We start from the raw sequence: 288,358 nt of genomic DNA, 5'->3' as shown, positions 1-288,358 counted from the left end.
AAGAAGTGGTGAGAGAGATGAGTCACATCTGACAATTATTTTCATTAAACAATATGAAAGGCACCCTATCCATCAACAGGTTGGCACACAATACTCACAGAGCAGAATTTGGAACTGTATATTGGGAGGCAGCAGTCGTCTTGGCTAACTTAGTTTTCTGACAGCCCTGAACTGGCAGCTACATCCTTTGAAAGCTGTACATGAATTGTCACAGAATAATCTTCCAAGCAGCCGAGCATATTGAACAAGCAGAGAGGCGATTGATATTTTCTGGTAAATCTGTCCAGGGCTCCTGCACGTCAATTACGTTGATTATTCTGCAGAGATACTATTCCCATTCATTGGCAGCATCCATGCATGCAAATAGGAGGCATGCCCAGTGTGTCACAGCTTTGAATAAACAAAAGAGGAGTTTCATCTGAAGACTCCCAGGCATTCTTAGGTGGATCATTTCTGGTTTTGTAACATTTTTGTCTTCCCTTTGTAGAGGAAAAAGATGGTAATCATGATGCTTATAAGAGCTGGGCTGAAATTCCACTAATGTATTCGCAGCCCAGCTTGGCTAACTAACCACTTTTTGGCCAAGATAAAAATTCAACAAATGAGTTTTGAAACAAATAGCATTTTTAATGCCTCTCAGTACTACAGTAACCACAAACCTAACTCCGAAATTTAAAAACAAAAAGGCTGAGGATTTCTGCATAAACGCCTCTACATGTTTCCCAAACATCCATCCATTTAGGCCACCAGGATTAAATGCAAATATACTGCAGGCTCAGGCTATCAGCAGAACCACTCCGGCCCTGAAGAGAGTTGTGTAATGCAGCAGCATGGAGCTCTAAGCTCAGACACTCTGGACTAACCAGGCCAAGGCCAGGGCCCAGATCCTCAGTGCTGTAGTAGCCTCGACTGCAGCACCCTTCACTCAAACATCTCAGCACAATTCCCGACCCTATCCATAGGTGCACGTGTAGGTTGCTGCATTGTTATCGTCGTTGTTCCACTGGACAGGAGCAGATAGGAGGCCGATTCTAACCGTGCTCACCAGAGCCGCTTCAACAGGAAACAGTGGGGGGGACTCATGCGGCACTAAACCCAGCCAGACTCCCCAGGTCACGTACTGTACAGACCGGCAGCGGTTCGGCGACAGAAGCACTCTGGCAATGCAATGCCAATGCGTAGACTCCAGGAGGTGTCACGATGTTCCGTGCGAGGGTGTCGCACCCGAAAGATAACGGTAACACAGTACTGCTGCGACGTGCGTGTGTTGTCTTGTGATTTTGTAACATCTTAGTGAGGTGATAATGTGCACAAACCCCCCCATTACCACCACCCTCACGTAACGTCTTCTAACGGCATGCTGTGGTGAAAGTAGATTTTTGGTGGGGTTTTTTTAGATGAATTAAGCCACCGAGGCCAAAACAAAATACTTTCCTTGGCTCCTGACACATTGTAAAACAGAAATAAACAGAGAGACTCAGGCAGCGAACAGAGAGATTACAGACAAGGGCGGGAAGGTACTGTTCTCGCTGGTACAGTAATAAACCTACAGGTACCTGTTGTGACGTTTGACTCCAAGTCAAATGTCATAAAGCAACACTGATGATCTGCCTAATTACCAGACCAGGCGTTGCAGATGAAGGTCAATTTTAAAACCGAAAAATGAAATGACAGGCTGCAACTCTTAATTCCTAGTTTTATAGCTTTGAACCAATTTTTAGTCTTAAGAAAAGGCGACAGTCCAAGATTTGGAACCGATTGTGGGTAAAATGTGCAACATTATAGCGCATTGAATTGCGTACTTGAGATAAATGTGGTCACAAAGCGTACAGTCCCACTAAAAGCATCAACATTATTTATAAAGAAAACAAATTCATATGTTGCATATCACATTTAATTTCGCAGTGTCAGACCACGTTCATTCGCGCAATTAAATCACCACGACTTGGGGGTCTAGATTGATTAGCCGAAACAATTCATTAAATTTAATTAAACGTATATATTCATTAATATTATTTCTAATTATTGTTTTTTTTAGATTCATTGGAAACACGTAATGATATAATTAATAAATATATTATATTGTATAGCGCACTTAACTGCTGACAGATATTTATAAACTGAATGTGCGTTAACGCCAGCGTTTCAAAATGTAGACAAAATGTTGTTCTTGTGTAATTACTGAGTGTAATTTACCAGACAAGAACCATCATTTTGAAAAGTTTTCCTTAATGAACGCTTTTCAGAATTGAATAGTTTAGGTAAGGCTTTTAAGAACAGATAATTACTGATTTTTTTTAAAGGGCAAATCAACTGCTTTTTTCTTCCTTTACAGTGTGAAATGAAAAGCTGAATGAATCCTCAAAGCTAATCCACTATGTGTGCTGACTACGCTGTTAATGTTACATAAACGTTTAGTCAGAAATAACAAACATTTCATACCATTTGTTTTAGTTTGTTAAAAGTATGTTTCATGCCATAAATTAGTCATTCCCCGTGTTTAGCAGGAGTTTGTACGAGAGCAAACAAGCAGCAAGTGGGAACACGAAAGAAATGTATAAAACTGTTAATCTCTGCTGGCCGGGAGCCAAAGAGCCATTAGTTGTCAAGTTGTTTGCTTAAAACCAAACCAGCAGTCTCTAGGGTTGAGTGAAACTGTTTTTGTTTTCAACACTTTATAACTTCATCCAAAGCTGCGACGTGCAGCTGAAGGCACTGAATCACAAAGCCGCTCTAATCCAAGTCGGTATCCTCCTTCTGGCAGACTCGAGATGCACTGAAGTACCGGGCCCTAGAATTGGTTAATGTGACACGGGTCGGGGGAGTTGAGCAGTGCTCTAGCGACAAACCCCAGCAGACGTGTTGACAGTGAGCAGCGACGACGCGAGATTGTGTCAACCAGAACAGAGATCTTTTGAAACGACCATCGTAATACCCTGCAGCTCTCAAGGACAACAACTGGCTCGGTCCTGGCTTCACAGAACCTCTGAAACCTCCTACGTGGATCACAACTTTATTACAGAGTTACAGTTTAGCCAGAGTCTAACCAGATAACAGCTCCAAGGCAAAGATATAGACTGGATGAGACACCATTCCATCACAAGGCAAATTTTAGAGATGTCAATCAACCAGCGGGGAAGATAACTCTCAGGACACGGGAATATGGAAAATCATCACTTTTGTTCTCTGCAGCGATGGTAGAGGCAGCACTTTAACTCTCTCTCACAACCCCAGGCTGTGAACCCGTGAACTGTCCCTTTCCAATCCAGAGTTTTCAACGACGAGGCTAAGGAAATCAAATTGGAAATACGAATGACAATATCTAGCTTAAAGAATAACATCCCAGTAACATCCCAGTTAAAATAGTGGCTACTGCAATGTATAGATTCTATAAAATATGTCAAATAAAGTTAACACGACACTAAAAACTATTTAAACAGCCGTCTTTAACAAGTCTTGACTGCAGCCGTCTCCCCCTTAAACCACTGCATCCAACAGTGCTTAAGGAGTGAGATTTACTTTTTTTTTTAATACGAGAATATGAAAATAAAGATGACGCTGTTTTTAAACGTCTTGATCTTTGCTTCGGAGTTACAATACTTGCTTGGGCTTTCGGCTGTGCTAAAAACAGTTCAGTTCTTAAGGAAATAAAGACTGGAAATGTTTCGGCTTGGGGAAAACTTAACCCCAAAATGCGAGTTTGTCTTCATGTCCCAGTTTAGTTCAAATAAGATAAAGAGAAGGCACGGCTATAGCGCAATGAGGAAAGCCAGTAGCCGGTAACCACTGGAAATTAGCGGAGTTCATACCCTACTAAATCACTTTAGCCTACAGCCCAGTCGCCGCCGGTTCGAACCCACCCAGGGCCGGCTAAGCTTTGCACCGAAAGGGGTTTTTCAGGTGCCCGTTTCCTAAAGGGTCGGCATTTTTTCCGGGGGGGTGGCCGTTCCTGGTCACTCCCCCTAAAAACGGGGGACATTTCGCGGGGGTTACGACACAAGCGGGTTCTAAATAAAAAATGAATGACTTCGACCCCCTGCGGAAAGGGAGGCGACCTTTGACGTCACTCTCGCCTTCGCCAGGTTTCCCTCTCGCGCGGGTCAGGTCCAAGATGGCGGCGTTTGCAGTTTGTGAGCTTTCCTGCTTACGCGTTTTAAATGCCTTTATTTTCTTTTATTCCCCCCCCCCCTACTGATAACAAATTCGAAGGCAGTACCTATTGATTTTGAAGTTTCGCCGGCCTAAGGGTATGAGAACTTTCTAAATGATTTCCTTTCATTTAATTAAAAATGTTTGAGGCCTGTAGTCGGTGACGGAAATTTCTGCAGGTGTGTGATTGAATTCCCGCCGTGTGTTTACCAACTTTACGTGTTAAACAATTTAATTAAAATATGCCTAGGTTGGGTTAACCAACGTTTGTAGAATAAAGAGCGCATATCTTAGGTTATATTACATGTTTAAAGTCTTAAGTTTGAATATTGTTCAGTTTTCCTTGGCGAGGAATGGAGATGTAACCTTCATTCTGTAGCTGTTGATAGTTGTTGAATACTAAGGTCTTTTACTGGCATCGTTTTGTAGGACTTTTGTGTCTCATACAGTTTCTAGAACCGTAGGTTATAGCTTTTGAAACCAATTTTTTTAATTTTCTGAACTCGTTCGACGTCGTGTTTATTAAAGTTCCCACTCACCACCGAAATAAAATACAGCAGTTTCACTTCCCAAGAAGACTTAGTGATTTGTATTTAGAGTCTGCGCTCGTTTTTAACCTGTTTAACTGTTGTTATTTTTTTCTGTTCTGTGTCAAAGATAGATCGAGGCGTAGTCTGTTTCGTTTGTTGTGTGGACGTGGTAATGTTTCATTTACACTCTGAACTCTGAATTCCAGCACCGCTTATGATGACATTTTCTAAAATTCTGTTGTATTAAACTAGATCATGCCCATTATATCGACAGCACTACAGATATACTGAGCATAAAAAGAAAAATCACATCATTTACTTTGCTGGAGTTACTTATCAGGAAAAATGACCATCTTTTGTAGCAGGTGCACTGACTTTTTATTGAACAGACCTGACATCGGTCAGTTCATTATGCTGATTAACATTCTCATCAACAGGGGGACTCCTGTGAAAGCTGTATGTAAATATTGTGTGTGACCACTGCAGGAAGCATTACAAGCTGCACATCTCCAATGCCAGCCGAGCACCAGGTTGCAGACGTTGTCTTGTGGGATCCGGCCGCCTTTCTCGCCCAGGGCCTGGACAAGCATGTGTCCGTTCGCTGGTCACTGAGCGCTACATGCCCTCATCCCTCCTGTGCTCGCTGGAGTTTAGGTCTGGTGAGTAGGGCCTTTGTGGCTTTGTGACTTTCACCATGCAAGACAGCTGGTTTCACAGGAGAGGCATGTGGACACAGAACGGCTCATTGTCCTGCTGGAATGTAGCGCCGTCAGGATGAGTCCGCAGAAAGGGCAGCGAGTGAGGAACCCAGGACAAGATCAGTGCAGTCAGGTGTCCATCAGACTCTGCAAGTGGATTTCAATTGCAGCTAGAACAGGGATTAGCAACCTGGTTTGTATCACATTCTACTTTTTCCGCTGTTTAATTTGTAAACATAACTCATGCCACCTACTATTACCTGGATTCAAGGGTTCATAATTTTGCAAAAATGTATTATAAAACCTTTAACAACCAGTTTTTAATCTTTTAGATGCCTATCTATAGTACATTACCCACAATGTCTCATATACGTCACTGAAGACTTCTAGCCGAGACATGTGTTTCTAATTTTAGCCAAAATATCACTTTTTGTTGGCCAAGCTTTCCAACATATCTTCAGCAGATTGTAAAAATCTTCAAAAGTTCTTCAAAAAATAGTCTACAAATGACTTTCCTTTGTGTGCAATACAGTATAATGGTGCTGTGGAACTTACCTCGGTGTAACTTTCATGTCTTTTTGTACACATCAATAGGCTGTCTTTTTGACTCAAAATATTTCTTTATATGTCTGGCTCTGCAATCCCGAGATATGATAATGGTGATTTGTGTTAAAATGTCTCAAAACAGTTGTCTCAAACTATAATGTGCTGCTCCTTGTGCACATAGCTTCTCTTTGTGACACAAAACCATATTTTCTTTCCATTTGTCAAGCTTTCTTTGGCTGTGACATATTTTGAAAGGATTAACTTGCAGCAACATCAGCCATTCAACGGGAAGTGTTTTAGCTGTACATGTCTTTCCAAAAAACTTAAAAATTCCAGTTCTTTCTCCAGGGGAGCTGTATAAATGGCTGACCCTGCATTCTGACCCCAAGCTTCTCTCCCTGTCTGTGTGTCTCATGGAGAGCAAGTTGGGGTATACAAAATGACAAATTCCTAATGCAAGAAATTGTATATGGCCAATAAAGTGATCTTATCTAAACATTGTAAACTTTATTCTCAAATGAGTAGAACTCTGATATATTAAGTTCAGTTGTAAAGGGGCCTAATGTCAGACGTACTAGTGCAAGGTTATAGATGTGTTAAAGACAGCTATGATTAAATCCTATATCTTGGACTTCATTGTAGCAAACTGAATTTGTATGGACTCATGTCCATGACTTGCCTGTGTCTCATTGTTTCTCTTCTCACCTGACAAATGTCACTTTGTGACACTGCTTCATAAACATGCATATGAAGTCACATTGATATTTTTATGAGTAGTTCTTTATTGAAACATTCTGTAGGGAGAACTGAAGAAAAAGTACAGTTCTTCAGTAATGCACAGCAATAGTGTGAACTGTGAATTTGAACTGTGGGGGGGGAAAATAGCTTTTGAAACATTTTTTCTAAGGCTTTCAAATTAAATGGCATTTAATTACATTTTTTGTCTTGTCCTTTAGACGAAGAGAGACAGTACTTGGTTATGTACACATGACGAGTGTAAGTCCGGTTCTGCCAAGTCCTGCCTGTTGTTGAAGCGTCTCTCCAGCGAGATTCACTCTGGTAAGTGTTGTCAGGGTGATTTGTTTGCTTTAAAATATATACAAGGTAGTGGACAAAAAACTGGAAACACCAATGTAAAGCCAGTAAAGAAGAGAGCTGGGGCAAAATGTGTGGTCTGTAAGGGCTGTATGTGATGTAGCATAGGATCTACCTATAGTTGTAAACCTGCCGGAGGTGTGTGGCACTGTTTTTCCACAAGCAAGTCAGATCAACTCACGCTTGGTTGAAGGAGGTAGAAAATGCTATCTTGGGTGTCCAGAGATATCCCTAATGATTGTGTTCAGATCTGGTGACTGAGAAGGCCATGACATAAAGATGACATTGTAGTGATGCTCATGAAACCATTGGGTGTCCGTGTCTAATCTGTGGATGGGGACATTGCCATCCTGTAAGGCATCCCTCCCAACAGGAAATGAATGCTGAAGCATGGAAAAGGTGATCACTTATGCTGTGATTAGCATTGACCTTGCCTTTGCCATTGAAAATGTGCCCCACTTCACAGAACCACCAGAAACCTTCACTGTTGGAACGGAGCACTCAGGCGTGTAGAAGAGTTCATTAGGCTGGAGCCATATGTGCACTCTTTTTGTCAAGAAAATGCTGAAGGATGGATTCATCTGACCTATCACATGTGTTCTGTTCTTTGCATCACTAGACTTGTAGACATCCATTGCCGGATGTGATGAAAAGTCTGTGCACTGGAACTTATGTTATACTGCTCTGTGGAGTTTTCAGTGGACCATTTTGGATGAAAGTGGCTGCCTGCACCCCCAGTTAAAAACGTGACATCAGCCTTTGATGTGCAATTGCTCGCGTGTTTTGCCGTGCAATTCAAATTAACACAGGGATTTTGGAGTATGAGCTTGTGCCCTTGGTTAAAGATGCCTTTCCCACAAGGCTTCATGCTGGCATCACCTTAAGGCATTGTTGCTTGTGAAACATCAGCAAGTAGATCTGTCACCCTGTTTTCACACTCATGGAGGTCACCTTTTGTAGCCATGCTAGCTGTAAATATAGACAACCAGGTATGTCTGGTGGTTTTATACATGATCCTTAAAGCATGCCGGGATGTCATTTGCTTAATGCACAAGCTGCACTTGTGTGGATGCCCTTGCTTACAATATTCTTGGTGTCCCTCAGGTGTTTCCATTGTTTTGTCAACTAGATCAATTTCTTGCTAAATTTTGAAATTTAGCGAATGCATGATTGTGTTTTATCACTAGCACATTCCTATTACATCATAACTACAGGATGTGAAGCAGGGTTTTGGTTTGCATGACTGAAATTTCAGATTGTTTGAGCTGGCAGATGTGCTCCTTTGAAGCAATTAATTGAACTAATCTCACTAATGGAAATTAAGTTTTTAAACCATGCTGGTCGAAACAGCACCAAAACTTGTATATCCCTTAATTTTCAGTGTCAGTGGTAGAGCTACAGGTGCACTCCTTTCATTTGTACACATTGTGCTTTATATAATAATGCAAGACTGATTTGTATTTTCAGGCTTTTCTCTTTTTTAAAATGGTTTCAGGTAAGACCTGTTCATTTTCAGTAATGTTGGTTTATTTCAGAGAACAATTCTATTTTAAACTTGTTTGAACTGTTAAATGCTTTATCATTAAGTGAAGGAGTGTTAATTTTCTTGTTGTATTGTCTAGGACACTGATCCCTGAAGGTAGCTGTCAAGTCTGGCTGCGCTGATGGGACCTGGATCCATACGTGTCCTGGGGAGTGTTCCGATCCTGTTGCTCTGCGTTCCTTTTGTTCTGTATTCAATAAACTGCCGTTTGCTCTAGATGTTGAGTGTTTGTTGTTTGCAGGTTGTGCTGCTCTTTGTGTACTGGAGGAGCCAGGGCTAGAAAAGTGTCAGGTGAGGAACTTGTCCCCCCAGCTTACTGCCATACTCTAGGCAGCCAGCAGGCTCTGTGATTAAGGGCTTTGTTGGGTGTGCTAGATATTGCTTAGCAGCACCTCTTACTTGACCCACATCACGAATGGAGATAGGGGAATTTTCTTTTCGTAGCAATGGGTGGAGGCCTCACGGTTGGGGGTGTGGCTATTGGCCACAAACTGGCCGCAATGCACCTCCCCCCAGGTGACCGGGCCCAAGAGAGTCCCTGGGGAATATCTCCCTTCGTTTTCATTAGCGTGCTTGGTTAATTAACTAAGACCGCTGACACTTAGCTGGGCTAACACTAGAGGTCAGTGGGTTCCAACACCAACCACAGAAAAAAAAACACATCCATAACACTTGAATGAGGGCAAAACATTTTAATAATAAGCTCCAAAGAGGGACTCTGGCATGTTCCTCCAGGTAACTGGGTCCTTGGTTCGTTGCCACCGTCTGAAATGACATGGGGGGGAGAAACCACAGGTTCATATTAGTGGACCAGTGTAGAAGTGAAGGACACCTTTTTTCCTTTTTCTCAGCATTGAAGTGTAAAATGTCTGTTTCCTGCTCATTTTACAAAGGAGGGGAGTGGACAAGGTTTAAACTTGCTACTCATATTATTTTGCTTACTTGTCATGGCAACAAATGACTTTTTCAGTAGCAGAAATGTCTATACCAGGCAACTCAAAATTTAAAACAGTCCTAGTCATTACTGGCATTTTCCACAATTAAAAACTTCAGCAAGTCAGAAGATTATAAAATGACTAATCTTGGATATACGTTTCAAAGTTAGACTACACAGTTAATATTAATTCTGACAGAATTAAATGAATTGTTCAACTCTGGGCAAGAATAAAATTAGTTTGTAGTCTTCATCTGCTAACACACATTTTTTTACAGAGAGCAATGACATTTTTACTACCTGTTAAAGCAAGTAACCTATTGCAGATTCTGAAAATTAGGCAAGAAATGTGCCATCACACCCATGAGACCTTCCCCGTGCAGGCTGGAAACCATCCAGTGAACCAATTCAGTAGCTCAAAGGTAGTTCTTTAAGATTTGTGTAGTCAAAACTACTTTAAATAGTCAGGTAATTCCCAGCCTTCACGAGCCTGTAACCTGTGTGTACACTCAATTTAATGATAACTTCAGAATTTCTGTGCAAAAAAAATCATCAGTGTTAAACATTTATATGGAGAGTCTACATTTTGTTTCTAGGCATTATATGACATAAGAAACAGCAGTACTGTGGGAGTTCGATGCATCTTAATTAACCAGATGTGGCTATGACCCCAATTTAAACCAAAATGCAACCTCACTTCAGATAAACATTCATCATTGCAGACTGTATAGTTCCCCCCTACCAAGTCCACAAAGCAAAATACCTTCAAGCCCATCTCATCCCCCCAACCAGTAGGAGGCTAGGGCCATCACTGCTGACAGCCACAGGTTTTGATTGAAACCTTCCTTGATCCATATATGCAAGATAATTTTGCATTTCTTACTTTCTTGTAGTCTTTTGACATTTGCTTAAGTCATATTTAGTATATGTGGAAGCAGCATGTTATTTTTGTGCCTACATTTTATGTGAAATGTATTCAAAGTGCTGGGCCTGTGCCTCAGATACTGTACATTAAAGTCACAATGTGGATAAAGTTGCTCAATAAATTACCTTTACCTGTATGCCTGTAAGCAAATCATGTGCATTGCACAACTAGTCTGAAGCAGATCTGTTTGAGACTTTGCTGCATAACCGTGTAAAAATTTTAACTACTTACGTACAGAGTATTTAAATACAAACTACAGTGCTGTCAGCACTACACAGCCTGCCTGCATTGTGTCCATGCTTCAAATGTGAACGCAGTAATTGAACATTTTTTTGTTAAAAAATCTCGGTACAAATCAGGATTACATTGACATATTGGGGCTGGGTAGTTACAGTGTAACCACCAACAACAAAAAAAAAACAATATTACACTAAAATATCCCTGGGAGCCAGATTCTCTTTTCCAATATCATTTGCACAGATGAGTTAAACTGATTTTATTTTGTCTCAGGTGGAGGGTGATGAGAGTGGAGATGGTCAACAGAGATATTTCAAGAAGTCTCTGCAGCAGACAGTATATGAGCAGAGAACAGATCGCAGAAAACAATAGGATATATGGCACTTTAAGGCATGGAAAATCTTGTATCAGCAGAAAGTTCCATTGATGTTAAACAAAGGGGACATCTGAATGACCTGAAGTATGAGGTGAATAAAGTATGCTTTTGTGCAGTGATCTTATTGACAACAAGAAAAATCTGAACCAGAAAGGTGAGACTACCTGAATAGCTATTGGAGGCACTGCATATGGATCAAGAAAGCATCTCCTAGATCTAGCAAATCTGAAGAGATCCAACAAGGAAATCCCACTTAACTGGTGCGAACTCTACAGCGGTCTGACAGCTGTCACACAGCCCCTCTCTCTTTTGTCACCAACCAGACTGAAGAATCAGTAAGGCAAGAGCTTTGAAATTATAAAAGCTTAGCAGTTTTGTTTTTCCACAAAACAAGATAACCTTCATGAATTTCCGGCCCCTCAAGGCCACATACATTATTCCACACTGTTATGGAATATTTCATGTCTCACCTGTTTGAGAAGGGCTTGGGGAAACACTTCTCTTCTCTTTGTGGTGAATCTGTCCGTGGTGGCAGACTGCAGGGATGGGCCACCCAACACTTCCTGCTCCCTGAGAGGCAAAAGTAAACAGGGGGGAAAATTAAGCCAACTGAATTAATGCTCAACTCATCATGCCCTCACCAGAGAAAAACTTGTTTCCTCTGAAAAATGAATAATATTACCACAAATGTAATACAGCCATGGTTGTAATACCACTTCACGTGTCTATTTCTTTTTGTTTCCAATAATTAGTGTGGTATACTTGGAAGGCATTATCGTCATGAAAATTAACGTTTAACCAACAATATTCCATTCCCACTGATCACTGATCAGATGGTGGTATAGCGCATTACACTGTGTCCTGTGTCTGGGCACAAACACATCTCAGTATAGGAACTTGAAAAAACTTCTAATCAATAACGGTAACGTTAATGTCAACTCTTCAATAATTTGTAACATGAATTTAAGCTAATAATAAAATACCTAAAACGTATACCTTGCAATGTTGTTGCTAACGTGTTGAAACAATAAGGATATACAACTTCCCTGAAAATAAAAACGTTCTAGTTTATCCAAGGCTTAGTTAGAATTTGATTTTAAAATAGTACAGCACGCCATCAATGTGTACTACATTACCACAGTCACAATGCTAATATTAAAAAAGCTGACAAAAGTAACAACTATACCCGTTTGATAACGAAACGACACAATACGAGCAACACATCTAGTTCAAAAAGAGCTTCACCAATTTTAATTAAATTAATGAGCATTAAAAGTGGAAACGCTGACTTACCTTGAAGACAAAAAAAAACGGTCTTCTCTCCATAAAAATCGTTCCTTAAAACGGCACCGAAAACAACGCTAGTTCGGATTTACATGGGGAAAAAAACGTACATGCAACGTACTCGACAGGAACATTTCTAAATGGCAACAATAAAAGAAAAAAACACATATGAAAAGTATGCGATTTACAGAAATGCAGGCCTACTCGATCCTCAGCGGTTTGGAAAACCCGCCATCTTGTGCCCAGGTGTTGCTGGTTTGGACGTCCTCTCACGCCGCCCCTCGTAACGGCGAGAACCGCAGTTAAATTTTACTTTGTTTCGCACTGGCACCCAATTGTGCTACACAGTTAACAGTTACGAAATACAATACTGTACAATTATTGTCAACGAAACGTCTCGGAAACGGCGCCATACCACTTCTATGCACATTTTAGACTTGCGCTCTCCTCCAAACGAGTTTCGAAACGCTTTGCGTTAGTGGGGGGTCTTCAAGAGGCCTTTTGGTTATAGAAAGTCCCAAACACCCACGGAAACCAGTTTACGAGAGCTGTACTACTTTGTGCAGTCATCACCTGTTACTATGATTTAAAGCCAGCATATACTGTACGCAAGCTTTATTTCTGATACGCTAACACTATGCCCTGTACGAAACAGTGTTATTGAAGGATTTACAAATATATTTTCTCTACCGCCTCACGCACGTAATGGGCATGTACGACCCGATCCTTAGTTGTATATACCGTATATATCAGCGAAAAATCATAAATGAACAGTTAACCCCTCTTCAACAGATAACATAGCCTACCGTTTTTTTTCCAGCGACAGGAAAGTTGCTGTTGCCTAGAATAATGTTTTGTCGTTTCCATACATATTATTCTTTTAAATAAAATGTTGGTTAAACTAACATCCTTTATGTATGGTAATAGATTCTTGAATCGTTTGTAGCCTTACATAATGTCCGTATTTCTGATCGTTTATGGGACCACATGCTGCAAAGCGCAATTCACACGCTTCTTTGTAGAGACTGAATAAAGCAGAACCCATTACGCACTTCTACAGTGCATAAACATTATAACTCATGTCAACGAATCTATGCCTTTACTACAGTAACCAAAGACAGAGATCAAACACCACTGAAAGCAGCACAGGTGATGGCTTAAAACACGCATTTAAACTTGAGCTTCACTAAAGCCTATAAACAAAACAACAACTAAATTCTCTATAACGTTAAAAAGTGATTTATTTTCATCTCTTCAACACAGAACACTGCCAGAGGAGACTGAGTGAAGTATTCAAAATCCTCTAGCACACTGACAAAGTGGACTGGACTGGACTAGACTCTTCAGAATCAACAGTGAAACATGACCTAGAGGACACAAGTGGAAATCGGGAGGAAGTGCACAGGAGGAGTACCTCTACACAAAGGATTGTGGGGGGCTGGAACAAGTCAACAAAGCTGATACACTGGCTTCTTTCAAGAAAGGGCTGGGTAGGATCCTTGGATCCATGAGGTACTAGTAACCAAGCGAGCTGGATGAGGCGAATGGCCTCCTTTCTTCTGTGATATCACACGACACAGGTGAGCCACGGACTGACAAGCAGGTCATTATCATACTCAGCAGCACCGGCAAGTTTTCTGTTGTGGTCGTGTCCACGATGTTACAGCATGAAAAATACAAGGAGAGGGATCAGTGCAGGGGTCAAGGACTGAACTCCTGCTCAAGAGAAACCTGAACGCAGGCAGTGGAGTTTATATTTCAGGACGTGTCTGCACCAGCGGGCCCAAGGCCTTGTGGAAGCCCGCTAAGCTCGTAAGCTTGTATCAGGAATGCCGCTGTGCTGTGCTGTGCTGTGCATCTTGTGAAACTTGTCAGCATCACGTTGAGCTCAGGAAAACGGCTGCCAGAAAATGTATGTTCGAATTTGTTAGTCAAACAAACGTAGTTGTAAATGAATTCAAATGTAAATCCAGAGCCGAGCAGGCAGATGAAATAGGTGTTAAAAACAAAACAAAACAGGAATTTTCCATAAAGGCGATATTCCAATGACACAACAGCTCCCTCCGACTTTATGTTTAGCGTCACCTTCATCGCCTTTGCATATCCTTTTACGCTCAGCTATTTACTCAGCAAACCAGGTTGTATTCAAAATTAGAACCATTCCTATTTTTCCCTTCCAATAAATTGATGATATGCGTGTTGTTCCAAAATATGGCTGATGTGTCCTATCCTAGTTTGGAGAAAAGCTCCCTGTTTGAAGGCAGCTGGGATCTGTAAACTATCAATGCACAAACTACAAATAGTTACTGAAATGGTAAAACTAATCTTATGGCTCAAAAACATTAAACAGATAAAAGGTATATTGTTCAATATGCTGTATAATTGTCTTAGTTTTCTATGTGCTGTAGGTCTGGAGATATCATTGCAAAAATTCCACATGCATAAAACTGATACATTGGCTCGCTTTCAAAACACATCCTGTAGCTGAATTTTATATGATACTTGTGTTTGCACATAGATGATACAGAAGGTGTATCTCAAACTACAGGAATGGAAAAAAACTAAAGAACAAAATCTTTGATAAGAATGTCAAGACCAATGCAGAAAGTCCTTGAAGAGAAGGAAAACTAAAACATTTTTAAAAGGGTGGTAATGCTAAACTGGTGTAAAGTTTCCAATGCAAAGTGTGTCCATTCTGGATGAGGACTACAGTGTGAGCTACAGTATAAGAAGCATTTGTCCGCAAGGTTAGGTGGTTACCTGCACATGTAATCAAACCCTAACTCAGCTTTTCTGTTTATGATTAGCTACACAGAAAATTATGTGTGTTTGTTTATTTTTTATATCAGCTTGTTCCATATAAGAACAAAAAGGACTTCATAAGCCCTGTTGTACTTTATATCAATGTCAATACATTAAACAAAATAAAGGCTATCCTGCATGGCATTATGGTCATAGTGTCTTGGCCTTACTTCCTAAACAGTCGTGTTTTTGTCATGTTTGCCACTTAACTGGAGCTCATTTTTTGTAGATGCAGTGGAAAATACTTTAAAACGAAACATCTTGGGTTGAAGATGGTTTAGGGTTGACCACATCTTTCGAGATTAAAGGCTTCTAATGGCCTTGGAGACTTCCTCCTATCTGCATGTTGCTGGAAACAAATACTCGATCATGTCAGACAAGCTCACCAAGATGACAGCGAGGCCTCAAAGCAAGATACACAATATGCCTTTTACTGTATGTGGGAAGCAAATCTGCCCACCTACCTGTTCCAGCCGGCTGAACCAGGTGTTTTGATGCGGCTTCTGGAGTGTGTCAAAAACAATACAGGAGCATTTTTTACCTTGCCAGCTCAGGTAGATGACGCCTTCCTGGTGGGAGGTCTTGCAGCCAGCAGAAGAAATGAAGGAAATCTTCCTCTGAACATAGAGTTGTACAGTGAGCAGTGAGTTGAACAGTCCTTATATGCTTATTATGGGTCATCTATTTGCATTTATAGTTGACACTGACAGTGAAGAATGATTTTGCACATCAAATCACAGATTGTCTGTCAGTGCAGCAAGCAAAATTGGGGCGATTCCTGTTTCTAGTAGCAGATGATCTACATCAAAAGCAGTCAAAAGAATCAACAGAACAACAGAATCCCGTGAAGAGCCCACATAATAACTACATAATAAAATGGCCTGTTCTGGTGTTGCAGCTGTGCCCTTTGTGAAAAGGAGAGTTAAAACAGGTGTGATGGGGTAGAATTCTAATCCTCCACATTATAGTTGTTGATCACACACAGTCACCCACACTTGAAAGTCTGTAATTTAATATGGAATACATCAGCAATGTGACATTTGCCGCATGGAAAAGGCAAAGCTTGGGAAGATTTTGACGATGCTATTAATAGAAAATGTGCATCATCAACTGGGGGTTTTCTGTTACAAAAGGAATTTTGACACAACTGCAGCTCCATCCAAAATGGGTGCTAAGGGCCCATCCAGCGATTCTGTGGGTGTTTTTAGGAATACAGGAATATATGGATTGTGTTTCTCCGGGGACGTGTTCGCAACAGGGTCATCCCTTGGAGGCTGGAGAGCCGTCGGGGAGCACAAAAACACACACGCCCCCAGCTTCGCGCTGAACACACACACAAGCCCCCAGCTTCGCACTGAACACACACACACGCCCCCAGCTTCGCGCTGAACACACACACAGGCCCCCAGCTTCGCACTGAACACACACACAGGCCCCCAGCTTCGCGCTGAACTGGAGCACCTCCCAAAACAACAACTTTACACGTGGCAACCCGACAGCGAGGGAGAGGGGGCGTCCTCATTCCTGACAGGGGACCCGCAGTGAAAACAAGCAGCACGGAAACAGGAGCTGCCCAGCCATGAGCTGGAACCGACACCCTGGCTTCTTCCGAGGAAGGCCATCAGGCCATCCGGAGGGCCCAAAGGCCCTTGAGTGCCCGCGACAGCACCAGGCGGCCTACGTTTTCAATGGGACTTGGCTAGACAGAAGTCGGAAGGCTGCTGCGGAGGCCCGTCTGTGACGGGGACGATATGTCAATCTCAGAACACAGAGCCGCGCGAAAGGCAAGGAAAACATTACCTGTCGCTGGAACCATAAGAATGACTGAAATGGGTCTGCTGACCTGTTCTTTCACTGACTCAACCTTCTCCCTCTCTCTCTCTGCAGCATGCTCCAGGAGCTATCCTGATGTCCTCTCTGATGGTTTGTCTAGCTCACGAACATGGGAAAGTGGCGCACCTGTTGCTCAGGCAGGGCCTCCACAGCTTCACGCTGGCCAGAAGTGTCGGCAGAGCCGAGCTCACCGATTCTGCTCCTTGCAGACAGGGCGTGGCTGTTATTATCGAGCCATTATGCTTTTTTTCTCTCTCTCTCTTGCCCCCGTTACCTTCACAAAGCCTCGACCGGATCCTCCTGCTCCACCGGCTCAAACAAGCCTGTGCCCCCCGACTGCGGCTCTGAGTCTCACGACAGTGACGACCACATATTTGTTGAATTCAAACTTGAATGTAGGCCAGGGGCAGCTTCAAGAGAGTGTTGGAGGAAACCTGATGCTGCCTGATTGTTGCGAGTTTATGCAACAAGTGATGACAAAGTAGTTAATGGCTTTCTGTGGTCATCCATGCCAGAAGCTGAAGCCATATACAGGCAGCTCAGCTCCTCATGTTCACAGTAAAGGATGTTACTGTGGCGTGTTGATCCCCGCTGAGCTACCTTTCACATTGGGGCCTGAGTCTCTGAAGCAACGGCCTTGTAAGGTGCAAAGACTGAACCAAACTTGCTGAAATTAGTAACAAGCCTTTTCTTCCCTCAGCATGAACAAAATAAATCCATCCATCCTTCCTCTAACCGCTTCATCTAATTCTGGGTCACAGGGAGCTGGAGCCTGTCTCCACAATCAACAGGCACAGGGCAGGATACAACCTGGACAGAATGCCAGTCCATCGCAGGGCACATAGAGTACAGACACCTTACACCAGACCAATTTTCCCAGAAGCTGATTTAACTACTAGCTTGTTTTCGGACTGTGGGAGGAAACTGGAGCCCCCAGGGGATACCCACATGAGGAGAACATATAAACTCCACGCAGACGGCACTTGAGGAATTGAACCCAGAGCCCCAGCACTGTGAGGCAGCAATGCTATCCACCGCGCCACCATGCCACCCATGAAGACAGCGAATTAGTTTCACTCCTGTAACTGTCTCAGCACTGTCACACTATTTTCACTTGACTGGTAAGAATTCTCAAATGATAATACTCATACTCACTCATGCTCGGTGCCCCTCTCCTGACTCACTGTTTTATCAAGGGGACTCCGGGAAAATGTCGTTTTTCCGTTCGGTGAAGGTGGGCTTTGCCACAGTGTACCAAACGTCAGCATGGCATCAGCTGGAATGACTAGCCGGCAGTAGTTCATGAGAAATAACGAGAGCCCCGAATTAGATGCGCTGAGGGTGTTGATCAAGTAATTTCAGTACGGTGACATTTGCTTTAAGCAGCCTGGTCCAGGGGCAGCCCCTGGGCCACAGGACGAGCAGGCTGGGAGCCCCCTGCAGGGTGAGGAGTTAACCAAGGGCAGCTCCACTGAACAACTTGGGGACGCGAAGATGGGGTGGAGGAGGATACTTCACTGTTTAAAAGAGGGGTTTGTTGATGGTAAATATTCCTAGCGAGTAATGACAAGCTGGGATAAATGAGGCTTGGTTATTGTCATCCCTCCTAAATGTAAGGACTTCATTTAACAGCAACATTGAACTACTTGGCACAAAATCGCCTTCACTTTATCTTGGTATTCTAGGAAATAAAAAAAAGGCTCACAGGTGTAGGGTGAATAATTCTGTGCCTCTTGTCTTTTGTAAAGTGAGGTAAAAAGGTTTTCACTTCTTTTTTTTATCACGGACTCAAAGATATGATTGTAAAATGTATACGTAAGATTACCCAAACTCGCAATCTTTCTCACAGCTGACTCCGTTCATTCACAACAAGCAATGGAAAGAAATGTTAGTGATTTCCTTTTTTTTTTACAAAACAAACTTAAAAGACCCCTTTAACATTTAAGGTTCTGCTTTTCTCCGTTTGTGGTTTTATTTCCTTTTGTTGTCAGCTACATGGGCTGCAGCAAAATAACCTGTGAAATGAGCGTAGGGGAAGATGCAGATATAAAAAACAAGATTTATTGCAGATAAAAATGACCTTGGTAACAGAAAAAAAAGTAGGCACTTTGCTCACTTTCGACGTCTTGAGGTTTGCTAGTGGGAAATGCCAAGAAAGTAATGGAAATTCAGGCTGTTTTTTTCTTCATTTAGTTTAAAAAAATGACAATTTTGTATTGGTATTTTCTCTGATTCATATTTCGCTAATAAAACTAACCACCACAAAAAGTTTAAAACAGTGTAACAACTTGAATTACTAATTGTTAATATATAGCTAACCCTGTAAAGAGCCAAAAACAAAAACAGAAACTGAGGTCATGCGCCACAAAGGATTTGATGTAATATTGCAATGTAATATTTGCTTGTCTATAACAAAGACTGAAGTACCTCAGAGTAGAGTCCATTTCTAGGTTGGAAAGAATGCATGGAGCTATGGAAATAACAGATGCTAAACTTTGCCTCCAGGGTTTCGTTATGGACAGCCACCATTAAAGAACAGTGCAGTTTTCATCCTGATCTTTAGCACTGCGCACTGCATAGGCTGCAAAAAAAAAAAGAAAATTTCCCACGTGCAAAGGGTGTTCCTTTTCTGAAAGGGGGAAACATACGTTTCATCTCTAAATCATTTTTTTTTTGTTTCATGCAATTTTTAACATGTCACAACACTGAAATGGAGTCAGTAAAATTTACCACTGCATGGCCAACACAAACTGAGAAATGTAGTGGTCTCCTGTCACATTAAATTGACTATGGACAGCCACACCTGGTGATCTAGCAGGGGACGGCTAAATACCCTATCATTGATCAGTGGAGACACTCAGCCTTCTAACCTGCTGAGTGCTCAGTTGAGGAGAACAATGCAGCTCAGGCCACATCAATACATTCTCCTATTGAGTGGTCTACGTTTAGCAGTCAGATTGATGAGCCTAAAGCTTTAAACTCCCTTGGTAACGCAAGAGACATGTGAAAAGCCAAACTATGCTTTTAGAACGTTTTGGTCCTTGAATAAGAACAGTTGCTGTTTTTAATAACTACAATAGTTCCCCCTTTTCAAACAAACGGTACATAGAGGATTGCCCATCCAATAATATATCAGGTCCCTCCAAGGCCCCCTTAAAAATGTACAAAGAAATTAGAAATTGCATCAGATGGGGGCTTTCTGAATGAGAATGCACGATATATCCCACAGGGCACTAAATGATGTACAAGTGCATTTATTACAGCAGCCCCAATAAATCTCAGGTAGGACTGAACTCATGGGAAAGGTTAATGGATTACAAAGGGATGTGGTATCGAACCATCCAGAAGTTTATACACCACATCAATACATCAAATGCTATTGATCATTTCGTCCCTGACAGATAAATTAAATTCATAAACTTGATAATGCACTGGAATATTCACTCGCCTTACTTCATTTTTTAAAGGGTGTCATTTTAGGCTTATTGAGTCAAATAGTTTTTTTTCCCCAAGAACCCACTGACAAATTCAGTAAGCACTAATTTCAAGGAAAATAAAACGCCAGCATACCCATCCTCTGTCGGAGAAAGAGGCTAGGAAATAAGTCTTCTAAATAAACCCTCAAACTTGAGATCACAAACATCACAAAAGTGTACTTTCTTCAAAATTCACAATGGCAGTGTGTTTAATTGGAGTAATACAACCAAGACTCTCTGCCTTGTAACTTCCCCTGCCAACGGAATGATGTTTTCTGCACAAGTATGACAAGATACTACGGTAAAGTGCAGTGAAATCAGCTTGCTGTCATAAGCTCTCAGCACCACGATTTCTTTTTCATTAATCTGTGTAACTCTACAAGATGATATCATGAGTTTACAAACCATGTATCATGATTTTCTATAAAACAGTTGATGAAAGTTGCAATTGCTATTGTTACTATTGTTTGCAACAGAAACAAAGTCTGTACTTCAAGCATGTGGTGTATTGTGTTAAACCAGATTTATTACAATTATATACATTTTCTTTTGATATCGGCAGTTATACATAGTCACAATTACCAGCTGACAGCTTTCAGTTAGAAATCATACTGCAAAGAGAAACGCAGAGTTGTAAAAAAAGAAAACCGTACATTTAAAATCTCCAGCAAGCATTGCATTTTAAGCTGGTAACAAATTTGTGCTAACGTTTGAATGTCAACAAACAGCTCCTCTGCAAGGTTTATTTTTCAAGAAGCCTGTGAACGCTATCCAGGCAGGTTCATATCAGTCACTATCTCACTGTTCTGCTTTACTGTGTGACAGGTGAACTCTGGCAACAGCTGGACACATATGTCAGCCACACACTCATAGACAGGGACCTGGCTTCTGGGATTGTACATCTTATTCTGCTCTTTTGTTTTTCCAGATTACTCATCACCCTTTACACAATTGTTAAAAAAAAAAGAAAGTGTCATGTCTCTAAATTACTCAGTGGGTTGACTGAGCAGAAAGGCAAGAAACAGTTTCCGGAACAAAATACAGGTGAGCACTTGTTTTAAAAAAGGAAACAACTGTTGTTTGACCAGTGCCTGAGCTGCAGCAGACTCTTCCCTCTTAATGCCTCAAAGTATTTTACCCAGCCTCCTCCAGCTTTTTCCATGAAAACGATTTGTTAATAGCGGAACAGATACTGTACTTCTCACTTGAAGGATCTTCTTGTCAGCTGGGTGAATGAGTAATTTCATTAGTGAAAAATTCATACATTACTCGGCACTCACACTGCAGACTGTCTTCATTCTCTTTTCTCCTGCCCCCACGATTTTCATAGGTAAGTCCCAGTTTAAGGCAGAAGCCCTAATTGCTGCTTGTGAATCCATTGTACTACAGTTTAACGACAAAAACGGTGGTGCATGCTAAGATCATTCACAGTAGGCGGGTGATATAATTTGGACTGGAGGGTCTGTCATGTAATATAACAGGCTTTCAGTATTAGATTTCAGATTTTTAGCCTCCCTGACATTTCGTGTTGCATGAACTAAAGCATTTGTTATTTGTTGATCATTAGATTATTAACAAACTTCATACACGAATCAGCAATGCCACCTGAAACTGAGCAAATGCACCAGCCTGAAACGTACCGATTTACTGTGCAGAGACAGAACAAAACAGAAGGCTAAGGAAAAAACTTCACCTTCCTCCAGGGTTTGTGGCTCTGTCCTTTGAAACCGTGTATTCCTTGACTGAAACCAAGTGATTATGAAACTAATCCAAGTTTCTATTTTAGTGAATGTTAGAAATAACCGTAACGTTCAGGAGTTTCCTAAGCGCCTGATGAAGCTAGCACAATACCACACTTTTCTTCCTGCTACGTCTGTGGGGTGCCAGGTGGTTTGTCCAGCAGGGACAGGCTATGAAATAAACTTAAATGAATAAATCTCACTTACTGAGATAGCTGACTTGGTTGCACAAAAAACAGCTTTTAAACAAGCACAGAAACATTGGTCACCTAGTTTGTGACCTGGTGCTAAAGTGCACTGGACAGGGTTGTCGATATTCTACCTCTTTGGTGTCCAAAATTACTCACTGTAGCCCCCTGTTTTGAAAGAAAACAAATAGTCAAACTACCAGATTACCCTAACAATTTGGTTATGCATTAATGTCTATAGTCACTATGTTCCGTGTAATGTAATTCACAACAGTTACTGGTTTTTCATGTCAGTCTGTTTTGCAGAACTCTGTGTCGAGTGTAAGCAGGGAAAAAATAAAAGGGCCAGACTCTGCGCTGCTTTCATGTAGTCATCCTGTGCTTTGAGAAGATCCACAAAGAAAAACCTACTGGCCCAGCCATGCAATAATGTTGGACCAATCTGCGTGACGAAAACTGAAAATCAAGCCACATATTGTACAGGACACTGCAGATCCCCGATCCAGGACCTGCAGTCACGCATGTTTCCAGCCTGCCAAGATGCATATTATATCATACAGAGAAATCATAGAATCAGAGGTGTCATAATGGCAGAGGACAAAAAGCGATTCGGGGAGGAGAAGCGCGGCACTCAGTCCACTTCGCTCTCGTTGCTGGCCCCCTCTGGGCGCCGCAGCTTGTCCACGTGCTCGTTGATCTGTCCATCCCCCCCTCGCCGGTCCTCCGTCTGCACGGGGAGGGGCTCCTCTTCGTCCACGTGGCTCACGTCGTCATCCTCGTCGTCCTCCTCCTCCTTCCTCTCCTCCTCCCCCTGCACCTCCATGCGCACCTGCCCCTTCACGTCCAGGGGCAGCTGGCCGGCCAGCGGCCCCTCGCCGGCCAGGGCCTGGCCCCCCACCGGGGCGCCCGCGGGGCTGTGGCCCTCCTTGACGGGCGAGGAGGAGGCCGACTCGTTGCTGACGGGGGAGATGTCGCTGCTGCTGTTGTTGTGGTTGACCGAGGGGGAGCTGCTCAGCGTGGCCGGCTTCAGCGGGATCTGCCAGGACGGGATTTTAGGAGCCGAGGGAGACGCGGGAAACTGCCTCCTGGGAGAGGGGGGGAGGAATCAAGACAGAAGGACACAAGTCGCTGAGCTTCGCAGGGAAAGCTTGGCACGTTTTCTGGAATCATTCTGGACGCTTTTTTTGTTTTTGCTCACACTTCCAGAACTAAATCCTCTGCTTATAATAGGAGTCACAGAGCATCAGCATGCAGTAGTGACTAAGGACCGAGGGATAAAGCTGTTGTTCCCCAAAGAGTCACCGACAAGATCTTCCTTTAATAAAATCCAGCGACTTGTGGATTACTGACAAATGCTGTGCTGTGTGAGCTTTGCTGCTCACGGAACTACTCAGGATACTCTCACTTCCAGGATTCTGGTGGAGACGGGAATTTTGGTCAAAGGGAGACAGTGTGCACACAGCTTTTTTAGGAAGACTCAGGTAGATCAGGCTGTCCACGCCTTTCATTGCCTATCCCTTATCCTGGCGCATGTACCAGTGTGGGAGTGCTGGTCCTAAACTCTCAAATCTTTTATTACAACGGAATCATTCAGTCCGTTCTTCTGTCTCCATCTGCTGTGGGACCCTACTGGTCAGCCACCCTGGCCCAAGCACCCGCACAGAGCAGAGGCTGCGCACTTCAGGCCTGCTTACAGCTCTACTGCAGGCTTTTCAGATGCAGGCAGTGTCTTGACTTCACCAGCAGAACAGGAAAGAAAAAAAAGGCAGCTGTGGGAGTTTCCATCACCTCAGCATCTCTTCACAATACAAACAAGATGATGCGCACATTATTCATTATCATCATAAATGCTATCAAGAAATTTAATTTGCCGATTTTGTTTGCTCCCACATTATAAAAAATGCATACTCTCAGTTTTTCAAAAAGCACTTAGCCACGCTGGAAAGGAACAGTAAATTCATTCTAATGACAGCACTATCCCCCCCCCGCCCCCCAGTCAGCTCCCCCACCCACACTCACACCCTGGGGACTATTGGGGGGGGGGGGCAGTTCTAAACAAATTTCGCCTACTTTTATCATCCTCGTGGCGGGCTGTTTGATCAGGGGCGAACCATGCTTCAAGCACACAGACTAACAAAACACATACAAAACCAGAACGCTATCTGTTCAGAGATGGCTCAGGGCCGGCCCCGCTCGTGGCGAATGCGCATTTGTATTGCAAAGAGGCTGCTGGCGAGGAAGCCTGGGCGCCACGCGTACAGCACGCCACCGGCTCAGGTGAAGCACTGTCACTCAGATCAAAGAGTGCCCCGCAGGGGCCGTGTGTCCTGCCCTCCAGTGCCCTGGAGGAGAGCCAGGCAGCAGGGAGGCCCCTCCCGGAGGTGCCCCCCCTCTCCCGCAGTGTGCCTCGCCACCCCAAAGACTGTCCCATGAAAAAGCGTCACAAGCTGGCCGGACCGGCAGCGGTTTAAACTACCAGGAAACGAAACGAAGGCTTTACAGTCACTTTCTCCGCTGCTGTTGCTGCTTCTGTCTGTGTGTCCCTGGAACTATTTTTTTTCTGACGACCCTTTAATGCTGGGTCCAAGTTTCAGCGCCTTGTCTTCCCCTTCCTCTCAGAGAACCAGCTCATTTTAAGAAATTCACAGACAGGTCGAGGTTAATTCTGCCTTGCACAGGAATTACAGGATTGAAACAGCTTAACCTAAGAAAACATGGAGATGTATTCCCAAGTTGTCTCCAGTGTGATGTTAACCCTTGATGACTGTGCTAGAGTTTCCGGCAGCTATAAAAGTGAGCAGCACAAAGGCTTATGATGTAGCAAGGGGAAAAAAAAAAAGTGGGCCGAGAAATTAATTTTAAATAAACATGTAAAACAACCAAAACTCCTGTACCCGAGAAGCGTTGCACAGAATGCTTTAATCTTCCATGATTTTTTAGTGTAAACGATTGCTTAAAAACTTCATTTGCATGACGAACATAGGATCAAATGAATATTTATGAACGTTTAAAACTGCATACATTTCAGGAGAGCGAGAGGCAATGATCTGTCGTGCGCAGGTTTCTTGCTGTCTGGATGAGAGGTGCAGAGGAGTGTTAGTTGACCTGAGCCTGGGTTTAGCTGCACAGGGAAATCAGGCTCTAGGTCTGACTAACAAGACCAATGGCAAGAGAATCTTGTGCAGAAGGAAGCTAACGAAAACCTGTTGTGCTAAACAGGTAGAACTTGCAGTTATCAAGATCGCTAGAAAAAGATTAGATCACTGCATGCTCGTTCTGAATTCTTCTTTCAATCCTATCAAGTTAATCAATGCTTGCTCTGTGTGTTTCTCACATACGCTCATATATCACTTGATATTTACTACATTTACTGTGATATGATTTCTGTGATTCCATGTGTTAGAGTTTCAACACCAACTTAAACCACAAAAACAAACACAAGAACGCAGCTGTCTGTCAGTACCTGCTTAGGAGAAGCCCTTTCAAGGACACAATCTCGGCTTTCAGCTCGTTTATGGACTGCGACTCAAGCATCCGGTTGGCTGCAGAAGATGCCTGCTGAGAGAAAAGAAAGAAAATGTGGGGGTTATGTAAAGTTCAGTAAATTGTGTTTAAATTGCGTAAGACGCATTTCCTTTTACACATGAAACACTGGAACATCAGAGCTAACTGCACCGACACCCAAAGTACCCCTCAAGAATGCACACATGCTCTGCTTTTCACCTGTTTGCATAAGTTAGTTACCCGTCAGTGCCTGCAGGTCTACTCAGCAAACAATCACCTCTCAGCTTCCCTGAAGGTCTATTTTTTTTAATTGGAATGGGAATTGCCAATTATTTTTTTATTACATGCCCACAAAATTGGGAATCGGCACATTTTCCAGTCTCTTCCTCCCTGGTCCAGTACTGGGAGAGAATGCACACAGTCTCCGCTGACACGCCCACCTGCAGAGCGGCTCAACACCTGACAGACTGCAAGCTCCACCGTGCCTGACGGGAGAGCCAGTGGTGCTAAAGACCTAAACCAGGGACTCCCAGCAGGTGTTCCAGAATCCAGTAGGTTTTCCTTTAGTTCTCTTTAAGTTTCATTTTACATGCTTTTGTTAGATTAAAACATTTCCATTTAATTTTGAGACCCCCTACCTGGAGTCCTGAAACCCTCTCCTTTAAGTGCCTTTTTTGAAAAAAAAATATCTCCATAGCGTCTTTGGTCCTGCTTAAATGATATATGGTGATATATGGCTATGGTGATATATATTTTATTTTTGTATATATTCATTACAGCTCAGTAAGTTTGAAACATTTGCATCACTTATTTAAACAGAAGAAATATTGCGCAGAGGGACACAATGTCTTATCAAGGTACTACTACTGCATTGCCCAGAGCCCATGACATGAGATTGGAAGTGAAAGAATCTTGCCTTTACCTACTTAAAAGTTCGCAAGGTTTGCAAAAGTCATAAGAGTGGGACATTCCTTTCAGGTGGAAACATGACGTCTCTTGTCCTTTCAAAGACAATCTTCTTTAATGCTCAAAATCTACTCATTTTATCAAGTTCTAAATATATATATATTCATATATGTATATAGCTATGACACAATATTACAGTTTCCTAGTACATGGAGTTCTGTAAAACAGAAAAAAACAAACACCCATTTGCCGTTCGCCTGATTGAAAGATCTTCCAAAATGGTAATGAGAATGAATCATGCAATTTTTACATAATTTTCCATATCCCCGACCGATGATTTGAAAAAAAGGTATTTGATAAGGTGCACAGTGGATAACAATGGCAGCATTCATCAGTAATCCACAAGTCACTGGATTTTATTAAAGGAGGGTGTTATCGTCGACTCTTTGGCATGAAATGAATTGCTGCAGGGAGTGTTAGCTAATTGAAGTAGCCTTAATGTATTTGAATAGCAAATGCCCCCAAAAAATATATCTTTGTGTGTTTGAAAGTGAAAAAAAAGCACAGTAAAACTGCAGAGCAAGAGATCTTTTCCAGCACTGCACAAGAAGCTGGCAGCCAGAATCAGACACACTGGCTGCCGAATGACCGATTCGAGAGGCTTTTCTAAGCCAGACTTAGTTTCATTGCAGGGACAGGGCTATTCAAACCTGGAGCACTTTTTGATAACACTGTAACTGCAGCTGGAGGACCAAGCAAAAGGGAAGAGAATGTGCACGAAACAGATATTGTTTCTAACAAGTCACTCCAGGAGAATGAGAATTTGTAGTTGATGAATTGCAAAAAAAATCAACTTTTTCTTTCTCCATTAGTTTTGTATGAGAAAGTCCTGGAGCTGATGGGGGTCTGACACTTAAAATCAAACACAATGCACATGTGTTTCTACAGTTCTATAGGCAGTGACAGCCTGGGGCTGCTGGTCACCACAGATGGAAATGAAAGATTTTCCACACAACGAAGGGATTTGATACTGAGGTCAAATTTGACCTTTATTCACAGCACAAAGCTCACATTAAAAAAGTGAACCCTTCCAGCAAAAAAAACAACCTAATACTGTCTCTTAATTCTTCATTAAACGTAAAACTGTAAATTTAAAGTCTCAAAAGGTCTGGACGCCAGTTTGTATTCCAAATCTTAAGAAAATGCCTACCGCTGACAATATATACTTTTTTTTTATCAGATGTTAGTTTTTTTTAAGTACCCCATGTTTTTGTGGAAAACAGAGGATCAACAGCATACAAACAAAAAATCCAGGGCCCTTTATATAGCTGTTGAATCGAGTACAGCTGTAACTAAGGCAGAGCAAACTGAGTGTTGGCCTTGGCAATTGAAGAGTCACATAGCTTTTTTTTTGGTGACTTGGTAAAGTAATAAAGAGTAACACACCCTGGGCCTATAACACAGCCCCTTCTATCACTTTTGTCCCCACACTCTTCACAGATCCACTGCAACATTGAAACAGGAATAAAAAACTTTTTTTATAAAAGAAAAAAATGTACAGATTGTAAAATGGGTGATAACAAGAAAAAAACATGACATTGTAGTCTTAATAGCACTACAAAGACAAATTCATATTATTCATAACTACTAAATCCAAAAAAAATAATGGATCATAATTTATTCACTCCCCTGTAGGTAGCATTTTGCAAATCCTCCTCTGGCATAGATTACAATTGACTACAATTAAAATGACTAATTTATATTCATCCAAAGCAACATACTGTACTTTGGCAACCACTTTTACAGCTGGTAATAATACGAGAGCATTTCAGACCAGTTACCCTTATCAGCAGTGTGTCCCCTAGGATCTGAACCTGCAACCTCCCAGCTACCAGCCCAGAACCCTGACCAGTGCCCCACCTGGCTGCCCATTTCTGCCCAGATTGCTCTGGTCCCTCCTTTCCCATCACACGTTCCCCTTGCACCGAGATCTGGAGGTGCAGCTGGACAGGGGAGGTACAGTAGCTGGTAGTTACAGTAGATTAGTTTATGTGCAATTAACTAATTCTTTGTCACTTTGGTCACTATGCTTCGGTCTCCGGTCATGCTGGATTATCTGTTTGAGCTTCTCGACAGAGGGAACCAAGGTGCCCTGGTACCTGCTGTAGCTCATGATTCGCCCGGTCTTGACAGGCGCTCCAGCACAAAACAAATACACATCAACCCCAAAGCCTTCTTCACATACAGTAAGCACCATTTTTAACCAAGCATGATACCTGTGAGTGTGTCCAAAAAAAAAAGTATTTCATTTGACCATAAGACACTCTGACAGTGATACACGCTACTACTGAATGCCTTCTGTATGTTACCTCCATTTATACCCCAGGGAAACCTTCGCAGGATTCTTTATAAAGTTTCTTTGCACTTCCATGGAGCAGAATGTTATAGATTTGTTTTCTGGGATTCAATTATTTCAGACAAATATGACTTTATTCTGTGCAATGCTCTTACATTTACAGTGTAACATTCTCAGAATTGTTTTAAAGCAAGACACATTATCTAATCCGTAACTCAATATGTTACGTGATGCCTTTTGTTCCTATTTCACTAAGGGTATGAAACTGCAGCCATTTCAACAGCCAGTGATTGCCTGGTTCAGATCAGAGGCCCCACAGAATTCAAAAAGCTTTAAATCTGTTAAAAAATACAATGTAGAGATGAAGGAGATTACTGTACATGCTGAAATCTACATAACTTTCCTGAGGCCAGTCTTACCAGGTGCTGCCTGAATCGCCTCTTAATGAACTGACCCTAATCTCTACGTATCTCTACTCTCCAAGGTCAAAAGGTGCTTTGTTTTCCTGCACATCTACCTACCCCTTGCTGAATCTACCGCACATGGAATGATCAAGGTAAATGTATAGAGAGAGGAACTGAAGATCAAAAGTTTGCATCCCATTCCCAGAGCTTGTAACCCTCAGCTGAGCCGATGGAAGTGCAGGGCTCTTTGAACTGTCGGTGGGCCAGTGCCCTTGCTTTACGATCCTTAATCCCCCAGCTTCCGCAACTCTGATGTGAATGAAAGGCACGCCAGGCGGAAAGTATGGATTAAGCTACATAAGAAACAGTTATTAAGGGTCCCTGATACACCAGCGGCAGCTGGTTTGAAAGTTGACACCCCTCACGGAGCGGCACGTGTGATAACTTGGGCTCCGGTCTTTTTTTTTTTTTTAAACCACTTTACACGTAATTAAATCTTAACAAAATTAATTGAAGCGGGTCTGAATGGGAGCAGGCTCAATTACAAACTTGGGGGTGCGCTGGGGGGTGGGGAGGGGGTCGTGGCTTAGCCACATCTACTTTATTAAAGCGCAGGGTTCTCCTGATACAGTTCTGTCTTGGACGGTGCATCTGATAAGAGGTGCCCTTAACTTGCTCTGATAAGAGCGACCCCACTACATTAAGCCCAAAACAACTGTGCTTATTAGAGCCTTCACCTCATTACTACCACCTTAATCCCCGGTTCCCGAAGGCACTATCATAATACAGCTAAAGTGTACCTCTCTCTAATTTTAACTTAAGAGCGGAGAAAATTAATTGCTTTGGAGGCTTAGTCTGGGTTCATACAAGAAAAAACACAGAGCAACTGACTGCTTTGAGCAGCACACCATGTTGTCAAACAGCATATTCATTTAAAAGCTTACTTTTAAGTACAAAATGAACCACAGAGTCATCGGCGGGAGCTATAAACCGCTAAAAAGGTCTGCATTATGAACTGTAAACCTGCTAACGGGGCTGTTAAAAACCACGAGGGAGGTTATAAACATTTTTTTAAAACTTTCGCTCGTTTAGCTAGTTCTGCGCAGTTTTAAGAGACTAATTAGACTGCGAAACAAGTGCACTGGGTAACAGCAAAACATCTGTTTGCCTCTGGCCTCCGGCTGCTCAGAGTTCAGTGGACAGGCTGTGTCAGCAGAACACAGGAGCCACACAGCCCCGGTGTCCCCTCTCCTCTCATGCTAGTGGAACATCAGATTAAACAGCTTGCTGTAAGAAGATTGCATATCTGCAGGCTTCTCAAAAGATGCACCGAACACAAAATAGATCTAGTTAAATCACTTGTAAAGTTCTCAGAATTAGCAGCCAGTGTTTTTTTTTAGTCAATGCATGAAATCTGTCAGCATACATTAAGATTCCATGTGATGTGGTGTCCGAGCTGAAAGGATAGCCTTTCTATAAAACTTGTAACTGGTCGGCAGGGTTAATGTGAATGAGAAGGAAGCACCTGGCTTTTGAACCATACACAAAGCAACTTGTTGTGTGCTCCCTAAACAAGACACTTTCAAAGTGGCTTAGAACTAACAGAATATTCCAGGAAGTTTCACTGTTGTTGCACACCTGGGCTCCTCCTTATCACAGTCACAGCAGGTGAGAAGGGATGTTAAAATGGAAATGTGCTCCTGAACCAGAAGCAGTGCAGAAGACGGTGACAGTGCTTCAGTGTGTGTGTAGGTCCTTGTGTGTAAGTCTGCCATCATTCTGGCATAGTGTGTTTTAGAATGGGTAGACTCCAAGAGCCAAACTGCTTGCAGTCTCTTAGATCTGTCCAAGGACAAGATTTAAAAACAACAGCTTGAGACTTAAATTCAAACTCATTGTTCTGAATGTAAGGCAGGACAGACAAGGTGAGTGTGTTTTGTGTATACCATCAATCAGAGAGCAGAGGAAAAGACTGAAAACTGAAGACGTGTATGCACTACAACTGGTCTCACAGTTCCTTGCTCGTTCTGAATGGCTGCATCTGTATATTAAAAATAAGATAGCAAAAACGAGAAAATCAAAATGTGCCTTACGGATTTAGGCAAGGAGCTAGCAACACATTTCTGCTGATCTACCTCTACATGAGTTTATCAGAGGCATAAGAGTGTTGCAGGTAAAGCAGGTCCCCGAGTGCCAGATGAAACGTGCACCACCCCAACTCCCTCCTCTCCAACAGGCACTTTTATTCCAACAGCGCACATGGGGAGCAAATGCATGAAAATTATTAAGGAAGAGAGGAAGCCCTAATCCCAGGTTTAAAAATAGCCCCTCCTGCAAGGGTGTAACGCAAACTCAGAACTGGCTTGGCTGCTATTTTATTGCAGACACGCTGCAGACAACAACATCCAGGAAAACAAATACAGCTGGAAAATCACAAGGTACCTGTGAACACCAAATTGAAAACAAATAACCGACAGTGCAGACTAAGTTTGGAAAAAATCCCCCAATCCTTCAAGCACTCTGTGATACTGCCAATAGGTGGATTCTTCAGATGCCTATTTGTTCCTGCTCTAGAGTTTTATATTAAAAGATAAGACTGCCTGTAAGATATTTAAATGTACTTTTTTGTCTATTGCACTTATCATTCACAGTTCTATAAGCAGGAGTGTTCTGTTACAAATTGAGATGTTCTGTGCTGTTTGTCTACTACAGCATATGTTGTCACAATGGTTAAATTGAAATACAATAGAACAATTTATCTGTTACTGATTTCAGTGCTATTTTCTCTTCTAAAAATAGCTCACTGGTTTAGAAAATGTATAGGCTTTGCTTATTTATAAAGAAGCAAACACCTTGCTAAACAGGATGTAGCTCGAAAGACACTTTATTCAGTCTAACCACCAACTATTTGGTAACTGAAAAATAACATGCATGCGGTCCTTGCTAAAAACAGAAGCCTTCCATATATACACAAATGTGTGTATGCATATGTGCATATATAAATACACAAATGTGTTAGTGCATGTATATATAGGATGGGTTCTGTACACTGTAATCTGTACAACCGCAGTTTCCCCGTCTGGAGAACGAGGATCCCAGAATGTCTTCAATATTGGAAAAGCACACATTACAATTTAGTGGTTGAGAAACTATAAGAAATGTTTACTTAGCAGCTGAAGAAACAGACGTTCCAATGTGTTTTGGGTTAAATGTGCATTTCCGTGTTAAGAGCTTTAATTGTCAAGACTGGTGCATTTCGTACTGCAAAGAAAAACCCTAAAGCCAGTTCAAAAACCGCTAACTGAAAATGATAAGTAGCTAAACAGCCGAACATGTGTTCTTAATCACACGCTCCGGACCTGAAAACAATTTCCCAATTTCCCTTATGGCTTGACACCACAGAGTTCCACGTCTCCAAAGAAAATTTAAGATCAACGCTACGGCTGTAAAAGTGGAGTTTATGATTTGTTTAATGGGTGTTTTGATATGAAATATACTTTTTATACACTGCAGCCTTTCCAGCAAGGCCTTCATTGCAAAGGCAGCAAAAAAAAAAACATTTAAATTTAAGATGGGGAAAATGCTTCTCCATCTCTCCAAGTCTGTTTTTTTCATTACCCATTCAGATTATTGCACGTTCAAAGACAGATGCAGAATGCCACAACTTGCAAGGCTTCACACAGAAGGGAATGATTCAAAGCAATGGTTTCGGGTCTGCAGAATACGAGACCTAGTAGAACTCTCCTTAATCAAGATCTGCTTCAAGCTCAGTCTCATTAAACAGTATCTCATCATGTCATTTTAAGAAGGGAGGCTTTCAAATGAGTCTGCAGTTTTTAAGCTAACACACGAAGTGGGTGCCCACTCCCTCCCCCAAAACCTGCCTCTCTCGAAACAGATGTGAATGCATATGTCTTTTTACATTATCCATATGGTACACTCAGACTTCCATTTGCTTAACAAGCTATGGACATAAACCACTGTCTGAATCTCTATTCAAATGTTGGTTTTTAGCTATTCAGTAAATGGCTTACAACATTATGAGGAAAGAGAGAGAATACAAAAGCACATTAAACCTTACAAAAACAAGCAGAACTTGTATGAGCGCAATTAAGAATGTGACAACAAGGTCTGCACATCAAACTTCTATTCACCGTGATGCAGATGATCAATTAAGGACAAAAAGGAACATGGAGAAAATTTCATCTTTGCAGGGAGACACAAACTCTTCATTTAGGCCACATGTCAATATTCAAATGACTAGAAAGCTGGTTTAGTGGTATTAACTAGTGGCAATATAGACCACAAACCCATTTGGGTGCCCACCTAATAAGGCTGAGCTATTTTTTAAAAAGAAACAAGTATATTGGGCCACAGAGAGAGAATGTAATTCAGAGACTAATCGATTAGTTCTTATTTGGCTGTGTACATACACAGCCACTAAAGGCGATGGGTATACAGCCATAGTAGAGAAGATGGGCACAGGATGTCACTGGGGCTTAATATGTTTTTATTATTTGCAGTATTATTAGGCGGAGCTATACTGAATATGAATCTGTTGACAACTGTGTTCAGGCTCCAAGCCACTGTACCTGCTCAAAGTGTCCAAGTGGCCAGCATAACTAATTAACTAATCCGTGATTTGAGCTTCTGGTGTATGTCTCAGATTATGGGACCACTTAACATCATTACATTCTTGGTCACCAAGGTCACAATTCTGTGGCTGGTGAACACTGACAGATTGACCGAGCCACAGGACACGTCCGTGTGTGGCAACAGGACAGTACTATTCCATGGGATTATTATGGGAACTTGGAGAGATTATGAATTTAAGATTTGGATTGATTTGGTACCCCAAGTGTGCACGTGTATGAAACTTAAAAATAAAAAAAAATGGTGAACAATTCAGTAAGATTTCATAGGAAAGAACAGAACGCATTTGTCATTGCAATTATTTAGCTCAAGCATGAATCATGTTTTCACCATTCAGTTAATATCATATACTCGTATTTTCAAATCTGGCTTCTTGCCTGCTAAAAGGTAATAATGTGGGACCAGGAGCAAACTAAGAGGACTGGAACCTCTTTGCAACCCATAACTCAAATGCAAAGTGTCGAGACAGTGTCCAGTTTAAAATGAAAACCCTGCAGCAGTGATCTTTCAGCACTTAGAGAGGAGCGTGGCTGGGGGATATCTGAAAATCACCACTTTGGTTTGTGTGCTTGAGACTGAAAGGAGACCTTCACGTTGGTCCTTTCCGTATCTGAACCACATGAGCTCGTCCGGATGGAGCTGATCCTGGCTTCCTAGGCATCAGGTGGATGAGAGAGCACATGGAGACTCCCCTGCTTGGGAGGGTGGATTGGAGCAACTGGGGTACAGTACCTCACTCAAGTACAACAACAGGGCCTGTAGTCGGGACTTGAACCCACAACCCACCAGTTATGAGTCCACTATGCCTGTTGTGCTCAAAAATACCCACTATGCTTCAATTTATCTGAAAAACCCAAGAACTTCTGATTCAGTGTTTAAAGCTGAAAATCTTGAGAGAATGAATAAAATCATACACATCAAGTCTTTTCCTTGAAGGAACTGGCTTCCTATATTACGCACACTAAATGAAAGAATATATGCAAAAACATAACTGCATATGTAATGTTTTAGTCAAATGCAGGAGGGCAAATATTGACCCATTTTGAAAGAAAGAAAATACTGCAGAAAAAATTTGCATAGTTCAAAAAGTAAGCAGAGAAACGCTGGAATTACACTCACAAATGTTATAAATTAACTTGTTTTTATCAGCTACATATATTTGTTGTTTCTTGATATAAAGTATATATTTGCGTTACACAGGAAAATACAACTACAGTACTTAGAAAAGTAGAATTTCATAACATAAAACATCTAACAGTGATTTAAAACTCCAGTCCTGGAGGGCTGTGGGTTTTCATCCTACCTCTGCGCTTAATGACCTGACTTAAGTGAAAGACTAATTAGCTTAATTGGACAAGTTTAACTTCTCAGTGCTTGATGATGTAAAGAGACCTCAAACGCCTGCTGGGCTGTGGACCTCAAGGGCTGGAGATGTGCACCTACGATCCAATGACAGCGAGCTGCTTGCCAGGCCTCTGTGGCAGCAGGTTAAGACGCTCAAACCGAAGGCACGCAACGACGGTGTTGTTACCTCTGAGGCAGCGAGCTCCTGCGACAGCTCTTGTATCTTCTGCTGCTGCTGCACCAGAAGCTCTTGCACTGAGGCCAGAGTGATCTGCAACTGCGTGACTGCATCAAAACAAACAGACAGTCATCACTAAACCACGGAGCACGCCTGTGTGAGCTGCCCTCCGCGCCCCACTCCACAGCAAAGGCAGGCACTCTTGACTCCTGCAATCCATGCCATTACAGGACTTCAGTCATTCCACTGCATGAACTCCTCACAGGATCCTTGATTGCTCAGCTGTCCAAGGGGCTGAGCATCAGTTTGATAATTAGGGAAAAACTCGAACAAAAAACTCACAGAGGAATAAAAGAGTCAAGGCAGGTTGCCTGCATGTGCTCTGTGGGGATATCCCTTAATGTGGTGTAATGTTTTTAAAATAAAAAAAACAATAAAAAAGCTAAAACAGGATTACTTTTCCCAAAACAGACCCTATACATTATGAGCCATAGTTCCTGGTGTGGACTGTGAAACCCTTAAATTGTATACCATAGTTTAGAAGGTTTCTGCTTGTAGGCCTAACCTGCCACAGTGCAATATGCTGTTCTATTGACCTTGATAATTCAAGAAGCTGGTTACACTAAAGTACTGTAATGATGTTGATTGGAAGGACCACAGATTTTTAGAGGACCTGCCACAGGTACAGAACCTTTCCACACACACAGTACAGGCCTTTAAGAGCTCAGGTGGAATGAAAAATATGCAGTGGCCTTTTAGGACTGCAGTTATGCACTACTGTCCTATGCTGAAGAAACTGGCTGGATAGATACTCCTGACTGTCATCCCTCTTCTTTCAAGAAAACAGCTGAACTGGACTGTAAGATAATATTTTCATCAAAGAGAAAACTGGAAGGTTGCCTGCAGCAAGGTTGATACAAGCTAAGCACAAAGAAACTTCGGATAGCAAGTAAAATCAACCAGGAAACGATGCAGAAAAGGCCATACAATTCTGCAACATTGCACTGACTGAGTGAGGAAGGGGGATTAAAAGAGGTAAAGGAAGCCAGTCAGACAAGCTTAATTGGATCAATGGCCTGGGATGTAAATGCAATCCAGTTGCAAGTTATTCTGAATGTCTCCAGTGGGAGAACGCAGTAAGCCATCACTTCACACTGCCTAGATAAGCAATCCTCAGGTAGTACTGCACAGCTCAGATCTTCCTGGCTCTAGTCAGATCTTTTACCAACACGTGTTCTTCAAAAGAGTTAAGCTGTTGTCCACTCTGTCATCTCATTCACCGAGCCGCAAGTGAAAAGAAAGCTCATTGGTTAAAGTATAACCCAATCCTACACTTTAAACAGACAATGCCAAATAGCACACAACAAAAACTCCTTACCTGACCTATTTAAAGCAGACAGGCCATGATCTCTCTTTTTGACCTCTTTTTACTTCATTTACAGTTGCTTAGTCTCAGTTTCCTATCTTTAATCGAGTCAGATCGTTGAAGGACAACAGAAAAGTGAATTTAACTTTGAATCAACACAAAATATATAAACATATACACATCATCCATGAGAATTTCTGTCTCTAATATTTAATGCCTTAGTACTAATTTGTGCACAAAGAGGATTTCTTATTTCTCCTTGACACGTAAAAAGACAACTCCAAGACTCATAAATGAGCACAGTAGTGTATTAGTGACTTCTAACGCATTTACCGACATAGCCCGTACTGTAAAGTACATTTTGAAGGAGCTCCCAGAAGGATCTGGTTAACTACACATATTGCCAACTTCTCAAATTAGGTACAGAAATTACATAGAAATGATCTGAGAACTGTTTGCAATTTAACCATAGCATTCACAAGTTGACAAATGGTCTTTTTCTTTTTAAATCTGAAACCTCCTCTAAAAGGAAACACATCATGTTAAACTGGCTTAAGTCCGAATTGACTGTAACAAAACCGAGAGCGTTTTTATTTTAAAAAAAAAGAATTTTCTAAAAATCTTTAAAATGCACCAGCAATGCAAAGTTTTCGAAGGCAACATATGGTGTAATTTTTATACACATTCAAAACGTCTGCTATTGTACCTGCAAACACCCCCTTAAAGAGAGACATAGATTTGTGAATCAGTGAAGACTGTGCTGAATTGAGAAGTTGGTTCTGGCACTTTCTTGAAGTCCAGGAACAAAATCATTTTCAAATAGTCTAATGGAATTTTCTTTTATGCTAGACAAACAGGTTCATGTCTAATCTTGTGTCTGCCTTTATATTAAATAACTGTCTACACACTTCCATTAGCTGACTAATCAGCAACCTTAATGCATCTGAGATCCTTCAAACAACTAATAAATAAAATCCTTTTATACACAGGGAGAAACAGACAAAATTCCCCTTCCTAATCCCAATAAATATTGTGCTCCTTTCCTTGACTTTGAAGATTAAATTATTTTAAAATCGCCGAAGGTACAGGAGATAAGGGACAAATAAAAGGTAATAAAAAAACAGCATTTGTGCAATAAAGTGGCATATCATTTCAAATAACATTGACTGTAGTTAGTTTCTCACCAGCTCTACTAATGCGCTTATTCCCAAACAATGCATTAAGTTTTCAAACTGATTATATTACAGAAAACCAATAAACATTTGTATAAATCATCCAAAGCAAAGTGTTAAATCAAGTCTAATTGGTTTAACATCGAGAGATACTGTACTGGTCTACTCTTCACATTTTCAAAAGCCTGTTAGTTTAAGGCTAAAAAAAGCAAAGAAAAAAAATGCAATTGCTTTTCAATAAAAAGGTCTTTTCACAGTAAAGCGTATTAAAGTCTTTTTATACACAGATGTCAGAGGATCATGTTTCTTAATGAGGATCGCATGCGGTATGTTTTTGATGCTGGCTTCTGAGCTTTAGCAACAGTTGGTGATGCAGCCTCATGATGTATGGAGGGTGTGTAAAGGGCGGCATCGGTGTCTTGCCTCAGAGGTTTCAAACTCTGAACTGACGACATGATGTTGGAAAGTGTGTAAGCTGCAGGGTAACTGAAACGGTTTCCACCTTTTTTTTTTTTTGGGCCCGTAAGAACCATCGTAAGCATTCATTGCAAATTCTTGACATGTACAAGAGTCAAGCCACACAGTAACCAGCACCCTTGAGAAGAGTGCAGCTCTGTTTCTCCCACAATTCTGCTGTGCCCATGGCAGAGGTATGTGAGAGCCTCCCACATAACTACCAGCATCAGGGCCCTGCATGAGTCACAAGGGCAATAATGCCAACTTCGGTTTGGGCATGGTGTTTCGTAGAGATCTGTTAAGTAAGGAAGTCACATTTGAGCATGGCACGGGCCCTTATGTATGTTACCGCTACTAATTACTGTTATTAAAATTACTTCAGGCTCTTTCGTCATCTGCACTGACAAAATAAATAAAAATTAGACAGCAGACTAAATAAAGGTTTTATTATACGCACGTATACAGTGCCCTCCACAAATACTGGGATACCAGGTTTAAACTGGGATTTTCACTATGAAATCAAGTGCACTAAAAGAGTTTATGTACAGTACTTGTACTTATGGTCATTTGAAATCACTGGGTTGAACATCATGTTTTTGTCCTAAATTATCAAATGTTTACCCCCAAAATAAAACATATATAATACTGTACTTGTATCATGGTGACAAATACAAATTACTCGACTGTAAAACAAAAATAAGTTTTGATTTTGCTGTACGAATACTTTTGGAGGGCACTGTTTATACTGTATCTTTATATCTAAATTAAAAACAGTTTATATAATTGCAGAACCTTACGAGTGGGCTCACTTACAGTGCTGGTATGAAAAGCACAAACAACAATTAGTAAATTATTTAGAGAATGTTTCAGTTTAATGTGCACTACATATGTCAGAGAGCCTTGTTCATTCTTGAAGAGCCAGCTGGTCACTCACAGCTGGGTGGACAGCCTTGTAGTAACAGTAAGTTATATTACGGCCTGTGTTTGCTGAAATGCTTACAGAACCCATTTGCTACATTTCCAAACAGCCATGTAGGTGGATACCTCCTCCAGGTTTAGGGATTGAACACAGCAGCCACCAAAACGGGGAAAATATTAGTTCTGAACATGTTACTCTGAAGCTGTATTACCTTTACAGGTAACAAATTATACTTTGTAGGATTGCAGTCATTAGCATTAGACAGACTGATAATTTAATAATTTCCATTAAATTAAATGCCCACAATATGGAGAGTAGCCAGTAGTTATGAATAAATGAAAAGATAAATAAACCTACAAATGCTTTAAGTGAGAAAAGGTACATTTTCCTACAGTGGGAACTGTGGTATGTTCATGCTACCAAGGTTTCAGTTTAAAAAAAGAAGCAAAACGAGAAACAGCAGAACTTATCTCAAAATCTTGACTATAATGATAAACAAAGCTGGAATTATTTATGCTTAAAAAAACAAAACAAGAAAAAAAAGGGTAACATTCACCGAGGAAATGTTTTTGCATAGCCAAGTCAAAATGACAATAAAAAGAACTAATTTGTTAACCAGATCGACAGGAGCGCACCAACTTTGCACGCAATATCTCACACAATCAAATAAAAAAAAATAAAACCAGTGCCAGGCTGATGTCACGTAGAGAATGAAAAACCTGTGTTTTTTATGGTATCCTTAGCACTGTCATTTTGTGCCAAGCTGTAGTTTTATCACACAGAAAGTGGTGAAATTCATCCTTTATAGAGTGAAGGTAGCTTCCTCTGCTAATGGGATTGTTGACTTTATGTCTGCTCTGTGCCCTGAGCAGCCCTGTCCTACAAAAATCTGCTATTCAGTATCAACTGATTAACCCTGAGAAACAAGGACTCTAAGCAGGAGAACGTCGGCTGAGAAATACATATCACATGGCTTGACTGCAGAAGTGTTTTCAAAAATTAATCAATACTGTCATATATTTTTTTGCAGTTAAACTAAATACATTAAAGAATACATTAAAGTCAATTTCATGCTTTAAGTACTTCCAGAAACCTCTCAATATACATTTGCACATAAGCACATACATATATATTACTTTAGGAACTGGTCACTGAATTATGAAGTCCAGGAAACTACAAATCAACGTTTCTTACAGGAAACATTCTGAAGTGCTACTTTGCAGCTCAAGAGCATAGAAGGTGAAAACTCCATAGAACACAAAGTGCACAGTAGGTGTTGAAAAATAAAAAGGTAAAATAAAAATTTCCATTCAGCAATTTTTGCTTTCTCAGATTTTAAAAAATGTTGTTCTACAAAGATTAAAACAAGCATGCCAACGCTGTAAATGAGATGCTAAGAAGAAGTTTAGCTTCCCAGATGTCCCCCAAAGATGTTTAATTGTGTCTATGAGAGAGGTACCATCTTTCTTTGACGGGCAGGTTTTAAATTTCTCACCTGTTCAAAGAAGTGACACACCTGTCACCACTGAGTTAATCATCAGCGAGCTCCGGAGCCCAGTGAGAGCAGCGCACTTCAGCGCAGAAATTAAAATGAACTTTCTCGCCCATAAAAAAGAAAAAAAAAACGTTGTCATTTCGCTCCCCTCATTAATATTCTGAGGTTAAGAGCTTTTCAGTGAAACGTAATTAATTGAGGCTGAGCCGACAGTAAACAAGCAATTTCAAATTAAGCCAAAATGACGGGAGCGTCATTTGTAAATGTGAGCAGATTTTCACGACAGATAAATGAAGGAAAATGTTAAGGAGGAAAACTGATGAAGATATTAATCTTCACCTGTCTGTGTCAAGGTGCCACTCATCTCCGAAATGCTGGTCTCGATTCTCTGCAGATGCTTCTTGTCCTCTTTGCTGCCCATAATGAGAGGAAGGATATATTTCTGCAATTAAAAAACACGACACACCATTAGAATCCTCCTAAAAAAGGGCACATTTAACATCTCTGCAGAGAGAACTAGAAACTGTTGGTGAAAACTCCTCAATGCAAAACCCTCCAATTCACTTCATTTCATGATTTGGGATTTTGCTACAACCAGATATTTAATTATTTAAGTGATCATTAGAAGGATCATTTAAAAGACCATTTAAGAAGCTGGCTGTATCATGGCTCTAAAAAGGAATGGACTGAAGGGTGTAAATTTGTCACAACTCGACTGCAGTCATGCAACAATCTTATTCCCAAAGCAGGCACCTTGTCATTCTACATGGAATCAGGCTACAGAAACTGATTAGTTTTCCCCACATATGGTGAATCAATTGTACATGACTATGTTGTCTGTTTAGAAACCTCTAGGAAGGCAGCATACATACAGAATGGGTATTTTATACAGTAAGATGGCCTATTCAATCAATTGATCATAAAAAATGTACGCTTGTCGCTGTGGTCCATGAGGATGTTTGCCCTGTGACAACACACAAGAACGACGCACTTGGCCATGTGTCCAGGTGTGTCCAGGTGTGTTTCCTTAAAGTATGAGCCCCTGTAGAGCTGGGGAGGACAGGCACCAGACTGCCATAACCCTGATCAGGAATAAGGAGTTGTCTGATAACGGATGAACCTTCATCTTCCCGAATCCTTCATGATCTTATGCTTCAATATGTGGAGGGTAAAACTGAAAGATCTGGGTATTCCAAATTGGGATGGTAATCAAAAAAAACAGCAGACAAACAGGTAAGGAATATTTTAAAGCCTACTTTTGTATATCTTAAGTTTAAACATTGCCCAAAGGGAAAAGAAAGAAACAGAAATATTCTAGATGAAGGCGTGTCCTGAGAATTGGTTTCAAAGCAGGATATTAAAGATTTCCCACCACCGTGGAAGACATATCCAAAGGAATGGCAGAATAAGAAGAACATGGAATCAAACACAAAAGGACAAGGACTAAGATGAGCGAGGAGGAGATGCTTATCTGCAAGCCGCGTTCTTCAATGTAGGCCATGAAGACGTTCGCACTGTGACACACACATGAACAACACATTTGGCCATAATCTACCCTGGAGGGATTGTGCTTTCAAACTGCATTTAAAAACAAGCTGCATTTAAAGTCACTGTCTTGTTTATGTTACGAGCAAAATGCTGAGCAAGAGGAGATGGCACAGACAGTGCTGCAAAAGACCGGGTGATGTAAGCAGTGCAAGTGGGACGACCTTCAGGCCTGGGTCAGACTGCGCTTCACTCATGCAGTCATGCAGCGCATTTTCCTTCATTTCTCAAAAGAAACGTCCAAATCCAAGGTTTTAACACCATTCCCAAGCAGTATTTAAAAAAAAAGGGTATTGCTCTCCTTCATTAAAGATGCCAGACAATGATAAGCTTACCTGTCAACTCCTGATTCTATACGAAGAATATAGACTTTGACTGAAAGGCAAGGAGATTACTGCAGACAGATTGTCATGCCAGAGGGCCTCCTCAATTTGGTCTTTTTTAGTGTCCTCTCATTTGCTGAGCAATAAATTTAGCGTTCCTCTTCATGAAGCAGGAACACACTTATCACAAGTAGAGCATATTAGTATTCTACTATGCATGACCTCTAGATGAAGTGACCAACAAACATTTCATCCTCTGAGGCAGAAGAAGGGCATTTAATCTAGCGCTGCAATAGACTCTCTTACTTAATTCAGCACAATTTGACTCAATCGTCTGTCTTTAGGCCAAGAACTGAACAACAAGGCTGACTTCAGGTCAGGACTAAGGTGAAATCATTAAGCGTTTTTGCACGCACTCTGTCTGCGCTGCTCTGCTATCACACGCGTCAACCTTGAAGATAACAGCGTGCCGGGGAAAGCCGTGTGGAAGGGAAGAGAGCAGGGAAAAGGAGCAAACAGAAAGCAGCCCTTTTCTCCGGGGGGACACAGCACTCGTTTTGCAGAAGTGCCGTCGCTCCTGAGATGTAACTCCTCTCAGAAAAGCAGCAGTTTTCCCTTCGCTTCCTTTCAGCCACCAGCGAGACGAAGTCCTGGCTGAGGCTCTCTTGCTGACAGAAGATGAAGGACTGCAAGCTTAACGGCCCGCTACAGCGCTGGCGTTCTGTTCTGCTCGGTATGGGGAACAGGCCCCACAGTCACAGGCTTCGGCTTCTCCTCCCATGCCTAGCTTGCTGTTGACAGGGGAGTGCACACCAAGGCAGGGTTTTCACTCGTTAATAAACACTCTGAAGTTGAAAAAGATTAAAAGAGTGCCAGCACAGTGTAATTAATATGCTCGCTGCTGTGAGCCGTGTTTACAAGCTGTTCCATAGCATTAATAAAGTGTGCACTGTCCAGCCACATGGCAGGACCTGCTCCTCAGTATGACAGTAGCAGAGCAACCCCTTGCAGGAGAGCCTGTTCCAGGGGCAATGACCTGCTATCCTTTACTGATGCAAAAGGAAAAGAAAGAAGCCTTACTGCACAGTGGCTTGTGAATATTTCTACAAAAGCATTTCATCTTTAAAACAGAATTTAAACTTTTTTTGTGAAAAAAATAGGGTTAGACATTCTTCTTTTTTTTATTTCTGGAGAGAATACAATTTTTTTTTCCAAAAGCAACACAAAACACACTTCTGTCTCCCTATGAATGACGGTGCTGCGCCCCATCATCTTTGAGACACATGTATGTTTTCAACTCACAGACCCACAAACCAAAAAAGCAGAAAGATTTCCCTGGTTCAAACAAAAACCAAATGACTCAGTTGATCTAATCTTTTTAATAAACAATATTTTTTTTCAAACGCAGTTATGACTCATTTTGTCATGAGTCTCCCGTTCAAAAAAAATCATCACAGACTCATCTTTGATGTTCTTAACAGTCATTTGTGAAACTGAGCTCTCTCTATACAGGACTGGTGTTAATTTAACCTCCAGACAGTTTTCACCCTCAATTTTGCTCTGATGAAAATCATCATTTTTTTGTCACATCCCCACCTCAGTCTAGAGCTCTAAGCCATTTAATAGGTTCTGGACGCTGACAAAAGCAGAATGGGTTTTAACAGAAGTGGGCTACTGGTACGCTACGCAAAGCACTCACACAGCTGACTGACGCCAGCCGCACACTCCTCTGACTGCCATGCGTCCACATGAAATGAAATGCTGAGCAAATTTGTAGCCTGAACCCCCAGTGAAAAGGCTAACATCCTGCCATGAGAACATATTAGTGCTGTAACCAGCAGTTACACGCTGCAGTCATCCCGGATAGCTGATGCAAACTTCTGCTCTACCTATAAAAACACAGTAATTGTCTCCACATGGCAACGACCAGCCCAGCAGCATCAAGGGATTAATACGCTGTAATTTAAAAATAAAAAAACAAGGTTTCTGCGAGAGCGTAGGACCAGAAGCGCTCTTTATTGACATCAGAATATGATAAAAACAGTTGTGCTGACTTGCAGGGAAGAGAACGAGAAACTGGAAAGGGTAAGTGTGAGCTGGGCTGGCAGATCGTTTCAGAAGCCAATGAAAAAAAGAGAAGAGAGAGAGAGAGAGAGAGAGATGAGCTCATGTTCTTGGGACAAATAAGGAGGCTGCCCACAGAGCCGATGAAGCGATCTATCGAATGTCTGGCCCTCTCGCCTTCTCATCAAAAAGGTTTAGAAGTCTATAATGTAACCACAGATTCGAAAAATATAAATCCACTATTAAAAAATAGTGCTGACAAGTACTATCGTATCTCCTAGGAAACTTTTAGAACTTCAGAAAAACAAACAGGGTCTTCCAGCCTGGTATAGCCCCCTCCTTGATAGTCTAATTGCCCTTCCTACACTACAGACAAATGGGGAGACATTTCCCCGTTCAGCGACACCAGGGTGCACGTTCGCCCATTACAGCTGGGGATTTCTCACACAACAAGCACACCCCACCCTTCTCGCAAAGCGCTGATTTCTTTGAAAAACGGAGAATGCGGAGCTACCACTCAATCGAGCTGAAGCTTTTTTTTTTACTTTGTGCCTTTTTTGATGACCAGACGATTTGTTTCAGAAACATTAAGATGCAAAGAAAAGGAGCCTGTGAGGTTGAGTATGAACATCCTCCTATTTGCATATCTTATGCAACACCAATGTGTTCAGAACTATCAGAGCAGAACTACACTAGATTACACTAGATCACTTTATTGGCCATATACAATTTCTTGTATTAGGAATTTGTGTTTTTGCATACCCCAACTTGCTCAGAGCGCAGGGTCAGCCATTTATACGGCTCCCCTGGAGCAGTTGGGGTTAAGGGCCTTGCTCAGGGGCCCAACGTAGTAGGATTCCTCTGCCGGCTGCAGGATACAAACGGGCAACCTTTCAGCCATAGGCGCAGATCCTTAAGCACAGAGCCACCGCACCGTCCCAAACTACTAAATCTGAAGAGGATTTCAAATCTACCCATGCAAATCTATCCCTTTATTTACCCCGGGCTGGAATGCTGCCCTTTCCCAGACATGTTACCAATGCAGTGTCCCAGGCACAACTCTGCCTTAGTGCGTTGCTGATGTGCACACCCCAGGCAAACACCAACCCAAGAGCCAGCCCTCCCGCTGCAAGGAGTGCCCAGATCCTGGACAGCCCTGGCAAGTGATGTCAGCCTGAGACGCGCATCCATCAGTGACAGGAAGCAATGTCCAGAGGGGCTTGAAACGCCATTCCTGAAACCAACTGGCGTCTCTCTGCTCTTGCAAGTTGACTGCGGCTGCCTGCGCTGCTTTGGAGCTTTGCCATGAAAGGTGAAACTACCTGGTAGAGCTGGTGGAAACCAAAGGCCATCCCCGCCATGATGATGGCCAAAGCGCCATAGTCCCGCCACCTGGAGCTCGCAGCATCTAGAGGAAAAACAAGAGCTCAGTCAGCGAGGGCAGTTTTAAACACAATGTGCCCCTTCAGCACTGGGCAGTCAGTGATCAATAACACAGGACAGTAATGATATACAGTGCAAAACCACCAGGGCTCAACAACTGATGAGCCATATTTTTTTCCCCAAAAAGTAAATAACAATGAAAATTAAATCACCAACAACCACAAGGTAATACTATATATAAATATATTATTCTAACTTGTACCTATGATGTATTACTAACACAGAGAGAAGAGACTGTTGCTTTATGTTTAAGTCCCAAACAAAAGTATTTGGGGAGTCCAAAAAATAATTAAAATCAATTGTTCTACTGAAAGATACACTGGAGGTTCAATTTTATAATAACACAGCAGATTAAATAACAAGATTTTGAGATCTAAGATATTGAGATCTATGAAATAAGCTTCAAATAAAAACCAGCATGTATGAAAAACTAATTTCATAATATGACGTTGATTGCAGATAACATGTATTTCATATGTAATCAATTTGTTGTTCATTACTAACAGATGTAATTGAAAACATCACATGAATAATACATAATTATCAAGTGATGCAAAACAAATGAGAATGATTTAAAAAGCAAAATGAAGAATGAAACTGTCACAAATAAATAGCACAGCAGAAGTGACAGAGGCAGAAATGGCAGAGATGTAACTAGATAAAAAAGGTGAAATTATCAGAAAATTCACAGAACGCCTCCTTTTACAGGAAAAACCCTGTGTGGGGGCTATTTTGGACAAAAGACAAGGGAACAGGAACTACTGCAGCTGCCCCCAGGCAAGAGGTTTTCAAAATGCAGAAGAACAATCATTTAAAGAGCTTGGCAAAATTCTTTAATTACTGCAAAATATCTGAATTGGGCCAAGAAATCCTTCAGCGAAAAAGTCAGTGATACCTTAACAAGACGATTGTCTCTGTAGCAAAAAGGAAGATAGAAACAAAAATAAGTAACTGGGGTTTTCCGCTGGTTTCTTGGAAGAAGCCTGATTGTTTGAAAAAAAAAAGTATATGGTCAGACAAATCTGAGAAAGTAGAAAAGAATTTAAAGCAATGTTCCTTTGGCCCCGTGTTGAACTGCAGTGTGGAGTAGTGGTTAGGGCATTGAATTCTAGTCCCAGGTGATACACTGTTACACTCGCAAGCAAAGCAACAGGATTGTTATAGCAAACCCAGCTGTACAAATATGTTACCCAAGACAAAGAGGCTATTTAACCCCTACAAAGCTCTTTTAAATAAAGATGCCAGCTACATAACTCAATAACCATGGTAAGAGTGGCATGAAGATATTTTTTTTCTTCTTCAGACCTAGGGTAACTTGGAAAATGGAGAAGAAGTCCTGCAAATTGAAAAGAAATCCTGCCATCGCATATGGCACCCGATGCCATCAGATCTCAGCAAGGCTGGGTCTGGCCATTAATGCAATGAGAGACTTTCAAGAACAAAAAAAGGGTAGTTGCTGTAAAGGGGGGGAAATAGTAGGTGACGCTCTTCCATTCTGGACCAGAATTTCCATTCCAAACTAATGCCACAGTACAGTGACCAGGCATACTACTCTGCCAGAGGTGCCATCCTTCTGAGGAGGTCTTAAACTCAGAACCTGACTACTTGGTCATTGAAGATCTCCTGGTTCTCGGTGTCAGAGCAGAGGTATTCACCCCAGTGTCATGGCTAAATTTCAATCCAGGCCTACACAGCCTGACCTACATCAAGTTTCCCCTTATAATGCAATTAGTGAAGCAGCTGCTCTGTGAACGACTAGCATTATTTTAAGGATGTGGCACAATTGGGCCACCTCTTCCTGTCATTTAAGAAGTTAAACTGTGGAGATGGTGGTCATTTCTGTTGCCTGCTAAAATCATGAAGCACTCTTACCTCAGAGCTGTACTAATGACAAGCACAAATTTTAAAATGAGCTCTACTCTGACCAATCGCGCCACATTCTGTTCGAACACATTCATCACCAAAATATGATTCAGCAAAGCTGGCCACGTCCCTTTGCTCGAAATTACCACCCGTTTACAGAAATTCCTGTTTTTACTTATCTCGACTTTCACTTTTTGTAAAAAAAAATAAATGAAAAAGGTCACCCAACTTAAAAGAAGAAATAAACAAGACAGAGACAAAAGCAGTGAAAATAGCTGCAAAAGTTGAATTTCCTGGCAGTAACAATACGCAAAGGAATTCAGTGTACGTGTATGTGTTTAAAAACTGATGAAAAAGAAAATACAAAGGTTTAAACAAATTTAATTTTCTCAGGTATGAAATGGAACAAGGAAAAACAAACAGGCAAGGATGACCGGTCTGTAAATGATGCGGAGATTATATTTTGTCACGTCTTATGAAAAAGAAACATGCCACATCAATAATTCCACTGCCAGCATCTTCTTCCTTCACTGAAATGACATAAACTAAACGCAGTATTAGGAGTGGAAATGAGCCCCACAGCCTCAGGGAGTAATGCGACCTTCACTGTGGTTGGAACCATAACAATACTAATAAAAAAGGAAGTGACTGCTTCCTGCATAGCAAGGAAAATCAGATAAACCCTGCTCGTATTTACTTACCTGGCAACATGAATTGCAGTGCAATTGTTTTGCATGCAGGTAAATGGTACAAGCTGAGCAATGTCCGGCAAGCTGCTAATTATAAACTCTGCTCTTGAAATGTACCATTAGTTACCAGATTTAGGGAAAACAAGAATGTTCAGCATGTTTTTGATCTATTAATTTGAGTCACCTGATGTTAGTGTATGACTTTACAGCTATTCTAAGGTGTTCGCCTTTAGCAGGAGGGAAACTTTGGTTTAGTTTGTAACTGTATCTGCATCGGAATTCTACACAATTGACTAAGTCCTAGACAGATGCTGCACTGATCATTTGGTCCAATAATACAATCAAATGCTAAATCAGTAAAATTAAGATAAATCAGAAGAGCTCTTGATCTTAACACCTTATGACCTGTCAGGACTTGAAAGTCCTTAAGTCCTGCCTGCAGAAAAACTAGGTCTACTGTGAATCTGGGCTTCTGGCTTGGCAGGACTGCAAAGTAATATTGTATACATGAGATTGCAGTATCGAGATGGACACTGGCCAGACCTCATCTCCCAAAGAGCCAGACTGGAACTGTGTGGACACTACATGAACTGAGTAGATCTTGGCCACACTCAAGGTGTGCACTCTGCAAAGTTTTCCTTTGTGTGACTGAAAAAAAAGGAGTTATGTTTTGAGTGTCACTATAAATACTGTAAATATAATGTCTTTTTAATTGAACTCTCGGATCACTGTCGCTGAATCGCAATTCACTCTCACTCATCATCCTTGAAAAATGTGTATAACTGATCAATTATGTATTCAATGAGACAATTAATGCACACCTTGTAGAAAAGTATTATTTGACAACCTAATGACATCAGAATACTAAACACAGGTGCAGACAGGCCTGTGATTTCTAATCTCCACTGTCTGTAAATATTTTTTTTCCCAAAGAAAGCACTCCAACAATATATTAATACTTCTTCATTTTTTAAAGCCAGACCAACAATTCTTTCCCTAAATATTTAATCCCACTTGAAAGACAAATTCTTATCCTTCACATCTTCATCATCTTCATTGCACAATGGAATGAGGTCCACCTATGAAGTCTTGTTTTCAGCTTCTTCACTTCCTCTTCCTGGCCTCCATACTGGTCTTCTCCTGCCTCTTGGAACTCAGTTCCCAGTTTGGAATTTCCCCATTCCCACACGGCCATCCCTTCTTCCTCCTGTGCCCCCCCAATCCCATCCCAAGATCTACATTTCCATCAGTTCTCCACCTATGCTTTTAGCTTCTGGATGAAAAATACACATGCCTTTGTTAATTTAACATCCCCATCCACAACTCCCAACCCAAAGTCATTTTGTCTTTTTTGTGTGTTTGTCATTTAGCCGGAGTAGCGGACTACACCTATAATCTTTGGAACTGCAAAAATGTTTCCAATTTTCCACTACTCTTCCAGTGGTAGAACGACAATGAATTCAGACCAGAAAAGAAATGACTTTTACTTTAATGGCACTTAGAAATCCACTCAATTCTCCACCTGCGGCACAAGCTCATTCATTGTCTTAGCTAGCTCTCGTGGGAAAAGCAAAAAAGTAGGTGTCTGTTCTTAAAAAGAATAAGAAAAATGAACATCGGTGTACTGTAGTTCCGGGTTCGATTTATAGGCTATGTCCAAGCAAATATTCTACTTCATAAACTTAATTTATGTCAGTGAAAGCTCTAAATGATAAGAGCCACTGTCCATCAGAGCTGTCCCTCTGAGTTAAAAGATATGTTAGTTTTCTTACCCCAGGGACTGTTCGAGTGTGGCCTCTGGGTACATCGCCAGTGAAGGATCAGCAGACTCAATCTGATGCCCCCACACTAACCCACGTGACGACTGCACTTTCTAAAATTATTTTTCCTTTTTTTTTCTAATTAAGATTTGTATCCCTTGTAATCCAACAATGTGGTTTCCAAGGATTTGGCTAATGGCTTGTTTGAACTAGTCAGGCTGACTGATGCTTCTAGCAAATAATCTCATGTCAAATAAATGATATTTTATGTAATAAATTACAGCTACAACTAATTCAAATATCATTTATCAGATTTATTGTCATTCATGGAAAGTCTTGTTTCTTCAGATTAATCAAAACCAAACATTCTTTAATTTTTTTCCCTTGGTAAAGGTTCATTGCCAGTGCTTGGCAAGGAAATGAAGAGGGGGAAAAAAACCACAAAGACAGCACATAAAAAAATCTCTACCCTCATGTGGACGAATGCTCACTTGTGGAAAAAAGGCAGAAATTGAACCTTTTTGCAACAGACACTGGAGATAAAGCATCCTGTGCATTACCAATAGTGAAAATTCCCCCCGATAAATTATCAGAACGCAAATCTGATTTCTGAACTTCACAGAAAGAAAAGCACATTCGATCCCTTGCACTTGCTTGCACACACTGGGCTTCTTCAGAAAACCCCAGGTGGGCCAGATATGACTTCTGCACCACTGTGCTAAACTGAGCTAAATAAGGATTTAAAGAAGAAGGAAAAGAACGGGCAACTAAAACAGCTGAAAATGGAACATTTTGTAATGGAAGCAGTTTTTTGTCACATTTAAGCCACCGTTTACCACTGACTCAGCACAGTACGCTGTATAAGAAGTGAAATTAACCAAAGGAAAAAATAAATAAAGCTATGCAAAGTCTGTTGAGAGAAAACCGAATGTTCCTTTTTGTAAATTATGTCCTTTTTAAAAACATTTTGGCAGGCTTTTGCTTTTGCACGGTTGCCATTCAACCGAACCCTAGGTGTCACTGTGCAGGCGAAGGGAAGCCTGACAGGGCCTTCTGCTCTCTTATCTCTTCTGAGTTCAGCCTCTGCAAGAGAGACAAAGCCTCAGCTCCTCCATCATGGAGGTCCAAAAAGGCTCCCATCTGTGGGCTCGTCACCTCCCACCCCCCCCGCCATCGCTTTTATTTGGTCACTTGAGCTGCGGAGCTCACATTTTCCAATCTTCTCTCAAATTTATTGGGTTCAAGAGAGGCCTAGCTGTCCTTCCACATGTTGAAAATAGAGATCAGAGTATCCATTACTCCGACAGAGATGAATGCAGTTCCCTACACGATACTCATGTAACAAGGACATCAAAATAGGTAGCCCTCTCTTTCTGAATGACCCATGTGTGAGAGATGCAACATTCTAACCTCATTATGCAGCTCGCTTATAGCCATTTTGATATAAAACCCACTATATCCAGGATGGAACCTAACTACATTGCATCCCATCAACACCACTTTCATTACAAAACATGAAATGCTTGGGAGTCAAGGACAGTGTTATAATAAATGAGGGTGGAATATATCTAAAAATCATTGTCATACAGGTTAGGCATTACACAGACTTCATTCTGCATTGGTAAATCAGCAGACAGCGCTCATAACCTCTGGGTAATAAAGATACAGGTTGGGAACCTGCTGGAGATCTTCATATGAGAGGTGGTGAGAGAGTGGGATGCTGTGCAGAGTAGGTGCAGTTGGATACATTTGTTAAATAATTACTGTTGTAACAACATCTGTGCCAACATCATGATGATTGGATTTTTTAATAGCTCATCAAAGATCTGATGCTAAAGGAAGGGTGTTCACAGAGTTATAGCATATATTTTGCATCAATGTATTATGAAACCTCTGTTACGTGATGCCTCAAGTGTACAACAAAAGATATCCATCAGCTTAGAGTAGGAAGTTGCAGTTCACTTTTTAAATCTCTGAATGATTAATTAAACTGATTCACTGTCAGTATCAGAGCTCCATCATTTGTCTTATATAAAAAGCATATCAGCCAGCTATTTTTCTCACTATACCTCAGTAAAAGTCAAAAGCAAGGATTTCTGCATTCAGTAAAAGCAATTTCTGCATTTAGGCTAACCATGCTTATTGATTTACAACAGGGGTATCCGATTCCGTTCCTGGAGGGCTGGTGTGTCTGCAGGTTTTCTAGGTCTCTTTAAAGCAGCACCAACTCAATTTGTTAAGCTGGTCCAATTAAGCCAATTAAGCCAGGTGTAATGAAAACCTGCCCTCCCAAGACCAGGACTGGATACCCAAGCTAGGACTGTAGAGTTGAAGCACACAGAAGAAAGTAATTTAGTGTACTGTGGAGTTAATCCAGATCAGCCTGCTGAGCCGCAAGCAGCAATGACAGCCGGGCTCTTGACTGTTGAAACCAGGATACCAATTGTGCAAGAGCCAGGCAGCTCTGGTACTCACTGTACTGCACAGGGGCCAGGTGAGGAGGATGCAGCAGGTGCTGGGGGCTGGCAGGGGCCACAGGGAGGGGCTCTTCAGTACTGCCTGAACGCTGGAGAGCCAGGTCCACTTCCTCATCTGTCAGACCTGGGTGAGAGGATACACCCGAGATTAATAGACCCACAATACAAGCCATTTTTATCAACCACTCTTACTGCCATATTCTAGATGCAATACAGAATTTCAGGTGAATTTTCAGGTGAACACAGGCCTCCACTGTGTCTTTTCACAAGCACTTGACCTTGAGATTGTTAAATACCAAAACCGGCCATCAAAACCAGACTGCTATGGAAATAGTGCATAACCATTTATGGAAAAAACATTTCCCAGAAAAATACCAAATAGAGAACAAGTCTAAAACCCAATGTGTTATCCCCATTTCCAATGTGTTACAGAATTTTTCAATGTCACAATAATTCAATCTTAAGAGTACTGAATAATTTTACTAACAATTAAATTAAAAAGAGCTCTTTTACAGTTTGTTTTTGCAAATTGCACACCATGTTCATTTGCACTAAAAGTAACCTTACTGTTGCAAAGGTAAGATTTTGTTGCTATTGTTTTGAAATAGCCTAAAACTTTTTATAGACAAGGGAAATTTGTGCATATCAAATAGTATATACTGCATATCAATCATACCAAGGAAATGATTAAATAAGGTATAATTGTTTCACATAACACCACAGGAAGATAAAGGAACAGGACCTTCTGAATTTCACAGCATTCAGTAATGCCAGTATCGCCTACAATACAATTCAGTTAAAAAGAAAGGAATGGTTCTTTGCAATATACTTTTTAATGATTTACTGCCATTAAAAGATTCAAGTTCAAGTGTCAGAAAATTGTGAAAGCACTGGAGGCAGTAAATGAACTTAAAGGAAAAGGTTTTTCAAAAAAGCAAAACATGGTCTACTGGAAAGACACATTTAGTTAGCCATCTTAGTGCTTTTTCAATCATCTATCACAGATGACTTTGTCTCCAGTGGGCTAAAAGCCAAAGGTATGTCAGTTGCATACCTGAATTTTGAGAAAATATATGTACGTTAAGTGACATGAAGTGCTGCACTCCTCAGCAAACAAACCGAATAAAACAGTGCCCTGATGTTTTCTGGCACGCTACAAGAGACTTACAAATGTGACAGACCTTAACAATACTTAACAAAACACTTTGACAATACTTAACAAAAGCACTTCCTACACTGTACTGCAAGAACTAGGTGACTGACAAGAAACAGCTGTGGTTTCATTTAAATACCACGAGTTCACTGAATTTACCGTTTACTGAATTAATTAATACCTAATACCGTACTCATGTGTACGTGTGGACTGAATATTTTAGCACTTTGGTATCGGCCCTGTGCTGTCCGATAGATATGAAAGCAGATTCACGTCTGGTTCTCGTAGCTCGTTTCTTGCTTTATTCTTCTCACCTCTTTGCCACATATTCAACCAGTATTTAAAATAAAAAACACAACCTGGGCGGGACTCCTGTCCCAGTTAGAGACTGTGCGCGTGGGAGGCAGCTGCTGAACGCTCGGAGTGCATGATTCACATTTACCCTCCAGTGCCACTGTGGCATTAATGGAATTTCAACCTTCTGCTGGCTTAATAAAATGATCATTCATCCAGCTCCGCGATCTTTTGGGCACGGGTCACAAAAATGTACGAGAAACACTCAGAGCGGGCTTGGCCCAGTGCAAACATGACGCAAGCTGGACACTTTCCAAGACGGAGGGAGAAACAAAAAATGCTGAATAATTTAAGACACGAATGGCTGTGTGGTCTGGATGCCAGTCAGCTGTGCCCAAGGCAGATGCCAGTAAACATCTAGCAAGGCACACTGTTGGGTGTACCAGTCAGAGTCCGGCATCCAGCAAGAAATAACTTCTACTAGAATTCTGATCTGCAGATTTAACCAACCTCACCAGACACAACGGTGACAGACTATTGAGTGTGGAGACAAGTATTTATTTTACTGTTAGAACCCTCAATAAAAATTTCCTTTAAACGATAAAATTTGCCTTGTTGAGGAATATATCGTTTTCCCTTGCAACGTCCGTATTATCTGTGTACTATTCTCAAGGGGAAACAAACCTCCAACTCTGTGATATTCCTGGCTCTGTAGTTTACCCAGCAAAAGCAGGCCTGTGATTTCTAAGGAGGAGGTGGCGGGTGGAAGGACAAGGAAAAAAAAAACAACAACTACAAGCAAGTCAAACTTAAATACGAAAAGGGGGAAAAAAAGGGAAATGCGAAATTTATTACTGTTTCCAAAACCTGTGGAATAACCTTTAAGACCCCTATTTCCCATCGACCTACTCCTAGATGAATTTTTTAAAAACATAAATTACATCTAATGACGACACCGTAAAAAAGAACAATAATGGAAAGCTATTCTGTATTTCATTATACTGTATTATTTCGTGCACCTGATACACACAGGCCCTGTTTATGAGTTAGTGCATTAGCAGATGCTGAACTGAAGCATTTGCTTTGACCTTGCTCTTCTCATTGGGGCATGAAATTACGGTGGTGGCACCTCAATATTACAGCTATAAATACTGTAAACTGCATATCTGGGCTACGTTTTCTATTGTCTTTCAACATAAACCTGATCGGTATTTATTTAAAGGAAAACCCATTGCCCGTCAAATAATTTATGGCTCTGTTTTTCCAGGCTTTCTATTCATAAGGCTTTTTTTTTTTAAAGGCACACAACCTCTGTGTGAAAATGGCATTTCTCCCAGTTTTGGCACTTCTGAGGTTTATGGGTTAAGAAAACAAAATTGAAAAAAAAACCCTGTACCAGACAGCCAATTATAAAATTGCTTACTAAAATATTTTTTGGTGCTAAAAGGTGAGTGTTGTTTTATCGTTCCACACAGCCTGAAATATTAAGTTGTCCTTGACTTAAGATTACTTACATTTTGAATCTGAAATAAAAAACAATGTCAAGGGTTGTAAATAGATGGAGGTCGATGGGTTACTGGAGGCTAGTATGCAACTTTAACCCCTTTCTTGCATGGCTTCGTGTAGCTACCCAGGCAGCCTGGTCTTCTGGAATTACAGTTTTGCTTGACACCTGCCTTCTTTAAATAACCGCTGCTTTCAAAGTTTATCCATTCATGTGTTAAAATAGGGCACTAGGAGAATGCGAGTCTGTATCCGAGTATTACTGCCGGGCTTTAACAACGAGATGGGGGACAGTAAGGGTATAAGTGACTTAGCCAGGCCAGGTATTACAACCACGCACTGTATGCGATGCGCTTCCTAAGGCCTAGTAGAGATCCACATTCTCCAAAAAGCAGCATTGGGCTTCTCCTTCCCATCATCTAACTACCGGCGCCGGCTTGATGCCAGGAGGGGGAACCAGCTTCTCAGCCCTTAAACAGTAAAGAAAAAAAGAGCACCCAGAGTCATTTCCATGCCTAACTGTTCTCTGGCCGCCAGGCCCGCAGGAACAACCGCAGGCAGCAATGGTAGATTTATTCCTACCTCTGGTGACATAGGAAGAAAAACGCCATAAAACATCTCAAAGGTCTTCTTCAGACCTTCCGTTCCAATTGAACATCTGTGATTCCAGTTTGAGATGGCAGTTCACTAACAGAAAACAAAGGGCAACGCTGCACGGAGGACTGTTGATAAATTCCCCCTCTGAAGTGCCACAGCACAGCTCATAGCGCACTACAGGAGGTGTCTAATCAGTGTAAGCCCTGCCAGAGGAGGATTTATAAAAGAACTAACTACAGGTATATGAAGGAACATGACCCTCAATAATTTATTCATGACAAATAGGACTAAGCTTTGCAAAGCAATGCTATTAAGATTACAGTATAAAAATCTTTACAATAGAGAAACAGTGTCCAATGTGTACATATTTCTGTTATATGTTTGTTGTTCTGATTTCATCAGGGGAATGAATACATTTACTGTAGGGAGCTCTGCATCTCATACTTCTCCCTTTACTGTTTTGGCAGATGAGGTCCTTGGCTTATGTTGAAGAAATCTCACCCTGGAGTTAAACTGCATGATTTCTAACTTTCTCCTGGAGCCCAGCTGCAGTGACTAACCTACTGAGGTCATGTCAACATCTGACACGGACTGTCTCAATTACATCAAGAACAGCCATTCAGTTTTATGGTGTATTGATCACGAAGAGTCTTACTGAGAAATTAATATACTGTACGTCCAACTAAGCAATGACATAAAGTCTTCAAATAGTCCAAAAAGTAATCTCCAAAACACTAAAAAAGTACTTTCTTGATGACCTTGTATGTGTCTGAAACTCTATTAATCTTTAATTGAGGCATCCTTCGGAAAAACAGACTTTATTAAGAACCATAAATTTTGAAAACATCAAGCAAGGGAATGAATACAGAGCAATTTGATGTTTCATTAAGAGGACCCTACAGGATACAGTTTGATCACCAAATGAAATCACCCTTCTTTGTAAAACGAATGGATGACAAGCTATATTCATAAAAGACAATTCTGTGACTTAGAAGGTTTTGGAAACTGTACATCTTAATTTTGCTGATCATTTTCATTTAAGATTTCAAATAAAGGAGATATGAATCTGAACGAGACGTTAAAAAATTGTACTTGTTTTCAATTTCAAGCCAAAAAGGCGTATTTTTATTTTATATGTATTTCGTATTGCAATTTACACATTTAAACTGCATAACACATCCCTTAGGAAAAAAAAATTAAAACGCCTCCCTCAGTACACATTAAACATAAAGGCTTGTATGTAAATAAAACTGAGAGGAGGACTTATTTTGTATAATATTTGCAACATGCAGTTAAAGTACTCCCAATTTTCCCCTTCATCTGCACATACAAATGCGTTGCTGCTTGAGGAATGCAATTTAAATTTCCTCCTGCAAGGAGATGGCATTGTTTCATTTTATGTGAGCTTTGACATTTCTGCCTGTTAATATAGAGAGAAATCATGAAATATTTACATAAATATTACATTAAACTGTATTAAGAATTAAGACATATATTTACGCTTGCGTCTGCTGATGGAACAGGGTTGACACTTGGAGGATTCGGCTGCTGGAATGATGATCGAGCTTGTTTGTCCTGGGAGAAGATGAGGGTGGGGGATGGGGCTTTTTTCGTCTGTCCTTATTTGCTTAAAAACGCGTGGGGCCTCGTGGGCCTGGAATATGCAGTGGGTAAATTCTTCGGCACTTCCTGCCCCAGGGAGCCTGGGTTCAAACCCATACGGCAGGGGTGCCCAGTCCTGACCCTAGAGGGCTGCTGTGTCTGCAGGTTGCCTGAGTCTGGGAGGTGCTGTTCAAATTGTCCAGTTAAACCAGTAACCAGCTCGTTAAAAGCAGAGCTGGAGTGGAAACCTGCGCGCGCGCACACACACGCACGCACACGAAAATCCTGAAAGCCTCACACAAAGTAAACCCAATGGGTCAACAGAGCACTGTGCTTCCAGTAGCAAAAACAAACATGGGGAAACAACTGGAAATCAGAAGGGTTTAGGGTGGCAAAAAACATGCACTGATTTGTGACAAGGGTGGCAGGTGTCTGTTTTGTTTTTAAGATGGGAGTTCCCAGGCAACATAACAACAGACTTTGAAGAGCAGGATCGCAGGCCTTCAGAGTAACAAAAAAGAGCACAATCGGTTTTGAAGTACTAGCTGGAAGGTCACCTCCATATCCAGTGCTGCTGTAGTGTCACTGTCGTTCTTTTGACTCCAGACCTTATGTGTGTTTCTGATTTCTTATGCGTGGCATAAGGATGTGGTAATCAGACCATTCTCTTTTGGTTGCTGTTCCACCCGGGCACTGTAAATAACTAAGGCTAATTCAATTACTTTTTGCAACCCATTGCAAAACTGACCTTGCATTAAAGGTCTTTTTTTAAGTTGAAGGAGCTGGTCACTCCTGTTTCAAAGAACACACAGAGCGGAAAAAGACACAAAAACAATGTAAAAGTCCCTCTATTAATCCTTTAACTCCTACATAACACAAAAAAATATCATGGGGTGGGGGGTGAGGTAGGTTTTTGAGCAAATAAAGACTGAACGTCACTGGGAAATAGCAGAGTCAGCTTTGCAGAAAATGTACGTATTTTTCTGAGAATCTTCTCCAGAACTGCCAAAAACACACCTGACTAATATGAAAACCAGTTCAGAGCATCTATTATCGTAACTGTAAATAAAAATGTTTACCCTTTTCACTTCCTGTACACAGAATGAACTGGCTATATCCCACACACAATAAACCAGTTTATTAAAATCACAGCTGAAACAAACTCCCTTCAATTTAATTAAAACATCTGTATTTAACAACAGAACTTGTCACTTTTATGACGAACTATGACTAGGCACTGGATATGAAAATTAAACATGAAAGAAAGTCAGATAACTAAAACTACCGTACAGATTCAAAAGGAGACAAAAGGAAAATTTAAAACCACTCTTACGAAATGTCAATACAAGAAAATACATAAAAATGGTATTAACATTTTTCTGGATGACTTTAATTAAACCATGAGTAATATCAACCATTAGCAACAAATGTTATGTTTAATTTTATTACCATAGCCTAGGCCTGTCCCTAACCCTAATTAATAGCTATAAGCAGTAAACAGAGAAAATTAAAGGTCATCACCATAATTATTGAGCTGTAACTCCTGGTACAGTATTTACTGCATAGTTTAATATGAAGCATGCCAATCAAAAAGAATTTAGAATTAATAACTCTGTAATGGATTAATAAAACTAACGAAGATGTGAACAACATATCAAACTGTGTGCTACAACACAGTACAAAGCCCAGAGGAAAGAAGAAAAGATTTTGCCAACTCAGCAGGATATAGAAAAAAAGGTACATTTTATGTTAAATTTAATAAACCAAAATTGCTTTGAGATTAGTCAGCAGTTTGCCTCTAAAATTACTTTTTTAAAATGCAAGAGTCACTTACAAAGTGATACAACTGCTCAGTGACATAATTGCATTGTTCAAGGTGAAATTCTATTGGAATGGTCTTTGCTGACAGGGTTTTTTTCTTAAACATGTAAATTTACAGACAGATCAACTGAACCAAATGTTACTTAAATCTTTAAGATTGTTAAAAGCAATCACGGGAAGTGTAATTCATAGCAAAACACATCTTGTCCAAAAAACATTGTGTATGGTACAGTGCTTAATTCTGTTCTTGAAGCAATAAACTCATATTTTCAAGTCTGATTTCACCCAAAATAGAAAGATCATTACATTCAAAATTAAACTCCACAGAAAAGAGGCCAATGTAAAAAAACTGTAGCCTTTCAGCTAGTCAGCAGAATGTTTGAAAACAGTTCTTGGTGTCTTCAGTTTTAGACAAGTTTTAGATAAAATTTATTTTTTTCTCCATTTGAACAATGTTCTCCTGTTCAATTTGGGTGTAACCAGCAAGGCAAAGGCAGGCTGTTAAAAAAAAAACAAACACTGCTCAGCTTTTGACAGCTTTTATTTTTTCGAAAAATAAAATTTAAGCAACTAAGTGCCTATTAAGTTACAGAGGCCCCCATAAAGTTTCACTTTCAGAGACTGGCATACATTAACATTGACCCACCGATTTTCACATGGTCTAATCTGGCACCAGGAAACTTACAGAGGTCTCTGTGTGCCCCTAATGTTCATTCCAAGTTGAGCAATGTCAAAGAATCAGTGGAGGCATTAATCTTCCACTTTATTTATAATTAGTAATAACTACATGCTCAAGATATTTTGGTTTTATGTAAAATGTGTGAAATGTAAAACTAGAAGTACTTTTACTGTAATTTAACTCACGTTTCACCACACCCTTGCCATACCGATCTGTATGAAACTTTTCAGTTCTTCATTAAAAAATTGCAAAGGCTCCCTCTTTCAACAAATACATATGGATATAATTATTACTATATTGTCCTGTTTAAGACACCATTACTTCAAGGGGCCTTACAAAGGTTGCAAAAGCAACATTTTAAATACAATTTAAAAAGCATAGGTTTAATGAGTTCAGAAATGCATGAAATTCCATGAATTTACTAACTCAGGTTTAAGCCAACAGCAAGGGAAACAATATACTACACAGGCTGTAACATTATTTGGAGGAGTCCTGTGTTGCTTCACTACTCAACCTTGTGTTGAGTTGTTCCTGATGCGCAGTGGAATTCAGAGTGAACACGAGGGGAAAATGCACGAGCTTTGATGTGCGCTCCCTTGTCACAGCTACAGGCAAAATACAGTGTCTGCTTTTATCAATAACCTCCTGGTTACAACAAGACTTCGTAATTAAAAGGTTGGTGACCCGGAAAGCATGCCCTGATTCCAAGAATCCCATTCGCGTGAAAAAAAAAACAACAACAACATTAAATTACAGAAGTAATATTACTTGTTCCAACCTCTGAACATATAGACTTACAGTACTGGTGATAACTGTACCCAGTGGCGAAAAGAGGTAAATCCAGGCCAGAGCTCCTCCTGGTTTCTACAGTGCACATGACTCCCCCTGGAGATAATGCCAGTCCAGTAGGAAGGCTATACTGTCATTTTTTGGGGACCCCAGGCTTGCTTGCCCTCTCCCATAAACTGCACCTGCGTGTTCTTTTCTTCTGACACCTCAAGGCATACATCAGACAAGCCTGATGAACAAAAACAAAATCTCGGCAACGGTACGACGCATATAAAGATGTTGCACTCTGGCTCCTGTGTCAATTCCAAAAGGCTCTGAGCCTCCTTACAGTTTATATAAGAATATAAGAAAGGCTGCAAACAAGAGGACATTCTTCCCATTTAGCTCATTTGGTTGTCACTAGTTAATTGATCCCAGGACCCCAGTGTCAATACAATACAATATAATACAACAACATAATAATAATACAATTGCTTACACTTATATAGCACTTTTGGGGACACTCCACTCAAAGCGCGTTAGAGGTAATGGGGATCCTCTCTACCACCACCTGCCACACCTGCATGATGTGAGAGCAGCCAGAGCACGCCAGTACTCTCTCCACACACCAGCTCTCAGTGGGGAGGAGAACAGAGTGATGAAGCCAGTTCATAGATGGGGATTATTAAGAGGCCATGATTGGTAAGGGCCAATGGGAAATTTGGCCAGGACGCCGGGGTTACACCCCTACTCTTTTTGAGAAACGCCCTGGGAATTTTAATGACCACAGAGAGTCAGGACCTCGGTTTTACGTCTCATCGGAAGGATGGCGCCTTTTTACAGTATAGTGTTCCTGTCACTATACTGGGGCATTAGGACCCACATGCTGGCCTCACTAACCCCTCTTCCAACAGCGGCATTAGTTTTTCCCAGGAGTCTCCCATCCAGGTACTGACCACACCTGCTGAGCTCCAGTGGGCTGCCAGTGGTGAGTTGCAGGGTGGCGGATGGCTGTATACTGTATGGCTGGGTAGCTTGTACTACACTCCCACAAGTGCCTGTGTATAAACATGCTTCCTGTTCACGGTTTTAAACATACTTCCCTGTTCTTTCCACTTTTTTGCAGTTAGTAGTTAAACACAATACCCTCTGGTTTGTGTCTCACTTCTAAATGCAAAAAAGGCCTCTGTCGGTGCCTTTGAGGATTCCATCTGTTTCCACATCACCAAAAACTAAGCTAACAGATGATAAATCAGAATACAGCATGCAGTTTGTTTTGGATAAGGTGTTACATAAACAGCAATATACAAAACTGTACTGGCTTTGGTAGTTACAGACCAGGTGGATTTATTTTTGGGTAAAACTGAGAGTCAATTCTGGTCCAATAGCATTGCTCAAATGCAATAAACACATAGAGTAGTACTTCTATACTAGGTGTTCAATGATGCATCTGTCATATTCTAAAAGAGACAACAAATAAATGATCATTTCTGGGAAAACAAACAAAACATCCCTGTGAAATGCAGAACTATATTATTAAACTTGTAACAACACATTCTTGTTCAATTTTTTTAAGAGGTGGTTTTCTCTTGAGGTACTACTGTGGTAGTAGACTCCTGTGTGAGTGAAAAAATAATACAATTGACATACTTTTTGTGCGTCATCTGATACATCCTGCAGGGGAGCATGTATATTAATTAAATAATGAAAACAACAGCTTACTTCAGTGCTGGGTAAAATGTACTAAAATAGCAACTAACAGCTGAAAATGAGAAAACACTTCATTTGCTTGGAAGTTTGAATACAGGGGGAGAAGAACCGACACTGTCTTGGAGCAGCGCCAGATCTGAGAGGGAAATAATGAACTGAAAAGCAGCTAATGTAATGCTTGAATCTTATAACTGTGACAATTCAGTAATCTCTGGTTTTACGTTTATGCCAGTACTCTAACAAAAGACTTAAACAAATACACTAAACACATAAAAGGAGACAAATGAAAATAGATCTGGGATTAGTCTTTGGATTTGCAAAAGTAGAGTTTTCTGCCTTTTTTTTTTTTAGGCTGGCTGACAGGGTACAGACACACGACTCTTGGCTTAAGATGCCTTTTCTACCATAAAATACAGGTATAGTCCTGGGACTTCCTGGGACTGCAGTGGGCAGGATTGGGATATTGTTGTACTTGGAAGGTGTTCCTCACAGCGCTCGAGTCCCAGGTTCGATTCCCACCTGAGAGCTGCATCATCACTCTGTATCTGCGGAGTTTTCCTCACACAGCCCATAGACTCGCAGTCCAGGTTACCTGGCCTCTCCCCCACGTAGATGTGTGTGCGCTCCCTGCAACCGGCCGGCCACCCTTTCAAAGTGCAGTTCTGAGAGGCGACAGATAGCCACCACACCCTCAAGGACAGAACCTTTACAGACACCGGCTGGACAGCAGATGCAGTAAGAGATGCTTTCGTCTTTCCAAGAGCATACCGTATTTCACCTGTCCAGGGGTGCTCCAAGTGCCGCTCTCTTTGTGTGGCCAAGATGAGGGACCCCAACTTCTGTACTTCTGTATACCTAAAGCTTGCACCAGGACAGGAGAGGATGCTAGCCAATTCCCTACATGCCATGACAAAACAAACACTACAGAAAGTGTTGTTTGAGGGGTTAACGTGCTAAGTTTAAGATACTTAATTTTTTAACACACTGCAAGCAATCTCACAGGTTCTGATGGCTGTGCTGTACGGGTGTTGTGAACAGGAACACAGCAAATTTCACAAAATGTTAACATCGAAAAAGCTAAATTCTGCTAAACTCTGTGTCCATTATATAATTAAATATATCTATATGAGGGAGAGGGGGTCAAATTGTTTGAGATTTAAGACAAAACACAAAAGAAGAAAATCAGCAACAATAAAAACGACTCTGATACTTCAGAGTCCAAAACTTCCGTTATAACTGGTCACCTCTATTGGCTTAAGCGAAAATAGACAGTACTGAATAATTTATCTGGAAATAATTAAGCAAATAGTTTAAAGGATGACTTACGCATTAAAAACTGCCTTTTGAAGTTAAAAGGTAAAGCTGTGTTTATATCAGTTTATTAGCGTGGAAAAAATGTCTTCAATTACCACAGCTGACTCAGACTTCACTGCAAAACATGTAATTTTGTCAAAGTGTCTCCTTTGCTGTTGAACTCATTTAACTGACTAGAAGATCACAATATGAAGGCACATAAATATTTTATGTACTTGTACAAGCATTGTTATTGACACACTGAAAAAGATCTTTCTCTTTCCGGGCTTTAATTTTATAAAAACTGCAACCTTAACAGCTAATTCTGTGACTAACTGGGTTTTGTTTGTGAAACGCTCGCTGGCAAAATTGTATGTTTGTCTTCAAACAGTTTTAGTGTTTGTTTGGTTGACGTGACTCTTGTAGAGCGAAGTCTTAAATTATGAATAAACCTAAATTGTGAATAATGAGAAACACTGATCTTGGAAAATTCAAAAGACATCAGAGTTATAATAGCCCAGTGATGCAAAGAATAGCAGCCGGCAACAATAGATTTTGTCTCAGGTTACCTCTGGTAATCATTCTGCTTTTAGGCTCACTTTTCACTGCCTCATTGCTTCAATGATAGAGCTGAAATCCCAAAGCTTTTATGATTAATTAGTCCCCATAGTCCACAACTCTTTCAGTAAAGAATTGAAAGAAAAATATTTCATATAACTGCTATACTGTGGCAGTACAGCCTGAGTTGAAAGTCTGAAACACAAAGCACAACATTTTTCAAAAAGCCCTACCTGTGTGGGTCTTAATGTAAGCTATACAGACACACAGCTGAAGTGTCTCTAAAGATAAGTTACATTCCTTTGTTTTAACGGAACTTAAAGAACAATATTAAAAATTCTACTTTTACCGGGACAGCAACTGTTAACTGAATAAAAGAAAAAGCTTAAAGAAGGACCTTGTTGTCATCAGGCTGTGATCTACGAGTATTTTAACCCCTCAGCACCATGATGCACACAGGTGCATCAAAGCAAGGTGCACAAAGAGCACCACTCATACTCATTTTCTTTTCAATTTGATAAGCAGTTTTCAAAATCTGGTGCCCAGAGAGGGGATTCATTATCATCCCAGAGTTTAATGAGTTGGGATAACATGAGTTTTCCAAACTTGAAAATCCAACGCGCCCTCTTTGAAACAGTTTAAAAAGGCACAAGTGAGGAGAACACGTGACTGGCAATGAAAAATGTTAGTGGAGCCCAGTTTTAAACTGTTTACTTGGCTACTGGCAGCAACCAGAAAACTAAGTTGCACTGACAGGCAGTGAATAAAAACAGGAACTCACTCAGAGGTTGACGATGTTAAAGGGAAGTGTGAATCCATATTGATATTAAAAATTAATTTCATTTGCAAACAAATCCAGAAGAGAGTGCAAACAAGACAAATTTATTTTTTTTGGTCAAAACACCGTGTATGTGTAGCAACAGCATTAAATATGCAGAAACAATTCAATCTGCACGCAAGCAGATTTTACGTGTTTTGTTTCTGAAATAAATGGGTGCCCTTTTTACACTGCTCAATGCTGCCTTCTGCTTTAACGCCACATGGTTATGACAGCAAGTTAAATAAATAAAAGCCTTTAAACGCTGGGAGCACACACAATTGACAATTCCATTGAAAGTGCAGGGGGATTTGTCGATATTAATTTTCTGCATCCCAATGAAGTGAACTAGCAGTTTGGTTATTCATCTGCCCCACTCAGTCCATGGGGCTCTCTTTTGAGCTTGACCTCCACCTGACCTTAGAGGCCAGAGAAGCTTTGCCTTGACCTTTGGCCTTAACAGCAGGTGACCGCTCAGGCGGCACGATGGACACCTAACGCCAATGTCAATCCCCACCCCTTCTGTTCAATTGGGAAGCCAATAACATTAACAGGAAGGTTTCCGAAAAAAACAATTAGAAGTCTGAAAAGATCTACCAAAATATCAATGGCAATTTTGCTATTCTGCATACATGAGGTATACTCAACATTTAAAAAACAACTTAGTTACATCCTATGGCTATAATACAACTTATTCCCCCAATGTATATATCCAAAGCTTTCTACCTACTGCAAGTCATCTGTTCTGTTCTAGTACTCACAACAAAGTGATACACTACCATGGAGTCTTGTCCTATCAATTATAAACAGCTTCTTCACTGTCAAGTTCTAGTGATGAATGTGAAGTGATATTAGGCAGCCCCCTAAGTTGCCACAGGCCATCTCATCTTGGCAAGTGCAAATATTGAAGTCGCCAAATGCAACAGAAGCCCACAGGTGATCTTTTTCTGTTTCCACAATAAAAAGGAAAAATCTGCAAAGACACGTCAGCCAGAGCCTGTGCAGTTGCAGTTGCCAGCACTTCATTTCAATTAGGCAAAATAACGGCGGTGTCAAAGCACACCGACAGCCGCTCGAGCCTCGGAGGCGAAAAACAAGATACCAGCGCTGCACGGAACGGATCAGCAGATCGTGCAAGCTAACAGAAACCATGCTGGTCGCTCCCACTTCCTGTGGGGGGCAAAAGGCAGGGCTGCTCTAATAAACAGCTGACATCGCAGTCCACTTCTGATTTCTGACTGAAAACGCTCTCTGTCAACTACTGCTCTGATTTTAATTTTAAAATACAACTAGCTGTCTTTTTCCTTCCAAATCCACGTGTTCTCACCTCTTAAATGCTATGTCTATGCTGGGCAGAGCTGTTAAAATTTCTCTTAAACTAAACTTAAGGTGGAATTTAAGAGTTACATTTGCCAAACATACAGTAACACTATTAATTAAACTGCACAATAATAATTACTAAATTTGTTTAGTAATAAAAATAGGCTCAGATCAATTCTGAGCCAATCATCTGTCACACACACTACTGCTTACTATTCAAGATATTACTTAAGATATTCAACAACTGTCCAAGCAGAAGATCTAGTCCTACATACAAAATATATGTTTCATCTCTCCTGGCCACAACATATTTTGTTGGTTACATTATTCTAAAGAACAAAGTGTTATGACTTGCTTTAATTGTTTTTAACCAAACCTGACACTTTTTTTTTTAATTTCTTCTTATACACTTGAAAGGAAAATCTCAAGATTTTGTGCGCAATAAAATGTTTCAAAACATAACCCCTGGTATAGCTATTATAAGCCAGCTACCACATTTACTTCTTATCTACCAAAGGCTCGAGGATTAAGTTAAACCTTAGATTCACCAACACTGAAGACAAAGACGTCTTTTGTTAAACGCACAGGAAAGGAAATAGGCAAAACAAATTTAAACAAGCGCCTTTGTGTCCTCTCTTGATAGAAACAGTCAATGGGCAATGGCGTTAAAGAGTTTCTGCAGGACCCTACCTTTTTTCTTCAGGAAGGCTCTCCTTGTGGCCACGGGGCTTTGACGTACTTTCTGGTTCTGTAAAAACTTAATGGCTGTAGCAATCTGCAAAAGAATAGAACAAAACGCACAAAAGGTAAATTGAAAGCCGTGTATAATTTCCTAACGCCAATCCAGAAGTACTCCAAAGCCTTAATAGTATTAAACTGGGGACAACAACTGTTGAAAAGAGTGAGACACATAACAGATGTGTACATGTAACTTTCTAACACGGGAAAGCCACACCACATTGTGAGTCAGTTAGCTTCCCTTTTAGTGTTCGGGCAATTTGTCCCACTTGATTCCAGCCTCGAGCAGATGTGCCCAGAGAGCAGACAGTGGCTCCAATTCGAAGCAGTTCCTTTTGGTGGACCTGCCACAACAACACAGGAAGCTGAAGAATCGACTACAAAAAAACAAGGCAGGATTCACCTGTAATTTCTGCTTTTCTCTTAAAAGTACCAAATGAACACAACAATTACAAAACGCCAATTTGGTTTTGGCATTCAAATTAACCTCGTTTTTCAAGGAGGAATGAAGCTGCCCGGTAGCAACCAGCTTTTCAATGCTTTGAAATAAAACACCAGCTCTCAAAGTTTTTTTTTTTTAATGTAATGTTCATTAAAACACTTTCAAGGAATAAATATCAGCTAAAACCTCAAGTAAAAAATATAAAACAATGGATTACATTTTACACCTTTGAAATGGGCATGTGCAATGGAAACACAGCACTTCTTTTTTTATTTCAGGAAGCTCTTATTTAGTAGATAATTTTTGTTGATGAAAGAAGAAAACAACTTTTATCAAATTCTCATCAGGAAGAACGAGACCCACTTTTCCCATTTCCCCACTAAAGGCCACAAACGAATAAACGAGCAGTTATAGAATTAGCACATCAGTCTGTACTTAACCAAAGAGAGTCTGCAGCTTAAGTCGCTATTACCATCTTTAAAATAAATTCTTGAGCCAAAGTGAATGGAGTGAAGATCTAAATTTAATGCTAAAGTGCTCATCTGTATCTAATATCTAAAGAATACTTTGCTAAAAACTTCAGTAATTCCTTGGGTTAAAGATGTGCTATGATCAAATCATAAAACAGAACATTGTAATGACTTTAAAAGTTAATGCACTAGAAAATTAAATAGCACTAGAATACCTGTGGTTGTAAGTGCTTGGAGATCATTGATTTTTTAAAGTTTTTCTACAAGACAAACCTTAATTTCCACTTTAATGTGCTTTTGGAAGAATTAAAAAATACATTCCTTTAATGTCATTGAAAACATTAATTTTAAGTGGAAAGCATGGATGAATGCTTTTAAAGGGGGCAATGAACATGAAATAATGCCTATTTGACATCAATAAAGAGGAAAAATAGACAGCGAAAGGCGGTGCTGAAATGATTAGTTATCACACCTGTGGTCCCTTTGATTCAATTGTAAAAGTCATCTCTCTAATAGGTTAAAAGGTTTTGATTACTGTTCTTTTCTTAAAGCAACTTAAGATAAAAAGAGATTGAGCACGCTGTCGGTGGTAATTCATTTTGGAAAATGCATTGCATATAATAAAGAATGGTTTAAATCCCCAAGAATTAAATTTTCAAAATCAGCTGAAGTGCAGAAATACAGGAAAGCAAATCTGGAGATACTAATTCTTCTCCTGTACAGGAGTAAGACAAAGGGGCAGGTGAAGGGGCATGCTGGGATTTTGCGCCGCACCGACTTAGAGAAACGAGGCCACACAGAACAGAAAAAAAAAAGAAAAGAAACCAGAAAAGCGAGAAAAAGAGCAGGACTGAACGGGATCACCTGTCTGCGTCTGACAAACACTTTCAACGAACACCCCAGAACACGTCTATTTCTGTTAAAAATCCAAATAAAGAAATGACCAGGGATGAGGTGACATACTGTACACTTCTACTGCTGATCAAATGTTTTTTGAAAACCAAAAGTCACAATAAAATAATTTCACATTTTAAATCTTCATATTATGGGGTATATTTTGGAAACAATCTGGTATAGAATTTGAGAAATTACTTAGGCCTTTTTCAGAAACATTGAGTGGGATCTTGCTAATTTGTATGTATTTCTGTGCTAAGCATACCTTTTATATCAAACAGGCACAACTAAGTATTTCAAGTTTTATTTATTTTGCAAAAACTATATGTACATAATTCATAGAAAAATAAAATGATTATAAAACGACCACGACATGTACCATAATGTACCAAAGAGGGTTTATACCTGGGGTGTGAAAGTTCCTAGATATCTGAGTGCTGAAGGCTTATGAAAGGCACTTGGTCAGAGCTTTCACTGTGACAAACCTTTTAAGGAGTTTGAGTTTAGACAAGACAACCGCCGTTAGAAAAAAATCATAGCTTCCAAAAACTGTCTTAACACAGTCTTAAATTTAAATCCGATTATTTAAAAAAATATTTAATCAAAAGCAAAACATTATTTTTAATAAATTATACAAATGCCCCCAAACGTTTAAAAATCATGTGAAAACATCCACAAATCAAATGTGATTTTAAACCGATGAATTATATAAATATGTCTAATACAAATTCATTTACAGTATCGTCTCACAAACACTTCCACAATTTCAGAACAGCAAAAATGAGCTTCTTTGTACTGGTAAGGCCAAGAATAAAAAAACACATTATTAATAGCTAAGTAACACTGCACTCCTATTTGCAAACACTTGAATTGATTTTGCTTTGAAGCACATCCCAATGTCAGTATTTACAGTTTAAGCCTGTTTTTAGGATGTGTTTATCACCAAATCAGGTTATATTGGGCACTGTTCTTGTAGCTTTCTAGCTATGACAGTGTCATCTAGTAGTTTTAGTTTTCATTCATGTTTTCTCTGTAACCGTCAGATTAAAATTATATTTTGGATTTGGAAATGCATGATCTTTATACAGCATTTGTGTACAGGACCAGAAAAATGTGGACTTGAACTGTTGTTTTGGCTCAATATTACGCATTTCCTTTTTTGTTTTTTCACTGTAAAATTTCTTTCTTTCTAGTTCTAAATATTAACAATCAGTAAATATTCTTCACCAGTTCTTTCAAAAGAAAATAATTGAAAACATAAAATCAGCTTACTGGTTTCAGTCAATAATTCAATAAATCAAATATTTCTCTTTTGCATTGCCAGATTTTTGTGCACACATACAGATAAACCTAGAGAATGTTCTGACACTACAAAAAATATCTGAACAGTATAAACTGCCTTTCAGTAATACTAACAACACCAATTTAATGTGCTCCAGAACTAGCCTGTTTAAGAGTCAGAAAATGAGGTTTCTTATCCATAACTCAACATTAACAGGGTAAATTTAAAAAAGAGGTATTTTCCCCCCAAGATCAATATTTAAGCAAACCAGGACACTAAAATCTAAGGGTACACTGCCTACATCCAGTAGCACACATGGATATGTATAACGTTGAAACAAACCCTGCAGAAATAACTGAACAAGCAAGAGTGAACAGGAAACAAATATTTGCTTTGTTATGTAAAAGTTATGCATTAAAAACTCAAACACTGTGAATTAATAACGTATATTGAACAATGCTGTAGTTGCTAGTAAATCATTTAAACTTTTCTTTAAATGCTGGTTACTAAAATACAAAGTTTTACATAAATCTAAAAGAGAAGTGTTGAAGTTTTTATGTACTGCTTACATTGAAACAGATTCTTAGTGTTCGACATTCAAGCCGTGAAGCAAACCAAATACGTCACACAGAAATATGTTGGACACAGAAAAGAGACAATATTCTATACAAAGTAATTTTCTTATAAAAGAACTCTTGGCCAATTTTAAGCATGTGTCCCCTCACCATAATGTACTTGTAAAAAAACTCTCTTGTTTGTTTAACAAACTTGTTAAGTGTGTGTGTGTGTAGACTGCTTACGAGAAACTCTCTCTCTTGGAAACACAAGCTTTGAGCATTTAACCCGGAGACAATAATCCATAATATATGTACTACAAAAATGACTCTTCTTGTTAAGCTCTATTACATGCATATTAGTAAATGTGCTAGGCGTTTCCTCTGCGCATGAAAAGCAAAACTGAACAAAACGCTACAGCGTAGCAGGTGTACATTTGCGGGAAAGTGGTGTGTAATCTTCTGAAAATGCGATTTCTTTGCAGATGACGTAGGACTTTTTAGACAAGTTCGACCCAGACATCTCCAATCAATTATAACTAAATTCTGCAGATTTTAGTCTTGTCTAGGTATTGACTTATAGGTCATCATTGTTGTAGTATAGAATGCTACATGTTCAATGCTTTTAAAAGGAGCCTAGTTTCATTTTTATGTTGCATTATTGACAGCATTTGATATTGCAGGCAAAATAACTACCTGAAATTAAAAGGTGGCACCGGCTCCAGCTGCATTTGTTAAATACCAGTAAAATATTTTTATTATTATTTTATAATGTGACTTTTAAGACTGAAGCTGCTAATGCACCAAAGTGCTGCACATCCTAACCAATAATCTTTACAAATGAGGTAAGCGAAAAAGTGTCAGGTGTACCTGCAAAAAAGCCTACAATTCAATCAGAAAAGAAATGCAAAACATTAACTGCATGGTTGAGGAGACGACGGGATTTAAACATTACCAAGCCTTTTTATTAAGTTTACAATTGACAGAGACTTTAAAGATGCACTTTTCTTGACTTTTTCACCTTAAATCTTACAGCAGAAATGGGCAGAAATAACAAGCAAATTAAATTATGTCATGAGGCTGACAAATAACTCTAATTTCTTTAAGGAAGAAACCTCACGACATTATAGATCAGATGGCAAAAAGTGACTACTTATCTTTCAGGTGAACCGAGCCTTGCGAAGCCTTTTAAAATGTAGTGAATTTGCAGGACAGGAATAAAAAGCAAAATAGTTCATACGAGCCATTTATCACCAGCCTTATTATACAGCAAAGTACAAAAGGTATGATTCCTTCAAAGGAATCTGTATTGTTGAACTTATTGCTGTTCTTATTAAAGTATTGAGAAGAAGATTTTTACGAGACAATGTAAACATTTTAGCAGATACAGTTGCCTATGCCACAAAACAAGATGTTGTCACAAAGTGGTTTGCTTAATATTTTTTTGATTTCTACACTTTGTTTATTTGCTTACTTTTTTGCCTTACCACATAGCATCAGTGCTGAAGAAGGAATTTTATACCAGAATGAATGGTGATTTTAATATAATACACTAATAATAACACTGTAATTCTTTGCAGTGGCCATTCAAATTTATGAAAACCACTTTTCAACCATGGTTTAGTATAAACAGTACAGTCAGCTTTAAATTGAGATCAGAAAATTAAGAAATAACCCATGATTTAGCACAGTAAAGTAGACGCAAACTAAGATGTCATGTGAAGCAATGCAATGCACAATAACAATAAGATACTATTTACACATCAGAACATCTCAGAAAAAATAAAACAGAGAATGAAAGTATTTAGCCAAGTGAGGTGGTACTGTACAAAATGAATTCAGGTTAACGCTGACTAATACACAAACACAAAAAAATGCATTTTCAAAATGAGTGAGAAAAAATTTTAAAACGGCCTTTTTTACCTTTCCTGTAAAAAAAAGACCGTTCAGCAGAATTGTGTACATTTCATTTATAGTAACGTCTAACCACAACCGAGTTTCTTGTATGCACATTTGCACATTTTCTTTTAAAATATCAAGACTACTTATAACAGGGGGTGGGTTGGGCAATTGATAAGCCTCTTACTCAATGGATTTTTTCAGACCACATGAAACAATCCTTTTCACTACAAACCCTCAAGACAAGAAATGTTTTTTAAAGGTTTTAGGATATCGAACTAAAAAAATGACTAAGTGCAAGTTGGCCCAGCTGCAGGACAGGGTGGGCTCCCAGCTGCAGGACAGGGTGGGCTGCCAGCTTCAGGACAGGGTGGGCTGCCAGCTGCAGGACAGGGTGGGCTCCCAGCTGCAGGACAGGGTGGGCTGCCAGCTGCAGGACAGGGTGGGCTGCCAGCTGCAGGACAGGGTGGGCTGCCAGCTGCAGGTCTGGGTTGGCTGCCAGCTGCAGGACAGGGTGGGTGGGACTGGCTGGGCTCCCAGCTGCAGGTCTGGGTTGGCTGCCAGCTGCAGGACAGGGTGGGCTGCCAGCTGCAGGACAGGGTGGGCTGCCAGCTGCAGGACAGGGTGGGCTGCCAGCTTCAGGACAGGGTGGGCTGCCAGCTGCAGGACAGGGTGGGCTCCCAGCTGCAGGTCTGGGTTGGCTGCCAGCTGCAGGACAGGGTGGGCTGCCAGCTGCAGGACAGGGTGGGCTGCCAGCTGCAGGTCTGGGTTGGCTGCCAGCTGCAGGACAGGGTGGGTGGGACTGGCTGGGCTCCCAGCTGCAGGTCTGGGTTGGCTGCCAGCTGCAGGACAGGGTGGGACACCAGCTTCAGGACTAGGTGGGCGGGACTGGCAGGGCTCCCAGCTACAGGACTGGCTGGGCTGCCAGCTGCAGTACTGGTTTGGACGCCAGCTTCAGGACTGGGTGAGCTGCCAGCCGTGTGACTGGGTAGGGACGGGCTGTCTTAGCACCTGAGCAGTCCCACGGGCAAGGTGACGGTGACAATGGCTGTGCTTTGCTTCTCTAGCCAGAATTGCAGCCAACCCTAATTATCAGTAGGTCAGCATGGCTGGGGAGCAACGTACTAAGGAGGAGGTAGAAGAGTGACATTTTTACAAACACGCACTAACAGTAGTTTGATATGTAGTGTACAATTTTATTTATTTAGCTCATTTATTTCCTAAGGATTTCTGTAAAAGAAAACTAACAGCATGCTTAAGTGCAGATCTTCTTGGGCTGACTATCTCCCCAGCGGTATACATACATACAGCCTTTGAAGGACTGGGAATAAGACAAGTCTTCCAGAATCAACTGAGCTTAAGACATCAGCTTGTTTTACAAGACTGTGTTATAATAATTTAATAAATACAAGCACAGAAAACCCTTGGGATTATTTACTGTTCAAATGACAACAACGGTGTTCTGTCAGGCTAGGGTATCTGAGGCAAGAGAGACTTAAAAGACATGTTTCTTGCTTTTTTTCCCCCACACTTAGAGGGAAAAAAAACTGTTGTTGTTTTGTTGCCCCCTTATTCCAATGTATAAAGCAAAGGGTGTGGTCACGCCCCCAAGTTCCCAGGTGCCCTCTTTGCCAAGGTGCAGCAGAAAAGGCAGTAGAGCAAAGAGAGGAACTGTTTTCAAGTCTGGGATTCGGCCTCAGTGAGAATCAATTCATTTCTACCTGCCCTGTACATTTATGGAAAAGCACCACTGATATAATAAAAGGATCATAGACATGAAAAAATTGTGTTAAACCCGTTTCAAATTCCTGCCAAACAATGGTTTGAGGAGAAAAAAAAATAGAAAAAAAATGAAGCTCTATTTTAATTAGCAGGATTCATGAGTGATTTGATAACAGGAGTAGTTGCCTGGATGCTTTCAACCTGATGGGTCTCTGATACAAAAACCCAGAAGATGGAATGGGGTTTTGATGTAATTAGGTATTTCCTTTTCCTCTAACAAGCTGATGTACTGAGCAGTGTTTTTAATCTTTTAAAAGTACATCTTTAAATACCCTTCTAATTACAACACTTCTCTTCCGCTTAAAAGGACCTTTAGCAGAAAACGGGTACCTCCTGGGAGCAGATAACAAGCAAACAGCATTACTGACCCTATATAGACAGGGTAACGTCTTCCCTGCTCACATCTTAATGTAATAAAAGGTCACTATACTGTAATATGTACACTAGTTCTGAAACAGTTCTTATTCACTAAGCACAGCCAAACCATGAACCGATTCAAATACACCCTTTGGAAACAGATACTGTCCAGTATTGTGCTATATATATTAACCTAGTTTGTGACAAATTATGTCTTCATGAGAACTGCAACTGGCATTACAAAAATACCCTCCCTCAGGAAAATAATGTCAGATGACTTGCACTCTAAGCAACAGTTACGTATTTTGATTAGTTCCATTAAACGGAAGCATCAACATATTTTCTTATGATTTCCTATATAATGAAATGCAGATGTTGCGTATTGTTATTTCTCCTTTAATGTGAGGTATTCTCTAGTTGCCATGTAAAAAGACAAATAAATCAAGTAATGGGTCTATATGTATAATTAATGTCTCTAAATAATTAAAGAACTTTAACTCTGTGGTAGAAACAAAAGTTTATATTTTAAATCCACCAAAGATAAAATTAAAACGCAGGCCAGAAAGAACATTTCTCTGAATGGTAAAAGTCAATGGAAAACTTAATTGATGTCTGCTATGTAAAAGCAAAAAATAACCACAAACTAAACAACTAAAAATAACCACCTTCATGTGTGATAGTCGTACCCCATCGGCAGGGCTACAAAAATGACTTCAGCAGAACATCATTACGCAATTTAAGGGGGGAAAAAATAAAAAAAGAAATATGTGCCTTTTCCAATCACTTTATTTAAAGCTTCAACTTTCCATTCAGACACTGTTCCAGTAGCCCTTAGTAAAAATATTTTTGCAGTGATTCGTCAGCGTGCTTCAGTATTGACTGGGTTTCGCATTGGGGTAAATCACAACTGCTGTGCTTCACATAACCCTGTGTCAAGGTCTCAAGCTATGCTCTTGTGCAGCTGTCCATCACAGCACAATGAAGTAAGATTGGCCTTCTTTCTTTCAGCGAGCTTTGTCTTATTTGAAGAAATAGGTCCTGATCAAAGAAAACGTTCAGGATTCATAAGCTACTCCTACAAAGCCCCATACCGCCAACCAAAAGCACAGTAATTATTTCTGAAATTCCACAATCTGGAAGTTATTGGTCTACAGGTCTACAACGTTCTTGTGCCAAGGAAGCTAAAATCTTTGCAACAAATGAAAAGAGAGCAACTTACGTACATGACTGTTTTGATTTTGGTTAATAACTGTAACACAGACATCTACAATCCAAATTCTGGGTTGTTGAAGGTTTTCATACACTATTAAGGTGAAATCCATCTCTGTCCGAAAAAGATGAAGCTCACCGATATCTTACCAATGGGATAGTTGCAAAACTAGTAAAAAAAAAACTTAATTCTGGGAATTGTATCGCTTTCAACTGGATAATGTCTTTGGCACTTCCCTGCCATCTGCAATGCATTTCACAAGATTCTACATGAAACTCGTTATAAATAACGAGTAATAAACATTGCCACAGCTCAGAAACATCAGATTGCAATCCGATCACAATGCATCTGATTGGAAGAGAACCATCTCAGCTCACTCAGTAAGTACTGATGATGTGATAAGACATCAGGACCTGTCGGTAAGGACTCAGTTACTGTCTCCTCTGACTAGCTGCAAACAGCTCCATTGTCCAACAGACTTATTCAATGTTAAATCCACTGATTAATACCTCTTTTCAAGACTGGGTCTTTACAGTGTATTAGCTGTATCTGTATTACTCTCAGGTGTGACATATGTTTGGATTGTGGTGGCAAAGTAGCTTTGTCAAATGCAGAGTTACCAGAAATGCCTCGGGGAAGTTTAGAAGTGGGCGCGATCTGAAACGCTTCAACGTTATAAGGCGTAACACTAATTTGTCTCCCCATATCACTTCCTTCATCCGAGAACTTTTCACATAAGGTCCTTCCCTCCCCCTGTGAGGAATTATACTGAACAGCTACAACAGGACATGCTGCAACTAAAAGAAACAATGTCCATTTAGAAACTATGTACTTACTATTCTTCAAAAAAACACCCATCTTAATTACAGACGTCAATGGTTTTGGACAGAACTATTAAGTCTTAAATTGTCACATTCTTTTGAAAATGCGTCAGAAAGGGTGTTCATGTTATTTACCATAATGTCTGTTACGAAAGTGCGATTAAAACATTTGAAAAATTTATTTTTATTCACCTAAGATGTTAAAAGAAACGAAATGGACTTCATGCCATTAAAGGTCGCTAGAGGTTTAAAATTGGCAAGTTAGTTGAAGAAGCAAGAAAACAGAGGCTCCTACTACAAACCCCTTTCTTCTTACACAAATTCCACTAGTCTTGCCAGCAATTCAGTAAATGGATACTTGCTCAGGTCTGCGATTGGTCAAAATGTTTTCATGCAATAATTTAATTCCAAAACACTTTTACAAAGCCAAGAGTAATCAATTTTAATTAGTTGATTTTTTTCAATCACACAAAATTTAATGTACTCCTATCGATCTCTTTTGTTCTTTAATGCAACGCCACTTTTCCTGTAATTTGAGGATTTTTTTTTCAGCTTAAAAAAAAAACCTGTTTGTAGCCGGTGATGACATTCTGTGTCATGCGGCTCTGTGTGTCTTTCAGTTGGGCCGGACCGTGCACATGCACGCCGACAGACACACACACAGGCACACATCCACACGCAGACACAAAGGCACTCTGATCATGGTGCTGAATCCCTGTCCTTCAATACAATGAGAGACTATAACCCTTCGCATCCAATTAGTTGATGGACGCAAAATGAAAGCAGCACCAATGGGAAGCACAGTACGAGGAAAAAGACTTCAGAGTGAGGTGCTGACAGAATTTTAACTGCAGTGGCTGGATAAGAACCATGCTGTCACAAGTAACTAAAACTGACAAAAATTCAGACTTCTGTACAGTGCACAGCAAACAATCTGATAATCATTAAACCAAGGCATGCATCTTGGCAGCAGCTGCACAGTGCTTTGCTGGTCAAGGAATTTGTCATTTAAAACACCAATAATCATAATACAACTTTTCTCAGTGCTTTCACAGAAAAATTCAAAGATAATGTTTTTCCAAGAACACCACACCAGTTTCCACATACTTCTCTTTTTCAAGATGTCTTGCAGAGCGCTGTGAATTTCTGAAACGTGCTGCTCACAAACGCCAGATACAATATATCACACACTAAAAGAAGGCAAAAGGATATCTTTTAGCAAAACAAGTGGAAATGGGGATGCAATTGCTCTGCACAAGCAACAATTAAGAAAAGGTCTTTTTGCCTGAAACCTATGCAAAGCCTGCCAATCAAACCTGTCCAATATACAAAATATAAAGAAAACAATGTAAAATATTGTGCATCCTGAATTATAACTTTCACTATTGTGACCCATCATAACACAGGGCTTAATCACCAGCCTTAAACCAAAAAAGCTTCTAAACTTCTTTCAATGATACAATGCAGTGGTATTAACTTATCACCCAGCAATCCCACTACAAAAGCATAAGGCGAGAATTGACTCTTCTCTCAACTCCAGTCGTCCGCCCGGAACATGCGGAGTAACACTGGAGTCACAGAAGAATAACACCGCCATCTACTGGCCGGACGAGGAACGGCACGGAGCAACATCAAATTGACAAGCCTTCTTGTTCCGCTGAGGGCTGTCAAGATTAATTAGGTGCTACTGCGAGACAACAGGCGTTGCATTTAAAGAGGTACTGGGATGAAAATCTAAGCCACATTATTACTGAAAATGGAGCCAGCTCGTCCTGTGCAGCAGAAACATGCAGCGGTGCATTTTTGTTTTAAAACTGCTGGGGAAAAATGGAAATTCTTAGGTTTTAAACAGGCCAGGTAAATGACGAGGAAGGCTTAACAGCCTGCATGTTTAATCCCTAAAATAGCAAGCACTGCTAAAACCTTTTTTAGCTACCCTACTTCAAAGTCATTTTAAATTCTCCTTCAGGAACTGCTGCTGGGACCTGTAGCGTACAGTTAGTTGGGCCTCACCAGGTTACGACGACAAAATTTAAACCAGACCCTAACCTCTGTTTAAAATGCTTCTTTTAATGTATTTGAGTACAGATAGTATTGGGCTTCACAGTAACACATACTAACTTCTTTGGATAAAAAGCTCAAAGATCTGTTCAAAAATGATTCTGTGACTCAAAAGCTACGGCTTATTGTTAAATTTACTTTTCTGCTGGTAAATTCGGCTGTCCTGGTTTAACCAGGATAACGTCTTTGTACAGCAGGCAATTTCACTGGAATGGTTGCAGTGCAGGACCTTACTCAGGGACACACCTGCTGTACCCCCCTCCAGCTGGATTTGAACCCACAAAGAGCCAGCCATGAGCCCAGAGTCCCTAATTACTGCTACACACTGTGCTACTGAACTCAAACGTTGATTAATACATAATAGAAAAAAATGTTGTTTTTCTTTAAATGTGGGTGTAACTGAAACAGAATGTGAAAATGCAAAACAAATAAAAAATCTACATAGTTTGCGGGATGTTCTGCCAATATTTTTCTGGTTGTACTGCATACTTACCTAATGCTTGTCTGCTTGGGTGCTACCCTGCAGTTTCCATAACACAGATAGAAATCAAGAAAGTTCTTTTTTAAGAAAGAAAAAACACAAATATCTGGTCATTCTCAACCTGGCCAGGTGCTTACACAAAGACCTCAGTTCTTACGCAACATTTTCAGAGGGCTTGTTGCTTAAACTAATTTGCTCTGTGTTTAAATGTTTTTATTACAAAATGTTTCAGGTAACCTTGCATTTTTCAAATGAAACAAATTATGATTTTCAAAGGACTTATACAAAACAAGACCCAGACTACAGATGGGATCTCTAAAGCATAAACAATAGATTCTCATGACTCCATCACATTCCAAACTGCTGCTTGTGTTTCATTAAAAAGAGTTTTGTGGAGTTGTTTTGTCAACAGTACTACAAAGTGCACAATAAGACCAGTGAAATGATGTGAGATCTTCTTTGTACAGATTCATTCCCTGTTTCCAGTTGTCTTTATTGGCAATCGATCCACTTGTATTGTTTCTGGTCTTTTTTTTCAGATTAGAAAGTGTGGGGTCAATAATGTTAAAGTTTACAAATTTTCAGTTTTTATCAAAATGTGTACATCAAGTCTGTGCACGAAAAAAAGCTGAGATTACAGAACAATAACAACCTGTGAAGCCTAAAAGGGTTTTGGAAAAACGGGGAAAAAAACTACCTAATCAGATCATTGTATCTGTGTTAATCTTACTCCAAACTGAAGAGTCTCAAAGGAAGCCACTCCTTTATAAGAAAAAAAAAGGACAGAACAGGTCAGTATTTATGTGTTAGATGTTTCTGTCTTTTAATCCAGAGGCTTCTGTAACACCACTGGCATGTGAAGAATTTCCCCTCCAGTGTGCCTGGGGAATTCAGAGACACCTGTGGTGCCAGTACCATAAGTACAATAACCACCCTATTCAGGCAGCAGATGCTGTGTCCCGTCTCACCTCAACCATGCACCACCGACACCAGGTAAACTCGGTGAACTTCACCACCTCCTGGTATCATTCTAATGTTGCCTATGTAATTTCGGTCTAGTTTTTTTGTTTATAACACTAGTGTTTCACCACCGGTTAACTTTCTGGTGTGTGGTTCAGTGTTCAGCTTGCAGCTATATCAAGAGCAGGGGATGGGGGTAACTACAGAGCACCCCCTGGTGGCCAACAGTGGTGTAAATTCCTTCAGTATGGTAATGCCCCCTGGTCTGATCTGTCAATGTGCCCCGGTCCTATCTGCAACAAAGGGCACCGATCAACAGGGCAGTTTTCCCAGTGCTATTGGATGAACAGGCGGACTACCCTCATAAGCACCCTGTGCTTAAACCCAGAGCTGCAGACTGGCACAGCACAGTGTGTGAGAGCAGGGAGGGCTGGCGCTGACGCGGCTGCCTGCCTGGTGACAGTCCCACCTGTTCTGACATTTGCTGGTGACCTTGACTGAGTAGCAGGATGACGAAGCCACTTTCCCTGTTCCCTGTGGAGGATAATCTGCCTGGCTTTTTCCCTGACAAACCCCTGATCTCAAGCGCACCGTGAACAGGAAATGCAACATCCCCTTCCCGCATACCCACACACACAGGCACAGGCACTGTGCAATGAACATAAGCCAGCTTTGCCGGGTGTGGATGGAAACACAAGTTTGTACACAAGAATGAGACTATTTCGCTGATTACATCATCTTTATATGCAGACAATAAGACATAATTAGCTATATATTTCCTGGTATCTGCATACTGTATATCTACTGTATATACACCATTACACATATGGACAATAAATAAGGACTGTCTGAGCTGTTAACCAGATGTTGCATTGACGTTCAATAAATGTTGAAATGTGAATCATTCTTCATAAAGCCTGAATCACATTCTAAGCTCCTCTCCAAAAGGATATAAATGCGGTATTTGGCTTTAGAGCCTAATCCAACAAAAGGAGATCAGAACCCAAGCAGGATAGAATGGATCCTCCAGGAGAGACCGAGTTTGAACCAGCATCATGCGGCACTTGGGAGAACCAATGGGGATCTGATTCCCAAGTCTCCTGTTATTTGGGAAAGTGAGCGAGTCGACCTGACGGACACAAAATCCCATCTTCACCTGGCAAGGGGGATCTTATGTCAGTCTGCTGTTCCCGTTGGACAGTCACACATCTGTCACCACTGCCGCGAACAGGCCCGTGTTAACAGTAATTAAACAGCTCCATCCTTCGGATGAGACCGTAAAACCGAGGTCCTGACTCTCTGTGGTCATTAAAAATCACAGGGCGTTTTTTGAAAGGAGTAGGGGTGTTATCCTGTAGTCCTGTCCAAATGTCCACCTGGCCTTTACCAATCATGGCCTCCTAATAATCCCCATCTCTGAACTGGCTCCATCACTCTGTTCCCCTCCCCACTGAGAGCTGGTGTGTGGAGAGCAGACTGGTGCACTCTGGCTGCCATCACATCATCCAGGTGAGGCTACATATTGACGGTGGTGGAGGAGAGTCCCCATTACCTGTAAAGCACTTTGAGTGGGGTGTCCAGAAAAGTGCTATATAAGTGTAAGCAATTATTATTAGTAGCAGTAATAATATTTAGTCACTTAACAGACGCATTTTGTCAAAGTGACTGGCCCACCCACGCCACCTACAGCAGCAGCCCAGTTTTCCTTGGAGGTCCTTCATCCCAGTACTGACCAGGTCCACCCCCCAGGAAAGCCTCTGAGATCCAACAAGATCAGGCAGCAACGCTGCTGTCGATGAGTCAGTGTTTCAGTGCTAGCTGATGTGCTTATTATATTAAATTAATATCTGTTGATTTAAGAGTTTCAGCTTTGTGAGGAGGGGCGTGCAAGAACATTACAAACGAGTGAGATGAAGGGTAGCCTATTATTGGTTTGCATCCACAGGAAAAAAAAAAAACAGAAGATTAACGTTCAAAAAAACCTCTCTAAACTTGACACTGTACAGCTGGTTCAATGTGCTTAATCAGTAAATTCAGAAAAGTGCTCCCGCAATATTATACCTACACCTGCCAGCCACAGTGTCTGCTACTTCTTTTACAAAGCTTAAAATGCCCTTCAATTTAGATTAGTACACTGCCTTTAAAAAAGAAAAAGCTGATTGGTACTGGCAGGGAGACCTTTAAATTTTACTGACATAAGAACAATTAGCTTTTAGTAGCTAATTCAATCTTGTCCAGCCATTTCCTAAAAAAAGCCAGGGTATTGCCTTTAACAACATGGCTGGGCAGACTGCTCCAAACCCCTGCCACTCTGATTGCAGAGGTAGGGAAGGGCAGCCACGCGCTCGTAAGTTTGTGCTTTGAAGATTTTTCTTTCCCCGTTTGGAAATGCGTGTGAGGGCAATTCTGCCTAACAGGAAGAAAGGGAGGGGAAGTATTTGTGGAACGAAAAAAAAAAAGTGTCTCTGTCTCCTTAATGGATATAGTCTTGGCATCCACCAGTCTGTCGATTAGATGCCTAGACAAGGCCAAAGCAATAAGACTGCCCAGGTGTCACATATCTGTGCAGTCTTGCTGGTAGTTTGCGGAGTGCTTCCTGCATATACAGGAGTTCCATACTTGTTTAATGACAGGTCTCCTATGATTTTATGATTCTGGACTGCCACTCGGGCAGGAACCAACACATCCCGACATGCTAACTTTTTTAATTTTTAGATATATGTTTTTTATTGTTCAGGAACTGTACATGTGGTTTTAACAGGAAAGCTATGTGCAGCCTCCTGCTCATACCCCAGGGTGTCCACATTGTGATGAGCCGCAGAGAGAATGGAACGGGATGGGGGGCATGTTTGTCCCAGCACTGTGAAGGTTTGGTACTGCCAACACATTTTACCCCGTGAAAAGTAACACCAAGATGAAGAGTCCTCCACAGTGTGGTAAAGACAGCGAACACCCCCCTAACCGTGGCACAAGCACACTTGACTCCTCTGTGGATGTCAAGAAAGCTGTGCAGTCAACTGTGGTTTTTTTATAGACCCAGAGGCAGAGGAAATTTTAGGTTACCATGTCTCTGCTGTAAATTCCTGTCTGGTACACATGCAAACACATAGTTATTGTGATTCAGGCTGGGTAGTAGCAGTGTTGTTTGTGCCAAACAAGCCCACAGCATTTTTTAGGCTTCTAAAATGAACAGTGCACAGGTAAAGCAGACTACAGCAGCCCCTAGTGTCTAATCAGGACACAGCAACAGGTGACCCCTAAGGCTATTTCAGTTTTCTCCGGTGTAGACTGCTCAGCACAAGAGAGACCAGCAGGCATCCTGACTCAGCATGTCACCCTACAGATGCTTGAACCCAGCTAGGTGTTTAAATTTAATCAAATTCTTTATCTGCAGTAGACCCTCTGTTCATGTCTCATGTTTCACAGACCAATATACAGTAATTTTAGGCAAGTTCCTCTTTTACCTTTGTTCCTTTGTTACTGTGGCATAACAGTACTGAAACAGATCACAAATGATAAAGCAATGATCTCGATGCTGCACCATAAATTTCAGAACCCTGCGAAAACACCAGCAGCATTTCTCTAAAAACGGTGTTCCCTCATCAAACTGTGAGATGACTGACAATGATAAATTATTTAATCATTTAAAACCACATGTACGGTTTCTGCATGATATTGAAAAAACCCGTACCATGGTAAAAATGGGGAAAATTAAAGTAGCTAGTTTAAATAATCAAAAAAGCAACTTAAAAATCCACTGATATATGTCCCGTGGGGTCCTGCCTAACCTTAAGAACTATAATATATTCTCGCTGTCATATTCCATTAAACCGCTATTACGGTCCTGATAGAACTATTAGTCACTACATTATTAATAACATTAATGTATTTACATTTTTAGTGTACATGCCCATTTTTAAGCAATAATTTATGAACGACGAGACTTCACATATTTTATAATGTTACCATCTACACTCTTTGTGTTTATTATTGATTGTGAAAAGAGTCAGAATTTTTATGTTTACTCTCCCTCCCCCCTTACATTAAGGGACTGAAATAAAGTGCATTTACATTTCGAAGCATAACTTCATAATTTACATCCTAACATTTATTAAGCCTGACAAATGTGCATTTGGTCTACTCATGCTTTTCCATAATGCAGAGCTTATTCAATCCATATAAATTACAATTGGGACTGCGAGTGCAAGTGCAAATTTTTTATATTTCATATACATCTATATATATTGCATCAGCATTGGAATCAATGGTGGTACCACACATGCACTGCTAAAAGATAGTATGTTTCATGATGATATGTCTCTAAATTGACTTGAGATGACATACTGTAGGTTGCAGGATGCAGCACTTCACTTCAAACCAGTCTGGAAAGGCACAAACATGCTGGACCACAGGGACAGACCTGTACTGCCGAATCCCAAGCTAGCTGGGAGAGTGGACTCAGCAGTTTCATGACTGTGCCAAGACCAACAACCCCAGTTCCCTTAGTTCCCTGGTATAAAACACAGCCTCTTGGGGGTGGAGGTGTCATTGCACTGCTGTTAAACTTTGCAGACGCACACTCATTTCAACAACATCGTACACATCTCTCCGAGAGGTTGAGAGGTCAAGAGGTTTCACAAATGAGAGTTGTTACTGGGCTTTTGGAGCTGCACTGTAATGTTTTTAGGGATTTTTTCCAAATGATTCAAAAGTAAACCTAGAAACTTATGGATCCTTATTCCTGGCAAGGGTTACAGCATCCTGTCCCAGTAGCCCTAGACTGGACACCAGGCAAGGGACATGCACAGAGCAACGTAGAGACACCAATTAATCTAGGCAGCATGTTTTATCCCTCTGAAGGATCAAACATTTATTTCTCTTATTTTACTAATTTGCTTTTACTGTGTAAATAATTTACTAACATAATTTGACTAACTATCCACCTCTTATCCACATGGCTTTGTACAGTACCTATGCAGGTCATGGGAGTGGCCTGATCTCTCGGAGGTTTGCATGCCGTATAAAAATAAAATCTAAGAAAGCTGGACCAGTGATCAGCACTGAAAGCTCAGTTCCACCCAGTCCTAGCAGCCCCCTGCGCTTGCGGTTTAGGGAATCCTGGTCTCAGAGCACTGAAAACCCAGCATCTTGACGATACTCTCACCGGTGACACAATGACACAATACCTTCCCCAGTGACACAATGCTCTCACCAGTGACACAATAGCCTCCCCACTCTCCCAGTGACACAATGAAACTCTCCCAGATGACTCAAAAAAATCTTAGAAAATGGAATGGACAAAAAGACACAACACTCTACCTCCTAAATTAAGGGACATAATATGCCACAGATATCCAATTAGGTTTTAAGAACATCACGTGGGTTAAACTCTCGGAGAAGAAAGAAAATCCCAAATCAGGAGTAGTTCCTGAGCAGGACCGAGTGCTCGTCGCCACACATGGATACTGACACTGCCTTTTCTGCAAATAAATAACTTTCCTTGTCCCTTGCTAACATTCTTCAACTGATAACCATTATAAGTCAGCATGTAATGTTAAATAATCACAGAGAGAAGCGTCTTCTGTAGGGTAGTTACAAATGCACCATGGGAATCCCCAGATTTAAACAAATAACTCGCACTGCGGGGGTGCTGGCAGATGAATTAACATCTAATAACTTACCGGGAAGCAAGATAAAGAACACTCCCAATGTGTCAATTAGGGATCATTTTTCTGATTTCCAGACTTCTAAAAATAAGGCATGCTGTAAAATAATACTAGAAGGCAAAATGAAGCTTTTCGATTGTGCTGGGTGCACACATGAACTGTTGACCCCTGTAAATTGGAGCATCAGGATTTTGTTTCTATTGAGCTGTGCACTCTTCTGCAGCCCACTTCACTCAAAGTGAAAAACAGTTCAGTACCAGAAGCTTTCTATGCAAATAAGGCGCTGGCCAAAATGTTAGGAGCCCATTTAAAGCTGTCCTTAGTAGAATTAGTCCCAATTAAAAAAAATTGGGACAGTAGATATTACAAAATTAGACCAGTTAAAAAAACCTGAGCAATTACTGATAATCACCGTAACACTGTACCTCATACCCCAAGATGGCATATGGTAAAAAAGGTGCATCTATAGCATTGTCTTGTCAGTGTCTGTCTGTATTTGCACCGTAGACCTGGAGAACGATATCTCGCTCCTCTGTATACTTGTATATGGCTGGACTGACAAATAAACTTGAACTAACTGTAAGAACTGTTGTGATCAATAATACCTATCTAATATATATATACATATGCAGGCCTGTAAGTATTGTATTGCCATTAGATCTTTTAACACAATGGACTGTTCTTTGCATCTGAAAAGCAGTCATTCAAATTCTAATTCATTAAAGTCAAGGTTCATTCCCCGGTTAAAGATGCTGACAAGTCAAAGAATCTCAGTACCTGAATTACCATAGTCATTTACTTATTAAACCTGGGATGTTTCCTGTCAATCAGAAGTGATCACGTCCTTCATTTGCATAGGAATGCAAGCATAATTGCTTCTCCTACTAATCAACACACCTTGTGTAATTTGAGTGTTGAAAGTGACATTGGCAGTCTTGTGCCGATCACAGCCTTGAATAAGAAGGTCCTTTGATTTTCCTGCGTGCGCGTGCTGATGTAACTGAAGAGAAGGGCTTATAGACTACTGGACCGACAGCCTTGTGCCAGCTGTCCGAAAACGTTGGCACAAAAAATAGCCGGAAGGCATGGTAAAAACTGAGATGGCAAAAATGTTTATTCTGGGGCCCAACAGCTACAATGCAAACAGCCTTGTGGCAATCATACAGAGGTGGTGTTCCAAGCTCATTGAACTGCTACGCTGTAATTAAAATCAGCTTTTATATGGGCAACCTTTTAAGCAAGGCTCAGAATGATGAGTTTGAATACTAAGAGAACTGTGCAGTCACCATCCAGCTTATGTAGACAGAACTGCGAGACGTAAAGTATTTTAAAGAATCGATGTACAGGTGAAAGCCCAATTAATAGCACTGGGAAAGTTGGCTTTAAATACATTTTGGAAAAGGATGTGGCTTCTGGTATGCTCAGCTCCTTTGTTCCAGGACTGCAAAATGAAATTTTAGAACTTTTTGTATCATGTAAGAAACAAAATGAAATTAGTCAGGAAGATTAAAACTGAAGTAGCGTTTATGGCCGGCGAGGCAGTCTCCTCAGAACTAGCTATTTTGTAGCTAAAGGTAAGTGTTGACTTCTGTTAATTTTTTGAAGATGAAACGTTTTATTCACTGATGTGAATATAAAAACAAAATAGCCTATGCTATCATCATGTTCAGTGTTTAATGATCTTTTGCCACAACAGGAATCAAAAAGGAAAGAATAACATTTTGTCGACCAGAAGAGTGCAATAATGTGAACTTAGAAAGATTAGGGGAAGGGTTCAGATAAGCAAATTTCAGTGTGGAAAAACAGCGCTTACAGGAAATAATTATTTTACACCAAAAGTACCCAATACTTCATGGAAATTATAATCAACAGTACGGGCGGGGGGGGGGGCAGCTATTTCTTGTTAAATTCCACTTTCTTAGACTTCATTTTTTGTTCTATTTCAGATCACTGTGGATTCTTTTACGCATTGTAAAAGTTGTAAAAGTTGCCGGGCATTTAAACCAGCGAGCCTGGCGGATGGCAGAAGTATTCCAGGTAACACCTACAAAACACAGCTCACTTTCCCACGCTGGAACACCCGACACGGCTTTAACGAACGCCAGGAAAGCGCCACCAGTGCTGGCCCCAGAATCGCCAGGCTGATCTTTAATTTTCATGGTGAATCACCAGAGTGGCACAGAGAGAATGATCATGAGTCACAGAGAAAAAAAAACAACATACATTGATCGGTTTTGACTCATCTGACAGATCTAATTGGACCTCACCACAGGGCTTCAAACGTTTTATTAAAATGCTGCGTGCACCAGGACAATCCGGGTCAGGAAAATCCATCGTCAGCAGAAACAACCGTAAGCAGCAGCAGCATCAACCCACTTTCCCCTACTCTGTCCTCACACATCCTCCGCGTCCAATGCCAGCTACTGCTCCCCGCTTTCCCTCCCGGTCCTCCCCGCAGCTTCGATTTCTGGGTTCTGGACTCTCTGCTTTCGGGTCGGCAGCCCTGGTTTAGTCTGTGAGAGACATTCCCCGGGATAATCTCATGGACACTGAGCTTTCCGCAGAATCACCTTTCTCCCGCAGAACCGGCTTGTATCACAGACATTTAAGCCAGAGCAGCAGCACATCGATAAAATATGGTATCGGATGTTGAGGGAAAACCTAATTTCATCCAGGAAAAGCTGATGAGCTTATTTTAAGACATAACAGTAATTCTTCTGTCCTTCTTGTTTAAGGTGTAAAAAAACAGTTGCAGCAAGGAAAGGGCTCACACTCCCTATTCAATACTGTAACCTAAAGTAGCAAAACAAATCAAAACCAGAGACTATTCATGTTTAAGCACTTATTCTAAAGAGGCAAGGTTTGTACACCAGGGCACACAGATCACAAGGGGGGGAAAACTCCACTGCTCTCCATCGCTCCTCTTTTAAGGCAGACACAACAACATGGCATTAGGACACAGCCCAGAGGACTGGATGGAAACTCTCATCACCTCAGTGCTCTGAAACAGTATGATTCTACAGACCTATTATAACTCACAACTGCCATCAGAAAACAGAGAGGACACTTCTGGACCAAGCTGGTCATACAGAAGCCTTGACCATTAATATCACTGCTGCTTTTGACTTTAGGCTTTTGACTTTATGACCCGATCTTGAAGCACACAAATTCTAATAATTTTAATAATACTACATTATTATTCTACACTATGACTGCACATTATATAAATCCAGAGGCATGCACTGTCACTTCCCTGATGAAGGCATTTATTTGCCTGTTCTGCCTTAACTCTGGTGTGCGTGCAAGCACAGCAGTGAGTTTTCAGCACAAAAAATAACAGATCTTTGTGACATCTCTTTATGGTTTTAATTGCACTCCCATTCTCACACATGGAACTTCATAGCAGAAGTATATAATTACTGTGGCCATGTGTGGAAGGTGGTGAAAATACTCAAAAGCCAGCCAGCACACTGCTATGGTTTTGGGACAGCCACATAAGGGAAAATAAAGGAATACGCCACTATTTCTCCAATATGTCCAGTTCATCATTTCTAACAATTTGCCTATTGTTGTCTACTGAGGTGGATTACATATATGTTACATGTACACAAGCTGCTTGAAAAAAATGCAATTCTTTCATCCTTTTAGGATTTCTGCACATATATTACAGGATCAGCCCTCTTCTTGAATTGAGGTCCCCTGATCAAGACCTCCTGAATGTTTAATGGAGCCAATATCATGGCTCTAAGAGCTGGACAGCAATAAAAACCAGAAGATCAAGGGGTCCCAAGGATCAGATTTGGGAAGCTCAGTCCTTCATGGTGCACATGGGCAAGCTAACAGATACTTAAGTGTTTGAGATGCCTCCCTTTTGTGCCCCGGATTCTGTTAGAATTACATTTCCTTTGTCCAAATTTGCAAGTTTCACTAAATTCCACATTTCCTGTATAATACATTTCTGTGGAAGTTTATAAAAAATGCCAAATTTATTTCATATTTTAGACCCAATACAAAAAAGTGCCTGTTTATGTGCATGATGGATGCTATCCATTTGGAAATAACATGATTTTTTTTTCACAAAACGTGTTACAAATGACATTTGGAAACAACCCAGTTCACAGTGCAGGAAAAAAAAAAACTAAACATCTTTGTTTCATTTCCTTTTGTCATAGATTCAGGCCTTTTATTTGTCATCAAAAAATAAATTCAAGACAATGTGAGAATACAGAAACAGTTGTGGCTAACGGGGAATTTATATGTTGTGGCAATGTTGTTACAGGAAGAGTGTGAATGACTCACCTAAATCCCAGTATAGTGAGTCAGAAAGCCAGACCAGTACTGAAGCCAGAAGCTGTAAACTCATTTTCAAACCAAGCGTCTGCAAAACCACACAGAAGTGCTCGGAGCACGCACGATAAATCTAATGCGGAATCATAATCATAAAAGCAATTAGCTGACCCTGCACAGGTTGTCCTTGGACATGACAGTGGAAATTCATACAGAGCCCTCCAAGGGGGGACAAAAAAAACTGCAGCACAGCAACAATAATAGAGCAAGCCCTTCCTGTATCATTAACCACCGATTCCCACCGCCCAGGACACATTAAAACAACTAGAGTTAACAACACACAATTAACCTGGAATTATAATGACCAAGACCCTCACACAGCAAACTTAACACGCAGCCTTCGGAGGCTCTTTCAACCTGCGAAATAAAGCCGATTTTCCCAGGCACAATTCTGAAGCCACCGGACGAGTCTCTTTGGGAGCGGTAAAGGGCGTTCATTGGGCAGCAAGGCATTGAGTCACAGCTCTTGAGTGCGACTGCAGACTGGGTGGGGTTTGCACACTCTCCCCACGTTCCTGTGCATTTTCTGCAGATGTTCCCGTTTCCTCACACCTTCCAAAGACAGGCTAGCTGGGCTAACTGGCATTTCCAAGCTGCCCATAGCAGTATATGCACACCCGGTGATAAACTGGCATCCCATTCAGGGCTTTCTCCTGCCTTGTTCCCGTGTTTCCAGAACAGGCTCAGGGATGCTACGACCTCAATCAGGAAGAAGTGGCTTTCTGATAACAGAACAACGTGCAGGTGTGCTTCCTGAAGTCTTCATGTAAACTGACATGATTGGATATTTGTTTTAATTTCAGAATGGAAAGAGGAGGCAACCATGCCTATCGCCAATGCTGTTTTCATTTAGTGCCAAAGGAAGTGCCGATTATCACTGAAAACACTCTTCTGCGAAATGCCACTTTGCATGTACCTGTATGAATCTTTGGAATCCACATTTACTTACCATCCATAATGTACGATATGTACAGCTAGAAAAGTTCATTTATGTACCGTGTAATAAGTGGCAGAAGCTGCAGAAAAGAAACTCCATCATAAAGGGAAAATGATCTAGGAGTAGAATTCATGTTCAGCTCCTTATGTTAGATTGCTTCACTTGTCCAAAACAATTTCAGAAAAGGGCACAAGTGTAAAATATTAATGTTACATATTAGCTTCTTCTTAACATTTACTACTTACTATTCTATTTGGCCAACACTTTTTTTCACAAAGCTATTTACATTGGTACCCATTCATACAGATGGATATTTTACCAGAGCGATTCAGGTGAGGTAACTTGCTGAAGGGTACAACCGCAGTGTCCCATGTGGGCTGAACCCACAGCCTTCTAGTTTTGAGGCCAGAACCATGACCACTGCTGCCTACTGATACCCCATTCCTCTCACTGATGATAAAGGTAATCAAAGCTGTTCAGCCTCCATGTACTGCACACTTAGCTGTGACTCTGAGCCCCGTAATTACAGCAAAGTTTAACTACCTGATGCCACCTAGTGCCCATTCTCACCAATAATGATGAAATATCCTCTGTGCTTGCACTTTGGTCTGGCCATAATTTACTTTTACTGGAGGCACTTCTAATAAAGGAATTACAATTAAAATGAAAGTAATGAAAGAAAAAATTGCTATACCAAATATTCTTAAAGAAAAAAGATGTGATGCTTCCCTAGACATTGGCTAAATTGCAGCTCTGAGCCTTGCAAAACAGCTATGGCCTATATATCAACAAGCTACAGTAACTTGTGATGCTCAATCAGGAATACTGGCTACTGAAATTGGTTTAAACTAATACTGCTAAAACACCTTAGGTGCAATTAACCTTCATTCTGTGTGTGTCCTTGCGTGTTTCCCCAGACAAAAGTGATTTCTGAAGCGCTGTTTGCCAGCATGCAGACTGTCCAGTCCACACAGGAAGGTCTGAGAGAGTTTTAATATTGTGATAAACACTATTCCCTCTCCTCTTTTTTGAAAATCTACACGAAAATCAAACAGGGGAGTGACTTGAACTGCACCTTTAAGAACATAGAGAATTTCCAGTCACTCTGATTTTCCTAGAAATGCTGTTGAAGGGTTATGGGGATCCCCCGGTGGAGACTCTTAACTCCCAGAGGGTTCTTCCACCCCAGCATGTTTTGCACAAGGTTTCTTAAGCTACAGTAGGACTGAATTGAATTCTTTTTTTTTTTTTACTTTTATGTGCATTTCGCGCTTTGTGGACGAGTCTACTTCTTTTAATTCTTACACGGAATAACATTTTTATTAAAAGACAGAAAGTCCGTTGCCAGGCTCCAATCCCGCAACACAAGCTCCTCAGGTCACAGAGGGCAGCAGATCGAAGCGGGCCGTGCCCGGGTTTGAAGCCGCCCTCCACACTGCCTCGTCTTTCTGTCATGCTGTCACAGCTTCGCTGCCCCCACTGAATAGGAAGTTCGGTTTTCAGATCGAGCATATGAGCAACAGATGTCAAGGCATGACACCGGGGGGGTTGGGGTAGGAAAGCAAAGGCATGAAGAAGCAAGAGAAACAAAGAGCGCTGCAGAATTCCCGGCCGATGCCACTGGCTGTAATGTTAATGCTGGCACATCGTCAGCCAGCCCCCCAGTCCCCGCATTTCTCTCTCTCTCGCAGTGCAATGGCGACATCGGAGGGGCTCCGGAAATTTAGAGACTGCTGAGCCAAAACAGATCACTTCAAAGCTTCTTATTTAACGCTTGCTAAATTTTTCATCACAGTCGCTTAATATCCTGGGGAAGAGGTCTTTTGAAGTTGCTGTGAGACCGGGATGTTCTTCTGACAACTTTTTCTTTTTTTTACCCCCCCCCCTCCAGCACTCTGTTCGCCGGGAAGCCGTTGATGTTTTTTTGAGCTTCGGTGCAAAAGGCTCAGCAAGCCGAGCGAACCGTGGCCCTGATACCAACGGGGGGAGCGAAACCACTGTGCACCCCCCAGCACAGAGGCAGGGGTTTAAAGCTGCAGCGCCCACACTTCGCGGGGTACACCGATGCCTCACGACCCGGGACCAACACAAGCTGGCCTGTGAAAGCATGTCACTGGTCAGTCCTACAACCCTACGTAAAAACTGAAACCAGCTAATTGTGGGCAACCTTTTAAGACATTTCCTTCATCAACGTATTTTAATTTCAAAGAGGGCCACGCTTTTAATTTTGAGTAATAAGGCATCAGGATGTCTGTCCTCCCCTGACCGCTTTTAATACAAAGAAAATTAAATTCTTTTAAAATGGCCCAGTTATTATAACCCAGTTATTTATGAAAAGCTTTGAAATCCTAAAACAAACAGAAAGAACATAACAACCGCTCATAAGCAGGGCCAGCAGCAGAACAGAGCAGAGCAGAATGCGGATAAGAATGAGCTTTATTTTCTTAAATTAAGAAAACTCAAAATAACTGAGTAGAGCACATACCAGCCTGCAACACCATAACTCCTTAACTAGCTGAGTGTTCCCTCCAGTTTCTGTCGAGGACTATTATGATCCAAATATGTCTATTTGTGTTAGGATTTCAAAGCTCCAGACTGAAGTGAAACAGCCCGCTATAGTTGGTGAAATTAGACAAATTTAATTAATTTAATATCACGGCTGATGTATAGCATAGCAAATATCCACAAATATTTTTACATACTCACTCAATTTGGAAAATAGTGTATTGACAACTGTGTTATTATGTCTCTATGGCTAACAGCAGTACCAAGAGGAAATGAAGAGGTTCAGACAGGCTCCTCTGATCTACCCATTTGTCACTGGACACACCGCAAGCTCCGCAGTGATGTCCAGCCGGCTCAGGTCCCACACCAATATCACCAGCTGCCCGCAAAAGCCCGGGATGTAGCAGAAGTCACGGTCTTGCTGGGAACTGTGAAAAGCCCTTGGCTAACAATCCCAACCCTATCCACAGTGCCAGTTGTGGACTGCCATTTTGGGAATCCCGACCATAGCCGACTAGTGACATAACCCAGGCTCGAACCCGGTATCGTACAGCTCAGACTGGTCTCACAATAAGTGGCTATGCCAGCTGCACCACTGCCCAAGAGAAAACACCAATGACATAGAAGGGTGGAAATACAAAGGGACAGAACTGGATTTGGTCAGCATCACGATTACATAGAGAGCTGAGAAAGCATGCATGTGTGATTTAAAAAAAATATTCGGGAACACGCATAGTTCTAAGTAGCAAAAAATGTCATGGTAACTGGTGATTGTTTTAACAGTTATGAGACCCCACAGATAAAAAAAGACAAAGGAAGAGGGGGAAAAAAAGGCAATAGGCTAAATTAGGGCACAGAAACCGACTGGTGTTTCATCCAGCAAAACCAAGCCTGAAGTCCTGAAAGCCAGATCGGAGGCAGCTTCTGCCCAGACTTTTTCCTGCACACTGTATCCCCTGCCTGACACTGACGAAGGGCAGTAAATGAGGCCCTGCCATGTGGTAAGGTGAGTCAAACCCTGTTAGTGCCACGCATGTCCCCAGCACCGCTGCCATGTGGCATGGAGCACACCCCAGCAACTCTGCCAAGAGCCCCATTCGCCTGACGCATCCTAAATCCTTTCAGACACAAATTTAAATAATTCACGTCATCTAAATAATGCTATGTGACACGAATTATCCAGTACTGTAACAATCCACTTAACTGGAAAAGAGCATCTCTTTGACAGGGGAGGGGGGGGGGGGAACAAACTTGTGTTTCACCCAGTTTAGAAAATGAACCTTAATGTTTAATGTCTGTCCCTGTCCTCCAATGAAACACAAAAGGTGAGTTACAGCATATTTTCTAGACATGTAAACAGAAAAGAAACACCTTAAAAAGGAGTTCTGAGGGTATAAGGGCCTGTGAGTTTTCATTCTGGCTTAGCTCTTCATTAACTAGTGAACTAAATATTTTCACTTTTGGGCCAATTAACTCTGAAAGGGTGGGAGAAGTTGTTACATTGGCCCGGTTAAGCCAATACCTGAGCAGGGAGCACCCTACTCTTAAAGTAATGATCTGTTGATCCACTGAAGAAAATGGAACAAAACTGTACAAAATCACCAACTGAAAACTGAAGCGAGAGAAGGCTGGAAGTACCTTGTCCCCTGCTTACCGCTGGCTCTGGGTTGTTTCCCCATCTAGGACAGCACTGTAGTTGCTTTTTTCGCCACAGCACTGTTTTGCCATGACATCACTCTAAAGCAGAGTGCGCAGCATCTAGAATAATAACCCAGCTCATCTTAATTGCCTCCATTAAAAGCTACTGCCTGCAGAGCACTTATTTCACCAGGGATATGTCCCTTTGCAGACTGCACAGCCTATAAAACAAACCACGCGAACACAAGGTCCACAAGAAGAGACATTAGCTGCTCCTCACGCAGGGAAAGGCCAGGAGAAACTGGGATACCGTGCAGCGATCCCCTTCAATGGGTCTCAGAGGACACAGGACACAGACAGACAGCTATAAAACGGTACAAGAACACTTTCAGTTTTAATATGTTCACTCAGTCACCAAAGCAGTCCCATTTCATTTGGAAATCTTTAAAAAAAACAACGAGAGAATCAAACTGACCTAGCAAAATCCTCTTAATACATGTGCATTCCGTACTGATTAGCAGATCTAAGAAGTTCGTTTCCTCTATAAAAGACAGGTACTGTATGAGGCAAGTGAATAGTCTTAGCTAAACTACTTTAAGCCACGTGAAATCCTATTCTTCACAAGTGCTAGACAGGTGTGAAGTAAAAGCCTCAATAAATGCAAAGCCAAAGGCTGATTTCAAGTGATTTTGAAGCTCATGGTCAAAAGGGGGCATTATCTTCATTAGGGCTTTTGCAAAATCAGATGGCGGTGAACTCAGCCAGCCCAAATCTCATCGACACAAAATCAACGACAAGAGATCTGGCCACCAGAAAGCAAAGAAAAAAAAATAAAGCTCTCCAATTTGAGCACCATGGGTGAAATTCCAGGCATGCAACAGAGATGCAGTATTATCTGCACATGTGGTATAAAGTATGCAGTGGTTTGATGCTGCAAGACCAAAGAGTGTTTTTAAGTGTGTTTTCAGGAAAAATAAAAAATATTCCATGGCCTTAAACAGTGTTTATTACCTGGTCCGTTGTGTACAGTGCATGCAGTATTGCCTTACCAGTTGTTCTCTGGGAAGAGCATCCTCTTTGACCTGAGAAGAGCCTGTCTGGAAAACAAAAGACTTGAATTAGAGCTCCACCTACTGGACACAGGGAGTGGTCACAGAATATTACATCTCCACCTTACAATCGGTGACTTGAAATGTGTTTACCAGGCTTTCACGTAACACATCACAAACCATGTCAAGAGTGAATTTCAATTTTTCTTGACTTAAAATTAAAACAAAACAATTCTGATGACTTTCGAATTAGGAACCATACTCAGTTATGCTCGCAGAACAATCTGACTCACCACAATTTAAATTCAATCTATTCTTAATACACATTACTGACAAAAATGCATTTTATATAGTGGACAACACTTGTGTGTGCAGAACTGAATACTTTAAGAGAAAGAAATGCAGGTTCTCTACACCCCAAAACAACATGACAAGAATAGTCCCACCTTATACAGTTATACTTTCCTTGTGATGCTCAAAGTAATAGTGACAGCTCTACAGTTAGCAGGAACTTGAGTAAATACCGACTTCTGTACACATTTCTTAAATATCACTGTGCATATTTTTTCAGAAAGTTTTAATTTACAGCAAGAGAATACAAGCTTGGTTTGCAAAAGTTTTGTTTTGCACACTCTTCCCTGTTTCCGGTTGTGTCCTCTGTTTGTCAATTTGGATGACTTTGTCAAAGGACCCGATTCAAGCATTCAAAATGCAGGCTTCTGAAAATCTGAATTACATCATCTTGTAGCAGTTTCAGTACAGGACTGAAAAGATTCAGCTCTTTAATCCTGTCGGTATAGAACACTCCTATCAGAACAGGAAAGTACTGTATCTGCTAGTACTGGTCTTCTCTGGGCTGATTCTAGAGCAGTAACACCATGTCTTTTCTGTGAGGTGGTGATGGTACCAAAACTGTACAAAACCTTCTAAGTGAGGTCTCATTAAAGAGCTGCACGACTGTCAGGCAACTGTTTGATTTCGACTTTATTTTTATTGTGACGAAGCAAAAGGGGGCTGGAGTGATGAAGGCAGGGCAGAGCAGAGCGCTGGAAACAGTGAGCGGCTCGGTGAACCTGAGCATGCCGCACTGGGAATACTGGGAATCACTGGCACCTGCAGACAGACGACTTCTCTTACTATACAGCCAAGCGAGAACAAACGGAGAGCACCTGCAGCACGGGTTGTACACGGTAACGTCACAGGTGCACCAAAAGAAGACGTTCCGTAAAAAGCACTAGAGAAGATTGGCAGGCTATAAACGGGAAACCAGAGCTGACGATTACCCTGTCAGACTCTCAGAGAAAATGGTCTCACTTTTATTATTGACAGCTTGCGTCCAAATAATCTCTGCTGGTCAACACTCCAACCATACGCAGGGTTAGAAAAGGTATCCAAACTAGGGAGATTAATAAGTGAGAGTTAGGATCACAAGGGAGGGCAGAGGAAAAAAAACAGGAAAACACAGGTTTCCATGGGCAGGTCCTCCTAGTCGTGCTGCTCCAGAGAAAGATCTGTTACAATATTCAAGCGCTGTTTGCCAATGTTGCTTCTCCTGCATGTAAAAGATGCCAACATAAACTCCATAAAACTGTATCTCATAGGAACTTTCTATAAGATGTTTCGCCACTTATAATGATAAAAATAGTTTTCGCTACCTGTATGTAAATACTCAGCACCCTGTCTACACAAAGTGTCATTAAATAGATTTTGCTTTTTCACTTCGACAATGTTTCTAATCCAATTTTGGTATCATCAGTAAACCCCTGTGAACGTACCGCTTTGTTTTTAACTAAGCTTTTTATTATTATGACTAATATTAAGATGATTGCATGTGTACAATAAGGGAAGGTTTGAGACACACCAGTGTTTCTGTGCAGATCTCAAAGGCACCCTTGCAATATCTCTATTAACCGATTAAACAGACCAGCCATAACTTTCACAGCAGGCCACCTGTCTAGCTGTTACAATTCAGTACAAGCCACGACTTTGTAACACTTAGCCTATTACCTGCAGCATAAAACAGAGGTGATTTGTCTGATGTTTTGAAATGCAATGGGAACAAAATGCCTCCAGGGCCTCATTAAGAGCAGCAGCCTAGTAACAGTTGCCACAATGAAATGTGAAGTGTTCCAGATAAGGTCTGAGGATAGTCAATCACAGGTAAGTGAAGCTTGCTTTATTTATCTGATTCTTTCTTTTCTCCCTGCTTTTGGCTCTCTCATTTAGCTGCCAGCGCTGCTTACCTCTGCAAAGTAGATTAGCTAGAAATGCCTCGTTATGAGTAGATTGCCTCGTTATGAGTTGCAATCATGCAAACATCACCATAAAGGAGTCGACTCTTTGACACAATTAAGAATCCCACTGCATCACATGCGATCCGTTTCAGGTTTACAGGACCTGCCAAGTCATGAACAAGTTGCACCTCTGAAGTGAACATGCGATAAATATAACATTGGCTCCACATGTCCATCCGTGCCAGTTTCCTCAAAATAAAGAGCATGAAATATTCAGCAGCTGTGCCTGCAGCTTGTAAAATCTGAAATGAATCGCACGAGTGTGCAGTGGAAGTCTTATTAGCTACCCCCCTGTATTCACTTAATGTTCTTTATGGGTTTTTGAGTATGAACATTTTAAAACAGCATGTACAATTATTTGTGCAAAAGGTTTTAAAACAATAGCAGCTACCATACAGAGCAGCAAATGTATCACACTCTCCTCATTTAGTCAAGAAACAGGACAATGCAAACACCCAAGATGTTTGCCACCACTGTTCCAAATGTAAAATCATGCAGACACTTTTATCATATGTTTGGTTTATCAGCTAGAAGGAAACATGGACAGTACCACTACTAGAAACACCACATTTACTCATTTCATACTGCCTGCAATGATAGAGTTCATTTAGCTCTCAGACTGTTTAATTGAGCAGGTTCCACCTCATTACTTATTCCTTCACCTGGACAGACCTTCTCAAGAAATAATCAGAGTTAATTGGAAGGTAGAGGGAATATCTCCCTCTTGTCAGATATGAACCTGAAAATCTGGTCCTGTAGCCCGCTAGTGGTAGAAACGATGATAGTTGGAAAGACCATTACTGCCAGAAACATACATGATACAAAACCTCTCGAGTTAGGCAGGTGTTCCTTCTGATTCAAGCTATAATAACTGGGGGGTAATTCTCACTGGCCATCTCATAAATTAAAAGCAGGACAGAAAACACAAAATGGAAACCAAGGGTAAAGAAAAATACAAAAGGCTGTTATGCACTGATTTCATGCTCCATTACTGAATAATTAATAACAATATCAATCATCAGAGCTACAGGTCTCAAATTGTCCAGCTACATGAGTACTGAATGCCTACTGTCAGTAAGTGCTTTTTAACTGGCTGTTGGCCTGGATTTGAACCCTGCCCTGAAAGTGGTTGCCATGGAAACTTAAGAAGGCTCCAAGCTGGGGTTTATTGGTTCTGGCCTGAGGAACCTATATTCTAAACCTCAGGCTACAGGTGTTTATAGCTCTGTTCAGCTCTGTTCGGCTGATGAGCTGGGAAAAACCCACTGTTTGTTTAACAAATTTAAAACAAGGCTCAGATAATGGCCTCAAATAAGACATATAAGAAGGTGGTCTGTTCCGAGTGACTCAGCACAAATAAGTTCTTCAGCTAACAGTGAATGGCACAGTGGTTAGCATTTCTGCCTCAAAGCACTGGAGTCCTGGGTTCAACTCCTGGGCCACTATATGTGTGGAGTTTGCATGTTCCCCCCGTGTTCATGTGGGTTTCCTTCAGGTGCTCCAGCTTCCTCCCACAGTCCAGAAAACACACAGGTAAGTTTAACTGGCTTCTGGGAAAATTGCTCCCGGTGTGAGTGTGTGCCCTGCAATGGACTGGTGTCCCATCCAGGATGTACCCTGCCTTGTGCCAGTCGCTTGCCGAGATAGGCTCTGGCTCCCCCATGACCCTGAACTGGCATTCGTGTTTAAAAAATGGACGGATGAACCAGCAAACAGTTAGAATTATCAACTGTAAGGACCTGGACAAAATTGCATTGACAAAAGACATGGCTAATTAAATTCCAACACAACGTCAGACATGTTGCTTTGAATTACAACTTGCAAAACAAGAACAAGACTTGGCTAACCTCACCTTGTTCGTAAGCTGCTAGTTTAAGCAACTATTATTACTCATCTTTATTTACACTGGGACAACTTTGCAAGAAAGATAACTGATTCAAGTTTTCTGTTTCCTATTAGGCTGTTTTAAATATGAGCTCTGACTATATGAGCTCTGGCCTATGAACCCACTAATCCATCAGTATTCATGATTCAACACTTTTTCGTTGCTAAATATGATGTTTTCAGCAAGGTTGTCCGAGACAACAATAAAAATAAGCCAGTGAAAGATAGTTCTCAATTCCATTCTTAAGCAAAGATTCCTACTAAATCACTTTGAACCTTAGGTTCTTAACCTTAAAGTTACAGCATGCTCTTGACAGACCTCCACATGGTTTTTCAGGAGGACAAAGTTCAACATTTGCCTGAGAGTTTTGAAAGCAAAACCCCCTGAAACAAATCATTCAAACGTAACCTTTGTTCAGCGGAAGAGCTACCTTACGCCAAGTACAAAATCCAGTCTTATGCTTTCTTCTGGCCTTTTTATCTATCATAACATTTGTGTCATTCTGCACTCAGAAATCAACTGTAATAAACATAAAATGAAAATGAGACTGAAATCAAAAATAAAAATATTACAAGCATGAAATTAAAATGTTACTCTGCATCCCCCTGAAAATAATTCAATTCCAAACAAATGAGATTTTGTGAGAAGGAACAATCAATATAAATGCCTGATCTTAAAGAGATAGTCGAATTAGGTATCAATGGATGTTGATACACTCAAAAAAACAACTCAGAAAATCAATTTAGTTGTAGCAGTAAAGTTGCAACAGTACAGTTGGCTATACAGATTTCATGCAATATCAAGTTACTGCACAAATAGTAGAATTTATTGTAGTAACACAGAGTAAAATTGTGAGCCTGTGACTTCAGGAATAGAGAGTAGTTGGCTTTTGTCATGCTTGTAGAACTCCTCAACAGAAAACCACCACAAACATAAAAAAATAATTGTAAAGTGATTTATCCGAACTCATATTAAAATAATTCAGTTGCAATGACAGAACTCACACCGTAGAACATGTTTTTGGGACATATTTCGGTTTTAACAAAAAGTAACACGCCTGTTGGGAGAAAAAAAACGCTTTGGCTTGAGAACGGGGATCCAATACTGTAGCCGGATGACAGTTCATGTCCTGACTTGTCTGTCCCCAAAATCCATCATCCATCATCCATAACTTCAGGCTCATGGCACAAGACTTCCAGCAATCACCGTACCCAGCTAAATAACACTCATCATGTCATCAGGACATTCCGCCAACCTCATTAGATACTACCGGAGAAATGAAGGTACAGGACCGTGAGGTGCCTGGGCAGTGAAGGACATGAACACGACACCAGAGCAATGTCCACGCTGGTGGGAGCACCGCCGCAATACAGTATTTTAAGCACCTTCCCCACTGACTAACTTTGCATCTTGAAAGACTTTACGATAGGCAAATTAAGAACAGTCGTTCATGCATTGCCTTTTAACAGCTTTGCAAAAGTATTTAAGTCGGCGAGGACCAGTAAGGAAAAAGTAGAATAACTCGTGTTTATAGTACATGGCCTGCACCTGTCAGACGAGAGAGGAAACAGCAGGAGATTTTCTACTTTTTTACAGGCAAAGACACACGGCAAAGTCTCGAGTATCCCTCGGGGAGAATCTCTAATCTCCGCTAAAAAAGAAAAAACGAAAGGCGCGTATGCATGCGCCGGATATCGCTTAAGAAAGCGCTAAAATCCTTACCTCTGACTGCTGGTCAGCTTGCTCTGAAGATGCCATCTTTCCAGCCTGTGCAAACCCATCTCCTACTCGACTGCACTGGCCTGCATCAGGCTGGAGTAATCGACAGTCGAGCGACAGATCCCGAGTTTTTCAGACGAGTGTCATATTTATTATAATAGTAAGAACAACCTTTATTCAGATAGGACAGTTAAGAAAAGATTCCCATTTACACTGACGAACTAGACAAGAGGTGTACAACACTGTAGCACAGAAATCAAAGCAATGAAGGAAAAAACAGCGTGCAATAAAATGGAAATAACATAATGTGGCAGCGATAATAAGTGCTTTTGCCCGTGCCAGGCCAAAGCAAATCCAAAACATTTATCGAAAAAAAGTTACAAAACTAAATACATAAGATTCATTGTTTCTTTTTTCGTATAAATGATAAACATCACCTTAGAGCACAAATGACCCCTTTAAGGAACAATGCATGCTGGGAATTGTAGTTTTATAACGCTCAACCGCCACTACAGCAACACTACAGTTCCCAAGACTACTACTCTTTATTTCCTTAATAAATACTGTACGCGTCTTCTTCCAAGATGTTGAAAGTGAATTCCTCAGCATAACAAAAATTGTTATGAGATTGAACTCAATCCGGACTCCTTTTCGTCGCCCTTATTTAATAGTCTTAAGCGTTGGAAGTTTGCGCAAGTACGTTTATACACGATTTTCTTCAAATTTATAAACTGGTTTTCTGGCAACAATGTCAGATCCGAAACCTTGCAGAGTTTGTAACTACTCGCGTAAAAAATCGTACGGAATAGCGGTCCCGTCTTTGGATCAACTGAAGATAAAAGGTAAGGTTATGATCGTTGTTATTGTTCAATATGAGGAGGGTAGGTGAATGATTTCAATGTCCAAAATACAGAGAGCTGGGACGGAGATCCCTGTTTAACCGGCTACACTGAATTTCCCCTAAGAGTTCATGCTTAATTGAGATGTGGGAAAACGGACGCGGACCTTTTAAGAAAATGACAAAGTGAAGCTGTATGATTGAACTGTCACTTTGTGCACATTGCGCAGTCTTGTTGCGTGCGAGAGATTTAAAGAGACTGCCTTTGCGATTTCAGCACTCTTACTGCACTGTGAAGCAAGTTCTTCAGTTTATCGTGTAGAGACTTGCCGTTGATGAATATGACACAGAGGATTTTAATGAAGAGAGTAAAGACATGTTACTGTCTGTTTTCCCTGATCCGTCTGAAGAAAAACACACGAGGTGTGGTTTGGCGTCTTATCTCCAACGCAAGACTTTCAGTTTGTCAGTTTCTACAAGAAATCTCACTGGCTGGTTCTGCGAAGCCACCTCCTTAAATTCTGGTAGTGAAGACATATTTTCCTAAATAATAGAAATCAAGATCATCATCATTCTATCGTTTAGATTCACACAATTTAAGGGGGGTCTTAAGGCTTTCCTTCTGTAGTGAAAGAAGGCAGATATAGGAAATGGGAGTCCTTGTGATTCGAATTTGCTTTTATGTTACTGTAAATAATTATTTTAAATCCTTAATAAAACGACCTGGATTTTCTGAGTGCAGTTTTGTGTTGGGCGATTAAATCGTGTTTCAAAGGCTAGAAATTAGCCCACCATCTTAAGAAAGCACCACTAACTGAGGTTCTTTATACAGAAAGAATCGTGTTCCTGACTGGGATCAAGGAAATGCAGATCTTGACAAAGCTGAAGAAAACCAGGCTCATGGTGCAAAGTCCAGAGAGCCTGTGTGGCCCTTCACAATTAGGCTGCTCTTCTTTTAGCTGTTCCAGGCCTTATAAAACCTGAAACCAACAAACCAAAACATACAACTCTTTGCAAAAGCTCTCAGGTGTGCGTTATTTCAAGCCCTGGAGTCATTCCAAATATGCTGGAGCAGACAAGGAGCCAAGCAGCATTCCTACAGAGCAGGTTTAAGCTTACAGACTCATGACATCACCCCTCTGACATCTAACCCCTCAGAGTACAGGTCTGGTTCCTCCTGAGACGGATGCCTAAAATGTATGCTCAGATTTCTATACAGGTAGTCCAATGTTTGAGTTAAGAGTAGAAAAAATAACAAACAATAAATGTGTCAACCAGTGGCTATCTCTTGATTCGTCCAGAGTAGTCCAGAGTTGACCTATGTAAGGGGCAAAGTTTATTGAGATTATAGGGAATTCTAAGAGGGTTGTACCAGTAGGAAAGTAAAAGAACAATCAAGAAGCATGTGGGATTTTATCTTGGGGCAAGATGGCAAGAGAGAGAAAGATCACAGCCTCTTTTCAGGCCACCGCCAATAAAGCAGTGTGGTAGGGAACGTTTCTACAGCTGTCTTCTCTGATGACGTCATCAGTCTGCTTTGGGAACAGATCTAAAAGTGAAATATAAGTGACAGCTCTTACTCGCTTCACACCACTATGCTGGTATTAAAACAGCTGCCTCTGTGTTTTGTATGGTAGGATCTGAGTTGCTGGGCTTTACCTCCGAAGATCTTGTCTCAGTGGTTCTGGAGGAGGATGGGACCATAGTCGAAGACGAAGCCTATTTCCTGTGCTTGCCCTTAAACACCAAGTTCATGCTTCTGAAAGACAAAGAGAGGTGGGCCCCGATTACTAAAAGTAAGCCTGTCCTTCATTGTTTGCTCTCCAAGATGCGTTTTAGTATGCGAAAGATGACTTTTGGGATACAACCTGTTTTATGAAAAGATAGAAAAATTGGAATTTTTTCTGCAGTACCTTTAGAGTTAACCCACACAACTAGAATTTACATAGAGCCTGTGTCACCTTGGTGACATTTGTTTTTTCCTCATTTGCAAGATCAGACCAGGATAAAATTATCACCACTGGATTTGTATTTTCTGCGTTGATCAGGGAAGTTAAAGCCTAAGCAATAAAAAAGAAAGAACTTAAAAAACACAATTGAGACTTGTATTCTAAACCATACATGCAAGACAAACCTTAATCCTGAACTGTGTGACATGCTTAAAATGTGGCAGAAAGACTATGAGACAACCAAGGGAATATTTCACATCTGTCACATCTGGAAAACTACAGATGGCAAAAGTATGTGTGTTGTGGTTAGTGTGAGTGTGTATGTGAGATTAATCTCTAGTGGCTGCAATGAAATTATACAACTTTTCCTTACACTGTTAGTGTATTTTTATTGTTCCTCTTCTACAATGCAATGCTCACGAAAAGTTGGGGTTTGTGTGTCACAAATCCAAAGTCCTGGTGTCAGCTGCTATGTGGCGGCAGCCCCTCTACGCAGCAGATGTAAAGAAAAGAAAAACTGCCTCGCTGAGTGAATTATAGGGCCAACTCGGGGTGTGCAGATTGTTAAGCCGCAGAGTGGAATTTAGCCGGGGCCCCAGGATTAACACCCCTACTCTTAGAAACAGTGCCTTGGGATCTTTAATGATTTAATGAGTCAAAACCTCATCCAAAGGACAGCAGCTCCTACTGTAGAAGGAAGAAGGGGCACCACCTACTGGTCCGGCAGCAGCATTTGCAGCAGAGATTTACCCTTAGAGGTGTCCCACCCCTTTTTCTACCCAGGCCCAGCCTTGCTCAGCTTCAGAGAGTTGACCTGATAAACCCACAAGGTGATTTTAGGGTTTCAGGGCTCTTCCCCCAGCTCAGGAGCATTTAGGCTCACCACTAATGGGGAAAAAGATCCCACTTGGCTTTTGGAGAGCAAGAGAAAATGATCATAAAATGACCTTTGAGCGTCTACACTATACAGACCCCTACTGGCTTTTTTTGGAAATATCAAAAAAGAACTGTAGAATACATCCCATAATCACATCAAAGGAGAGTGGGAGTATGGTATCGTCTGGAGGTATGGGGTATGAATTTCAATTTACATCCAACTTTGAAAGCGTCTGAGTGACAAGTTAATCAAGAAGCAGTTCCCAAGATAAAGCACATTACCTCCCTCTGAGGCATTACAATATGGTACAAAGTGAGCCGATTCTTTCCCACTCTGCCACGAGCACATTCTGAAACATTCAGAAAGATAGGAAATGTCTTTCTGAACTGCTGCGACTTCAGCAGTAGTAATTGAATGAAAGCTCCTCGAGGTGGAAGGAATTGTGTTTGTACCGTAACGGCCCTCCGTGCTGCCAGCGTGAAGAGGCCAGCCAGAGCAACGGCCCTCGAACCCCCGCGGGGCGCCATCACCTCATGAGGCCGCCCTGGGGCGAGCAGGAGCTCCTTCAGGCCGGCCCGTCTGAGGGAACCTGTCCGCACCCCACGCCCGACCCGTGTGGACAGGGTGCTCTTACCAGCTCTCCGTCCTCCTCGCAGTTGACGGGGGCACAGCCTGGCTCGGCGTCGGGGCGGAGGCCGACGAGGTGGACTGCGCCGTCCCGGGCGCAGAGGGCTGGCAGGAGCCGGCACGGAGGCTGCAGCAGGACCTGTCCGCCATCGTGCTGATGTCCGAGGCCGACCTCCAGGTACCGGCCGCCTGCTCTCGCGCTTCCCGCCATCCCGGCGCCCCGCGCCCGCCTGGTCGCACGGGCCCCGAATTCGGGGAGGCGGGGTGTGAGGGTCGCGAGCCGAAGGTGCCAGCGGCCGTGTGCCGCGCAGCGGGCGGCAGCAGGGCCTCTGGCGCTGGCCGTGCGCTGAGGGATGCCGCCTCTTGCAGGGCCTGGTGGACGCGCCCCGTGGGGAGCTGGCGGCCGCGCTGGGCTACGAGGAGGCCAGGACCCGGGCTCTTCAGGACACTCTGCAGGGCGTGCTGGACCGCAGGCAGGAGGAGCGCCAGGCCAAGGAGCTGCTCCAGCTCTACCTGAAGGCAGCGCAGGGCGAGAGCCGGGGAGGTGAGACAGCAGGGCCGTGTGGCGCCAGGTTGGAGGTCCCCGGTAACAGTTCCTTTATTCCAGGTTTTTATTTTGAAAGAAGGGAGCGGGAGGGGGCCTGCATTCTATTAGCTGACAAAGTATGTTTGAACGAAGGAGGAGTGTAAACTATTCTGAATCCTACGGTGAAATGTTCAGATATTTAGGGCTGGTTTAGTGCTGGAACTGGCAGCTCCTTTGGAACTCAAACCAGGAGTAGCTGACATCCCGGAGAGGGTAGATCTAAAAAGGGCCCAACTGAAGTCCCATGTACGTAAAAGGTGAAGGTTAGGAGATGTTTGGCAGAAAGCTAAACCTGTCACTTCAGACTCTGCAGCTGCTAATGCTTATGTGACACTCCGAACTGAAACGTGCTGCAACAAGTCCACTAGGTGGAGCTGGAGCCTCAGGCACCTTAAATGCTGTCGGCAATCTGCTCTTTTTTCCTAATCCAGGCCATACGAGACCATTTAAAATACGGCCTTTCAATGGGAGATGAAGAGGTCAAAGAGCACCTTTTTATTGTGATCCTCTGTTATGTATGAAAAAATCAAAAATTGGTATTTCCACTGCCCAGCATAATTCTGCTTTACAGACATGTCTTAGAAGCCCTGAGCAGCTCCAGATTCGCGAGCCCACTGTTAAACCTGCTCTGTGCATCTGGCACCAAATCAAATATCCTCTACACTGTCCCTGCAAAGTGGCTCCTGCACACTGCTTATTGTCCACAGAAACAGCTCTGCTTTGCTCACAAAAGCGTGTGTTTTTTCAGAAAGCCATCTGTGGTTAGAAGCGACCTCCATTACCCTGCAGGGCACGCAGGTCACTGGTGGAAAGAAATCCTGGACGGCTCGAGAAAAACTTTGATTTGGAAGCATTTCGAGACTACGTGCCAGAGTTCTCAAACATCTCCGCGTAGATACTGACACTAAGACGCCTGACATTTTAACACAGAAGCCACATTTGTTCAGAGCAGAAAGACAAGTTAGAAATTCTCCTTAGCTCTGACCTGATTTGGTCTCAAGCTTTTTTTTTTTCTTACAATATAAAAACACAGACAAAACATACCCTGTTTTAGAGGAGGATTCCAGACTTAGAGGCCTGTGTGGAGTGTAGTACAGTAAGCACACTATTCGATTAGCCAGCAGCCAGCAGCATGTTCGGAACTGTCTAGGGCTGTTCAGCCCTGCATTGTGTCAGTGGTTTTGTCTCCAAGCCGTTAAGGCAGTAAACCTCCTCCGTTAGAAGATTAAAACGTTGCCAGTTTGTCTAGCTGAAAAATAAATCGACATGGGAACGTTTTGCAGGCCAGGATGTTGCGGATGGAAAGGAGATGGAGGTGGACGCCTCCGGCAGAGGTGCTTCCAAATTCAGTCAGAGGACGCTTATGGTACTGAAGGGGAAGACCAGCCCTGAGACCAGACTTTCCAACCAAGAACTGCAGGTATTTCACCAGCAGCCCAGACTGGGGAAACTCGTACGTTCAAGACATGCAACACATGAAAAGGCAGAGGATGTGCCAGACTGCTGTGCTGCCAATTCTGTATCATGTACTCTTTTTTCTATGAAGTACCAGGGATGGTACATACCTTATTTTATATAGAGTACTGTATGTGCATACAGTATATGTCCAATAACTATTACTGTTGTTTCCAGTTGGGTATTTAAAAAAAAACACATTGTTACTCAAACCTTTACTCTTTTACTACCATTTCTGTATGATGTGCTGCTCTCTCGGTATGGGTCTGAGTGCTTATGTAGGTCTCCATAAGATATCAAGTCCTCCAGAAAGGGTTACTATAGGGGGAGTGTCCCTCTGGAAATCAAGTGATGTCCTTTAAAACATCCTTCCTTCTGGCCACTCTGTGCCTTCAAACCAGGAAGGCCAATAGTTGTCCACATTTTATGTTTATGTTCTTTCATAGATCAAACATACACCAAATCTGAAATTAAACTTACACATAGAACAATTTCATTTGGGCTATGGTTGTAAAAGCAGGGAATATTGTTAAATATAAATACCGTTAGCAGTTCAGAATATATGCATACTACTGCTTTTGAGTAATGTGATGCATACAAGGAACTGTATTTAGGAACAGATGCAAGTAAAAACACATTTCTATACTACTGTCTATGCAGTTTGACTCTCAGCCAGTACAGTATGTAGATCTACATTCCCTCCACAAGGTGGCGCCTAATTTCTCTATGATTTTTATAACTGTATTCCACACGTCCAAACTAGGGGCAAAATGTGTTAACAGGAATAGACAGGCTTTAAAAATAAACAGACATCTATCAAGCATTAAGACGTCTAACGAGTAGGAAATCTGAGGAATTCTGTTCATGATCTGACATGAACATCTGTCTCTTTGTTAGTTTTAAGTAACAAAAACGTATTAATTACCGGTAAACTCTTCCTTTGCTACTTTAACAAATTCTGTAAGTGTATATAAGGACTAAGCCAGTTCAGTTGGATTTTAAGATAAGATTTAGATCTCACACTTTTCAAGTCAGGCTTGACTTCAGTTTTTTGCTTGTCGTTTGCAGCTGCTGATCAACGAAGGGGCTCAGACAATGTCCGATGTCCTGGGCTGGGATATGGAGAAGGCAGAGAACGTCCTGCAGGCCTGCGAGGATGAGATGAAGAAACGTCTGGAGAAGGTGTCGGCCATGCACTCCCTCAGCTCCCTGTCCCAGAGGCCCATGGCAGAGGAGGAGAATGGAGAGACTAAGGCTAAGCGCCAGAAATAGTCCCTTATTATACCCATAATCCCCTTTGAGCAGGAGGCTCCTGACAGCAGGCCTTGTTATGGTAGTAACCTGCCCCTCAGGGCTGCTGCCACTCAGGAGACAGGAGACAGGAGACAGGGGACCTGTCTCATCACTTCACAAGCCTTACAGCCAACAAAGAGCTTCAGACCCTGGGCCAGAAACAAACAGGAGTGACTGTTTACTTTTTCTGTCTTTAAGAGTTTCATTTGTGAGGGATATAATGTAAACGCCTCATGAAATATGTTCCTGTAGGCCTCTGCTTTACCTCACGGTTCAAACTGAGGAAGAAATATTCCCCATTTGGAACAAAAAACAGGTCCCACCTGTCCCCCACCTCTGGATATGCAGGCTTTGAAGCCCGCCCTTGTAGTCTGGTACAATGACATTTGCTCCAAAACCCTCCAATGAAAATAATTTTAGCTGGCTTCTACCTACACAAGATTTCCCTTGAGGCTGATAGATGTGTTCTTGTAGCCTGCTCCTCTTAGGTTAAGACTCCATGCGACACCTTACTTTAAAAGACAAATGCCAAGAAAACACTGCGTGACCAGAATGAGCCATCATCTAATAAGAAGGCTTGCCTGTTGCTTTCCTTATAGTTGATCACTTGCTGATAAATGGCTTTTAAATGTTTAAAAACCCGTAGTTGTATCTTGGCATATTATTCTTAAATATATCCTCCTTTGCTATTGTAACTACACGTGAGAGGATTGTCAGACCTTTCAAAATTGCATGTAGCATAATAGGATTTCCCTGGACTGTTGCCTCCATTGCCTATCTGATTATTGGGCAACCATTTTTTTAAATCTTGACATGTTTACGGGGGGAAAAAAAATAGTGTTTTTGTTTTGGGAATTGCCTTATTATGTCCAGTGCCGTGGTCATACACAAATGCCACATGTCACCCTGTAGCAAGTCAGATATTACCCTCATTAAAGCCCCACAGATGCGCTGCGGTCCGTGTTTCTCTGTACGGGCTGGTGTAGGATGTTTACCGGGCTTTTACTAAGAAGAGTGTTCCATTTTGAATTAGGGATGAGAAAAACAAGAACCTGCTAAAGCTGACCACGTAATACACTGTTTTTATACTGAGTCATTCTCTTTAATTTTTTCATAATGATATATTTGTGTGTTGGTTCCCCCACACTTAATAAAGGGGCTGAGTAACCAGGGTTTGTATAACAAGAACAGATTGATTTTTTTTTTTACTTGCTACAATCTGAGAATGTTTGTACCAGGATCAATGTCAAGTGGCACCACACTTGCGCGCAAAAATAAAGTCATCAAACATCAAAGCTGATCTTTTTTCCTATCATTTTTTTCTACTGTGGAAACAAGTTCACATTGATTAAAACAGAAGAATTTTCCAGCTTACTGGTTTATATCCGACAGTCACTTCCAGCACTTTTTAATATAGGCACACCATTCAGACACTTAATATTTATTATTAAGTGTACAGTATTAGTAGCTCTAACACTTAGAATTTATATTTATTTTTAAATTGATTTTATTTAATTATACAGTATAGGAAAACATTAGTGCCCCAGCTAAAATATTGTGTATGGTATATATAAACAGTCTTGTTTTACTGCTGTGGTTATTTCTAAAGAGTCTCATTAGGCTGCTCACTACAGTCAGTCCTCATTAGTTCTAATAGCAGCTATTTTGTGAAAACAACTGAGGTCTTGTGCATTTTTCAGATATTGCAGACTCTGGTTATTTACTTCACTAGAACACTGAGTCTGGGCCTTGTAATACATGTAGGATCTAATATATTAGTATTGATTATAAGATTTAATTGCCCTTTTTTCACCCCGTGGCAAGAAAACCTGGTTTCCAGTACTTAAAAGTGTCAGGCAATGCTGACGATGTGACCGCGCCCGTTTTGTACTGTCCCAGGAGTAGAGAAATTCTTCAACTACAAAACCTGTACCCATTCAAGGTATTTTATGCTTAGCAAACTATGCATATTTTATGTTATATTTCATGAGTACAAAAAAAAAGTTAGGAGCGAGTTTTAATGTCCACTTCCTGCTTTCAAAGGACGTAAAGGACGTCGTACAGTGTGGAGAGTGTTTGGTTACTCTCCAATTCCCCCCTTTTCATCTTACCTCCAAAAACTACTGACCTTAAATTAGGCAGGTACGGTGAGGATGATCCCCCTGACGCAGGCCTTTCGACAGCAGTTCCTCCATGGACACCGACAGGCAGGAGATGAGGGCGGATCAACGAACAGGCTAGCATAGGATGTAGCCCCTGATTACGGGTCCATGGGTCCATAATAATGTGTGGACCAATGATTGGTCGGATGCAACGGGTCCGCACTTCAGTTTTATTTCGGCGGATGCACCGGGTGATAATCTGGGGCAAGTGTACGGCGGCCAGCCTCAAAATGCGCGACAGAAGATATGGTAGTGGGTCGTTTAAAAGAGCAGTGTGAGCAGGATCTACTTAAAAAGATTTCAAGTTTGCCGAGCCAGACCCCCGCCCGATCCCGAGTTGCCGAGTGCTACGACAACCTACACAACGTGTGGCCGAGGGGCTACTGATCACCTTTAATCCGCCACTGAGTTGATCAAATATGAAATTACTATAAATTCCTCCCCAGCCCCCAGCCCCCACCCGCCATGGAAAAACATGACTCCGCGTTTTTGTCACTCAACCATAACGGCGGGACAAGGCAACCTCGTGTGATTTCGTTACCAAGAGTGTGAAATAAAAACTACCGTGTGTGTGTGTGTTAAATGTATCAAACAGGGGCTAAGGTGGACTTGGTACATGATTCATTATTCTTTGTGGTAACCTGGAAAATAAGGGGGGGGGGGGAACGGGGGCTTGTAGGACGAGAATAAATCAGTATATTTGTTTCCACAACTCGCAAGGCTGCTACAAAAACATATGATTCAGCGCTGCTTACTGTACCTTTTGACGGCGGGTGAATTAAAGAGCAACGCATCGTGAACGTTTACAGAGTGCGTGTCAAGGCTGCAAGTGGTATCGGCGTGGTTAGAGTACCGGCAGCTCAATTCTGAAGATCAATCATGACGGATCGATGGAAACATGTTGAAAGACAGCCCGGTCCAGCGTCTGCCTGATCTGACGGCCCGAGGGGGAAACTGAAATGAGTTAAAGTCCTTGGGAAGTTTGTTAAGAAGCGTTGAGCCGTGCCGCCAATGGAGGATAACCCCACTTCGAGCAAGGTCGCAGCTTTAAGCTACGCTGAGATTTCGGTCCTTTAATTAAGGAGTGTAAATGATTGAATAATGAACTGTTACCACACTCATCAGATTTTTTTTTTTGTATTAATGCCCAGCCTCGCCCGTATCGGGTTCTCGATATTCAAGATCAGTCGCGAAGTACGTCGCAAACATCATATTTTCAAAACATTTTGATAGCAAAGCAGTGCGTCGAAGCGAGCTGGTAGTTGACAGTTTCATGCATAGAGGAATGATGCAGTTCTTGTTTTTTTTCTTCTTTCGCTTTCATCACAAAACAGCACGTTTGTTCAGTGAGGCACTATACTGTAATCACAAATGACGTTTTAATTTAGGGGGTCCAAAAGGAATTGCCCGTTGGTAAAAAAATAAAAATAATAAACTGGGTTGTAGCCAAGGGGCAAAAAAGGCATTTTGAGAAATATCTTTCACTGTATTGTGTCGAGAATTGGCTTAAAAAGTTTGAAGTTTTCCTTGACTTAATTATGAGATGACCTGCGCTGCTCTGCTTGATATGAAGAATTTGAAAGAACTGCTGTTAATCCCCAGTTATTTATGTTAAACTCTTTTAAATGTTGGGAAGATGTCGAAACCAACGGCGCCTATAGTGAACGACCATCCCATGTCATTTGCCGTTAACAGACGAATCGAGACTTTTCAGTTCCTCATTCGGTAGCAATGACGTGCACGATGTTCTCGCTGGTACGGCGTTTAGATAGCGAAAATAAGAATACGTCATAAAAATAACAACGCCCAAAGCCACCTTCTGTACCTGCCTCTTCAGAAGCACACCTGGCAAGAAAGCGGCATGCACTCTACCACTGCGCTGACTCATTGCTCGCCTTAAGTCAAGGAGACGAATTTGGGGGTGTCAGGCTGAAACGCGAGCCATGTTTCATCATCGTATCCCCAATAATGCTATGAATCAGAAATCGCCTAAGCGGATCTTCGTGACTGATCTTACTGTAATTAAAGATTCGTTTATAACGAAGAGCTATCGTGGTGATGAACTGCTTAAGTATTGCCTACGGTTTTCACCTTGAATGGCATTGATACATTTAGAAACCACACTTGGTGTAGTTGCTGCAAAATAATAGTTTCTGTTTCTAGTGCTGTCGTTCATACATTATGGTAGTTTTTATTTAGTTTTCTCTATTGTGTTTTGTGCTCTTCGTCTTGTCTGCGGATTATAACAAGGGTTACTGCTTTCACATACGTACAGTACAGTACTGTAAGAGAATTGGGGAAAAAAAACTTAAATTTGTTATCTGAATGTCACGCTGATGCAGTGTTCTGGATTAATAGTTACCATCTAAAATCTCGTCTGTTCTTAAACAGGGGCTCTGGCAAGTAGTATGTCACCGGCTAGTTTTTAATATTCTAGTCAATGTATTTTCAGTTCAGAACATTTTAAAATTACTTTTGTAAACACATGTAACAGCCTGAAAAAAATAAGAAAAAGGTTTCAAGTCTGTTTGCTTGGGTCATATCTCTAGAACATAAGAAAGGTCACAGACAAGATGAGGCCATTTGGCCTATCTACAGTTTTTGATAGCTAGTAATTAATTGATTAGGATCTTATCCAACTGTTTTTTTTTAAGAAGCCCGAGGAACACATGTTCCACACTCCCACTACCCTCTGGGTAAAGAAGGATCTCTTTTAAATACTCTTCCATGTAGTTTCCATGTCTGCTCTCTAGTTTGTGTTTCACTGCTCTATAAAAATGTACAGGGGTTTACTTTATAAGTACCATTGAAAATTTTGAATGCTTGTATCCTGTCCCTTCATAATCCTCTCTGCGCAAGAGAAAAGGTCCAGCATGGGACATTCCCTTTAGTCCTGAAATGTATCTGCTTTCTCTTCTCGGGACTGATTTCAGAGCAGCAATCTGTTCTACAATGTGGCAACCAAAATTGTACACAATACACACGAGGCCCTTCTCGTGTGTAACATAAATTTAACATCCCTTGATTTAATTTCTACAATTATCCCTAATAAACACAGCTGTTTGTCCAAGCAGTATACAATCTTAAATGCCATTCAAAGAAACAGGCCAAGAGTAAACATTCCGTGTTGGGGGGGGAGTAAAATATTTGGTGCATATCAGCAAAACGCTTGTGTGACAAATCACATGTGTTCTGTAAATTAAGCGCATTAATAACTATGACAGCTAAAAACAACATATAGTAGTTTTGTAGCAGGACTGAATAAAACCAAGCTGGAACAACTGAATCAACAAGGGACAACATCTGTTGTTTGTTTTATTTAATTCCTCCTGGACAGCACTTAGGGGGCTTTAAATGTGTTTTTTATTTAGATCCAGAATGTATATGTTAATGCAGCAGGCACCAGAAGCGATATTCTCAACAGTACTGAATCCTTTGAAACAAAAAAGCCTTTAAGATTAGTCCATTTTAAGATGTATTTTTAGATATCCTAACCATGACTGTTTAGTGGACAGTTTGTACTGTTTTTGCCTTCATCTACAGTAAACTTAAATTTTGTGGAAATGCGTCTCTGAAGCCTTGTTGTGGAAGGCATATATAGAGTATTTATATGATTACAAACATGATTATTACAAGCAGAATTAGTACATTTAATCAAACATCTATTCATTTCTCACAGTAGGGTTAAACCTTGAGTTATATTTCCCACTTTCAGTGTCTTCTGTTCTCCTACAGTTACTGTGAATACAAAGTAAATTTACTTCCTTCAATAGCAATCAATTTTTGCTATTAAATGAAAACCGTTTCAAGCTTAAAAAACAGAACTGAATAAAATGCATATTTTAAGAGATCCCTCTTTTCCATATTTACAATGAGCAAATTTTACTCATACTTGCCTGTAGATGCCCTAAAATTATTTATTGATTAGCCAACATGTATTGGATGTATCAGAGCTGTCAGGACCCACATTGGCTTGACTTTAATTTTGCTGAATAACAGCAATATCAAAAGCTGCATGATAATACTGTCTGATGTTCTGCCTAAGCTGTGTGTTGCGAAACGAATTGACAGAAAAGAGAAATCTGACATCCCTTCCTTTTCTCTTGATGAGGCGGTGATTGTTACAAATTAGTGAGAGGTTTTTACCTGGGAAAAAAAAACCTCTGTCTCTCTACTTCTGACTGCTGGTGATTTGGTGCTACAATAATTTGTTCTGTCAGTCTGCAAGTTACACATAATCAACTGGACATGACAATACAGGAAAAAAACAGACTGACCATAGCATGGCATCTAAAAGAATAAATTCAAAAAATTAAAACTTGGCAGTGCAATATACTTTTATGTGAAATGACTATTCATATTATACAAGTTGAATTTCATTTTGTTTATGATGCATAGATTTAAAAAACGTTAATCCTTTGTCTTTCATTCAAAGACGTATAAATTATACTCACCAAACACAGGTTTCAAACTCTTTTTGTAGTTCTGCAGAATTTTCTGCACTCAAACCATTTTGACACCGTTTTTTATTGTGACGTTACTATGTGCTGTGTTGCTGTCATTAATTCAGACAAGAACCATTGGAATTAGTTCTCATTTTAGTTGCTAGATAGTATTGTGATACATTTCTCAATGTAGGAATCTTAAAGGCCATGAAGAGTGACTTTAGGGAGCTCATTTCAAGTAGCAAGTCAGCCTGGTCCCTGAAATTCGTATATTTAAAAAAGGCAGCAAGGCGGCTTGTTTCTCTGTTTTGATTCAGTCTGTTTGAGAACAGTACGGTGCACTTAGAAAAGATGAGGGCACAAAAATATTTGCGTGTGACTATTATTTAATCACAGAGGAAAGATAATATGTGTCAAAATGGAGAAACCTTTAATGGCTGTTTTCAAAGAAAACTGCCAGGGAGCACTGAGATCAAATGCATTATGTATGAAGGCTAAATTATGGCAAATCACGGTGCTGAACCTGAAGAACAGACACGGCTGATTTTCATTTGAGATGTGAGAATAACACCTTGTGGGACGTTGGAATCGCTTGTGCAAATTTACATGCAACAGGAAAAAAAGCGTTTGCAACACAAAGACAAATGACCCATTCACTCAGCGCATTTAACGACCCAAAGGAACCATCTGCAAGATTCCAGATAGTTAACTGAGCATTTATTTGCAAGGCAAAAGAATGACTTAATGCTGCACATCCTCTGAAGCCAGCGCACTTTATATATGCCAGAACCACAAACCTATTCATCTGATTTTCTAACAGACAGATGCATGTCTGTTTCACATTGCTGCTGGAGAAATCTCACTAAGACTTGGTGATTGGATTTGTCCTACAGGTATCTTTGATGATCTGCTTTTAACTTAGCACTAGCTGACATTATCATATAAATAATATATGATATTAGTTGAAGTTGTTGGTATATAATCCATGTAAGCATATTGTATTATCTCTTATTAAAATGACATAAGGTGTACAATATCACTCTTTAAATTCCAACATTATTACTCACAATTTTAAAGATAGTATTCATAGATACAGTAAAATGTTTTTATCCTCATTGTAATTTTGAAATACAAGAAAGTTTAAGGAAATTTAGGTCACAGATGCATGCACTAGCTGCATTGTGGACATGAACTCAACGACAGTTCCTCAGTATGTGGTTTGTGTGCTGGTGAGCAGAGTGTTTGGGTTAACGGTTGCTTGAAATGACATCGTTGATCCAGGAGACGTAGTTTGTCACTTTGGTGTACACTCCGTACTGACCTGCCTTTGCACACTCGTACCCCCAGGACACAATGCCACCAATGTACCAGCTGTTCTTCCCATCGTCATAAAAGGCAAAGGGCCCCCCACTGTCTCCATGACAGGTGTCCTTACCTCCCTGGGGGATCCCCGCGCAGATCATGTTCTCCGTCAGGATGAAATCATGCTTGATCTCCGCACCCAGATCCCGATAGCCCGCCTTGCACACCTCAAAGTCCACAACCGGCAGCTCGACGTACCTCAGGTGGACCGAGCCGGGGCCGCGGCCGGATTTCCGGGACACCCCCCACCCCGACACCACCCCAACGTCGTCCTGCTTCACGAGAAATCTGTCCTCCCTTTGCGGTAAGCAGATTGGCATGACGGAGGAGCTGATGGGCACTCTGTTGCTCAGCTTGACCAGGGCGATGTCGTGGTCGTAGTTCACGCCATCCTGTTTGTAACGGTCGTGGATGAAGATTTTCTCGGGAACGCCCACGACGGCGTTGCTGTCCGCTCGCTCAGTTATGCCCATTTTCAGCTCCACGTTGGCCACATCCCCGTGGCCGTGCAGGACGTGGGCGGCTGTCAGGACCCAGTTGTCAGAAATCAGAGAGGCGCCACCTTTAAACTCCTGGCCCACGATCACGAGGACCTGCCAAGGAAACTCATTCTTCCCCGCCTGGCTCCCTCCGATTATGCGGGCGAGCTTTCCAGATGTTGGAGTTCCACAGGCTGGGGAGACAAGCAAAATTTCGAGAGCAATCCTCCTGCCACCAGACTCGCCAGGCAGGGACTTCCTTGCATTTTATCTGAGTTCTGGTGACCCATTTGTTCTATACTAGTAGCTCTGGAGCAACATCAATCTGCCAACATCTCCTACCAGGAGAGAAGGCGATGTTACACCATGGCCTCACAGTGCAGATGCCCCTGTCTGTGGCACTGCCAAGACACATCAGCATCACAGAAGTGAGTAGTTACGATCTAATCAATGATGTTCATACAATTTGTTTCAAAGATCAATTATTCCTACAAAACATAAATGTAAAACAGGGTTCATAGTGTACAAAGACAAACTCCAGTGTTCTTAAGAGTGGCTTTAATCCCCTGTGGCAGGTGACTGGTCTCTTGACACAGCAGGGATAGCACTACTTTAAAAGGCAGTTTAAAACCACAGTCAATAAACCATGAGCTCAGACTGCAGATTGAGCTTTGGGGGCCACACATAGCCAGTTTGAGCTTAAACTGGAATCCTTCAGCTTCGTCGAACAACTGGCTGGGCACAGCCCTTGACTATGAGCACATGAGCAACAGCTGGAACAGCTGGAGAACAGCTGCCAGTTCCCAGTTCCCTCTATGGGCTTACCATGGCTTCAACACAGCTGCTGCTAGAGTCAGTGCAGATGCTTCTGTTAGGCACTCTGGCACTTACAGGAGCCTAAGGTGGGTGTGTCAGGAGGAACACATTCAAAGTTCCTCATCCGCCCCAAACCAGGAGACATAGCTGTAATCCACAGCTAAACAAAAGGCAATTCCAAGTTTTAAGGAAACAGGATGTCTGACCACATATGCCCCTTGGCAATCTCATTCAGAAAAGTAAGATGTTCTTCAAACGTTCTTACTTACTAGGTTCACATTCAGGAAGGTCACTCCTCCCCTTTGAGTCTCTCCAGTAGCCATCTGAAGCACATGTATACCTTCCTGTGGAGGGTGAGAACAGAAAAGGCATAAAAAGCAAGCTAGTAATACTAGTTGCTGTGATGTGAGTTCTCCAAGCTTGGAGCATCATTGTATTCTCTTATTCATTAAAAATTGAACTCCAGAATGCATCAAACGAAGCAAAAATGGCACAGGGTATGATTACTAATAAAGAAATGGAATGGTTTGCATTAGTATTTTATAAGTTTTATGATATAGCAGTCACCAAGCCTTTAAAAGTGTCCATTCTCAGTATGAGATCTTGATGAAGTGGTGCAACATATAGAACTATTGTAACATTTACAGATCTTACCGTCTGCATCTCCTTTCATTTTATAGAACGGCTCTTTGCAGGTATAGCGTAGGACAGACTGGAAGGTTGTTGTGGAAGCAGAAACTTGGCCATTAAGGATTTCATCAGGCTGTGCACAGTCAACAACTGAATAAAAAAAAAAACATTCAATACAATTAGCTTTTTCAGTTTTGCTGAACTGAAGGCAAAATTAACTCGGCTACCTGCAGCTCATCCCAAATGGTGCAATTTCCAAAAATGAAAGGCTGTTAAAAAGAAAGACACCTTTTTTTAAAGTCATTGCACATAAAAAGACTGTTAAGAGCTTTGTATGAGCTGTGAACTTTATAGTGAGAAATTACAGAAGCAGTGACGTAGAATGTGGCTCACTGTGTCCCCACTTTGACTTTTCCTGATACACTCCCAACCGGCTTTGAGCCAGCAGGCTTGAAGATCTTTTTCTCAGTCTCAACATGACACTTCAAGAATCACAGCGGGCCAGAGCCATTAGAGCACTGCCACTCACTGCTACATCTGGGCATCGGCTGATCCCACGTTCCATCCTTCCTGCAGGTTGTTCGGAAGTTGGGCAGCTCCTTAGATCCCTAAAGACAGAAAAGACAGTTTCCCATCCCATTCACAGGGCTGAAGCCCAATGACAGTTTTAAGTCTGAGACTGTAACCTCCTGCCTTCAAAGGGAAACAATGTGGATTGTGGAAGAATAAAAATACACTTATGTGATAACCTAAAGGTTAGTTTTTTGTGCCCTTTCCCTTGTTAACGATGTGTTCAGGCTTCCCTGCTTTGAGGACAGCGAAGGAATCGGAGCTACCTGCAGCAATTCATATCCCTTCTCGCACGTCAGAGTGAAGCTGTCCTTGAAGATGTACTGAGGCAGAAGAGGGAGGATCCTTCCGTGAGGAGGAACCACAGGGTCTGGACAAGGTGTAGCTGCATGTTCACGGAAAGACAAAACCTCACTGAGTGAAGAAAGCCTCGATGCCTCGGGATTTTTTGTCGTGTTTTTCTGACGCACAAATAAAGCCTTCACTTCACTGTCCTACATTTCCCCCCCAGTTTAGCTGCCTGCGTTCCCAGCTGCTTCTAGCCCCCCCCCCCCATGCTCTACCATGATTTTACCATGCTTCACTCATCTTTCACACAGCTGTCCAGCGGTCTAAGAAGCACTGAATTCAGGCTTGGTGTCAGTAAACCAGGTACAACATTCCCACAGCAGCAGGCACAGTGTGAGGGACACTGTACTGCACCTGGCTCCTTCGTTTCAGCACAGAGAAGTGGTGAGCAGCATGGCAGGGGCATCAAGCAATCGTGTGACACAGCACTGGTGTGGCAATGTCTTTATCCCTTTTAAAGACAGCTCTGGGTCTTTATGCAACCAGCTGCTGTTACTAAATAATCACTAGGAAAAGGAGTCGCAGAACCTACCTACATGCCCATTACAAAGGCCGGGCGCTGCAGTATCCCCACAACTTTGGTTTATGACTGACAATACCTGTGCTGCTGTATTTGATCTTCCAGCCCTTGTTGGTTCCCGAGCCGTCTGTCCTGAAAAGAACCTCCACCTCATTGCTCCCAGTTTCGATCTTTTTGGGCAGCGATGATCCGCAGAAGGGGCCGTACTCTTTCTTCTTGGTGCTGATCTTCAGAAGAAAGAAGGCAGGAAGAGTGTCGTCAGACAGCCCAAGCAGCCGAGCTCTGACTGGGCCTGAGCTGCCGAGCCGGCGCTTGAAATGGGAACGATTTGCCAATTGGGGAATCCCAGTCACAGTCGGTTAGTGCCATGGACATCAGCCTCGAACCCTGGATCACACAGTTCAACCTGCTCTCGAGTGAGCACCTTCACTGGCTGAGTCTCTTGGGAGACCCCCGACAGCTCATCATTCTAAAGGGTTGGGGTGTACCATGGTAAAAGCAGAGGAAAGTACAGGAATGCATGGTAACAGCACAGAAAGGTGTGGTGACCATGAGGCACATGATACAAACCTTGATTCAGCAAAGTAACTGCATAGTATAAGTCAGAACAAACTGTGGGGAAAAGTGCATAAATACTATTCCAATTTAGCACGGCAGGTTTTTTTAGGTTCACACTGAGCTTTTTCTACACAAGGTTTATTCCCCCTAAAGAGGCAGTACATAGTACAGAAATGCTGAAAAGGGCACCACGAGGGTTAGGCTTGTTCATTTAAGACAGCTGCTCTAATTGATTCATTCAAGTGTCTGCTTTTAACACTGTACAAGCAATGGAAGCACTAGGGTTGTAATTAAAAATAAACCATTAAAAACTCAGAAATCTGACATGAAGTTCTCATTAAAGAACTGACACAATGGGGATTTAAAAGAGCAATCATTTAAAAGCCTGTAATTTTTTTAAATCTCTTTAAACTGAAGACTATGAATGACCTGTACATAAAATAAGATTTTTTTTTGTTCCTTTCGCAGAGACAATAACCTTTTACATAATGTTCGGAAATGGGTTTGTACAGCAGCCACTGGCCTTACCAGCATGTCTGACACAGCAGCATGGAAATTCTGTGCTATTCTGACTGACACGTTTCATCCCTCTGTTAACGTTTTTAAATACTAATTACAGAAATTTACAATCCAAATAAGTCTGTTCTGTACTCCATTTGATAATACGTATCTTTCATGATTATAACCCTGTGCATCATTGCCCAGCACTTAAAAGAAAATTATTAGTCTTGCACTTAAATGCCATTACAGTTTTCAATTGCCTTTCCCATCTAATTCTCTCTGCCAGCCCCTAGCAGGGTATTAATATATGCTAATGCAATACACATTTCAGCTGTAAAAGAATAAAACAGTGCTTTGGTTGTATAATACCATTAGGGCCTGTTAAATGTCCCACACACTCAAATGCTGAATTTATGAACTTCTCTCTTGATTTTCTGCTTTTGCGTCCTCTCCCAAAATCCTTGTGGTGAAATTGTCTATATATTTTCAAATACACATATTTTGCACTAGTTGAATATTTTCTTGTTAACTTGCATGACTGTGGAATGTTTTAATGTTTAACTAAATGGTCTAGAATCTAGAAGCATTTTCTCTCCCAGGTAACAGAAGCGGAAAATGAATTTATTTGCATCTATAAATGGGAAGAGAATTCAGAGGGGGCTTATTTGTAAACTGAACTTCCCAGCCAGACAGCCCCTTTAGAAATACCTGAATGGCATTCTGGAGCCAAAGTCTTACTGGATGATCAGAAACCAAACAAGGAAGGCCAAATGTGTTCCTTTTATTTTCTGGAGTTTTAAGCAACAGTTTGGGAGCAGGTGAATCTTGCCCACTTATTCCTTGCTCTTGCAGCTCCCTAGCTCATCCTTCATTAAAGAAGGGGCAGATTATTCTTTTGGACAGGCGAATTCCCCAATACTGCGCACTATTCGAATCACACCTCTTCTCCACCTTATTTAAGGTGTGACCATACTACTGAAGTAATTGTAATTCTATGGGTGTTCGCCCAGTATCCCAAAGATTTTTCACTCTGAGCTCATACAGTCTTTCCTCCCTAAAGTTCCCCGTAAAGGCTGGAGAAGTAGTTTTTAATAATAATAATAATAATAATAATAATAATAATGTCCTGAATTCATAAGCCCATTTTTGCCAGTCTCTCCAATGCATCCAATTAGAATATCAAAAACAACGGCAAATCCATCCCATGTCAGGTATAAAAGTACATGTTTTTTATTTCAAACTTTCTAACTTCAGAGAATAAAATAGGAACACAGCATTGGGAATTAAAATAAGCAGGGGAAACAGGGGGTGCTCATGGCTAGTTACAAAATGTTTTCTCAGAATAAGCTTCACATTCCTAGGAAAGAAACACACCTCCCTTATATTGCCCATCCACCACACAGAGTCAATTATTTGTATTTAACTTCTGTGTCATTTACTACATGGTTGCCAATGACAAACAGTTTATATGAAGTGCTAATGTTTCGATCGTCTAGCCATCTTCACTACCTCTGATAGTGAGATGAAGTGAAAATAAGTGTTTCAGTCCAGCATCTGGGCAATATTTTGCTTCAGCAGCAGTAATGATTTTAAACTCAGTCATCAAGTTTGTACTCCTTCACACACGTTGCAAAATTCAGCAGGCTGACCTTTAAGACATCATACGGGCAGGAAACATCAGGATGGGACTCAACATCGAAAGACTCCACAAACTCCAGTATCAGACTGAAGCCCTCGTCCAGCCGGATCCTGTAGGTGCACTGGGAGAGCTTTGGATATGCTGAAGGATAGTCTGGGCTGGTCAGCTCCCCAGATCTCTCAGTGAAGACCTGGTTACTGCACTGAACTGCAAAAGACAACCAAGTCAAGATACCACTAGCATCTAAGACAAACAGTGCCCTCTAGACGGGGCTCTGGTCCATCACAGTAAATGACCCTGCAACTCATTTGTCATAAGACAGAAAGGAAGATTTGGATGTCCTCTTCCTTGAGCAGACCTGGTCCGTGGCAGTGCAAGTACTGGATTCTAACTCTAGACCTCCAGGGAGGGTGGCCACCTTGGACAAAAGTGGTAGATTTTAAAGGATTTTTTAGATCCTGGCACCAAATTTCTCTGTAAGTGCATTGGAGACTACTTAAAACATCAGAAGCCTCTTACTCTGTTCTATTAAAATGTGAGCTATGCATGTTGTAATGTACAAAATACTATGTCTCGAAAAATTCATTACTGACCAGAAAGTCGAGTATTTTGAGTTTCAAAAAGAGGCAGAGGATGGGTGACAGAAGGATGTCAAAAAAAGGAAAAGGAAGAATAAAGTAAAGCTTCTCTCACTGTGGGACAAAAAAAATCGGTCTGTGCCTTTGAAAATGCCATCCACAGGGAGGTGGCATACTAGGGGACAGGCTGGGGACTCTTTCGCAGTGTTGGTGCTGTGTTTCACAGCACTCTGAGGCTCAGGTTATGCCACTTATGTATGTCAAATGTTTCATTTTTTCAGTGACATATCTGTAAGCAGAGACGTGGCCGCAGAGAATTCACAGTGCGAAGTACTAGTGCAGTTTAATTCATACTGCCCCAGAGGTGTGACTTTGAACAGGCTACTTGACACCTTTTCAGTGATAGAAGTCTGCTCATCAGCTGAAAACTGCTGTTAGATCTGTTGAGCTGTGAAGATGATTTTTGCTTTAAGAAGACAGAGAAGAAAAGTCCCTTGTTCAAATGAACTAGCAGCACAAGGTAATTTAATTTGCCTGAATTTAGAATCATTGCATCACATCACTAGTTTCAGCTCAAACTTACCAAGCAGAAGCTGCCTACAGTACATAACTGAATATTTTTCACAAGCTCTTATTTAATGACAATAACTGCTTCTCACAAAATTAAGGAAGGAAAATGTGTATTAAATCACAGCTGAAAATTCGTTCTGAAAAGGTTTTGCAGATTAATACAAAAAATTGCTTTTTTTCAGAAGAGTCGGAGTTCACATAATTAACATCATAACACAAACTAGAAGGCAAACTCATACAATAACTTTGAAACAGACTGTGTGTTTAATGCCCGAATGCATTTTCACCCCCCTTTTGCAAAGAACGAAGATAATAAGAAAAAATGACTCTGGTGTTAATTGTGATAAATTATCCATGCCAGTGTCCGAGAGCTATTACAGTTACAATGGGTTATCAATTAACAGTGGCTTTCTAGATGACTATTCCCCCAAGTACCTGGAGTAATTTACTTGAATTCACAGAGCATGTCAGAGATAAACAGCCTGGCACAGAAGGGGCTCTCTCTGGCTCTCCTAAGCAGTAGGCAAGTTAACAAGCAGGTCAGCTGGATTATTCAGCCTTACTGCAGCTCAGCTTGCTTGGCCTGTGAGCGTGATGATCCATACATCGGTTGTAACATCGCTCCCCAGTTTAACGCTCTGATCAAAGTCGTATCTGCCACAGGCTTGGCTGAGTTAACCAAGAACAAGTGGCTGTGGACCAGATCTCTGAGCTTCCCAGGTTTCCATTTCAGGAAGGAGGAAAAATCTTTAGGGATCCCAGAATGGTACTCGCGTGCAAGCAGGAGAACTGGGAATTACCAAGTCCATTCTGCTTCAGATCAAACAGAGCAACTTTAGTTCCTGGCCTTTTTTTTCCTAGTAGCCAAATCCCACAAAACATTAAGCTGATAATACGTTAGAGCTTGTTGCTTCTCAGTTACTTCTATGTATTGAATTCTTCAGGATTGTTTAAATGAGTACAGTATTACTTCATGCAAATCTAGGAAAGGCTTTTGTGTGTGTGTCATGGGCAGAGGAGGGAAAAACCAAACAAGAGCAAAAATATAGAAAGGATGGATTGAAATAACAAGGAAAAAAAAGTTTGGGGTTTCAGGTACATTATCATTAATCAGAGCCCTAGATATTTTTATGATATTGTACAAATATAGTACAGGGTCATTTAAAAGCTGCCTAATGCAATTTTTAAAAAAAACTTACCCGTACAGGTTCTTTTGTTGGAATGGAGATGGTATCCCAATCTACAAGTGCAGTAATAGCCACCCACATAATTGTGGCAATTATGGTCACAGTAAGGCTCTCCATCCACTGCAAGCTTGCATTCATTAATGTCTGTGGAGCAGGAACAAAGCTTAAACCATTTCACAGCGCCAGCTCTTTTGTCTGCACTATACATCAAATTAAATCAGAGGATATGTTTTCTGCAAAGGAATGCGGTCTTGTAGGAAAGCAAGACCTAAGGCTTCAAACTTCTCAATTTACTCATTCCTAGAGCCAAACTGTCCCGTGTTTGCATTACACCAGGCCGAACACTCTACATACAGAGACCTACTGCACTGAAAGGAGAAGACAGAGTGGTTTCTCACTGGTGGTATGAAAGAAAATGGTGTGAATGCTCAATCTGGGAGCTGCAACAGAAGAGTAAAGCTGCACTTTTCAACAGGGGTTGGTACTTTGATTAATATCCCTCTCATCATTGCTCCATTAGTGACAGGTGTCTGACAGAGCATTAGCGACAGAGCGCCCTGTCACTCACACAGCCTTGCAAGAGACACCAAATTATCCTCCTAAGCATCACAAATCTGTGATGACAAAAACCTGTTAATTGGCAGAACGGTTCATCTTTTAAAGTGATAAGCAAGGGACAGCTTCTTCCACAAGCTAATGGCCCTTTCCTGCATGCCGAACCTAGAGCTCACCTCGAAAGCTCGAAGACAGGCTGTGACAGCTGATGTCACACTTACTGTTAGTGTTTCTGGCTTGTGCCAATTCAGAGATACAGGCTTCAGGCAGCAAAACAGCAGAGTCAAAAGTCCACTGTTATATCTGTTCCCAGCAAAAGCAAGGCACAGAGTGGAATTACTGGCAAATTTTGTTACTTCATTACAGCTCATGGTCATATCAATGCCTGAGATAAAAAATCGTCTGGAACAAGAAACATTGCTTAAAAAGGTGCCTGAGTTAACAAGATCCTGCTGCTGTTCAAAGAAGGCACAAGTGGCTCTGAACCTGCACTGTGTGGGCAGCAGGCACCTTCAAACTGTCAGCATTGTGAGCCAAGACTTTGAAAATTGAGGCTGTTGAGAAATCAATTTTCTTTTCCACGCTCAGTGGCTGTCAAGCTACCAGCTACAATCATATTCTGTTCATGGGCCTTGTTTTCTTTTTTCAATCAACTTCAAAGTCCCATTACAAGAGAGAAAATGTTCGGAGTCTTCAATTTCACTGGCCCCTGAATCCAGATGCAGCACTGTCTTCTTCCAAGAGGATACACGCACCAAAATAAACTTCATTTTGTCCCTTCGTACCTCAACGATTCAAAAATCTATTATATTTCCATAAAAGCATGCAAAGCCCATGTATACCGTAGTACATCTATGAAAAGTGTACTATGTACTAGAATTCATGTGGAACAGAGAGAGTAGTATAGTGTTTACAGTACATCAATGGGAAGTACAGAGATACTTTTACTTACCTTCTGCTGCGTAAAATGCTTGAAATCCTGTGAATCTTTTCTCGTTTGAATAATCGGACCTGAAAATCACTGATATTGTGTTGCCAGCTGAATAGTACACAGTAGGCCCTGGAGCATCCTCATAATCTTTCTCACTTTCTCCACAGAATCTGAAGGTCTCATTGCCTTCTGCTACAAACTACAAACATAAACGACACTCATTTTCAAATTATCTGCATTATACCACACTTACTACTCGGTAGTGTACAAATATGACAGAACAATTCCCAGGGTTTGCAGATTTTGTTCTAGTTGTGCTACGTTACATCAGTTCTGACATTGACATTATTTTTCTCTGCATTTAAAACACATCAAGGGCAGTCCCATGTCAGTTAGCCTGCTTGTGAAAAGAGTTATTAATTTTGTTTAAGTGCTGATTGAATTATGTGTTGGAACCTATAAGCAACAGAATACGTGAAGAAATCTGTCATTGCTTGTGCATGTATAGTGCTTCCATCCCAACAGATCCCAAAGCACGTCACATTTAGGTGGGGACTGACTTCATGCTCAAGCGCAACAACGTTTTCTGTCCAAGGCTAGGGTGGAAAATAACAAGGACGCTGCTGTTAACACCCCTACTCAAGAATCTGGGTTTTAATGTTTCATATGAAGGACAGTGCCTTCTACAGCACAGTGCCCCTGGTCACAGAAATGGGGTATTAGTTTGGAAACTGTGATCTAGAGGAAGGAGCACCACCTAGTGGCTGATCAAAACCAGCCTGGTTTACATGGAGATCTCCTGCTCCAGCAATGATCCATCTCAGCTCTTCTTAGCTCCTGAGATCAGATGGCATGGCAGCAACGCTGCAACAGTGAGCTAGAACTCAATTTTATTTTTGGGCTTCTAGCTGCTGTGACACAATCCTTTACAAATCAAGCTCTGACGAGCCTGTACAGCACGAGAATTGTGTAGCCCGTTGGACCTGCGTGAACGGTCTGACCAGAAACAGTGAGGGTAGGTCAAGGCCAGGCCCTCAGGGGGATACCTGCATGTAGTCGTATTCACACAGGTAGGACGGCTCGAGGCTGAAGTGTGTGAAGTATAGCTTGATCCTGTGGCCTTCGGGGACGGAGATATCCCAGACCTGGTAGGAGTTATCCGGGTAGGGGTTTGGGAACTGTGGGCTGGTGAAAGTTCCATGCAGGCCTTTCAGGTCAACGCAGTGAGATAAATGCACAAAGCAGGCGACGATTACCAGGAAGCTGGTGAGAAACGAAATGAAAAGAAAATTACATCTTGCACAATCAGAAATCCCCTCCCGATCACCAGCACGCCTGAGGCACACCATCTAATTGATCTCCTCATTTTTATATACAGTACATTGAGATCTGCAGATTACAGGACCTACAAACTAGAAGCTCGGCAAGTGTAAATTTCCCATCTGATCCAAGTTAAACAAAGTTAAGAAACAAGATACATAAGAAATAAGATAAAATGACATATCAAATCACACCTGCCAAATCATTCCCTTTCCTTCTCTTGCCATTAATGTTTAGGATAACTAAGGATGCTTTTCTCAGTGGTTATGATAATCGCTTGGGTGCCTCAGCTCATCAACAGCTTATAAAAACGTTTCAGACTTACCCTTTCATTATCACTGCTACAAAGCCCTAAAGCAATGTGGCTGTGTAGGTGAGGGTTTTGTTTGTGAATGTGTCCGCCAGGCTACCTTTGCCCAGTGTGTACAGTGGGTTACTGAACCCTTGTCCTGTATTGATCGGCTATTAAACTCACAGAGCAACAGAGGACCTGGTAGCCTGACCTATGGGGGGTGATAGCAAGGTTTACACTATGCTTCTTAACCTGGGGCATATTGGGAAGAGAAATACAAACAGGATTTGTTTCAGTAGTATGGCTAGTGAGAGGTTTGAGCTCTCTAGGCTGCCTAAAGATTCCAGGAAGAACAAGCACCTGATAACTGAAGGGGATCTCAGTGGTTAAAGGACACTTCACTTGCTGAACGTATTTATCCCTGTTCTGAACGATGACAGCTTTGTCTTTTAAGATGTGGTAGTTTTGCATTCGAAGTCTTAGTCTGAATAGAAAACGTACGTCATAGTTAAATGACTAAATTGGCGACACATATAGGTTAGCAGTAGAAATCACCAAGACATTACAATGATTAAAACAATAAATGGAGTTACTGCCGTTTTAAGCGCTTGATTTATTGACGTGCTAATCATTTCACTAAATACTGTAATTACACCGTAGCAACGATTGGTACAATGGTGTTAATTACCATGTTACTGCGGAGACTAAGCTACCCCCCTGTGGTTGGAGGACTAAATTACAGACAAATGTCGGGGGACAAATCAGATAGCGAAAGCCCTGTGGGAAAACGCAGGCCTTATATCCTTCAAATGCTAGCACTCCAAGACATAAAGCAAAAAAAAGTCAAATGAAAGTTTTTCTTATCAGGCGGACTGGTTAAACAGTTCACGTCTGATGTTAATGATTGACAGAAGCCACGATTGTCTGCCAGAATAATCCCCGCATGTGTCTGGGGTTCTGTCTCAGGATCTCCTTCAACACACACCAGAGAGAGAGAGAGGGTGTATCCTGTCGCTCGAGAGCAGCAGATTCAGATATGATGTCTGTTCTGTCGTTTAAGAAATCACAACGTAGAATAAAGTCTGGAAAAAAAAATGAACATCACGCACCCCAGTTACGCATTCAAACACGCTACCGTTGTTCGAGTGGGAGAGCTGCATCTGCATGCGTCGGCTGTCAAGACACACGCGTGGAATTAACCTTTACAGCATACTACATATCCTCTTTTGCAATTTATGATCTCCGAAGAGTATGGATGCTGTTTTTGCACATTGATCTTTTTGTTAGCGTGCCTATTCAGGAATGAGGCCAGCGAATGCTTAAATAAATAACCCTGAAAGGTGTGCACTCTCGCTCCCAGTTTGAGGAAGCATGCTTGGCAAGCGAAATCCTCACTGCGAGGTAATCGGGAAAGGTATTTCAGATGAATGCGACCAGATTACATTGTTGAGAAACAAAAGGCAAAGCGAACAATAATTCTGCAGCACCACATTCAATTATTGTCAAGATCAGTATGGATTTAAAAAATGCAAAAAATAAAGGTCGATCAAAAACGATGTAAAATGACTGTTTATTTAAGCAGGTTTAAGGCAAATTATTTTTCGCCTAATACCCGTCTGGTACAGCACAGGCTAATTCCAGAGCATTCACTGCGAGTTGTAATTATCATGTATATCAGCAGGACCGGCAATTTTGTTTTCAAAATGCTCGCTGATTGCGTTTTCCTCAGCTGCAGTTAAAGCCACCCTCCTCCCCTCTGATTGAAAGGGCACAGGTTACGGTCTCGTCGCCTGGAATGTATCTGACACACACATGTATTTAAAAAAAAAAATATCCATCTTCACATCCCACTGCTACTACAGTATATCAAAACTATTTTACTTTTTTCACAAAACCAAAACAAGACAGGAGCCCGTTAGCAAGTAATTTTAGACAATGTTCTTTGCAACATTTTACTGCAATAAACCTGTATTTTATCCAGCGACATACTTTTAAAAAACTGTTGCTTTTAACCTGTGACCTATTTCCGTTTTTGGGAGTAGTGTGTTGTGTTTTTTTCTTCCGTCATGTGTGTTTTTTAAAGGGCTTATTACAAAAAAAAAACGAGTTATTATTAGCAGATGATTCAGACAGTTTTGCCACCCAGATTTCCCTGCACTTCATTAGACTTGTGAACTGCGTGTGCGCCCCTGTATACCGCCTGCTGCACAGGCTAATTTCCAAATATCCCACGAGGAAGCCTAATAATGAGAACCGATCCTCTGGACACCGAACGGAGACTTAATCTGGTAAAATTCCTGAAGGGTTATACTTCTTCATTAGTGGCGTTCCACACCGGTGCAAGGCTTATTTATACACCTGGCGGTCAAGCATATTATTAACGTTGAACCAATTATCATTATACAGTACCAGTACCTGCCGTTTTCTTTTTTTGAATTTTATTTCACTTTTTTTCTTACATTTTTCTTCTTCTCCGTACCTGCGCCTCTGTCCCTTCAGTTCACTTCGGAGCTCCGAGGAAAATAAATATAAAATAAATATAAATATCGAAACAATCAGACGTTTTTCTTCCTCTTCATTTTCACCAGATTGAGTTTCTGAGTGCCTGAAGACAAGATTGCCCTGTCCGACCCTGCAGCAGTTTTAGCGCTGTTTTTTTTTTGTTCGGTCTGGGGAGGAAGTCTGTATGCTACCAGAACAGTGAGACAGAATCAGACACCAAATAATAATGTCAGGACATTTGGAAAAGGACTAATGGTCAAACCTTTAAAAATAATAATACAATTGCTTACACTTATATAGCGCTTTTCTGGACACTCCACTCAAAGCGCTTTACAGGTAATGGGGATCCCCTCCACCACCACCAATGTGCAGCCCCACCTGGATGATGCGACAGCAGCCATAGTGCGCCAGAACGCCCCCCACACACCAGCTCTCAGTGGGGAGGAGAGCAGAGTAATGAAGCCAATTCATAGAGGGGGATTATTAGGAGTCCATGATTGACAAGGGTCAATGGGAAATTTGGCCAGGACGCCGGGGTTACACCCCTACTCTTTTCGAGAAACGCCCTGGGATTTTTAATGACCACAGAGAGTCACGACCTCGGTTTTACGCCTCATCCGAAGGACCTTAGAGGACATTGGATATGAGTTAAAAACAGCGCTGAATACAACTTAAGTAAATGCAGTAATGGGAATTTGTATATGTACGTATCATTATCATTCATGGCAGACCTGCGATTGGCCCAAATATTTGCAAATCTAATTTCAAAACAGACGAAAAGAATTTACATAAAGAAAAAAAAACCGCATGTTCCTGTTTATTCTACTTGGCTGAGTTTAATTAAGACGAGAATAAGGATCGGTTGGATTTTAATCGCCGCAGCTCTTTTGCATTGCCATAACATCAAAGCTGCCCAGTCAATGTTTTCCCACTAAACATGACACTCCTACAGGCGGAGAATTTATCGCCTCATCGCGGGACGCTTTTATTTGGGAGCGCGAATAGGAAACGGCACGACCCGTTAATGGTCTGCTATTGCAGAAAATGTAATTTGTCAGTTTAAATAGTGGAGCAGCGAAGCGTAATGAAGTGTCAAAGATGATATGCCTACCGTCGACTTCAATTTCAAAACTCAAATATTCCTCCTGGTTAATTCCTCCAGCTACGCCTATGTGATATAACACAGCGTGCGCACGCGTCCTAAGAGTCTGTGATTCCACTGATTGACAGGCTAAATTCCAACACGCGGAGGTTCTTAGCATACATTACCAAGATCAGCATTCATCGATCTAACATTTAAAACGAATCTACTGTTTGGCCTCTCCTACTGTAAACACTGGGAAAATAACTTTAATAAGAAAGAACTCAATAAATAGTTTGAAATAGTCTGTTATTTTTATTTTGGTCATCTGTTCATTCTTTTCTCTCGGCTTACAGCTGAGCTCCCAGTTTCAGTTTCTCCCAGTTTTTCCCAGTTTCTCCCAGTCTCAACTTACAACTGAGCAGTTAACACAGCGTTTCGAAATGGTTTCTGAATGGTGTTAACTGCTAGCAGTGTGGGGTGGTACAGTAGTTGTCTCCTGGTACAGAACTGAATAAAGCACTGCTGTTCTACAGGGGTACAAGGTGTCACGTCTTGCATTTTAGAACAAGGCAACACAACCGGTGATGTGAAAAGGCCCTTTTGTGTTGTAAAAAAGCAGGCTTGTGAATACATCCCTTAGAAATATTGCTCTCAACTCCGAGACGGCTTTGCCGACAGATACTACTCACTTGTTAACTCTGCATGCAGATCATGTTGGAACATTCCTGCGGTGAAACGTCTGCTGCACAACCTGTGCTTACTCACTCGTACATCGCAGTACATTAGTCATGGCAGTGACTAGTGAGCAGGAAGGGCCGCCTCACGCCAATTCAGGGGAACTCTCGCTCTCACCTGTGGCGAGACCAGCGGTTTGCGATAACAATGGCGACCATACAGTACTTGCACAGAGTACACCAATTTGGTGCTGAATTCAAAATGTATACCATTTTTCTATACCGCCAATGAATTTAATTTGTTACCAAGATTTAATAACCAGTCTGAGAGATTGGGACTGCAGTTCCCCTTCAAATATGTTGTAATGATCGTACAATCCTACTCGATCTTCACTGAGGCAATTGCAAAAATTACTGCTCACCTTGTGAAGTTTCATTCGTTCGTCTTCCCCTGCTTCTAGTGCTGAAGCCGATGCTCTCCTGACGTCACCATCACAGATGCAGGTCAGTGCTTTTGTCAAGGAGAACACCGGCTCAAGGTCTGCTGTCAAAGGAGATACGCTTGAGCTTGATGATTGAAAGTGTACATGCATGGTTCTGGAATTGACTGGCCCCGGAATATCATTGTAAAGTTTCTGGAAAGCAATTAGAATGGCACCAAAAATGCAGGCATATAAGACACAAGATCACCCACTGTGCCCTACAGTGCAAAGACAGCAGCACGCTGCAGCAATGCACTTAGTCTACCAATGCAACCACCAGCCGGACTATTGTATTGATCCTGCTTGTTAAGTTATTAAGCAGCTTAATGCACCTTAATGGAGTGGAGTGGAAGGACAGCCGACTTACTTACTGACTGACGTTCTCCCTAGGGAGTCCCTACTGCAGGAGTTCAGCACCCCTGTGCTGTGAAACAGGACGCTCATTAAAACAATTAGTCTGTTTACACACCCGTGCTGTGAATACAAAAAGCAAAGGAATTTGATGAACATACGAATGACACCATGGGGAACATTTTACTCGGGTCAATGACAGCACAGGCCAGAAGGTCTCTTACCAGAAATCCCGCAATGCATTTCTAGATCACAAATTGCCTGTTTGCTTGTGTCGCTGTCCATCAGAAAGTATTCTCAAGATCCCATGCATCTGCACCCATTTTGTGATAATAATTTGTTTTCATAGGCCTACTAATATCATAAGCACTCTACAGATAATGCTATGGTATTGCAGTTTGTGACAAAGTGAACTGTCACTCATTTACCTATTGATTCCTTTCTTATTAGCAAACTTTAGATGGCAAACATTGTGTTTTTCGGCTGGTTTTCACAGTTACTCACCCATGTTTTCTCAGGCTGTAGGTGCACACACAAGTTGGAGAGAGAGGCAGGGTAAGGATACTGGATTAAGATGAATACCTTAAGGCAGGTATAGGGAAAAGGTAGCAATATACTCCACTTTATTTTGTATTGGTTTGTAAGTTGTTTTAGGAGGTTTATGAACAAGGAAACTATTTTCAGGCCTACATCTTGACTTCCTCCTACAGAGCCTCTTATGTAACCGTGGAGATGGCAATGGGAATTTACCAATGCAAACGGGGGGGGAGGGGGGGTGAAGTGATACATAAAATTTGTCTGTATGTATTATGAAGGTTTGTATGATTCTATGCTGTCTATTATTATTAAACGATCTAACAATCTAGAGATTGTTAATGTATATTTACTGATTATCTGTTTTATGATTCATGTTATTCCATTGATAATGGTATGGTCCAAAGGTATATATAGGTATGCTGGGGGTGGGGGTGGTGTTTAGTCAGTCTGCAATAGTGACTCAGAGAGGAGAGCTCTAGGAATAGTGAGCTAACTGGCTAAAGTGTACAGCCTAAGATTACTACTATTTTTTGTGGTTATTGTACTTTGTCTGAAAGCTATATGTCATGTTTTGTTTTTGTTTATTGTGGCTGTTGTGGTCCCAGCTGGGGCACACAATTGCAAAAAAATGGGCAAAGTGACTTGCCATTGTGAAACTCTTTCACTCACACTCGGAGTTATAGCAACACAGAATCGTGTGGTGTAATACACTTGTTCTTTCAATGAATGGAAATTTCACCTGATTTAGCTGTGTTTTCAGAGATGGTCCAGCTGAACTCTATAAACGACATCAGTTCCTGGTGTCACTACTCCAAAAGACCACACTCAATTAAACACATTAAAAACATTAATAAATGTCTGTATACAGCTGTTAAGCTGCAGCATGACCAGTGGTGTATTTCAGGCCTGGTGTCATTAAAATTATTCATCATGCCTGTCTCTCAGATATATGACACATCCATGTCTACCACACTTTCATAACAGCAGATTAGCAATTAAAAATGCTCAATAGTGCTCAGTAAGTGAAAACTAACTGATGTGACTACTACTGATTTTACCTGGAGCTTAAGACAAAAAAAATGTGAACAACTAAACAGATTTCAACTAAATGCAGTAGGTCACATCTTCATTGACATTCCTTAAGCAGAATAAAAGTAAACAATGCAAGGTACAATACATCCTCCTGGTCAGGGCACTGATTCCACAACAACTGGTATTTTGCTGTTGACATGGTGTCATAGGAAAGCCCAAAGCACCTTCATTTGGTATTTAAGTCAACAAAGGTACAACACTTCTGACATGAAACGTCTTTCTCCAGAAAAGGCTCTGGCTTCATATGACATTGATGGTCCTCTTAAGCCCTTAACCTTTAACTTGGAAATTCCAGATCTAAATCAATGCTTTGGGTATATTTTTCCATCAATCAGTGTAAGACCACATTATATTTGCTCTTTCAAATGAATCATTGTAATTGAATATACAACACAGCACCGATTTCTCCACGATACGAATATACAGTATACTGTATAAAGATTTTTGTTTTCTCATATGTGACTTAAGAGATGCAAAGTACTCTTTCTTTTTTCTCTGGCAAATCATTAATGTGTGCCATGTACTGTAGGCCAATTTATCCCCTTGACTACCATAACCTCTGTACCACCTTGGCTTCTGTGCTCTCCTTCGCTGGTACTGAGGAAGCACTGGGGCTGTGCCTTTCAGTGGCCTCCTGTTGGAGTCACAGAGAAGGAGGCTTTCAAAAGATGAATAGGGAGCACCTTCACAGACACTGATAGTGCACCTCCCTGATCTGCCATAAGCACAGCTCAGTCAAGCATGGATTCAGGATCTCACTTGAAAAGCCAATTACTCACAAACACACACAGACGGCTCAGTACCCCAGCACCCCAGAAATCCCTCCGATGCTTGTTGTTCTCACACAGCATGGAATAATGAGGTGTTTCCGGTCAGCAGGGCAAGCGATTGCCTCATTAAAAAGCGAGCAGACAGTTTGACATCAAACTAAAAAGGTTTCAGATTGAGTGCCGCCTCCACCTCTCCAGCCTGTGGACAGGGCACAGAGGTAATGGAGAGGATCAATATGGAGATGATACAGGACAGGAAAGCCTCGCGCTCCGCAAGCTCTGTCTTTTGTTGCGGGGGCAGCCAAGCGGAAAACTATCTGAAGCTCCTGGTGTGACCTGAGAGAGTCTTTCATGTTATTGCTTGCTGTGGCTGAACCCAGAGATGTTGTTTTATCTCAGTTCTAATATAGAGAAATAAAGCGAAAATCATTGCATTCTTTCAGAAATCGCATTTCAAGATTTGTTAAGACGCAGACAAAAATCCCACTGAGCTCGCCTAGCAGTTCCCATGACAGTATGAGACACATTTTGGTGTGGAATTCAGTCACATCAACAATATGGCGTGAGTCATGTCTTTTTTATAGCCTTTCTAGCTTGTAAGGCTTTCTCAGTATCAGGCTTTCCCCAGCTGTTGGCAGAATCAATTGATCAGCTTGTGTCTAATTTAAGGCTGCAAGGAAGTCCTTCACTTTTTGGGTTACATATACTGGGCAGAATTTCCACAATTTCAATTTGCCTTCTAGACTGTCCAAAGCTCCCTTGCTTGTTCCAGAACTATCTCTGCTTTGCAGAACAAGCACATCTTTTTTGCACCATTGAGTCATATAACATGAGAGTGTTATCACCTAGTATAATTTAATTTATGAGTTGTGCTCTGGGAAACTAAAAGCACTGTGAGAAAGCTCCAAGGAGCTCATCCAGCCATTTCTTAAAGGAAGCCAAGGTATCGACTTCAATAACATGGCTGAGTAACTTGTTCCAGACTCCAACAACCTTTTGTGTAAGGAAGACAGTCTCACGTATCTTCTAAGGAAAAATACTTTTTGAAAAAATATTTGCAATCAGTTTAAATTATTCTCGACTGCGTTGCCTGCAAGTGACAATGCATGACTTCCTTTGCATTTCTGCAAAATAGTTTCTTCTTTATTGTTCTAACAGACTGACGGTCAATGGGCAGATTTGTGACAGATCTTCAACGTGGCTCATACAGAGAGTTACCTTCGCACAGTCTGTAAGCATCAATATCAACATCTAGGCAGGAAACTGTACTTTGCCCAAAATTATGAAAAATATCAGACAATATATAAGAGGGTAGCTGACTGGATTAGAAGTGACCTAATTTATAATACTCCATATTTCTCCATGGCTTCCAGTCTCAGACAGTTTCCATATTCCTCTCTGCTTTTAGTTTTGTTTTAATCTCATTTGTGCAGTGTGTACAAGGACTGAACTACAGCCAAAGGCAATTTACTACAGAGATATCTAATTACTTATTTTCCTATGGAAAATATAATTGACTCCCAGGTCTGTATAATTAAAATTAAAATATACCTTTGTGTATTCTTTTTAACAAGATTCAACATTAAAACGAAATGCTAAAAAAATTAAAACATTACATTAAAATGAGATGGGAAGGCAGGAAATGAGAGAAGCCAGCGCTGACCCAGCTAAGCAAATAAGATTGTCATCAGCATCCAACTTTACTGCATCTTAGCACAGGAGCACTGTGGCAGTGAAGACATGCAGAGGGGAGGCTGTCTTCACAACATCATCACATTCACAACGCTGCTGAACTATTCAAATGTTTGCTTGAGATTTTTTGTAACGTTCTGACACCTTAATGACATGCATGTAAAATGTCTTCTCACAACATATACACAGCAGCAGACTTCGCTTTTTGTGATGTGGTTACAAAGTTAAGTACGAAGGTGTGTCCAAACCATTCCGGTTATGTTGTAAAAAATGTTGCAAAAACACTGTGACTGGAAAGCAGAGCAGCGGAGCAGAGGTGATTTGTAAGAGCTGGAGCTTTGTTGATTAATGAATACAGTACACAGCCTTTGATTAGATTGTGTTAAAAAGAAAAAAAAATAAAACAGAAAAAAACTAAGCTATTATTTACAAAAAGGTGTGATCACTGATTACTTATGGTGCACTTAGCCTACCTCTTATCAAAAATGGAGTGAGCATCAGGCTTAATTTACCTGGGCCTTATTCTTTTGAGTGGTTTTGGACAATTACAGTATGAAGAACCACTTTCGGTTGCTTCCACTGAAATGGTCTACAAAGGTCCAAAGATTTCTTAAAATGTGGTAGAGTGCTGACCCTGCTGCACTTTAATACAGCTGCGCCACTGCATATAAAGCCATCACTCATCATCATAAAGAGGAGAAGTTAAACCGCTACAGGACGACCGTAAAATTAAAATAGCACATTCCCCTGCTGTGGAGGGACAAAGCCGAGGTTTTATTTGTGTTAAAATATCAAGGACTGCCCTGCGCTTGGGTCACGTCACTAGCAGACTGCGACTGGGAGTCCCCAGGTAGCGGCTTGGTGCTGATGGAGGGATCAGTTGACCCAGGTCTCAGCCACACAGAGACCCCAGCGAGGGACGCGCCTCGCCTCCCAGATCAGGGCTGCACCTCCGGTAGGGCCTGTGTTGCCCCCGATGCGTCGAAACACGAGGTGGCTCAACAGCATGCGGATCAGAGGAGGGAGGGCAGGCTGGTTACGTTCCTTACTCCTCCCCTGTGTGCGGTGACAGGGTTCAAAGCTGGGTTCCAAGACACGAAAAAGCACACCGTTGCCCATTCCAACTGGAGTGGGCGTGACAAAAATAACAGGCGGATCGCAATTAAAAAAAGAGAGAAAAAAGTTAACACGCTATGGCAGAATGGCTTTTCACAGCTTCTCTCTTTGCACGAGTGATTCTCTAGGGGGCTGTGAATCCCATACCCTGGAAGGCGAAAGCTTTCTTTCACACATTCCCTGAAGCAAGAAAACGAAGCTGCCGCACAACTGAAAAGAGCTCACTGATCAAACAATGCTAATGCCCTGCAGGTCCCTACGGGACATCAAACCGAGAAGCAAAAACAGCGATGCAAGCCATTGACAGAGGAGAGGATCTGACAGGAAACAGATAGGTGCACTGGCAGAGACCCCCTCCGCCCACATGCATTTAGAACAGATAGCAGCGCCTTATGAGCTAATTATGGCAACCAAAAGCAGTGACGATGTCAGTTGATTAAAGCCCTTCAAAACCCCCAGTGTTACTGTGCAAAAGAGCCAATTAAGTTGAGAGTGGTTTCTGACCAAATATCAAAGCCTTGACCTCAGAGCAATGCCACCCCCCTCCCCTCTTAAACAAAAGCTTTTAACAAGCCCAACAGCAGCTTCCTTCCAAAGGGAGAGCGTTCTGTTGGATCCTGAACCGAATTCTCCGTGTCAGATTCTCAAAACCTGAGAATATGACCGGACCATATTCTGGTCTGAATATGATCAGAAATAAGTCTTTTGTTCTGCTGGGAGTTAATGAAAGCCAATGTAGACCCATATACCTGTGTATAACATATAGGTAAGGGAGTGTGCTATTGCACATAGTTCAGTTCCAAGGCTTTGTTCCACCTAATCCTTAATTATTGAAGCGATCTTCAGCCTCTGGGACAATTAAGGATCAATTCAGTAGTTCTCATTGTTGGAAGCATCAGTGCGCGGTAATTAACTACATTCGAAAAGGTGCTGAAAAAGCTTTCATTGGTTTGTTAGGTGAAACAACGTGGTCAAAAGAGCAACCAGACTGCAGATAAATCAGCTTTTGAACAGTTGTCCATTTTGACTGAAGCTGGTGGGTGCAACATGTTTTGCATCTGTGTTTCTTTCGCGAGAAATAAAATCAAGGGCAAAATTAATTATCAATTGACAAGAAACTTATACAATTACCCCAAATAAAATTGTTCTTTATCAACCGTATTTGAAAGAAACTTGAATGAAAACGCCACATAGCATTGTGAGTGAACAGCATCCTGACTCAGGGTTCAAAGTGTTTCCTCAGGCTTGGATTTTTGTAAAGGCCAATCATGTCCTCTTTAATGAAGCTGAATGACTCTGCTATACTTTGAAGGCGTGTAGGAGGGAGTTTTTGTTTTTTGTTGTTGTCGTGGCAGACAAGGTCTGACTCAGTCGCCTCTATAAAACAAAGAGACAGCAGTTCCAGCATGTATCTGACAATTAACACAAACACTGAAGCGTGAGTCAAATTAATCTGGGCATCCTTATAATGATGGGTATTTACTTGTTCTTGTTTGGGGAAAACACCTTTGTAAACCCATAATCATCACTAGATATTTCTTTTCAAAATCGTACTACATAATATGTCAAAGCGGTCACTCGTACGAATGATTTAAATTGATTTCTGTGTTTAAAACTTTTTGCAAGCCCTCTATATTTCTGTATCATATTGGAACAACACAGCCCACTATTTTCCTGTCAACAGCAATCGAACTGCGATCTCTGTTTTGACAGTTACTATTCTGAATGTCCTGTTAGAGATCTACATGTGACAGAGAATCATGAAGACGCTCATCGCTTTGTCTACACCCTGCGGCATTCTGTATGCTGTCATTAGCCCCAGCAAAAGTCCAAAACCAAGTCATGTATTTGGTTACCTTTCCCATCAATAAATGCCTACATGTACGATAGAAATAGCTGTGCAGCTTAAACAAAAAAAAGATAGCTGCACTAAAATGAAAAGTAAAATCTCATATTAATATCTGATAGGTGCTGAGGGTGTATTTTTGTCCCCTGCAAAATCAGGAGACGAAAAGGTTTAGACAAAATGTCAAACCTACCTGCCAATCACAACATGCAAGCTGATTTTATTCATCTGCTTAAAGCTTGGTCACCAACACCCAGCCCTATATGTAACTCATAGTTATATAATACAATACAAAATACTGTTTATTGACCAATGGCTTTTTCAAGTGGCATCTGCACCATGAATGGGGTACTGACAACCACTCAGAACTATCAACAGTGCATGGACACATAATCATTCCAGAATAAAGTCACCGAAACACTTTTATTGGAACATAATTCTGCCTTTCGAATTTCCAGGTCCATTTTGACCGAAGAGTTAAAAGACAGCTAGACCCAGGTACCTGCTTGTCGCTGAAAGGTAGGCAAGGCTGGCTGCTGGAAATGGAAAGACACTTTAAAAAAGTGAATGATATTCATGTCCCAGCTGCTCCCCTGTCCCCTTTTAAAAACCAGGGCTAATGATTTCCAATTACGTTTGATAAATTGATGTTGAGCCTTCCGTGTGGAAGTTCATCCCCGCTGCGAAAAGCCCATTACTCTTTCAATTTAGGCCTTGACGTCTGTTCTGGTGGAGCAGGATCTCCGCATATGGCCCTTCCTGGGCTTGGCTGGCACAGGCTGGCCACCGCGGAGTCCCAATTCACTTCCCTGACACGCCACTGACGGGGCTGTCATTGAGCGAGAATGAACAGGCAATGAGGAGAAATAGAGCCCAGGTGTGGAGGCTGTCACCGGTTTTAATTCATTACCGTTTGGACAAATGAGACTTTAACCCTGATTATGAGGCCCTGAATACTTCCTGTCAGAATTCTTCTGTCTGCCCCAGAGACGAGCCACAGTAAAATCTTATTTACTTGTTCTTTTTTCAAAATGTTTTGGGGGGCTTTAAAAAACTGAGAGAAATACCATACTTCATTGAACAGCTGGAGCAATGATTCCTAAAGCTTTGGCAATCATATCTGATGTCTGAATATTCTAATGTGTGAATTCATTTCCAACCATTTTCCATCTTCTATTGAGCCACAAAATGATCTGGATTTGAAATTCTGAGCCCTGTTATTCTGTCAAGATTTGCTTTTTTTCTGAGTTTGAGTTCCCCCATTCTGAGTTTGAGATTTGAGCTTTATTTTTATTTCATTATTGCAACATTGGAGTATGTAATCTGTTATCCTTAATTCATCTTTAATTGGAGAAAAGAACTTAATTTGATTAACTTTACTTTGAAAGGTTAATGTCCCCTTTTCAATTTTCTAAAGGAAATGACTGTTTTCCTTCTAATTAAATAGATGGTTCTTGTAATTAAAGAGACGGACCTATTATCTTCGATTAATTTATAAATATTTTGACCTTTTCGTGCAACAATGCAGCAACCTTTTCTGGGATCAGGAGATTTTAATTCACATCAGTCTTTAGAACAGCTGTGACAAAAAATTCAATAAGAATATGCTTAAATAAACAAAGGGAGATTTACAACCCTGGGACAGAAAACAAACTTAAGAATGAAAAAAGTATAGTTTTCCCTATCCGTTCCATGTCATTTTTATAATTTAAAGCTTGACTACGACGAGTTAGGTTTGCAAACTGTTTTTTTATTGTACACCCTCAATTTTGGAACAGCCAATAGTTTAGCAGAATCTGCTGTCCAATAGTGATGCCCTCAGTCCTGCCCAGAGGAGGATGCGATACTCTGACACACCCCTTTGACATGCCCACCCTTGTGGTCACTGAGCTCTGCAGCGCCTAGCAGGAGAGTCAGCCTCTGACTGGCGGAGCTCTGCAAGCACAGGGCAAGTCATAGAGCTGCTGTTTCACCAAGTACTGGGTGGCCCCCAATGAAAAACCCCTCTTTAAAGCACAGCACTCTGCCGATGATGTACCGTTATGTTGGGGTGTTGCAGACAAAGTTGTCAAATGACACTATCCAAGTCTGTGTCACAGAGATAAGCTTGCATTTCAGGCAATCTCCTCACTGGATGGCTGGATTTCAAGACAGAAAAACACATTTTAAAGAAATCTTCTCACATCCAGTGCACTAGATACATTTGGCAAGAGCAGTATCAAGTTGTAAGCTGTAGCTGCAGAGTAAGAAAATAAAACCTGAGTTTCACACCACTGCATATCTGTGTAAAAACATAACAGACCTCTAATAGGTAATGTTTCTTCTGGGAATCCTGTAAATAATTTGATCTATGCTCAGGATCTTTGCTCCTGTATCAGACCACTTGATTAAAAAAGGAGTTACCTCACAGACCCAAACAGAGCCAATAATGATTCCATTTTCCTCAAGCAATCTGGGAAAGGGGTTTGATTTTATTTTAGTCTGTACCAGACTGACCTAATATTGACCCAATATTCAACATCTAGCGATGTTGCAATGATGTGCCCAACATCCTGAAGCTACTAAAATCCAGTTTCCCCATGTAAACACTACAACAAACAACAACTACAACATTTCAAGCTTTTATGGAACACAGGAAAAGAACAAGAGGCAGGCAAAAGGGAAGGTCAAGAGTTTCCATCATTCAGAGCGACAGTCTAAACTTAGAGACTGTGTATTCTAGGAACATCAGCGCCTTTGTCTGTCATACTTTGTGAATGGGCTCTCCTTCCCCCTGAACTGCGCGCTGTCAGGGGGACAGCTGGCGAAATGGCCCGGATCGCCATGGAGACAGGTGTCCCACATCGCTTCTTCATGGCCGTGACACCTCATTTTGTGAGGAATCTGGCTCGCTGTACAATGGCAGGGTGGTAATGATATGCTTTAAGACAGTTCCGAGCGGTGCTGAAAAACAATTACACCCAAATCCATCAAGCGTCATTAGTCTTCCCTTCGGAAATGCCAGCTCCACTCCGCCACCAGCCCGCAACGCGCTCCAGCATCCCGGGGTACCTGACATTTAGCTAAAACGGCCGTGACAGACGTGAGAAATTTATTACCCAGGCCTTTGCCTTCTTGAAACGTTCCTGAAAGCAGGCAACGACTCTCCCACAGTAAAAGCCGAGCACAAGCCCACAGTCGTAGGGTCAGAGCCCTGAGGAATGACGGGTCAGGACACTGTGCAGCGGTCTGCCCTCATGTGCACAAAACATGCCTTCTGAGCCCTGAGGGAGCTGACGAATTGCAGCACTGATGGCACTCAAGGATTTCAAACCCCTCTGGAAGTTTCTAACATTTTTTGGTTTGCTTTTTCTCCAGCTCATTGACCTCCAAAAGCAGAAGGCGTATTTCACCCTAATGAATACTTTTTGAGACTGAACTTGTCTTGTGAACATTCGTACGTGGGAATAATGAATTACCGCATACATATGTGAAAATAATCTTTTTATTATTAGAATTGTTTTTCTGGTTGACATTTCATTTTTTGCCTTTCAAAGGTCTTAACTACTCACCCATAGTGCGCTTGAGCACTACTTTCAATCTCCAGCAACCAGTTTCAAATGTCAGAACTCGGCACACGGAACAGATTTGGCGGCAGTGAAGATGCCAGCTCCAGGCAATCTGTGCCTACAATTCTAGTGGAAGGTAAAGATCTAATACACTCTAGATGTACTTGAACTTCCCAAAGTAAGGCGTAACTACGCTTTAGAAAACGCCACTCTAACCCTCACACAATGAGCTCAAAGACAACAAATAATATTTGTATTTGTGTCGTTTATTTAGCTGTTTCCTTGTAATATACTGCAAATAGACAGTTTAAGCAAATCTGGGAAAACTAGTAGATGATATATTTCTAAAGAGACCCACCACTCCTACTATTAATAATTAGCATAGAATGCTTAAGGGAAAAATGTGTTGTTTTGGAGATTTACAAACAAGTTACACAAGGCTATTGGGAAGAAACAAAAGTTGCACCAGCAGATTACTCTAACATTACTCTTACTCTAATCATTGCTGCCTGATTTAAAGCTGTTAGTCAGAATATGTATATGAAACATCCAAAACATATTGTTTCTCACCATCAACTCAAATGAGCAAATCAGAGCTCCCCAAACAACAGCTTGCTAACATTTCTCCATGCGATACAAACACTGAACACCAGCTTCTCATTTAGGACCCTTCTTTTCCTGTGGGAACAGCTAAGGGTCTCCTTTGAGGTCTTTGATTTTAAAAAAGGAAAAAAAAACACATCAGCACAATGTTTGATTTAAAAAATTAGGAGAAGTGAATCACTTTTTTTTTCCTCTGCAGATCAAACGGAAGCAATCAGAATCTTTAGTTGCAGGCACTGGCTTTGATGTTCTTTCAATGCACCATGTATTACTTTGGGTTATAGTGAGCAGACAGGTTCTTCTTTTATCAATATTAAATATTGTTTTATTATTTTTTTTGCAGTAGAACAAATCCCACCAACTTCGAACATGGAACAAGATCAGTATTCACAGAACAGCTGGCAGCTCAATGTGGAATGGTAATCGCACTTAACATTACCGGCGTTCAACAAACAACTACATTGATTTTCATGTTTGAAAACCTGAGATCTCAAGAAAAGCAATTCGCTCTAAAAAAAAAGAAATTGTGCTTTTATAAACTTTTGTAGGTTCTGTCTCCCCAATGACCCTGTATTGGATAAAGAGGTTAGAAAATGGATGAATGGATGAACTCTTGTAAAATTACAGAACATAATTCATTAGCTTCAAGGCAAAAAAAAAACGTTCAAATTCAACATCACATTTAACTTCCCAGCACACTAGTGTAAGATGAGCTGGTCCAACTTCAATAATGATGCTGAAAGCAGACAGCTTTTCCCCTTCATCGGCCCTGACCGGACAGGTGTTCCTTAATTTGGTCTCTAGTTTCTGTCCATTAGGTGTTCCGTGTTTTATGAAACAGGAATCGATAATTCTAGTAGAGATCCAGTGTTTGGCTTTGGAAAATCAGAATGCAATTTTTGTCATAGTGGTTTTCAGATCAGCCAGAATTGAGGCAATTGTGTTAGTGTCTGTTTTCTTAAAAAATGAAAACGCTGATTATGAGTTTCCATCATATTAAGTCAGAGCTCTTCCCTAGTCTCTTTTAAAAGGTTTAACAATACCGCTAACGATTTGACGTGGCTTGAACTGGGAAAGGTACAGGTGTCGTGATCGTGAATTTAAAAATCAGAAATAGTCGAAAGTAATAAAGATGGGAGCTTTTCAGACAGTTTCGAACAGCAAAGGTTCATGATTAAAATCCATATAGTACTGTAGCTAAAATGACGTTAATCATTTAGAGGGCTATTTAATCTTTTTTTAATGAAGTCTGACAAGATGTTAAGAACTGTTCTAAGTCTTACACGATGCTTGAATACAGCCAAAGTTGAAATTGTTATCCAAAATGGAAAGAACAACTACATAATTGAAGTTTTCACATCGGATTTCAATGCATTTTAGTTTCTTCTTATTTTGTTCCTATATTCCCTACAGAGCCTGTTTCATTTTTCTGATAAATCTCGTCAGTTTTGGATATTTACGTAAGATGTCGCTAATCCTTGTCATAAGGCAGATAAATTGTGCTTTTTTTCATATTTCTAAGTCTGTGCAGAAACGACAAACCGTGCCGAGAAATGTCCCACAGATTCAGAAACACCGCAGGTTTCTGTTACGAAGACTGCAAGCAGGAGTGTGTCAGCAGTACTTGTTTTGTTCTTAACGTTTCCCAGGTGTGACAGCTGAGGAGGAAAACAGGCATCTTTGGTTAACTTCACAGCAAACGGGAGAGCATGCCAGTTCTTCTTGTGTGTCGGCTTTAGAGGGGAAAAGTGAAGAAAAGAAGACATCATTAAAAGTGGTTTTATGTTTGAGGAACCAGCGTTATATTTTAAATATTTGGAAAACCAGGAACACCTTCTATGTGGTGTTTTTTTATATTACATGTATTGTGAAAATACACATTTATAGAGTTTAACAGGATTGTTCTAATATTTAAGCGCTTTGTTCAATTTTAAAAAAAGTGTCATCTCTTTAAATCTCTTAAACTAAACACCTGCCAGCCGTGGATGGTCAGTGTGTCAGAAGTAGGTATAACTGCTCTACGGGTCGTCACTAGTGTTCAGTAAGATGAGCCTAAAAGCGCACAATTATAAGAGCACAAGTAAAAGCACAATTTATATACAAGGCTGTAGCACAGTCTTCCAAACAACCTTCGGCAGAAGAGAAAAAAACGAAGAAACAAAATTTAAATGCAAATTCGAGATGTTTAACTTCTAAATTAGAATTTGATTGATTGGTTAAAAGCTACTGATAAACCGTGAGTAATAGGATACAGAACACGTATAATTTGCGTCTTCGATGCGGCAGGATCACACAGCAGTCTCTCCAGGGTGTAGAATTATAATACTATTCAAGAAACAGAGGGGATTTTCCGTTAGGTTACTGTTACATAATTAAGCAAGAATTTGCAAGTGGGAGCACAGGTCCAATTTTAAGAGAACATCTAATTTCAGTGACAGACCAGCTCAGGATTAAGGAGACAGTGAATACGGTACATCACGATGCCCGCTGAGCCCTGCAGACACATCAGCGAGCGAGCAGTCGCTTGGACCTGACAGTCCATGAAGAGGTTAATACGTTCAGAGCGCCGTCTGTTTGAGAGAACTGCAGCCCTCTAAGAGCTACAGTAGTTTGTATGACCCGCAGCAGAGACCACAAATTGCTTCTGTTGGCCTTCAGAGGCTCAAATCGAAGAGCAGGTCAGAAGCAAGTTGTTCAGTTGCGTTTATTTTACACCCCTTAACAGACCTGCTACTTGTAGCTATTGATTTCCTCGACATTAGACGTATAATAATACAAAGTCTCTCCTTTTGTTACAGAGGAGATGATGGGCTGGCTTCTTAACTCAGACATCTCAACAACATTTTCAATCATTCTCTGTGCAATGCCAGAAGCAATCATTTTTTAGCAACAGCAACATGATGTTTGATAGCAAAAGTAGGATATCTTTAATCTGCATTAAAATCTTGTTGATTTTTTTTTCAGTTTTTATTATTTTTTTATCAAGCATACAAACGTACACACAGTTAATGTAGGACTTCAAGGCCAATATAAATGAAAAAAAAACCCAAAAGTATTCATGAAAATTTCAAAAAAATTTCATGCAGTGCAGTAACACTGTGTGCCCCACACACATTCTGTGAAAACTCCTTTGAAGACAAAATGGAGTTCTATGCCTTTCCATTCCTTCCTCTGCGTGACAGTGGTTGCTTGGGACAGAACATGTGTAGTTTTAATCTCCTCTATTCGAGTCCCGCTGTGAAACAGTGTTTGACTTGATTATTAGAGTGAAGCCTCAGTCTGAATGAATCATCCACATTATCACAATCAAAATAATTGAAACAGCTAAAGAAGAAGCCAATTTCAATATTTCCTCTAAAGTGACTAACTTTAATTGCACCAGCAACTTTGCATGTTTCCCACTGGCTGACCTGAAGGGATCCTTATTTTGTGAAATTAGCTGCACTTTTAACAATTTAACTGCACAGCTTTGTGGAATAGTGATGTTAAATACCTGCTCTGCCCTTCTCTGTAGTAACACAAAATTTACACATGCAATGGGTATATAAACAGACAAAATATAGAACTGGAAATACAAGCAGCACGTTGATTGATCATACTCACGTTAAGTGACATAGATTCTGAGTATTAAAAGCCCAACAGAGGAAGATCATCTGAGTTGTGTTCTTCTTAATAACACGTGAGAATATACGACAGTTTGCAAAGAACAGGAGGACATTTTGCCCAACTGGCTTATTTGGCTAATATATGGATGGATAGTTTTGGGCTTGGTTGTTGTGCTCTGTCTGGAATCTGATTATGACAGGCCAGACTGTTTCTATCCATCCACTCAGTCTTGGTACAGGTCATGACTACCCAGAGTCTATACTAGAAGCATACGGCATAAGACGAGATTTCAGCCTGTCTCTGGACACAGAAAAATGGAGAGACGTCAACTGGAGCGCTTGGAGAAAAAACAGTACTTTGAATATAAGGAGAACATGCAGACACCACACAGACAGTACCTAAGTCTGGGATCAAACCCAGGACACACAAAAATGTTTGCCCATTGACCCTCCAGTTTCTTACCTGGATTCTAAAAGCTGCGATGTGTGATTCTCAATGGCTGCCAAAATCCTAATGTGCATCCTGCTACTGTAGATGCAGTTTCATCTCCAGCCAATAAGCAGCTAAATTAATTTATATTTACTCACCTGCAGATTAACCTGTTGCTCTGTATTGCTCTGTACCAGCATTAGAGGCAGCTGTGACTGAAAACTGTTTCCAGTTCTGTAAAAAAAAGGAAAAAAATGCTTTACAGCCTCTCAGTTGTTGTTGGTAGTATAGATTTTAACATGAAATAAGAAAACAACATTGATACACTGATTAAACTGCATTATGATGGACTCTGTGAAAAGTGGTTTTAGGAGTACCTTTTAACCCAATTTTTTTGGAACACTAAACAGCACAGGAAGAGAATAAGTATATATATATATCTTAGAGTTTATGAAGCAGTTCATAAAAACTATGGGCGCAGTGATGGAAAATACTTCACAAACAGTTTTCTGCAGACCTCTTAGTAAAGCACTTGTCTGTTTTGTTCTTCCTCCTAAGATTAGACCTAATGCAAATGTATCTATTTTAGCCTTCATCAGTTCTAAATGTTGATCTCCAATATTCCAACATCTTTCATTCTAAAAATAAACCATGGGTCTTTCTTCTTCTTCTTCTTCTTCTTCTTCTTCTTCTTCTTCACAGCCTTAGTCCCAGACTGTCCTGGGGTCAGCTGCTTTGGCTGCTCTTCTCCACTTGTCTCTGTCGAGCACATCTTCCTCACTCACTTCACATACCTCCATATCTTTTCTCACGCAATCTATCCATCTCTTTCTAGGCCTGCCTCTTCCCCTGTTACCTTCCACCTCAGATTCCACTACCCTCTTTGTTACTTCCTCAACGTCCCTCCTCATGTCCATACCACCGTAACCTCGCCTCTCGCATCTTCTCAACTACATCCACCACCCTACATCGTCTACGGATTTCTTCATTTCTGATCTTATCCTTCATTGAAATCTGCAGAATCCATCTCAACATCCTCATTTCAGTTCTTCTCATCAAGTTCTCTTCTCTCTTTCCAACTGCCAAGCATTCAGCTCCATATAGTAGCACAGGTCTAATCACAGTCTTGTACATTTTGCACTTTAACTTTCTAGGAATTTTCCGGTCGCAGATTATTCCAGTTATTTCTCTCCACTTGTTCCATCCAGCTTTCACTCTTTGTTTTACTGCCTCCAGTGTTTCTCCTCCAATTTTATTCCATGAAAATTAACTTTTTTCTGTAACATTAGTGTAGTGCAGCAGGCAGTGGTGTCATGGAGAGCTGATAGTCAGAGCCTTGGTGAAGCCTCATCAAATACAGCTCTGAATTCCCATCACATTTACAAATAACCAGAGCGCTGATGTGGCCTTCGTGACCACAAAACGTTGTCAAAAAGTTGTAATATACATATTGACATTTACACCGTACTTCACTGCTACGATGAGCACACAAGAACAAAACACGTGACCTGCTGTGTAATTAATCTGTGACACACCACAGTCTCCTTGTATTGCAGACATTCGGCTAACTTCTTTAAAGTGTATTTCAGCGTACAATACATCTTCTTCTTCTAGCAAATTATTTACATTTTTTAACTGTGCTTTGGTCATCAATCTTTACTAAACCCTAGAAAACTATTTTCTAACCCCAGAAAGCTTACTTTTAATACACCAGGCATCAAGTGTAAACCAAGATTTTATTAATCTCAGCATATCTTTGATTTGTTGCACTTAAAAATTCTATAAAAATTACAACTTCTACCTGATTAATCAGATACATCTGATCATTATACTTAACTTTATCATGTACAGCACACAGCTGAAATAAGAAGCAAACATCTGTCTTCTCCTCAAGAGGTCTTAAATGAGTTTTTGGACTTGTTAATCAGGTAATTCTACAAAGTGACCTTAACTGAAATTAATCTTCTTCTACCATGATTGCAAGTTTAGTTTTGTTCTTAAGAAATTCCTAAAAAAGTATTTATTTTCTGAAAATCATTCCCATATACTGTAATCTTTCAGGATCTGCAACACAAACTGTCTTGGGCTCCAAATCAAGTGATGACCTCCTCACCCCCACCAGTTTCCATAAAGTACTGTATTTTTGGGGGTTAAACAGAACAATCTGGTTCAGAAACATGCAAGCAGTGGTTTTATTTTTGAGGAACTCCAGAACGATCAACTTTCTGTGGGATGGACAAGTGCCGGACTAGACCAGAATCACTGTAAAGTCAGAAGCAGGTCAAAGACATTCCAGCAAAAAAAAAGAGACACTTTTTACACTGAAAGACAAACATCTTAACCATGCTTTATTATTTCTGATGCAATAATAAATAGATAAATAGAATAATTAACAGACTGAGAAGAGTCCACAGGAATACCCTCTATAGACAATTGCGGATGGTATTTACAGTGTGGGTCAGTAAACAGTTCATGTCAGGGATGCCGGGCGAGAACGGGGGGGTTTGGTTGGGACTGTTAGCAGGAGGTGAAGGTTTTCCAGAAGAAGTTTTTACACGGGGCTTTGCGGTCGCGCTGCGGCAGCTGTGACAGGCGGTTATAGACGGCTCTCTCCTCCAGCCTGGACTCCAGAGGCTCCTCCAGATCCACTGACGCCACGTCTCCCGCCAGCATTGCACTGTCGGCTCCGTCCAACAAGCCAGAAATCAGTTTGAGAATCAGCTCTTTGCGATCTTTGCTCAGCTCCTGCAGAAACAGACCAGTTCGCCTGTGAGTACGAGGTGAAAACCAGCTTCCGTTTCGTTAATATGTAACGCTAACGCACAGTAGAAAGACAAGCCTATTAAAATACTTCAGTTCTAAAGCTCCAACTTGTCATTCTGGCTCTCCTGAGCGGCAGCAATCACTGACTGACGTCTAATTGTAAAGTAAGCTGAACGCCAGTATTTCTCAGCATCTGTTCTAGGATTATTTAAGCAGCTTCAACTTCGCTTCAAGCTGTACATAATCGCTATCAGGCAAATTAATATAAATGCGGGTAATTAGCGATGAATGGCAGAGTAAATGCACCAAGAAATGCCTTTTCATATGTTGTCAAGACGAAAGATGCAAAATCATGGTCTCCATAATTACAAAAAACAAATATTTCAAGCATTTTTTCACATTTGTCTCTCAGTATTGCATATAAGCATCTCATTCACTGAAATTAATAGGAAATATCCATTAGAAATATTCTGACCAAAATGTTATAATTTCAATATTTTGTAATGCAGCTAGTTAAGTGATTTTATCATAAAGGTGTACCCTAGATGACCATTTGATGACAAGCTAACTGTTGCTTCTTTGTTCCTGAATACCTTATTTTTTCATTTCATTTTTTCCCCCAAATTGAAATAAAATATTCTACAAACAACTGCCGTCACTTTCTTATGTTCAGTCATCTAACTTTTATTACCAATTAGAATAATCTTACTTTCATTTGTACAGTAATAAAATAGTAATAATGATTTTATTTTTAATGTTTTCATTCTTAATTTATTTTCAAATTGAAGTTTCAGCATTCTGGCTCCATCTTAAGGAGGCTTCTTAAAACATAATTTAAACAAGTTACTTTATACTGCAATATTTTCATAAAATAAATAAAATGAATTTTATTACTTCATAATTAAATATAATGAAGTAACATTTTAGCTATTAAAAAGTCCCAGAATATAATCTCCTGTGGCCACTGTTTTATTTTATGTTTCAGTTTTCGTTGTCAAAGTTGCTTGATCTTTTTGCTCTTAAATAAAAGGAGTTTATCAATTAATTCTGAAAACCGGTTGCAATTCATTTTTTCAATCTACTCATTCTTGAGTCATCTAACGCTTAAGTTTTTCCTGTTCCATACAAATAACAATAAATATTATCCAGTAATTCCTTCCCCTTATCAGTAATTATTTAATGGGATTTTCCTTCCAAAGAATAATCACTTTCTTACTCAGGTCGCTTCCTTCTGAAAATCTGCTGCACAAATAGAACACAAACGTTCTCTTAGCCATGCATATATATTGCTCAGCTTCCCTTAGACATGCATTTACAGTATATTGGATATATTTAAAGGAATGCCCTGATTAACAGAAGAAAACATCCATGTGAAATCTTGCAAAAAAAGTGACTTTTAGCCATTTTCAAATAGATTTAAGAGCAGCACATCATGGTCTTGAACCAGATTCTGCTCCGAGCGCTGCCCAGTCCCCTGTCCGGATACACCAGTGCTGCCTCCTACCCCCGTGGAGACCCGCTCACCTTAGTGTGTAGTGTGGCTCTCTCCTCACCAGGCAGGACGGCGGCTGCTCTCACACTGTACACCACTAGCATTAGCGACGCCAGGCTAGCAAGGAGCTGCATGCTGAGAGGTGTGTGTAGGAGGAGGTACGAGGCTGAGCGCTGGAGACTCGAGGTGCTTCTGCGGTCTCTCGGATTCAGGGATTTCCTCTTGCTGCCGCTCAGAGGCTCCAGCTCCTTTTATACCCCTTGCCGAGGCAGTTACTGACGCAGTTGTTGGGGCGCGGGGGTGGGGGGGACAAAATTAAGTGTGGATCAGACACAGGCGACACTTGCGGAAACGATTAACCCCTCCACTACCTGACCTCACTTTGCTCGTGTGTTTAGTCATCTATCTCATTTTCGTCTCAAGATACCTGTTCCTCGCGAGGCTGAAAAGGACGACTTGTGGGGTTTTCTTTTCCCACTGGCACACACTGTAACAGGTACAGGCATTAACAGAGCCACTTTCCAAAGAAGACAATCTCGAACAATTTGGAGAGCGCCATTTTATTTTAAGATCACTTTCTGAAAAACCATGCACCCAACACAACCATCCCTGTATTCTTGCTCTGAAAGACCCAGCACGCCCTGCCGGAGCCGGTCAAACAAAATGACGATTATGCATCAGCTAGGAGAAGAAAAACAAACTGGACTATGTTTAAAGTAAAATAAAACCTTTCTCAATGCACCCGAAATTTCACAAAGTTTTTGTCCTTGTAAAGTTAAGTGAGACTTGACTGTGAGATCTGAGATGGAGCAAGAGGAAACACAAAGGTTCTCATTAGCAAGTTACTAGAGCACCCCGAGGTTTTGCAAAAATTTACAGTGGATTGTTAATTTTCAGTGTGGAATAAGTAATGTCATGTGTTCATGAAGAGGAGATCACCAAGCTGTCTTTCACTTTGAGTAACACCTCAGGCTATATTTCGTGAATCCGGCCTCCTTTACATTTCCAATGTAAACAGTCATTCCAAACCTGATGTCAGAACTGATTCCTGCACATTTTCTGATGACACCTTTTTCATATTTGAATGCAAATATTTAAATGGGGGAAAAAAATGGTTTGGTAGGCATCATCCTGACAGGATAAAGTTCTACATCCAAATGATGAAAGGATCACCAGTGGAAAAACACACGAATGCATATTGCAGCCAGTCTGTTTTAAGGGATGTATTATACCTTTTTTGTCAGAACTCGGAACATTGTTCTCTGAATTGTCAACATATGCAGTACGTTTCTCAGCAGAGGCTGCTGTTTGGCAATATGTGCTTTTTGGCACAGCTGCCCCTAGCAGGATATCGAACTGTCTGACACCTCAAGTGGCAGAGAGCAACATCTCCTCGGTTTGCAGAGACAGAAAACAGCCTTGAGGGTTTCCTAGGAAAAAAAACCCACAAAGACAAAAGGATAAAAACCCTATCTTTTACCGACTTTCAGCTGACAAAAACAACAGCCTAATATTAAGGCAGGTGCTGCGTTGTTCCTGTACTCATTATTCCTCTTATTTATCAGAGGGATTCAAGAATAATGGTACTAAAGGAGACAGTGGGCGCTGAGACAAGCAAACCAGTGAATTACCTTAAAACTCAATTATCTGCATCAGTGGCAACGCTAGAAAAAAACAAGAAATTAAATAATCATGGCTATGTCATTGGGAAAATGAGACAAGGTAATACTTTCCATCACGATATGAGAACAAAGCACTTCAGGTCCTGCTCCAGTATGGTTTTGATAAAACCTGCAACGTGTACAATCCTCTTCACTGATTTCACCACATGAGCAGGAAAGGCCTGGTGCCATTTTTAAAATGGAAACTTTCATTTACTGTAACCAGAACACAGGAGGGACAGTGACTTTCCTTGCAGGATCTCTAACACTGACCCCACATTCTTTCTTAACCCATCCAAAGACACAACTCACAGAACCTCTGGATCATGTGAAGCTAACTTTCTGTGTGTGAGAGGGTTGGGAGGACAACATGGAGACTCTTGTCTGAACTACATTCTCCAGACAGCTGTGGGGAGTATCCTGCTGCCCTCACTCAGCTGACCACATGGAAGCTGTGTAGAATGACTTGCTGTCCTCAGTCACCTGACCAGCGCAGTTCGGACAAGAGTTTTCGTTTCATCTGAACCTACCGTCCTCTCACATTTATCCCACTCCCTTTCAAGATACCCTAGCACTTTCTGTTCTTCCAGTTCCAGTTCCTCCAGTCCTGTGTTATTATGGCTGACACCCTGGCTCCTTTCAAGAAAAGTATGGATGAAATCAACTCGCTGCTGGCTAGCACACTGTCTAGAAAGCTCCTGTTGCTTCCAAACCTCTCTTATGTTCTGACGTCTCAACAACGTGAACGTTTTCGGGGGAGAGACAGCTATTAATGTTATTTTCTGTGTTATGCTCTATGTTATGTGGTGTTATATACAATAAAAATATGCAATAAGTGTTACAAATAATTAAAAAAAAACATACCGGTTAATTCTAAAATGAGTGCCTCAATGAATTTATGTGCATTGCCACTTTTTCAGCTCAAAAATGTTTTTTGCCATTGTGTTGATGGGACATCAGTCAACGCCCAGCAATGACATTTATTTTGTTAAATAAATGAAGTACTGTAAATGCGCTGTTCTTTCTTACCATAGTAATACATAAAACATTAATGATGTAGCATTTTCGCTTAATGCATCTTACTAACCATCTTACCATTTGTAATTGATGAATATAACAGTTTACACTAGCCACTTCACAATGCTACTTTAAACAAGATGGCATGAGCAATTTCTTGAGGTTTCATATGAAAAGTCATCATGCTTCAGGTCTCCACGTAACTACCGCATCACATCTTGGCAAAAAAAAACTTTCATCTTAAAATCCTTAATTCCTTCTTGTCTTTGGGGTAAAAAACCCACGAACATGACATCGTCGTTAGGCTCAGCCACCCTGGAGAAACTGTTTCGACAACAGCAGCGCTCGTCACACTGAAGGAATATAAATGAACAGTCCCAAACAAAACCCCTTTTCAGAATTTGTTTTCCTCCTATTACTTGATAAAAAAAATGAAATGAACTTCAAATGGTTGCAGGATCGCTATCAAGCCCGCTCTAGTGCATGTAACGAGACGGAGGTTCACTCTCGCCCTGTGGACATCGAAATATTAATTCGGGAGCTGTTCCGTGAAAGCCCCTATTCCCTCAGAGGAGATCCGAGACAGAGGACGTTTGAAGATTTCAAGGCAATTGACCCCGATGTCAAAAATAAATTGCATTGCCAATGCCTAACTTCAAACACCAGCGCGAACATCAGCAGGCACCCTCACAAGCCGTCTCGCCGGGTTTTCCCCTGTCCCCGCAGTATGTGCATTTTTTTTTGCGAGTCAACACTCCAGCTCTGAAATCCGCAGATTAAGCTCTGCAGCGGATCGTTTTGCCTCGAGTGCTAATTTGAGTGGGATGCTACACACAGGAGTTTGTGCAGCCCTGCTGCGCCCTGTGGCACTAAAACATCCTGGTGGTCCTAATGTATGGATTTAGATGTCTAAAACCCAACTCTGCTTTAAAGATGTTAGGACAAAAGCTCGCAGAAAATTGAGAAAAAGTAGTTTGCAACCTGCTTGAGTCATTCATCTTAAAGCTAATAAAAAATAATACAGCTTTAAGCAACTTTCTTTACATTCAGAGATCTTCCAAGAAGCATAAGGCAGAACTCTCCTATAAAACACGTACTCTAAAATCAGGCGACTGATCTTAAACAGGAAGGAATAAACAAAACAATAAAAATAAGCTATAGGGCATTCAATTATAATGCAGTGCAATAAAAAAAACATTTACCTATCAAGAAAACTCATTTTACTTCATGGAATCACAAAGTGCAATTGTTTACTTAGCTGTAATATAAACTAAATTAAAGGAAAAGATTATTCCAAATCATCGCATAGGCGCCCTACTTAATTAAGTGGAGATGAGGAGATGATGTTCTCTATTAAGAAGTACTGTGAGTATTTCGTAGAAAGTCAGAAGAGCTCTAAAGGGGAAATTTAAGGGTGACCACTGGGGAAGCAGTGGCACTTCTGTCAGGGAAGAGTGGTACCAATTACCCTGAAGGCCAGCTGTGTTTTCTGCACAATACTTCCCCACCTCCGCTGTCACACATACATGACCACAGGACAGTTTCATGTGTAACTGCACCAACCGACAAACAATTCTCATTTAACTCACGGCTGAAAAGACAGAACTGTGGATCCTGTCTTAAACTATGGACTACAGTTACTGTTGTCTGCCTTTAGCAACCACACTATTTCACTGATTCCAGCTCGGACTTGCTTCAGCACCCTGAATAACCCCCTTTACATAGGGAATGTCATAGCACTGGCTTCTGGGGAAACTGGTCAGTGTTTGCCCTATAATGGACTGGCGTCCCGCCCAGGGTGTAACCTGCCTGGTGCCGACTGCTTGACGAGATTGGTTCTGGCTGCCCCGCAACCGTGTATAGGATGAAACGGTTAGAAAACGGATGGATCTTGTACCGCCGTCTTCAGAAAAACCTACCTATATTATGAGATAAAAAGAAAACGCAAGTAACAACAAGCTGTTATACCCAACTTGCAACATGAATTGAATGCAGGCAAACGAAAATGGACCCTGGATGAAGCAGCAGCAATGCCTGCGAGTGACATGGTGACGTGACAGTCGGTGCTGCTGCCTCAGAACTCGAGGGTTCTGGCTTTGATTCCAGGCTGGGCCACCTGCTGTGCGGAGCCTGCATGTTCCCACTATTTTTGCATGGTTTTCTCCAACTACTCTCGTCTCCCCTCACCCCCCAGAGACATGCTCTGGAGGTTAAATCTCTAAATTGTCCCCGTTATGTTTGTTTATATACGTGTCCTGTGGGCGTCGCCCAACCTTGGGGCCTGTGCTTTCTAGAGGCTCCGTTTCTTTATCCTCACCAGGAATAAGGAGCTTTCTGATCAGGGACGAATTGACTCCTCTTCTACCACGCTTGTCAGGTTGCATGTTTAACACAGTAATGCAAACGTGAAGTGCGCCATCTGGTGGTCACTTGCATTATTCCCTGCGTTAAGACCAATACACTCCAAAAACCACTTTTGTTCTGGAGGGATATTTATTTTCCTCTAAATGGCCCATTTCACTGTGCACATAACTTCTTTGTGAGTAAATCCTTGTGACAATATATATGTAATAGAAAAACATATATTTTGGAGTGTTGACTATATGTAATAGAAAAACCTATCTGGTGGGACATGCCAAGAAATGTTTAAGAATGTGAGCCGAAGTGCCTTGAAGGAGTTTTCCCCCCCCCATGCAAGAGAAGTCCCCCAGGATAATCCCTTTGGACTCATGAAGGATTTCAACAGGATACACCTTGGGACTGGGAAATCCCCCGACCAGCAAAGCGCAAACTGCCAACCTGACAGCACCACCTTATCACCCTTTTCAATTCACCCCCAAGATATTTATTACAGCAGTGCTGGGGTCCTGGGTTCAATTCCAGACCTGGGATGCTATCTGGAGTTTGTATGTTCCCCCTGTGCTTGTATGGATTTCCTCCAACAGTCCAAAGACATATTGGTAGGTTAATTAGCTTCTGGGAAATGGGCCCTAGTGTGAGTGTGAGCGTGTCTGCGTTCCCTGCTATGGACTGGAGTCCTGTCCAGTTAGTGCCCTGCCTTGCACCTGTTGTTTGCAGAGATAGGCTCTGGCCTCCCAGTGACCTTGAACTGGGTGGAGCACTTAGAAAATGGACTGACAGATATGAAATAAGCCTACAGTTAAAATTTAACACTGCAACATAGGTGGCAGGCTTGATAATTGTAGCTCTGAATCGGACAGGGTCTCTGAGCTCAAACACTTCATATTCAGCTCATGAGGTTTATGCTCGAGCTCCATACTTAAGTTCCCTGCAGTTTTTTTCCCCCCAAACGCAACCCTACCCTAAACCTGGACACGAACGACATCGCTATTACAGGGCACCTCCCAAAAAGTCCATAACCACACTGCTCAGCTCCTTGTAAAGTCTCAGCTACCTCATTCAACAGCTCTTGCATACAAACAGTAAGAAAGGATACGACCAGGAAGAGACCATTTAGCTTAGGTCACGCATTTGACTGCTGATGGTAATTGTATCGAGAATCTCATCTGCTGTTTCTTGAAAGAAGCCAGAGTATCAGCTGATGGTAGCTTTATTCCAGAGGCTCTTGTCTATGGCTCGAACCCGTGACTCACAGGGCCGGAAACTCAATCGGCTCACTCTGGGCAAGTGCCTTTGCTAGATGAGCCACTCTGGAGATCCCCCCACAACCCACTGAACACGTTCACCCCAATAAGGAGTCAGAGGCACAGAAATTATCCCTGCAACTCTAATAGAGCAGCAGGCCACCCAGCTTGTGCACAACAAAACGCATGAAAGTCACAGATATAATTAGCGTATTGGTTTTAATTTGAAAACAATTACAGGTTATTACAACGGAGTGAGTTGAAGAAGATGAAGAGAAGTCGGAAAGATGACAGAAGACCCCTTTCAATAACTGCAATTTAAAGGCTGTTTTAGTCCCAGTTCTGCATCAACGTTAGCTGTTAAAAGATTCACAAAAAAACTTTATGCATTGCCATGAAGTGAACGATCCAGGATTTGGGGAAAACAGTTCCATGCGACACTTCCACATTTCAGCCATGTTTGGGCTATTCCAACAATCAGGGGAGCATCATTAACTAACTCCCGAAAGAACACAATTCCTTTTGGACTTTACATTTTCCCCACAGAGCAAGAGAAGGGGTGAAAAGCACATACTTCATGAAGGTAAACATGATGCACCATGATGAATCCTTTTAGTTGAGTTTTCTCCTTAAACCTGTCTTGACAATGGCCCCGCTTGGACTCCAATCACCACATGTACGCTTCAGGTGAGAAAGTGATCCCAGAACTCACTGAAACAATAACTCCCTTGGCTCAGAGGTAAAGAGGTAAGAGTCATGCACACATGACACCAAGAATCAGAACCACATAGTATCCCATGATCCCATGGTCAGACAACACTGGCATTCAATGCAACATTATTGTAACTTGGCAAAACGCCACAGATTCCTCGTACTGCGGTCGGAAAGCCACAACCCCAAGCCTCCTGAAAACACTATAAAGAAATAACATGAAACACAATTACAAAATCAGAAAAATAAAACCAAGGTAATCCAGTACTCATTAACGCTGGCTTGAGCTCTTTGATGAAGATGCATATTACTTATCACTGAGAAAACAAAAATGATACAAAATACTAAGACTCCTGAAATGCACAGAATGTACTGTTTGGAAAGCACAGCCTTCCATGGGGGTACTGTCCTTGTTCTCTGCCCTGTACCCACCCCCTCCTCCTCCCCCAGCTGTCCTCCAATGAATACCATTCACTGGGCAGGAAAGGTCGGAGTGCCAGAGCGCAAGAGAGGTTCAAGTAGCTGTGAAGAGGTGTTTTCGTTCGGTCAGCACTGAAGGCCATGTTATCAACAAACCGGGTTATCCCGAAAGCCTTATGCTTCACTTAGTACCTGTAGCAGGAAACAGGACAAGAGATGATGCACGTTAGGGCCTGATGGGCACAGCTGCAACACTACGGCCGTGAATACCGCAAACCATGGTGCTCTGTGGGAGACGTGCCCCACAGCAGTGATGTTTAAGGAGGCGTTTTGAAAAACCGGGATGTGCAGAAACTGCAGCATTTTTAAAAAGTGCATTTGAAACAGAACAGAAAGAAGTGCCTCCTGTTCTTTCTGAAAAGGGCGGTGGTAGTGTGGCCACGTTGTTGAAGCCGATGCCCCTGCTTCCCTGCCGAAAAAGCTGGATGAGATCCCGGGATCAATCAGCTGCTCACTACCGAATGGGCTAGATGGGCCAAACAGCCTCCTCCCTTTCGTGAAGGAGAGGGGAAGAAAAAGGTCCCCTTAAACTAGCTCTGAGGTCTGCGTCCTTCATTCCCAGCGCTCTCATGTTGAGCTGTTCGGAGGAACCCAATATGTGTGCAGCTGTGGGCCTGTGAGTAATGCTTTCACCACTTTCTTCATTATACCACACAAGGAAACACTGCAAGTCACAATAATGATGCTCACAATACACGAGAGGACTTACAAATGAGAGGAGGCAATCGAGCCCATCTATCTCTTATAGTTCCAAGGAGATAAACGGTCTCAAGATAACATCCAGGCAGTTTTTGAAAGAATCCAAGTTACTGGCTTGGACATCATGGCAGGGTAGATGGTTGCATCCTCCCACAACCCACTGTGTAAAGAAAGGTGCCCTGTTCTCCTTAGACTGATGTCCTATTAACAATGCAGCATCCCATCCACCCAAACTGTGTCCTTCAAGGATCACAGTGGAAAAGCACCAGCTGAGCTGAAAGGTCTTGTGAAGGAGAACCCCAAATGCACTATATGGCATTGGATCTGGTGGACCTTTTGTAATTGCTCGACTTTTAATATTTCTCTTTTTTTTATAGAACCCTTCACCCCTCCCAAATAATTACCTTCCTGGCAAATTCGGGAAGAACAAATGCTGCTCGGTGGATTTCTGTATTGTAATATTTGAGGTTCATACTGTCCACCTCTTCCCTTGAAAGTGTCCTCACTGGCTCGCGAAAGTTTGTGTCCTGCAAGCATACAAAATTGATAGACGTTCGGTAAAATGAACACAAACACGATCGGCAAGCAGTTAGTTACCACTATGTAAAACTCAATTCCTCAATTGAATTCCTCAATTAAGACAGTTTCCTATTAAAATGTCTATGTAGTCTATCAAAAAAGCAAAATTCCATACACCGGACAGTTAGGACAGGGGGAGAGCTAAGGTACTCATTGCCGACATCTTCCCATGCTTGTTCAAAAGGAACAGTTTTAAGAGGACATATACTTTTAACATATACGACAGGGGACCAGACATAAAAATTCATCTTAGTACTGGACGAAAACTGATGATGGAAGAAATCCAGTACTGTGGGACTGTAAAAACAGGAGTTCAAACATGGCTCTCCCACTCAGCAGCTATGTTTACCTGTCGAATTTATTAGGCTTTCTGGACAAATAAAAGGAAGCACAACGGGCAGCTGATTAGCAGCATGTAACTTACAGAGTTCTTACTGCACAGCATGAATCCGATCTGCCCGCTGGGGTAGGTGGGGATCATACAATAAGCATAGTCCACCACAGGAAACAGGGACTTGCAGAAGGTCCTCATCTCTTTTATCAGCTCCAGGTGCAGCCACTGGCATTCTCCTGCAGAACGGACACAACAGAACCAGAAATGGTCACAGGACACGCCAACACACAGAAAAGCTGCAGAGTCACCTGAGCAGAGCTGCCCCAACCAAGCAAACCTCTTTCGAACTCGCAAAAAATAAAGAATAGTTCCTGCAAAGACAAAGGAAGACAGGACATCAAAGTAGACAAGTCTCTTTGACAGGCTCGTGATTATCTATTAAATGTGCTGGACACAAGAGAAACAAAGTACATGCTCACTGAGGGTTAATGCTTTATCCACGATTTCTGCTATTTAAAAGATGGAAAACTACAGAGAAAAAAACAGTAGCGGAAAAAGGTTAGGATTAAATGGCTAATAATTTGTAAAACTATAAAAAAACAAAAAACAAAGTCAATGGCACTTAAGGACATGCATACTGTTTTTGATTAATAATGGCTTTTCAGTACTGATCCAGAAACATCTTGTTAATTTCACCTTGGCAACAGAGAATCCCGCCCTCCCGCAACGCTGTCTTCATTAGCTGGTAATAAGACTCCTTGAACAAGCTTTCAGCTGGACCTGCAACAGAAATAATGATTCAGAAACTCTGCCCTGCTGAGACTGTTCCCAATAATAAGCTGTGCACAAACAGGATGAGTTAAATGCACCCCCACGTTTTTTTTCTGAACAGCTCAAAATGTCATCATCAAACACGGATCCCTCCATGCGCAGAAAAATATTCTCACTTTTTGGGAACAAAACAGGAGAATAAAACCCAGCGTGGCTGTCCATGCGCATACGAGCATCAGAAAATGACCACAGAAATGTACACATTTAAACCACAGACTGAAACACACTGGAAAAGTTTTCAAGTGCTAAAATGAAGATAACAGAAACCATTTGAAACATCTTTCTTACCCACAGGATCAGAGGAATCAGTGATGATAACATCAAAAGCATCTTGGTTCTGTTTCATGAACTCAAACCCATCTCCTACATTCAGAGTGAGTTTCGGACTGAAAAAGCCCTTTGCCATGCCAGGAAGGTACTTCTTAGACACATTGATAACATCCTAAAATAAGAAAAAAAGGCAGGCAGTTAGTAACAGAAGCAAAAACAAATGACAAGGTGGCTCAGGTCTAACAGAGGATTCCGATTTTCAGCGGGGTGATCTGTCACCTGCATGCCCTTCTTTCAACAAATATTTCGAATCGAGATCCATGTTGAGATCGCTCATGCTAAAGTATTACATAAAATTAAATTAAAATATCGAATATAAAAATCCTGATATATAAAAAGTAGTTGCATACAAATTACTTTACATTTTAAGATGGGAGGGGAACCGTGTTGTATTTGAGCTACTGCACAACAGCCTACTCAGGGTTAAGCCACTTGGTTTAGTTGTGTCCCTTTGGAGGACAAATAGAAAAGGGAAGACAATAAATATGATGGAAGCTGTGTTAGTTAAGGGGGGATGGTACAAGCTCAACAGGTTCAGGGAAGAGCCTGAAAGGGGGCCTGCAGAAAGTGGTACAAGGGTAGGTGTTATGCTGGTAGCAGTAAGAGCCTCCACCAGCTAATCCCAATAATTAGTCATCTGCTAAGGTTAATTTGGGTCATCTGCGTGCGTTGCCTTTAGGACACATTCCACTCCTTTCCAATAAACACACATTTCTGTAATGGAAAGGTGAATCATCCTTCAGTACTAAAAAAAAAAAAACTGATCTCATTAAAAAGAAGCTCTGCATACACCCCTCCAAGGAATTCAGGAAAAGCAAAACGCAGAAATCAGAATCTGTGCACAGAGCCGTATCAGTAAGATTAACTTCAGCCCAAATGAGATGTCTCGGCAATAATTCACGCAGAAGTACACCCTCTGGCCAAAACTTTAAGAAGTTGCATCAAATAATGTGTCAGGACTGCGAGAAGAGCAAAAACGGATCGAACACGATGTGCCATGTACTTCCCAGGCATCTGAAACATGGACAGCCCGGCACCCCTCTAATCAAGCAAGGATAGCCTTGAGCTGAGCTCCCAGCGACGCCTACTGGTGAGACACTGAACTGCAGGACGCCCTGGTTCTGCCACCATGATTGGGGTCCTGGGGCTGTTCTACCCAGGAAATGAGTTGAAAGGTTGTTTCATGCTCCTCGCATTAACAGAACATAGCTGCTGCCAAAGCAGTCAATCTATCCGACTGTGGAGTCCCTAATGTTTTGTCCAATATCAATTTATGACGACAGTGAAAGTGATCAAAGTAAATCCCAGTAATAAATCAGTTGTGCCGATTCACCAGAGCACAGTGCTCCAGCCTACCTCATCGATCTCGCACTGCACCACGGACTCCACCAGGGGGTGCTTCACCACCTCCCGCAGGACCCCGCCGTCCCCTCCGCCGATGATCAGCACCTGGAACGAGAGCGGCACCGGAGCCGGCGGGCTCTCGTGAGAAACGGCTGTCCGGTCGGACGAGTGCACGCAGAGCCATGCAGCCCCAGCCTCGCTGGCTTCATTTTACACTCTCGGGGTCCCAGGTCAGGCCCCTTGTATGAGTGATGGTCAAATGAAATCGAGGTTCTCGTCCGCCCAGCACTCCCAGATTGAAGCACTGGTCAGAAATCACATGCGATGAAAGCGCCACCATGACACCACTAACAACCATCAATAGAATCAAAGAAAATTTGCATGTAGTAGTTCAGGTGGGGAGCTGCGTCAGCATGCGTAGGCTGCAAAGGAACAAGTAACAGGTTTATTCCATGCTGAAAAAAAGAAAAGAAAACACAACTTTCGTCCGTGGAGCCTTCTTCAGGTGTGCTCTGATTTGCATGTGCTCTGATTTTCCCAAGTGAGCAGACAGGGGGATGCATTCCAGTATAGATCTGGATTGTAAACACTGCCAAAGCTGTTTCAGAATGCGTCTTCTTAACTGCCTGAAATATGAGGGCGACGTTTGTCACAGACGCTTATGACACAAAAACTCCCAGGGGGCCACCTGCTTGCCAATGTACGAGCGGCCTTCCCATAATCCACTCTGGGACGAGCAAGCGCAGGGAAGGAAAGGGCTCCAGCTCCCAGTGGAAGCCAGGAGGTAAAACCGTACTCGAAGACTTATTTTTCCATTGGCGGCTTACACTGCTGTGCGTCTTTGCAATGGCGTTTGACGCACTTGTTTCTGATGTCGTCATACACCACTGTACCATCGCAGGCCGAGCAAGCTCAGGCTCCTATGCAGAAAGACGTGCGCCACCTGCTGTCTGATGTAAGTACAGGCACTCTGTGCAGAAGCCACTGAAATATTGGTGGAACACGTTTGGGACACAAGCACAGACACACCTAGATGCGTTTTATTTAATCCAGGGGTAAATTTCAAAGATAACTGTACCTTTTTAGGATTGGGGTGGCAGCACAGAGGTAGATTGGCAATCATTTCCTGGTAGGAAAATTCATCCCGTTCGGTACACTGGATAACACCATCCAAAACCAGAACATTGCCATATGTTTTGCTGTAGAGAAGGAAAGAACAAAAAACAAACTCACTTGTCAGCAAATTAAACTTTTACATCAATGTGCATTTAACACCAGAACACTGTGAAATCAGGCAACAGAACTACCAAGAGCGAAAAAGTGTCCAAGTCTGCATTCATTGGGCATTAAACCAAACTGCGATGACGCTGTGAAGCCATGTTAGGATTTATAAGGTGCGGTAGTGCCTAACCAAAAGCAGACAAAGTGAAATATATAATATTGTTTTCTTTGCCTACCAGCCTCTGCAGAATTTACTCAAAAAAGCAAAGCAAGCTTTGTCCAGGCACTGCAGGGTCTGTATTTAAGGCAATGGCCTGCCAGCCTGGAAGAGGGATCGATCTTCTGTCCAACTCAATCCTTCTAGTGATCCCTGCTATTGTCTTATTTGTGGTTTCTAAATTGTAAAACTTAATGCTGGAACCTGTACACAAAACTAACTGGAGAACCTTGTAAAAAAGGGCATGTGTTTTGTTTACAGCACTGGAGCTCACTCAACAAATACAAGGTGTCTGAAGCCTTAGCCTTAGCATCGAAGGCACTTCTTTTCAAACGGCTGGAAAACTGCAACTGAAAAAGAAAATGTGTAAATTAACACAAGGTTTCGGGTGGGGAGCCCTCTTCAGGTGTGGTGTGCATCATATTAAAATAAGGTGTGCTCCACAGTCAAAAGGTGTTTCTTTTCTTCTCTTTCCAGCATGGAATAAGCTTAGACTTGTTCCTTTGCAGCCTATGCATACTGACGCAGCTCCCTACTTGGAACTACCTGTGAAGATTAACTGTTGTTTTCACAGAAAACAGGTCTGTCTACTGGTCTGTATTAAAATGTTTCTTTAATACACCTGAATTCTTCAGGGAGTGCGATGTTTTTTTCCCCGGTCACTTCTTAGGGCAAACGTGCCCCTACAGACCACACACCCTGTGGCTGGAAGGTTGCCGGTTCAAATCCTGTGGCAAGCAGAGGAATCCTACTCCGTTGGGCCCCTGAGCAAGGCCCTTAACTCCAGCTACTCCAGGGGCACCGTATAAATGGCTGACCCTGCACTCTGACCCCAGGCTTCTCTCTCCCCGCCTGTGTGTCTCATGTAAAGCAAGCTGGGGTACGCGAAAAGATATGGCTTATAAAGTGATCTTATCTTATCTTTTAAATGTCTTAACCTACTGCTCTACAGCAGTCTTGCAATGAGCCAGAAACGACCAAATAACACGTTTGTTTTTCTAAATCCAGACCTTGATCGTTTCACTGTTCAATCCCAACGTCTGGACTTTCATCTTGATATCGATCATTCCAGGACTACCCTTGCTTTGCTGAAAAATAAGTTTTTCCACAGTCCTGGCTGGGCATTGAAAAACACCTACTTCAGTATCCACAGTCACCCATCATATTAAAATAAGGTTCAGGGAAGGAGCTGTGTCCAGGAATAATTGCAAAATACATTTGGGAGTTTTAATGTGAGGGAACGCATTTGCAATAACACCGTCGTCTTTTGCAAAACAGTAATGCATTTTTTTAGCCAGACCTCACTCTAATAGATGAAATGTGCCCAATTCCTGACGTGCAAAAGGACTCGAGCCTTTCAGACGTTAATAAAGCACGTTTCTCACAAAACAGCGACATAACCACCTTTATCTTTCTTAATTATGGGAGCGCTCAGCAAGGTACTGTACTAAAATAACGCAAGAAACGCAAGTTCTCATTTAGCTGGCATTCATACAAAAATACACTCCGTCCATGTAAGCGTTCAAAACGCGTGGTCTTCAACACAAACCTCCCAGTTCTGGTAAGTCGTAAAACTGCGTAAATCAGTGCCATCGTTATGGGTTATGATTTATGCAGAAGCGAGTGGTGATAGTGGTCGTATGATGAAATAAAAATGCAAAAATAATTACTTACCTCTTAAAAACCATAACATCCTGAAATTTGGATTTCTGATGATACAAAACCTCTTCGACTTGAAGACTCATCGCTTGACCCGGCCATAGCGTACACGTTTCAGTGAACCAACCGTCTTTCATACTATCCATAATGTATATTTAGGATTGAAACACTTAAAAAAACAAATAAAAAGCTTGCTACAGATTCTCAACACAAGGAGAGACTAGAAATACCCTGCAAGCACCAAGTGAGCCTACTCTACAAATCGACCTAACTACATTAGTGAATGATGTACGTGTTTTCCGACGAATCGAGAAGCGCCGAGGTTATGCTGGAGAGCTGTAGCAGCCAGTCATACAGAAGAAGAGGTGGGGACAGGAGGAGAGCCGCCAAGATAGGTTGAAGATCAGCAGGAGCCCATGTGAAACAGCTTTTGAACGGAAGAGGTGCAATTCTGCGGGTTTTTTTTGTAAAAAACTGTGTGCTGAGTTTTATATTTTACAGGAAACGCATGCCTGTTGAAACTAAATTTTATAAATAATTGAGAAATATTAAAGCAAGGAAAATATGATACGTGTAAAATATACAATTTGATCACATAATTACTTAATTACCTCTGGTAGTTAAATGCTTTTTTCTGCTGCGTTTTTTTTTCTTGTACATGATTCTGATCCTCTTGTTGTATTTGTATCTGTAAATTCTATATGTTTAATAAAAATTTAAAAAAAAAGAAAAAAAATTCTGCGGTTTCCTCCGTCCTCGCGCGTGAACGGAATTGTGGGATACCATGAGTTCCGGTGCGCTGCTCTGGGTAATGTGCTCCTTCGTCTCCAGTTCAAGCCATTCCAGTCTTTGTCAGACGACCACCCTGGTATAATCTATCTAAATGCACTTCGGACCTAGTTTCCACTTTCCACTGAAGACGTTTACTGGGTTGTCTTTGTCAAAGCCTTTTTTGGACTTGAATACTTCAAAAAGGTCGATGTTCTCAGTGCTCAAAACTAAAAAGGTTCAACCATTTTGAGCAGCCAGTATTGGACATTTTTTTTTTACTTTCACCAATTCCAGAGAAGCAATATTTTTATAAACAGGTAATCAAAACTGAACACAATATTTTAAATGAGGTTTCATCAATGACTTACACTGGTTTAAAAACCCTTTGATTTACAATTAGCTTTTTACTAGTCATATCTTTTGCTCCCACAAGTTTAAAATGTAATGCAATTCTACCCTCATAATAATAAACTCTAAAACATGCTTATTCCTATTATTAGTTTAATCATAATTGCTGATTGTAGTTGAATTCAGGAACCCATCTATAACATTTAGCAAAACTCCACCTTATAAATGGTTATTATATTTGTGTTGCGATTCAAATCATGGCCACAAAATGAAGGTTTGTATACATGTCTTTTACTTTCTGTGTCTAAACAACCACACTTCTGGAACACTGAAGCTGATTGAATTAATGTTTGTATTTTCTGCTATTGCGGCTTCAAGAGTAATAATAGAGACAAAACATTTTTTTGTAAAGCAGAAATGAGTTTGGACTTTTATACAAGTTTTTGGTGTTGCAGTAGATCTATCCAAGTCTTGTGCAGTTGTGAAACTTACAATAAATGGATTAAAACTTGTAAATTAATATGCTGTACTAAGTGCACTTTATTTCTAAAATACCACCTTGAAACCAACTTTGAACCACAGAGAAGAGTAAATTTCAGGTACCCACTTCCTATAACCAAGGGCAAAACTTTGAAAACAAAATGAAAATGAAAAAAATCTGTGACCTGTAATCTGTAACCTGTGAAAATTTGCAGCAAATAATAGAAATCAAAATTTTACAACACTCCCATGACTTGAATTTTGAGCACACTAAGCCCAACAGAAGAAGGGTCAATGTTCCTAAAAAAGACACAATAAACCACTGGGGATCCCGTCGTCAAATTTATTTTAAAAACATCTGTGAAAACAATGAAGTAACGGGACTCATTCTTCGCCAAAAACATGTAATGAACACCAGAACAACCAGAAGAGACCATCTCTATTTTGAACAGTTAGAGATATCCATAACCAGAGATGGACCCAATTGGCTGTTGGTCAACCAGTGAGTAATGGTCAGTTTAAAACCAAGTCATGTACAAATTCAAAATGTATAAATATGAAAAAGCTTACAGCTCCACCAAGAAGCTTTTTTTACTATAACTATACGAATATCAGTATCCAAGAAACTGTCCAGAATAATCAAAGCCACAGACCAACATCCAAGGCCTGTTACTTCCAGTACAATATCGTCTTCGTTGTCTTATCTCTTAGGCCAGTTGTGCCTAAATCCTCTGTGAAGAAAAAAAAATGAACATGTTATAAGAGCACAATTAGATGAAAGACTACCACAAAAAAGTTTTTTCGGAGTCCATCGTTACCTCTCCGACTTGCCCGCCAGGTAAGACATGCTTTTGTTCCCTGCAGAATTCATCCTGTGCCCTTTGGGGTTTTTCTGAAACAGGTTTCAGTGCGATACAATTATTACCCTTTGGAGACCACCTCCTCTAAAGCAGAATTACACACAGCAACAAAATGTGAATCCTAGTGCCTTCAACCTAAAGACAAGAGGCACAATAAGGACTTCTTTCCCTCTGTTCCTTCTCCATGTAATTTTTTCCTAGCGTCTCTGGTGAAATGTGTTTAAAGGTTAATGCCTTCTGATTTGAAATTCCTATCCAGGATACTGTACAGTTGCGAGATTCTCTTAAAACGCAATTCCCGAGAATGACAAATTTAAAGGTGAAAATAAATTGAAATAAATGGTGCATCTAGCTGGAACCTATCAAAGGCATTTTCAGAAACCAAAATAGAAACAGTAAACTGTAAAGGCTTCTACTGACCTATAAAGCAAATGCAATTATATTGAACACAGAACACAATAAAGAAATGTTTTACCTTTCGTTTGGGCTCCTGAGCTTGTTTGTTCGGATCAAACTGTGTGCTTTCCTTGGATTTACCCCCTGAAACAACCAGAGTACATGGAAATCTCATCATAAAATTTAGAGAAACAGTGGGGAACATATAAGCTCACATTCTAAAACGTGTCTGGCACAGCTCTGGGTTTACATCGATACTGCCCACCACAAGAATTTCCTGCAAGCAAAATCAGAATATCTATCCATACTGCACAGAATTCTAAAAATCCATTTGGAACAGCCCAACGAAAAGGAGGCAAATATTAAATCTCATTCTCACATCAGGTGTCATTGAGAGCTGCCAACTACACTAACATTAAAGGCATTATAAATACTGTTATTTTCTCCCACGTCTTGGGAGTTATAAGTGATTCTGATCACCTTGTTTTGAAGCTTGATGTTGGGATGCAGGAAGCACACGTTTAAATGATTTAATTTACAAGTCAATAAGTAAAAACAGTATAACTGATATAGGGATACTGGTAAAAACGTTTTTGTTTCCCCCTTTACAACTTACATGTCAATGCACAGCATTCAATACCTTCACAGACGATTGGCTTCACAGATGATTGGTGGTGCAATTACATTTTTGATGTCCCATAGAAACTAAAAACAAATTGTTCATGACAACCCTGAATATGTCTGTTAACATCGATTTTTAAAAGGCGAGGGCTAAAAAAGACAAATCGCTCCAGTATAAATTAGGATCTAACGGTTCATGTGCGACTTCAAACATACAATGAAGTGAATGGGAAGCTCTGGGCCAAAGAGCCATACCGGCAAAGACTTTGAAATCCGACTTGCTGTAGTCGAAGGGCTTGAAGTCGGCCGGTACAGGAGGGTCCTGCTGAGCCGGCTGCTTTTCCGTGGCTTTGGGCCGCTTCCTCTCGGGTTTGGGAATCTCCGCACCGGACTCGCTGGGATTCGGCTGACCTTTCTTCCCGCCCTGCTCAGCCGCCGCCAGCTGAGGACAAGAAAAGAGGAGCTGAGCTTCCTTCTTTAAAAAAAGCAGTTGCACACATCAGGATTTATATATAAATATATATATATTCGAGATTTTGATTTAATTGGATGTAATACTCTAGCATGGATGGTCTCCGTAGTTCTGGACAGCGGAGAAATGTCTCCAGAGACAATTACCCTCAATTCCAAGACTACCAGCTTATTAAGACTAGCAGAAACAATTACAATGATCGCCTCAGGGTTATTTAATGTTATTGTTCCTGATGGTTTACTGGAAGTAGACCGAAGAGGTTTTAGAGTGATTCTTGGCTGCAGGAGGAAAAACATGAAAAGCTGTGTTGTCGACCATTTTTTACTATTCTTTCAAGGACACTAAGAAGTGGTAGCAACTAAGAAGTCTCACATCTAAAAAGTCACACCTTTACACTCTTCAGTTTATCAAGTTTGCAGGCACAAAATGCTTCTGGATTTCAAGAAGACAGAAATGACCACTCACCACTGCTTGCTGACGAACAGTCACAACATTCTGAAGAGATTCTTTGTAATTTTTCTGTGCTTTCTTCCGCTCTTCTGAAAAGCGGAACAGAATTCAGAATGTGAAGTGGCCAATGAGACATAAACAGAAGGGTTTAGTCAAGGGGACGGCATACAGTCCTACTGCATAATATTTTTTGACCTGGCTTTGCCATTTAGATCAGTTTTAATCTATACAACTTTATTGTGGGTAGTCATGAATTGAAATGAGCATACTAGAAAATTAAATTTTAGCAGTAAGCAATGTCCCCTCAAGGCTAATATGGTCTCTTACATGAAGACGACCGTCTGAAAGGAGCTCTAAGTCAATAAGACACTTGTCCTGATCCCAGATATTTTATTAAATACATATAATTAATTTCTTGCACCTATGCAGTGCTTTGCAATCAAAAAGCTCACAAAGGAAGGGACGCACGAAATTCATCACTGAAGCGGTACCCCCACTTGAGAGAGGTGGGGCAGCCATTCGCTCCAGCAGGCTCTCCGCAGAGCAGTTCAGGTACAGAAGGAAGAAATGCAACGTGGGGTGCCGTTCCCCGCAGTCCAGATCTTACAAGCCCCCAATGAAATTTAACGGGGATAGCAGAGCTAAAACTCCTACATTTAATGACCAAGTCACGGCAGCAACCCGGCCGATCCTTTTAAAGTCTTCCCACCTCAGTACAGATTAGACATAGCCTGCTGAGATCGATACACGAGGCTTCAACGCTGCAGAGCACAGATTAGAAGGCCTTTTGGGCGCTTCTGCACGAGGGATCTATTGGCTCAGTGAGCTGTGTGCAACAGGAGAACATGAACCCTCGTCATGATTAACAATACACAGAGGGCAGCAGGGCTTTCCTCCCTCATGCTGGCTGTGTACCTGCAGCTTTCTGGGCTGCTTCTCTGGCCTTCTTCCTTGCCTCTTCTTTTGCCTCTGCATCCTTCTTCTGCTGCTCCAGGCTTAAGAGCTTCCACCTGTTGCTGATCTAACGCACACAAACCAGGACATTAAGTTTACTAGACAGAAGAAAACAATGTTTTATAATCCAGTCCCAGAAAGGGGGGGGGGGAACATACAATAGTTTGCAATGCAAAAATCATTTTAAGAAAAAAAAAACTCTGCTGGCATCATATTACTTGAGAAGCATGAGAAAATCATATAAAATATAGTTTAAGCCAGTTTATAGCTCTAAGCACAGTTAGGCCAACACATACGTAAACTGATAAAAATGCAGACTTAACATATGTAGACAGTCATTAAAAAATGCCAATTACTTGCGTTTCATACTTAAGATTACTGGGGCTCCGGACAAAAATGCAACGTCACCTGACTACAGCAATACACTGCCACTTCCACGTACCTCATACACTTTTGATGAAGGGTCGTACTTGGCGTTTTCCGAGAGGTGGATGTTATTTTCCTTAGAAGGCAAGTACTGGAGCAGGAAAAAGAAAGAATTGATGAAAAGAAGAAACAAAAATAACTTGCGACAGTTCAAGTAACTAGTTAAAAAAAAACACTACAGCAAGTTACCATTCTGAAGGGATTTTCAAAAGACGCCAGTATACTGTGAGCCTTCTGCTGAGCGACAGTGAGATAACCACTGTTCTCCGGGTCTGTGGCAGAGTGCTGGAAGGAAATAAAAGTTTCAACCTATTTTAGAGGATCAATGGAATTTGTATTTGAATATCTGTTTGCTTGTCTTATCAGATGCTGGTGAAAAGATAAAAGAGTAGCATACCTCAAATACCCCAAAACGTTTTGTTTAGGATACAGCACTTATGAAAAAATTTTGCAACAGAAAAGATTTTACAATCATAACCCATAATGAAAGAATGAACAAATCTGCAACTGTTGTATATTATATATAAATATATAGATTTAATATATTTGTTGTATATTTTATAAATTACAAATACCCAGCACTAAATGTTACTATTTAACTACATTATGGAAGGTATCAGAGTGATTGCTGGGATCTGTTCATTTTGCCTTTACCAAAAGGCATGTTAAGACAGAATAAAGCCCTTTTTAACTACTGCAGCAAGTCACTTCCTTTTATAAGGTGTTAAGACTTGAATCTCATTTCAAAGAACAGGACACTCAAAGTGCGAGACTTCTGTTACATATCAAAGGACAAGACCAACAAAAACATAGTAAAAAGACGTAATTACATATTGAATAGGACAATAGCACTCAATGTGAGAAACTCAGTTGAACTGGCAGCTCAGTGTGTGATCTCCTGTCACAGCCTGAGGAACAGTGTCTGTCTCCCAATAATGCTTAATATGTTTACAGTATATTTAAATATTTTATGATATGTCTTTGTTGTAAATGTCTGTAGATTTTATTTTACTTTTATTTTGTGTTAATTTTATTATTTCTATTTGCTTTGGCAACACTGATTGTACCCATTGGTCATGCTAATAAAGCACCTTGAATTGAAACTGAATTGAACAAACTTCTTTCTAAGCCTGTACTGTATAAGAGAGATAAGATAAGATCTCTTTATTGACCATATACAATTTCTTGTATTAGGAATTTGTCTTTTCGCGTACCCCAGCTTGCTCTCCATGAGAGACACAGGCAGGGAGAGAGAAGCCTGGGGTCAGAGCGCAGGGTCAGCCATTTATACGGCGCCCCTGGAGCAGCTGGAGTTAAGGGCCTTGCTCAGGGACCCAACGGAGTAGGATTCCTCTGCTGGCTGCGGGATACGAACCGGCAGCCTTCCACAGGCGCAGCTCCTTAGCCACAGAACCACCGCTCCACCCACCCACCGTATATAATAGTTGGTCAATCCTTGCCGCACAGGGTGCCAAGTTGCTGTACTTATTGGGCTCGATTAAGACTGAGACCACACTCCTGCTCTTCTGATGAAATATTTTCCACAATATCACCCACAGCACGCTTTTCATTTAAAGGGCCTTACTTCAAAGATGGTGATCTTGGCGGAAGCAAGCAGAGAGCTCCAATCGGCAGAAGCTCCTGTCTCCTCAGAGAACAGCGCCCCTTGCTTCACTGGAGCTCCTGTAGAAGGCAAACAGGACTGAGATGGGCAGAACCGTTCATGAGCTCTGAAACCCAACGGAATGAGAAAGTGTCTTACCATGGGAGGTAAAATCTGGGAAGTCATCCTCAGAGACATGAGAATCGTCATGAGGGCCAAACAACACGTTCTTGGACTGTTCGGCACATGAAAGAACAAGAAACCAAAACATCAGATGAAGACAAAAAGGAACGTTAAATCGTTTTGCTCCATATTAACGCAGGATTATACAATTACATATTTTAGATGCTAAACTGGAGAATTATCCAATTATCGCATAACAATGACAGTTCAGTCTTAATTTTCACTACCCATAAATCTTACCATAATCAGAAAAACTCAACAGACCTTTCTTTTGAGAGTAAATCCTTTTTTCTTTTCTGAAGTCACAGGTTCTGTCTGATGGGGGGGGGAAACATATTTTAAAACATACATAAGCATATTAAATAAATTACAGCATGACAGAGCACAGCAAGAACAACAACAAAAAAAAAACTTCACAGGCTATGCCGAGAATAAATTTTGCAGACTGCACGTCTTTCAAAGCATTTTAGTCATTACACGGTCTATTAAATGGTCAGGCTGGCCGACGTTTAAAAACAAGCCTTGATGATAATTTAAAGTTTTAATAGCCAAGAACATTGTTCTGTACAAAAATGAGGAAAGAGCACACCAAGACAACAGAGTGAACATGCATGATGCTGACGATTTGGATTTGTCAGCACGGTGAACTATGGAAACGTGAGACCACGAGATCCCGTACAAGCTGATGTCCGACACGGGCAGTGTGCTTGTGTAGAGGGCAGGTTCTTACCTTGAGCAGGGGCGTGTCCCGGGCCTGCTGCACCAGTAGGTGCAGCTCATTCACCTGCTGGCGAACCAGAGGTGGCACCGGGTTGCAGCAGGCAATGATGCCCTGGGGTTCTCTGGGAAACAAAGCGAGGCGAGTGAACACCCTGTCGGCAGCACGACGCCTGTGCTTCCATCGCAAATACTCACTTAGAACAAGATCACTAATGACATATCCGAGACATTTCCCCCCCCTTTGACAGGAGGGGATTCTGACTGCCTGAACAGGCTAGATTTTTTCAATTCACCTACAAATCATTTTTGTTTTTATTTAAGGCCTTCAGAATTTGTTCTGTTCACATAAGGCATTCAATGGTCTGTCTCCAGATTAATTTTCCATACTTATTATGTGAGCAAAATCAAGCTCCAAGATCTGCACGTTTAGCTTCCATGCAGTCTTCTCATGCGCAGCACTGTGACTGTGGAAACGTCTCATGTAGCAGGGCAGCAAGACTCAAACTCTTTCAAAATCTGTTCAGACCCAGCTTTCGACTGAAGCCTTTAATGTGAAATCTAGCTTTATTCTTGGTTTCACAAAATCATTCTTCTGAGCCCTCCTGCACCACTTTTTTTATTTTGTTGAGAGTATTAGATGTGGGCTACTGAACTGTGCTTTATCGTTTCCTGGAATAAAATTTATAATAATATAATAGTGGAAAATGACAAACACAGAAGATCTGATCAGACTTACCTTGGCAGCTCTTCGGAAATTTTAATCAGCATGTGGTTAGGCAAGACATACCTGGGACACAGAAGATGGGACAGAAAGACAGAAATGTGTTATGTGATGTGTTTGCAGGCTTGATCTGAAGGTGCTGAAACAAAACAGGTTCTAAAACTAATGAACATTCGTAAGGCTGGAGCAGCACCTTTTTTTCTGCTAACACTATCGAATAACAAAACATGTGCTCAAAGGGTTAAATAAATTATATTCATTTCATCAAATAATATTCATTGCAGTGCAGTACTGCAAAGCACATGACTAAAACAATCCAGCCGGCTCCATTATGCTTTTGCATGCAGCCAGCAACTTCACCAACAGGTTCTCAACCACCAACAAATGCTTTGTTACTTCATCGGCCGAGACAAATCTGGTTTAAAATCCTAATAAAGAAAAAGCAGAGGATCGATGCCCTGAAGGTTTGTCATGTGGACATGCAGTGGCTCCGGCACACACTGATGCCAGGAGCACAGGGCAGTGCCCTTCATGGCCTGCGAAAAAAGCGTGTGCCTGTACCCCGTGCTCTCGTCTTCATGTCGGGCCAGTTTGTCCCTCCAGGCGTACAAGAGGCGCAAGGCTGCCAGCTGCTGCGCATTGAACATCCGCTTCTGCTTCCTGTACAGCTCCAGGTAGGACTCCTCCGTGAATATGGGCTTGGTGTATTTCTGTAGCGGGTCAAGTAAGGCCTGTTACACGCTGCACCGAGCTTCGCGTGGTGTGGGTCAAAGAACGCACATAAAACAAACGAAGATAAACCTGCGCACGCTTAAAGAACCGCGGATATCGCTAAACTGTCAATGTCAGAAGGACAAGAAAGCACCAAACGCAAGGCTAAAAAAATTAAGATAACTCTCAGCGAAAGGAAAAACAGAACTACTTTTTCTAAGCAAACAGGAGATGTCAAAATTAGCCCTTGCTTCAAAGTGTAGAGTGACCTAAAATGAATCTTTCATTAATACTGTGAGCACTCTACCTTGAGAGCAACGTCCCTGCTCTTCTGCCAGACCATCTGCAAGAGGGCCGGCTGCTCGTTGCCACACTCATACAGCTCCTTGCACAGGCGGTCATACACATACAGCAGGTAATGGGTGTCTGCACGGGCGTACTGGAACATCTCTTCCGGCAGCGGTCTGGAAACACAGAAGCACACTCTGGGCACCCGGGCTTGCAGCACCCCGTTTTTCACTGCCAGCCAGCTCAGCAGAAGGAAAACAAACGGGCGAAAGAAGACTTGAGTTTCTCACTATTGATAGTCCAGTCATGCAAAATCAGTGGATCACAATTACACCCGAACCACTGGCTTACAGTGGCCCTCGCCAGCACGGCAAAGATAATACTACTGTTTTTAGGGACTAATGTGCGCAGTTCTGAAGGAAGCAGGTACAGCAAATAAAGAAGCTGCTGAACTGCATGGCCTTGCACAGAAAACAAAACTGCACAGAGTGCTGCAATTCCAAAGCATGGGAAGAAAACACTGAGGACCTGGAATTACCTTATTCTCCAGTCTGCCAGCTGGTACTGTTTGTCAGAATCGACGCCGCAGTACAGCTTTAACAGGTGGTCCAGGGAATGCCTGCCTAAGTTGAGCACACGCGCAGCCTGGTGAGTGTCAAACATGTTCACAACATACAGCCCAAAATCCTTCTGTAGCCACTCAATATCCGAGTCAGCGCCATGAAAAACCTTGAGGAAACAAAGCAAAGACACCACTTTAAGGACCATGTTAGAAACCAACCCTCAACACACCTACCAACCACAAAAAACACAAACAGGCTCCTTCCTTGTTGAATCCCTTAAAAAAAATCAAACAAATTATATTATCCCTATTACGTAAATATCTTTACAAGACTTTAGCTGAGCTTTATATTGTTTTATACAACTGAAACTACAGAAGCTTAATAGCATCATAGAGAAACTATGCTCTGCATTCAAACAAGATAGTATTCTATCTAATTTTAGCACATTTTGAGTGTGATATAATTACAATTAGATATTAATACAGTAGGCACTATTGTTTATGAATGCATTACGCGTTAACAATGTTACCTTGTAATAATACAAAAAAGGTTTGTTTAAACGACAAAAAAAAACTTCCTCTGTGGCACTAATAAGCTTCCATATGAAACATTATAACTGTAGCGTGAGGTTAGAAATGAGAGGTGGCCATTCAGCTCATCATTTAATTGTTGAAAGCTCATTAGTCCCAAGACTCTCATCAAAGTTTTGACAGACATCAAAGAAGCAGCTTCAACAACATGGTTACGCAGTTTTTTCAAGAACCCCACACCCCTTCAGGGAAAAAACTGTTCCTCAAGTCAGTCCTCAAAGTACCCTCAATTAGCTTCTCCAATAAAAAACTTGCTTGCGCCAAGCATTCCCATAATTCCAAGTCCTATTGTAACTTAAATGGTAGTGCCAATGGCAGAGCATTCCTACACACACCTTAACGATGGAGGGATCTGTGAAGGTCTCATTGAGGATGTACATCTCACTGCGCAACTCCAACGTATCAATAATGAAATCTTCGTCTCTGGTCGAGATCTGCATCAGACAGGTCAATCCCAGGAAACTCCTGTAGGAATGGTGCTGAAGGAAACAATACGTGATCAGGAGGAATGGATGGAGCAATTTCATTTTTTAGGAAGGCTTTTAATAATATCTGCAGGGTGTACAGTGGACTCTCCTACCACATAAAAGCAACAGCCATTAGACATGAACGCTGTTTTAAAATTTTAATGCTGCCAAATTATTACTACTTCATATGATGACCCCTGGTGGCATGGTGGCACTGTGGTTACCTGCTTTGCATTGCTGGGTCTCTGGGTTCATTTCCCGTTGTACTATGTGTGTGGAGTTTGTATGTTCTCCCCAGGTTCACATGGGTTTTCCCTGGTGTGTGTGTGTGTGTGTGTGTGTGTGTGTGTGTGTGTGTCCTGCAATGGACTGCTGCCCCTGTCCTGTGATCGCAGTTCAAAGGGTCAGGCTCCAGCTCTCCCCAAAACCCTGTAATGTGGTAAAGTGGTTTAGAAAATGAACAGATGGATGGATAAGATGGCCCGAGAAAAATCAAGCTATGTAAAAGAAGGGAATGTGCTGAAATATAAATCCGCACTTCAGAGATTAACTTTGAAGGGCCGTGTTCTGGGAGCTCAGGTCACATACGTCTAGGTACAAAACACAGAAAAGGGCAACTGGCTTTAAAACAAACCTCCAGATCCACCGCAAACTCAGAACACTTGGCCAGTTTTTCATTCAGTTCAACCAGGTCCTCCAGCGAGTTGATAAACTGGCAATTTGTTTCTGCCAGCGGTTTATACATCTGGAAAACAGCAATGAGAACTGACACGTTTCTACAAAACCCTTGCACTACAATAAAAGATACATAAAGCAGTCTACAACACCTACTTGGGGTTCAGGCTTGGAAAGCAAATTCTCTGGTACAGTAAAATGGTCCAGCTCATACTGATAAGGGTGAGCAAACCTGCAGATAGAAAGATAAGTCATCACATTCAAATCTTAAGAACATGCATTTCAATTATAAAAGATCTAAAAATGCCATGCTAAAAAGAATAAAAAGTCACTAAATGAATACTATTCTGCATGCTCTTCAGAACTGCACCAGTGAAACAATAAATTGCACCCCAGTGCAAGCAATTATTGCAGATACAGACTGATGAGGCATCCCATCCTTCAACCAAGGCTAGTAGTGAGGTGCTACCCTCTGCCTAAGTGAAAGAAGGTTAATTACACGTTTACCCAGGCTTTTAGAAGAAAACATTTTGATTTCAAGAAAGTGTATAGGTTGTGTGGCAGATTTCATGCAATACAACATAAAGGTTACAAATAAGAGCATTACAATCAACTCCTCTTAGACTTAACTGGTTAGTTTTAGGCAAATGCACTTAAAGCAATGCAAGACACAATAAAGCCCACTCCACGGTACACTTGTTTTATTTTAAAATGGTATATATATATATCCAATAACCACTGGCTCTCATACATGTCATCTAGATGCTGCTGTGTTCTCTGCTGGTGGATAAAATCTGCCAGTGCTGGAGGCACATCCAGATCTTCAGGCCTCTCCTTGCGGATTTTTTGGTCTGTAAAATCTTAAAAAGACAAACGAGAAAAAAGAATCAGACCTACAATGTCAAAGACCGATCATTAAACCTGCCATCGCCTCATACAAATTCCTTTTCCAGATGACATTTGCAAGGTCAAAGACGCCTAGGACCAACTTACACGTTGGAAGGGATTTCAGCGCGTTGGGTTTGACGAAGATCTTGGGGACGAAGGGTGTGTTAGAATTGTCGACCTTCTCCCGAAACTTCAGCTGAGGACGCTGAATGTTTTTCGCGTGCAGAAGGCGAAATGTCTCAGACTTGGCCGCCTTGCTGGAATCCCTGCTCTAGGAATCAAGAGACAGGGGACTTTTGCTGGATGCTATTAAACAGAGCGAGTTATGAGAAACACAGCTAAGCACGAGACATCCACTTTCCTAAACCCAGACAGACTGTGAATTGGGAATTCCGAACCCTACAATGGCTTTCCAACACGGAGATGGAAGGGGACTACCGTGGGAAGCCAGGAGTATGGAATTTACAGATTGATAGAAGTTCCGATTTATCCAACACCTGAAGCCTGTAAATGGGCTTCTTGAGTTCACGGTTAGCCACGAGCGGTCTTACCTTGCGGTTCCAGCTAGATACGATGGTCTTTGGAGGCTGAATACCAGCTGGTAAGATGGGCTGCTGGTTCCTGTTCACTCCTGAAGCCTCATCCAGTAGTATTCCCTGCAAAAACGACAACAGATATAATTTAAAGCTAATCATGACAAGTTAGATATCATATCAAGGGTCTGAGAAGAATATGCATTTAAAAAAATATACATCAACTCAGAATCAGCTTTAAGCAGGGCTCCTCAAGATTTGCAATACAAGTTATAGTTTAGTAATCAAAATGCTGGTTTTACAAACCTGGTTGGTGAAGGGTGCCAATTTTTTTGTGTGCTTTATACTGCTCTTGAACTGCTTTTTTACCAATTCAACCTTTTTTGTCCCATTTTACAGCACAATCCCAACATAACACAATGACAGACAAAATCTTAGCAACCAAAAAGTCAGTGCAACAGTGTTACAGCTTTTAGAACTATCTCTGCCCTTCGAGCTGCTTTTATTAATCTGATAGTTGCTTTTTATCCAAAACAATTGCTTGTTTTATAAACGGTGCTCAGTTTTACAGTTTGGACTCTCGTTCAAAGGAGTGAGACCCATGACCTTTTGGGCAGACCAGAGCCCTAAGCCTTCTACCATTCTGGTCCTGGTTTTACATTGAAAAGGCTTTCCAGGACAAAGATTATTCCGTACCACTCTCTCCAGTATGACATCATTGGAGTCAACCAGCAAGTCGAATCTCTCCTCCAGGCCAGTCACTTTGTTGCGATCTCTCATGTGAGATTTGCAGCCATGGTACTGCATCAGTTGACTCATGCTGCAAAAAAAAAAAGACATCCATTACATCGTCACGACCAATCTTAAAGACACTAGAAACACTTCAGAGATTGTCTCTGTATATTTTCATGTATGAATTCATGTACGCAATTATATGCATGCATGCATAAGCTGATAATGCAAATAAAACTAATAACACAGAGAGAGCTTCAGACAAACTAGTAAAAATCTGACTGATCTAAACAGCACTTCACTGCTACCAGATCAGCCATTGACATAGCTAGAAAGAATTCCAAGGACTATACACGCATGACGTCGCTTTAACACAGGATCTAAAAGATAGTTATTAATTTCACCAGCATCCATTCAGAAATGTTTATATTACATACTCAATCACATTTACTATAACTGCCTACCATTGCAAAAGTCTTTCTCCCTGCGTTTCGCAGAACTCCTGGAATCCGGGAAAGCTCCGGTAGAAGTCGAATTCGTCCCCAGCCTGCGGCAGGTTTGCAGCAGCTTTCGTGGCCGCTACTACAGTTCCCAAGCCGTGCTGTACAACAGATTCAAAGAGGCACTTGTCAAGAGCAGCCGGTCGAAAGCCAATTGAAACTGAACAACCGAAACACGATACAGATGCTTATGCCTTTACAATTAAAGGTTTATACTCTACAACGGCAGTGCTTCTTAGCGAGCATATTACACTGCGGATTTTGCACAATTTTTTAATGGTACTTTTTAAACTTCGGAAAAGGTAAAACCAGACATTTTCATGTTTACAGCAAAGCTCGTCTCAATTTGACGGGGAAAGCACGGAAACAAAAATCTGCACCTTGTGATATAATACTTCATAAAACGGTAGCCACCACTCATAGAGCCTTATAAAGCGTGACTACTCTGCACCTTAATCACGCTGTCTTTTTCATTAATTACACCGTTTACAGCAGAGCTGGTAAACGCGCCACTCGCGAACCCTTATTCACCCACGGGCCTTTATACGAGAATGACCGTGGGTATTCACCAATAATTCGTCCACAAACCTTCACAAATGAATCGGCATCCTTAAAGCCGGGCAGAAGTTCTGGTTTTTCACCCTCTGCCTCTTCGTTTGTCGGAGAAATATTATTTCCTTTGCCTCCGCCACTCCTGCTCGTGGACGCTGCCATCTTGAAAATGTTAAAAGTCACGCGAGACGTGAACTCCTCTTAGGGGAGGGGGAGGAAGCGGGCGGCACGGCAGAAGAAAATAATAAATAATAATAAGACAAACAGTACCTAATCAAAGTATTATAACAACAATAATCCCCTGTATTTATTATAAAACTTTCATTTCAGTGCTCCTCCGCCGCCACTACTCTAGAGCAGCACTCTTTTTGAGTAAAACGAGACAACGATTCGACACCAGCAGATTCGATACACAACAGACATCGCTATGTGGTTCAGAAACAGGTTGACCAAATATAGCCTACAATGCAACTTTATGCAATGCAACAGTGGGGGTAATGTCCCTTCTCGTTTATTTCGTGTTAGGTGATTTATTTAAATTACATATTGGATAAAGCTGCTTTTTTTTTTCTCCAAAACTACATTTGGCCCAACCAATGCAAAAGTAGAAGATTGAAGAAAAATCATGCCAATAGTATTCATGTGAAATGCATTTACTTTTTAAAGTTACAATTCAGTAATTAATTTCTTTAACAAAGGAACACACAGAGTATGCAAATGTCTTTTTTTATCTACTATTTATTGCCAAAGAAAACTTACAGTACATTACAGCAGACTGATATTAATTCAAAAGTTTACCTTGAGTAAATTTAATTTAATTTAGTTTGTATTTAACTCATTTTACCAGTACGCAAGTGGCATTTCACAACATTCCAAGTCCACAGCAGTAACCTCATCTGATTTCAGTTTAGGTTTAAATTGCGTTCGGGGCTTTCAAAATGTGCCATTAACACTGCTATACGTCTCCATGTCTGGAACTGCGGAGTCTGTTTTTGTGGTGATCGGCATGGCGCCAAGTGTTAGTGAACGGTGTAGAGAGAAAAAGATGTAGGAGCTCCGCTACCAAAATGGACACCTGTAAGAGGACAAAAGGAAAAACAAGTCAGATGCCCAGCTTGGAATGAACTTTCCTTTTGTTCAAGGGCAGTTTTGATGTGACAGCTTGCTTTATTTTCTGCAGAAATACAAATTCTTTCAGTACCAAAAAATCCAAATAAAACAAAACCTAACTCCTCATCGGAATCCCAATCTTAACCTTTTGTAGGCTTCACCTCTGTCTACAGAAGGGCAGAACTCCAAATCCCCAGACACAGTATTACACAACAGTCCTTTAGTTTGCTTTGTTTTTTGCTTCTACCGTGTACGGTATCTTTGTCTTCTGGTCCTTACTCATGCAAAGGCAGCCCTGCTCTTTGCTATAAGGTATATTTACCACCCTGGCCGAACCCTTCTTGCCTACATCATCTATCGTTCTCCTACAGTGACAAGCTGTTGTCTGGACCCAAGAACCTTGTCACGACATATCTGACAAAGAACCACACCCCAATCTGTCAACTGGGGATTCATGTAGGCACCAATAGTGCTCACCATCCAATATAGCACTGGCACAGATTCTCGTGGGAGGTCGCTTGCTTGATTAGGAGCTCCACTTGAGTTGGGACGTCCAGAGTCTCATCGTGGGAGAAATCCCGACCTGAGAAGTGACAAGCAGGGAAGCATTAGAAGCCGTCCTTCAGGACTCCAGGAACAGCGCGTTATTCATTTAAATCTATGTGTCATATCAAAATAGGGATCAGGGCTAAGTACTTATTTAAAACCTTTAATATCAATTTCAATGCAACGTCATTTTTTTGTTTTTCGATTTATGTCCACTTTATAATTAATTTTGGTCAAAGTTGTTGCTGCGAAACAGCTGTTCTAGAGCGCAAGCACAAAGCTGTACAGATGTAGACCATGGATGTCCCTCACATGAATAAACGGCTTCCAGGCTTTTATTCATGTGAGGTGGTGTCACCCTTCAGACTACATGACGGAACAAATATTTCATAAAAATGAAAAAATCTCTATGGATTTTCTGGGCTGTGTTTTGCTCATGTAATATTTTAAAGATAAGCTGTTGTATTTCCAGATGGGGAGTTCCTGTTTAAGAGATACACTCATACAGTACTTCACCCACATCGTTGGAAAACAAGTTTGTTCACCAATGTCTAAGCCTGAATGTTCCAAGCTATGATGCCATTTTGACTGTGCTGTACTCACCAGTCAGTTTGTCTCTGACTCTGTTGATGATCTGAATAGCTTTTTTGTTCAAGGCTTCAGGCTGCACTAGGCCATCTCCAACTGAAAGGGAGAAAACATTTTAGATTCAGTTCTCAAAAACATGTGTCCCCATTATTATGCTGAATGTTTTGGAAAATGCATTGAAATGTTTGACAAAAGGAAAAGTTGGTTCAGCCAAATAAAGTAGGACATTTTCTGCATTCTGTTAAGTTAAAGAATGGCAGTATTGTCTTCCTTCTCTTACCTTCTGTCACGCTGTTGACAAAAGGTCTTTCTTTGTGTGCTATCAATGAACAATTCAATTTGTGGTGTTAGAAATGGAAACATTTTTTTAAGACAGAAGACAGGCAAAGGCAAACTGAAACGTTCACTGTTGTTCAGGTTTTCTGTCTGTGGTAAGAATTGAAAAAGAGAAGCTTGTCTCTTCTTGGGAACAATCTTTTCTAAAGCTCTATGGTCTATGACCAGATAGCAGACATGCCGGTATTCCTGCCAGCCTGAACTCACTGAAGGAGTGAATGGATTCAGGCACTGTGGTTCCTGGCTTCTTGTGTGTCGTTTCACCAAGCTCAATCCCCTCCAGGGCTTCTGAAAATGAAAGAAAGCATAGAAGATTTGTTTTCGGTATGAAGAAGTTATTCTGACCATTTCTGTACCCTACACCCCATTTGGATTCTCCCACTCTGGAATGCAGATCGCTCTTAGGGAAAGCTAGAAATAAGAGTTCATTCAACTGACCCCCACAGCTTGTTTGACACGAAGTTTCTTCTTGTTCCAAGGATCTCATCCAACTGTTACTTGAAAGAAGTCAGGCTCCATAACCTGGCTGGGTAGCTTGTTTTACTCTTTGAGTAAAAACATTCCTCCTTGTTCTTAGTTATAAATGGTTTGATTTGGTCAGTGCCTCTGAAACTTTTGAACATTTCTATCGGATCCCCACACGGTCTTTTCTGTTGCACATGAAAGAGATTCAGTTCCTTCAGACTGCCAGTGGAGGACAGTTCAGTCCCTCAAGTCCCAGAAGGTCTCTGGTTGCTCTTATCTGGACAGATTCCAAAGCAACAATATCTATTCTATAACAATATTTTCAATGATACATTTTTACAGTTTTAACATAACATCCTTTGATTTAAATGTGACACTTTTAATAACATAGATTTGATCACCTAATGATTCATCGCCATAAACACCCATAGCCAAGGAGCCCATGATATGGCCTTAAAAAAAGTTTGCTTTCCTTCAGCAGGCTTACTACAGAGCAGAGGCACAAGCAAACCAATTTAATATTCTCCCTCTAGTCCTCAGAAAGCTGAGAGTGAGTGCGGAGCCATGTACTCATTGCCCACCATATTCACCAGGTAACATCCCAATTGAACACGTCCTGAGACAAACCTCTCTACTACAGTGTCACCCCTCCCAGCCCTCGTGCTCACCTACAGACTGGCCCGCGGTGTAGGAGTCGGTCCTCGTCCTGGATCGCTTATTCCCTTTTGTGTTCGCTGTGGACAGAAACGAAGAGCTGTGAGCGAGTTCAAGATGTTACTGGTGCAAGAGGTCATGCACGGGCTAATGTCAGAAATGAGAAGTTCTCACACAGTTAAATTTAAGATGCAATTATGGCTAAAAGCATATGTACTTTATGATAGGCAACACATAAAAGACACACAGAAGACTACAATTTCCTGAGCGTTCCCATGATAAGGATTTAAAGAGGATGTTTTCTGTTGGTAGTCAGACTGGCGGACCAGTTGGCCCCTGCCGAGCTGCAGGTCCCTTACTGTCCATGAGCCTCCAGTTGAGCAGGGGGTCGTAGACGAAGGCCTCCAGCACGGCCATGACGCTGTCCCTGTGCTCCCGCAGCACCTCCATCACCGTGTGACACGTGATCCTGTAGTTCCCATCCAGGCCTGTCACCTGGACAGCAAACACAGAGCGGAACACCCTGAGACCCCAGCGCACAGGCTGGCCCACATCCCTGGACTCACCAGTCCTGCTTCCAACAGCACCCTGTATTCCCTCGGCTGGTTTTCTTATTGACCCCTCTGCATGGCACCATCAACATCAGTGCACGCACAACACAGTTTTACTGTGTAACATTCATTTATTTTGCACTATAAAGATTTCTGGAACCATTTCCCCCCTAAATACACCTGCTCACCTCCATAGCATTAGTCAGCATCCTGGTCAGCCTGAAAGGAATTTTCTCCGGGAATTTCTCTCTTGTCATGGCGACCTGTCAAGCACACCAACACGTTATCGTTACGACTCCTTCACTCTGTTCCTTGCAGGAAAGAGCTCTTCCCCAGCAGACACAACGCCTTCACTGCCAACAGTGGGTGCTTCCCATATCATCTCTTCACCTCTTCCTATCACTTTGCGCTCTGCAGCGTAACAAAAATCAAAACGCAAGTAGTTTGCATTCACAAACCCACCTCAAAACAGTCGCCAAAGTCGATGTGGAGGATCTTCCCACTCAGTCTGTCCAGCATCAGGTTGGAGGGATGCCTGGGGATTATGTTTAAGGGGATAGTAATGGCATCATGTCTTTTCTTTAATATGCCATTGCAACAGGAGTAACTCTAGTATCTGTGCTGGTTCCACTGGGTGCAGTTCAGGCACACGCTCGACTGAATGCAAAGCCATACTGTGACTAACGAACCCAGCAGTAAATCCAGGGCTGCATGCAGAAGTCATAAAACACTTACAGGCAAACGGACAAAAGAATAATGCAAAAAATGACCATTTAATAAAAGCAATCTCATGCAAAAATACATTCAAACAAAAATAATAAACTGCAGTTTATTTAAGGAAATCTCTACAAGCAGTTTCAATTATGAGGTCTACCATCATGCAGGCTGTGTACTGACACAGACAATGATACCCCCACAGACTAAGACAAGACTACAGTGCCACATCATAGGAGCCAGGTTCAATTCCCCAAGCCCCACCCCCAGCTCCTCTTGAGGGACAGGTGAGCCTCCATTTAAACCAGAGGGGGGCCAGGGTCTGTAATGCCACACAACATGGAGGAACAGACAAGGACAGAGGTGTGGATCCTCAACAGGTAAAACAAAAACCCAGACAACCAATATATGGATTAGCTACTTAACGATTAACAACACTAATTTACAATAACCACTTTGTTCCAGAATGACAGATTCAAGGTCAGTAAATAATGAATCAGAAAGTCTGCGAGAGACCTCGTCAGCGGTCACGTGACGAGTGACACCTACCTGTCTCCAAGTCCCAGGATGTAGCCCACCATTGACATCACGGCCAGAGAACGGGTGTAGTTAGTTCGTCTGTCAAACCACACCTGAAAAGTGAAAAGAGACAAGTTATGAAAAACAGAAACCTACCACACAGGATGGGCAAAACCTTTCCATAACAGCATCTTACCATAGTGAAGTCAAATATATTTATCAGGTGGAGGGTACGACAGGTCGATCACTGTTTATGGTACATAAGAACACGATAACAGTAATAAGCTGGAGGAGGCCATTCAGCCCAGCTAGGCCTTTTGGTCATTAGCAGTTAATCACTTTAAGATCTCCTGCAGCCACTTCTCGACATGGAACCAAAGTATCGGCTTTAACCATAAGGGCTGGGTTATATACTCCCGCAGCACTCTGGGTAAATAAATGTTCTTTTCTTGGTTTTAAAAGCACTGCCGCATAGTTTTCACTTGTGTCTTCTGGTTCCTGTACTAATTCAGCAGCCAGGATCCTGACCAGGTCTAGTGCAAGTGATCACATGACTCCTATCCTGGTGTCCTTGCACTGGCTTCCTGTCAAATTCCGTGTGGACTTTAAATTCCTCATGCTTACCTATAAGGCTCTGCATGGCTTGGCACCTCAGTACCTGTTTGAACTATTATCGCCTTACTCCCCACCTCGCAACCTTCGCTCTTCTAATTCTGGTCTCCTAACATTCCCCCAAGCCCGTCTACATTGTATGGGTGACAGGGCCTTCTCCTGTTATGCCCCAAGCTCTGGAACTCTCTGCCCAAAGATATCAGAGAGTCACCTTCTCTAAACTAAATCCAGACTCGAAACCTTCTTCTTTAGAAGAGCCTTTACTTAACTGGTTCCATTCTTCACCCCTCTGCTTTTCCTAGTACCACCATCCACGGTCTCCTCTCTATATTGTAATTGTGTTTTATCTTGTGTATTCTTTTTATTTATTGTTGTTTTCATTCTGTAAAGCGCTTTGAGAAGCCACCTTTAAAAGCACTATATAAAATAGTTTATTATTATAATGCTCGTTCTGAAGCGGCCCTGCACAGTTGCCGGGGGAAGAGCTGACCTCAGAGCTGGGGCTCTTCAGCCAGAGCAGCTTGGACAGGTCATCTCCAGCTGTGTTGTTGACCGCATGCTCAAACACCTCCACCTTCTCCATGAGCGTCAGGTGGTCATAGTCCGGAGCCATCTGGACAGACACAATAAGAACCAACTACATTAGCCTCTTGTTGCAATGTTTCCTTAACATTGAATATAAACAGACATCATTTAATATAGTGTCAAATGCAACAGAAATAACTCGTTTCTAAACTGAAGGGAAAGAATTATTGCTACATAAGTCAGCCTACAGTAATATGGTGCTTACGTTCCGCAGCATAACCACAGCTATCCTGACTGGCTTATTGCATCAAACAGTACAACATCCCGAAAGCACCAAGCAATTTAATTGAGGAAGACATCCTTTCCTCAGGCTCCTTCTTCTACAGGAGCAGGCATAATATTGGTTACTGTTGACCCTTGAGTCTGTGTGCTGACCAACCTCTCTCGGATCCACTTCTCTCTGCTCATCCGGCCATTGTTTCCCTCGCTATCCTTTTCCTTTGCCTCTCTCTCCACTTTTCACACCGTTCCCACTCCCCCCCCCCCATCCTCTCTCTCCCTCTCCTCCTGCCTCTCTTACTCTCAGCATGATGCGGTGCTCAATGTTGAGCAGAATCTTCTTCTTCTCCCGGTAGTCCCTGATCAGGGCATGCAGCGTGTCGCAGTGCGGGACCCAGCCAATCAGTCCCGAGTTGGTGGACAGAGGAATCACTGCGTAGCGCTGGATACTGACAGGGGGACAGGAGAACAACAATCAGGCGGAGACACGGGACATCCCCAGTTCTCTCATGTCCATGCATTGGGCAGCAAAACATTTTAGTTTCATTTCACCTTTTATGCTTCACTTTTGGGAATGCGTCTGTAACAATTAAAAAAAATGCCGTATTATCAACTCTCAGGGTTATTCAGACGATGCACCTGTGTGCAGGGTTAGGAGGTGACTGAGATACCCAAGTTTTTTGACCGCTGAATTCTGGAAACAAAACACGAAACCTTAAAACTGAACAAAATGAGAATCGTCAACCCGAGCTCAGTGGCTGGGTGAGCTTTAAAACCTTCCACTTCCGATTTTCTAAAACTGTATACTTAACATACTTCACATCCTGCAGGGGACAGCACTGGTCTGGAAAAAAAAATAAAAATAAAAATGCTCCTTTCACCCTCGAGCATAGGCTCAAGAATGTCTTTTAAAGAGACAAAGGGGATTTCTTTTAAACCCCGTTGGTGTCTTGGGATCCCCCCTGCCCTGTGGCGGGACGTCCCACACACAGGGTCCCACCTCAAGTTCTTGCGCAGGGACGCAGGGTCATTGGCCAGCAGGGTGTTGACCAGTCCGAAGAGCTGCATCACTCTCTCGTCCTGCCGCAGGTCCTCGTGGCCCTTCAGCAGGAACATGAACTCGTGCCCGTTGCTCCCTGGGCAGCAGAGAACAGGCCAGCGTTTATTTTCTTGGCCACTTTGAGACAAAGTGAGCCCAATTCCCAACAAGAGACCACGACTCTGGGAGTATACACAAGGCAGCGCAGCCGGAATGATGGGAAATTATATGACATATCATACTGTGCCAAGCCATAAACGAAACAGACAGACCCTTGAGCCTTCTCAATAACACAGTCCTCAGTCATCTCTGTGGCCAATAACCCCTTCAAATGGCAAAAAACAAGAATAAAGAACATTTACAAACTAGAGTTTCTCTGCTGAACTTTATCATCCTTTAGCAATGACTCTATTCCCTGAGTCCTAGTTAGGTGTTAGCAGCTCAGGAAGAGGAATTCTTGTAAAGTGGGGAAAAGCGACAGCTTGGATCAAATCCTAATGGCTTTGCCGACAGACGGTGTGTCTGGTCAGCAGCAGCCCTCGTTAGGCAAGGCCTGACCAGGAGAAAGCCAGGACCCCTATTGCCCATAAGCAGTTGCTGCAAGCTGCCAACTGGATGGTAAAGTCATTTAAAAAAGTCTGGGTTTCACTCCTGGAATGACATTCAAGGGCTGAGTTACACATTACCTCACAAACTCCTGGATGGACAGGCAGTGATTTCACGTTTAGGTATTAACATCAGTTCCAAAAACATATCATCCTATACTGCACACTGAATACAACAGCCTTGTGCAAAAATCACTCTTGTAAATCCTTGTCAAAAACTACTAGGCTTCCCACAGACAAAGAAATTATTACACTTAAGTCACAAGTCCGTCATTATTAAAATCATATCTGAATTGACTGGTACGAATAAAACTTAAAATCAGGGGGTTTTCACTTTGAAAAGCATTTTCAACATCTTGTTAATCACAAGAATCACAGGGAAAGTGAAAATGTTTAACTTAAAAATCATGCTCTAGAGCTGTGCTTCTCAATCCTTTCCGTCATACAGCATGCTTTTAACATCCTAAACTTTCCCCTGGACGATTTAAAAGTAATTCACACTAACGTGGCAAGAAATAACATTTATTTTAAACTGAAGCAATGACTACAATTTTAATGAGAAGTACTTGGCTTCCTGTTCCTGACTAGAGTTTTAATGCAAGAATGGGACCTTGTTTCAACGAACAGAGCTGTTTAATACTGGGGTCAGTGCTGGAAAGACCCAGATCCTGACCCACATTCCACTCTTGAGACAAGCAATGTGGGAACACAGCTAATGATTAATGGCTCCGTGAGGAGGAATTCCCAGTGGTGAAGGGGCTGATTATTTAACCACTGCAGCCTGTGGATGAGAGCGTGACTCTGGGGTGGCAGACGCTGTGCTGCTGGCTCACCCATGATGGTCAGTTTCCTGGGCCTCTGCTTGGAGGTGATGACTTGGAGAGAGGGCGCGATGGACTGGATGCGTATGATCGGCTGATTGGGGTCATAGGTTCCAGGCACAGCCAGCTCCAGGTCCCGGCACATGAGCAGTTTGGGGGAGACGTACTGGAGCTCTAAGGAGGTCAACTGGGGACACAAGAGAAGAGGGAAGAATGACAGAAACGAAAACGTTACTTCTCGAGGCCTTCTTATCTCTCACCCTGAGTGACCGCTTTGGCTCAAAAAGGAAGCAAAGCCAGACATCAAGTCAGCAAGGGAGACGGATGCAGTACTGGAATAGCAGCAGTGGAAACAGCTTGTCGGTTTGCCTGGGAACAGGTTTTTATCTACATACAAACTGAAGAAGTCTGGATATAAATGAAAGATGCATTCCTGCATAAAAGTAGGATTACATATGCATATGCACAACCACATGGGCAGAATGTGTGTTAATCTACAGAATGATTTTCAAGGTTACGTGCTTCCAGGACATGATGCACTGCACTCCTCTGTTTTCTGAAACTGAATGTAAAAGCTCGTAGGTTGGAATACTAGCAAGAAATAACAAAGGTATGGGCATAAACTGTGTTTTCTTTTGTTAAAACACCCTGAAAGGTTCCCTGCACACTGCCGGCGTCACTAGCCCACCTGAGGTAGCTGCTTGGAGATCCTCCTGAAGACATGGTAATAGAGATCCCAGGCCTGGGTCAGGTCCTTCACATTTCCAGAGCGCATGTACTTCCTGCACCAGTCCTGGGCCTCCATCAGGTCTCGTCCGTACGCCTGCCAACACAGCGGCCGTCAGTCCAGGATCAGCCACACGGGCCCTTATTTAAATCTCTGCTGCTGACCTGCTTTCACTCCTGCAACATGTTCTCTAACATCTGCTCTAACGTGCTCTAATCCCCAAAAAAGTGGGGGGATACAGTAGTGAGGCGTGAGAAAGGCATGAGCAAGGTAAGAGTAAAGGTGTGAGGTTTGAGTAAAGCTCTGACCCAGAACCCTGAACTACAGAGTGCAGATATGTGATCGCTGCTGTGACAAAGCACCGGGGAGGTCTGCCTGTACCATTATATAAACTAGAGAGATCGAATACAGGGTGAAAACCACACGACTGGGAGGGAAAGCAGGCACACCTGGTTGAAGGAGGTCTCCTTCAGGGTCTGCGGTCCTCTCTCCATCATGGCGTGCAGGGGCTCCAGCACGGCAAACATGCCCTTGACGTTGCGCTCCCCGAAATATAGCCGGGACGCCTCCTCCAGGCCCTCGTGCCACATCTCGTGCCAGAGGATGGCCACGCGGATCAGCTCCTCGCTTACCTGGGCGCGTTGGAGGAGAGCGAGGGAGAAATAGAAGAGAGTCTGCTTTTTGGAACGGTGATCCCAGTGTAAAGGCACTACCTTCACCGAGGGGGATGCAACCTGCTGAGAACTGCAGTACAGACCTCGAACGACAAGGGCTAAGGTCTAGAAGCACCCTAACTCCACACCTGGACCCAACTCCAGGCGATCCCAATTCTAGTCCTACCTCCAATCTTAACCTTGACTCCGATTCCAGCCTTAACCCTAACAAGGCTCAAGTGTTTCAAAGGCTGCAAAGGAACAAGTAAAGGTTTATTCCATGCTGAAAAGAAAAGAGACACAACGTTTAGGCTATGGAGTCTTCTTCAGGAGTGACACTCCACGGCTGAAACATTGTCTTTTTTTATTTCAGCATGGCATAAACCTTTACTTGTTCCTTTGCATCTTTGGACTTATGTTTCACCCTGTGTCACATTTTGGCTCAGAAAGGAAGCACAGGCAGACATCAAGTCAGCCCTAACCCTAACCCTTTCTCTAACCCTTACTCTAAACCTAACCCTAACTTTAACCCTAGTCCTAACTAACCTAACCCTCACTGAAGATCAAAACGAAGCTCTGAACCTAGCTGCATACCCAGCTCAGACCCTGAACTACAGCGTGATGACATCTGATCGCTGCTGTAACAAAGCAGTAACAAAGGGAGGTCTGCCTGTACCATTATGGCCTGCTGCACCAGCGTGTTGCAGTGCTCGCACATGTTCTTCAGGATCTTGTTGGCGGCGTTGTGGCGGGCCGTGGTGGTGGACTTGGAGGCCACAGTCAGAGGGTAAATCAGAGCCTGTGGAGAGGGCAGAGCACCAGCGGTGTTAGCAGAACTGGGTTCGGAGAGGGGCGGTTTTTACCAGCCTCTGGTTTTTTATTCCTGATTTTTCTGACAGCAACCATTCAAGACTTTACAGGCATGAATAAAAACAAAGACCAAATTACTGTGGAAGAAAGAGATGTTGGTTTTAGGTCAATTAAAAACACAGCTTTGGAATTTCAGAAGACTTGTAGTTGTGCTATAAGCTCAGCACCAGCTCATGACAGAGACCTTGTGCCGTAAACTGGCTGTGCTCTGGATCACTTGTTTACAATAATGAGCTGGGGGCTGTATCCATGATGTTTTGAGCCTGGTGCTGGGGTGCAGCAAGACCAGTGGGAGCTGTAGTCACAGTTCCAGAGTTCCAGTAACCCTGATGGACAAGGCGGGGGTGCTGATGGACAGCGAGGGCTCGATCGGAGCCGCCCGCTGTTCTCCTCACCTGCGGGTGGTACCGGCCGATGTCCGTGAGCAGCTGATGGATGAGGCGTCCCACCAGCGCGCGGGGAGTGTCAATCCGGGCGATCAGCTGTGGGATGACCTGAAACGAAGGGGGGAGGAAGCAGAATTCTACAAGGTCAAGAAAGACACAGTGAGGACTGCATGGGGCCCAGCAGAGCCACGTGCCCTGGGCTTGGCAGGTACACCTGGAATACACTCCCAGCACCCGTTTCCCTTCACATTTCACATCCAGTGCCGCTCAGATACTCTCAAGGTGCTGCATCTCTGTTCGCAAGACGCAGGTTGCTCACCTTCACTTTTTTATTTCAACTGATTAAAAACTTCAGTTAAGGCACTTTAGATGCAAGTAAATCGCTACCTTTCTTCTTCTCCTACAAATAAGTCATAGTACATCTCAGTAAAACCAACCTTTTTACTGATTATTCACCCGGTTAGAAACTGTCAATGATTTGAAGACTCAGTTGCGTCACTAGTACTCCTACACTCAAGTAATTTCCATCTCCAAGACACGTGGGCTCATCGGGCCGGAGCTCGTCCCGGCTTCCCAGGCGTCAGGTGAACTAGAGAGTCTGCAACTCCCCCTCCTGGATGGGGGAAACCTCCCCCAGTAATGCTGGTCCCCACTAATACAGCTGGGTTTACCTGGATCAAGGGTACAAAAGCAGGGTCTGCAGTGGGGTCTTGAACCCACAACCCCCACTGAAGAGCCAGCTGTATAAGTGGGGTCCAGCGTTGCTGGGGGGGTTTATCCCCGCAACAGTGTTATGAGTCCAGAGACTGACCCCCAGCTCCCACACCCACATGGGAGAAATGAGCCCTGTAGACCTGCTCTTATGACACGCCCACCTGCAGAGCCACAGAGACTTGATCTAACCTCAGTGGGGCTCGTTCCAGTGTCCGCAGGCAGTGAGTGACACGACCCAGGCTCGAACCCGTGATGTCTGGGCTATAGAGCTCAACCCGGCCTCCCGACAAGCGCCTTCGCTGGCTGGGCAAGCAGGGAAGCTCCTTCGCTTCAGTGATTTCTGAGTCCCATTTAAGTATGTGGCTCACAGACACACACTGCCAGGTGCCTCTGCCTGCCAGCGCAAGGCTGAGCTATGTACCAGCTAGCGGTGTTCTGCAAAGTCTGAAACACAGAAGCACAACTGAGGGCCAGTGCTCTGAGCCCCCAGGGGAGCAGGAGACGGGTACCTGCAGCCAGGTGTCAATCTGAATGGTTTTGATCCCCTCCACTAGGGCCTCGTTCACCTCAGGCCAGTGTCCATAGTCAAACCACAAGGTCAGGACCCTGTGTGGGAGGGGCAGGAGAGGTTACATCAGCAATACAATGAAAATTAAACAGAACCCGATAAGAGGGGGGTGTAACAGTAGCCTCCAGCCTGTAGGGAGGTTAGTATTATCTGTGATCTGCTCTTCCCAAATCAGGCTCTCTGAGGTCTGCTCTCAGAATTAATTCTTTTTTAATCTTAATCTCATACTCCGGAAAAGGACTCAAAGTCCTTTCACAAAAGTAGTAGCCAGCGTTTATATTAGGCTTGACTATAAGATACCTATATTGATTTTACATTTAGTATCCCATGAATTCAGGGTATTTTCCCCAAGAGAAAATGTGTAAAACTATGACCTCAAAGTGCCCGCCATTGGCACAGCTGGACACTTGACTAGACAGTTGTTAGGTTTGGCCACTAGGTGTCGCCATCACTTCAGCACCTCTGTGTCAGTGGGGAGACAGTCTCCCCTGTGACTCTCGTGCAAAGAGAAGGAGACAAGAGTCCTGTCTTAATCCCTGTTCCTGTTCAAATCACACCACACTCAACTGCAAGGGCTGTATTATTTTAATGCAATTTAATACCAAAGTAAACATTGGAAAAAAAAACAAAAACACACCAAAGTAATCCTTTTGGTTATTTAAACATAAACTAGTTATAATCAGAACTGAACCGATGATTTCCGGGTAATCTAAAACCTGAAATCACCCACAGCATTCTAATTAGTTTAAATATAGACAATTTATTTTAACCGTCTGGCATATTCAGTTGTGTATTAAAAGGTTTAATCTGGAAGCTTTAAAAAAACAACATCCCTACTTGTACTCCCAGGCAGTTTGCTGGAGGCCCTGGTCAGGTGTAGGAAGTGGACAGGAAGTGGACAGGTCGGTCCACCTGGGCCTACCTGAGTGTGTCCTGCAGGTTGTTACCGCGAGACAGAGCGATGGAGCGGAAGAAACCCTGGACAGCAGGGACAGTGTACAGCAGCAAAGTCTTGGACAGGTCCTGGAGGGCAGACAGATACCACAGTATACCCAAGACCTAATGCCCTGATAGCTCAGGTCATGCCTGAGCTCTTGATCCTGTCACTTTCTAAGACACATTTCCTTGGCACCAGACAAACTGGCAGTCCAGGTAAAATAAAAAGCTATCAAAAAGAAAACAGGCTATCCTGAACAAACAGGATAAAAATGTAGACAGGATAATTACTTAAACAGCATTCATTTAGTAAAAAAACATTAAAAAATGTCCTTCATTTTTTTAGCCTGCTCTTTACGATTACACAATGCCACTGACCCTTCTGACTTTTACAGTAAAAGATCACTAAATTCCTTGTTAAACAGAAAAGACACCTTGAGATGCAAGTCAAGGACTATCATCATTCCTCAGGCTTGTTATTGAGTGTCACCTAAATCCCAAGACCCCCCAACTCCACGCTGGGGGTCTCACCTCGTTGACCTTCTTCTGCCCGGGAGAGGGCACGGGACTGTTCTCGGGGCTGTCTGCCTCGCTGTCACTGTTACTGGCCTCGCTGTTGGCGCTGGCGCCGCTGGCGTGGCGCAGTTTCTTCTTGTCGTCCCTCCCCTGATTCTGGTGCTTGTAGTGCAGGACGGCTTCGAAATTCATCACGGCCCAGGCGTGCCAAGCCTAGCAGGGTCACGGGGTCACGACACAAGGCGTTAAGACTGTTTGCATTTTGTGAGTAAAAGTGGTCTCTTACTTCACATGCTGAGTGTGAAAAGTTCATTTTCTACACACTGGTGTTTCAGTTTGCTTCTCCAATAACTTTGTGCTATAATGGTGTCAGCCGTGGGACTATTGAGACTCAAAAAGAAATATTTTGAGGGAAATGCTGTACCACTTAGTAAATGCAATACAGAAATATTGGTGTCAAAAAACATTTCTTGGAAGGATATTTTCAGCCTCCCTGGGAAAGACTCTTTCAAGCGCTCCCACGTTCTCATTAAACGGGACACTGCTCAAGGAATTACGAATCCTTCAAGGCACAGAGGACAGTGCCACCCCGGTTGCCCTGGGAGAGGTGAACTTGTGCGATGTGATTGGTCAGTCGACGTACGCTGGGGGAAACCCCCTTGCTCACCTTGTACCAGCTGCGGTCGTGCTCGGTCGAGTGGCTGTAGTACTGCAGGACCTTGGGGATGGTGCTTTCATTAATGCCCTGCAGGCTCAGCTGCCACTCTCCCAGCTTCAGGAAACACCTGGAGAGGCCGGAGGGGCAGGGGGGACAACAGAAGGATCAGAGCACCGATCATCAGTCCAGCAGTGTTTCTCCCACCTCACCAGACTATTTTAGGCACATCTGTTACAATAGGTGGCTCAGTCTTCAGGAAGCTAAGCACTACCCCTGGCACTGGAACTCTTTCATAGCTGCACTCACCTGCAAGCAGCCAGAGTAACTTCCAGAGGCAGAGAAACTAGGGTCTTGAGCATCTGTTCACCTGCACTTGACAAACGACCTGTTACTCTGCTCTGCAGCGTAACTCCTTACTCAACATATACCACATGATTAAGCCTGCCAAAATAACTACGCACTTCCAGCAGCCAACTGCTTCTTTCAAAACCCGTGGTGAAACACTGTAACTGTATCCGTTATAATCCTTTAGCCAGGAACACTTACGTTAAAGCAGAAACTGAGCCATTTCATATGAAACTGCACCACTATGCTGAACAAATAATCCAATAGATTTATATCACTTTCATTTTAGTTATGAAGATTTCAACAACCAGTATTAAAAGTGAAAATGTGTTTCTCCCCAAAAGATGGAATCTTTATTCAACCTGATTTACGTCAACTGCTGCTTTATAAACCCCGCCTTGTTTCACACATACCATTATTTCGCATGACCCAAATCTGCAATTCAACTCCAGCTCATCTTTTTGTGAATCTGATCTTGAAAACAAGCAGGCTGGTTAATCTGACACCGAGAAACTTACCGTTCACCTCTTCCTAAATAAATAACCCTTCCTCCAAATTCCTTGCAAAAACAATTACACACAAACAGGTGCATGCCTGCCCCAGATGGGTGTCAGCGAGCTATTTGATTTTGAGAACTATGTCATGCTGTCTAGACGGGAAAGACAAAACAGGTATGTGACTTGTACGATACTCAGACATGTTCCCATGTGCCTGTCATGTTCAGTCTTCAACTGAACCTCCAGTCCTTCTACCTTCAGTGATCTGCTTTTCAGGCTCTAAGTCCATACCATCAGGGAGAGCCCTTCTCTTGATATAACGTGCCTATGGCAACACCTTTCACTTGAACAGGAGCCAATTCATAACTAAATGCTCTTCTTGCAAGGCATGCAAAATGGTAATACCCAAGAAATGTCAGGAAAAGTTTGTTTAGCATCCCGTAAATCACATTTTCCTAGAAGACCAAAACAAACACTTCCACCCATTGTTACACCTTCGCAATTAACACGACGTAAGAGCAGTTCCAAATGAGACGAGCTCACCTGGCCCACCATTCCTGCTTGGAATTGATCCAAGCTATTTCTAGGATCCAGTCCTAATCCAGACATTTCTTTTTATTTGAAAGAAGTCAGGTATTGGCTTCAACAACATGACTGTGAATCTCTTGTTTTATATTCTCACAACCCTCTGGGGAAAAAAGTGCCTCCACTTCTCATTTCTAAATGCACTTCCACGTAGCTTCCACTTGTGTACTCTGGTGTTTCACCTAAAATGCTTATGGACACTGATGCAAGACGCACAGAGATGAGTTTTTAGAATAAAATGACGATAGCTGGCATTCAGGGCTTCAGAACTAGCCTGCAAGATACATGTGGATTTCTCCCTCCAATTTGTCTGAAGTGCAGTATTTCCTTAAAGAAAGTTCGATGAGAAGACAGGAAAAGGAAATATACTAGACATGGCTGGACGAGCAGCTACCGGTCCCTGCTCCTGCTCCGCGTGCGCAACGCAGACGCAGGTGTAGCTGCTGAGAGAGCTGCAGTCTGCAGCCCGAGAGCGCCGGCTCCTGACCTGGCCATGAGCTTGTGTAGCTCCTGCTTGTGCTGCTGGTCCTCGGCGGCGATGGCGTGCTGGGCCTGCTGCTGCATGCTCTGCACGAAGTGCTGCATGTGCTGGAACGCATCGATCTGGAAGCAAGTCCATGACGTGCATTAAAATCCCACCCTTACGATTTTCAACTTCACTCTTAACACCCCCAGCTTCCCCTTCAGAACGTGCTCTACCTTTTCAGCCCAGGAAGATTAACCACATGCAGAACAGCTGCACTTACGGTCACCGCTCAGTTAGTGTGATGACGCTTTCCCAGGTAAGAGTTGACGCTCAAAGAGTAGCTGTGGGCGTTAGTGCTGACTAAAGGGATCTGGCTAGAGAAAGAAAGGCTATTCTATTCTTCCCAAAGCCATGCTGTGAGTTTATTTACTTGTCCTGTTCACATGCAGAAGTGTTTTTATTGAAAGTGCAAATTGTCACTTGATGGCACAGCTGGAACACCTTGTGCCATCAAGTAACTTAGAATGCTAAGACAAAAAAACATAAACATTCTTTCCACTTCATGACCTAACTCTGGAGCCATGCTTTTGTATCACTAAGCAAGGTCCACCCAGATGTATTTAAAGCAGCAGCATTGCTGGGGTGGTAATCACTAGTAGCCCCTCTGTGTTCCCTGGGCCCTTGATGAGCTTGAACCATAACCATGTGAAGACTTGCTGCAAAAGCACCCTTAAAATACTGTTAATTCTGCAAAATAATACATTTTTAGATAAAAATATTCATGCCTTTACCAGAATCAAGCACATAGAAGCCAAAACGGAATCGAATGTAAAAATCCCCTAATGACTGAGAGCAGGCAGACATTTCTCAGGATACTGCAGGTTGAGCAGCTGCACACTCTTCAGACAGTGAAATACAAAGTTGACCTTAGTTATAATAACACAAAACCTGCTACCCACAGAGTTAAATCCCTGAATTGCACCCTCATCCTGACCTCTAGTCCCGCTATACTTTTAGCCCTGACTCAAACCTTCAGCTAACCTGAGGTACAGACCTGCTGGCTCTACGTAAGGGACTAAACATCTCATTAAGATTTTTTGCTGCTGAGCGGTTCCCCATCTGGTACTGGGGCTGTGCACTCGCGGTGATGTAATCCCCTCCAGACACAACACTTCACTAATGAGAGTGACACTGGAGCAGCTGCCCTGCCCCACCCTGCAGTGTCCCTGGTGCTTCCTCATGCACAGTCCTTAGGCATTTACACTGAACCCTCTTTGCTTAAGGCCCAGAGTGACTCATACCACACTTTTAAACCCTGGAGATCACCTGCTTTTCACCTGACATCTAGGATTAATGATAAAAGTCGTGAAACACTATGTCTTTTTGTAAACAGTGTCCTTGCAGCCTGCAGGCCTTTGGTCACTGCATGCTGAGGTGCAAACGCCTCCGGGACTCTGAACTCATGCAGAAAACTCGCTCTAGACAAGGGGAGGGATGGGCGACCATCCACGCTGGTCGTGGCTCAAAACGAGTTGCTAATGACAACTGGCAGAGACCAGCTGGAAAAGGCAAAGCCGCGAAGGCTATTATAACAGCACCATCCCTTGCTAGTCAACGGATCAACAAAATGTGATAAAGCAGATGTAGCTTAGGACTGCAAAATATTTTGAGATGGTTAAGATTGTCCGTCTTTTTAATTTTTAGTTGACCTACGACAGTGGTGCCCTGCCGCACTCCTGGAGGGCCGCAGAATCTGCGGGTTCTGTCCTGCCTCTGGTCCTAACGAGCTCATCGTTAGCTTTAGCGGATCAGCCAACGCTTCTCGAAGGTCTTCAGCTGTTGCCGATTTAAAGAAACCCCGAAAACCCGCTGGGCCCTGGTGCACGAGGACGGCAGCTGGGCACCTGTGAGCCAAGAGTGCCGGTGCGCTCAGAAGCCTGGCCAGCTCTACCTTGCGCGCGCTCTTCCACATGTACTTCATGTAGGCGTAGGTGACGTGGGGGTGCACCGTGGGCAGGGGGTGGTCCAGCTGCTTAGAAGGGTCCACTCCAAGCAGAAGAACCAGGGTCTTGTGCGCCAGGGCCTAGGAGTAAGAACAGGGAGCATCAGCATGGGACAGAATACAGCTTCACAAAGTGGGTTTGTCAGTGTCTCAAGTGTCGGTCAAACAGGGTGTTGGTGTCTCTTACCCTCTCATTTAAACTTAACTTCCCTTTCTTTCCAAGAAACCTTGAAACATTTTTTTTCACGCTCATCCCCTCCTGGCTTGAAATTGTCTTCTCTTCGCTGTACCTGCTGCCCCTCTTGGGGCGGGTGAGGACCTGTGCACGAGGGGCACTTCCTCTGCGCAGCAGGCAGGGGCGAGCTATGAACTGCCCCTGGGGGCGTCCCGGCCGCCACCAGCCGGTGACAGAGCCCAGACTCGAGCCGGCGGTGTCTGGGGGACGCATCTCAAGCTGAGCCCGGGCGAGCCGCTCGGGAGCGCCCCCCCCAGACCCTCCCCGGAGGCCCGTGGCGTTTCCTGACGCCGTCCCGGAGACGGCTGCGCTGTGCACTCACCAAGCGGCCGCTCTTGCCACAAAGGCTGGCGTATTTGAGCCAGGTCCTCATGTCCTCGTGGGGGTTGATGACCAGCGAGCGCACCATCAGGATCCTCTGCCAGTCCTCCACGATCCTCTGGCAGCCCTGAGAGGAAGGACCAGTTCAGCCCCTGCGTGTCTCTGCTCGCTCAAAGCTCCCAGGTGCCCCTGAGTATACCACTCAGAAAGAAAGCTAGACCACCCCTGAGCCAGCAATCAGGACACAAATCTTTACAAAAGTGGACAAGAACTTTTGAATCCCAGATTCCTTTAAGGTCAAGGTGATGGTTAAGCTGGTCCCCTCTGACCCGACACTTTCTATAGCAACAAATAAATACTGCACTTCTTTCTGACAACTTAGATCACCACCAAAGGAGGGATTCTTCGATTGCACATCGAGTATTAGAAGCGCCTGGCAACAATATTCAGATTCGTTTTTTTCCCAAGTTTCCGAGCCCCAGTTTCGCCATCATTCTCTAGGGACTCCCATCCCAGGACACAGCGGGCAGTGACCTGGCCAGCACTAGTGGATCACCTGCAGCCTCTCCCACCAGGTCTCCCGAATGATCTCCCTTCTCTCTGGCACCAGCTTGTACTGGATCACCTCCTCCAGCTCCGACAGCATCTGGCAGGACACCATGGCCTACAAAGAGCATCAACCAAACAATCCATTTTTTCAAACTGAAAAGTGTCTATTGGCCATACTGCATGGTCATGTATGAAATTAAACAGATTAGAAAGAGAGTGGACTGTTACACATGTGTTACACTGAATACAACATAAAGGTTCTTGGACCAGCGTGATTAATTCTGCTCCCACACGGAGTCTGCTGCCTCTCCTTACCCCATACGCCCGGCTATAGCTCTCTCCAGCCATGGCCGTCAGCTCAGCATCCAGCAGGTCTCTGGCTTTGTCGATACACTGAAACCAAATCGATACGAACGCTTGTCAAGACCCTCTCTCTCCTCAGAGTTAAGGTCAGATCTCAATAACCTCACTTACACATCATTTTCTCATTGTGACACTGCATTTAAAAGACTCCCATTTACTCTGGGTCTGAATGACTTTTTTGGCATTTTAATGTGAATCATCATATACTGCTTTTTCCTAAGAACAGCACTGAAGAAGGGAAAAGGCCGGAATATTGAGCGCTTCCCAAGACTAAGACTGGGATTCACTCTTTGAAAAGTACCAACAAATTTAGTTCATGCGGTGGTGACAGCAACACCAAGGCAGATGAAAAGTATTCGCAATGAGTGAACAAAAGACGTCAACAAATTATTGTCAATCAAACTTCCACATGTTTTTAAAGTACCACCACCCACTCAATCACATCTTGCATTTGTTCTGATTCTTTAAGGAAACAAAGTACAATCTAGAATCCTTCAGATGTGTGAGCAAAGAGCGCAACTGATAAGTTCGAATGGAATTTCATCAGAAGGAAAAAGGAAAACGGGTGACACTAGAACTGATCACATCACGTCCTGGCAGGGTTACAGGCACTGATGTGTCCCACCCCTGATAGACATCTGAGCGAGATCTCAAGCCATCCTGTCCTGACGAGTGAGATTCATCAGCAGTGATTTGCCAAAGCAGCCCCCAGAGCTTATTATCTGAAAAACTGTTGACATGTGTGTCGACATGCCATTTTTCAATGAAGCGTTCACATCAAGAACACGCATTACAGCATCCCACTATCAGCTGCCAAAACAGAAAACTGGTCTTGCTTGAAACCGTATGCTTTCTCCTTCTTCAATCTGCTTATCCTGCACCAGGAGACCAGCTTGATGGCCCGATCCTATAGACCAACACAGTCCTGCAGTGCAGACAAGTCCATTACTGAACCTATTTCAGAGGGCCTGATCGCACACAGCTGATAGCATTCCCCAATAAGCAGCTGGAAGTTAACAATGATGCACAGTGAAAAAACATTAGAATGTACTTTACACCACAGTTTTTACCTGCACTTAATTATAAGCACAGGCAGCGCACAAGCCAGTTACATCTTTTAGGCGCTTAACGATGTTAGGCACATCAAAAATGCCGAGGTCCCAAATGAAGCTGCAGACTGAACAAATCTCAGATCCATCAAAAAAGGGACAACTGGTTCATCCAATAAATCTAACCACATCAAAAAACGCTTCTTTTTATTTGTAATAAATTCAGACTTAAATAATTTGTATACAGACTTACAGAACAGTGATGAGCTAGAAACTTGTTTTTATGTTCTATGATATAAATTTGGCACTGGAACACTGAGTTCCTAAGTTACTTGTAAGTTATAAATTGACTGCTTGTGTTCTATTGTTGCTATCTTTACTTCACAGCTGCTACTCAACTGGGTAAAAAAACAACCCACAACCAGCTAATAAATGTGTGATCAGATCAGTTAAAAACCCACAAGCTTGAGACTATTCACGGCCCTCTCGTGATGAGAAGCCAGGCCAGTGACTGCCAACTCCAGAGCTCGAGATTTATTTCATCAGTCCCAAGTTTATGGTCAGAGCTTTTCAAAAAAATGATGCTAGAAGGAAATAGAGAGCCCAGAGGACTGCAGACCTCACTGGCCAACACTGCACAATAACTCGAGATTTCAGTAAGAAAATACAGTATATGGTTTTAATGATGTGTGTCAGGCCAAATACACACGAGGAGGGTGCTATGGAGCCAACTTTATCAAATTAAAGTGCATCATAAACTCCATAAAAACATCCAGGGCTTGGCGGGTTTTTATTGGCTTTATTTATTCAGCTGTGAAACTTTGCGATCAGCTGTTACAAATAATCAATGTGCCAAAGGAATGCCATATTGATTTTTTCATACAAAAAAAAAATCCCTCTGTAATTTCTGTAACACAGGACATACATTATTAAGTGTTCAATTGCAACTCTTGCACCGATGCAGAGACTGCTTCAGCCTCCACCTGCTTTTTGGTCATCTGGAGACAGCTTTCCCAGAACTGCAGTTATTTAACCCAGGAAACAAAATTTTTCAAGCCTGAATTCCGAAAGACAGCTGGTCCTTGGTGCCGGCGAGGGCATTTCTGGTGCTATATTTAGGATGATTAGACACAAGCAGTTTGACAGCCATGAATTACCCAACCTGAAAAACTGTCAAGAATTAAGATACCTGTCGGAATTGCCTGTAACAGCACACTGTAAGTATGCCTAACATGAGGCACTGCAGGATAATAACCCCAGGGTGTCTGTGGAAATATAGCCCAGAGTAAAAGAATACTTCTGCACACTGAAGCAAGACAATTGACTTGCCTGTGCACATCAGCCAGCTCAGAGGGCACATACTGATGGCACCAGTACTTGTTAATTAGTACCCACTATTAATGCAAGGTATACTGCTCTTAAACTGTGTTTAAGACTCACTGCGTTTTAGGGTGTTTTAATAATCTGACTGGAGATTTGCTATAAGGTGCCAATAACTGCATGTCAATTCCATTAATGTCTCTCTTCTTTCTTATATAATTAAAATGACAGCAAAAGTTTGGCCTGAATATAATTAATGCACAGCTCATTTTTATTTCAACAGAACACAGAACTGACTCCCTAAACTAATAACATTATAAACAGAAGATGAAGTAGCTAGAATCTAAGCTAAGAATTACAGAAACGAATCCCATTAATTAACTTTAATTACCTACCAGCGCAAATTAATGTAAGGTTAAAATGAATGTCCTGATTTGCCTAATGAAAGATGGGGAAAAACTGTTTCAGAATACAATCCCTAAATATTATAAAACATCTATACAACTAAAAAGCCAAACCCAATGATGAATATGGAATATGAAGTCCTTCATATTTTATTTCTGACTCGATTATGAGTTATATCCTAGGATGACTGTTTTGAGTGATTAACTAGCTTGAATGTGCACCCGGATGGTTTCAATTCAGTTACTGTAGTGTAATGCAGTCTGCATTAACTGCAGAGCCTTCCTCTTCAGAATTCACTCACAATTCTCCAACAGTAATTAAGACCAGGTGGAGTAGGAACAGATAAAGATCTAAAAAAAAACATTCTCCCTACAGCAGTAAGAGAAGATGAATGGAAAATAATGCAAGGGCCACTTTCAAAACCAAAACCATCTGCTATCCGCCAGTTGTGAGGTTCTGTCCTTCATCAGACTAAAGGATTTGAGGAAGAGGTGTTCTGTCAGCATGTAATGTTTTGCAAAAGCTGATTTGCAGCCCCGCCTCAACAAAGTTAACAATATGGACTTTTTTTAACTCACAGGAGTGGACAACGTTTAGGAGCTCGAGGCAATGATTTCAGCAAGGAAACTGCTGTTGAGATAAATGGCAGGCCGCTTATTTTTTTGCTGTTTTTGTGTCCATCATTTGCCCTCAATTTGGAAAGCACTGTAAAATTCAGCCGGATGTTTTTTTTCAGTCTCAAATTAAACGAGCTTGTGGCTTTTTCTCAAGCTTGTAGATCATGTAGATGTGAGGCTGTTGGACACAGCTATTAAAACAAAACTTTCATTACATTTCTCCACAGGAAAAAAATGGTCCTGTTACTTCTGTGTGTCTGAATATACTAGAATTCTTCAGGAAGTACCTGGAAAACCCTCTTATGAAACGTTTATAAATATAATAAATCAGAGGGAATAAAGCCACATCTTACTTGTCTATCAGTAGATGAAACCTAAAATTGTCTTTTACAATCCACACAAATTCCCACACAATATCCAAATTTTAAAGATATATTTACTGGAATCTAAACAAAAGAAGAGAGAGAACTGGAAGATAAAGATAACTGGATGTGGAGGTTCCTTCTGATTGGTTAAGACTCCTGATGATAGTACCTGCTGGGCCAATGAGAAGAGGTCCTGATGCAGAGCCAGCACTGCCCTGTAGAAGGCACCATCGTGCGTGTCTCTGGGAATCATGCAGGTGTACTCCTCCATGCTGTCCCAGTGTCCTGTCCACAGCAACAGAACATACTCAATGTCAGCAGCAACAGAACATACTCAATGTCAGCAGCAACAGAACATACTCAACGTCAGCATCATTTTTCAAAGCTTTTTTACTCCTTTGCAAACTGCCCTTCACTTTCTTTTAATGGCACTGAACAAATCGCAAAGTAAAAAAATAAAGAACGGCATTGAAGCATAAGCATTTAGTCACTCAATCATAAGCATATAGGGTTTTTGTACATTTACATTTACCTTATAGAAGTGTAGCTTAAATCAGTATAATTCTCTCTGGGGTAAATATCAGTTCAATAGCTTTCCTTCACAACTGTGCAGGGAAACTATTTTCTAAAAGACCACATTATGCGATTTAAAATCTCTGTCTTGGTTACATCATTTCAAATTATGGGTTTCTTAGATATACAGGCACTTTACCAAATTTGAATTGTATCTAACCTACACAATTTTCACATTTTTGCTGTGATAATGAAGATTGCGAATAATTAAAAAAATATACTTTTAAAATAATAGGAAGACAATAAATCAGCTTTTCATCTAATTTTGGTGCACAGAGAGACTTTAAGACACAATTGCAAGGCAGTGAAGCTACCAGCTCACATTCTGTAAGGAGCTGATTGGTTAGTATAGTCATGAAATGTACAGGTGGCTAAGAAAATGTAGTTTTCTGCTTCACTGCCAGTTATGATCTGGTTACTTTTAAGCCATTAAACTTCAAACTGACCTCAACTAGATGTGAAAAAGATTTACTATTGTTATTAAATAGACCACGACGCTGGCCAGCATGCAGACATTACATACATGAAAATATTAAAGCCTTTAATTTGGAGGCCAGTAAGAAAATGTAAAAAGAAACTCTCCCAGTCTCACCTTCCTGTCTGTGGCACAAAAGCTGTTCATTAAAAATAGATTAAAAATGTAGACAAAAATATGACATATCGCTGCACTGTATCAAGAATAACACTCAACAGAATACAACACTAACCAAAGTTATGTTTGATTTAATTTTTCCTTTGTACAAGGCATCACTCTAACTGCTTAAGTTACCTTCCGTGTACATCCCCTAGTGTTGCTTTCGTAATCACAGCTGATCACTGTGTTTATCATGGACAGGGTGTTTTTAAGGTAAGGATCTAGTTTATATAAACTGGTGATGGTTTTCCAGATTTTGTTACTGTTAATGAGCGAAGCAATAATTAGCCTGTTTCTTATAACGTTTGCCATGCTATGCAAGACCAGCGTGTGCTGGCTCAGCAATGCAGGCAGAAGGGATCCACTGTGGCCTTTGACCTGGGTGCTAGCCAAGCTGCGGTTCAAGGGGCACCGCAGGCCGAGGATGATGACGGTCACCCACCCAGGCCCCACGCTGCTGCGGCGGCCATGCGGGCCATCTTGGCTTGAGTGTCCTCGCTGACCAGTGTCCACTCCTCACAGCACTGCTGGTGCAGCTGACCCCTGGAAAACACAGACAGCCAGTCTTTCCACCAGGGAGAGGAAACTCAACCAAACACAAAAGAAGCAAAAGAGAAGACACGTTCCACGTCTGGAACAAGCAGCTGGCTTCCTGAAATGCTTCAGGAAATATCTGGATGGGTTTTTGAAATCAGCAAGACTCACAAGATGGGCCTCCTCTCCTTTGAAACCTGTCTTACAGTATGTTCTTAGGATAACAGCCAGGATTTTATATACCTGTATATTATAGGTGGTAATGCACATTAAGAATCAAAAACGTTTAAAACAATACAGCTTTTGGCTCCATGTATCAGATTCAGCCTGGAACCATGACACTACTGTACATCTGGTGATGGTGAACCAGCAGAATAAAATGCATTCTTTTCAGGGCAATCGACTGTGAGTTGAAATGTGAGCTTAGGATAATTGATTGTCACAATCAGGGCACCTGTCTTCCGTGAAATTATTTTGAGAGCTGAAATTCTCCGAGGGAATCGAGCCGACAACCGCATGAGCCCGAGTTTGCGGTAAACGCAACCGAGTGATTTCCCAGCTGGTGAGCTCGCATAAAAGACTGTAATAACGAGAGGCTACTGCCGAGCAATGGATTCGTGCCATCTGTCACTGAAAGACAGTAGGGGTGTTACCCAGGCGTCCAAATTTCCCTCTGGCCTTTACCAATCATCCCTTATTACCTAATAATCCCCATCTCTGAACTGGCTCAATCATTCTGTTCCCCTCCCCACTGAGAGCTGGTGTGTGGAGAGCAGACTGGCACATCATCCAGGTGGGGCTGCACTCTGGTGGTGGTGGAGGGGATCCCCATTACCTGTAAAGCGCTTTGAGTGGAGTGTCCAGAAAGGCGCTATATAAGTGTAAGCAATTATTATTATTATTATTATTATTATTATTATTATTAACCCACATGAACACAGAAATTGCCTCAGTCTGGAAAACAAAGCCAGGGAGCAAGACCTGTGGGGCAGCAGTGTTGCCCACCATGCCACAGTGCTGGCTGTGCTTTTTGTCAGTCGGGGGCGAATACAAAGCTCATTCAACACATGGCATGAGTGTGACATACCTTAAGAGGTAAGAGAAACATCTAAAAGTGCCCTAGAGAACACAGGAATTGTGACAGCTGTGTAACAAAATAAAGCAAGAGGTCAGACTGTCAGATTTCAACCTTATAAAGCTCTTAAAAATCCACTCGGCATTACGTGAGCCAAAATAAAAAGGAATGTGCAGCCAAGTCTATAAGCACTGTAAAGCTATGAAAACCGCATGGTTACGTAATGCAGCCCAACGATCACTTCTCAAACGGTTCTTGCAGGACAATGTTCCCCAGCTCCCAGGACCGCAAAGCCATCCGAAGGCCTGCGCAGCTGTAAAGTCTCAGGGGTGCTTTTGGGGTTTACGGGCCAGACCTACAGTAATTCAAAAACCCCTCACGCATGGCATCAGTGTACAGGCTGTCCCTGTCCTGTCCCTGATCCGCAGGCATGGCAACCACTTCTGTTTACAGGACTTTGTGTTTTTCACTGAGCCTTTAAAAGACCGTAATGTCAGATTCCATCTGTGCAGGGCGCCAATAAAGCATGAGGAACTACAAAGCAGAAAGTCTTCTGGAGAAATCTGCTCGTGGCCAGACACTACTCACACGTGCTCTGTCTATCTCCGTTAGACTCCTAAAAAAACATTTTTTTATTTACACTCACAAAAGACCAGCTGCTCTACATATTCCTGTCTAATTTACTTTAACTAAAGATAAATAATGATCCTAATTAATGACAGTGGATATTAGGACATATTTATGAGCTGGTTATATAATTGCTTGGAAAGGTGCTGTTAAATAAAAAGAAATACCCCAACAATGTCAAAGGCTGACATTTCACAGAGAGCACTGTTGTGATCAGTAACAGTTACTGTTTTGCACTTACTCTTTCCAATAACAGGTCTTAAACACCTACCACGAAACCATCGCTTAAAGCAAATAAGAAAGCAACGTGTTTTCAATTAATGATTTTTATGGAATCGCCCTCACCAAATCTTATGTCATAACCTATCTGGGACAAGGAAGTCCAGAAAAGCTGTTCCTTTCTAAACAGGCAGTTGAAAAATAAAAACAAAGTAATTGTTTTTAAAGCATCAGGGAAGATCTGCGCTTAAAAATACTGTAAAAAAAGCCGTCAACGTCTTGTATCATGTCAATGCCCCGATGAAACAGCCGACATGCCCAGTCCAACACATAGTACAGGCAGGTGTCATTCACCACATGGCAACGACTAGGAACAATGTTAATGAGTGAGCTTTCAGGCAGGTGGAAACGAAGACAATTAAAAATGATTTGAAACAAAAATAAACCAAAACGCCCTTCCGCCCCCTCAAGGGTCAGATTTACTTTAAAACAAAACATTTGCTTAAAGTGCTCCACATCCTCAGGACCAGGTGACTGGGGGAGAGTGGTCAGAGGACATGACGTGGGATTTCCCAGGACATTAGAAATGTTCCAATCGAGAGGAGGAAAGCTGCCCCCTGCAGCCTGTTTGGTGGTTACTGGTTAACAGGATCCCAACCCGCTATATCTTGAAAGAGCCCAGGGTAATGGCTTCAAGCTCATGGCTGGGTCGCGGCGTGCAGACTGCGCAGGCACGCACGGCTGGCTGGGTGCTACTCACCACTCCCCCAGGGCCTCCAGGCAGCGCATCCGCCCCAGCATCAGCTCGGGGTCCTCCTTGTTCATGTCGATCTTCTTGTCGTAGGCCACCAGGGCGTCCTCCCACTCGTGCAGCTTTTCGTACCAGGTGGCCTGGATCTCCTGCAGGCGGAGACAAGGGGAGGAGTCAGCACCATGACCTCCCTCCTAAATCCGGGGTGTCAACACACGGATAACCTGAAGATTCCCCATTATGGAATTCCTGCTCTAATAACCACTGGCACAGTATGAGTTAACCGTGTATGGGGAAGGTGGAGTTGCATGGTGGCGCAGTGGTTAGTAGCATTGCTGCCTTGCAGCGCCAGGGACTTGGGTTCAATTCTCGACCTGGAAGAACATGTAGCAACCCCTTTAAGTACATTAAGTACAATCCTACCCCCTTCAGGCAGGTCGGCCTTCAGGTGAGTCTGAAGGCGTGAGGACTGTTGTGGCCAACAGAGGGCTCAGAAAGCCATCTCATGGATGTTAAGCCACCCGTGCAATTCCCTTGGGATAGAGAGACTCCATATCTTTGACGGGGTCTTTCCAAGATGTTGGGTCAGTGTTCACATGTTGTTAGATTTTCTGTTTACATTTCCATGTGGCGCCCAGGACAGTGGCCATCACTGCTCCTAATGGACTGCAGCAGGTAACGCTCACGTGCCCACTGGAGACGAGATTTTTAAGAGCCGTGTTTTACATCACACGGAGAGATTCCACAGGCTGACATTTAGGAGGCTGTTAAACTGTGAAGCGAAGATTAAAGAAGGTTTCTACAGATTTATAGTCCTATTTCTAAAACAAGCCCCTGAAAGTAGGCCAATTAAGACCGCTGAATGTCTTACAGATCCTGGCTTTCCAAAATAGTGTTACCACCCATGGACACATTAAAGGGAGGCTGCATTATGGCTTTAACAGGACCTTGATTGCTGATGGTAATACAGGACTCTAAATCCTAGCGGTGATGTAAGAGGAATTGAAAAGGCCTGGGACACCCAATTATCCCTGCAGTAAATGTCCCTTTGAAGTTTACAAACATGGAAAACGACTATTTGTTAGTATATGATAAATACTAAAATAGAAAGTAGTGAGGTAAGACGAATATTGCTAAGCATAGAAAACTGCAGATGTTCAGTTTGCAAAAAATCTTCTCATCAGGTTGGGGCTATTTTTTATGGCAACTGAAAAAACACACAGAACAGGAGACATACAGGGAAAAATGGACTAGTTGCAGCAATAAAAATGGCTGATTTTCTCATGATGTATTACAAAATACTGATTGTCTTCCTGCTCATGTTTTCCGTATGAGAATATATATTATTCTTTGAGTAAATATATTATTCTAATGGTGCGACTCTCTTTTACAAATGAGAACGGGGAAACTCTTGATTATTTGGATGGCCTGTGGGTCTCCCTCAGGAAGAAGAAGAATAACAAAGAAATTAGCACAGACACATTCAGACTGGGAGGTCCCAGGTCCCTTTGCACTTCATCTGGTCTTTAGTTTTAATAAATGAGCATCCAGGGGCTAATGAACAGTTTATGGACGCCCCACGTTGCCATGGAAACTAGTACCGGCCACAGGCTGTGTGGGAGAAGAGACAGACAACGTCTGCAAATTCCATTCCTATCCTCGATGTGATCTGTAGAGGGAGAAAGTCATACTAACAAGCTGATTTTCAACTGCAGGAAGTCAACAGAGCCTGCTTTTGAAACCCCGACTTTGAAACCCCAAAAACCCTTTCTCACACAGTTCCAAGGACTGGTTACGTCTCCCTAGGGGAAACTGTTAGTTCCAACACTTGGAGTGATGCAGTGCCCTGTCCAAAAACAAAACAGGGAGAGGCACAGAACAACAAACTCTGAATCGCAAGGGGTTTTCTCTGCCCACGTATGTATCAAGGTTGACTGCAAGGTGACGTGACCTTGCCCTGTGACGACCTCACAGCTGCTGAATTCCTGGCGCGCCGGGGAATCCCCAGGAGCAGGAATTCAGCTTGACGTCTGACCCCTGCCGATAGGCCTATTCCGTCCTGCTCAGCGGAGCGGCAGCCTTACTGCTTCGGCGCGGTTCCTGAGACAGTAGCGGCGGCTCACACACCGCGCTGCTTGTGAAGCAAGAGCCTTTCAACCGCTTTGGCAGAACCGAGAGAGCTCACGTGAAGGCAGAGATTGTAATTTGCTGATGATATCAAACAGGAACAAGAAATGGGTTGGTGATAAATGTAAGAAGCTCCAGGCAGACGATCCTGATGCAGAGAGCTGTGGAGCTCAAAAAAGCAGGCTCAAGTGATACTCAACGCTAACTCTCAACCCCCACAAAACTTTCTCAATTATTAAGACTTTCCTTCAGAAATAGCCAAGAGTGTAGCTAACTCATTCACACAATCCCTGCACCATGCACTAAGCATGTGTTAAATCTTTTTTTCTTTCCTAGTTTCCTATTACTGGAAGAAAAAGAATTTGGATTGTTTGATTATGAACTCATCCCCTGAACACAAATACCTCCAAACAGAAAAAAAAAAACACAAACCCAGAACAAAACAGGAAAAAAAAAAAGAATCGAATTAGAAATGATTGCAAAATCACATCAGTCACACCTTGTACCAATTACACCCCAAACAGGAAGAAATCAGGTCTAATGAATAAGCCCTGTCAGAGCCTTATGTAACACATGTGTTCCGAGTAATGTGTGTTGCCAAGACTTGCCTTCTGTTTGTAAATGTTATTTCAGACCTGGTCCGAGTTTCCTCTGAAAAAGCGTGAGCCAGCTATGGGGATTTACAGTAAGAGCAGGTGACACTACACAAAAATGCATTTATCTAAAAAAAACATGACTAGCCAACAGATTTGTATTTCAACATGAATGTGTTATATAACACATTGTGAAAAGCTCATGGCTTTCTGAAATAGCAGTACCATGAACATTTCACCTATCGAATGACTCAAGCAATACTCATTTTATGGGAAGTCATTCATCACTACAGAGAAGGCTTTCCCACCACAAGAAAAACTTCTTATTACCTTGCATATGATTCTGTTTTTTTAAACTGAGGCCAACAATTCAACAGCCTTGTGGTTCAGGACAGCACAAACCTTCCACGTTTTATTACCAAATACTGTAATAACAAGTAGTCCCTAGACTTCACAATTCTTATAGGAATTACAGGGAAAAACACTAAAGAACAAAAAAGGAACCAGAATCTTTCTTCCAACTTTCAGTTGGCCAATGAAACAGAACGTGTCTCATGTCTGTGCCAAAGAAGTGTTCCCGATGAAGAGGATAAAAACTGATAGGTTTCTGAAGTCAAGACAACTGCTTCTTACTTAGAAACATATTTTAAGATGCTGTCTTATTGAATCATGTGCCCCCTGTACCCTAAAACTTACAAATTGTCACCAGTTACGCTGCTATTCTAGAATTTCAGATATGTAACTGTAACCTCCAAAGCCATTGTTATAACTGCGTTTTCTTATTGTTTACTTGTCTTATATACCTTAATTTTGGTACGTCACATTATAACACTTACTTCATAAGAACACTAATTGCGCAGTATATAACAGAGTTATCTATCATACTGTGATGCTGCATTGTTCCACTAGAGATTAATAATCTCTAGTAGGTTATGTCACCTCTATGTCACCTTAGATAAAGGAAATATCGTATCCCACTAATGACCTGCCTTTCCAAAATTGTTTAAGTGTTTGCTAATGAGCACGGAAAACATGTTAAAAAGGTAAAGAGTTAAATATAGAGTTAGAAGAGGTTTAAACAGAAAAGGCCTAAATAAATGTGGCTAATCCTAAAGGAAAGATATCCATCCATCTATTTTCTAACCACTTTATCCCACACAGGAATAACTACACTAACTTTTACCAGCCTTTGAAAATGAGGGCACACGTGATCTCGGGGTGAAATATTGCTCTCCTGCTGTGCATCTGTTGAAATAATTTAGATACTTTTTAAGTAAAGACCACAAAGTTCATCAGACAAAGTAAGTAAGATCATTTCTCCAAGTTGGAAAGAGGCTCCAACTAAAAAGGTGCTTAATATTAAGGCTCCTCACTGCTATGCTTTGATCACAAACAGGATTTTCCAACGAGAAAGGTACAGGATGCCATTCAGTGCCCTCTGTCTTTACAGTGTCGATGGAGAAAGCTTGCACACACAGCAATCACACAGGACAGCCATTTGGGTTTTTCAGAGGGTGTTGAAGAGTGAGCACAAATTAAATCACACCTGCATTCTACCTGCCAAACAGAAACCCAGGAAAACAGGACACAGGAAAAGAGAGCATCAAGCCTGTTTGGCCTGCAGATGGATGGTACCTTTGATCTGATCTGGGCCTTATTCATCAATTTTAATTTAATCAGTAAATTACTGATTATTATAGGCATTTGCAAAATGTTGCTTCACTTCAGCAAAAAAAAAAATCATACAGGTGGTCTTGTATGCAAAGGAAAGGTGAAAATTGATGAAAAACAAACGGAAAAAGTTCACCGTCGGCTCTTACCAGCTCTCCAAAATGCTTCATGGCATACTCCAGCACCCCGGCCGCTGCCTCCGGCTGCTGCAGTTTGTTATTGATGCTGCAAAGACACAGAGATCACCAAGGTGGGTGTCAGACACAGCACCACTGCACACACATGAACATGAGCACCCCCCCCAAACAAGAGGAGGCTGTTGTCTGGTCCCATCTAAACCATTCGATAATCAGCGCTCAATTGATCCCAGGATCCTCATCCTGCTGTTTGTTTGGATATTGGCGTCAACAACACGGCTGGTTCGCTGATTTCAACTCCCGCCACTCTTTCTGTAAAGAAATGCCTCCCGTTCTCAATTTTATACGCACTTTCACGTAACAAAGAAGACCAGAATTGAAATACAAAGGTACTGTCTGGAAAGTACAACAATCAAGACCAAGGAGTGTAAAACGGAAGAGCTCTTCAGACGGAAAGACTGCCTCAGAGGACAGAGAGAAGGCCCTTTATATGAAAATCTACCAGTTTTCTTGCGACTAAAATCTGGTCTAAACCAACTGGTCAACTCGCCAGCCAAACACAAATTCCAAAGTTGTTCGCTGATGGTGTCTAGCAAACAGAAACCCACCACCAAGTCATTAAGGGTGAAGAATTCGCAACTGGCAATTCATATATACCTGGTTAAAATGTCCTACCACCCACAAACCTTCATGTTTTCAGGACGTTATGTTTTGTAGTGAATAGCAGGCACTTCACAGAAGGGCTCATCGTTCAGTGAATGAAGTTTTTTGGCTGTGGACAATGTAGACCTCAAGCTAACGATCTCTGGGCATTTTAACAGCGCAGGTCATAGACAGTCCATTGAGCCCCTGCTAATCTGAGAGGCAAATTGTCGCCTCAAATCCAACTTCACAAAGTGAGGTCCAGCTTTAACGAGGTTTGATGTGGGATTTTACTGCTTTCAAAGTTCTTGACTCACGTGCTGGCAGCCTCACAGCAACGTCAATGACCACGTTTCCCACAAAAATGATCTGTACAATTCTGTCTGTGCCCCGTAAATGAAAAATAATGATGATTCTGAGGACATAGTATTACTACCACTACACATCTCTCAGCTTCTTACTTTATAAGAAAGTGCCCAACTTTTATGATAGAACAAAATTGTCCAACAAATTCAATTTAAATTTAAAATTCAATTTAAAATCAAGAGTAAAAAGTGTGCCTCGGAGCGGAAGCCATATCATATTCTGAAAGACAAACCGTCCATCATCTGCTTCCCTGTCAAGGATCTTTGTAAAACAGAGACAGAAACGAACATCTGGAAACGCTCTCCTTGGTTTTGCAGGAGGCCGAGGGCGGGGTCCTCTCGCCAAAGTGGAGCTCCACTAGGCCGCCTGACGGCACTTCCCAGAACAAGGCAGCGGCCAGGCCGCTCCTCCGCTCCTCGCTGGGCTTGATAAACGCGACCCCCCCCCCCGTGCGCAGTGAAATATCACCACTCCGGCCCCCCGCGTGAGACAGCGCTGTCCGCTCTCAAACACCACGCCCTCTTCCATCTGCTAGCGGGCAACACACGCGCGCTCTCCTGGCAGGACTTGAGAAGAGAGATTCGAAGCACCGCTGCGATTTATGGGCCTTCCCATCAAGATGGATCGCTGAGGTGCGCCTTGCTTCTCGCCATTAAAGGGTTTTTTTCCCCAAAGTTCTGGGTCACCGCCCAGCAAATCGCCTCAAACTAGAACATGTCTGGTCCTCTTGATGACTCTGACGAAATGCAGTTAATTCAGTCCAATTTCTGTCAGCCCCCGCCTATCTGTCAAAGCTTTTCTCAGCAGATTTCATTCTGTACTGGATGTGTCCGTTCCCGAGAGGTTAGGATTCACTGTGGAATCACTGCAGTTTTGTACAAAAACCATCAAATGTAGCAACATGAAATCTTTGGGTACATCAACCTGATTCTACATTGCCAGAACCGGTACTTTCCTGCCAGGATGATTCATTTTTGTATAAGAAAACTAGATAATTCAGATGTGTTCAAGCCCAAGCTCCTTTTCCTATTGTTCAAAAATCATTTTAAAAATGAAGCATCTTTATGACAACAAGCCTGGCTGTTTCAAGTCTTTAACACCACACATACGTAGTTTCATTTCCTATGCTCCTACAGAAAGCAGCCGTGACTGGAAACCAAAAACACGAAAGCTGCTGGTATAGACGACACCGGTCAATGCAATGTTACTTAAGCACCATCCGCTTCACTTGAAATAGCTCTGTTTTATCAATGCAGGTGGTGCAGCTCGCATCTCTCAGATCCCAGCAGTTTCTAAGCTACTCTAAAAGAAGATCATCCTACTCTACCACTGCTTAAGACAAATCCTCACCTGTCTCAATGAATTACACAATAAAATCAATAAGAACTACTTATTTGCCCTTTTGTAATATTTACCGGAAAAGATGTGACTTCTGCTTGAACTATATTTGTCAAAGATCTGTGAACTTTATGAGATCCAGCACTGGAAGGCTAAGAGGGAGCCCGGCTTCTAGGAATTGGTTTGGCAGCCTAGGCCAAACTATTCCAGAAAGCAAAACGCCTGTTGGAAAGAAGCAGGTAAAAACAGAGTTCGCATCCTGTGACACATCCTCTTTCATCAAACCTCTGTTTTTTCTGGCCCATGAGCAGTTTTTAAAGTAAGCTTTAAACTTGGACTCACAAAGAACTTGGGACAGGTTCTCTGAAGGTCTGCTTGTTACTGTAAAAATGGTCACCATCACTGTGTCACCAGAACTGCAGGAAACAGTACAGATTAGCAGAGGTAAGTTGAGCTATACCATAAGGGATTGTCTTCAACCAGCTACCACATTGGTTGTACACAGACACTAAGACTTTAGAGTATTAAAATGTGTATTTCTATGACACTGAGAAGAGAATTTTCTAAGGGGGACGTAAAGCTATATTAAGGCTATACAAATTAAATCAATGCAGGCAGCAGAGCTGTCTGTGACTAAGAATGTAAGAATATTTTTAATGTGGCCACCAGAAAATGTTAGGTGCCACATATTGTGCTCACCAGAGAAAATGTTGCGAGAACCACAGGTCCTGAACTTAACTTGTCCTCAACTGTCACTAACGGAGCAAAAACAACTACTGAGAACGAGCTACGTAAAACCACATGCTGCTGTTGGCATTTGATGAACAGACTGAGGAATAAAACCAGAGGGGATTTTGGAAGAGGGCAATTTCCTTCTTTCTTCTGAACCCTGTGACGTCTGAACCCTGTGACTGAATCAAATGAAATTCTGGTTCACATTTTATTCCTGTATACGTATTGAATCACAGTGCTTTTCAAATACAAAATGAGAAGCTGCCCAAACGACAGCTGAACTTGCACAATGTCATTTGGTTTCCCCAACAATATGCCATAATGAGTGTCATTCACCGGGAAGAGGAAAAGAATACCAAATCAAAGTAAATGTGGGCATAAACTGATTTAAATAAATGTTTGCTCATCTTCTTACCCACAATGCCCGTGGCAGATGGCATTGAGCTAAAGAAAACGCTCAGTGGAACGATTTGCCAAGCTCTGCCTTGTATCAACCAGCCCGATCCGATGCACCAGACACACTCAGGTGTTGTGCAGAGGAAGCATGTGCTTTGGAATGTCTTCTGAAAGCAACAAGAGCACCGCGAGAGTCACACCCACAGGAGTTTGCTGCTATGAGCCCATAAGCTCAAGAGCAGTGAGTGCAGCATTCCAAAGATCAACCAGCAGGGGCTTTGAAATTTCTGAGAGACGTGTTCCAATCCTTCCACCTGCATTCTCCTTTCTTAACCCTTCCTGCATCAGACTCAACCAGAGGGCGTAGCGCATTTGCATGTGCTGGAACATAAAGAGACTGCTCAGTAGGATTCTAGAACATTCTCATTGAAAGGGCTAAGCAGAAATGCATCTGATCGGTGGCTCGATGACTTTCTCCATGAACCAAATGTGAACAGAGGGTACTGCTCGTATCTGTGTTTTTAACCCTTACCATCATGTTTTCAAAAGCAAGATCAAAAACTGCTTTGTAACACCATTTATCAGACAACCATTTTCCGCTTCCATAACTGGGGGAAACCATTCTTCACGGAAAAGATCCATTTCCTCCCAGTCACGTATCGGGCTGACAAGAAAATGGTCAGGTAATAGCTGAAGGTTACTCTTTCGTGGTCTCAAAATGGAAGAATGTATACAAGAAATCCTTTATTCCCTGTGCGGTTGGTACACTAAATGCAGCTAAGTGACTGTTTCCTGTATGGCGCTATCGGATTATGAGTAATGGTAGTGTAATATGGGCAGAACGAAATGTGTGTATATGTATTACCGCAAGACTATTGTTTGTTTTTACTGCGTACTTATATTTATGATGAGTGTCGTTTTTTGTAGTTTTGTACAGTGATGACAAAGACTTGTGGTTGGACGGTAAAAATATATCTTATACCCTCAACATCAGAGTGTAGAAGACCTGTAGAAATAGATTTCTGAAGGGCCTGAGCCTCAAGCTAATTAGTCCAATGTCTAAACTGTCCTGAACAGGGTCATCAGCCTCAAGTCAGTACAAGAATGGCAACAAAACTCCATACAGAAACCGGCCAAGCATCTGCTGATGGCATCACTTGGCTGAAAAGGGCCAGATGTTCATTATGGAGCTGACTTCTTCATGATAAGTGACATAATGAAGGCAAAGCAGACCTGGGGGGACTTTTCTGTCGCTTGCGCCTAACATCTGGATTCCAGCTCTCTTGTAAAACATCTCCAGATGACAGGAACCTACTGAATGTGCTGCTATGCACTGACACTACAAAACCTCTTTCAAAGCCGTTTCTCTGAGCCCTTCATAAACACATACCTTGCAAGGATTATCCAAATCTATTACATTAACCCTGTGTTTTTGTCGAGATTATTGTAATCATTACTTGGATTGATGGGTAGATTACATGGGCACTGGGTGTGGAAATAAAGTTGGATCAAATACCCCAAAAAACTCTGTCCTTACTTTTCTTTCATTCAGATGCTCTTTAAATCACTTCACAGGAGCCTGAAACTAAAATGTTACCAGCACAACAGTGAATAACACTCTTTGGAGTTTTGAATTGATTGTGTAAGCAATTTGTGTATGACTTTTGTAACACCTAAGTGATTTAGCTTGTAATCTCTGGACAATTCAATGTGGTGCAGTACTTATAAGTAACTCTGCAGATACTCTTAAATACCATTTACTGTTTGGAACATCTGAACGGCAAGGGACAATGATTCTCTGAGATGGTACAAACCCAGCTGCTGGTTTCCGTGCTGAATTTCATGCTGCTGCCATTGTGGAATCTTAGACTGGGGTGCAACATTTGGAAAAACACAAACCTTTTTAAAAAAAGAGTTTCACTCAATATGTAGATATCACCAAGTACATATACTGGTGTTTTTAAAATATTAAACAACACAAACAACTCTTTTCATGTAGTGTTTCTCATGCAAAAGGAGGCTTCATGTATAAGAGAGGACTCACTTCACCCACCCCTGAAATGCAGCCCTGACCTGTGTGACATGAGCCATGTGCCACAGTGTGCCAGCAGACTCACTGCACACATCAGCTGAAGGCCAAAATGTACAATTCCAGCGTGGGCTGCAGTGGAGGGGGATTGCTTTTTTCCCCCAAAATGAAGCTCAAAACAGATCTTTGTTCTGTTCTGACTGGACAGATAAGTGTAGGGGGCTTTACAAGGGGCTTAATCACATTCCCCAATCCCAGAGGAGAAGGAATCAATGAAAAGGCTGTTGCACTGACTCAGACACAGTACAGGCTTGAAAAATGTCCTCAGACTTTGCGAAAATCCAGTGGATTTATTATTCTTTTCCCCCCACGGCTGTTCCAGTGGACCTGGCCTGTTTGTGGAGTCTCATACGAACGCTGGCCGAGGGCAGAGACAGGGAAGCAGGCCTCCACGCAGGTGCAGCGCCAGGGACAGAGGTAACACGACCACAGAACAACCACCGCCGAGAACTTCCCCCAGGTTTTACATGTCAAAAACCACACGGAGAGCGCTCCCCGCAGCGGAGTGCCCAGGGAAGGGAAGAGCGGAGGCCATTTGGGATGGGGACGGGGGGGGGTACCTGGAGCCGAGACAGAACCGGATGTGCCGGCAGCCCTGTTGTGGGCGTGCCGTCAGAACGCAGCCCACGACTGCCGCGACTTCCCGATAATGACCCACCAGCACATTCCACCTCCAGCCACACCGCCGCTGTCTGGGCCGCCCGGGCCGACACCACCTGGAGGGGAACAGCTGAAGCAAAATAACAAGGTACGCCAGCAGAAGGGTGTCCCGAGGATGCAACACCTCCTATTTATGTCAACGCTCGTCCCGCTAAATATTTCACATAACTTCAACTATCAATTTTGGACCTTTTTAATTGTCGGAGTTTTCTCAAATTGACTTTAATAACAAGCGCCGACAGTGGTGATTTTGCTCGATCGGGAGACTTTAACTGCTGTTAACGACTGCCAAAGTTTACACCAGGGCTGGGCTCAGACCTTCGAGGGTGTTGCGGCATTTTTAAGCTGTTTCAAGCTCACACGTGAAACACAGACTAAGAAACGGAGTGGGGGTGGGGGAGAGAGTCGCAACAAATCATTAATACAAATGACAGGAAGGAATTTTTAACTGACAGGGGGAAAGAAAAAAAAACACAAGTTAATTTTTCCACACCCCGGGAGATCAAGGGATATTTTATATTTTTTCAGCCATTCCCTGTTCAAATCATATCCATCTCTCATTTAATTAGTCTTTTACACAAGCTAGGTTCACTGTGAAACCCAAGCTACCTTACCCACACGGTTTCTGAGCAAAAGTAATATTATTTTACAGCGTAAAAATGCACTTGTGCAGTTAATTGTTTCCATGAAGCAGCACTTCAGAATTATTTCTGAACCCACAGCCACCACCAGTCAGGGGGAGTTAGATGTTTCATACTGAGCGGAAGACAGTGGGAGAATATCGAGTTGCATCTGAAAAGGATCGCAAGTTCCAGGCCTAGGGTAAGAGGCCACATTTAACTTGATGAAGGCCACTCATTCATGAGGCGTCTCATTTCTCTGAAGCCTGCATTCCAGAAATCAGACAACAGACACATCACTCTTCTGTTCCCCAGCTTACCAAAACAAAGAAGAAAATTAACACTTACATTACAAAATTTTGTCTCAGTTTTATTTAAATCATGACTCTGATTAAGGTATTTTTCTTTCCTTACCGAGACACCCACAGGCACAGTGATTGTAAAAATCCCAGAAAGATTAGAATAGTGTTGACTTTGTGTTCATGGTAACATATGCAATATCAAAACCAAAACACACGATAGAGAAATACTTGTGGAGTAAAATGCATTTGTATTCAAAGGAAAGGTGTTTCATTTACAGCAGTTTATGCTTACCAAAAGCTATAAAACAGTTCCACCAGGACTGAAATGCCCATGGTCATTAAGTAGAAGCATGGATGAGTCTGGTCTTCAGTGAAAAGTACAAGAAAACAATCATTTTAGTTTTAATTTAAGTGAGACATTTTTCGTAAAATTCTAGTAAAATCTTCAAGAGCATGGAACAAATGTGGAACAAGTTGCAGAAGGAATCTATGTTGGTTTATCTGAGGTTGCGTTTTCCAATTTGTTTGCAACCACATGATTTAACATTCGAGCTCATTGTTACTTTCTAACACTCTTACTAAGCAATTTTGTGCTCCTCACTCACAGTCATTTGTCGGGCCAGAGTTACTTTTAGCAATTTATGAAGATTTTAAACAGAAGCAAAATTTCTTGGTGTTTAACTTCGTTTTGCAAATTACTTCCTTAAGAAAACTTACAAATGAATAGAGGCCATTTGGCTTCTGGCCTGTTTGAGAGCTAGTAGCTTATTTTTCCAAAGATCTCATCCAGCCCTTTCTTGAAGGAAGCAGAAGCATCAGCTTTAACAACATGGCTGGGTTCCTTGGTCCATACTGCCATAGCCCTTGGTATGAAGAAGTGCCCCTTGTTCTCAATTTTAAATCATAACTTCAACATAGTATCACTTGTGCCACCACTTGTGCCATTGTATCACTGCTTCATATTTTGCTGTTCATCTGGAAGACATCTGCTGGGCTGGCTGTGTGTCTTTAAGGATTTTGAATACGTCAATCAAGTTTCCTTGTTGTCTTCTCTGTTCAAGACTAAAAAGCTTTAGTACCTACAGTTTGTCAACACAGGACATTCTCCTAAGCCCCAGAATGTAATCTCTATTTTATCAGTCTATTAAAATAATCTGCTTTGAATTCTTTTTCATAGTCAACTTTTTGGTAACACTCTTCTTAGTTCCCTGCCTTCCCTTAAAGAAGCAAAATTTAAAAAGCAGTGGACTTCATTCTTTTTACTCACAATATCTCTGACTGACCGCTGTTGCTTTTCCAGTTTGGCTACTGAATAATTTAAAATATAACATCTTTGAAATCGTGTTCTTGAATGCCCTGAAACATGTGCTATAGAGAACGTTTTGTTGAAGTTTGGCTTTTACAGACTTGTGTGTGATCTCCTTGTTCCTGTATGATCATTACACTGAGTTTAAATCCCTTCAACACACATCAAGGAAATTCTAGGGCTATGTGCATTTGGTCACATCTTGGCTGCAAACCTCCTCCTAAGGCACATGTTGGAGAGCCTGACTCGCCCAGCCTACTGTCCAGACTCCCCCCACTCCCCCCACCCCCCCTTAGAGAGCAGGGCGGGTGATGTCATCGAAACAGTGAAACGTGCACTGCGAGACAGCTTACATAGGCAGAGTGCAAAAAAAACAAAAGTTAAAAAAAAAGATGCTGATTAAAGCAACCCTTGAACTCTTCAGTTTCTAGACCCCACTGATTATGTGATTAACCTATCTGTGGAATTCCGACTTGTCAGGGTCACGCGAAAATGAGCCAGGCGGACAGGAAAACTGAAATCTTGTGTAACTCTGAAGCAGCCGCCAGCTGACCTCTTGATGGATCAAGACCATGAAGGAAAAGGCTGTTCTTCAAGTGGAAATGAACACCCACTGACTGACACCTACTGCATTTTAATTTACTCTACCAATCAAAAACATTCAAGAATTAAAGTACATGAGATGCAACCCACCACTAAAACACTCCAATTAGCTGTGGTTTTCTGAATCTCTAACACATGTTAAGGTGTCCAGGTGTCTTATATGAAACAACAGCATTTTCAAACAGAGGTTCTATGATTGTGAATGTCTATATCTGAGAACAGAGAAAAAAACAGTAAAGTCCAATTCTAGGTCCCGCACGATGTCATTCCAGCTTAGCTCTTAATGACCTAAATCAGCTCATTGTTTGCTTAATTAAACAACTGGACCAACTGAACAGCTCCCAGCTCTTCAGGTGGTGCTGCTTTAAGGAGACTTGAAGAAATAGCAGACACACTGGCCCATTAAACCTAGTGTTGTGCCAACCCTTAGTTAACACATAGTCAACCAAATACCAAATATTTAAAAGTTGTTACAGACTTTCTCTAAGGTAAAAATGATTTGGTCCTTTTTGAAACCAAGCTGAGAATCCTGGCACATCTGCTCTCTTTCTAGAGATATGGATTGATAAATTATCCCTCCAAATATTTTCTTCGCAGAAATTGTTTCCATGGAGAGAGGGCTCCACAATTAACTCGGATCAGTAACAGGCTGTCGAAGAGGACAAGCCTCTGTTCTCTGTGGTTTTCTGGCACAGAAATGTGGGCTTGTAAGGATCAGAAACCACCAGCGCATTTGGAAGGAGTTACAACAACACCGGAGATGGAGGCTGAGAGACCAGGAGAGCCACACTGAGAGACGACACCGAGCCCATCTGGAGAGTGGAACAAAGCCGTCCTGTTCACACGCAAAACGTCCACAAACAAAGTGCACGTAAGAACTTGCATTTAACATGCTTTCAAGAAATGCAAGTATAAGTGTATATACTTATATCTTATCTGTCCAATGAAATTCCACTGAAAAATGCATGAGCGGTATTGCTGCCTTGCAGCACTGAGGTCCTGGGTTAAATTCCTGGGGTGCTACCTTTGTTGAGTTTGTATGTTCACCTAGGTTTCCTCTGGGTACCCCAATTTCTTCCCACAGTCTGAAGACATGCTGGTGGGCTAATTGGCTCTTGGAAAATTGGCCCTGGTGTGAGAATGAATGTGTCTGTGTGTTTGCCCTGTGATGGACTAGCGTCCTGTCCAGGGCGTATCCTGCCATCAGCCTGTTGCTTGCTGGGATAGGCTCCAGCTCCCCAGTGAATCTGCATCTGTAAAGCTATTAAGCTTTTAGAAAATGGATGGATGAAAAATGTAGATATTGGGACAAAAAATATACATACCCTCACCTGTTACCAAACAAATGCAGCAAACACCATCAAAACATTATTTTCTAGATTAACCCTGTTCAACATGTTGTCTGGTGCTAATGTGCAAGGCTGTTATATACTGGGCGTCACGATTGTGCCAATGCCTGAAGGAAACAATGGACATTTCACTGTGTTGAGGGGATGCGGAATTTAACTTTCCTCTCCGTTTATGAGAGGAACCATGTGTTCCCAGCTCCATTACATGAAGTGTGTAGAAACTGAATCTGAACTGAATCTGTTTTTCCACGTTTCCCTCCAGGTCTGGTGATGGACACGGTTGGGAAGAGCTGAATGGCACAACAGCTTCCCAAAAGAGCCTTGATGTATCTGCCAAGGGAACAGCACAACACGAGCACCTCTGAAACCCGTCCGCTGACAGCGCACAAGCCGAGCCAGAGGAAGATGGCTCTAAAGAAGATGTGTCCATGGCTGCCATCCAGCTCTTAGGGGCTCTGTATCCTTTCCAGTTGGACATCCTGTACAATACCTTCTGGGTGATTCCGAGAAAAAGCCTCTCGACATTCTCGCAAAGCAGGAAATTACTCACGATTTCTGCATCACTGCATTCAGCAGGCTACAACACTAGAGCAGACTGCGAAGCAAATCAGGAATGTCAAGCGAAGTAATTCCTTTGCAAAAAAACATATGCATTGCACTTCCCAATTCTGGTGGGCCCAGTAGATTAAACTACCTGACTGCTACCTCCACCCGCAGTCTGAAGTTATGAGGGCAGGGTAGCAGCACACTTAACTAATTATCTGTACCAGTAAGCCAGCTGTTTTGGAGAATGTAAAGGTCCTCTGTTTCAAACTCCAACCTTTCAGACTAATGAGGGTCAATTACTTTATAACCAAAGGTGAGACTCTACTACAATATGAAGCACTTTCAGAGCATTGAGAAAACAGTGCAAGAAATCTACCTCTCTCACATAAATTTATTGCAAGAATGGTCCATTAGCAAAAGACAAATGGGGTCAGGGAGAGTAACTGGTTGAAAGCAAGGCTTCCTTAAAATAATAAGAGTGAGAGTTTGAGGAGGGAAGTCAATGTTATTTTAAAAGAAAATACTTCATTCTTTCTCATCTGAATTCTATTTAAGATGACAGAGCCGGTTTAAATTCGCCTCATCATTCATTTCGAAACCAGCGAGCAATCTTTGGTTTGTGTTTCATACTTCAAGGATTTATTCTACAAGCTATATTTAGTTAACTGAAACTGAAACGGGTAGATCTGAAGCCATGCTTCAGAATATTCCTGTAGCTGGCACTACACGTAGACCCACGCTTGAAAGACATCAGAAATCAACTCTTTTTTTCGACAATGGCCAGCTCTCTCAGTCCACAGCTCCAGGGTTGTTGGATCACATCTGGCTGTGTGTACAGAGTCTGCATGCTCTACTCTAGTGTTCACATGGTATCCTGGTTTCCTCCTGCAGTGCAACAACATGCTGTCCAGGTTAACTGGTCTCTCGTTAGCCCTTGTACATGTGCACGTGTGCCCTGCACTGGGCAAAGACTTCTCAAACTGCACTGCTGACTGGTTTAAACAAACAGCAGGATTGCCAACTCTTAGAAATTCCTCATACTTCAACAGATAGCAAGATTTAATCGCTGATTGCCTAATACCTTCATGATCTTAAACCACACAAGCAATCAGCTGTCTCCCATCAATTACAACCATTAAATAAGCAGATTTAAGTGAGAGACAGCTCAAAAACAAGATGGGCATAACAATGAAATCAAAATAAGGAAGCTCTATATCTTCACGCAGTTGACACAGAATTAAGACAAAGTGTCAGGTCAGTGAGACGTCTGGAGGCCAGCCCAGAAGAAATTAAGAAGCTGATTAGAAGATGAAACTCTCTCTCGTTTATGGCGCAGCTCACTGCAGCCCTTCAGATTCTAATGACAAATCTTTGCTGCCTTAGCAACCCCAAAGGAGAACTGGATTTTCACTCTGATAAAGATGTTGCATTCCCCCCCGCCCCCCACCAAGTTAATGCCTTTACCATCCTAAATGAGTGAAAAGCAATATAAGCTTGTCTACTCCTTGTTATTGTCAAAGTCTTTCTGATATACTCGTGGCTGAATGGAAAAGAGACAATCGTTTTTTTAAGTGATTCGGGGTCCTTTGTAATGGCTGGCGTTTCTTCGGCCTTTCCCAGCAACGAAACAGTGTCGAGATGCAGCCTCTGACTCTCTGCATTATCGAGAGGTAATTTCGCCTGTCAGGCGCTCTTGATTCAGGACTGCTGCTCGCATGCGGATAGATGCTGCACGCCCTGCCCCCCTGTCCTTGGTGTAGGCTACTTGACCTTCAGGTTACCCCAATATTCCACACTTTTCTGAACGCCGCTTGCTCAAAAGGCCTCCTCTTGTGAGTCTATCGCACTGAAAGGGCTTCAGTTTTAAAGTTCTTTACAACAAGATGGCATGGGGGACAAAATGAGCTTGGTGGTTTTAAAACCGGGTATATTAATTCAGCCTTCTCAGCTCTAAAAGACATCTCACGAGCAGCTAGGCAAGGGAGAGCTTTGTTTTAAAACCGGACGAAAACCCAATAGTTTGCTAAGTAGTTCAACAAACCGAATTCCAGATATATAGTCGGAGTGACACACACACATAAAAAAGCAACTCCACTGTGCCCAAATGAAGAGCCGAAGGGTTTCAAGGTGTCAAAGAGTCCTCCCTGAATCTGTATATTCGGTTCTCAACTCAAATCTCTTAACCTGAAGGAAAGAATGTGCCCCCCCAAGCAACAGTAGTGGAAGGAGTGTCTTCTGAGGCTTTCAAAGCTACTGCTGCAATCATTCAAGGAATCTGAGGGAAATCATCCCGTAATGTGATCAGCACCACTGCAGACAGAGGTAGGCTCTCTTCCTTCCAGCAGTGGCAGACTGTTACTCAAACCATTTTGTATTGCAAATGTTACACTCCAAAGGTCAGAGCTCCAACACTCACCAAGCTGGTTGTGGCAAAAATCACCAGCTGGGAGTGAAAGGAGCGGACACACTGTACACAAAGAAGCTGTAACTCTAATTAGACAAGCACACCTGGGAGAAATACACAGACTAGTTTCAATTTTGACCTAAAGAAACCATGTGTGACACACTGCAAAAAATACAACACTACCCAATCAGGATTTCTATTTTGTATACATTACTACTGTATGTAAAGGAACAAGTAATAGGTTTATTCCATGCTGAAAAAAAGAAGAAAGAGAACACAACGTTTCGGCCGTGGAGCCTTCTCCAGGTGTGATTTCTCTTTCTTCTTTTTTTCAGCATGGAATAAACCTATTACTTGTTCCTCTGCAGCCTACGCATGCTGACGCAGCTACCCACCTGAACTACTACTGTATGTGTACATGTACAGCACAGATTTGCTGAATTAAATAAATGTTTGCTGGAATTTATTTCCTTATGGATGAAAACATGACAAAAAAAATGAAAGGATATCTTGCCGGATTTGCAAAAAAAGAATCTTTCTTTGTTTAGTCATTTGGGAAAAGACAGTGGACTAGCCCTTGTTAGAAGGATGCCAGTATTCTCTCTTGACCACAAACAATAAACCGTATACCTCACTGTTAAAACTACGGCAATATGGCCACTGTTGTTTTCCTGGCAAGCAGGAGGTGAAGAACTCATTCCTTTTATGTTTGCAAACATCTCTTTACGTCACAGAAGCCTTGTGTGTCCTGCCAACGCACTGGCGACCTTTTCACCTCAGGAGGTCAGAAGGTCAAAGGTTCTGACCCTGAATGGATGAAGTCCACCAGCATAGCTGCTGAAATCGGGGACTGGTACATCACAGAAATGATCAAATCACCCCACGGGAGCTCATTTGGGGCCATTAGCCTTGGCTCAAACACTGAAACCATAAATGCTCTATGTAAAACCTTGATTTCCAAACGTATGGCTTGCATTTACATTACAAACAGCCACAAGACATCCTACACTGGGGAACAGGGACCTGAACTGCATATACTGTATTGTACTTCAAAGTCGATTACTTTATAGATTCTTTCTGGCTTGGAATATAATAAAAAAGATTATATGATTTATGAGAGGGGCTAGCCCTCCTTTACTACAGATAGCTATTCTCCCCAGTCACATGGAGATCCCAGCCTCTCCTTCCTCAACCACAAACCACAGAGGGATCGGTTTGCTTTGTCTCCGTCTCTGCGCGTCAGCCGACTAAACTTCGCTTTTGGCGGAAGCCTGATGCAAAAGCAACATCCAGAGGTTCCTTCCTTACACTAACCATATCGCCACCAAAATTCCAGAACGGTTCGCCAAACAAAATGAAAAGAATTTTAACAATCGCCAAAAAATGCACAAAAGAACAAAATACAAAGCAGAGTATAAAGCATGGATCACTTCTGGATCCGTGTGCATTTCCTCTGTATCCTCATCATTATATAAGTATGTACTTTTTTTTCCAGACCTGAGAGTTGACTGGCATTTCTTTTATTGCTTTTGATCCCTTGGCTGGAGAATAAAAGACAAAAGAAACGCCTTGGGATTCATTCACGATAATATGCGTAGGGTCTGAAAGTTTTTGCATTGTGGTCTGTCCTGAAAAGCACTTCTCTGTTCTCCACAGGAAATTCAGAAAAGTGAGAGCACATCTGTTGGGCACATCTCCTCTCCGCACAGACCAAAGATGACTGTAACTAGCAGATTCCACGGAAAAAAACAAAATGGCTCAAACCGGATACACAGGGTACACCCCTTTCCGGCTGCTGTTTCTGGGATTGTCCACAGCCTGGGCCTGGCCTGCCTCCACTGCGGTGTAATTGACAACACCTGTATGTCAGGACTTGGCGGTTGTGACCCCCTGTCATTCTTTGGCGCACAAGAAACAAGGTCTCTTCTATTTAAGCTTTTTAAGTCTCTATGGATGTTCGAGTGCTTAGTCCTTATCATTTAATTCAGTCTACCTGACAGAAGCCTTTGGCCTGTCTGTGATGATGAGGAGAAGACAGCTTTCTTTTCGTACCCCAGAAACAATCTAATACAGACAATACTTAGGCTTTGCTCTGAAGCCTTACGAGATATAGGCCTGGATTACAACAAATGTGTTGGCTTGCCTGCAAACCGAAAATGACAAACATGGGCCCTAGTTGTGGCTTTTTGTTTAACCGAGCCTGGGATAGACAAGCTGTGTTCATACAAGGGTTTTCAGTGTTACAGCCAATTCTGTCACTGTGGGCTTGTTTTCCAGAGCTTAATATCTGCTTGCTAAAACACATCCTTATGATCTTAAATTAAAATTCACATTTACATTGAACAATGCTTACATGACAGAAGGTTCCTCATGCCTGCCAGGAAAAGTCAAGTTCAGACTCACATCTCACCCCTTCACACAAATGGGATGAGTTAAGGAGTCATTAAAAACCAATTCACAAAAGTATTCACAGTACCTGGTCATTTCCTGCTGGCAAATATACTCAAACAGCCTGGTTAGTTTTTGCACTGCAGTAAACTCTCCCTGATTGCTGGACCTTGCCAGCTTTTCTGCATGCTTTTGCATCCTGTTTGTGAAGTGAACAGAAAGACAGACAGACTGCATCTTCTTCCTGTCCACTGCTGGATCGCTTGTCTTTCATCAGGCCAAGAGACCACACACTGCAGGTTCCAGGAGGGACTGAAAGTCTAGATGCTCCCCAGAGCCTGCCTGACATGTGGTCAGAACCTGACCAGCCCAAACAAACTGCGCTTGCCCCAAAACAAAAGCACGAACTAGCCCAAAGCAGATTCGAAGTACTGTTTCTGTGAGTTACAATATGGGCACCTTCATCAATTCAATATTGAAACGATAAACCAGAATATAAAACTGGAATGTGTAACTTGGGTCAGTTACTCAGTGCCCAGTTTTAGATGACCATTCTGTTACCCACTGCCACAGTGAAGGAATCCAAACATCCTGATTGCAATGTTTTGCCTTGTTTTGTTGTTTAAAGTTATCTTCAAGTTAAGTATGCTTGTATAAAACTTAAACATTGAGATTAACGTTAAACAGTTTAACCTGCAATAAGAAAAACACTTTTTAAAGCTGAAGGCAATATAAGGAGCTATCTATCAAAGTATTCACATTGGTGGGTTGATGATGAACGAGAAATTCAGATATGGCTTTTCAACAACGATGCGAAACACTGCAGGGTTTTCTACCTAAACAAGGAACAAAGACAGCAGTGCTAGGGTAAACAGCAAGCCTGCCAAGTAAAACTAACACAAAAAGTCATTTTTCCTGTGCTTTTCAAGAGACTATCAACGTCAATGTACATTTTGACGCCCACAAGTCATTCATACATTTTTCAAGTAGAATTGCAATGTTAATAAAGATTACATAATCACAACCTTTGGTTAAAATCTTGGAATTCTTGGCTCTTTGTTTTTTTTTTCCTAATTGAAGCCATGAGCATTTTGACTAAGGATGACAGCTTGGCTCCCCCACTGTTGAACATTTAGATTTCAAACGGTTGACCGAAGGTTTACAGAAGACATCTGGGGCGTTCACTCCACCCAGGGTTATGTCCCATGAGGCTGAGGAATTTGAGGCCATGCAGAGCTCCAAAACAAACAGCGTCCTCTTGTTGCTCTATCCCTCGCAACAGCCTTTTGATCTTTTTCCTCACCTTGGTCCTGCTTGGGGTCAGATCGGACGCAAAAAAGATCAAGTGCCAATTTCATGGTCCTTGCATGTGGATAAAAAAACTACAAGCTGCAGCTGAACTACAGAACTGCTTTGCACACTCTTTGCAAAAGGAACTCGATTCGAAGCTTTCCCTGTTTTACTTCCCATTAGCATGAGTCAGCTCTCAGTGCTCAGCAGGACTACAGTTATCATTCTTAAACTCAGCAGAAGGAGATAATTACAATATAAAATATAAAATCCAAATAATTTAATTACTGTTCTGTATCTTCTCTTCATCAACATGCAGAACAGCTGATTGTGTCACTCATATATTAAACATATATTAAATGCAAAAATGCCATTATTCTACTCCTAAAGGTCAAATTCCAGTGTGATTCACTTCAGTCCTGACAGGAGTGATGGCTCCACTTCATCTTCAGTGATTATGATACTACAGCAGCTCTTCGTTGTTTCTGGAAAACTACCCAAGGAAGAATCCTGTCTCCATGACTAATGATGCAGCAGTACTGCTATTCGGTTACAGACACCTGCCAACCCAGATGTCTCCCTGAGGTCTAACACCTCAAACCCATGCAAGAAAAAAAGTCCTTTACAGGGTTACTTGGAAGTCACTATGGTGCAACTGTTTTTTTTCCCCACAAACACAACCACTAGAAACAAGTCATCAAGCTGACAGCCATCAAGGAACAGGGCTTTTCTATCAACTATTGCAATTCAATTGTCCCCCATCATTATGAGAGAGATCACTTTATTGGTCTTATTTCTTGTGTTAGGAATGTGTCTATTCGCATACCCCAACTTGCTTTCCATGAGACACACAGACAGGGAGAGAAGCTTGGGGTCAGAGCGCAGGGTCAACCAGTTATTTGGCATCCCTGGAGCAGTTGGGGTTAAGGGCCTTGCTCAGGGGCCCACCGGAGTAGGATTCCTATGCCGGCCGCGGGATACGAACCGGCAACCTTCCAGCCACAGAGCCACCGCACCGCGGTGCGCATCATCTGGGGATGATGAAGCTCAAACTCAAAAGAAAGGCCATTTACCCCACTTAATGATCACAGGGCATCAGTTTCCACAATGTGGTTGGATAACGTGTTCCAGGCTCCCACATTGTTTGTCTAAAGAAGTGCTTTCTGCTTTCAGCCTTTAATGCATGCCCTCTCAATTTCCATCCGCATCCTTCCCTGAGCTCTACTTTGATTCTCAGTTCCGTTCAAGAAGAAGTCTACTGAAATGACTGTCAACATCTGTTATGATCTGAGAGTAGTCGTAAGTCCTCTTGTTTACTTCTAGGACTGAGACTAAAGAGATTTGGCTCCTTCAGCCTGTCTGCGTAGGACATTCATTTAAGCCCACCATTGAGACTGTATGGCAGGGAACAGCTAAACTCCAGACATAGCTCCCTTTATGGTGTAAGATATGTTTGACAGTGTGCTGCTTTAGACAGAGGCACCACTGGGAAACTACTTTAACAATGTTTTCTTACATGAGCTTGGGAGAGAGACTGACTCACACCAATGACTCAGAGGAGAAAGGATAAGATATTGCCCTCAGCTGTGTTAAGGTAGGGATCACTTTCTAAAACACAGGAAGTCAACTGCTCATACTGTGCTAGTCCATATGTTTCGTAAATCTCTTTGCTGCAAGTCCTCCGTCTCTAAGACAATGGAAATATCTGGTACTTGAAACAGAAATGGCCTAATAAGAAACATTCCCAACAGGTGAAAGCACATTGTCGAGTGTTTCTTAGAACAGCTGAACTGTAACAATCAAAAAAAGTGTTCCCTGGGGTACTGCGGAAGACAGGTTGACCACACTAAAGCAAAGTATTTGAATGCATAAAATATCTGTTTAATTTGCTCAAAACACAGCCGCTCATGAAAAAATATTGCTCGTATGTGAAAAGTTAATTTTAATCTATTCTTCAATCTACAAAGTTCTGAGAAAGGGGCAGGCTTTCTTATTTCCATCTGTTAGAACATGCCCCATTTTAGGCGACAAGGTATGAAATCAGAAATGAACACATTCAGAGGACGGTTGTCAGCAGGTACTCTTATGTTCCTATGAACTTCCACCCATTTTCTAATCCTCTTTATGCAGCAGTACATAGTCATGGGGGAAAAGCTACAATAGCAGTGCTCAATCTGGGATTGAGACCCACAAACTTAATGTCATGTGGACAGTGGTGTCTGCTCACTGCTTTTAATCATTTTTAAATAAAACTTGTCTGTGTACGACACTGTTCTTGTCCATTTTTTTTGGCTGCCAAATACAAGGAGGTCCCGTCTTCCTGTTTCACACCTGAAGAGGGCTCTGCAGTCGAGACGTGCTTCTCCCTTCTGTTTTCAGCCTGGAATTAACCTGTACGTATCCCCATTTCAGACACGCGCGCGGCTCATGTCTTTAGTGGACATGACCCGACCCGCTTTCCCACACCTGCACATTACATCACTAAGCCAGGACACCAGCCCCCGTGCTCCAGCACTCATACCTGTGAAAAGGTTACACATATTCGGAAAAGAACCTCAGGCAACTTTCCACTGTTGGTCTTTAAATCACTGACAGGGAAAGAGCCGTCTCCCCCCGATTTACACTGGGCACGAGAAAAAGTCATCTTCCGTGCTTAAAAAGGTTTAATTCGATGAAGGAGTTTTGCATCAAACAATCTAGCAACATCTGCCAATATCCGATGATTAGAGGAGAGGAACTTGTTTGATGCGGAGGAGATTTATTACTATGTATTAGTCATGGAGATGGCTACCCACATTTCTGTTTTGAAAATCAAGCTTATTTTCTGATGACAGGTCATTTGTGACCAGAAAACAGTCTTTCCTTTCAACTGCACACAGGAAGTTGCAGGATTAGAATGCAAACAATATATTTCTGGTAATGTCCATTAAAAAGCCATTAGAAATCCAAAGCAAACTTTAAAGAGCTTATTAACAACACTATGGGGTTTGCAAAGAATTTAATGAAAGTACCAAATGTTCAATTTAAGACATTTAAACTAAAAGTAAAATTCAGTATTGTTCCATACTACAGCCACTAATTATATACTAATAGCCACTTTTACACACTTGCTTAAGAGTTGTTTATTCCAGATCACCCTACGACAGATATATTCTCTATAAAGCATGCCACAAACCAACAAGAATGATGTCGGCCTCCTTCCATGAGGTAACACGCTATGCTTACATTCTGGTTCAGCGTACCCAGAGATGTGTGGTCCAGTGACATTGTCATCTAAGTGAAATAAACCAATGATGTCTTTGTAGCCCTGCTCTATAGATGTGTTTATCTCCATGGGTATATGAGCAGAGCTTGTGGTTTGGATACTGGCCACAAAAGAGTCTTTTTCCCTTATTTCAGTGATGAACTGTTGACAAAAGACTCGGAAACAATCTTAGGTATTAAAACAATCATTGATTTTCATCGTGGAAGGATCTTGTGAACTCACGTAACATTCCTGCTGGATTACTGAAAGTCACTCTATGTCCCTCATTGTGTCTTTACATAACACCTTGTTTACAGAACAACAGCAGCTCATGGAAAATGCAATTAAAACATCAAATTAATGACATGTGTCGCTCGGCCTAAGAAAACCTGGGCAACTGTATCAATATCCAATGAAAGCGCACGGTTTCTCTGAATGTTTTCTGACGTACTTTTGTTTTGGAGACGTAAACGGATCACTCTTGCAATTAAAGGACAGATGATTAAGTACCAGACGGTACACAATGAGCAAAAAGCGAAAACACATGGCAGTGCGATGAGGGGATGTGCTGAACACAGACCATACGCTTTGACAAAAAACCCATTGTGTAACAGGAATTTAACGCAAATCCCATGACAGGGAAAAGAAAATGTCCTTCCAGAAAAGCAAACCTAAGGAAACTGATGCACTTAAAGCCATTCCAAATGGAATATTTTTATCCTTGCATCATCGCCATTTGGATTTTTCAGAAGTAGGGAAAAAGTTTTAAAAACGCAATTTTGAGCTTCCAAGTACTATTAAACCCCACCTTTATTTTATCAGGGGTCAAGGCTGATGGGGAACAGATACTTGAAGTCTGTCCACATTCAGCCCGAACATCAACAGACCACGGTGAAAGCAAATTATATCAAATTGAACAGGGACTTCTGCCAACCAGCCAGCGCTGGCAGCTCATTTACCTCCTGGAAGACAGCCTGTGTGCTGCACTGAACCTGGTGCCATCTGTCTGAAGAGCTGAGAACAGGTTTCAAGGGACAGAGTGGTGATCTGAGGCTGGGAGCTCAAAGACTGCAATCCAGCTGCTTGTCCCCGGCAGTTTCATCTGTGTCCCCAAGATCTCCTGACCTCTGAACAAGGGTTTAATTGGTCCAATTAACCCTTTATCGGATCAGATAAACCTTACATACCCCATAAGGTTTTGAGCTGCAGTCAATTTGTTTAAAGAGACAAGAAAAGTAAGATGGAGTAAACAGCCAGAGCTGAATTGCCCCTGTGGTACTCCAGCCACCCCTGTTGTGGATCTCAGCGATGCAGTACTGAGACTGTGAGCTTCCAGAACTGTTCTGTCCACAACTGGACCACTCCGCTACAGGGCACAGGAAACACGCTACAAAACACTAATAATCATGCCTAGTCTGTTAGAAACACATTTAACATTTAAGTGTCTTAATATCCAACTGAAAAGATACACATTTTTAAGTCTCAAGCCAAACTGATCACGTCCATTAAAGTTTTGTAGGTTTCCCATTGAAATTATTTTACTGAATTTCTTCTTATTTATATTTTACAGAGTACAACAGAAATCTTATTTCGTATCTCATTTACCATATTTCTTGGCTGACTGCAAAGAATTCACACCTTTGAAATTTTTCTATGACATCTGAAAAGTTTGAAGTCTATAAACAAATGTCGATAATAAAGCACACCTATGTTGCAATAACATCTTCGATTGGTCCCCTAAGTAGGTTGCCCTGTATAACCAATCTCTTACAAGCTATTACTAGTAACCAAAAACATTAGGAGACAGCATGTGGGTCTTTTCACCGTTCCCTTATAGAGGGTTGAGGCTGATTATTTCTAGAATGGTGAGAAAATAAATCACTGTGTCTACTTGACAAATTAAAATGATGGGTTCAAAGACAAAATGGGAGTCTTCCAACTCCTCTGGCTGGTGAAAGACATGACCTGTGACACCAGTCTGACCTTTCACCCTGGGAAGGCTATAGACTCAAGTACAAGCTTTGGCACCAAGTGAAATACACTCCTGCCTCCTGTCCTGGAATTAAATTACCTCAGCACTGACATCCTAGGAATTCTCTACCGGGAGGGCTGGAAAGTGACCCTATCCCATGCAAACAACAACCTGACACTGAAAATTCCTCAAGAAAAGAACACAAGAACTAATGTGCGATCTTTTTTTCTACAGTCCAGAAGTAGTAGATTTAAAAAATAACATGAAATAAGAAACGACTAAATATAAAGTAAACATAGTACTATAGCATTTTATTTACTGTACACTGAATTTAATGTCATGTAATATCCCCAATAACGACGATGCACTTTTGCACTGTTCTGGCTCCTGTAGCACTGCACACTTTATTAAGTGCTGTGCTTCCCTAAGTGAACTATGTCACTGTGGAAATCTGACAGTCTGTTAGCAAAATGCCAAGCTCTGTGTTCTGACCAATGCACTTCTTCTCCGCGTGTAAATTGACCACCTGATCGACTTTGTGTTGAGCGGGCAGCCAGCCCGGAGTTTGCCCCTAGTGGAATATAAAGATCTGAGTGTCCAGCCGCTGACCGCATTGAGACACGCGTGAAGGAAGAACGTCAGACGTCTGCACAGCATGCACAATGACGATGGGGTCACGTTTAATGAGGAATGACACAACAGGAAGCACATTCCTTCAGACTTGCAAGATGCTTCACGCGCTCAGCCTTTATGTCTGAGCATTTAAAGACACCTTGGGGAACAGCCCACACAGTACTGCCTCTGTGCAAAAAAAACTGAATTAGCTGCTATGCCAAAGGCTGCATTCAGTTTCATGCCACAGGCACCAACACGATTCTGCTATATTATTATTATTTTATCTGTCTGACACCTTCTTGTAAAGTGACTAAGACTGGCACTAAAGTGACTATTTGTACTTCACTGAACTTTTCCGAAGTGATCCGAGTCAAGTGTCTTGCTCCGGAGTACAAGGGTAGTACTGCACCTTGGATTTGAACCCACAACATTCCTGGCAGTCAGAGCCCTAACTAGTATTGACACTGCTGTCCTCTGAAACCTGCTTGATCGCACCAGCCAGCCCAGCCTGGGCTCATGACACTATCACTGTACCTGTGCTGAACCCACAGCTTCCTTGCTTCTGCTTTACCCAATACAGGGGTACAGGGCGGCCATAGCCTATCACCCATCGCAGGGCGTTACACAAACACACAGACAGACACAAACACACTCACAGCTGGACCGATTTCCCCAGAAGCCAATTAACGCGAGAGGAAACTGGAGCATCCAGAGGAAATAGCACCCCAGGAATTGAACCCAGGGCTCCGGCACTGTGAGGCAGCAATGCTAACCACTGTGCCGGCATGCTCTGTGGAAAAGGGTAACACTAGTCCTCACACGAAACTAGAAAAGCATGCTTCTACCATGTCCTCAAATACGGTGGGAAGTGGCTAATGTTTTTAAAAGAGTTTAACGGTATAAAGCCCATGTTTTTCTACTAAAAAGCGCCCTAGAGTTAGGATGGCTGGCACAAAGCCAGCGAAACAAAGTTTTCTTGTTTCTTTCATTTCAAATAGGAGGTAAGCATGTCATATATTTGGCCAGATGAGTGGGTATTGGCAGTCGGAAACATATGGAACATAATAAGACTCAGTTAAAGACAAAATACCTTATAAGGTTTAAATAACTTTAGCATCTCAGATTTTTACAATCAAGAAAAACCATCAAGAAGGTGTTTCAGCTAAAAAAATAGCTGGGTGCCAAATGCACGCACACACACTCTCTTTTTATTTTCAGGCTGAGGTGTGACCTCAAGGGGTCTTTCAGCCCACTGGAATCAAACAGGACCCCCGTGGAGAGTCTCGGGCTGAGCAGACGGAGTAGTCGTCCCCGACACACACACACACACACACACACACACACACACACACACGGCAGCTCCTGACCCAGCCACTAGGAGACCTCTCTCCCCTCGGAGGACGGCCAGCACCTGATGGGAGGCGAGGGGCTGGGTGGAGCCACACGAGCACGTGAGAGAGAGTGTGTGCGAGTGTGTGTGAGTGTGTGTGAGCTCAGCTGAAAGGGGAGGGCACACATGTGAAGATATTTAAGATGCTACAACAGGTCCCTTTCTGGAGAGAGACCTTGCAGAGTTCGCAAAGACAGCTGGTTTCAAGGACAGAGAGGTTCGCTGCCACTGTGCAACCAGAACCAGCTCCTGATTTCTTCTGCAGTGCTGAGAGGGGAACTTCCAACTTCAACCTGACCAGAGAAAGGGGCCAACTGCTTTTTGCCTGAAATCAATTTGATTGGGTTTTTGTGAAACCAAAATGCCGAGCCGAGCTCTTTTCTGCTTTCTGTTCCTGGGGGGCTCGCTGGCTCTGCTGCTGGGGGGCGCGGGGGCGCAGGCTCAGCACAAGCCCAGGCGCATGGCGGCCCCGTCCAGCGGCGGGAAGCAGGCCTGCTGCGAGGACGTGCGGGCGCTGAAGGTGCAGGTGGCCAACCTGAGCAGCCTGCTGAGCGAGCTGAGCGCGCGGCACGAGGTCGAGACGGCGCGGCTGGAGGGCCGGGCGGCCGAGCTGGAGAAGGGCAAGCAGCAGCACGAGAGGCGCCTCCTGGAGGTGGAGGAGAAGTACTCGGAAGTCAACAGCCGGCTGGACATCACACAGCTGCAGGCCGCGCAGGCCGTCACCAAGACCTCTGCAGGTAAGGGCTGGGCTCAAGCTCTGTCACAGCCACAGCCACAGCCTGGGCCGCACACAGAAATACACAACCGCCCGCACTCGCCCCGTCCCAGGTAAAACCAAAGGGAGGGGTGCAATTCGCAAAAAGCTTGTGGTATGTTCTTCTCAACCCAACTCGTGCCCGCCACACACGCACACAGTTGACCAATTCTAGACGGAGTCAGCGTGACCGTTTCACAGACTCTGCTAACAAACAGCACAGCAAAAATGTTTCAGACAACTCTGGGCTAGTGGTTTATGTCACACAGAATTATTTATAACTGTGTAGAATGACTGCAAAACTAAACTTCTGTACCTATTTTAAAAAGTCAAAGTGCATTAAGTAGTGTAAAAAGCAGAACCTGAAAGCAAACAGGCTCATAGAAATGATGTGACGTTTTTGCTTATTGCCACCAACAACATGAAAGTGAGGTGTTACGGAGCACCAGAAGTTAAAAGCATTAAAGTACTTCAACACAACACAAGTCTCTGGGACTGGACGGCACTGCAGCAGGTACAGCAGTAGGTGTTGCTGTGAAAGACTGGCGCACATGCTTTTCTTCATTATGATTAAGGGCTGAACACACATATTCCACACAGCTGCCTGTTGCACAGGTGAAACCCGGCCATCCTGAGGAGTCTGAAAATAATATTATTAGTGGCAATAAATTCTGAATTGTCAGAACCCTCAGACAAAAGTCTGGACTAACTCCTCTGTTTCACCTTTTAAAAATCCCTCAGGGAACTTCATGAGTTGGAGAATTCTTTGCCACATGTTTGTTTCAAAGAAGCGGAGCCTTAAGGCAAATCTGCTGTTTAAGGTACAAAGTAATTTCCAAAAAAATGGTACAAAGCCATAATAACTTTAAATCAAAGAGGTATTTCAGTCACATACTTGCAATGGGCAAGTAATTTTCCCCATTTCTTTTAAAAGCTCCAGAGTCTTCCATACAACTCGTGTGTTAGCCCCGGAGAAGCAAAAATGCCCTTTTTGCTACTGTAACATAATGAGATAAAAAAATCATGCCACAGTTCAGCACTGGTATTTAAAAAAATATATTTTTCCGTCCCAGTTAACGGATATTGCACATTCCTCAAGTGTGCAACAAGTGGTAAATACTGGAATCGGACCAGACTTCTCTTCCTAGATGCCCAGAATACAAATTACAGTATGCTGCCTTTTCTTGTAACTTCACAACAGGAGTGCCAAAGCGTCCAGCCATACTAATAATCTCCTATGTCTCTCACTGAAGACCTGCTTCATCAAACCAATCATCTCCCAGAGCAGAGCAGCTATTAAACTGAGCCCATGGCAGCATGGAAGAAGCCACATTACTGAATTTCATGTCTGACTGTACAGCAGGCCGTGGGTCTGGAATTTCTGCTGTTTCATTTTGCTGCAAATCTAAGCACATGGCACCCTGTGATGAACATGAAGGGTCACTAACCAGAGGAGGCTATTTGATCCATTCAGCCAGTTTGGGGAGTTGGTGGTTAACTGATCCCATGACCTCATGTAGGTGATGCTTGCGGCAGCTTGTTCTACCCTCCCACAACCCTTTGTGTAAAGTAGCTCCTGTCGGTTTAAAATGCATTCCACGTCGTTTCCACTGGTGCCCTGTGTTTTGTGCTTCACCCTTCACTCTGAATTGTCTTGATGTTAAATGGACTTCATGAACGTAAAGGCCCCAGACAGTCCCAGCCTCAGGGAATGAGTGGACAAACACAAAGGCCGTGTAGCAACAGGGGCAGAGTGCAGACAGGCGTTTCAGTTCACTGCACAGAGGTGTGGAGAGGTGCGAGACATAGGTGTTTAATCTTCGAGATCGACTTACAATATTTCCCTTAGGTGGCATCTTTAAAGAATCTGCTGTTTTTACAGCTTTGGTTTGAGAACTTGAAACCAATCCAGCTGCACTATATATAATAAGTTCGCCACAAAGCACCATCTGCAACAAAAACCCGTCTGACAAACCCCACTGTTTAACACCTTATTACTGTCTTACTACTGAAAAACTTCATGCTGAATAATTTTCCATAATTCTCTTCTTTTCTCCTCAAGATGCCATCTATGACTGCTCATCGCTGTACGGCAGGAATTACAAAATCTCTGGCGTGTACAAACTACCCGCAGACGAATTCCTGGGCACCCCTGAGCTTGAGGTGAGTCACCGAGCTGGGAACCGTGGGGTCCTGGGGGGTTTCAGAAAGTTGCCCCCTTTGGGCCCGCTGATTTAAAACGGCGAAAAACAATGACCTGGCTGCGGCGAAGACACACCAAAAACGTTAAGCAAAATTAAAGCTCCATAAACGCTTTGCCCAGGAAAAGTCACACAAAATTATTTCCTACATGTTGAAAGTGTTTGGTCCTCTGCAAAACAGCTAAAGTAAAGAAGTGCCTTTGTGCGCAAGCTCATCACATGCTCCTCGCCCTCTCACTCTCCCTGTTCTCCGCAGGTATACTGCGACATGGACACCGAAGGGGGGGGCTGGACAGTCATTCAGAGGCGCAAGGTGGGGCTGACCTCTTTCAACCGGGACTGGAAGCAGTACAAGGAAGGATTCGGGACCATCCGTGGGGATTTCTGGCTGGGCAACGAGCACATTTTCCGTCTCACCAGACAGCCCACCGTGCTGAGGATCGAACTGGAGGTAACGGATCTGGAATGCGCTAGGGATAGGGCAGTATCCCATATCTGATCCCAAACCCGGCCATCGGGTTCCCCAGCCTGATGTCTCACCCTGCCCTGAAATGATTAAGCTCTTGAATGGAGAGCTGAATAGATCCTTTTAGTGATTTTAAAAATCAGATTTCATTGCAGCAAAACGAATCAGAGCAACTGCATCAGGATGCTATCTGGATTCGTCTCAGGGAACAAGTAGATCTTAATCCCACAAAAAGACAAAAGTTTTAGGCCTCTAGGAATGACAGATATAGTGCTCAGCTAACATATTCTAAGCTAAGCTAATATCTCGTCTTCTTTCCTGAAGGACTGGCAGGGCGAGACGCGCTACGCAGAGTACGCCCACTTCACGCTCAGCAACGAAATGAACAGCTACAAGCTCTTCGTTGCCAACTACAGCGGCAACGCGGGCCGGGACTCCCTGAGGTACCACAACAACACCAACTTCAGCACCAAGAACAAGGACAACGACAAATGTGTGGACGACTGCGCCCAGCTGCGCAAAGGTAGGCCCCTTCACCCGACCCCCCACCTCATTCCAAAAGATGTGAATACAAATCACAGACCCCAATTCAAAAACGAACTGAGGAATAAACAGATTTGATTTATAAAGTCCACACTCGCTCCACAATGGGTACTGGCAGTACTGAGGTCTAAATAAAAAGTTGTGCCTCATGCAGACACCCTCATAAATAAATATCACCTGAATTTTTTGCTGAATTTGTTCCCACTGTAGCCGAGTAGGAGAATATCCACATAGCCAATTAGCTTCCAAACCGGCAAAAACACATCCACGGTTACCACGGTGACCGACTCCCTGATGCTTTTGTCTCCAAGGTGGCTACTGGTACAACTGCTGCACCGACTCCAACCTGAACGGGGTGTTCTATCGCTACGGCGACCACACCAAGCACAGCGATGGCATCACCTGGTACGGCTGGCACGGCTCGAGCTACTCCCTGAAACGAGTGGAGATGAAGATCCGCCCACAGAGCTTCTCGCCTTAAAGACTTTTCAGGAAAAAAAAACGCAGGAGAGGGACCATCTACTCGTGTGGCACAAAACAACAGCAACACGGCCGCTTATTCTGTAACGGTGATTTATTTTTAAGTTGTGGAACATCTCCCTGGAATAGAAAGTGCATTGTGTTAATAATTGTAAAATGTAGTGCAGTTGTAGTATTTATCTTTTTAAAATCTTAATTATATTTTTCAATAAGGTTGTTGGAAAGCTGAACTTGGATGTGCAGGTTTCCTGTGTGGAGACTAAGGAATGGTTGTAACTTATCGGTCAGTATCTCCTTACTAAACCTGTTGAAGCGAAACTTTACTTTCAAAAATCGAATAAAGACCAAACTGTTACCTCCTTCCATTTTTCATTAGAGAGATGAGATGTGGGAGACAAAACTCACAATATTTGTGCTTTACAGTGCAATGCAGAGTACTTAAAATTCTTTTGAAATGTCCATTAGTAAGGTATGTTGTATTATAAAAGGAATCGTTTGGCGCATCTGGAAACAATAATGACAGACACGCATGTATGCATACTGAATGAAAGAATTAAAGGGTCTGAGTTTACCAGCTTGCGACAAAGTGAGATGTTATACTCTAAATAAGCAGCAGTCAAAGGGGTTCTGTACTGGAATGAACAGGAAATGTGACATTCTGAGATTTCTGTAAAGATGTGTTTATATTTTGAAAATGTAATACACAAATGACATTGTGGTAATAATATGTTGTTGTTATTTTGTCCTAAAAAAATGATATGTAATGTGTAAAATGTGTACAGCTTCGTATGGCAACATTCTATTTGAATAAAGAAAAACTTTGTATTTTTAAACATCTGGCTCCTTGCCCATGCATCTGACACTTGCCCCTTTTCGCCCTCTGCCCCAGACCTTTTCACATATCACACCTCAGAGGAGTGCTTGTGGCAGGGGCTGACAACAGCTCAGCATAAAAGGCGTTCTCTTCTTTTGCAGGTGTAAAATCTACCAAAGCACATAATCGGCAGCCAGCACAAACGCCAGGGAAACAATGAGCAGACCCCTGGTGCCGCTTCAGAGTCACATGTGCTATTCTACTTGACAATGCGGCGTGTCCCTGCCTTTTGAGCGGTGCTGACCTCTCCACGTACTCGCGGCTCGCGCCCCCTGTGCAAAGCCTGCCGCTGAATTTAAACATGAGAATCGCGGCCCCGCGCGGTTCCCGCGGCCACCTGGCCGATTGTGATGGTAACGGCGTGCTTTCAGGAAGGGACCAGATGGCAGCAGAGCCCTCGGCGCGCGAGGGCTGCGGAGGGACAAAGGGAAAACCCGCTGTGTGGGACTCCGAAACAAACTTCCTCCTGTTGGCACCACCCCTGTTTCAGCCGGGCAAGTGCGGGAATGCCGGGCGGGATCAGGGATCTGACAGAGGCTTTTGTTTTTCTTGGATTCTCGGGGAAAAAGACCCGCCGAAGAAGGGCCGGCGGCAAGATGTGGCGTTAATTAAGGAGGAATATTAAAGAGCTTGCCTACAGAGGTCCTGAAACCTGTACGAGAAATACTTTGCTTTCCGATGAACAGCTGAATTGTAACCTATTCATCAGCTCCCTAAACGCAACTGTTCAGTTTGTCCATTGGTTTCTGCCACCTGGTATATAAATTAACCTTCTGCAGCTGGCTCTATGCAAAGCCGAGCAACTTGATTCTACATGATTGTGTCTGCCAGATTTGGTTTATGGCTATTTTCTTTACCTTAAGGCTTCTCATTTGAACACTAGAAGCAGTTATTTTCTGTCTTCTCAAAGAGCATATCAGGTTATCTGCACGAAAGACGAGAGAGCGCAGGCCTAGTGTTCCCAACCCTTCAATCACGAGCAGAAACTTAGGGTAAGGCAACATACTGTAAGAGCATAAGAATGTTAACAAAGGAGAAGAGGCCGTTCAGCACATCTAGCCTGTTCAATTAATTGTTAATTGAACGCAAGTTCTCATCCAGGCATTTCTGGAAAGAAACCAGGGTATCTGCTTCAACAGCTTGGCTAGTAGCTTGCACCACACTCCCACCACCCTTTGGGTAAAGAAGCACCTCCTGCTCTTAGTCTTAAAGGCACTTCCTGAAGAAGGCTCAACAGCCAAAGCACAGCATTTCTACTTTTCGGTGTGGAATTAACCCGTTCTTGTTCCTAAAAAAGGTTCAGATCCTTCAGCCCGTCTGTGCAGGACATCCCCTTAAGCCCCGGAATGTAACTGGTGTTCACTGTGCAGGGCGACACGGTCAACAACCCCAGCCAGGACGTTTCCTGAGAAGGCTTGCTAAGATCCTCAGGACATTTCCCAGGACAGAGAGTCCTCACGTAACCTCCAAGAGCCCCATGGGCCACACACAACCCCCTGCTTTCCGCAGTCAACCTGCTTCATCCTCCAGAGCCGCTAATCAAAGGGTTGTTTGAAAACTGTCAAAACTACTGCCACGCTTGGCAAACCTTACCCGGTGCCTAAGCACACTGGCCAATTCTGACAGCTCTTATAAACAAAAGTTCAACTTTCCTAAACATAACAGGTCCATTCAGAAGGAAATTGTAAAAATTGAAAGTCATGACTGAAATACTGAGTACTCTTTTGGCATTTTAAGTTTTTGGTTTATGTTGGACAACAAAAGCCTGGAGGTTTGTATCTAAATCAAAACCACAGAATTCATGGGTAGCAGAAAACAAAGCACTTCTCTGGTTTTTTGGAAGTGCTGCCTATGTTTTTATAATGAGAGTTTCTAGAAATCTAGAGTTTCTCATTTTATTCTTCTCATTCAATCAAGCAGTCTAGGTTATGAAAAGGAATATTAACATGCGGATATGTGATCTGTCATATTTTTTAAGAAAATGATCTTCCTGACCAACATCACTCTCGGCTTTTTCCAGCAGCACTTTCATAAGAAAAGATAACAAGTGAAGGGAAGCACATCAAAACCTTTAAAAGCTCCGAGCTCCTAAAGCAACCCAAGAAGACAACTGACGAAGAGTTGTTTTCAGTTTGTAATAGTAGGAAAAAAAACCCAGACAAGCTACATCAAGCCATCTGTTTGCACTCCTGTGATGTGCAAAGCCTTGTTTTACTGCACACCTGGAAAAATCAAGAAGCCGCTCAATTAACGGATTAAGAACTGAGTCCTCTATTACAGAATACAAGCCCTGCTCCTGTTGCAAATTAACTTCTCCACCATGGGCTTATTTTATCCTATTTAAAGAAAGCAATGGTAGCTGTCCTCGCTGTGTTTAAATGGTTGCTTTCAATTAGGGACACACAAGCCTACCCAGGACAAAAAGACCAAACCAAAATAAAAGTCAACTCCTGTTGCTGGCCCTGCAGTCCAGAACCAAGACAGCAGGTGTTGGGCATTAGTCACGCTCATGCTGTCATGGGAGGTATTTACAGCTTGATTTTATTAAGTATAAAAATACACCAGGAGCACTGCACAGGGAACCCGGCTCCAAGGTTTATAATGGGCTCCCGGAAAACTGCATTGCTGGGGTGGCTGAAGTCACAGCTACATGTTTTATTAGGAATTTCATCATTGAGGTGGGGGCTGCACATTGGAGCTGGTGGGAGGGGGGGTAGGGGGAGTCCCCATGACTTGTAAAGTGCCTAGAGTGTCCAGAAAAGAGCCATATCAGTGTAATAATAATAATAATAATAATAATAATAATAATAATAACAACAATAATAACAACAATAATAATAATAACAGTGACAATAACAATTGACATCTTCATCCAAAACAGTTTACATTAGTACCCAAGTATCGGCACAGCAGCTGTGCCACACCTGGGATTTGAACTTGCAACCTCCCAGTTACAAGACCAGAGTTCCAATCACAGCTGGCCAACAAGGGTGATAAGATCTCTAGGCCCTTTAGACATATGGTTTACTCATATGTATGAGAGCTTTTAGCATGAGTAATCCTCCACCTCACCAGCTCCAACCTCCTCTGTTTAACGGTCCCTTAAATTATCCCCCTAATTTGTGGCAGTGATGAGACACAATGGCACTCCCCATTCCCAAAGCTACCTTGCCTTGATAACAAAATCTGTATCATTTTTAATTACTCTAACTGCAAAATATCATGGTCACCATTTCAATGCACAAATACATTTCAAAAAGGCTGGACTGGGGCCCAGTGGTTAGCACTGCTGCCTTGCAGCGCAGGGGCCCTGGGGTGCTGTCTGCATGGCCTTGGTTGGTTCTCCCTGAATTTGCGAGGGATTCCTCCCATAGCCCAAAGACATATCAGTACGTTAACTGATTTCATGGAAACCTGGCCCTGGCAAGAGTGTGTGTGTTTCTGTCTGTGTGTGCCCTGTGATGGACTGGTGTCCTGCTCAGCGTGTACCCTGCCTTCCGCCCGTTTGCTTGCTGGGCCAGGCGCCGGCTCCCTCAAAACCCTGTTCTGGATAAAGATGGAGGGATAAATCCATGTCAAAGCGGGAGCAACTTTATTCTGCTAGTACAATGCTGCTAACATGACAACCTTGAAAGCTAGATTTGACATCTTTCCCCCGTATGGACCACTAACACAACTGCTGTACTCAACCCAGGTAAACAACATGTGCTGAACCGCTAGCAGGCGGTTGGCTCCCTCATTCATGCGCAGGGTGAGCGAAGGCTGTTTTCTTACTGCGTTAAGGGAAAAGCAACACACTGTCTAAGAGAAACCAAATGTGATTTTATTGAAAAAATATTATCTTACAGAAGCTATTACAGCATGACACCACATTAACATTCCCTCTCACACAACACACATGAAAGGGCTAGACTACTGCTGAATTTTTAACCAGCTCGACTAGCTCCTGGGTAAAGAGCTGCTATCTCCAGCATACCAAAGTTTATTTGAAATTCCATTTCATGCGGCCTGGCTGTGTTCTGAAGGTATTTACGGTCAGCAGATGTACCCAACGCAATAACACAGAACAACCCGACTGAAGGTATGGATTCCGAGGGTGCTACGGATATCTGCTTCCGGGTTTAAAACGAAACAAACAAGGCATTTTAAGAGGCTGGCTGACAAAACAAGCTGGAGGCACAGCAAGGTTCGCTGGTAATTCACCTCAGAAGAAAAACAGCACATGGAAAAAACTAAATGCAACCAGGCAAGCAACTCACCAGATTAAGATCAACTTCAGAAGAATACGCAAAACCATTTTCAATTTGTTTGCTAATAAACAATCAAGCCACATGCACAACCAAGCTGACAAGCCCTACAAAACCAATCATTGGGCTCAACTCTCCTTCGACTGGCCAAGACACCACCCGCTTCTTCATTGCTCATATCCTCTGATGCACCCAGTCCCAAGGAAGAATCAGTCAACACTGTGCATCCTTCAACATCCTTCAACTCCTGTGTCTTCATTCTCTAAAATGCTTATTACCCTTTACATCTGACAACACCACAAGAGGATTAAATTCATGTACATGTACGTTGCGTATTCTACTGAATTTTAAAAGGATTCAAAAAGGAATGACACTAGACCATATCTAGTCAAGTTACTATATTCTAGCAGCTCTTAAAAAGCAGCAGAAATATCTCACACAGTTAATGTATTCAATAGCAAAAAAACAGAAGGAACAGATTTGTGCATTATATTGTATTCAAGAACTGCTCGTTCCCTGAGTACCTATCAAACCAGCTGATCTCTGAAATAATACGATAAAATCGTCAAGGTTTGTTTTGGTGACCAAACAACAAGAAAAAACAACAACAAATCCACGAAGACCACAGACACCAGATGTTTAACCAGTTTTTTTACGCTCTTGTGCATCTTTTGAGGTAAACTGGTGCTGTTACTGCGGTCGTCGTAATTAAACCCACACCTACCCCACAGGAGCCCTGCTACCCCCCGCTTGAAACTGCCGGGCGATCCACAGAGAATCACGAAACCTCTAGCCGGAATAATTTGAACTTTTTCAGAAATCCCAGGGAGGTGAAAACCAGATGGGCAGATTAAAACCACAGCAACTCTGGGTCTGATTAAGGATCAGAGAAATCAGAAACATACTTTGAGGGACCAAGGAGCCAGACATGAGAGCTTGCTCAGGATTAACAATACACGTGTCTTTTTCTTAAATGTGAGACATGCAGAGCTGTGAAGACACACAGGGAGGGAGAGGAGCGGAAGGAGGTGACAACAACAGGGCTACCACCAACCAACTTCTGAGGGCGTACTGACATTATTTAAAGAAAATCGAAAAACTTTCCACCTGAAACTTTGCTCCTGTTATAGATTTTACCTGGTTTTGTCAAGTTAGCTACCCAGTGTTAAAGATTCAGGAAGCTGAAGAACACAGTGATTTCAATAAGTACATGATAGGCGTAAAAATACCTATTGGAGCCTCTTATCTGTCTAGTAAATAAAATGGAACACCGTTAAACAAAAAATAAAATTTTACAGACAGAGAGAAGTAGTCATTTAGTGACTTCTAATTGAGGTTTCCACAGCAAACAAACAGTGTATCCAACAGCTTCAGTGTTGTTACACCTGGTGGTGTGCAGACACTTAACCATTAGCTGCTTTATGGCTCTGGAGATTGGGGATGAATTATCCGACGGTACAAGTTAGCATTTTACTTTTAATTTGGAATGCCTGCTCCCTTTTCATTACCTCTTGTCTGAGTATCAAATTGGCTTGTGGGGACCTGAGCTCATCTGTTGGATTTTGCACCTGCCCGACTCCACATTGTTGGGGAGGGGTTTGGGTTTTGGGGGTGAGGGTGAGAGGTGGTGGTGGTGGGGGTGGGGGGTGAACACTGCTCTGCCAAGTCACGTCGCCTGGCAGAAGTGGTGCCAGCACGTGAGGGCTGCGAGTTCTGCTTTCCTCGAAAAAAGCAAGGGCTGTGACAGCGGGCCAAGACTGCTTCGCACTCCGAAAGAGCACGCCAATCAGCTGCTGAACAAAACCACACGGATCTGCCTGGGCACACAGATCCCCCACGCTTCAGGGCAACAGTGGGTTTTAACAGCAGCACAGAAATCCCCCGTCTACCCCAAGCCCAAAACACCCATGGAAGCCCAGGAGGCAGCACATGAAGTGCCTCCTCTGCGCTGTGCTTGATTTGACACTGAAATCGGCAGGGAACCGGGGATAAAGGCCTTCATGTACGAGAACAAACACTACTGCATAGCTAAGGCATAGCTGGGCCAATCTAAACCTTCACCTCCCATCTTAAGCTTCTGACATCGTGAAAATCACTCAATTAAGTGCTTTAAAAGCTAATATTGGAGAAGTATGGGTCACAGAGCTTGTAACTGAAATCTAGGGATTTCACAGCCAGCTCTGCGCTCATACGATAGGAGAACAGTGGGGTCAGTTATCACCATTGGAAAGACTGGCACATTTCAAAACTCCAAGAAAGCCCGTCAACACTCGTCCTTTCTGGTGAAGTATATACGTCGTTGATTTTTTCGTCTGTGATGGAGGACTACAGAGCTCAAGTGACACATGAAAGCGATTGCATGCCCGCAGCTTAGATTCCAAACCACAAGCGACAACGACCCCTCGGCTCCTCCTGACGCGCGCACGGCAGCCCTCCAGACCGAGCCGCACGAGACCAGAGAGAACTGCGGGCAGAGCAAAAAAGGCCCCATCATCCCCTTCAGAAAAGCCCCTTCTGCTGCCCCCCACAGGGCGCCGTTTAGAATTGCAGCCTCGTCCATTTTCGCAAAAAGATCCCGCAGCCTTGCTCAGACTGAAATCAGGAAGCCTTCCCTCCTGCATTCCCCTCAGCTGCTTCAGGAAACCCGTTTCCCCGATCTACCAGCTCAGAACAACCAAACGGACCACAACGCAGGCTGAGCTTCCTCCGAACTGCCCGCCTCTCCCGGGAGAGCGACGCCTCACATCCACGCGCTGGTGGGGCTACTCCCCGCCCCTTACCTGATGAGGGACTCCAGGATGAGGGGCGAGGGGCCCTTCTGGAACTCCAGCTCCTTGTAGTGCAGGGCCTTGGCGTAGGCACGGCACTTGGCTGCCCTCTCCCCCAGGAGCACGATGCCATTGTCGTCCCTCAGCGGCAGCGGGCCCTGCACGGGACACAGGACAGAGGCTCGGTCAGTCTTCCCACGCTACCCTTCCTCCCCTACTAAAGCCGCACCACTCCCTGCCCGGGCTCCTCCTGCAGTCCTGCTCACTGGGCACGAGCTGGTTTCGACTGGATGTCAGTGAAGTTACGCTGACCTACGGTAGAGATACTTAGAGGTATGCCTGCCATCTGATAAACCTAAAAAACATTTTAATGCAATTAAGCCTTCTAGGTTCTCGGTGCAGTTTAAATCATCTTGGCTTGTTAAAATTGCAACACTGACCAATTAAAGACCAGAACTCGTGCTACCTGTCTTTCCTGGATAGTATATCCAGGTTCTATAATCTGTTTGGATTCTTCCATTACAAATAAATAAAGCCTTGCAGGCTTTAGCAACTGCACTTTATCCTCAACGGTTACTAAAGCCTTATTGTGCAAGAAAGTATTCACTGCATGTAATACAAAACAGTGCCAGGGAACAATGGAAAGGAAAATAGACCCACGCATGTACAGTGTATGAACAGATATCATTTATCAATGTACCTCAATGCCAGCATGAACGAATTTAATGACTGAACTAGTCATTTCCCAAATCACAAAGGAATTTGTCACTTGTTTCCCAGTTTAAGCAAGGCAGTTGATTCCATTAAACAAATAATTAAGGTGCGGATATGTGGCTTGTTGAAAAAAAAAAAGCACACTGAGGCCGACAAGCCATTTGGCTGAGCGTTTGAGGAAAGAAATATGCATGTCAGCTGTAAGCAATTGTTTTTTTAAGTTAAGTTTAATAAACCACTCTTTACTTTGCGTCTTGAACAGTTTTCAAAGAGCATTTCAGCGATGTGGCATTTTCAATAAATGGTTTCTATTAGAAGGCCTTATGCAGCGTGTATTTTGTGAGTTTTAAGACTTACCAAAATAACTCATTTGTAAAGAGTACTCAAAGAGCACTCTCACGTCTTTCCTCTTATTACCATACTCTAGAGAAACCTGACTCTAAAAATACACATTTCTTTTTTTAATTAGATGCTGCAGGGCTTATTATGAATTGCTTGCTCGCCAGTAAAGAAGCCCCATAAACCACAGTGTTTACAAGTCAAGAAAATGCAGGACTGCAGGGTCTGAGAAAGTGTGACAGGCTCTCGGGCTGGGAAAGATCTTGAGAAAACCGAAAAACTTTTCCATTTTGTACAATATTTGGAAGGAGTCAAGAAAATAAAAAAATACCATGACCAAATTTAAAATGTTCCAGCTCAGTGGAACACCAGCTCCACTTTTCTACATTAAAAACTACAATCCATCTTAAAACTGCACAGCTATATTTCTGGGGAAAGAAATGCATGTGCAGGGGGCTCCAGTTTCCTCCCACAGTCCAAACACATGAGGGGACATTCATCTGCTTCTGGAAACACTGGCCCCGGTGTGAGCGTGCCCCGAGATGGACCGGACCGTCCAGGGTGTACCCCGCCTTGCGCCTGTTGCTTGCCGAGACGGGCACTGGCTCCCCCGCGACCCTGAATCGGACAAAGTGGTAAGAAATGGATGGTTCCACTGGGACCAATTAAACAGGCGATTCGTCAATTTAAGTCACTTAGAAATAATATGAGAGATGGCTTGTTTGGTTCATCAACAGCTGATAGGGCGTGGACAGTCTAATCAGCTGGACCGGGGCTGAAGACACTGCATGTGGCGGTCACAATCTGCTGATACTCTCTGCGGAGCCCAGCTCTTGAGCGAGGGGCACGGCGGTCACCTTGTCGCTGTGCTCCATGAACTCGGCCAGGTTGAGGAGCGTCTGTGTGACCTCGGCGATGTCCTGCGAGGTGAGGGCCAGCTCAATGCTGCGGATCAGCTCGTCCTGCTGGTCCTCGCTCAGCTCCGACCAGCACGACAGGAAGGCTGCGTTGAACAGGTCCCTGCCGGGGAGAGACGGGCAGGGGTGAGCGCAGTGGTGCACATCTCCAGTGCCAGACACGTCTGCACATTCTTCTTCCAGAAGGGCATGGAGGACCTATCCAATCTCCATGGCTTTAATGACCTGTGCTGCCCATTTACAGAATTTCCCATTGACCAATCATGGCCTCCTAATAATCCCCCTCTATAAATTGGCTTCATTACTCTGCTCTCCTCCCCACTGAGAGCTGGTGTGTGGGGAGCGTTCTGGCGCACTATGGCTGCCGTCGCATCATCCAGGTGGGGCTGCACACTGGGGGTAGTGGAGGGGATCCCCATTACCTGTAAAGCGCTTTGAGTGGAGTGTCCAGAAAAGCGCTATATAAGTGTAAGCAATTATTAATTATTATTATTATTATTATTATATCTGAGCCACTTTCACACACTTTTCAAAGGTGTTGATGATTAAAAAAAGATCAAAAGAAACTGCTGGATTTTCACCCTCAATAGCTGGTCTATATCTATGGTTTAAAGTATAAAACCATCATGGATTATTCAGATCCAGGTGTGATGCCTGTGTTTTCTGTGCCTCATATTGAAATACTTTCTTTCACTTCCTGCAAACGGAACTTTATACATTCATTCTAGAATCGCCTATTTGGTTTTGGAATACACCCCCAAATGTTATGTGGAATCGCCAATCATGGAAGAGAGAAGGAGGAGGAGTAGGCAGACTCTTCTGAGCCCTGCACCTTCCAGCTGCTCATCTTCTGACAGCGTCGCAGGCAACACAGCCCTCAGCAATAGGGTCAGCGCCACCTGGAGGAGAGGCACATCCCTCACCGACAGCATCACCCGTCTACAATCGTAAACAGATCTTCAGGAGCTTAGCTAGCATGGTGGCAGGGTCTCACCCCCCTCAAAGAAACCTTGGATTTATACAGCATACCGTATGTCCAGCTGAAAGCCATGAACAAAAAAGGAAACTGGAAATCATTACAGTAAAGCAATGGGGATCCTCTCCACCACCACCAGTGTGCAGCCCCACCTGGATGATGCGACGGCAGCCATAGCGCACCAGTACGCTCACCACACACCAGCTCTCAGTGGGGAGGAGAGCAGAGTGATGAAGCCAATTCATAGTTGGGGATTATTAGGAGGCCATGATTGGTAAGGGCCAGGGGGAAATTTGGCCAGGACGCCGGGGTAACACCCCCTACTCTTTTCGAGAAAAGCCCTGGGATTTTTAATGACAACAGAGAGTCAGGACCTCGGTTTTATGTCTCATCCAAAGGATGGTGCCTTTTTACAGTACAGTGTTCCCGTCACAACACTGGGGCATTAGGACCCACAACAGACCACGGGGTGAGCGCCCCCTGCTGGCCCCACTAACACCTCTTCCAGCAGCAGCAGGAGTTTTTCCCAGGAGTCTCCCATCCAGGTACTGACCACACCTGCTGAGCTTCAGTGGGCTGCCAGTGGTGTGTTGCAGGGTGACACAGCTGCTGCGAGGAGTCCAGGTGGGAGAGCTGGTGGGCTCAGGCGCTTACCTGGCCAGAGGGATGTAGGTCTGAGCCAGCGACCAGCAGGAGCGCAGAGCCGGGGAGGAGGACTCCTTCAGCAGGACCACACTCAGCCGCCGAAGCCACTCCAGCCAGTCATCCTTGGACACCTTCCTGGCAGCCCCCCATGCCTGAAACCACCCGCCGCCCCAGATAAACAAAATCAGTCAGGTTCTTCCTCTCCTGCTGCCTTCTCTGTTCTAACAGAGCGGCAAACAGGCTTAGCTGTAATATCAAGTGTGCTTGGAGCTCCTTCCAGAAGAGCATGGAGCACCTATCCTGGCCTGAGGGGAGAGAGGGGGGAAGTAAACTGGACCACAGCGTGGACCAGCAACCTGAAACACCTCCGCGGTCTTTTATTTAAAGCAGGAGGAGCAAGGGAAGACAATAAGTACTACGCCTGGGTTAATTCAGTCTTGAAATTAATTGGACCTCTAAAGCAACGGACACAGAATTCTTGAGGCTGGAGCTAAGTCAATGTGACCAGGAAAACAGGAAGTGAAGGATCTGGGTGCTGCTGGGAGCGAGGAGGAGAAGATAAAATCAATATCTAGGAGGTGCTAGACACTAGCCAGCGGCAGGCGGACAAACAGCAGGATATGTTAAACAGATTAAGAGCTATTGTGTAGAAAACTAGGCGTCATCTCTCAGAGAGCCACGCTGCTCGCAGCTCAGAGCCCTGGGACCGCTGAGGCCCCACGTTCAAAGACGAAACGTGCATTGCAGGCTCCGCTCTTTCCCAGTGGGGATCATACACTCCCCTTCACCATCCTCCTGCTCGTCGGCGACCTCCAGCAACGCACGACGGCATCTTCTATGAGACCCAGTGACCGCTAACGAGCGCTTGAGCATGTCCCTCGTCAAGTTTAATAAAACATGTTTTAAGGTTTTCAGTCATCGGCCTTTTTTAAATTTATCCTTTCCTTAGTCTCAGCTGGCGGTAGAAGGCATCAAATGCAAGTGAAAATACAAACAGGCCGCGAGACTTAAAACAATTTGGACACTGCCAACTGCTCAAGTTAAATAAGGACCAGCTGTCAGGAATGTCACAGATGTCACTAAGATCGATGCTGGTACTTTATCTTACTTTTGTGTGCCTGGCCACAGCTGATGAGCTTTCACCTTCCATTACCAGGCTTTCTGTACGAAACCAAGTGCTGATGAAACTGTGACAATTTCCACAGCAGCAAACTAATGAGAATATTCTCAGGGTGCTAGTACTTCTGGAGTTTAGTTGCAGTGTATACAGCATGTTTTCTACTGTTTATCTGTTGCTTCTAGAGTCGCTCTGGAATGGGTCCAATTAATTGTCAGGACGATGCTTAAAAAACCTAATGATATAGCTGCTCATAATAACCATTCTCAAGGCACTGCTTCAAAAAATTCTACTTAAAATAGATTGTCTAAGCGCTAAACAGCTGTGTTGATGTATACAGGCGATATCCCTGGCAACAGAAAGAAGATATACAAGCCTTCGTAAACTTCTGGACCAATTTGCATTGAAGCGGATATATGGAACAATTCATTTTAGTTGTCTGCATTTTCACCACAGTTTGTTGGTTGGGCAACAAATTAAATTCATTTTTTGTTTATTGTGTTCTAATGTAATGAACAAAACAATTTTCTGAGAAGCAAACAACAACTCCTACGATAGGTTCCAATTAGTTAAATTGCTATATTAATTTCCTAGTATTTAAAAGCCCCTAATCCTTTTCATCAGGCTCCAGCCAGAGCTTGCTTTTGAGTACTTCTACGTAACTGATACAAACAAAGACGAAGCAAGAGTCGTCATGTAAAACAACATTTACACCACCAAACAATGTGAAGTTCAAAACTGGCCAATATTTTTAACAGCAGAGTGAGGAAGCACCGACCTTCTGCAGGGCAGACGTGCTGACATGCAGTTTCCTCATAGGCCCCGTTTCCACAGGCCCGCTGACCAGTGTGTCTCCCTGGTTGCCCCTCTGCTGCCGGTGCTGGAAAATTAGGGGATCTTCCTCCTCTTCTGCTAAGGTGTAGCCCTACGAGCAACACATCACACACACTTCACACCTCGCGTGCTGGCTGACACCGCACAACATGGACAAGTACGCGCCCTTCTGAGAGTCTGCCCTGGGGAAGTTAGGTGGCATTTTTCACGTGGTTGTGCCATGTTTATACCTCACTCTTACTTCGGCTACGGTTTCCCACAGAGCGGGGTGCTCCTTCACCCCTTTAATTGGGATTTAAATCCACGTGTCTCAACCCCTGCTCCACCGACGAGCTCTTGAAGGAATGCTGACTGATCCCTGAGATAACTGTGAGTAGCTTTCCTATTTGCTCTGTGAATTAAACAGGCCAATTTGTAGTGTAAGTGGTCCTGTGAGGAAAAGCGATAGTTGTGGGAGCTGGTCCCTGGTACAAGGTTGGTTGAAATAACACTGCTTTAAATCACCTTACACTGTGTGCACCTATCAGCCAGGGAAACAAGAAATAACAGTAAAGGTCCAGATCATGGTTACAGAACCTTCTATTCATGAATAATGAAGGCTGAAAGAACCAAGGTGTTGGGTCTAGGCCAGTCCTGGTCCCGGGAACCCCCAAACCTGCTGAGCTCCTTACTTCAGTGAACCCCAAACTGAAGTGACGAGTTGGTTAGTTAGGACCTTTGCAAGTTTTTGTTTCCACTGAAAGGCTTGCACATTGCAAGTTCCGTTCGAAAACCCGCAGCTAAAATGTAATCTCCTACACGTTTAGGAACTGAGACTAAGGAAATCAGGGAGTTCCAATTAAACCTAATATCAGGTCTGTGAAGGGTTCAATCATTTGTGTGCTCAGGTGGAACAAAAACCAGCAGGCATGTGGGTCTGCAGAGCCAGGATTGGAGACATCTCTCTCACACAGCAGGAGTGGACTCCTTTGTCCTAACTTGGAAAGGTCATCAGTGATGAAAACGAGGGTTCCCACTACCGCCCGCTGCACTGCGGAGCCCCGGCCAGGGAGAGCACCCACCTTGACTATACGACAGATGAGAACGTCGTACCGCTGGTGATTGATTCTGTGTTTCAACATCACTTTGTTCACCATGGGAATGAAGATTTGGTACTGATGGGGGAAAAAAAAAACAGACAATGTGCATGGAAGGAAACATGGCCTTGTTTTTTGATTTGTTGTTTTTTTTTTTTACGGCACACCGTGAGGCACACTTGCAAGAAGCTCGGAAAAGCAGCTGGAAAAAAAGCGAGGTCTGTAGAAAACTGCACCGCCGCATGAATAAATCAGAGCATCCATGCGAACAAATTAGAATGGCATCTCAAAGCAAAGCCCCTGCCCTGCTGCTTAACAGGAGCCAGGGACTCCCAGCCCACAGGCGGCCCAGACTGCACATGTCTGGGCTGGAGGCTTGTTCTCTTCTCTCTGGCGAGGAAGAAAGTGATATCATTGATTTCTAATGGGCTGATTTTCTCTGCACTCATACCAGCCACATGTGGTGAAATCATGACTTGGTCGGCCTTTATCCCATTCAGTAAGAATGGCATGAGGTAGGTTTAATGAAGATGTGGGCTAGCAACACTTCTTGAAGTGCTGGTGGGTAGGCAGCCCAGCGGTGACGTCTATTTTCTTTACTGTTACACTGAAGATAGGGGCTTTAAAGCAATTCCTCCAAGTTAAAGACTGTCTCCGACCTTTTTTTTTGAAAAAAAAGAAAAAACTAGCATTTAGCACTTCCACTCACAATCCAGCGAGGAAGACGGTCGTTTTGTGAACTGTACCCTTGCTTCGCTCCAGGGTGAACAGGAAAATGGCCTGCCTGGCTCCTGACAGACCGCACGCGAGAAAGAGTGAACTGCAAGGACTGACCAGCGGTCAGCTCTCTGGTCTCTGGACAGCCTTGTCCAGTGGCTCTGCGACCCACATACCTTTTTGCCCAGCTGGAACACCAGGGAGGACAGGGTGTCCATGGAGGTGTTGCGTAGTTCAGGTGTTCCATCCAGTGTCCGCACAATGGGATGGATAATCCTGGAGGCGTAATCCGTGAAGTCTAGAGACTCCGTCAGCCTGTCCAGGGTCTCCAGAGCAACCCTGAGGAGGAAATAAAGACATGGCCTTATTAAAACTTCAAAGGCCATACTCACCACTCTAAGGCCTAAATTGAATAAAAAAGATGATCCATCATTGGATTACAAATGATTAGCTACTTCGTCAGATCTTGGAGTTTAAGCAAGGCTGGAGTCAAAGTATAATCAGCTACATGTGAGAACTGTTCAAACCTTTTTTACAGAAATTTATTCTTGTGAAAAATGTCGTTTTTTAACTGGCATGATATGGAAAGGTGTGGGAGATTATTTTAATTTGTTGAAAAATATATTTTGCGTGTGTTACTGCCACAGAATCTCAGGAGATAAGCAAAAAATAAAATGTGCATCAGCTTCTTCCTTGAGTTCTCCACAGGACACAACAGGGTCTTCAGCAAACACGGACAAAGACAAAAATAGAAAAAACATTTCAGAAAAAATATATTATAAAAATAAGATTTTGTCCTAGTGTTCCCCTTAAAAATAATACAGAATATTTATAAAGTTTGCACTTTCATCCATAGTAAACTCAGAGGTTGCAACTACTTGCTTTTTGCATAAAATATTTGGTAACCACTGCTATAGCTGGGTTTGCTGGAGCAATCTGGGTAAGGCACCTGGCTCAAGCACAATGCAGCCATGCCCCCCCTGCCCCTGGGATTTGAACCTGCAACCTTCTGGTCAGGAGCACAGAGCCCCTAACTCTGCTCCATGCTGCCATATTAGACAGTATTAACTTCTTGCAACATTGCCAGGAGAGATCCTAGACACAGCAACGTGTTGCAAAGCCCTTGACGTGCTTCAAGCGTTCACTGACTTGCGAGCCTGCAGGGGCACATCCTGGGCATCAAACAGCTTCACAATGGGGGGCAGGAGAAGGTGGAGGTAATCATCCAGGTTGGCACCAAACAGCTGAATAGCATTGAGCAACTGCAGAGAGAAAGACCCCATCAGACACAGACAGCTGTAACACTTTTCCCCATCTGGAAGGTATTCAAGAATGCCATCTGGGTGAGCAACTACCTGTTTTTTTTTATCATGAAAAGCCATAAAAATAAGATTTTTCCCTTCACCTGGATCGTCTGCTATGATCAAACTTCCAACTTGTTTTTTTCCCCACCTGAAAGAAAATCATTTCTACCAAGTACAAAGCCAAGGATTTAACCGTTCACTCCAGCTTCCCCAGCACTGCCAGCGCACGACAAGTGGAAGCGAGCTGCCCGTACACTCGCTCGTCTCGCCATCAGATAATGTGTGACGCTCGGCCTCCCTTCCCCTTCTGGCCAATCTGGCTGATTCCTGCCAGAGAAGGCTCAACTAATAAATATGCTCTGTTTCTTGTCAAGAAAAAAAAAAGAAATTGTTCCTTCTTCCTACAAAAAAAAACCCTTCAGCTGGAAGTTGACTTAAGCTTGTCCATCCGTTCTACTGCACTTCGGTATGAAATCCCACAGACTCCTTGCCACAGGTTCAAAAAGTACTTAAGTATCGTTTTCAGGCAGCAGCTGTATTTTCGTAGATATAGAATATCATATACGGGAGAAAAACATTTCATATTGCACCAGTGAATAATGTCATTCGGTTTAAATGAAAAATTCACATTTACTTCTGGTTCCATGCCCTCTGCTTTGTACTGGGACCTGCCCACCACTCACTCATGATTAACGAGCTGTGGGACACGCCGAATTTTCTTTTGCTCTTTGATGTGCAAAATATTTCTCTAGATATATTTCATGAGCTGCAACGGAGCCAGAAAATGAGACACCTATAAAAGCAGTTTGCATTGAATATCTTAATCGGTACCAAAAAAAGCAGTTGGGAGAAATGTTGTGTCCATCACTTTTACAACTCATTCTCTTATGATCTGCCTCCCATCTGTCTGCATCTGCCACAGGTCATTTTTTCATCTAAAATCTGTGAAATATATATATATATTGAGCAGGGGCCTTACAACCTTGTAGCCTGATATCATCAGATTTCAGAAGCAAGGCTGAGCCTGGTCTGTATCAAGGTGGAAGATCTCCCAGAAAGCTAGGATGCTGCTGCAAATGCTATTTTAGAGCAGTAGGGGGCACTCTTCCATCTGACTTATAATTTCCAGACCAAAGGCATCATAAGAAAGAAAGGGCTGCCCTTCAGATGAGACATTAAACAGCCTGGACTGTTGGTTTATCAAGCTCCTATGGCACAGCACCTTAGTTTTCCTATTAACCCCAGAATCTGGTCTAATTCCCACTCTGGGCTCATTTATACTGGCCTCCCTAAAGCGTCCTTCTCTCCTCCACCTGTGCTGTGTGGTGGGACTGTGGGGGAAGAATGCGGGAAGAGAATTTCAGTGGTGAATGAAGTGGGTATCCCCCACCCCCAACTTGTCAGGCACTATTTACAGGCAAGTAAGTATTATTCTACCACAGAATATTCATTAATAACACCTCAGAGTTGCTCACCTTTAAATTAAGTATTTAAAAAATAGTGTCTACATTATATTATGAGCCATCAGCCGGTATGACAGAGATGTTTAGCCCAAGGTAACCCTGTTCCATGGCTTTAAAACAACCAAGACTTAAACGTCTCTGTGTTAAGTACTTCGCAGTGATGGCCAGTCCCTACTCGACCGCGTGCAGTAGTCCACAATCACTTTTGAAGAAGACATCCTCCCCGCAAAAAAAAAGCTAGTTTCTTTTTTTTAAAAAAAAACAATTGGTACTCTTTCAGAGTCCAGCTCCAGTCCTTACTGGGACCTGGCAGGAGTCAGACCCTAGACCTCGACTGCATTAGTGCCATGCTTAAACCAATCCGATATCAAAAGTGAAGCTGGGACACATTACCAGAACTGGTTAGATCCATTGTGATAGGACATTAATAACCGCCAAAAAGCATAAGAACCAAGGTGTCATTCACTCCACAGCCAAGAGTGTATCAGTCCTTTGCTTGACATACAAGATACTCCTTTCCAGTAGCAACATATGACCCATTGCATTCAGGCCTGTGCACTTCTTTTGCAGGACCGGCTGTGTGCACCTTGCCAAGAACAGTAACCGGTGTCAACGTCCCACTGCAGCTCTAAAGCGAACCTCCAGTAGCGCCCCCTTACCTTGATGGTGACGCTGCGGCCCGTGCTGTTGTCATGCATGAAGACCCTCAGCATGTGAGGGATGAGCTGGGGCAGATACAGCTTGAACTCCCCTCCCAGGGCCACCACGATCTGCTCGATCAGCAGGATGATGGTGTTCTGCATGGGGTTGTTTGGGGTCCAGTATTCCTGGTGGGATAAAAAGAGCATCAAGCAATGGACAACATCGGGGGCAGGAATGTCCTGGACCGCACAGGTCTCTGCATGTTTAAACTGCAGCTCTTAACAACATCAGTTGGTTATGGGAATTGACAATGAATTAATCATTAACTCATTAATCAGCTGCCTCTAGCTCTTCAGGTGCTGCTACAGAGAAAAGAGCTAAAAAACCTGCAGACACTCCTGTCCCCTAAGACCAGGATTGGACAGCCTTAAACTAACATAAATACGACATAAAAACGTCTCTGGACCCCAGTGATTTCAGACACATCAAGACCGCAAAATCCTTCTTGCTAGGAACTGCAAGGTAGGTAAAAGAGCAGATGACTGCTGGAAAGTTATTTTTGCACTACTCTATATACATGTTGTTGTAATATAAGAAGACTTGTGCACTGGAGAAGGAGATTAGCCTCATCTTGACTGCCATTTTGTATTTTCACTCGTGTTGTTAGCAAGACATTTCTTTTCCCTCCAGCTTTCATACACAGAGACAGCAGAATGGAGCTTACTCAAGACGGAGATTCTGCAACTGTGGCAATCTGAATTCATTGGCTGAAGCCTAAGTGTTTGATACCCAAGACAACAACATCTCTATGGCTTGTATTAGTGACTTGGCTAACCAAGGTGTTGACGTATAATCTTGAAATAAGACAGGCAGTACAATGCTGCCTTTAGGACTAAATTTGATAACACTCATCTACAGTAAGCAGCTGTTACAATAAAGGAAGTTCTCTCCCAGATGTTTCCCAGGGGTGAAGCTTTATTGGCTATTACACGACACCCCATCACATGGGCACATGCCAAAGCAGAAGAAAGGTTTTTTCATCCTGTTCCGTTTCTTAAGCGTTAGTAGGACAAGGCTACCCAGACGCTACTTAAAATTCAATATTGATTTCACTGCATCAGCTCTTGGGGGTATTCTGTCATTGGCTACTGCACCAGGCCTTGCATTCCTACTCTGGGACCACTCAGTCTACCGAGAAGAGCAGCCAGTGCATTCTTCTGCGATTACGGTATCGAAACGCTATTCCCTTTTCAGTCTGAACATATTCGGGAGACAGTAAACAAAACAAAGGGTCCTTTGTTTGATTCCCACTTGGGCTCAGATACTGTTACACTTGCATTTTTTATTAAAAATCACTCTGCACTGAAACAGGAACAGTCAAACTCTTTCTTTTTTTCCCAGCGTGTCGGATGTTCCTGCCAAAGCAGGTTTAAAAAGCATCAAATAAATACTTTTCCATATTACCTTCAGAAAGAACTTTTGTTCAGGGCTGCTTATAAACAGAGGCCTTGCTAATTACTCAGTAAAGTTGAACACTCAATTTTGTACATGAAAGAGCTATAGCTTACAGACATATATGTTTTCGTATACGTCTTCCTTAGTACCTTATCTAAACATTTATAAAAAATGTATTCAAAAACAATATTAGTTTATTAAGACCTCCTGGGAAAGCTAAGGTTGGTGTTGGAAGAGGTGTTAATGGGACCAGTAGGTGCTCAACCCTGTGGTCTGTGTGGGTCCCAATGCACAGTATAGCGATGGGGACAGTGTACTGTACAGGAGGCGCCGGCCCTCCGGTTTGACCTAAAACCGAGTTGCCGATTCTCTCTGGTTACTGAAAATCCCAGAGTGCTTCTCAAAAAGAGTAGAGGTATTACCCTGGCGTCCAATTCAAAATTTCCCCCTGGCCTTTTCCAATCATGGCCTCCTTGTAACCCCCATCTCTGAACTGGCTTCATCACTCTGCTCTCCTCCCCACTGAGAGCTGGTGAGTGGGGAGTGTAGTGGCACCACACTGGTAGTGGTGGAGGAGAGTCCCCAATACCCTGGAAGCACTTTGAGTGGAGTGTCCAGAAAAGTGCTATGCAAGTATAAGAATGTACTATTATTAATAACACTAATAATACAACTACTACTAGTATACTACTAAAAATAATAATAATGATTGTATACAAGCCACAACCAATTTTGCTGAAGCCAATACCCTCTCCTTATTGTTTGGAACCTTCTTATGTTCTTGCAAGAGAGATGAATTTTCATTAATTGAATGATACTCACTCTGATGAGGGTGAAGATGTCATCCATGTAGGGCCTGATGTGTATTTTCACAAAGCACACCAGCATTCCCAGTTGTTGGAACAAAAACTAAAAAGGAACAAAAAAAGTCACAAAAATATATTATTGATCGGGTCAATGGCATGAACACTAACACAGGCTCCTCGTGGCCACAAAGCAGGACAGACAAAATTCCACCTGGGGGTTACCCCTAGAAGAATTAAGAGACAGGACAAACTGCAGTTCTTCATAAATATACACAATGTACATATACAGTAAGTGCACCGACAGAAAAAAAAACATTATTAGACAGGCAGTAAAAAGTCAGCCAGTCTTGCAGAAATTTGCACATGTGGTTTCAATCAAAATAATACAAGTGCTATTGGCTAAATCTATATCATAAACAGTAGGTTTATTGCCGGTATGAGTTCACAACAGTAAGAGCAACCTATGACTGACTGTAATAAGGGAAAATAATTTTAATGCTTACATATAGAGAGAATAAATCTTGTTTCTTAAAACGGAAACACTCCAAATACAAAGACATTAAAAATAAGCTCAGGATGAAACTGCGACCAATTGGAAGTCTGAAATGCAGAAACCAATTTTAGGGTTCATAAATCAAACACATAACATTTAGCTCAACATAATCCCAGTCAGCAGTAGATAGTATTAAATCACAGAGTTTTGAATTGCCTAATGGTTACATTCTGTGTGTGAAGTAATTGCATACATTATACAATTAATATTTACGACTGTTTCCAAAATCTCTTATGCCTTAATTGAAGTTAAGAAAATTACAAGGTCTTACTAAACTTGGCAGCAGGTTATGCCAACTCCAATTAGTTATAACCTATCTGCAGAAAGACGTATTGAGTCTAATCCCTTAAGATAAAACACCAGGTGCATGTAACAAGTAGGCATGAAATATCTTTTCAAAATTGAATGATATAAGAAGTGGGACAGACGCAAACAAGCACCCAGACCTGCAGCCCTGAGAGGACTTGAAGCTCTTGAAGTCCAGGACCGCCTGACAATTTACTGCAAAACTGGGACTGTAACTCAGTCTAAAACTGGAAAAATAACTACTAAGTTACTACTCTGATGTTTTTATCATACGACCTAAATTTTGAATTATAAAAATTCACACAGTGCAACAGGTGGCACAACAACGAACTAAACCAGATACACCCAGGGCACCAGATCAGATTGAGGACTGCATGAACAGTAGACATGTAACAGAATTAACAATTATGGTTTTGCGTAAGCGGGAAAAAAAGTGGAAAGGGAGCAAGAACTGCTGCCTCAAAGCTCTTGGATCCTGGGTTCAAAACCTGACTGATGGGAGCTTCTGTGTGGAGTTTGCATGTTCCCCTTTGTCAGCCTGGGTTTTCTTCAGGTGCACTAATTTTCTCCTACTTCCCCATGACATGCAGGCTAGGCTGACAGGTGTCTAGAAACTGTTCCTCTGTGAGTGTGTGAGCAGGCCCTACACTGGACTGACGTCTCATCCAGAGTGTAATCTGGCCTTGCTCCCTACTCTTGCAGGTACGGCACAGAGCTGCCGGGCCACACACCAGGAAAAAGCAGCTGTCTGGTACCAGACGGCCAGATGGATCTATGTATACTTCACCCTGGATCTTTCATTTTCATCTTCAAAGCACATCAGAATCTGTGTCAATGAACTTTCTCAACTCGCTGGCTGGGCTGATTTAAATGGGCGCTTTAGGAAGAGCCCGTATTTTTGCTCCCATGTGGTCTGACCAGGGTGGCGGGTGACATGTGTATTAAACCCAGCGTGAGACCCTACCTCTCTGATGTTGGCGTCACAGACGCGGATGACGTTGAGGAAGGTGGGCATGACCTGGGGCAGGAACTGCACGCACTTCAGACCCAGAGACTTGAAGATGAAGGTGACGGCCTGCACGACCATGGTGTGGTGATTGGACAGGGACGGGTCCCGCAGAATGCGCATCAGCGTCACTATGGCAACGGCCGGGTAGAACTCGTCCAGGGGCAGGTTCCCCATGTTGACGAGCATCTCGCTGGTGCTGTAGTCGGCTGAAAGACAGAGCACATGACTCGAGTCCATGGCCTGGCCGCTCAGGGTGAGCATGCCCTGGCTTTCAAGAGTCTCACTGAGGGCTTTCATTCAATTCACTTCAAGCTTTATCATCTCCTGGGGGACATTTGTTTTAGGGCAGAAACCAACACGACAATACAAGACCAAAACGACAAACGTCACCAGCAAAGACTTCAGTGCAATAGTGCTTTAGGAGATAAGAGTTATTTTTACATTGCATACTGAGAGTGAGACTGCGGAGGGGGTGTAATATTTCCTGAGTCTATTACTGTTACACCTGGGGACACAGAGCCATCTCCCAGTGTAAATACTCCCAATGTAAGGGGGTGCGTCACACACTCTATAATGCTCTTGGCCTTCTTTACCACCCTCTGTTCGTAAAAGGTATTTAGGCTTCTCTAATGTGCTCCAGTGGTTTGCTGCGGACCTTCACCAATTTTACCAAGACCAAGCAACCGATGTCACTACCTAATGACAGCCACAAGAATTCCTACTGCCTTAGAAAGCAGTAGCCTTCCATTTCACAGCTCAGTTTATCAATTCATGCTTTTTTAATTTCTGAAAAGAAATTTGGAACAAATGACAGCTGTTAAGAAGAAAAGATCGCTGATATTAAACACATTTGCCGAGGGATTGTTGACTACATTTTCAAATAATAAAAAGTCAACAGAGGAATACTAGACTGCTATGAAATATATTCATTTAAAGCAATTCATGAAGTAAAAACATCAGTTCCAAACATATGCAACTAGCTCATTAGGGAAACTTCACAGTATTAACTTAAATTACCATGGATTGCACACTGTGGACTGATTTGATTTCTAGCCTGCACCAAAGCTCTGTGTGCCAGAAACAGCCTCTTAACGGGAGGAATTATAGTGACGAGCAGAGCTCTGGCTCTGTAAAGGGGCGATCTGTTTTCGAGTGGTTTCACAACACGAGACCTCAAGTATGTGTAATGTCTCAGGCATCACATCTAGGACCACGAAGCCCTTTCTTTCAAGATATGGGTGCCGAGTCCCCTGAGGTGTGAGGAACGCCTGCAGTCTCTTGTGCTCCCTGAATAAACCTTCACAGCGTCCAGCTCCTACAGTTGGACTCCCAGCTTAACACCGGTAGAACTGCTGCCTTTTTCCCCTTTGCCCTTATACTGTACCTTTAGCAGCTGCTGATTTACCAGGCTTGTCTTTTTCAGACAGACTTCCCCTCCCTGCCCTCTACACTTTGCTCCGTTACTCCCTAATTAGATTTAACATCACAAAGGCCGAACGCCCAAGAAAGCAAGGCAGCCCCGAAGACGACACAGGTCACACAGCTCGTCCTGCAGACACCAAGGACGGCGAGCCAGAGCACCAGTGGACTGCACAGTGCCAGTCTGCACTGGTGGTCCAGTGGTAAACCGCTACCATTTTGGCAGTGTGATGTTACACAGAATGTGCTATAATAAGCATTTTGGTTACAGCAGCCATAAGTCGACTGTCTTCAGAACAAAAATATTACTGTAGGCTAAGCAAGGGATAAAATGACCGTGGAGACAGGTAACTGTAAAAATAAATAACGTCAAATTAAAAAATATGACAATGTTTCGAGTCACTGACATCAGAAGCATTTAGAATTAAGTCCTTAAGGTCATATTCAGGGCCTTAGGCAACCTAATCTGAGATATTTATTATAGATTCACTTTTCAAAATTAATGCAGACCATGTACAAGGTGTCACAGGCCCATTATTCAGGGTTTTCGGAAACGTTTACTCAATACATTACAAAAAAGCAGAGTGAAGTATAGTAAAGCACAGTGAAACGACGGCAAAGCACAGGAAGGTAAAGGATACAATCTGGTGGAAACAGTGACGAACAAACAGGCCAGACGGGCTGAATGACCTCCTCTTATCCGATTACTCTGGACAGACAACTATACTCATAAAAACTCAAAAAAACTCAATAAAGTCACGATAAAAAATGGAAACAAAAACATAGTCTGTGTCTTCAAAACCTTTCACTACCGGTTCATCCTCAGCGCGCTACCCCCCCCCCCCCCCCCACCTACTGTAGGCAAAGTGCTTTTTAATTCAGTTTCAATTGAATTTGGGATAGTTAGTCCACTGTTCTCTCTGGCCTGGGATACCACCAGCTCCAGACCACTTTTCCTCAGACTCTCAGCAATGATCAGAAGCACCAGGGAGCTTAGTGGGTACGTAACCAGCTGTGCAGCAGGGATACACACGAGACAGGAGACCCCTGCGCATCACAGAGAGTACAGTGTCCTATATTAAAACTCGCAGGAGAGCCAGCAGGTCAGGAACAAGAGTCTACAAAACTGCTGAGAGCGATTGCATTACCCAGAGGCCCTGAGCTCGCTGTGCCTGTAACTAGACACCTGAACAGAGTGATTTGTTTTGGCCTCCTTGCTCCTCTTTATGGAGCAATGCTGCTAAAGCCATCATCCCTCCATCCCTCACACGCGGAAGGTGAGCAAGTGCACGGGCTGTATCTGGAGCCGCCAGGGCCTCCGGCCGTTCCGATCAGATCAAGGGGGCCGAAACATGTCCGGTTCACCCCAAGTGTTACCTTCCGGCAGCCCCCACCCTTTAAGTCTTAATGACACACCCCGTTCTCAATGAAAGCTGAATGTCAGATTGATTTAGTGCACAATATTACACTCCAGCTAACCTCCACACAAAAACACACAAAAGGATCTTGCTGTAACGTGCTACAGGAATGTGCATATTATATCCTGCAATCATGATGAATTACGGCTAGAAAAATAGCAATATGCGCCACGGCCGTTGACAACGAAGGTGCTGTTTTAAGGCCTCCATACAGCGAGGAAAAAAGCCTAATTATAAGTTTCAGTGCAAACAGGAATGGTTTATGTTTGCCAAAGCACATTAACGGGTTTAAATCCGAAAACAAACTTTGTAACGTGGACAGTTTCTTTGATTTCCACTGTTCAGGGCCGCGTGAGACACGAGCCGATGCAGCAGGTGCCAAGTGCGTGACTTTTACAAAATGCTTAGAGTCAGAACCGCGAGTTCACTTTGTCTCGAGCTGAAACCTCAGCAGTTTGAGTGCTTCTGCATGTGTAAACAGCTCCATTACTCTACACTCCTCTGGATCCGAGTCCTAACGACAGAGAAGCATCCCTAGCTGCGCTCCAAGGTGATCGTTAAGCGTTTCCCCAAGAATGCATACCGGAATCCTGGCTAGACTTGGATTCGGAGAGGCTGACCGCCGAGGCGTCCCTGGACTGATCAATCATCCCGATGTTCACCTTGTGCTTGTAGGGATCCAGGGCTCCAAGGAGACCGAGGACCCGGATTGCCTGTGGAAACAGCAGAGCTAATCCATCACAAAGGGTGGAGAAGAAGAAACTGCAGGACATTGGAAGCCAAGCCACACATCTCCCATTAGAAATCCATCAATACGTCCCATTACCGCATTCGCCACTAACGGTTTATTAGTCACTGGCGTAACTAGAAAAAACAGTGCAATGCCCTGGTAGAATATTTCAGGGAGGTCCTATCCACTTCTTTAAAAACTTGTGAATAAATCTAGAGCTGAACTAGACGTTTTCTTATTCCAATCTGTAATGCCAAACTAATGCATGGATACCTTTACAGATAATGGCAGTAGACTGCAATAGGTTCCTTCAGGACCCGAGTCTACAGAGATCAGTACCTCTCTCCTGATACCCTGGTTTTGCTCGGTCTTCAGGAAGTTGAGTAGCACCTCCAGCAGCGAGGGGTATTTGCGATAGGGCTCCACCACGTATCCAGTGCTAGCCACCTGCTGCCCTAGTGTCCACAGCGCCACCTGCAGGGCAAGAGCACATACAGGTCACAGTGAAGAGCTGTGCACAGACTCAGGACCGCTCTCTGCCACCAGTCTGGGAAGGCGCCAAGACCAAAGACTGTGAGACATACTATTCTCAAGGAATAAAACAGGAAAAATATTAAAAGGATTTTTTTTAAATGCTATGTAGTTGTGTCAGGTTCTGCAGTTTGATTATCCCTGTAATGTACTAATGTGCTGAATGGTATGCTATTGCAACTTAAGTTCAAGTTTTTCAGTACAGACATATATACCAAATTATCAATGTTCTAACAACCAAAAATGGCACGGGAAGGACTTAGCAAAAATACACTGATCACGTGATTCTAATTTAAAGTAGGTGCTTCATGTTAAAGTAATAGTATAATTCTGATATAGCAATGCTCCCTACACAACAATACTGAGTTTGTTAAAAGCCTTGCTATTTGAAATGGTCCAACTTTTTTCCAGACTCTGCAATCTGCAAAATGCAAAAACAGCATTAACAAAACCCTTTACATTGTAATCAAGTAGAAAAAGACTTACATCACTGGCAAAGTAATGCTTCGTGTTATACTCAAGATGTCAAGAGTAATTTGGAAAAAATTGCTTTGTGTAGAATCAAAGAACATTTAATGTGATGGAATTAAAATAAATCACTCTAATATACAAAAAGGTAAGCAGCCAGCGAAGCATGAGATTAAGGGATTACATCATCTTTGTCCTTGGAAGGAGGCAAGGGCGTCAGACTCTGAAACAATCAGCGAGTTGTTAATGAAACGCAAAATGAAATTATTATTATCCCGCATCAATAACAAAACACTCGGCACATAATGTCGTTTGGGAATCAAGTACTCCAAAGAATTCAAAAGATTACAAATATATCAGCCACATGTTAAGGAGAGCAGGATGCTTCACCAGTCTCCACACTGTTATGCATTAATAATCTGCAGCTCAGGGTGATCAATAGTCTGGATTTCAGGATGATCAACATTCTGGTGCTCAGGGTGATCAATAGTGCGGAGTTTAGGATGATCAATATTCTGGAGCTCCGAGTGATCAATTGTCTGGAATTCATGATGATCAATATTCTGGAGCTCAGAGTGATCAATAGTCTGGAGTTCAGGATGATCAATATTCTGCAGCTCTAAAAGGCACCTCAGGCACCTCTAAGACATATAACACATTTTATTCATCACAATACTTTATTACACAATCAATCTGCACCTCTGCCCTGGACAACTTCAGCCACAGCCAGACAGTGGGCCTCAGTCAGCACAGCCACACTACAACACACCTGCCACAGGTGTCCACTAAACAAACACCAGCACTGCTGACTGGGAAAACTGGAGACTGAGACTAATGAGAAAATAAAGCTGCACCTTTTTACACAAACAGGTAACTTTTTAATCAGAATAATAGAAAAAAACTAGGTCACTGATTTTAATGTAAAACAAATTACTAATAAAACATCACAATCATTTTAAATGCAAAATGCAAAACCTTTCAGTTTCTTTCCAAATCTCTAAAATGAGAGCATCACTTGAAATAGACAGCCTTTACTAAAATGTCAATTGCAAGATAAGACCACCTGGTATATCATTCTTTTTCATTTCAATAATGTTCAAAAACGTTCAACAGGCCGAATGAACTAACTAATCATAGTGAATCTGTTTATGATCTTTGGTTCCAAAGCTGGTACACTGATGGCTGCTATTGAGTTAATTTGGTTACATTTTTAAGCCCAGCATATATCTAACAACCAAATTAAACAGGATCAGGTCACATAAGCTAGTGCAGAATGTCAAATGATGAAAGGTTACAAACTAAATTTTATTTTCAAGAATGCCCTAGTCAGAATTTATACAAAATGAAAGAAAAAACGTAAAAAGTTATTTTTGTTTTACGTTTGCGAGAACTTCAGGAGGTAAACTGGATCAGTTTTTGCACATATTTAAGGAATTAATTTATAGCCATGCATATCTCAGAACACACACAACAGCCCTTCCTTCAACAAACTTCCACAATCCAATGTAAATAAAATTAGGTATGAAGCCTGTCACTCCTGTAATAAAACATTTCTCTTGCATAATGGGGCAAAAATGTAATTTTGCTTGGATTGTCAATTGTGGTTTGTTATTGATTCTGGATCTGATGCATGAACTTAAAATAAGTGAAAGTGAAAAGGTGTTAGATCTCCTCTGACAACGAACATGTCAGCCTCTGTCTGAACTGATGCTATGTGTGGTTGGCATCACACATAGAAGAAATCTGGAAATAACAGTACTCACACCATTTAACCGACACTGTAAACTCTTCACTGTATACACCAAACTCTGAATAATAATAAAATAATAATAATTCCTTACACTTATATAGCACTTTTCTGGACACTCCACTCAAAGGCTCACACTGCTGGGATTCAGTGGGCTGCCAGTTGAGTTGCAGGGTGATATGGCTGCTGGCCTAAATGTCAGTTACCTCTGTTTAAATAGGTCATGTACTTAAGTTATCAAACAACCCCTGGGAAACTTAATCCCCTGTTTAGCCAGACTGCGTCTTGACTGACCCATTTACAGTTGCTCTCCCAAAAGCCAGGAGTCAGCTCAAGACGCCGAGAGCTAACTCACATAAGAGTTTACGACCGAGGTGATTACTAAAGCAGGATAAAATAATAACATCAGTAATGAGAAAGCAATGAGAACCTGTGGAGACACAGATGAAGACATTCTTAGGTCACCAGTAAGTCACCTCCAGATCAATTTCGCTCCTGTGACTTGAACTTGGCTTTGGAGACTCAAGAATTACAACATCCGAAGGGCTGTATTTTCTCCCCCTTTTTAATGACGCCTCTTATTCCTTCTGGCTGTGGGGTAATGCGGAGTCCATAAATATTGCAAGGATTTAAACTGCTTATTCCTACACTAGCTCCCACTACAAATCAGAAAGCATTAGTGAACGTTTCTCAAACTTAAACATTCTAGAGACCACTTCTGGCTGGCCTCTGCTTGTGTGTGAGGTTGCCTTGATTGTGGGGATTCTCAAGTTTCAATTTTGCCCAGATGCCTGGTGAGACCAAGCAATTAGTTACCAATGAATTCCTTGTGTTTATTTAGCTCTCTTCCCAAAGCACTTCACAGGTAGGACAGGTAGTACCCTACCCTGTACCTGTCTTACCCAGAGTGCTGCACTTTTCCTGTCTTACCCAGAATCCTGTGTTGTACTGTATCCGTCAGACCCTGTGTCCCATCACGTACCTGTCTCTTGGCGAGGGAGGAGGAGTCCTGCAACATGTCCATGATGATGGGGAAAAGCTCGTCCATCCACTTCCTCATCTCCAGACCGCTGACCTGTAGTACAGCCCAGTGAGACCACAGACCTGGTGCAGGCGGCCACTTCAGCTAACTCTTAACTGCTGGAGAACTATCACAAGGAATGAGGCTTCACTGTAATTTGCCTCTAAAATGAGCAAATAAATCCCTAAATTCTATGGTTTGGGTAAGGGTGGAGCTAACAGAAATGTAAGACTTCGTATTTTTTGCTCGAAAGATTCAAAATATTCAGTACCAGCATTACAAAGATGTGCATTCCACTCCTGTGAGCAACTCTATCAAACCTCAGCCTCTTTTTCCATTGATCACCTCAAGGAAGCACTGCTGGATCGAGCAGTGTCTACGGTTTCCTTCCTGCATACCTTCTCCCAATCTGCAAAATGGAGCTGTCTATGACCACTTTTAGAGAATAGTTTGCCCATTTTACAATAATATTGTCAAGGAATAGTGGATATATTTTAGATGTACACTGCTATTGTATTTCTTAATAACGGGCTTTGTGCGTCTCTTCTGTTTTCAGCAAACGAGCCTTAACCTCTATGGTCTCTTCACCTTGGTATGGACTCTCCCTATGCTGGCATCCCCTGAGCTGCACCTCCTGTGTAGGGCTAGCTTTCTCCTAACCCTGCCTGCCTCCCCTCTCTCAGCCGCGCAGCAGTTCACCTGCAACAGCAAGAGGGTTAGCATTCTGCAGCGCCCCTCCACACGCAGGACACGCTTTGCCGATGCAGTCGTGAGCCTCGGGCGCCATCAGGCGTGGCATGACACACGCACAGGACACTCCCTGAGCCCCGAGCTGCACAGCTCCCTGCATGCCCGTCTGACTCGCTGATTCGACACTGGCTCCACACGGCCATACCTGAGCCAGCTCTCCAATGGTGGCAAGGACACTGATGACCACCCCCGGGTTGGGATCGGGGTCTTTCAGCTTCAGGATGAGGGCCTGCAACAACATTAAGCCAAGACGAGTCAACACCAGGCACTCCTGCGTGAGTCCAGAGGATAACATGTACCAGACCACAGACGATCCTAGACAAGGAAAAGGAAAGTTTTGGTTCCCTTCTGCTTTTCCAAATTTTCATACCAAAACTCGGATGTGTGAACGACCCTTCAATTTCCTTTTTTGCATTTTCAAACTAGTCATAAAAAGATCTGTGAGCTCTGTGAGCTTTTATTACGTGACAAAAGGCCACATTTAAGAGATACTATCCTCTTATTCTGTCCATTTAGCACCTCTTTTTAAACTTTTCAACGAAGTAGAAAAACAAATTGAATTAAGCACTCGAGCACTCGAGCACTCAGGTGGAATGATCCTGTGGACAGAAGTAGCACCTTGTTATCCTACGCAGGTATAGAAGATAAGAAGATCACAATGTGTTAAGACATTCGTGGCAAAAAGCCTTCCTTCAGCAGGGGTACCTTGAGGATGGGCTCCATGTAGGGGCGTATGAGTCGTGGCGCATTGGACACCAGGTGACCCAACATGCGGGCGCTCTGCTCCTTGTTTCTGCCTACCCCGCTGTGCTCCAGCTCTGTCAGTATCTGTGGAAACAGATCCTCCTTAACCTTAAAGTGAGCTTCAATGAAGCAACAATCTCAAATGGAAATACAAGACTGCCACCTGGTGGTGGTCTACAAAATTACACACATATTGTAAACACGGACAACTGAGCAAAATGTCAAATGATTTTCACTCTCATCGCAAGACAATCCTGCACTAGAACAGATTAAAAGGTGGTGTTTGTTTCTATTACTCATCCTCACCAAAGCTTCAGCTAAAAATAAAAAGCGAAAGTTCGAGACGGCGTTTCGCCTCGGTACCTGGATGAGCATCTTGCGCAGGAAGGGCATGACGAAGGCGGGGTTCATGCTGGAGAGCCTGCCGATGGTGCAGATGGCCAGCTCCCGGATCTCGAAGACCTCGTCGTTCAGGGCCACGAAGAGGGCCTGCAGGTTCTCCGCCTGGGCCAGGTGCGCGTCGAAGCGCTCGTCCAGGGAGGCCAGCACGCAGTAGCGGATGTCAGGGTCTGGGCCGGCGAGAGCAGAAACACAGGGGGGGTTTGGGGGAAACAAGAAGGCATGTTACAGAAAAGACAGCGCAGGCGATTTGTCCTTCCAAGCAAGCCTCAAACACGCCGCTCGTACACTGAATCATGGCCACCCAAGCACTAAACACCTAGATTCGAAATGTATTACTAGACGGCTTGGAGACATCATGGCTGTCTGTGAGGAGTCTGCATGGTCCCTGTGTTTACTTAGATTTTTTTATTGCATTACAAATAACACCTTTAACAAGGTGTTTAACAAAGTTAATTTAACAATTAACAATCTTCAACTACAATTCAGATTCTTTCCAGGTTGCTATCTGGACTTGCCCCATCTCTCCACACCATCCCGCCGGTCATGACAGCCGGGCGGTATGGATTTGGCCACGGCGAGGCGGCGGCGCCGAGCCTCACCAGGGTCAGTGATCCCCACGACCAGCAGCTTGCTGAGCACGTCGGCCACCACCTGCACGGCTGTCTGGCTGACGATGTGGCCGTGGCCGCCGATCAGGTGGATGGAAGGCGTGAGCAGGCGGGAGCAGGTGCGCGCAGCCTCCATGCGGATCTCCTTGTGCTCGCTGTTCAGGAAGTGGTCGGCACAGTGCCTCACGAACTGGGTCAGCGAGTGCCCTGAAGGGGGGGGGGTCAGACAGACAGCAGGATCACTTCGAGCAACCAGGTGCAATGGACATCAGACTGCACAAACCACAGGAAATCTGAAAAGTAGTCCTATGGGAATTTCAATCCACTTCAAACCTGTTAACGTTTTGATTAAAGTAAAAACCAAAACAGAAAAACTCTTAAGGCTCCACAAACAAAGCTACTGATAAATGAAAGGTTTTATAAACAGAGACACTTTTATGAATGGCACACAGCTATAACAATTCTCCATGACCAATGTGAGCCTTTATGCAGACTCCAGCTGGGTGCTGTTTCTCCCACACCCCCAGCGCTCCGGTGCGGATCGGCGCCTCTCACCTTCGAACTCAAAGCTGCCCAGGGTGCGCAGGGCCAGGGTGATGCCGCCCACGTCGCTGGCCTCCGGGATGTTCGTGAGGCTGGGCGACGCCAGCTGGTGCGCCAGACCCTTGGGCATGCCGGGGTGGCGCAGCGGCTTGTGCATGAGGACCAGGGAGAGCATCTTCAGGAGCCCGTCCTGGATGTCCTTCTTCAGCTGGGGGATCTGACGGCTCAGGTCGTACAGCACTGCAGTCAGGGCGGGGCTGCAAGACACACACGGCACTCAGAACGCCACGGTCCACACTCAAGGACTGCCTTCGAAAATCACCCTTCGTAATACACAACTTCTTCATCCCTGAGAAAGAAAATTGCAAGCTTATCTTTTCCATTAGATTGCTGTTCAGCTTTACATTGGAGATCTCTCTACCCCAGGCATTTTACTTTTTTACTAAGTGAGTTCAGATTGTTACACTCTTTCAAAAAAAAATATTCAATCAATCCATCTGGGCTACGGGGGCAATGGTGGAAGCACCAGCTTCAAAACCCAGCCCCTCCGTTTCCCACTGTTGCCGATCTGCACACTCCCCAGGCCCAGGGACAGCTGTGGAAGAAGAGCGGTGCTCACCTCAGGCCCACCGCCAGCATGGGCTCCAGCAGCTCCTTGATGTCCTGCTGGATGCTGGGCCCCATGGCGCGAGACAGCATGCTGATGCAGGTGAACACGGTGGCATCCACCTGCACGGTCTTCTGTCTCCTGCGGGGAAGGGAACACTCGGCTCAGCACGGCACTTCTCTTCTGATGGCCCTGTCCATCCGCCGCCCACACTTCCTCAGCTACTGCTCTAATATTTCCTATTTCAAAAAGCCCCTGAAACCTCTCCGCGCACCTCAAATGAACAAAACCTACCACGTATAAAAATGTCTTAACTGATTCCTAATTAATGCAAGGCAAGCGGCTAATTTAATTGATTAAACGTGCGTCTCAGACACCAAACAGCAGCTCAGACCAGCAGGCAAAGCGCTCCTGAGGTTCGGCAAGATCTCCGAACCACACTGAACTGCAATGGCAACGAAACGACTTTCTCAATCAAGGGCTACTTCGCTTCACGACAGAACAACATACATCTGTAAATGCAGATCTGAACACTTAAGATCCTCAGGACTGCACTAATGAATAAGGTGTAGATGCCTTTCCCTTGGCATTTAACATAAAGAAAGTCTGCCGGAAGCTGCAGATTCTAAATGGAACACAGCCCTATTGTCTGCACTCTGTTGCTGAAGGATGGAATGAACTTTTCTGCCCAGAGTTCTCTGACAGCCTGGCCTGGCCCTGCGGGAGCCGAAGGCCCTACGGTACCTACTTGTGTGCAAAGTCCTTGGGCGGAAGGGCGGCCTTGATGATCTCCAGGATCTTGCCGAGGTGGGGCTGGATCTCAGTCCTCACAGCCACCACCAGGAGGCCCATGGCCTGGAAGGCTGCTGTTCGCTCCTTCTCCTTTTTCAGGCATCCCAGCAGGTGGCCCATGGTGTCCAGCAAATAGTGATCTGAGAATCGCCAGTGGGAACCAGCAGAGGCGAGAGGACGTCAGTGAAATACTCAAGAATACTCAAGAGGCAACTGTTACAGACCGAGAAACAGCAAGGAGTTCGGAAGGAAAGAAGCGCAGTGCTGGGGAACCACAAGGTCTTGTGGCTCCACGTCACCCTGATCTACTCAAGCTGAGTAAATTATTTTATTAAAAGACAAAAAAAGCCATTGTTCCGTGATTCCTAGGGACACTGAGTCTTTAAAAGGCACCTGTAGATACGGTCGTGCATGCCTGTCCAGAGTGTTTTCCAACAGACCTGTGAAGGTGTGAGGCTGGAAGGCAGCCAGGCGAGGCAGCAGGTTCAGTATCGTCATCTGAATCAGAGGGTTCTTACTGGTCCGGTACTTCAGCACCCACCGGCACACCTGGGGAACGTCAAACCACCACATGATTTTATTCACAATCTCGTAGATCAATCGCATTTCCGTCACCCTATGGAACCAGCACACCGAATGAGGGAACCGGCTGGACGTTTGTGGGTCTAGGATCACTTTTTTGAAAAGTGATATTTTGTCACATTCTATCGGAAATAAGCACACAGTCAGAATTTGAGGTGAAGGTCGAGATTTAAAACAAAAATAAAAAGAACTAAAATAAAATGCTAACAGTTCTTAAAAGAAGCTTATGGAAGTTTGCACAACAGGCTTTAAAAGGAATGCACTGCAATGAAGAATTAAGGGGGCTCTCCGCCTGGAACTGGGGGTCCCACCCCGAGGTGACTGGGCTCACGCGGGGCAGACGGGCATCACCTGCTCGAAATGCTCCTCCATCAGCTCCCGGCAGTAGCGGCTCTCCACCAGGGTGCTCTTGGCGGGCGCCGGGGTGGCCCCGAAGCTGAGGAACCCCTGTGTGGTGCTGTAGCCCAGGAGCCCCAGCAGGGCGTTGGACTGCTGCGGCTGCACGGACTGGAAGCTGGTGAAGGGGGTGATGTGGCGCGGCTTGGTGCCGAAGCCCATCAGCTCCTTGCAGTACTTGTCGTGGACCAGCTGCTGCTGCGTGATCTCCTCCATCTCCTCTCGGAGCCGCTGAGGGGTGGAAACAGGAGCACAGAGGCCTTCACGTGCACTGCTCGATTCCACTTCAAGATCGGGTCAGCAGGGTCAGGGGTCAGAGATCAGGGGTCAGGGGGCATGGTTGCCCTGGTCCCACCTTGTTTTCATATGCCTCTTGGACCCAAGAGGCACACGAAAGCTCATCATTTTTATTAGTAAGAGTCCCACCCTCCGCCAGGCATTTACCAAGGAAGCCGTGACATGACATTAGCTTTTAGAATCTAAAAATATTTGTGTAGCTTGCTAATGCTAGGGATTCAAAGTCACCATCATGTTATTTACAGGCATGCAGGCATTCCTTTATATCATACATGAAATACATGTTGCACAGACTATCATGGGAAGCTGAAAGCTGGCACATTAAAATACTAAATAATTTGCTCTGGCCAAAGACTGCATGATCTGCATGACGAAGATACAGACTGGAGAGGTGTCCCTGCACTAATTCCCATGGGCTCCCACTGGAGCCAGTCGACTGCGAGACGCACGACCTCACCTCTCCCTCCATGCTGCTGATGCGGACGAGCTCATTGAGAATCAGCAGAGCGCCGTGGATCCGGTCGTCTCGGTTCATGCCTTTCTCCTTGGCCAGACTCTCGTCGAAGCCCCTCTCGGCTTCCTCGAAGGTTTGCTGCAAGAAGCAGAGCGAAGCGGAGGTCAGCGCCCCCCTCTCCTCAGCTCTCCCCCAGCCCCGGGAACGACGCACGGACGTGCCGGTCTGCACCTTGTACCACTGGGGCTTCTGCATCTCCTTGGTCTCGCGCTGCGTGGTGAGGATGAGGCAGGCCCTCAGGGCCGACACCGCGCCCTCGCGGATGGCCTGCTTGGAGTCCCACACCGCGTAGAAGACGTTGTCGAAGAACGGCTGCACTTGCTGGAAGAAGAAAGTGGGGGCGCTCACGGCCAGCTCCCGCAGCACCAGCACCTGCAGAGACAGGAACCCCGAGACGTCACCCAGGAAGTCGACCCAGCGGGTCGGTTCTGAACCAGCAGTGAAACACGAACCAGAGGGCTCAGGTGGACAACGAGTGGGAGTACAAATCCTGGTTTATTCAAGAACCCGAAGGGCCTAATTTGTAACCTTTCTTTAGTTCTAAAAAATTAGCCGAATTGTTTAAGAAATTCAGAAAGATTTCGGGGCCCTGGATTTTCCGAACTCTGGGTGGAGCTCTCCCTGTGTTCCCATGGGTTTCCTCCTGGAGCTCCGGTTTCCTCCCACAGGCCAAAGACATGCTGGACGGATAACTGGCATCTGGGAAAACTGGCCTGGTGTGACAGTGAGTGTGAGTGCCTGTGTCTGTGTGTGCCCTGCGATGGACTGGTCTCCTGCCCAGGGGATACCCTGCCTTGTGCCCATCGCTTGCCCGGATTGGCTCTGGCTCCCCCGTGACCTTGTACTGGACAGAGCAGTTAGAAAACAGACGAGTGGGTGGACTAGAACAACACCATTAGCTTCCTGGCCAACTCTGAGCTCGCGCTGCGACCCTGGTCCTGCCCTGCTTACTGGCGAGCCAGGGCGATATTTGAAATGGACATGTTCTCAGGTCAGAGGCGGGTGGGCGCCGGCCAGCGGCAGCCCACTCCAGGTGCGAGGTAAGACGCTAAAAAAAGCTTGGTGGCAAAGCTCTTACCGCGGCGTGCCGTCGCCCCTCGTTCCTGTCCGCCCCCAGCCACTCCAGAGCCCTCTTGACCTCGAACTCCACGTACTCCGCAGTGAAGGTGTCCCCGGCCATCGACAGGTGGCCCATGGCCTTCGAGGCCATCTCCATGACTGCGGGGTCGCTGGAGGGCAGCAGGTTGCGGAGGTAGTTCGCAAATCGACTGATTCGCGTGGCATTTCCCCCTTCGACTCCAATCAGGCTCACTGCGTGAGGAAAACGGCACAGAAGCTCAGCACCAGCAGCCATTGCTGAATAAGATGACCTGCGTTTCAGACAACACCGTTCGGGAGTGTCAGTATCGGGGTTTTCTTCATTCCTCGAGGAAACCTGGGGAACGGGCACAGAAATCTCAGGACTGACTCACCAATAGCAAGGATGCCTCCTTTCTTCTCGTTGACATCGGAGCTGGACACCAGCTCAAAGATATGATGGTTCAGTTCGTCATAGAAGGTGGTGGCCTCTTCTTGGCTGAGCTGGGAGAGACAGCAGCAACGAAAAGGGCTGGGATTAACATTCCTGCGCTGGGAGAACCCTCAACAGTGCGCCACATCCGTTTCCACCATGGCAGCACTGACTCGTTTGATTAGTCAATTCTGTAAACCGCTAAGAAAACTGAAATCAAACCAGAAACAAATCAAATCTGACCTTCTTAGGTCCAAAGCACTTTCATTCCTCGAACAGGACTAAGACACGCACTACGTTGTGCTGCACTGCACACTGAGCCTCCCCCAGTGACGGGCAGTGGAAAGGGGCAGTGGGGACCACACGGGTCTCCTCACCTCTCGCAGCTCGGTGGTGACGTAGTGCTGGAGGTCCTTGGCGGCTTTGGCCCGCGTCTCCTCACTGCGGCTCTTCAGGCCGCTGACGAACTGCTGCAGGACGGTGGCCGTTCCCGACATGATGGCCGCTGTCCAGCAGGGGGCGCCCACCTCCCCGTTCAACTGTATTAAAAAAAACAACACTCCTGGCAGTGGTTCAGGTGTGATCCCCTTTGCTTTGTTTTGGGGTTTGTTTTTTGAAAAGGGGCAGAAAATTGAATTTTCTTCATTGACTGAAAACTAAAGGTATAGAACTGTCTTATTTACACTATATTGATTTTTTTCCCCATTAGATGCTGTTTATATGCTGCTATGATTTCAAGGGAAATAACGGGAAAAATGTGCACCAGAGCTATTAATGACTAATTCTTGGTTACATTGTAAAATGTGTAAAATGTTTGGAATTGCTCCTAGGAAAAAAAAAAATGACTCCCTTTGCACTGCGGTTGGATTATTTCTGGTTTTAAGAGTTGAAGATCTTCAAGAGACTGTGTCAATGCAGTGGAAAACAAAATACTTAAGATTATTTTGATTCCACATAAGAGGTCTAAGCGAGACGGACTGAAAATGAAACAACAGGCATGAAGAAACTGGTACTGGCTTTTCTGCAGGTACTGGAAGCTTGGAAACCTGAAATGCTACAAAGCAATGGCAGCCTTGTTTCTCCCCGAAATATTTACAACGATTGTGGATTCCCTCACTACTCATTATTCATGGGTCAAAAGGTTGTCCCTGAGAACTGTTCTGACTGTGGTTGGCTTCTTTTAGTCAACACTATTATTCAGAACAAGAAAAAACTGATGTGATGTGCATAAATGCCAGAGAAGCTACACCTCATTTAATCACTGCCTTACAAGTATGAAAAATCTAGGGGTCTTTTTTGATCCTGAGCTCTGTTTTGATACACACATAAAAGACACCTGAAAAGTCTCTTACTGTCACCTCAGACACGCTGGCTTTTCTTCACTGCACTGCTGCAGAAACCCTGATTCAAGCCTTCATCGCATCTCAGCTGGGTTAGTCTCCCTACCTGACTCCTAAACAAACTTCATCTGGTCCAAAATTCAGCTACTTGACTTCTAACACGCTCAAAGGTGACCAATTCTGACACGTCTTCACTGGAGCCCCCGCTACCCAGCACTTTCAGTTCAAACTTTCACTGTTAACTTTTAAAGCCCTACACGTGAAATACTCAACACCTCTCATTGCTCCCTGTGTACGGTACCATGCAGGGCTTCACGCTCTGCTATAGCAGCACTTTTTACAGCTACAGGTCTTGAACTACACTCTCAGATGCCCTGCTCAACAACTCTGGTGCTCACTCCCTGCCGCTCTGACGAATGTAAGCTCTTATACAGTTCCTGCTTAAAATAGAAGAAAAGCAGATGACCATTTATAAGGATTTTAAGGAACCTGAGCAGAAGAAAGATACATATCTGGGGTCCTCAAAGGGAGTCTTGGAACAACAAGTAATTGGCAGTTACAATTGGCAATCCAGTTCACTCTAGATAAAATACATCCTTACTTTAGTCCAGTATTTACCGCATCCATTACAGAAAAACTCTGGAAATAAACCTTAATAAAAGGGGAAAATATAAGGTGCTTTTGACCCTTTAGGACAAAAGGCAGTGTGTAAATGCAATAAATGTCTTAACCATGCTTTCAGGTTTCCTCCAAAGACATAGTGGTGATTAATTGCTTTCTGGGAAACTCGGCCCTAGTGTGAGTGGGTGCCCTGCGATGGATTTTCGTCCCGTCCAGGGTGTACCCTGCCTTGTGCTTGCTGCTTGCCGAGATGGGATTCAGCTCCCCCGCGACCCTGAACTGGACCAACCGGTTAAAAAATGGACGAATGAATTTGTATTGCTGCTGCACAGCCGGACCTCAGGCTCATAACCAAATCGCTGAAAAAAGACCCTATTTGGTCCACTTTCTATATATACAGCAAGGGGAGAGCATTAAAAGCGGCATAACGTAATGATGAATCTAATTTGAATTAAAATGCCAATAAGTAAAGTAATAATTAATTTATATAGTAACATACTCTAAGATAGACGAAGTGGCTATATTACCTGAAGCGAGATTGCGACACTTTTAAAAAAATGCATCGATCGTCCTTAAAACTGTGTTACGAAAGGCTTCGGTGCACAACGTATTGCATGAATTAAAACGATATTAACGTTTTTGACAAAGTGGACGAATACAGTGTCCCTTTGCAAACCATGTCGTGCATTTTCTTAAAGGATTCCTGTACTGAAGCAGCCTTCTTTGAAATACTGACATCGCATCATTAAATGCAAATAAACCAAGGCTCTGAGTATTAGGCTTAGTGCAATAAGCACAATTAACTGGCGTTTATTCAACAAAAAAACACCAAATTATTTTAATGATCCAAGCAAACGCATAATTTCAGTCAGGAAGAACAGTACTCACCAGTCTCAGATTATCACAACCTAATTTTGGGAGGGCGTTCCCAAGCGACCCAAGACCTTGGAGAGATTTCTATTTTGACCAATGAAAATAAGAGAATCTGATGATTGACAACCACTCTACCCATTCAAAACACGCGGGAGTGATTGACTGTACCCGCTATCCAATGAAACGAAACATTGACTTGCAACAACTTCAGAAAAGGACCAATGTGAAAACGTTTGGCCTTTATTTACGAAATTGAGGATCCTGGTTTTTCATTTGTCGTGTGGGATAGT

General features: G+C 42.7%; 8 protein-coding genes and 1 long non-coding RNA gene across 12 annotated transcripts; 2 read left to right on the top strand and 7 right to left on the bottom strand.

Moving 5' to 3' along the window:
• Positions 1-9,233: 9,233 nt before the first annotated feature.
• LOC148817642 (uncharacterized) lies at positions 9,234-13,390 on the bottom strand. The gene is made up of 2 exons (XR_016094593.1): positions 11,504-13,390; positions 9,234-9,326 (listed from the first exon to the last, which is right to left on the bottom strand). It is a non-coding gene; the product is annotated as an uncharacterized LOC148817642 (long non-coding RNA).
• A 7,542-nt stretch (positions 13,391-20,932) lies between these two features.
• Positions 20,933-103,497, bottom strand: pex14 (peroxisomal biogenesis factor 14). Of its 2 annotated transcripts, none has more exons than XM_088937971.1 (9): positions 103,382-103,497; positions 97,481-97,528; positions 68,078-68,162; positions 53,271-53,396; positions 46,363-46,448; positions 41,448-41,550; positions 35,710-35,807; positions 25,819-25,913; positions 20,933-23,440 (listed from the first exon to the last, which is right to left on the bottom strand). In XM_088937971.1, exons 1-9 carry the CDS (start codon positions 103,415-103,417, stop codon positions 22,987-22,989), a joined length of 1,131 nt encoding a protein of 376 aa, XP_088794097.1. In that variant the 5' UTR covers positions 103,418-103,497; the 3' UTR covers positions 20,933-22,986. The 2 variants fall into 2 exon arrangements, with proteins under 2 accessions (XP_088794097.1, XP_088794098.1); XM_088937972.1 differs by having other exon boundaries at positions 25,819-25,910.
• A 402-nt stretch (positions 103,498-103,899) lies between these two features.
• dffa (DNA fragmentation factor subunit alpha) lies at positions 103,900-112,298 on the top strand. 2 transcript variants are annotated; one of them, XM_088938446.1, is made up of 6 exons: positions 103,900-104,220; positions 105,854-106,012; positions 107,699-107,847; positions 108,039-108,213; positions 109,539-109,675; positions 110,779-112,298. In XM_088938446.1, exons 1-6 carry the CDS (start codon positions 104,127-104,129, stop codon positions 110,980-110,982), a joined length of 918 nt encoding a protein of 305 aa, XP_088794572.1. In that variant the 5' UTR covers positions 103,900-104,126; the 3' UTR covers positions 110,983-112,298. The 2 variants fall into 2 exon arrangements, with proteins under 2 accessions (XP_088794572.1, XP_088794573.1); XM_088938447.1 differs by lacking the exon at positions 105,854-106,012 and having other exon boundaries at positions 103,923-104,220.
• A 5,975-nt stretch (positions 112,299-118,273) lies between these two features.
• On the bottom strand, positions 118,274-130,558 carry masp2 (MBL associated serine protease 2). Its single transcript, XM_088937847.1, has 11 exons — positions 130,500-130,558; positions 129,901-130,117; positions 128,876-129,053; positions 127,381-127,512; positions 125,044-125,240; positions 122,415-122,562; positions 121,734-121,852; positions 121,427-121,505; positions 120,922-121,047; positions 120,537-120,611; positions 118,274-119,645 (listed from the first exon to the last, which is right to left on the bottom strand). The coding sequence occupies exons 1-11, from the start codon at positions 130,505-130,507 to the stop codon at positions 118,858-118,860; spliced, it is 2,067 nt and encodes a 688-aa protein (XP_088793973.1). The 5' UTR covers positions 130,508-130,558; the 3' UTR covers positions 118,274-118,857.
• A 22,567-nt stretch (positions 130,559-153,125) lies between these two features.
• On the bottom strand, positions 153,126-155,328 carry LOC148817638 (somatostatin-1B-like). The gene is made up of 2 exons (XM_088937970.1): positions 155,086-155,328; positions 153,126-153,543 (listed from the first exon to the last, which is right to left on the bottom strand). The coding sequence occupies exons 1-2, from the start codon at positions 155,185-155,187 to the stop codon at positions 153,316-153,318; spliced, it is 330 nt and encodes a 109-aa protein (XP_088794096.1). The 5' UTR covers positions 155,188-155,328; the 3' UTR covers positions 153,126-153,315.
• Positions 155,329-161,538: 6,210 nt separating this feature from the next.
• srm (spermidine synthase) lies at positions 161,539-170,019 on the bottom strand. Its single transcript, XM_088937969.1, has 8 exons — positions 169,757-170,019; positions 167,723-167,843; positions 166,657-166,749; positions 165,259-165,412; positions 164,836-164,919; positions 164,230-164,375; positions 163,631-163,753; positions 161,539-162,659 (listed from the first exon to the last, which is right to left on the bottom strand). Exons 1-8 carry the CDS (start codon positions 169,885-169,887, stop codon positions 162,642-162,644), a joined length of 870 nt encoding a protein of 289 aa, XP_088794095.1. The 5' UTR covers positions 169,888-170,019; the 3' UTR covers positions 161,539-162,641.
• Positions 170,020-171,671: 1,652 nt separating this feature from the next.
• Positions 171,672-185,455, bottom strand: exosc10 (exosome component 10). The gene is made up of 25 exons (XM_088938316.1): positions 185,282-185,455; positions 184,658-184,794; positions 184,158-184,281; positions 183,480-183,584; positions 183,034-183,199; positions 182,792-182,900; positions 182,197-182,272; positions 182,000-182,110; positions 181,234-181,377; positions 180,284-180,474; positions 179,765-179,921; positions 179,308-179,456; positions 178,762-178,812; positions 178,036-178,147; positions 177,570-177,620; positions 177,282-177,357; positions 177,105-177,202; positions 175,709-175,804; positions 175,536-175,610; positions 175,055-175,160; positions 174,155-174,228; positions 173,473-173,659; positions 172,676-172,740; positions 172,159-172,232; positions 171,672-172,071 (listed from the first exon to the last, which is right to left on the bottom strand). Exons 1-25 carry the CDS (start codon positions 185,405-185,407, stop codon positions 172,041-172,043), a joined length of 2,691 nt encoding a protein of 896 aa, XP_088794442.1. The 5' UTR covers positions 185,408-185,455; the 3' UTR covers positions 171,672-172,040.
• Positions 185,456-185,965: 510 nt separating this feature from the next.
• On the bottom strand, positions 185,966-288,103 carry mtor (mechanistic target of rapamycin kinase). Of its 2 annotated transcripts, XM_088938053.1 has the most exons (59): positions 288,084-288,103; positions 285,612-285,773; positions 285,197-285,305; positions 284,803-285,035; positions 283,896-284,096; positions 283,668-283,802; positions 282,869-283,144; positions 282,376-282,484; positions 281,892-282,075; positions 281,156-281,284; positions 280,549-280,793; positions 279,985-280,200; positions 279,347-279,552; positions 278,945-279,067; positions 278,385-278,468; positions 277,451-277,543; positions 274,062-274,196; positions 273,576-273,705; positions 270,111-270,361; positions 268,304-268,390; positions 266,044-266,211; positions 263,767-263,879; positions 262,794-262,956; positions 261,886-261,978; positions 260,769-260,915; positions 258,883-259,025; positions 257,193-257,355; positions 256,903-256,953; positions 255,295-255,440; positions 218,710-218,785; positions 214,179-214,318; positions 211,406-211,506; positions 209,926-210,041; positions 205,953-206,030; positions 205,645-205,752; positions 205,090-205,215; positions 204,482-204,613; positions 202,552-202,667; positions 200,647-200,764; positions 199,995-200,192; positions 199,450-199,550; positions 198,469-198,565; positions 197,255-197,353; positions 196,666-196,788; positions 195,786-195,968; positions 195,298-195,432; positions 194,622-194,796; positions 193,145-193,280; positions 192,446-192,593; positions 191,831-191,953; positions 190,759-190,841; positions 189,958-190,030; positions 189,684-189,758; positions 189,304-189,439; positions 188,959-189,024; positions 188,033-188,113; positions 187,505-187,585; positions 186,833-186,938; positions 185,966-186,320 (listed from the first exon to the last, which is right to left on the bottom strand). In XM_088938053.1, exons 2-59 carry the CDS (start codon positions 285,729-285,731, stop codon positions 186,305-186,307), a joined length of 7,599 nt encoding a protein of 2,532 aa, XP_088794179.1. In that variant the 5' UTR covers positions 285,732-285,773; positions 288,084-288,103; the 3' UTR covers positions 185,966-186,304. The 2 variants fall into 2 exon arrangements, with proteins under 2 accessions (XP_088794179.1, XP_088794178.1); XM_088938052.1 differs by lacking the exons at positions 256,903-256,953; positions 288,084-288,103 and adding an exon at positions 287,723-287,942.
• Positions 243,066-248,227, top strand: angptl7 (angiopoietin like 7). Its single transcript, XM_088938056.1, has 5 exons — positions 243,066-243,686; positions 245,766-245,866; positions 246,161-246,355; positions 246,695-246,893; positions 247,225-248,227. The coding sequence occupies exons 1-5, from the start codon at positions 243,311-243,313 to the stop codon at positions 247,392-247,394; spliced, it is 1,041 nt and encodes a 346-aa protein (XP_088794182.1). The 5' UTR covers positions 243,066-243,310; the 3' UTR covers positions 247,395-248,227.
• Positions 288,104-288,358: the final 255 nt, after the last annotated feature.

This window comes from Atractosteus spatula, chromosome 20, assembly GCF_055471065.1.
Source record: "Atractosteus spatula isolate fAtrSpa1 chromosome 20, fAtrSpa1.hap1, whole genome shotgun sequence".
Taxonomy (NCBI): Eukaryota; Metazoa; Chordata; class Actinopteri; order Semionotiformes; family Lepisosteidae; genus Atractosteus; species Atractosteus spatula.
The sequence above is the reverse complement of the archived record's forward strand: the minus strand, read 5'-3'. Positions and strand labels throughout refer to the sequence as shown.

Excerpts from the sequence above, each read along its gene's own strand:
- exosc10 (XM_088938316.1), bottom strand. The coding sequence starts at position 185,407 with ATGGCAGCGTCCACGAGCAGGAGTGGCGGAGGCAAAGGAAATAATATT. Across the intron at positions 184,795-185,281 it reads ATGCCGATTCATTTGTGAAG|CACGGCTTGGGAACTGTAGT; the intron begins GTTTGTGGACGA and ends TCTGTTGTACAG. Across the intron at positions 179,922-180,283 it reads CTGGCAGACTGGAGAATAAG|ACCGCTGCCGGAAGAGATGT; the intron begins GTAATTCCAGGT and ends CTGTGTTTCCAG.
- LOC148817638 (XM_088937970.1), bottom strand. The coding sequence starts at position 155,187 with ATGCAGCTCCTTGCTAGCCTGGCGTCGCTAATGCTAGTGGTGTACAGT. Across the intron at positions 153,544-155,085 it reads GAGCCACACTACACACTAAG|GAGCTGAGCAAAGATCGCAA; the intron begins GTGAGCGGGTCT and ends CTGTTTCTGCAG.
- pex14 (XM_088937971.1), bottom strand. The coding sequence starts at position 103,417 with ATGGCATCTTCAGAGCAAGCTGACCAGCAGTCAGAG. Across the intron at positions 97,529-103,381 it reads AAGCTGACCAGCAGTCAGAG|ACAGGCTCTTCTCAGGTCAA; the intron begins GTAAGGATTTTA and ends TTTGTTTTCCAG. Across the intron at positions 46,449-53,270 it reads CCTGGCCCCTGTGCAGTACA|ATGCTGCGAGCTCCAGGTGG; the intron begins GTGAGTACCAGA and ends TTTTTCCTCTAG.
- mtor (XM_088938052.1), bottom strand. The coding sequence starts at position 287,758 with ATGCATTTTTTTAAAAGTGTCGCAATCTCGCTTCAG. Across the intron at positions 279,068-279,346 it reads TGCGCAAGATGCTCATCCAG|ATACTGACAGAGCTGGAGCA; the intron begins GTACCGAGGCGA and ends CTGTTTCCACAG. Across the intron at positions 260,916-261,885 it reads TCATCTGTCGTATAGTCAAG|GGCTACACCTTAGCAGAAGA; the intron begins GTGGGTGCTCTC and ends TGTTGCTCGTAG.
- masp2 (XM_088937847.1), bottom strand. Across the intron at positions 129,054-129,900 it reads GTGAATACGACTACATGCAG|TTTGTAGCAGAAGGCAATGA; the intron begins GTATCCCCCTGA and ends TTATGTTTGTAG. Across the intron at positions 121,048-121,426 it reads GCCGATGCCCAGATGTAGCA|TTGTTGACTGTGCACAGCCT; the intron begins GTGAGTGGCAGT and ends TTTTTTATTCAG.
- srm (XM_088937969.1), bottom strand. The coding sequence starts at position 169,887 with ATGGATAGTATGAAAGACGGTTGGTTCACTGAAACGTGTACGCTATGG. Across the intron at positions 167,844-169,756 it reads GATGTTATGGTTTTTAAGAG|CAAAACATATGGCAATGTTC; the intron begins GTAAGTAATTAT and ends CCTTCTCTACAG. Across the intron at positions 164,376-164,835 it reads CGGGATTCTCTGTTGCCAAG|GAGAATGCCAGTGGCTGCAC; the intron begins GTGAAATTAACA and ends TCCGTTCTGCAG.
- dffa (XM_088938446.1), top strand. The coding sequence starts at position 104,127 with ATGTCAGATCCGAAACCTTGCAGAGTTTGTAACTACTCGCGTAAAAAA. Across the intron at positions 104,221-105,853 it reads GGATCAACTGAAGATAAAAG|GATCTGAGTTGCTGGGCTTT; the intron begins GTAAGGTTATGA and ends TTTGTATGGTAG. Across the intron at positions 109,676-110,778 it reads TTTCCAACCAAGAACTGCAG|CTGCTGATCAACGAAGGGGC; the intron begins GTATTTCACCAG and ends TGTCGTTTGCAG.
- angptl7 (XM_088938056.1), top strand. The coding sequence starts at position 243,311 with ATGCCGAGCCGAGCTCTTTTCTGCTTTCTGTTCCTGGGGGGCTCGCTG. Across the intron at positions 243,687-245,765 it reads CGTCACCAAGACCTCTGCAG|ATGCCATCTATGACTGCTCA; the intron begins GTAAGGGCTGGG and ends TTTCTCCTCAAG. Across the intron at positions 245,867-246,160 it reads TGGGCACCCCTGAGCTTGAG|GTATACTGCGACATGGACAC; the intron begins GTGAGTCACCGA and ends TGTTCTCCGCAG.